The sequence below is a fragment of the Micromys minutus genome (assembly GCF_963924665.1).
Source record: "Micromys minutus genome assembly, chromosome: 13".
Classification (NCBI taxonomy): domain Eukaryota; kingdom Metazoa; phylum Chordata; class Mammalia; order Rodentia; family Muridae; genus Micromys; species Micromys minutus.
Window position 1 is genome coordinate 34,534,805 of NC_137982.1, and position 288,358 is coordinate 34,823,162.

Here is a 288,358-nt window from a genome sequence, read left to right on the forward strand (position 1 = left end):
TGGGAGCAGAACAGGAGGTCAGAAAAAAGTACAATTTATTCAGCACCCTGACAGATAGTCAAAGAAGCAAACAAACAGAAAGTGGTAACAATTGACAGGCGTTTCACCTACAAAGATATGGTTCAGAATGTGAGTAGCAGGAAGCGTCTTGCGGATATCATGGGTTTCTCTTTGCTAACTGCAGAGGAGGCTCGTTTTTTTATTCCAGGGGTCTGTCATCTGGAGGCTTGTGCAGGGATATGAAACTACTTTGGTACAACTTCAGCCTGGCAATATAATGGTTTGGACTTGCCCTGCCCTTGAGGAAAGTATATACAGAGGATACAGGATACTCAGGACCCTGGGTGTTAATTTTAATCAATGGGAACTCCTGAAAAATGCAGCGACTTGGAAGCAGCCTCCGCTTTCAGAACGCTACAGTGAGATCTCTGCTCCGTGAGTGTGTTTTCACAGCTGTTTGCTTGACAATCCGGGCAATGCATAAGTGTGCAGCTCACTGCTCTGCCCGAGGCTGAGCTCTTGTTTTGCTGGCGGCCTCAGGAAAAGGGCAGGCTGAGGGATCCCAGCTCCAGGCCTTTCTCTGTCTAGTCCACTCTGCTCTTCTCCGCTGGAATGTTTTCTGTCAACTCCAAGCACTGCATGCAGTGATGACATTCATTTCCAAGGTTCCCACCCAATGTGACACTCAGGGATGCCTTTGAGATGCAAGTTGAGTTGGACAAGATCACAGTCACACCCAGACTGCCCAAGACAGTCGGCAGAAATGGGGAAGGGCTGTCTGTCTTTTTGGCCTCTGTTTCTTGGAAGGCTTTTTTTTTTTTTTTTTTTTTTTTTTTTTCTGTACTAGTGGGTGGTCCCTTAGGTCTCCTACTACATTCCAAATATTTCTAAAATGTTCTGAGAAGTGGCAGTCAACCAAATGTACACAGTCCTGACTCTGGCAAGACTCTTTGGCCCCATATCCCATTTTGTTATTATTGTTTTCTTTGAAGTCAAGCAGAACACAGAATAATGTGTGAATACCTAAAACTTGGATGTTCATATAAATTTCTTTCCTTCCTTCCCTCCTTCCTTCCTTTTCTACAAACCCTGTGGTTTCCAAGCTTTAATAGCCCAGCAGAGTCAGCCAAAGATTTTATGGAGGTATTTACAACACATATTTATAAGACATATGTGTAGGCCACTAAATCAATACTTTGTGATAATTAAACAGAACAATCTAAAGATGGGATATGAATTAATATTGTTCTGTATTTTCCCGTCTTGCCTCTACAGCCTTGCTGTGCTGCCGAGGAAACACAGGAGGGCGCTGTCTGCACTGAGTCATCGTTGCTGTGCTGCGGAGGAAACACAGGGGGGCGCCGTCTGCACTGAGTCATCATTGCTGTGCTGTGGAGGAAACACAGGGGGGCGCCGTCTGCACTGGGTCATCGTTGCTGTGCTGCCGAGGAAACACAGGAGGGCGCCATCTGCACTGGGTCACCGTTGCTGTGCTGCCAAGGAAACACAGGGGGGCGCCGTCTGCACTGGGTCACCCTTGGCTGTTCTCCAGTCTCATCTACCAGTTGTGCAAAGATGGGTTCTATTGAAAGTCCCCAACAAATTTTCATCTGCCTCAGTGTCAATCAAATGCTGTTATAATCTAAAGGAAAACTGCTGCCCAGGGGTCAAACCCACAAAACAAAGCAGGAAGAAAAAAAAAAAAAAAAAAAAAAAAAAAACCAGCCGATGCATGCGCATTTCTCCCCACATATAAGTAACGATAGAAGGGTGAGTAGCGGTCCCATGGAAGGCCGCTGACCTTAGACACGTAGGACATTCTTCCTCCCAGTTCCTCCTCACCTCGCTTCTCACCCAGAGCCAATCCTCTTCGTTAGAAAACAAACGGACACTGGACATTCCCCTGTGCACACCTTTAATCCCAACACAGGAGAGGCTAGCCTGGTCTACAAAGTGAGTTCCAGGACAGCCAGGGCTACACAGCGGAAATCCGGGGTCGGAAACAACAACAAAGAAAACAGGACGGGCTTCTAAGAGAGAAACATAAAATAAGAAAGAAAATAACTAACATATGGGAATTGAACAAGACCAACAGAAGGAAAAGAGCCCTAGAGAAGGCACAAGAATCAGAGACACACTTGTGTGCACACTCAGGAATCCCATAAAAACACTACACTAGAAGACGTAATACAGACACACAAATGCCGGCACAGACCTGGGCGAGCCTCTTCGCACAATGTCTCTGTTTATTCCCATCAGCTGTAGGAGGGAACATCTCTGACTGTGAGTGAACAAGACACTGATCTGTGAGTATAGAAGAAGGCCTTATGTGTTAATTCACACACGTTTTGTGCCACCATTGCCATGACATATCTTGCAGCTGGAACAAGATTGTGAAAGAGTTTGCTCTCGACTTGGTTAAGTTTCTCTTTTATTGCTTGCATTTTCCTTTTGGTGGCATGCCGAGGACCTTCCTGTTCCAAAGGCACCAGAACATGGGTGAAGGCTCTATGTAAGCACCAGCTCAGCGTCTCCATGTTCAGGGAGCTGTGTAGGCGTTGTCTTTAGCAATGAGCATTTGCTATCATTTTGCGGAGGGCAACTTATAGTCTTGACAACAGCCTTGGGTTCCTTGGGGATTCCCACAGAACCTCTGTAGCAAACAACTCACTCAGATATAATCCATTTCTGGTATCTGAAGCTTCATTGATGACAAGATATGGCCATTTGGGGTTCCGTCTCCCCATTACGGGGTGATTTCACTTAGATCTCCTTCATATACATATATATTTTAGGAAATTTCTACTGTATTAGATTTCTATAGCAACCCTCAAATGAGCCTTATTTTTAGCTGATTCTCCTCATATTCCTCCTTCATCCCTCTCCCCCATCCCCACTTGCGATTCCTGTTCCAGCTCGTTCATCCATCCATAGCTGTCTATTATATTTCCCTTTCCTAATGAGACCTATCTGTATTCCCTTCTACTCCCTAGTGGCTGACTCTATACCTGACCTTTGTGATTCTATGAATTGTTGCTTGGATATTAACTTAAAAGCTAATATCCACATATAAACAAATACATACCATATTTTGTCTTTCTGGGTCCGAGTTTCCTCACTCAGGATGGTTTTATATCTAGTTCCATCCATTTACCCAAGAATTTCATCATTCAGTATTTTTTTTAACAGTTGAGCAAAACCTCATTATGTAAATGAACTACAGTTTCTTTATTGTCTACTGTGGGACATCTACATTGTTTCTAGTACTCTGGCTATCATGGAGTGACCATGGATAAGCAAGTGTCTCTGTGGGAGGATGAAGCATCCTTGGGTATCTGAGTGGTAGCGCTGGATGCTGAAGTAGATCCTTTCCCATGTTTTTGAGGAACTGCCACAAAGTTTGGATGTGGGCCAGTGGTTTTTTAAGGTTTAACAACACTTTATTTGACTGAGGTGTTCATGCCTTCTGTTGTGTGCTCAGTGCCTAAGTGTCTTCCTTCCATCTCCTGTATTCTATTGGTGAGGTTTACCTCTGAGCTTCCTGTTCAAGTGCCTACATCTTTCATGCTCAGATTTCCTTCCCTCAGTTTGGGTTTTCTTTGTTGATTCTATTTCCACTTTTATGTTTTTGAATGATTTTATTCATTACCTTCCACTTTTTGTATTTTCATAGATTAAAGGATTTATTACTTTGTAAGGACCTTGATAATATTCATAAAGGCTATTTTAAGCTCTCTCTCTCTCTCTCTCTCTCTCTCTCTCTCTCTCTGTGTGTGTGTGTGTGTGTGTGTGCGCGCGCGCGCGCACACGCTCATGCATGCACTATGCCTATGCCTATGTTGGAATATTTAGGACCTGCTGTGATAAGGTTCCTGGGCTCTAGAGGACACATATTATATTGGCTGTTATTGATAGTGTTTTTATAAGGCTGTTTGGGCATCTGAAATTGGGACAGTTTGTATCTCTAGGTGCTGATATCCGGTCTTGACTTCAATGGGTAGGTGTTTTGTTCCTTGGTTTCTATTACACTCTCTGGTTCTTAGGAAAGTGTGGCAGCTGTGTGTTGCCTGGTCAAAATTCTTCTGTATCCTTGATTGTCCTTGAGAGTCCCAGGTGTTCTGGGTATTGGGAGTGAACACTAAGGAATTAGGGAGTTTGGGGGGGGCACAAGATGGAGGAAAGCAGAGTGTACCATCTGGGTCTGCACAGTCCCCTAGGAATGTGGGCACAGATTAAGAGAGGCTCACAACAGGCCTGCTATAGAGCTGGGGATGAGACCAGCAGGAATGAGATGGACTTCAGGGGATGGAGGGAATGGTGAAGATCTGTAGTTAGCTTATTTGCTTCCCTGGTCTTCTGGAGTCGGAAGCTGGAATAAAGCAATGTGTCGAAGAGAGACATTAGAAGGGAAACATCTGTGTGATCCACTGCAGACAGAGGCAGGATTTTGGAAGAGGTGGCAGAGCTGAGGGATTGGGTCTGGAGTTGAGGGAGAGGCAGTAAAAATCTGCAGTCAGCCTCCTTGCTTCCTTGGCAAGAGGCAAGTCTTTTGAATATGGGTGTTCTTATTTAGACATGGAATATTTTCTAAAAATGGCTCACGTATTAAAGGCTTGGTTGCTGATGCAAGCAGTAGGCAGAGAGCTTTGCCTGCCCCAGTGGGTCAATCTATCAGTGAAGTCAAACTTGAATAAACTATTAGGAGATGGCAGACCCTGGAAAATGCAGGCTGGTTTCAGAAAGCTCCCTGGAGATGTCTCTGGGCCCCACCTTGCCCTGGCTCCTTCTTATTTATTACTGCTTCCCTCTGCTTCTTGTGTAACATGAGAGTCTTTAACTTTACCTTAGGTCAGTAGCAATAGCACTAACAGACTATGAGCCAAAGATGCTGAGTCGGGAAGCCTGCCTTAGGGTTTTACTGCTGTGAACAGACACCATGACCTAGGCAACTCTTATAAGGACAACATTTAATTGGGGCTGGCTCACAGGTTCAGAGGGTCAGTCCAGTATCATCAAAGAGGGAGCCTGGCAGCTTCCAGGCCAGCATGGTGCAGGAGGAGCTGAGACTTCTAAAGGCAAACAGAAGAAGACTGGCTTACAGGTAGCTAGGGCAACAAAGCCACACCTACTCCAACAAGGCCACACCTACTCCAACAAGGCCACACCTACTCCAACAAGGCCACACCTCCAAATAGTACCACTCCCCGGGCCAAGCATATTCAAGCCACAGAGCCTAAATAAATCTTTACTCCTCCAAACTACTTCAATCAGGTATTTGGTCCTAGTCTGAGTCTATTTCCTGTAGCTGTGATTAAAAGGCCCTCACAAAAGCAACTCAGTGCAGAAAGAGTATTCTGGCTGACAGCTCCAGGTTACCGTCTGTCATGGCGGGGAAGCTGAAGTGGCTGGAGCCAGAGTCTGCAGTCAAGGGACAAAACGTTGAATATGTGCTTACTACTGATTCCTTTTCCCACTTAAGAGTCTAGGATCCCCTGCTTAGGAAATGATCCCACCTACAATTAAGATGGGTCCTCCCACATCAGCGAACATAATCAACATAATCCCTCAGATATTCTCAGAGGCTAATTTTAATCTAGATAATCTCTCACAGGTGTGCCCGGAGGCTGATCTCCCAGGAAAGTCTTGAGTCTGAATTAACAATGAACAAGATCCATCACACAGTGGCCAAAGAGCTATCTAGTAGAAGCACCATTGTTTCAGAAAGAAATGTGCACAGCAGTGAAGAAAAAAAAAAAAAAAAAAAAACAATTCTATATCCTTTCCCTTTTGGAGATGAGCGTATAGAATAGTGGTGGAGCCTAGCCTGCCCAAGGCTATGGGTTCAACACCCAGTTCTTCCAACAGTTTTCATTTTTCACAGCAGGTACAATGTCATAATTACTGGGGCAGGGCCGACTATGAGCCTCTGTCTTTGCAGGATTAAGTGCCTGATTGTATATCCTAAAAGGACGGCATCTTCAGAAAGTCTGAAGGGTTTTTACCCAGTAATGTGGAGATGTGCTGATCCTCTGGTGGGCTGGTCTGTTTTCTTTTGACAGGGAACTCACATTCAGGGACAGCATAGGCAGCTTGTAACAGGGACACAATGATTGTCTGTTTCCCAGCAAGTGACACCAGATGTGCTGTAAAACCATGGTAAGTGAAGTCACTTGAATGAAGGCAGCTGCCAAGGCTGTGCCCAGTTCAGACAAACAAAAATTGACAGGAAACAACAGGGAGCCTGCTGCTCTCCTCAAACCAGAAGGGGAAAAGGGAAGAGGTCACAATGCTTGAGGAAACCATGGCCAGTAGGTGTGCCCGTGGTTACAGGAGCTGTCTTAACCACTCGGATTGCCAAAGCATTGAGGGCTTAAGCAATGGAGACTCCCCAGTGGAGAAGTTAGAGAAAGGACTGAAGGAGCTGAAGGGGTTTAAAACCCTTTAAGAACTATAACACCAACCAACCAGATGCCCCACCACCACCACCACCACCACCACCACCACCAAGCTCCCAGAGACTAAACCACCAACCAGAGAGTACACAGGGAGGGACCCATGGCTCCAGCTGCATGTGTAGCAGAGGATGGCATTGTCTGGTATCAATAGGAGATGCCCTTGGTCCTGTGAAGGCTCGTTTCCCCAGTGTAGGGAATGCCAGGGTGTTGAAGTGGGAATGGGTGGGTAGGAGGGGGAGCATCCTCATAGAAGCAGGGGAAGGGGAAACGGAAAAGGAGGGTGGGGAAAGGGGATAACATTTGAAATGTAAACACATAAACTATCCAAAAAAAAAAAAAAAAAAAAAAAAAAAAAAAAAGCAATGGAGACTCACTTTCCTGAAGTTCTAAAGACCTGGAGCCAAGATTAAGGCTCCAGCAGATTGGTTTCTTCTGAGAATTCTTTCTTTATTGTTTTCTCCCAGTGCCCTTGTGTGGTCTCCCATTGTGCTTTGTCTCTGTGCCTACACTTTCCAGTATTGTAAGGGAATAGCTACCTTGGGGGAAGGCCATGCTTATCCATTTTATGTTCACTCATCTGCCTATCTCTGGATGTCATAACATCCCGAAATAGCAGGGGCTAAGTATGCTTTTAGATGCAGCTAAGTCCGAGACACCAGGGATTCCATTTCTACTTGCAATCACATTCTCAAGCACTGGTGATTAGGTCCTATTTCCCACTGCAGCCATATTCTGAGGTTCTGGCTATTAAATTCGGCATAGGAATGGGGTGGGTACAATTTAGTGCCTGACAGGGACACTTCTAATCTGTGGCTCACAGGGAGGGATCGTGTCTTAGCAGATCATTCTCTTTCTTCTAGTCCACCTTGCAGCAAGAGGTAGGATGAAGATACAAATGACCAGAGCTGTACAGACAGCCAAGTGAGATAACAACCTGATTAGATGTATTCCATTGGAAACAAGTCACTATTCCCCATGGATGTTAACAAGCCACTCCAGAGGTTGTCCTCTGCCTTCCACATTCACACCTAAAGAGACACACATGCATACTGCATACACATACAATAGAGACAAAACCAAAATAATTCTCAAGATTGTTTTTCATTCTTCCCCTGTTTAATGAGGTACAATTAAAATCTAAAAACCACGTCTTAGTTAAGGTTTTGCTGCTGTGCAAAGACACTGTGACCAAGACAACTCTTAAAAGGGCATTTAACTGGGGCTGGCTTACAGGTTCAGAGGTTCAGTTCATTATCATCAAGGTGGGAGTACGGCAGCATCCAGACAGCCAATATGCAGGTGGAGCTGAGAGTTCTACATCATCTGAAGGCCACTAGGAGATCACTGGCTTCCAGGCAGCTAGGATGAGGGTCTTAAATCCCATGCCCACAGTGACACACTTTCTCCAACAAGACCACACCTCAAAACAGTGTCATTCCCTGGGCCGACAAACTGCAATATTAAGAAAATAAACCATGTTTAATGAAGTGGTTCAACTAGTGAGCAATGTTTCCAAGTGCCACAAAGCTAGTTCTTGCTGGGAGGGGCTGGAGAACTCCTAGGAGACCTGGTTCTTTTTGAAGATGAGTGTGGACTTGGCATTGTGATATCTGAGATGGAAGCTCCTGCTAGTATCTTAGAAACACAACTGCTCCTTTAATGGAACTTAGCCACTAAAGTTGGTGGCTAAGCTTTTGTTTGCTAGGTCCCAGCTCTGGGAGCTAAGGGAATCAACCTGCAGTGTGTCTTCTTTCCCCCCTGTAGTTTTCTTACGTTTCCAGCCTGGCAAGCCCCTTAGAACCATCCACTGTTTGGCATCACTTTTGTCCTGTTCTCTCTCTCCTTGGTGCTCTTATTCTCCTTTTCCATCTCCTCTCAGTTTTCCGGTCACCTTTCCTTGCTCATTGGCTATCCCAACCTTTAGGGTGTTCCACATGACAGAGATAAGGAGATTTCAGGGGACCATCTTACGCCAGCGGGCACTCATGTGACGCTGTATGGTAGAGCCCCTCATAGTGGCCTGCTCTGGATATACAGGGCCACTGCCTTGCTAGCCTGGCTCCACAGTGGGAGGAGTTGGAGCCTGAGGGATCTAGACTGAAGCCTGTAACTTGGGAGGTAACAGAGATGGGAGACTGGTTAAACAAGAGGACTCATCCCAAGGACAAGTTAATGAGGGATACTAGGTTTTTGGTTGTCAGAAATATAAACATGAAGGAAAGGTGAAGTCTGCGGTGTTGGTTTGAACTTAGAGGTATGGAGGTAGAAATCTGCATTTTCCAACGTGTGTTCATAAGGCGGGTGTGTGATTACATGCATGCGCTTCCTCTGCACTGTTCAGTGTCAAGGATGAGGAACAGTGACAAGTTGGGAACAAACTTGACATGTCCAGATCTTAGCATCAAAACACAAACTCTACTGAAAAAGAGGCCGAGAGAGATAGATGATTCTAGCTGGAGCAGGGAGTGACCCAAGCAGACAAGTGTATAAAATAACCAGGCGTGTCTGAAAGGCACATGGCTGCACTGGAATAGTGTTGTGTTCAAAGTGTAGCTACACAACCCATTGAATAAAATAAAACCCGAATCCCTATTCAGACCAGAAAGGAAATGAGTAAGAGGGCGAGCCGTTTCCATGGTTTCAAACTTCCTACCAGTTACTTTGTAACCGCCAGGTAGCAAAGGGTGACATTTTGGTCTAACGGATGTCTATGTGAGGAGCAGGACATCACTGGAAACAAAGCAAGCTGACATCAGGTTCTCTTGGTGGGATCCAGCTTTACTACGTGGTAATCCTGCCAGTGGAGGATGACCCAGAAATGTCATATACCAATTGGAGGATATGTCCCCAAATAACTGTTTTAGAATCCTCAATTGCATCGACGTCATGAAAGTCAAGGACAGATGAGCTGCTTCATACTGAGAGAAAATAAAAACAGGACAGTTGAGCGCCTTGTAGGAGTTCCAGCTGCATCTTTTTGCAACAAAGAACGATTTGAGAGTCACTGCTGAAACTTGACTGTGGTCTGAGGGTTTATCAGTGGTAACATTACTTTCCTTATTTCATAGTGGAATTGGGATTATATAGAATTGTCCTTTGTGTGAACATTTTTCTATCAAATAAATCAGAGAAGTTCTTTGCATTGTATTTGTGACTTTGGTGGTTTAAATTTTTTTTTTTTAAATATTTACTTCATCACATGTCATCCCAACAGCAAGACACATTATAGCAAACAGAAATTTCTCTTGAATTCAGAAGGAATGAGAAGTGATGTTAACGGCATTTGGCAGTAGGCCCTTCAGGACCCCCTGTTCTCTGTCCTCAGCTCTCAAGGGTCTGCTGGCTGGCAGAAAACTATCATAGAGATGCCCTATCATTTGTGAGACTCCCCTGAAAGGTACTGTGCGAGTCAAGAGAAGGTACCGTTTGCTTGTTTGCCGGTGCACTGGTTGCAGGAAGGGCCACTTACCCAAATGTACAGTCTGGTGACAGCCTTGAACTGCTGCTTCTGCTGAAGATGAGAGGAGACAGTGTCCTGAGAGTCGCCTAAAACACTCTGTAAGCCACTAGCAGTGAGTGAGCTTATGCACATTCTCAGTGTGAGTATAATGGGAGAGAAAAGAGCTCTAAGGGATGAAGCGCATGGGCTAAAAGCCTTTGACTAGAACTTCTAATGCAGCACACTGAAGAGCCTATAGCATCTCAGGATCACTTGCAGAGAAGAGTCCTTTGCCATGGCCCAGGAGAAACCACCTATTCAGTGAACAGATATTCAAGAACCATTCCAGGTACCTGCTGATCCCCAACCTATAACCGGGGGCAAATGATTGCCCAGTTAAAAAAATTCAGAATGCTGTGTTGAAAGCATCCGATATGCTACTTGATTAAATACACAAACAGGAGACGACATGATGTTTTCTTGTAACACGGGAAACTTCACGGTGGGAGCGGAGCGGACAACTCTCAGGACATCTGCTCCAGGTCTCACGTGGGCAAGGGCGGAGCCTTCTTTGTGCCTGTCGCAAGGTCTAGGAAGAAGTGCGTGCTCTGGAGTGATTCTCATCAGCGATGAGGAATACGGTGGTGTGTCAGAGCTCCTCAGGAGAAATGCTGAGGTCCCTCACAGACCTTCCAAACTTCTTACTTAGCTCTCGTTTTTGTGACATCTCCTGACACTGCCACTTCAAGAAGATAAACTCCATATTTCTCCTTCAAGGAACAATTCGTCCAAGGCCGCATCATGTTACCTTGCTTTCTAATGTGTTATCCTAAGAAAAAACTATTTGTATGTTTATTCAGGTGCCCACAGAGGCTGGCCGAGGCTGCATCTCCTGGCTCTGAAATTACAGGTGGTTATGGGCTTCCTGGGTACTGGGAGCCAAAGCTGGATTTTCTGGAAGAGCTAGCTGCTCCAGTCTTAATCACGGGGCCATCTCTGAAATACATCCTCAACTTCCATACTGAAAATACTTCATGCTGAGGGTTGTATAGAATCTACAATTCTGTACTCAACACCTTGGCACGAGTACTTTTCTGGTTAAAGTTCTCTTCAAAATGACTTCACAGTACTTACTCGCTTACATGTTTTTAGTCATAATTAATTTTTGCTATTTTAAAGATAACCAAAGCAACACAATTTTATTTTCCTCATATATTACATCTCAACCAGTTTCCCCTCTCTCCTCTTCTCCCAGTCCCTCCCCACCTTCCTCCCCCCACCATCCACTCCTCTTGAATTTCCCCCTCAGAAAAGGGCAGATATCACCGAACCTGGCAGATTAAGCCTTGTATTAAGGCTGGATGAGGCAAACTAGACAATACAAATTTTTATGAGCTTCAAATTCAAGAATCTATCAGGTTCCCAATTAGTCAAGAAGGAAGCTGTCATGAGTCTTAGGATGGAACAGGGCAGAGGTGTGCTCCTGGTGACCTAGTGAGTGCTCTCAGTTGGAGTACACGTGGAGGTGAGCTGCTGGGGTGGTGTACAGCCAGCAGTGAGGGGGGAAGGGGTAAAACTGCGGAGGGACATTCAACCCAGTACAGTGCTGCTGAGCGACCGCTGCTCACTTCGGACTGACATCTGAAACAGGATTCGGGCTCATTATGGTTGGCAGTGCCAACACTAGGAGGCGAAATGGCAACAGTCTCAGCTTGGCAAGAAGACTTGAAGGTTTAGGGAAACATCACTGTAGGCGTAGAAAAGCATCACTGTAGGTGTTCAAGCTGGGGAACCGCTTTAGGGGCACCAAGGGGAGTGGGGATGCCTATTCTCCTTTAAGTTCCACGTCCACGTGATCAAACCTTCACCTTTGAGTCTTATGCTTTAGGATAATAGCACAGCAGTTTGTTTAAGCCAACGCCACCTGGTTTTAATTCAGAGCAGCTAGGGACACCTGCTGGTACTTTGCTTGCCAGGCCTTTGGCTTCTTCCGTTCCTTGGTCTCTCTCAGTCTTAGAAGTCCCACCGAAGTCACTCTGTAGCCTAAGCAACGAAGCCCACATGCGGGTGCTTTTCCCATCTCCACCATCAGTAAGACTGTTTGGGGCTTTTATATTGAAGCCCAAGTCTGAGCAGTACATGCTCTGAGACGTTCAACACTCTCTGGCAGTTAGCCTTGAAGTTTGCACTGTGTCTGGTCTCTTTCTGGGCCCACGCTGAAGGTTGAATAATAAAATCTCCCTCTGGTGGCTCCAGCTCAAACACGATCTTACCTAACAGAGACAGAGTGCCTGAGACACGGAGGAGCCCACGAGTGGGATTCAAATTCCACTGCTGAGCACTTGATCCCCCTGAAGGCTACGCATGCACACATCCTGGCTGTGCCAGTGACCCCAGATCCTGACCAGGGCACCATCAGCCACAGAGCACAGGGTCAGCAGCTTGTCCCCAGCCATGGGAGAATCAGTTTACCTCATCACTTTGCTATTTGAGAAGAAACTGCCTGGCTTTCCTCAAATCCACGTTCTGAGTCCTCTGCCCTCCCCTGACTACTGGGCCCTGTTAGGCTTCTTGTGGAAAGGGGAAAAGGGAGAATGTGATAGGTTGATGATCTCTGTAGCAGCGTTAACTAGATCTGTCCCTCTTTGGCTCTGCAGATGGGGAGAGCTACTTCCTGTCGGTTGTGGGTTAGCATCTGAACAGTCTCTAATGGGCTGGGAAGCACCACCTTTCTCCCACTGATACTGCATTCAAGAGGTAGAATTATAATATTCACACTATCATGAACATACCGGGGCCACTACTCATCAAGGCATGGACCCTGGGGTACTAGGATTCCAGCACCCCGAAGTGCCACCAAAGGCTGCAAGCACACACCAGAGAACTGCTACATCTGTGCTTTTCTTTTATCCAACCAACAGTCCCATCTTCCCACCTGGCAGACTAGAAGGTAATCCTGATGCCATCTAACCTTCCAGCAAAGTTTGGCTTATCCACAATAGTGTTGCCCCTGGTTTGTGTGAACATGTGGCTCGGTCAATTTCCATGTGCCTATGTGTTCCTGAACTCCTGTACATGGATGGTCCCCATGTCCGTCATTCTGCACAATAATTAAGAGTCCTCAATGAAAACTATTTAAGGGAAAAGCATACCTTTGCACTGTACATGCACGGACTATCTTCTGGTCTTTATGAACATTACATCATAATAATTATTAGACAACTTAGGCTTCATCAGGCAACACACAAGATCTAGCAATAACTCAAACTAAGGGCACTTATATGCAAATACTACATATTTATTATTTTATTTATGAGTACACCGTAGTTCTCTTCCATCATGCCAAAAGAGGGCATTGGATCCTATTACAGATGGTTGTGAGCCACCATGTGGCTGCTGGGAATTGAACTCGGGACCTCTGGAAGAGCAGTCAGTGCTCTTAACTGCTGAGCCACCTCTCTAGCCCCCATAATTTTGTTATTTAAAGGACTTAAGTGGATCTTGGCATCTATGAAGTCTTACAACCCATACCCCTTGGATACCAAGGGATGACTGCCTAATAGAGTTAGTTGGACACTTAGGGAACTTGAGACAAACACTGGAAAATAAGGTTAACAAAGCCTAAGATGCTATGAAATGGTGATTCCTCTGGCTTCTGCCATTATTCAAAGGGAAGGGCACATAAAGGAGTAGTTGGTAGGCACGGTAGGATCTATAGTTTATATTCCGAAATGCCCTTTTCATCTGAGGCCATACTTCTCCTGGGATGTGGCATCTTTGTGTTTGAAGCATTGGCCAGCATCAAGGGGACATACTTCCTCTTCTCAAGGAGCCACCATGGTTTTTCAGCTATGTCCAGTAAAGGGATCTTAATGTCTCTAATCCAATTCAGACAGCACTCCATGGACTTTAAGAGCCATTCAGAAACAAGGGCCTGCTGAATAACCGAATATAAGAAATGTAGTGGGAATTCTTTCTATCCCCCCAACCCCTTTTACCACTATGGTTGAGTCAGTCAGCAGACAATATTATATAAACTACATTAAAACATTTACTCTACTTTGGGTAGGTGTTAATTTTTGATATTATATGCCTCCAATAAAGCAAGTCAGGGGGAAAAAGAGAGTTCCCACTCCATTCTACAACTGCTTCCTGGGATGCCTCCTACTGGAAACAAAGAACTTACTTTTTAAATGCTGTGGTTTAATGGGATCTAAGATTATATCTGTGCTGGCTGCAAATAGGAAGATGTCTTTAGTTTGTTCCAAACAATGGGTAGTCAGTGCAAGTGCACTGCCTAGGATGTCTGAGGCCCAGGACTGCTGCCAATACTGATACCATAAAAGAACCAGAGACTCCAATGCAGACCATGAGTGGAGTCGTTTGGGCTGGACTTATGCCAAGGTGACGTGCAATATTTGAGGTCACAGCAAAGATTCAAACAAGGGTAGCATGGGGGGGGGGTGAGAAGGTTTCCTAAACTCTTCAAGAAAATGGGATCTTCAGGTCATATGGAATCTGACATCGTTATCAACTTAGTTCTGAACCAGTCTACCAAGCTGAACAGCAAGGTCAGAGGCGAAGGGACGTTTTGATTTATGGCTTCATCTACTTAAAAAAAAAAAAAAAAAAGACAGGAAAAAGAAAGTTTCAGATGTTTTTATTCAAAGGTTCTCAAAAGAAATAAAACAGAAAAAGCTAACAATCTGATCAAATGTACAGTTCAAAAATGTCTTTTGGCGTTTAACAAGTCCTAGGAAAGAAAACTACAGAGTCATCTTGAACTGGTAAATAAGTCACCACTGGCAAGGATGTAGCACTACTAGAACAAAAATAAAAAATTAACTCTCTTGATCATATAGATATCTCTATGAAAATCTTTTTTTTTCAATCTGTACAAAAGGTCTTTCTTCATAAATTAATTTTTTTTATAATTTAATGGCTGTCTACTATGTGATGTTTAACTGACTTCTTTTTCTTTTTCTTTTATATGTACAGAGGTTGTTTCCCAAATCTGACCCAGACGAGTATGGCACTTAGTTCAGACATACCTAGCAGCAGGTCTCCCCTCCCCCACAGACTGAGCTATCAACGTTCTGTCTTAACTAATGGAAAAAGTATCAAGTAGTGAGAGTCCCGGGCTGATAAACATGCTCGGTACACGGAGGGTGCTGCCTTTAGTCTGGACTTCACAAAACAGAATGTTTTAGGGAGCGTAGAACCAATAATACCACAACTTCTTAAAAAAAGAAAAGAAAAAAAAAAAACCAAAAAAAAACCAAAAAAAAAAAAAAAAAAAACCACATTTCTCTTATGACTATGTAATTTTCACTAGAATCTACACTTTCAGAGCAGCAAGGACTTTTGAAACTATGAAATGTCACTGACATCTATCATCAAATACAAGCAATAAAATTTAAGAACTAAAAAATACTCAAAAAGAAATAACTGCTTAGCCCTAGCTCCCGAGCTAGGAGGATTTGGTCGGTGGAAACAGGGAGGGCCAGCAACCTGTCCCAGCGCAAAAGAAAAACAGCCTCTGAGGTAGATTAACTGATCATATACAGCTGACCAGACAAGTACAGTTTTGGAAGACAACTTAATTTACCATTGCTTTTAAAACGTATGCAACTGCCTTAATAAAAGAGTGTTAGTAACAGTGAATTATCTCATATGTACTAAAGTAGAAATAACTATTTATGAATCAGGAATTTCATAGTTTCAAAGTTGGTTTTCTTTACATGTGAACACCTGTAGTGATGACGCCAGAGATCGGCACTGCCTGGGTTCAAATCTTCCTTCATGCTTGTTTTTTTTTTTTTTTTTTTTTTTTAAATTTGTCTCTGTGAGTCCATACATCAGTTAAAATTATAAAACCTAATGCAAAGGTACAAAAAAGGCACATTCTCCTATCCGCAAACTGGTCCGGCAAAAAGAAAGGGCAGACAAGATATGACGCTGAGACAAGGTGGAGCTGCTGGCTACTGGCTCGTCGGTCTTTGGTGAAATTACCTTTAAAAGTGCCAAGTCATTTTTAGTTTTTCAAATTTACCTAATAGAGAATGAGAGAGAGAGAGAGAGAGAGAGAGAGAGAGAGAGAGAGCTAGTAGCCAATCGTTTTGCTTCTGTTTGTATCTCAGCGTAAGTTTGGAGAGAAATCCTTACTTTTAGCTTTTGCCATTTAGTTTCAACAGCAATATTTCCCCCCCTCCGTTTGCCAGATCTCAAGTGTATGATTCCCATTCTAAAGCACTATCGAGAGTATAAAGGACAAAACATTCGGTGACTCCCCTCCCCCTCCCCCGCCCGCGGCCCCAAAGCTACCTACGCTAAATCTAGAACATCGTTAAGCTTTTTTTTCTTCTTCCTGAAAAAAGGCAAAAAAGACTTTACATTGCATCATACAGCAGATATCCTAAATCAGCCGCACTGTCAGAGGAACTGTCAGTGTACAGCCTTACAAACGGTTTACCCTACTAAAAGTCCCCCGGTCGGAAAATGTGTTTCCCACAAAACAGTTTCTCCTCCTTGTACTTCACTACCTTACACGCTATGTGAAAAAATCATTAAAAACACCTACTACATATTTAAAAAAGCCAAAATTTCAGCAACTTTTATTGACTACCTTTTAAAAGCCCTATGCTGCTGTTTTACAAGGCGTAATAGACCAGCCCATTTGGTCAAAGCATTCTACATCATTAGGTTGAACTAACTTTACTCAGACAGCTACAGCATCAAAAGAGTTTAAGGCAAATTGGAATTCATAGAAAAAGGAGAAGACACTTCACACTATGTCCAAAGAAAAATGGAAAGCTAAGTAAAGACAGTGAGGCCAACACTGAGTTACAGTGACACTCTCAAGCACAGAACACCATGGGTAAAGTCGGACAATTGAAACTTCAGAAAGCCCAGATCATACAGCTGAAAAAAAAAAGGACAAATTAAACACAAAATGAACAAAACTGCAAAAATCCGGTCATGCACTTGGATAAATCTTCGTGGTCTTTGTGCATACCCAGAAAATTGAAGTTTCCTTTTTCTCTTTTTTTTTCTTTCTTTTCTTTCTTTTTTTTTTTTTTTTTTTTTTTTTTGTTTTTTGTTTTTTGTTTTTGCATCATTATATTTGATAAAAATCTTTCATCTTTTTTTTTCGTTTTTTTTTTTCATTTTGTTTTTTACTAAAATAAACCTGTTCAGGGGAACAGCTACTAGATGAATTTAAGGGTTTTATGCACCTTATAGAACTTATAGCAAAAATAGTTTTAGTTGATTTCATTATAAATAACGTTTTCAAGAACCTGTGCAAAACTGTCAATAATTTCCTAAAGCACAACTGATGAGAAAAATCCATGATTGTTCAGCCTTCACACCCTTCTTCCTGTAAGAACTCCCTTCGGCACATCTGCAAGAGAAAGACAAAAGACCAATGTTGTGGCTGACTTAATAAACAGCGGCAGCGCTTACTCATTATTCCTCTTAAAGCAATGAAGGCCATGTTTATTCATGGTGGCAGACGAAGGGACATAAGCTGGGGACCTGGGGATCATGTTTAGTTTCTTGAGTCTACCTTTCAACTTTGGGACTTGCAAAATACTTCCTTCCTCAGGGAGCCACAGCCAACTCCACATGGGTGGGTCTCAAAGGGTGGTTTGTTGAGATCAACAAACAACACATACTGTTACCAGACAATCCAGAAACTGGATTCCGTAGAGTTGTTTGACTAAGATACGCATGGTAAAGTGAAGTTTGAAATTTGTGACTCCAGTGAGAGCTAGTGATGTATTGTTTTGCTCCAAGGATGCTAATAATCTGAATTCATAGCCGAGACGTTGAGACTTGTGAGACTTGATTAGGCAACATCTTACTGCTTTATCTTCCTTAGTCAGTATTTAAGCAATATGCCATAAGATGCTTTTATTATAGGACAGTTTTGGAACCCAGTATGTTCTGTGATGCCTTAGATTTTATGACTTTTGAGGTAGAAAAAATGTGTTTTATTTCAATATAAGCACTGTTATCTAGACAGAATCTGCAAATTCATAACCACATTAGGTCTGAGTTATTCTAAGCATCATTTGACAACAGCACCCCAGACTGCTTCATTTGAGCCCTGCAGTTACAGACTTTTCCCTCATACCTCACAGTTACTTATTGGGTGGAAAGGTGTATGGAGAATGGTCATTAGACGTCTCCACAGCCACCTGCTGCTGGCCACTTGCTTCCTACAACAGAGCAGAATGCATGAGACACATTAGCAATGAAATCGTAACTCTGCCATTAAGGCCTGAGTCCAAGGACATACACCTTAATACAAACACTCTTCAAAGTGCATTTCGTAATGCACAAATAGAGCTTTTAACGGCTAATCACTGCCTTAATACAGATGAAATATGACAGACCCCAAGAACCTCCCGTTCAAATGTTTAACTTAAATGTTGATCAAAGAAATCTCTTGGCTTTGTCTCCTTGGAGCCACATAAAGTTTATAATACAGTCATTGTCAGATTTTAGAGTCTGAGACACAGGGTGCGTATGTTGTAGAGCCCCCCGAAGGCATCAGCTATACCTCATAATCTCAATACTTATAAGCTGAAAAATGTCAATCAACTCAGTAAAAGGAAGTGGGGCCTGGTGGTGCAGGGCTTGTATCCTCAGTGACTTGAGGGGGTGGGGGTTGGGGGCAGGAGGGTTACAAGTTCCCAGCCTGCCTGGCTTACAGAATGAGGTCTTTCCAAGGGACACGGACATAGCTCAGTGACAGAACAGTTTCTGGCATGTGAGAGGCGTTAACTGAACCTCTACTAAAATCAGTAATAAAACAAAAACATCAAAGCCCTTCGGATATTTTGCCTTGCCTCAGTTCAAATTGTGTTTGAAAAGTCTTGGGTGAGACTTTGCTGCAGTAGTTAGAGAACATTCTTGTTTCCCACTGTAACAGAGGTTGCATGTTGTGGAGAACTGCACATAACAAGCTGTGAGTTCAGGCAGTGGTTTGAAGTTGTTTGATCATGTAAATAATACAACCACAATTCTCAGACACCTCTGGGGTCTGCCACCTAGGTAAGATAACCGGACTGATAACTTCCTTACACTCCTGAAGATACTTTGTAGGTAAATGCTATGCTTCCAGTTTCATCATAAGTCAGGTATTAGACGTCTTCGAATATACTACATTCCAAAACAACAATGACTAGGGATTAGCCATAGAAACAGGTATTGCTTTTGCATGCTTCTTACGATTTAGAAATGAAAGGTCTGCTTTTTCTATTATCTGAATTATGACTGGTTTCTCTCTGCAATTATTATTACTAATTCAATCTTTAGGACTAGAATTGCAAACTCCACTTTTACTTTAATGTGCCTGTAAGTATCATTTTGGAGCAGCTAGGCAGGCCTTGAAGTGTGCTACAAGATTGGAAAGTTATGTAGTCTGGATGATGTAATACTAATTTGCATGGGGAGAGTATGTTACAGTTGAAAAATAATACCAAGTGCATACTCGTTCTATTCCCATTTATTTATTTATGTAGATGTCTTGATTTTCCATTTTTGAAGGATGGTCTAGCTATGTAGGCTAAGCTGGCCTGAACTCGTCCGTCCTCTTTCTTTGGCCTCTCAGGTGTTGGGATAATCGGCATGTGCCACTGTGCCTTGATAAAGTACTTGACTCTTGATAACCTCTTTTTGGTTGTTCCATTTAAATGACTTGGGTGTAAAAGTACCCACGGCCACAGAGGCCACTTGGATGCTCTATACCAACCTCAACGGGAACTGCTGCGGTCTGCATGTGTGTGTACGGTGGCAGGTAGGCTCCTTGCATGGCTGACGTTGCAGGCATGTACTGAAAAGGAGAAGGTGGTCAGGGTGTGCAGAGGCAGCCCACGCAAAGCTCAGATGGCTAGGTTGGATATACAGTACTCAGAAGGCTCAAATAATGCATCTACATGGGCAGCACATAAAGCTTAACTACTGCATACATCTTCTGAAAGGCAAAGGAAAAGGTTTTCACCCCATCAAACTGAAAACCCTATGTTGCTTTAAATTTATCATCAAAAAAAAAAAAAAAAAAAAAAACTCTGCCCCTGTGTAGGTCATGAATGTTTCTCATCTGCAGTAATTTACTATCATCAATGTATCCTAAAAAATCTCTCCTCAAGAGGCCATGTTATTTTCTGGTCACTCCCTGAGTTGATGCCTTATACTGCCTGGGCAGGGAGAGACCTTGAAGGAAGCAGGGAGCCGAAGGCAGGTGGGGTTTGGGACCAGCTTCCGGGCTTCGTATTGTTCTGGATTCACTTTCATGAGAAGCCGTGGCTGGTTTTCAGAATAAGAGGGGAAACACAGTGCCCTTTGCCTTTTACAGCCATACCACAGACACAGATTGCACGGAATGCCTTTGCCCAGCGTTTGTATTCTGCACTCTACAAATATAAGCTTCCAGCTGGCTTAGTGTTAGCTTAGCCTTATAACCCAACCTGTCCTTCGGAGTATAGGAGGACAAGCCCCTATGCCAACTGCAATTCAGGCTTGCAACACTGAATAACTATTGCACAGAGTACCTATGAATGAGGAGACACTGCCTGCCCGCCCACCATGAACACCCGCCTTTCCCTTTGTGACCTGTACCTTGTAACATGGGTTATAAAAGCAGGGGCATGTGTGGGCGCTGTGTGGGTGAGCGAGAGGGATCCAGAGATAGATTTACAAGTTATTAACTAGTCAAGAATTTTCTGAGTGCCATCTTACTTTGTGGAAATCAATGCAAGATGGGAAGGGGGTCAGACACAATCACTGCTATCCCCAAACCTGGACTTTCTCTGGGATGACACACACTTCTTGAATTCCCTTTCTTATTTTCAGAAACACAGGATATTAGTTTGACACCTACTGTTCCAGTGCTGCCTAGTGACAGATGACTCATCTGCTGGGCCAGAGGGCTGATCATAGAAGCAGGTTGTAGTGACATAGTATGCTCCATTGAGGGAGTTAACACAGCACCCTGGGTAGGGGAGGGAGAGGGACAAAAGACAAATGGGGGAGAATTGAGACTCTGCAGTTACAATCTGTAAAGAAGCACCTTTTGTAAAGGCAAACACAACTGCCATCAAACTTTCAAGAGGTATCCCAAGCAATTATCCTAAATCTTCCAGACTGCTTTCCTGAAACTTCCATAAAAGAGCAAAGAGGAAATAAGTGTTACTTCATCCCACAGAAGTCATGTGTTCGACTTGACCTAACCGTCCAGCCAGAAAGCCCAGCAGGAAGGGTTGTAACATGAAACAAACTGAGGGCCATTGGCTACAAGGGCTGCCAAATGTTAAAAGGAAAAAAAAAAAAAAAAAAAAAAAAGGAAGGAGAGAGAAAGAAAGGAAGAAAGTAAACAAAGACAAGAAGAGAAATGGGTAGCTTTTGTTTTCTACAATCACAGAATAACGTGCCCAGCAGAGTAGCTTGTTTATAAAGAGTCCTCTGGGTCAAGACTAAGTAGTCAGGACCAAGAGTGGGTTCTTCGTGTACTCCCAGTTCAGTTAGGAGTAGTAATTTCACTCCAGTCCTCTCTTCACTTATTTTTCTTGGAACTTTTTTGCCATCAAAATTCAAATTAAACGTAGGTAAGAAAAACAGAGAGCAGGACAAGAAACCGCTCACTATGCGACTTTTCTAACAGAACCACTGTTAGCAGCTTCTACCTGGAAGCTGGACGCTGCATCAGAGAGCATGAACAACTTCCCACAGGGTTCTAGCTTTTAACTTAGCTCTCTGCTAGAAAAGGGAACTTCCTGATGTCTCCAGTTTTAATGGCTAGATCATGCTACATAGACTATAGAGTAACTAAAATTGAACTGTTTGAACGTTTGTCTAAATTTCTCTATGTAATCAACGGGTTTGACATTTCCCCTCATTCTTACAATCACTCAGTAGCTATAGCACGTGACTACTCTGTTGAACCCAAGAATATGAAAACATGGTTTGGGATCACGGTAGCTGATTGCCCTGAAACACACTGGTATTTGCTGATAATCAGATTCCAGTTCAGGGCACTGATAAGGCGTTTCATATGGTTTGTATATGGGTGGAAAAAGCAATGCAGGTTTCCCCAAACAGTTAAATTAAAATATATGCAGTGTTTGCCTCTAAAAGTCACACACACACACACACACACACACACACACAATGCTCCCCCCCCCAAAAAAAACAAAATAAAAGAATACATTTCATTTTTATGGTGTATCATCAAAAAGCACAGAGGAGCAAGACTGACTTGAAATCTCTTTTAAGAATCTAGATTATCAGAATCTAGACTCTCTCTCATCTTCATACTAAGGAGTCTCCAACTCAAGAGTGGGTTGACTTTCAGCTTTCCAAACTTAGCCATGAGTTTCAGGACATAGCCTGTCATGAGAATGTGGGATGTGTGTGTGTCATGGACATCCACATGTAGGATGTGTGGATTTATGAGTGTGTGTGTGTGTGTGTGTGTTTCTGTGTGTAAGTGTGTGAGTGTGTGTATGTGTGTTTGTATGAGTGTGTGTATGTGTGTGTATATGTATGAGTGTGTATGTGAGTGTGTGTATGTGTGAGTGTTTGTATGAGTATATGTGTGTGTGAGTGTGTGTATGTGTGTGAGTGTATGTATGTATGTGTGTGAGTATGTGTGTATGTGTGAGTGTTTGTATAAGTGTATGTATGTGTGTGTGAGTGTGTGTATATGTGTGTGTGAGTGTGTATGTGTGTGAGTGTATGTATGTATGTATGTGTGTAAGTGTATGTTTGTATGAGTGTGTGTATGTGTGTGTGTGTATGTGTTTGTATGAGTGTGTGTGTGTGAGTGTTTGTGTATAAGAACAGGCACATGACACATTTTACTTGTGTCCAGAAGGCTGTCTCAGCATTTCCTGTCCAGCATTTGTTAGTTCTCCATTGCTCTCTTTTCCTTACACTTCAGTGTCCATGGAGAAGAATCCTAAGGGAAATCCCTGTTTGATTTTAAGGCCTAGACCAAATTCTTTTCCTAAACAAGTTGTCTGGATTTTGTATTATAAATGTTGTGATGTGTCCTGAATAGGAGAATGCCTATTTTGCACTGGTAACTAGAAACCAAGGGTCAAATCTGTGGCTACTTTGTGGCAAGCGTGTGGGTTGCCACGGCCTTCTTAATCAGATTTGTGAGTTTCTTCTACACACTTGTTCTGAACTTTTGACTATATGTTTAAAATTCAACTGAATTTTGTGTACAAAAAGCTCTACACCGTAGGATACTAGATGTTGAGAGCGATGAAGAAGTCATGTCTGCTGTCTATGGAATGCACTGTTTTCTTGACGCTTCCTCTCCACAGACAAGCCAAGCGGCATCAGTTTTAGCCCAACAGGCAGCACACATGGATTACTGAGAACTCAAAGGCATCAGGAGAAACTTACAGGATGCTGCAGAATGTACGGTGGAGGTTGCATCCAAGAAGGACTCTGCACCTAGAAAACGGAGGATTCCAAAAGAAACATTGATTTCTACTGCAAAAGTAATCTGAACTCTCTAGAGTTCTTTTTAATCGTGTTAAAAAAAACTATAGAAGGAAGATAAGGAGACAATACTATCAATTACAAAGGTTAAGGAAGTTAGAACTCTTGACAAACTAGTCACTCTAAATGAAACAGAACGATCATTTGGAACCAGTGCCCGTTTGCCCACTTGGTGCATATTTACTGAACATTAGGCACCAGGGAGCAATAAGGGTAAGGCATGGGTGGGGTTCACCCTTGAGAAAGAGACTGTCTAAGCAAAGGAAATAAACATGTAAACAACCCAAATTAGTGAAAAGTGTTATAATCAAGGTACAAACTACGTTTTAGGAATACTGATGGATGAGGATTAATTGCAGAACATTTAGTTAGACACTAACCCTCACAGTGCACACACACTATTTCACTACTTATTAATCATAACCAAACACAATCTCTGATAATAAGGAAAGTAAGATTAGAAATTCTGTCTAGTCCTCAACAGTCTCTAGTTAGCCAGGAAAAGGACGTCTGAAATGCAGACCTAGGATATCGAACGGGAGGTGGAAAACGTCAAGGTTGACAGTTAAGTTAAAAGGGCATCCACACAGTAACCCTCGGAACCGAGAAATACGATGTGAGGGTCAGGGCTAGGTGGTGGGAAGGAGATGCCCATCCGGCCATGGAGGAGTTGAGTCTGCATCTTGATGCCCATGGCTTTTCAAGATGTATGGGATTTTTAAGGGACACTGCGGTTTCCAGATCTTAGCACCCTCCTGCGTCCTGTCCCTGAGTGTTAACTTCAGAGATTCTACAGAGAGAATACGGGGAAGAGTCATGGGGAAAGAATGTAGTGAATTTACCTTGATAGCAGGGCCCCGATACTTTTTCTCTCTGGTTTCCTTTGCCACCTAAGGCAGACCAAAGTTAAGTGCTTCTGCCTTGTTAACATTTCAGTTATCTGGACTGCAGCCTTTCCCCACTGGGGTACTGGTGGGTTCTCGAAGATGCCACTTTCTCAATCCAACTGCATAAGCATATGGTGGTTTAGTGGAGAAGGCCAACTCCATCGTGAGTGTGGGCCCTTATGGACACATCATGAGAGGCACGGAGCTCCCTGAAAACCCCGGTATGGGCCAGATGCCCCCACTTCTGTTTGCTTCTGTGGCCATGATTGTCTACGCACTTAGAGTATTATAGGGTTAGGGAGCTATAACATCTAATCCCAGGTTATATTTCAGCAGCAAAGTAGCCACTGTCGGTTTCTGTGCCTCAATGTTCCTAGCTATAAAATGGGAATAATAATCTGTTCACTTCTTACCGTTGCTTCTTCGAAAACCCGAAAGAAACAGAACCCCCATCCCAAACTAACAGTACTCAGATAACATTTTTGCACACAATTTAAAGGGACCTCACATTGTTCGGGGCTCATGCCCTGACCTTGGCTCAGCACTGACCAAGAGGTTATGCCACTGACTGTCAGGCAAATGGAGTGAATTCCACATGGGTCTTATAAAACCACAGAATTCCCCAAGGGGAAATGAAGCCTCAACATGACAGGGTGTCTGCAGTTAGTTTGCTATGTCCACTCTGGCCTCCTGACTTTTTATTCTATAAAATGGTTGAGAGGCAAACAGCTTTAAAGAGGAAAAGTAAGCCATAGACAGATGGATTAAGAGCTGGTGTACCTACAGCAAGACGGTAATACGGTCTTCATACGCTTAAGAGTGAGCTGATACTTGCCCTTACTTTTAATGATACAGAAATGACAGACGGTCATTTTCAAGGCACCAAAGACCGTATTTGAATATCAGCTACAGATGCTGGTTATGAGGGGAAATGTACTGTATCCACTTGCTCTCGCTGGGAAACAAGGGAAAGACAAAAATCCTCAATTCCTAAGCATCTGCGGAGGCATAAATAAATGGTGTGCCCAGAAGACTGAGACTTCAGAGTTAGGTAACACTCCAGGAAGAAGAAAGGAAAGGCGTGAGGCTGGGAGAGGGGGGAAGCTAAAGTCTGAAGGTGGCAGCCATGCTGTGAGACCCTGCTTCCTGGTGTACACCCCCTTCTCTTTACCCTGCTTCCTGGTGTACACCCCCTTCTCTTTCTCACCGTTATTTTCACAACTGTTACCCAGAGCCAACTTTGACATTGTCTTACCTTAGCCACTATTGAAAAAGTGTAATTAACATGTAACGCTGCTGCATGTTTACTTTCAGTGATTTGTCAGTACTGGGTGGAGTTATTTTTATTTTCATTAGGAGCCCAGAACTCTCTCTAATTTATAAAGTAGACGCCATTATTATCCCCATTTTAAAGAAGAGGAAACTGAGGCTTGTTGCTATCAAACAACAGAGCTGTTAGATCAGACGCTGCAGCCCCCTAACCCCTGATGTCAGGACTACAACATCTTGTTCCATTGTAAAAACAAGAACACCCCAAAGTTTAGTCACACAAGATCCCGGCAGTCAACAGAGAACTCTTGCAGGTCACTAACTGAACTCAGTGACAGAGCTTCTGTCTGGGCCCAGACCATACATCATGGGGAAGACTCTGCTAAAGGCACACCGCCTTGCTAACTCTGAAATATTATCAGATCAGTGTCGGACAAGAAGCTTAACAAGGGTTCATTCCTGGTTGAAGGTAAAGCCTCCTCACAATGGAAGAGGAGTTAATGGTCTCTGGCTTCTTGGTTGGGGAAGGACCTCAAATCTCCATTGCATCAGTTCATGTCTCTAATAGAGGCAATCTCTGTGTCCCTCTTATCTCTTCCTGCTAGCAAAGAAACAAAGACAGGAGCCTGCATTCACTCTCCATTTTGTGACTGTCATAAAGATTCAATTTCTGGGACACACGTTGGAAAAAGTACAAGGGTTTATCCCAATCCTAGCACCATGGGATGATTCCAACCACTTTCCTGGCTTTACGTTTTCATACAAGGAAAAGCAAATCGCTATGCCAAACAAGGCAGCTCATTCCAAACTAGGTATCCAAGCTGCATCCAATTTGACTTAGATTTCATTTTAAAAACTTTCAGAATTTGAAGACACATAAAAATGCAGCAGAGATGCATGGCACACTGCTGACGCGTCCTGAGGTACAAACCTGGTAGGCAGATACAGGAGATGCAATATAGGGTGTAAGAGAAGTTTGAGTGATCATTCGGTTTGTGGCAATACTGTATGGTGAAGGATAAAATCTAGAACAAACACAAAAGCCTTTATTAAGTAATCCTTTCAATGGAATCATTCATGGAACAATGTCTGATACCTTCCACCTTCTCTGTCCCTCAAGCCATGATGCATTTACCCTAAAGACATACCCGTTGTGTAGAGCAGCCGTAGTCGGGTCGTAAGTGAGTGTCATTCCAGCCTGGTGGAAGGAAGCAGAAGGGACCATGAGAACCCATCTAGGAAGGAGAGGTTTGAAACTGCATTTTGTATGCTTTCCAGAGCACACAAGGGTAAAGAGCACGTGTGATCAAAGTGTGAGTTCTACTGTGCTGCCCCACGCAGCAGCCATTACAGCAGGGAGCTACTGGAATAAACAGAAACCAGTCTCTCTGGTGGAATAGCCCAGGCGCCCCATGCTCAGAGGGCCTCGAGTGGCTGATGCTGAACAGCACAAGTTCAAGACATTTTCTTCACACATTCTGGGTTCCTTATGGTACCTTTTTGTTTGTTTAAAGAAAGCTTCAAAAACTTAAAAAGCAAATGTGTGGAGGTGGGGAGGGAAAACTACGGCCAGAATATATCAGTATGGCACAATATTTTTTTTCCAGTAAGGAGGGAAAAAATCCAAAATATAAAACTAAATTCTTATTGACAAAGTATTAATTTCTATGTTAAGGACAGATTCCTGAATATTATTAATGTAAACCCATTGAAAAAGCTGTATCTAAATTTGAAACCCTCCACGCTCAAAACCCGTCCACGGTCATCCTTTCACTAAGCACAGTGTAGCTGCTTCATCTTCCACCTGCCCTCCCGGGGAATGGGCACCCAGTAACTCCAGCCCGAGACAGCTGCTGTCTGCTCTAGAGGGAACGGTACCAGGAGGAGGGTTTAGTCTGGGTGTTTCGTAACTGTGGCCGTCCAGTCAAGGTGCCCTCGCAGAGCTTTCCAGTGAGGGTGATAAGGATCACACACCCACACTCAAGTTTCAAGGCTGGTCTTGGAGTCTCACCTCTCCATCTCGGGGCCATGGGCGCCCATTAGGGATGTACTTGTTTGGGTTCTGTCTCTTCTTCTGTCCTCCATCCGCAAACTTGCAGAGTAAAGGTTCTGTTGGAGCTGTGGACACACGAGAGGATCAGGTGAGCCCACAGTTGTAGGAGTGAAAAGCGATCTGGAAGAGGGCATGATCTCAGGATATCTCCGGATAAAGAGCAGGGCAGGCAGATGTACTAGTTATTTTCTACTGAAGAGCCAAAGGGAAGCCATCTCTAATCCCTCCGGCACCATGTCATTCTTCACTCTGGACCCTACAGTTCCACCACTGGGCAGTCTGCAAACAATCTCCAAAAGGAAGCTGGAACACTCCTCTGGTTCCCAGACAGGGCTTTGCCCCTGGCAGAAAGTAAGTCCTTGTCACATCAATCACATCATGCTTCTGTTCACAGCACACACTGCTGATAGTGAGTGCGGTGGCCATCTGTCTGTCTTCCCTGTCTGTTCTGTTATTCCCATGTCCACAGTGCCTATAGTATTGGCTCTCAATAAAACAGCAGTATTACTTGCTGGTTTTGTCAGTGGATAAATACGGGTGGATTTCATTTGTACTTAAGAAAGCTGCAGAGGCTGGAGAAAGTTAAGGATGCTCACCACTCTTGCAGAGAACCTGAGTTTGTTCCCAGCAGCACCTATTGGGTGGCTTAAACCACCGGGGCGCACACATGCATGTGAGCACAGTATGTGCACATACACGTACGCAGGAACGAAAATATTCAAGTAACAACTGCTATGTTTACTTAAAGGTACTTCAATATTCCATATCCTCCCACTTAGCTGTTGTACTATCCATTGAACCACAACCCAAAGAGACACCCAAGAAAGGAACGCAAATTATGAACGCTCACTGAAAAGATATGTTCATGAGAGCCAAGGGAGAAATGAGGTGAGATGCAGACAGCACAACGGGCCATCCCAGCTTCTCTTTCAGCTTGCCTTCCTGTGACAGACAGACCAGCACACTCCTGGAAGTTGTGTGTTTTCCTATACGTTTCTAGTTTACGTGATAAAGGCTCTCACACCTTCCTGTCTAGCTCCTGCACCGGTTCTTTGTCTCCTGAAGAAACATGATTATTCCTTTCAAGTTCTCTTTCAAAGTTAAACAACCATGATGAGAAAAACATTACTTGTGGAAAATCTACTCCTTTCTCCTTTGCCTCTTATTATACTAATTCAATCTCTTATTTTATATCACTACTACCCGCCCACTAATGACAGGGTACAAGCCATCCTGTCTCTTACCACTTCTCTGCCAAAAAAACAACACAACAGGAGCTGCTCTCCCTCCCCAGTGTCTAGCACTCTGCTTCTGTGCCTGGGATGTTCCAGATGTAAGGCACTTCGAGGTGGATGCACTATGGGTAGATACAGTTCATCTTCCTCTGGTTCAAGTTTAGCCCCTAGTATGGCAATGTCACAGGACAGGACAAGCCTTGGCAGGAGGACCATAGACCACGGCGGCTGCGCCCCCAGAAACAGCGAGAGTGTTCTCATGAGATCTCAAGTTTTCCCCAAAGTAAGCAAAGCCACTGAAGACCTTTCAGGCTTTGTCTTGGAGGTACCTCTTCCTGCCACATGGTCCTCACTGGATTTCAGCTGATGCTGACACCAGACCCTTCAACCTCCTAAACTATGACCTAAATAAACCTGTTTTTAATACCACTTCACTTCAGGTGTTTTGTTACAGTAAGAAAAAAAAAAAACGGACTGGAGGAGTTAATAAAAAGCTTCTAAGTGCTTGATGAAAACACCCCCTTGTTTACCTTCTCACTCTATCTCTTCTAATGCAGGCTTTCATGAATAAGGAATTCCGTTTGATGCACACCAAGCATCGTGGAGGTGGATGGTCTGAGGCCAACATTCTTCTATGTAACTGAGCTATACCACTTGTCCAATCAAAACAAGGTGATGGCTTTTGGGAAATTCTACCAATTCCCAATAATTGCAAGAGGTGAATGTACTGACTCGATAGACCAATTGAATAGGACAACGCCGTAACAGTCACTGATGGTTTTAACTCTGCAGCTGGAACATTACAGGCAGATGGGAACCAGGGCTGGGATAAAAGACTCATCCTTCTGAAAGGACAGACTGACCACATCTGATGTTCCCTTGTCACCAGCCTATCTAGGCAATAAAAAATGAGTACTTAAACCCCAATACTAAAACCACCCTTCTAGGCCCCTATGCGAATAAGCTTGTAGCCATGACCAGAGAGGGCTGTGGTGGTAGAAAATGCCCCAGTTGATGACAAAGGACAAACTGGGACAGGTAAGGTCCTCTGTTCTCAGTCCAGTGCTGTTCCAGGTTCTAAGACTTAAGTTTTATATGATCTCTCAGGGTGAGGAGCAGGAACTGTGTCCATGTTCAGTGAGGAGATGCTGTTAGCAAAGCCTTTAGCAAAACTAACTCTGGGTTTACGTGGCTTACCAGAAAGGCAAACTTCTTTTATCAACATAAAATTCTCCCATAGAAAGAAGGTAACCAGGCAGTACTCATTCTAAAATGTATCCTTGGCTAAGTACCTAAGCAGGCAAGACCCTCCCTATGTGCTCAATGACCAACGCCCCCTACCTGGGGACATGCTTCCCATGTATGTTTATTCATCTAGATTCTGCCCTGTCAGAAAGAAATCCTAGGTGACAACAACTTTATGGTGTGGGGGTGAGATCCAGAGAGTGATGTCGTGCTTATAAATACATCATTTAGCATGAAATGAGCTGACTGGGAGAAGCTGGCTTTTCCGAGAGTGAACTCTATTTACTACATTATTCTGTGCTCTCATTAACATGTTTTTTTTTTTCTCTCTAAAAGCAAACAGTAAACATCCAAAACAGTGTGCACACTAGCAGTGTTCACTTCAGGCCAACTCCTAAAGAACTGCAGGCCATTAGACATGGTATATCCCTTAGACAGCTGCAGGGTCCCCGCTTCAGCAGACTCAGTGCCAGGTATTTCACGGGACACAATACGAATGCTAGCAGATTTCCTCCTCTTTCAAAATTCTCTTCGGTCTACTTAACTCAGTGTCTGCTGTGTGCTGGGTCCACAGGAACAGGCTGTGCAGCAGTCCACAGATCAGAGTTGTAGCCTACTCAGGGCTTGTGTGCTGTGTAGATGAGGATGTGCCACTCTTAGGAATGCCTGTTTACTCGTCAATAGGTCAGAAGACAGTGTACACATGTGTGCTTTAATAAAAACGCTCCATTCAAACAAATACAGATGCAGGGACAGCTGACATTCTTCCTTGAGACTACTCCATTGACTTGGGGGGGGGGGGAGGTAAGAAAGAGCCCGGGCTTAAAAAATGTCTTAATGCCTTGTTTACTACCAAAGCACCCACTTACCTTAGGAAAACCAAGTCACACACAGTTAGGCAATTTCCTGGTGTCCCTGGTAACAAAGGTTTTTTTTTTTTTTTTTTTTTTTAAGAATTTTTAAATTTACTGTAACTGTTGTCCTGACTGTGACTGTTAAATGAGTTTGGTTAAGTTTTTTTTTTTGGGGGGGGGGAGGTGGGACAAGATGTGGGCCAGGTTTTAGTATTTTGTTTATGTGTGTGCAAGCCTGTTACAGAATGGGCAGCTGTACTTCATCAGCCTCTCCGGTGCTGCCATACCAGACCACAGTGCGGGTCCTTTGCTTGCCTCTGGAAACCCAGAGTCAGGAGTTCCTGTGTGATGTCATCTTGTTCTATGGCACAGACCCTTCAGGCAGCCTCCTGTCTTTCTGTAAGGAGAACCTGAGGCACCAAGGCCTTGTCAGAAGCTCCAGAAATACTGAGCAATAGCTAAGATGGGCTGGATGAACATTGCAGAGTTAGTATGTAACAATCTTTAGTATGATCATTTTTCCAGAACAACAGTTCTTGATTTCATTTTTAATCATACGTAAGCCATGTGCTCAATGGATGCATGGGCCCATGGAGGGTAGAGATCAGAGGTGCTGGATCCCTAGGAGCTGGAGTTACAAGCAGTTATGAGTCAAGTCAACATGCATTCTGGGAACTTAGGTCCTACATAAGAGCTGTGAGTGTCTAAACTGCTGAGCCGTGTCTATAGCCCCTTGAATATTAAGTAATTCTTCACAGTGGTGTGGAAAAAGGGTAACTGCGGAGTTCTGATGAATGGTTTCGGTACGTGCTCTTCACATGTCTATGTGATCTAACATGGCTGATGGTTGGTATTTTCTTCCTCTATTATTCGCCACCGGGACTGTAGGCACATGCTTGCCCATAGCCTGCTTCTTATGTGGGTGCTAAGAACACAACCTCATGTCCTTAGGCTTCTAAGGCAAAAGGCTTATTGACAGAGCCATCAACCTAGCCCTTGATATATTGTTTTTTATGCATTTCACATTAGCAAAACACATAAATCTATAAATAACTACAGCGAACCAGCTGACCTTCCCAAGTAAGCAAGTACTCTCAGGCTGTGTTTACCTTGAATAAAGGTAAGCTCTGCTGTCTGGTGTGATTTCTCAGGTCCCAATCTCTCATCACCCAACCCAGGAAAGCTATTTTCTTATGCACTGGAACCAACAGGAACATGCATCTCCCAAATTCCAATGACTATAGTTACCTTGAATACTGCTAAGGGCCCCAGGCAGAACCCCAGATAGACACTGATCTCATACTTCCTGGCACCTCTTGAGAGCCATCTAAGGTAATGGGACTACTGGTTTTTCCAATGTCTCCACGGAGCTGGAGTAAGAAGCTCTTTACACATGCCTGCCTGTGATGTTGGCACTCCCTCCTAAGAGAACAGGAGTGGCTATACCCATAATGCCGAGCTGTAATCTCTATCATGTTTTATCAGCTTCCAAAGATCCTGCAGTGAAGGTCTGTGCTATTCATACGAAACAGCGCTCCTCAGCTCCTGCTATGAGCGATGTGGTGCAGACTGGGGTCTATGCAAGCCACCATGCTCACCTAACTACCTACCCTCGTGGGGTCAGCTCTGCCGTTCACAAGAGAGTGGCCATTTCTGCAGTGCATGCTAAAGGAGGTTTTCTTCATGCTTTGATGCTCAGATGTTGACAGCAGGAAGAGCTGGAGAGTCCACTCCTTTTAAATCCCCCACTTTCCCAGTTATCCCGTATTTGACTTTAGCCATTGGACTGCAGAATGTAAACTGCCCTTGGTGAGCCTTTTCACCGAGTCTGGAAACAGTATACCCAGCCACCATGGCCAGCTTTTCTGATAATGGCTACTTTAAAAAAATGCCCTAACACTGTGAGCTGACCCTAGTGGAGAGAGAAATGGAAATTCCCAGAATCCTTTTCTTTAATTTCTTTTGTTAAACCCAGACTTTATGAAGAAACACCCCCCCCAGAAAAATCTGGCCCCTAGTTTTTGAACAGACTATCAGAATTCTACCGTTCTGCCTTTCAGCAGCCATACATGCCTCCTGTGTGCTCTCGGAATTCAGAGAGCAGCTAACTTTACATGGCTGCTACCACCGAGACGCGGTGTAACCCGGTCATCATCTGTATTGAGAGGAAGTTACTAGGTCATCTCTACTCTGTTATGAGAACACAGCAGAGAACGGCACAGGTTCTAAAAATATTTGTCTTGACTTAAAAGGTGCAATCATGCTGTTCCTTGCGTGGAAGTTATCGGATATGCTGTTCAAGTGTTGCTGAACGTGGTGAGGTATGAGAAAACGACTTGAGCAGTTTATGATGTGGAAAACTGTGTAGACACGCTGCTGGAGCTTTGACAGATAACACGGAGAGAAGTCTGGTGCTCACAATTAGGTTTTTGTCAACTTGACAAGCTGGAGTCACTTAAGAGGGGATGTAATTGAGAAAACTCTTCCATCAGATTGGCCTGACGGGAAGCCAATGAGTATTTTCTTGATTGATGACTAGTGGGGGAGGGGCTAGCTCATGGAAGAGGAGAGAGAGATGGTGCCACCCCTAAGCCTGCTCTCATGGATGGTATAGGAAAGCAGGCTGAGCAAGCCATGGGAGCAAACCAGGTAAGCAGCACCCCTCTGTGACCTCTGCTGTAGTTCCTGCCTCGACTTCCCTCAGTGATACAATATGGCCAGAGAGCTGTAAGAGGAAATCAAGCCTGTATTCTCCGAGCTGCTTTTGGTCATGATGTCACATCACAATAACCCTAACCAGAACATGTGGAGAGAAATCCAGACAAAAGGAGAATCATTTTCACAAAGAACTTCTTTACCATGCTGCTGAAGACAACATACTACACATCTGTGTTGCAGACACGTGACATGCACATGCTCAAAACAGAATCCAAAATTGTTGATTGTATGTCTAGCCTCTATGTGCTTACAGTTCCAAGACATAAGATGAACACAGGAAAAAAAAATGCTTCATATGCAAAAGCAGAACTCCTGTGTAGGCTTCCCCTCCCCCTGTTTTTTTCTAGAAGGACCTGTGAAGTTCAGAACAATTTCAAGACCTTAGCCACACTGGCTTGTGAGATGACACAATATGGAAGAAGTCACAAACCCACTGCAAGCTATTCACACATGTGATGGACACTCTTGGCATTCCTTATGAATGTGGGGCCACACAAAAAGTGTTATAGCTAGCTAGCCGTGTGTACATAAAGTGTTTTTAATGACCAGTGTTAATTAATATGACTTCCTATTAAGCAGAAAAGAACGTAATTATTACAAGTTAAAAATATACCTCAGCTATGAATTCCCAGGCTATGCCCCTAAAACATTCATCCTGAGCATCCAGTAACGACTGACTGCCCATCACCCCACGCACTCTGCCTCCTGCTGCGTCCTGCTTCTAGCCAACTAAGGGGCACAGCTGTGGTATCCCTCTCTGGATGGTCTTCCCAGGGCTGCTGCGGTGGGATCTGATGGCTCCACCTGCATTTGTCTCTTATACAGTGTGAGGAAACATACTGGCTACTCACTCATGTTAGCCTCATTCCTATTGGGTTCTTGATCCTTAACTGGAATTCTTTCTCACCTCATTTCCCAACTCACCACGGGTTCTAGATCCCTAAGAGAGTGGAGTCCTGTAAGACAGGGAGCCGGAAGGAACCCCAGCCAGCAGAAATACTTTTCTGTGTCTGAATCTTTTCTCTAGGTCTGTGCAAATGCTCATTTTTACAATCTACGATGGTAAGTCTGTCCCCTTCTTCTACCCTTCATACTGCGGACCTTCCCTACTTTACCACAGCCCTATCTGTTTAGTGCCTATGCAGTGCTTTACCTGAAAATGGGTGATACAATGTTCTTCAGTGTAACCAACAGCACTACACTGGTGGTTGTACTGTACAGTGGTTTGGACACCAGGTCCAGGTCAGCCCTCTAAGGTTTGAAACGTACTAGCCGAGGCCTGCAAGCCATCTGAGGTCTCTGCTTTCACAATCTGTGGAATGGAGGTGGTAGCACCTTCTTTCAGGGGTGGTTCTAATTAACACAGTGCTTACAACAGTTTGGTGAGTTTTGGTGAGTGTCATCTACTGCTACTAGGACTGTGACAATGAGGGTTTCAGGCTTCCTAAGTTACTGCTTTTCTCACTTCTGAATAATTTCTCAGGAGACTGGTGGCTCAGAAGTCCAACTTCTGAGTGTGGACTGCCTGCTGTCACAGGGTTTGATAATGAGAGATTTAATGAGCTTTGAGAATAAAGAGCTGTTCAAGCTGGGGTCTGAGTAAATTTACTGGCAAATGTCTTTTAGAAGGCTGCTGTAATAACACCCATACATTCTACCTGAGATACTTGGGCTTTAACACAATTTCTCCATGTACTGTTCTTTAGAGGCAGAACCTGGTAAAGCTTTGATTTGCAGGGATAATGTGGACTGTGCTCAGCTTGGGACAGCATCCCTGCAATCTAGTTCATCCCAGGTACAGTTTGGCACTGAGCACATGTGAAAGAAAACACAGCTATGTGGGTAGTTGTAGCACTGATTTGTGTGTGCATGTGATATATGTGGAAGACAGTGGGCAGTGTGGAGTTAGTTCTCTCCTTCCACCATGTGGGTTCCTGGGATTAAACTCAGATCATTACCATTGGTGGCAGGTGCTTTACCTGCTAAGCCACCAGCACCTTTGCTACATTCAAACACTGACTTCCCCTTACTGTAGGGAGTAATTTTGCACTTCGGTATGGGGCAGCTGTGGAGTGTGTCTCACGCATGTCTCACTGATGCTCATGTGTCAAAGACTCAGTTCCCAGTGCAGCCATGTTCTCAGGAGGACTTTTAGGGAAATGACGGAATAATGAGGGTGCTGACTATCAGTAGATTGATCTGATGGTGTCATTGAGACTTGGTAAAGAGGTGGGATTAGCTGGAGAACAGACAATGGAAGTATGTCCTTCGAAGTTATTCCTTATCCCTAACCTATTCCTGCCTCTCCTCCCTGGTTTCTGGCCAGCACAGGTGAACAGCTTTCCTGCACCACATCTCAGCACCTTGATGAGTCTATCCTCTCACAGGTTAAACACAGTGGATGGAAACCACTCCAAGTGAGTCAAAATAAAACCTCCCTCCCTTTCCAGTATCCCCACGGGTATATGTCACATGGAATCGAGGTCTCAAAGAAAAGCCCTTGCTCTAGGGGCCACACACAATCATCCCAGCATGACAATAATGCCTCATAAGGGCAACTCCAAGGTTGAGTACCTGTGGCAGTGGGAGGGAGAGGAAACACCTCCTTAGGAACAGTCACAGCACTCTAACGCTACCAGAGCATGCCACACATTGTGATACCCACTGCAGCTGGTTCCAGGACACAAGGCACACCCCTCAAGTCCCTTATATGAAACTGGGTCTGCAGAGACCCTTTACATGCCCTCCTGCATACAGCTTTGGGTTAATTAACTCCTATGATGATACAAATGCTATATAAACAGTAACACTATATTGTTTAGGAACTAATGACGATGTTCAATACATGTAAAAAAATTCCTGAATGATGATGTTCAACACATGTAAAAAAAATTCCTGAATATTCTCCATCTGTGTTTGGTTAAATTGACGTATGTAGAATCTGTAGATATGAAGGATATAGCATATTTTGTCCCCGGGTGTCAAAATGTTGTTTACATAAGGTACAGCTAAGAAAAAAATACATGTTTAAATAGGCAATAAAATTCTCGGAAAAGTTCCCTTATATTTACCCCTCTGTCTCCCAGTATTGACAATGTCCTATGTCACTATCTGCAGAGCTATGAAGTGCAGGTAAAGATGGTGGATGCAGATCCAAGCTGATGAGTCAGAGGACATAGGAGCAGGTGGAGAGCAGGCTGGCCACTGGCTGCACACGGTGCAGCCAACCCACAGTTCACTCTAACTTGACATGAACCTGCTGTGAGAGACATGACCAGGTGATGGCAGCCAACATAGACAATGGTGGGTGTACATGCATGTACAACCCCCGCCCCAGAGAAAATGCACCGTCAGCAAAGACACTCTTCCTTTATACACATAGACTTATTCAATGTACTGCAGAGCTCGGGAGTGATGGGTGGACATGTTGTGTCTTGCTGTACCAGACACATTCCTTGGGTAGGAGTGTAAGGTGGCAGCCAGATGGCAGGGGTATTCAGAGCTCCAAGAGTTTTCCAGCAAATGCCAATAAGAACTGCCAAAAGAAATGCCAATTCTTTTCTGACAACATGCCTGCTCTTAGGAAGTTAGTGCAAGAACATTTTGAGATAATTTTCCAAACTCTGATTACACAGTGCTTGTGTCTAGAGCATAGTTCTTACTTTGGTCACCAGCTCTACACAAGTGAGATTTCCCAGCCTGTTTCCAACACTCCTTTAGGTAGAAGCCATGACCACAGTCTTTCTCCATGATAGGATTTTTATCAGTCAGTATCAAACAATGAGAAAACCTCTATGGAGTTCACCAATGTTCTTTTACCCCCGGGACTACTCAGGCAAATCTGACCTAGTTTAAGCGCTCAAAACCAAGGAAAATCCAAAGGATAATACCACAGCATTTTCAAGGGAAAATGGGTGGGGAAGGATGGAAGAAAAGGATTTATAAGCAATTTGAAGACACTGTAAGGAAAAAAACACAATGCCTCCTTAAAATATGGTAACAGTAGACAAAAAACTGTGTGTGGAAAAGGCATTTAGAAAACAGAAGATGGTATTTATGCTCCTGCATCTAAGTTATAAGGTGATGCCTCAGGTTTTTTGCAGAGCTATGAACATGTTCTGTTCTAGGTCACAGCCTCAGCACGGCTGGCATGGGGAATCCCAATGTCACTTTATTATAAAAACACAGGGTGGCTGGATGATGGCTCACGGACAACTCTATGTTCAAACGTGACTTCTTGTTTTTGTAGAAACAAGGCCCAAAACTTACTGCGTAGGCTTGAATGGTCTCGAACTCACAGAGATCCACCTGCCTCTGCCTCACACGCCTGCACCACCGTGCCCATTTGGACCTCCTCCATTTAGCCTTCTAGAAGCTAGTGTGCACATATTCCAGGCTAAGATGACTACACTGTTCCTTTTATTTCTAAAACGTATCTTTGGTGGCTTTACTACGTTTCTTTTAGTTTTCCTTTTTACTGTAGACTTGTATACTAAGTGGTTCTGTCAATGACTCAGGGCCAGTAGACCCTTTAGGAACTCTAGGACACCAGGACAAAAGCCGTATCAGGATGTGATTCTAGCTAAAGTGCCTTTCTTTTCTGAACTTGGCTCCAGTGTCACAGGCAAACTGCCAACTATGCAAGAATCCAAGTACTCTGACAGGAACCATACTGGGTAATTCTGCTTATGCTAGCTAAACAATGTATCATCAAATAAGCCATCCTCTGGCTGTGCTTATGAGATGTTATGTCTAGCTAGCAAGGAGCCTGCAGTATTCAACCATTCAGGAAGGTACACTCAATATATCCTGCTCACCTACAAAATTATATTTTCTACCCAATCTGATCAATAATCCCAAGCCCTCTCCAGACGAAGAGAGAGCTGTCCCTGAGACTCTGGCTAGCACTCAAAGCGTGTATGAAAGTACCAAGTCCAGAGAAGCGGAAAACTATTAGGATTCCTCATGGGTTCCAACGTGTGCTGGGGACTTGTTTTGGCGAAAGACTGAGTTTACTGCAGGAGTATGCCTCCAAATCTCACACGAAGCCTGGAGGCAGTTCAACCTCATGCGTATGTCAGAGGCCTCCAAGCAGCTCTGAGCACTGGGATGAGCACTACACGACCAATGCTGAGAGAAAGCACCCAGTGAGCCCTGCGGGAACATGGTGGTGTACAAAAGTATAGAAACAAATGCTCCTGCCGCAAACAACTTGCAACCTAGTCCCAAACCCATTAGTACTCGGGGTTTGGAAATGAAGTAGCATTAGGCGCTGGATGGGAACACAGCCTCAGCTGCAAAGCCAGGGCTCTGCAGCCAGACCTGCAATGTAAACGGGACTCATGTCTCTTGTGCTCATGTGTTCCTCGGTACAGCTTGGAAGAAACTATTCTCTGCAGTGTTGCCCAGGCTGCTACGTGTGGTTTGGAAACCAGGGGGTTTTCCTTGAGTGACTATGACAAACAGGCTGTAAACTCACTTCAAAGGAAACAGTTTAAGGACACAACCACAAAGTCCTTTAAAGAACAAAAGAAACTGTTCACCCAGTCTGTAATAAGTCTGAGGTCTCTTTCACAGAGGAGCTGGAAGATTTTATCTCTGGCTGATACGATGGCCCTGGATCCCTTTCCTTTTCAACCATTCTTGCTGCTGCATGAAGAATGAACAGAAAGAGGTCACAAGTTGGTGGAGACCAGTTCTTTGAAGGAATGAAAGCTGTGTGTGTGGCTGGTGTCCTGAGTATGAAAAGGGCACTCAAACTGGCACTGTGCTAATCTCATAGGGCAGGCTTCTACCAGTGAGATTAAAACATTCTTTCCTTTTATCCAAGCATTGCTAATGGAAAATCCAACCAACCAACCAACAATCCACCCATCTATCAACTATCCATCCATCCATCCATCCATCCATCCATCCATCCATCCATCCAACCAACCAACCAACCAACCAACCAACCAACCAACCAACCAACCAACTAACCAACCAACCAACCAACCAACCAACCAACCAAGTAAGTCAGGGAGTTAAAGGAAGCTCTTCCAATTAGGCCGAGTTTCTCCGAAGGCATTGTCCTTATAGGACTTAGATTTTAAGTCCCAAATGTGTGCCTATGTGCAGTTCACCTTTAGTAACAGCTTTAAAAGGGATATGCTGTCAGGATTTAATGTTACAAGACCAAGTGTGGCCAGTAGTTCTATACAGACATACAAATTAGTTATTTTATGAAACAACATGGAACTGGGTACAGAAAATTAAAATGATTTTCTAATCATCTTCATCAGTCATCCAGTTACAGATGGAACCTGGCAGATCTGGGAGAATAAATACCGAACACTATTATTACCTATGAATTGCCTAAGAGCAGCTGACCAGTCCAGAGACTTCAGGATGGAATGAATCTAACTTCAACACACCCAGTGCTTTCTGGCTGTGTTTTATGCAACAAACTAGGGTATGTGTATGCTCTTGCCATTTAGAGATGGGTCCTGACCAATCTTTTACATTACTCCAGTTAAATCCACAGGATCTATTTATTACTGTAATAGCTTTTTTGAGGGGAAGGGGCATATGAAATGTATTGGACAGACTGTAGGGGGAAAGATCTGTAATACCTACTTTTTTTTTTGCATATGAAATGTGTTTGACAGACTGTAGGGGGAAAGATGCATTTGGCCATACTCTCTTCTTCTGGATTCCTGTATGTTTGTTTACTACAGAGGCCACCATGGTTCAGGGTGAGCTCAAGGACTTGACTATTCCCCACAAGAGCATCTGGGTTAATTCTTGCTGGTGCAGTTGATCTACCAAAGATACTAGTGAGCAGGGGGCTGGAGGGACCCTGTGAAAGGACCCCTCTCCAGACTTCTACACAATCAAGAGTAGATCTACAGAGCACGGGTATGCAGTCAACGATGCTGTAAGGAGACAGACTTAGTGACTGGCTCAGACTTGCAACTCCAGACTGAGGAGCAGAAAGTAGATGTCTTATGCCTGCCGAGCAGTAAGTCCGAGAGTACATTGCAGGAAGGATGTAACAAAGCAGCAGGAACCTTTCTTCTCCTACTCTAACAGCATCAGTGACTCTCTTTCAAGCAAGGTGAGGTGGTTTCTTAATTCTGAGACACTGCCTGCTGGCATGGAGCATGCTGGGAACTAACCTCAAACTCGAAGGCACATCCGTCTTTCCCACATTCTACCCCGTAAGGTGTCAGTATTGCCTTGGTGCTATGACGAAGTGGAATTTATTCAGAGCTAATGAACACTGGTTGTTACTAAGTATAGCTCACTGCAAGGCATGAACATAAAGAGATGAGAAAAGCGTTTCTAGGAGCTTCTTGTACAGTGGGACTGACACGTATAAACATAAGCAGTGTTATTATGGTGCTGTGACCCCTTTGGGAGTTCCCCAGGCAAAATGTAACACACCTGAGTCAGAGTAAGTCCCACAGGGAGAAGACAGACTCTTGAGAGTCTAGGAAGGTAAGGAGAACATTTCTATTTTAAAGGGAAGCAACAAGATCAAGGTATAGAAGCCATGAGAGAGAGAGAGAGAGAGAACACAGGTAGAAGTGACACATAATTAGGAGTTCTGAGGACACAGGCCAAAAGGTAGAAATGGAGGGGCAGCATTGAGGGAAGCATCTGCTTACCATATTTAGGGAGGAAATTGAGGGAGGTTAGGCCAGATAGGACAAGCCAATGGCAGGCTGCTTTATGAGAGACAAGAAGAGGCACACCAGTGACAGCAGACATGAAGAGAAGAGGCAGAAATACTCAGGAAGAGAAATCAGGGATTTGAGTGATTATCTGAATGGGGGAGAGGAAGGACAGAGGTGGCCCAGGGAATCCAGTGCCAGGTTTCTGACTTGGGTGTCTGATTCTACTGAGGTAAAGAAAGCAAGAACATCAACAATGAGGGTAAGGAGTCTAGTTTTGGAAACAGTGGACCTGTGGAAACTGAGACTCAATAGAAAGCTAAGAAGAGATGAATGACTGAGACCAGAAACGCGGACTGGAAGCTCAAGATTGCATAAAATCTATCAGAAAGGTTAGTCAGAAATGGGATACAGAAATAGGAAACTCGTGTGGGCAGAGGGAGTGGCTGAGCCAATGATGATAGGGAACCGAAGATGTCAGTCATGAGCAAGTGAACGGTTTCCCTCCTTCTCTTCCCTCTCCCTCCTCTCCAGAAAGAAATATTAAACCCCAACTCCCAGTACCACATAATGTGACGCATTAGAGACAGGAACTCAAGGTCACTAGGGTGGGCCATTAACCATCACAGTTGGCATTCTCATAAATCAAAGGACACAGAGGGAAGGTGAAGTGAAGAGACAATGGAAGCCAACTGTAAGCCTAGCGCTGCCTAGAACAGACCCTCCCCTCCCTGAGCTCTGAAGGAATCAACCTTGTATTCCTCCAGCTTGGCTATCTGGACCCCAGGATTTTGAGTCATTAGTCTACTGTTTGTGCTATTTTGTTAAAGGTGCCCTAGCAAACAGGATGCTTGGTCAAATTTAAGCTACCGGGTAGAAGATACCACACTGGAGAGAACTGGGGATTGACGGAGAGACCGTCATACTTCACTTTGAGATCACAGAAGACCAAGATGATTTCAAACGCAAATGGATTTCATCTGGAAACTATCTTGGCATGAAGTAGTTTGTACTCCTACTCACTAAATTCTCTGATTAAAAAAACCTTCTATTATAGCAATAGTTACAACTTTTTGTTTTTAATTGGGTAAGTTTTGTTAGCTTGACACAACCTACAATCTCCTGGGACAAAGTTCCAATGACTATGGGCATGTCTTTGGGACTCTGTCTTAAGTTAACTGATGTGGGAGAGCCACATCCACTGTGGGTGGCGCCATTCACTAGATAAGGGTTTCAAAACTATAGAAGAGGGAAACGAAGCCAAGCACAAACAAGAGGGCATGAGTCCATCCATCCTCTCCCTACTCTTGACTATGAATGTGATATAATTTCTTGCCACCTCCACTTTCCCATAGTGACAGAACATAACCTGGAATAGTGAGCTAAAATAAACCCATTTCTGGTTGCTCTCTATAAGGGTATTTTTGTCACAGCAATACAAGAGAAACCAGAAGATTATTTGTAGATTTTCTTCCATTTGCTCGATAACTAGTCTTGTCAGAAACATGTTATTTTATAAATCCAAAATAAGTTTTTTTTTTTTGGTTGGAAAAATGGAATATAAGCAAAAAACAGGATTATAGAAGAGGAAGGCATCAAGGCCCCAGTGGGACAAGGTTGCAAGCTGCTCTAAAATCCTTATGAATGAGCAAGCCAGGGGAAGCAAGCCAGTAAAAAGCAACCCTCCCTGGCTTCTGCATTAGCTCCTTCCTCTAGGTTCCAGTGAGTTCCATTCCTGACTTCCTTTGATGATGAACAGCAATGTGGAAGTGTAAGCCGAATAAACCCTTTCCTCCCCAACCTGCTTCCTGGTTGTGTTTTGTGCAGGAGTACAAACCCTGACTAAGACAGAAGTCAATTCTCAGCAAAAACAGGAGTCCCCTCTATTTCAGACCAGAAGTTTGGTTGTTATCTTGGCATAAAATGCTCTTGAGTTGCGGTGGTTCTGATTAATGACAACAAAGGCAGATGATGCAGGGAAGTGACTGAAGTAGAGTGTACGCAACAGGAGCTGAGGTCCAGCCACTCTGAATACAGAGATGCTGGCTCTCACTGGTGTTCCCAGCCATGGAAAGGCCACAGAAGATGGTGGTGGGGTGGGATAAGAGATGGCTGCAGTCAATAGAGTTGATTCTATAATGCTTTTCAAGTTAGGTCTTTCGTACTCCAGGTAACACTCTGCCTCTTCCTGGTCAGGAAATGTGAAAATCTTATTTGCCAATATAAACAAGGACATTTTTCAAGAGTAAAGTGAGAGGATTTTGGTCTTAGGAGCCATTATGTGCTAAAGTTACATACAGATTATATAGAAGGAGGATTGATAAAACTTCCGGGGAAACAACATACCAGAAACTCCTGGTGGGGTCTTGATGAATTTTCCATTAAAATGACCAATTACGGCTTCGCATTTTTCCGTAGATTCCATCCTAGTCATATAAAAAGAAGACATTCACTGATTGTACATGCGCAGCACAAAGAGACCTTTATAACTATGGCTTTATGTTTAGGGTGTAAATGAAACCACGGAAGAGATAAAAAAGAGGAAAGATTATTCTTTCTCTAGCTGCTGCTTTGGCATTTCCATAGTAAAATAAATGACTCCAGAGTACACCCTGAATTATAAAAGACAGAATAAATTCTCCGCAGAGTGCTCCATTGTAGTTGCATCCGATTATGATTTTCTAATTGTTAGAAATTTAAAAATCAGTTCATAATACTTAGTCACAATTTGCATTAAAAATGACAGTTTAGAAATTTTGTTTTAAAGGTGGTCTCTTCCTTATGAACTCACAAAATGACAAGGTTAGAGAGTCATGGTAGCTAACGGCTGGGATCAGCCAGGGGATGGGCCCTGTATGCTTTTAACTTTCACTCCAGGTTTAAAATTAAATTAGTGAAATTATTTTGTCATCTTGACTTTGCAGAAGGACTTAAGGACTGAAGCCTCACTTTACACTTGATTTCACATCTACAGGTAACTAAAAACATTTGAGAAGTGCTTCTGGGCACTTTATTACTTTGACTTGCTTTTCTTCAATGGAAGCATCCAACCACCTACTGAAAATGCACCATACTCTGGCCACTCAGCCACATCCTTCTTTTAACTGGCAGCTATAGGGGTAAACAAACAAACAAACAAAAAACCAAAAAAGCAGTTCCGCTGGATTCTGTAGTGGTGTTATAACACTTATCTGTGTTCAGAAGAGCACCTCAGAAGGATGGTGAGGCTGGACCTCTATCTCTACTGGTGCCCTTCGCCAATGAAGTAGTGAGTGTGTGCTACTAATATTGCTGGAAAGGAATTTGGGTTTTCCTCCAGGCTGTCTGGCCCCACAGAACAAGTGACTAAAAGCCAACAGAACCATGTTACAGCCATTGCCTTTGTGACATAATGGTGAGGTGACAATAAGGTCCCTTAGTAATAAATATATTTGCTGAAATCACTATTTGTGCATTAAGATGTGACTGTAATCTGTAGAGTTAAGTAAATGTCAGCATTTTCCATCTAAAAATCATAATTTTCACTCTAAAAATAATAATTTAATGCTTGCTGATATTATCTGTCAGTAACCACTGCTAAAATCTTCTTAAATAATTGACTGTAAAATCAGCTTTTGTACAGGGCTTTAGGATTATAAATCTGCCAACAAATCAAAGTTCATTTGGTTTAATTTAATTCTCGAGAAATCAACTTGCCACTAAAGTATTCTTTCTAGGAAGATAAGGATTCCACAGGAGAGTGGGGGTATATACCTAGAACAGTCATTTAAAAAAATGAACCCGAAGAATTATAAACTGTTAACAACTGCTAATGATGAGGCAGTTAGGTAATATATCTCCTTTTCTTTCCTGCGTGTTAGAAATATTTATCTTAAAAGCCCAACTAAAGAGTTAAAATGAATCAAATCTCTGTCTGAGCAAAGGGCACTGATTTATCTACGATCCCTAGGAGACTTCATTTGTGAGAACTTATAAGCATCTTAAAGTAATGGCTCAAACTGTTCAGGGCCACTGTTCTTGTGATAGTTCCAGCAACAAGCCATCGGGTACTTAGTGATTTTGGTTTGGGGAGTCCAAAACATTCCAAGATTCGGAAAAGGCCTACATGTAAAGTCACATACAATTTAAGCCCACAGTACAATGGGCTCCTATGACTCTGCATCAAGCAGTCTCTTTCCAGGCTTTCTTCCCTTCCTCTTTCTAGAATGATGTAGCAGACCAATTACAGTTACTAAGGAGAGAGCAGCCCACTCACCTGGCAAAGCCAACACCACGGCTGGTACCACTGGAATCACGTAGGACCCTTGTGGAAATAACTTGTCCAAAGGGTTTGAGCATATTTTCGAGTTCTTGCTCATCCATGGACAGCGGCAGGTTAGAAATGTACAGGTTGGTAGGATCTTGTTCCTGTTGCTAAGGCAGAACAGAAAGTCACTGTCACTTTCCAACTCACAGCAGCACCTTTTCATTTGGGATTAGCAATGTCTACACCGCCATATTTGGCTTTTTTTTTTTTTTTTTTTTTTTTTGAGGTAGGGTTTTTCTCTGAAGCTCTGGCTGTCTTAGAATTCACTCTGTAAACCAAGCTGGCCTTGAATTCAGGGATCGACCTGCCTCTGCCTCCTGCGTGCTGGGATTAAAGGTGTGTGCAAACATGGCTTAGCTACTATTCTATTTTAAATAATGGTCACCAGCAAGGGGGAAAAAATGGTTTCTAACCTAAACTAGAAACTGTGAGTCTTAGCAAACAATACGGCATGGGCAAAGCAAATCTTAGGATAGAGAATAAATGGGGAGGGCAGGTTTGGTTAACCTTTATTGTACACATCAACTGTCATCCGCCCATAGGTCCGTGAACTCTAGCTGCTGAGTACTGGATTAGAGCGAGTACTCAGGTGAGTTCTCAGGCCCACACCACACCTGCATTTTCCAGGACGCTCAGTTGCTTAACAAGCCCATCAAGTCTGAGAAGTGACACTCTCACCAGATCATTTCCCACTCACCCTTCTTTGGTTAGAGTGGTATCAGTGGGCAAAGCCATGTGACTGAATTTCCAATGAGCATTGACTGGCGATGTGTGCCTATGAAGAGGACGGTGTTCAAGTCTAGAGGGAAAGCCTACCTGACAACAAGAATATTTCCCGGCCGAGTCACAATTCACCCATGCAACTGAGGTTGGTACAATCTTCACTTGAAACTTTCCTTCCATCTTATACTTCCCTCGCTTCTAGTTCTGAAGATGATTCCAGGGCTTTGCATTTTCTAGGCAAGTGTCACCTCCTGGGACTGTATCCCAGGCCTCCAGTTCTATCTTTACACATTAAAGCTTATGAACTGACTTCTCTTTAGTAAGTGTTATTGGTAAAGTCATTAATTGATTTCTTAGCCTTTGGCAACAGAATAGCATCCTCACTATGGCTTCCTCGATTTCCGAAGTACAGAAATCTAAAAATATATGTGAAGCATTATGCATGTTAGCACTGCGCAGTCTTTGTAATATATCTTAGCACTAATTAAACCTGGAACAAAGTTGTTCCTTTCGTATAATTTTCAAGTAACAACACTGACCTCTGTACTCTATTTGTCTAAGATTTAAGATAACCAGGAGCTGGGCTTCAGCTCGATATTAGAGCTCTTTCCTGGCATTATTCTGAGCTTGATCCCTGGCACTACATACATTAACAGGGACATGGATGGATAAACGAATGAAGAAACTTAGTTTCCCACAGAAGGACCTATGTTCCGGTATTCTCAAGAGCTGAAGTTTAGCGAGACAGACATACAGGCAACATATACTGAGTGCCCTTAGAACTTCCTGGCCCAGATCTGAAAGAAGGCAATGTACAATATACACAGACCAGAGGCAGAGAACACTGGCTCTGAGCCCAGAGGAACTTGAACACAGGTTCTTGGAGTACATTATGGGCAGGTACAATAAAGGAGTGAAAAATCTCAAGATGAGCAATAGCCACGCTCCCCGGCAGTAACCACTCACAGGCTAAGCAAAACAACACCTATCTTTGCTTTAGCAGCTTTGCTTTAGCTGAGGTTGAGGGATTAATGTGGTGCCACCAGTTAACTCAATGCTCAACAAGACATCATACCGTCAATTAGATGAAGCGGATCTTTAATATGGAAAACAAGCCAAGTTGTTTAACAGATGTGGGTAACAATGCAACAATGCAGTAATGCAATAATGCATGTAGTGCTTCAAAGTACAAGGATGACAAGGAGGCTGGTTTCAGGCGTTAGCTGAAGCTTTCACACTCCCCCCCCCCCCCCCCCCCGAGGTGGGTGAGAGGGAAGCCTTGCCCCTTCATTTCTACTGCACTCCTTCCCTCACCTCGAAATTCCTCTGAGCCTCTTCAGATCCAACCTCCCCGAAGCTTTGTTACTGTGGAAACCTACACAAGGTGGGTCATGGCTCCTTGAAAACAGCTTCATAGAAAAAAAAAGCTTAGAGACCCAGGTGCAAATGCAGCAGAGGATGGCATTCTCTGGCATCAATGGGAGGAGAGGCCTTTGGTCCAGTGAAGGCTCCTTTTCCCAGTGTTGGGGAATGCCAAGGTGCTAAGGTGGGAGAGAGTAGTTGGGAGAGGGAGCACCTTCACAGAAGCAAGGGGAGCTTGAGGGGGGATGGGAATGGGGAAAAGGGGATAACATTTCAAATGTAAATACAGAGAAGAACTAATAAAAATGGGGCGGGGAGAAAAAGGGCGTTTCCAAAGCATGCCATGTATCTCAGACTGTCACCCAAATCCCACCTTCTAACAGTTTACAGATCAACAGAGGCAAGAGAAAACATGCATGCAGAAGGTGTGATATGTACACATCATGGTGGGAAGATGGAGTGGGACTCTCTTAAAGATACAAGAGTAAGTTTGTTGTGAGCACAGGGCATTGAGAACAAGCTAAAGTCAGAACATGGAGCCAGCCTGCAAACGTTAAGGACTTTGGCTTTATTTTGTCAGTTACTGTGGTAGATTTTTTTTTCCACTCCAGGAGTGCTGCCATTGAAGAAAATCACTGTTATAACCTGAACTACTAACTTCCTTGACACCCTTGGCTTTATTAGAGTTTGTACCTATGAGCTAGACACAGGCTGAGACAGGAAAACTGCTTAAGGTAGAGGCATCTAGGGCTACAATGTGAGTTCTAGGCTAGCCTAGGCTATATAGTATGAGACAGCATCTCAACATCTATTCCCATCCAACTAGGGAGTTAAACCTTACTTTCTAGTCTATCATAATGTGAATTTTCAGAGAGACAAGCTTGATAATCTGACACCATTAAGTTAACTGATACTGCAGGAAGACAAAGAGCTGTCTCCTTTCCTACAGGTGGACTGGGTCAGAACAGAGGAGGGACTGTTACCAGACAGTCACACTATGCAGAAGAAGAAAGCTTTAGAGGCACCACAGTAGGAGAGGGATAGGATTGAGATTCCTAAACCATGTTTAGTTTCATTCTAAGGCAGGAACTGGCTACTTAAAGGTCATGAAAACAGCTTTTAGGTAAAGATAGACTGTAATGACCTAAATGTGTTATAGAAGACATGAACACTAAAATCCCTTATACTTTTGAATTATGTTATAGAGATTTCAATGGCTCATATTCAAGCATGCTCACAGAATTTGTTACACATTTGGGTCTTTTTAAAAGGGGGTTTGACAAGGTAGATAGGGAGTACTTTCTAATATGTATTTTAGTTGCTTCTGGGAAAAATGGGCAGCTATACATTTTGTAGAGTTTTAATTTAATTTGAAGGTTGACCAAGAGGGGGAAAAACACCCAAATATTAAAATTGTTAAAATCCTGAACTGAGAGGGTTCACTCACTCTGACAGAGCAACATACAATGGACTAAATACATGTAAATATTTTCTAGGACTTAAATATCTTGGGCATCTTTTGCATGTCTTGGGCATCTAGGCAGGCACTGTTCCAGTGATTCCTGTCCTGGGTCTGCTAAGATTGGTATTTGTTTCCCATAGCAACAACCTTGTCAGTTAATTTTCCTCATTTGGGATGACCATTACAGCTGGTGTGTTATATGTTCTTTCTGTTTATGTGTTTGAGCTGTCCTACAGACACTACCCACAATGTTGCAGTGATTTAAAACTTAAAACACAAAAGATTGGGATGAAACCCCAAGCTGGTTAGATTAGTCAGGCTCCCCCAACCCCATCAAATCCTCTAAACATCCATGAAGTCTCATTACTGTATATATTCATAGGAAATGGGACAGAAAGTATTTATAGTAATTGGTGGTGTTTTGAATGAGGATTAATTTAGTCTCTTTAAAATCAGTCACAACCCTAACTGTTTCATTATGTCTAAGTAATAAATTACTATGCCTGAAAAAGTTACTCTGTCAGTTACAGGTAGCCAAGAACAGTAGGTGCAAAGGGCCTCTTATGTCCCCAGGCACAGAGGAGGTTTAGGAGCTTTTCTAACACATGGAAAAAGAGGTCCCATACTGGCATAAAGGGACTAAATGGCAGTAATGCTCACTTGAGTAGAAAAGCCAGGCTTGGAGGTCCCACACGGTGTAAAGCACTCAGTCACCATCTGAAAGAAATTAACAAAGCCTCCCCGTGCGTGTGGAATGGTTCCTGAAATGCAAGAAAGGGACTTGGCAGAAAGAGCAGACATCTGTTTTCTCTCGTACTGAATACGTTCACCCACCAGCAGATCGCCGCTGACGGGTGGGTGACTGCCGACTGCTCAGAGCATGGTGGGCCTCTCAAAGGGAGACTGATTTCCTGCTCATTTGCCTGCTTATTTGAGAAAGTGTGCAAGCCTGCCACCCCTCATGTTCTGCTGACCCCAGCCAGCCTGTGGAGGAGACATAGAAAGGCCAGTAGAAGCCACTCTATTACAGGCACTGTCCTCAAAGCTGTGTCTTACATCTGGGTGTCGTTTAATAGAAGCTGGTTTCTCTTTTTCTTTCGGAGGCAGGGTCTCATGTCTGTGTAGGCCAGGCTAGACCGGACCTGAGTATGCAGCACAGGCTGACCTCTAACTATAGCAATTCTCCTGCCTCAACTTCCCACACACTGGAACTTCAGTCGTGAGCTATCATCACCGCTGGCTTAGAATCTGAAATCTTTTGAGAAGACAACACACATTTACAACATCTGCTATGTTTTACATATAGAGGCTTTCCAGAAGGCCTGAGGTCATTTCTGTTTGTTAAGTTCATCCATGGACATAATTTCCAAGCATCTCTTTCTGAGTTCCCAGGCTCTGTCTAACCATGGAAAAACACTATTCTCTTCATTAGTTGATATTTTTAAGTCAATAAAGCAGGACCTTCGTGCCCACCACATGGCAGTTACTGAGCAAGGATGTGGAATTAAGAGCACAGGCGAGAAACAGCTAGTGTTCTCAGTTTACAGATTTTATTATGTGGGCTTTGAATACACTGCAGCATCCCAATCCATTCACAAGAAGAGTATGGACCACGACTGGTTCCTGACAACATAATCACACCAGACTTAAGCTTCCTTTATAAAAACCCTCTCCCCAAAAGATGTCCTCAAGGTCATCCTTGACTTAAGTCCAGATACTCAAACCCACTATCCTATGGCAGAGAACAAGAGAGCTGCTGGCATTTAAAACGTTAATTGGTAACTTTAAAAATAAAAGGAAAGAAGAGGAAACTAGGCCCTAAAATATATATCCTGCAGAATGATGGTACCCAGCCAGCATCCCTGAACCTGTGCACTCATCCTCCCCACAGAGGATGGAGAATCACATTCTCCAGCCCACCTGCAGAATAAAGCTGTGAAGTCCTTGAATGGGGCTGGCATTCAGAGTGTATCACTGATATGATCTAGGTAGTTAGCCCACACTCAATCCTTTTCTGAATAAAGGAAGGATAAAGATTTCTTCCAAACATAGTTTATTTGAAATATGCTCCTTAGTATTACAGGTGCTAGAATGTATGCAGTAGACCACCCTATAAAGGCCTTTGCACTTTTCCATAGGTTGATAAAACAGGCTTCTTTCTAACTCAGTTTCAACAATGCCTGTTGGTGTACCCAGGATCCACAGCAAGAAACCAGATAACCTAGAGAAAGCCTGCAAGAATCTGGCAGCGAATTGGATTAGGATGTGCGAGTCTAGCTCTTATCTGTCTAAAAGAGACATGGAGGCTGAGAATTTTCTCGACATTCTGTGGAGAGAAATGCAGTCATGTTCTGAGCCTCCACATGTGGTCTGCTACCCTCCTGTTACCAGCAGAGCAACAGGGCTGTTGCGGATCTGACACAAAGCTTGATCTGTATCCCGCCAGCTTGCTGCATACAATGGGTCTATGTGTGACTCAAAAGCCGAACAATGAGAAAGGAGAAGGCTGATTGAAAGGGCCTACCAGAATGGCTGGGAAGTAATTAATTACCCTCTTCCTGATGGCTGGCAGAGGTTGATAGAAGTTAGGGCTCACTGGAAGCTGGCTTGGCTGAATGATCCTAGCACTTGGGAGCCAGAAGTGGAAGAATCCTGGATTAAAAGCCACCCTGGGCTATGTGGTAAGACCTCTCAAATATCCACAAGAAGCGACCACACAGAGTGTCCTAGTGTGAATTAGATTCCCCTCCGAGGGCTGCCTAGGTGGTGGGGAGTGGCCGTTCATCAGAGCAAGGCTGATGGTTAGCTTAGGGGATGGGTGGTTAAGTTGTGTAGGGAGCTCAGAAAATCTCCCAAGAGTAGTTTATGAGAAAGAGCATCAGGGTGTTGCCCAGAGAAGTCAACAGCAGATTAGATAACCAATAAACCTTCCCATCCTTCGCCCCAACTCTGAAGGGGTTAAAGAATGCAGCCAAGGAGCTGAGAGAGACTGGGTAAAGACAAATGCCAGCATGCCTGACTCAGGGGAAGGGAAATGTCACCACTGTGGCTTGGTACTTATTTCTGTGAAATAAGAGTATATAGTTAAAATGTAAGCACTACACCTCATACATTAATAATCTTTTTGAAAAATCAGGTATTTAGCTTCAAAATGTTAATCAAATGCTAAAATATTTTACATCATTTTAGTAAGAAAAATTATAATCCATTTTAAACTAATGACAACCCCCTCCCCAGCCAATCTTCTAAAATGTAATTAGACTGAGCTACAATGTAACTAAGCCCATCCATCACGTGCCTGTCTACATATGCACATAATTAATGATTGGGATGGAAACCTTCAGAATGCTGCTTCTAGATCACCAAACAGTCAATACAGTTGCCAGCAACTAACTGCAAGGTCGGCTGTGATGCCCGCTGCCTCAGAGCCAGCAGCAGCCAACAGTATTTTAGGGCAGTGTGTGAAACCAGTATGTATGCCCCCATATTACAGTGCACACAGTGAGGCTTCCCCCCAACAGACCCTTATTTAAATATCACACCGAATGAGGTTGGACAACAGGAATAGAGAGGAAGGGCTGTAAATGAAAGAGATGTTATATTCTATGGTATGAAAGATGAAGAGACAAGACTTCCTGAAATGGAGAAACTGGGGAAGCCCCCGGAATTCTTCTGGACATTATCTAAAGAGACACAGGGAGATCTGCAGAGTGAGTTAGGATGGAGAGTCAAGGACAGCATTGTGGTTTCCTGGGCAAGGCCTACTTGTCCATGTCTTAGTCATACACTGACTGCAGGGCCAGAGTAAATGTGCTACAAATCAGAAAGCAACGCAGGCCCCCTGTGGTCGAACTTGCTTACTCTTTCAAAATCAAACTGGAGACATTGCTCATAGCATGGGGCAATCACCTGAAAATCAGGACGCTTTCATTTTTGGTTCCTGTTTTTCTTAATTTCTACTCTGGAGGTGGAGAATACCCACAGGCTATCTTAGTGCCATGCCATAGGATTATATAGAAAAGATTACCTTAGAAAAGGAATTCTTATTATGAATTCCTAAAACTTTATCCATGTTGATGCTTGCATTCTAAGTACCTCTATGCTGACAGCTGTAGACTAAGCGGCTCCGTCATCTCTCAGATCCTTGCAGGTGATATCTGTCTTCCTTACAGTCCTTGGACTTCCATAAGCCTTCTTTCCTGCACTTGTGATGGTCCTCAGGAAATGAGTGTGTGCTACTTACTCAGAAGTAGCCAATGGCAGTACTAAATTATTTTCCTCTGCACTTCATAAAGCCCTATAATGAAAACTACTGCTTGTTTAAAAAGACTTGAAATAACACACTGCCAAATTTTAGGCTTGAAGATAACTAAGGCAGGGTGAGGAAAACAGAAACCCTCAATTATCTTCATTAATGCAGTATAGGTACTAGGTCTAAGGATATCATCCATGCTTACATTTGGTCCATGAAGACCAGGGTGTTAGCTAAGTATTGGTTTAGTTAATAGGACTCTGACCGTTTAGTGCAAAATGAAATTCCTGTGACTGAACACATCATGTAAGAGATGCATAAGAGATGATGTAAAAACATCAAGGGTTGCCTCTTCTGATTCTTCTCTTTAATAAAAATATGCTTATTGGAAAGCTCCATATGGTGGTTTATGTCTTTAATCCAAGTACTCAGGAGGTGGAGGTAAAGATTCTGAAGTTCATGGCCATCCTCAGCTACATAGGGAGTACAAGAGCAGCCTGGTTATGTGAGACCCTGCCTCATAGAGAAAGAAAAGGCTCACAGAATGCAGGTTGGAGTGAACATGTTGGAGCTATACCTACACTGGATCAGTGATTCTGATCATGCCAAATGAACCCTTCCAAGCCCATCAGGTCATCTACGGCTCTAAGCATTTTATACTTGTACATGCATTTGCACACACATGCTACAGTGGGCTTACTGATACCAGAAGGGACACTATGTAAGTTGGTTCTCCCCGTCTACCATATTGGTTCCAGGGACTGGACCCATGCTATCGGGCCTGGTGGTGAGCACATGTAATAGGCTGAGCCATCTCCCCAAAAGCACCCTGACTCTGTTGATGAATCTGAGGTGAAAGGAGACACAGACTAGTCAGTCAGTCCCTTCACATTGTTAAGTGATGACATTTTAGATTCTAGGGTTTTGTCATTGCTACTGGGTTTTCTTGTTTTTGAGACAGGGTTTCTTTAGGTTTTTAACCTTACTAGGAAACGAGCAAAAGAGAACACAATTCAGGGAGAGCATTCTGTCTTACAGTAATTAAAACCCATGCAAACTGGGCTAGAATGCTTATGAAGCATGGAACATATGGTCTCCGTTTTATAGCCCTTGAGCGCTTAGGCATATTCCTTACTTGGAGAAGTATTTCAGCAATATTCCTCAGCTAGGATGATAAAAATTCACCAGAAACAAGCCCTGAATAAAGTCTATATGGAACTACTGAAAGATAGATTCTCATCGCATAAATAATCAGCACATAAAGATCATCTCACTATTATACTGGTATATCGGCATCCATGCCATACTTTAATACCCAACCTTTCAGTTGTATAGATCCATGTGTGAGCCAGTTATATATCCCTTCAGAACATGACATTCTGTGCACCATTACCTGCTCTACCTGTAACTGTAGAGTTCTATAATGTTTACATTAGATGCCCTTCTCCATCGTTCTCCACCTTATTTTTTGACGAGATCTCTCACTGAACCCGGAGTTCACCAATTCAGCTAGACTGGCTGGGTAGCAAGCCCATGACCTCTTCCCATTTCCTGTCAAGCGCAGAGATTACTGAGGTAATCCACAGCTTTTCACACCTGCGAGGGGTCTGAACCCAAGTCCTTATGTTTCTATTCAGATATGTTGTGATGCTTTCTTCTTATTTACCCTCCCCATTCCCTCTCTCTCCTTTTTCTGCTGGTTTCCGTCATCCATTCCGACAGCTTTTCATTCCAGTTTTTAGACAGACATATTCTATTACCTTCTCTTTGAGGCCTGCCTATAATAAACTGATACGTTGGGCAAAGAACCGTAAAGTCCAATTTTAAGAAAACAGTATAGATGTGAATCAGGAATTTTGATTACCCACCAAGATTAGGTGCTATTTCTGGATTTACATATTGGTTTGAATAGGACATTTTATATCTATTTGTCAATGCTCCTTTAGAACATGAAGCAATCCTCTTTTAGACTTTAAGAAGAAAGGCCCTGTGTCACTGCTATGTCCCCCGGGTGCATCTCAGAGGTATGGAGGTACGACCTTCAGGAGGAACAGTGACCTTCCTTTAGTGACCTCCACTCACCTTTGCCATCTGAGCCTGGACTCCATTTGCCTTCAGGGCAGAGACAGCTTTCTGGGCTGCTGCAGGGCTGTCGAAGTCAACAAAACCATAACCTGAAATGCAAAAGACACTCTTCTTAGGCCATTACTTCTTAATTATATAAGGTGTTTAAAAGATTCTTTTAAAGGACCTCATTTTGTTCTAATGTAGACAACAGAAGCAGAGGTGTCCTGTGGGCACATAGGTACCCACAGCCATAGTGCAGTGGCTTCCTCAGGTCCTTCAAAACATCTCTTAAAAGTGTGTGTGGACGTGTGCATGCATGTATGTGTGTTTGGGGGAGGGGTGGCTTTGAGTTTTGTCTTAAAGATCTTCTCAGGTGTCTGACAGTTGGAAAAAACCTGACATTTAAGTAGCTTTTTAGGGTAAAAAAGGGGGAAGGTGTTAGGAGTAACAGACAACTTTAGACAAACTTTTAGAGTGCAACAAAAAAGACAGAGCTATCTGAGCTGGAAAGTGACAGAAACAAACATTACGTATTCTATAGACTATCCCTTAGTTTCAGCAGTTAAAATAAGTAGAAATATAAATACTCAAATAGCATTAAAATTTTAGTACCTAGTTAAAAGTACTCATTTACCTAAAATAACAGTAGCTCCTTCCAAATTAAAGGAGATAATGACACTACCTCAAGATACCTGAAATAGTTACTTCATCCATCCCCGTGTAAAGTCTAAAGATAGCATGCAATACGTGGTACATATACCCACCGAAGAAAGGTCACTCCACTGACCCCATTTGCCCATAGTTTCACAAACACTGTTAATGAGCTTATTATCTCTGTTCCCAGGCCACAATAAATCAAAACAGGAAATTAGGAGGCAGAGGGCTGAGGTGGGCAGGACCACAAAATATATACATGCATGGCACCTAGCGGTGCGGACTAGTGAGAAGGACCGTCACCGTAAGGAGCGAACAGTCCAAGACCCTCGATGTGTCCAAAGTCCCAATCTGTTTGCACTGCATGCATTAACTCTTCATGTACCGAGGAACACGTAAAGATGTTTAGTATAATTTGAAGGAGACTCACCCAAATTGCAGCTTTTTTTCTGAACTCCATAAGCTCCAAACAAGTTCAACCTGTGTCCTAACCCGGCAGCTGCGGGCACTCTGTGCTGTTTCTGTACAGGATAAATCTGAGTACGCCCCTCACAACCCAGTTCTAGGTAAAGTAAAGAAGCTGCTGCTTGTTGCTTATTAAGTTTTGTTTTTGCATAGGCACATATCTCTATTATACTTGAACACACATATTGCACGTAGTGTGTTTAACATAAATTTTTGAAATTTTTGTTGGAGGTAAGGTGTTGCTGTGTGGCCCAGGCTACCTTGGGCCTGCGTTGTTCCTCATGGATACATGAGTACTCCACGCCTGGCCCTATAATTAACTTTAATAAGTATAATTGGAAAAAGAATGGCACTACCTAGAAGGTTGTGAGGAGGCGTCAGGCCTACCACGGGTATTCAGAATTCATGAAGAAGCAGTAGTTTTGAGAGTGTTGTGCTGGTACTGGCGGGACAAATATATAGCAATGAAGCCCAAATAGAACACTCAACAGCAAAGGCTGCAGCCCCAGCCTCAAAAGATGCTTCTTCACGAGCTAAGGCGTAATGGAAGACTATCGATTCTAGAAGGGAGACGGGAGAGACAGATGCAGAAGATGCAATGAGTGGCAGCTTCTTTACTTTACCTAGAACTGGGTTGAGAGGGGCTTACTCAGATTTATCCTGTACAGAAATAGCCAGGTTGGGAAGGGAGAGGAGGCAGCTGACCCTAGTTTCTGTACAGAGTGACCCCAACTGCCGGGTTAGGAGGCAGGTTGAACATGTCTGGAGCTTATGCTAATATTTGTCACTCTGGGTCATCAGACAAGCTCTGTATCTGTCTTTCTCATACAACACAATATCTGGGGATCATAACCAGACACCCCACTATTCTGAAATGATGCAGCTCCTACCGATGAACACTTCCACCACCGACTCTGCCATAGCCAATACACGGCAGTAAGCAAAACACCTATCCTATGATAATGCTATTTGTTGTACTTGAAGTTGCAATCTGCTCATGTAACAGAAACATTCTTTGCGTTGACTTGGTAAGGACACACAATCGTTGCACCCAGTCATCGGCAGTATGTGTTTCTAGTCTTTGTTGAAGACTACTCTAAGAACTCATGACTATTTATTGAAGGTTAAGTGTAACAGGTAAGCAGGCAGCCTTGTGCTTTCTCTTCACTCGTGCTTCCAAGGGAAGTCCTATGAAAGTTTCCACAGGGTCTACAGGATTAGGCTTCATTATATAAACAGGACTACTGCTGTCTTTGAAGGCGGGGCTTTCTAAGGAACATGCAGATTTGCTCACTGACACTCCCAGGAGATAAATCATCTGGTCTTAAGGCCACCAACAGCCATGTTTATCTTTCCCCCACTGTGAGATGGTTGGATATAGGCAGTCCTGTGCTATCCATTCCTGCCTTGGCTTCTCTCAGACTTGCTGGTGATAAAATGAATGTCTCTGCCCTCGTGTTATCAGTCAAACTGATCCTCATTCACTTTTCCATATGTGTTAGCGTATGTATGTACTCTCCTCTCAACTGCAGCCCAGTTTCCTGGTCAGTCCTCTGTGAGCTTTTCTGTCCTGACCTGCCTATGTGGTAAGCACTTAAAACCCACGTTTGCTAAATATTGACCAAAAATGAAATATAAAATACCAACCGAATCTTCAATGACTAACATACCTTAAGCAGACTTATCATTTTCTTTAGCTTAGCTTCTTCCAAAATAAAAGCCCCCAAATACGTCTGTGAAAGTTTCCTGACTTTCTAAGAGGTCTTGGTATCATGTGTGAATTTCTTGAATATCTAAAGTCTCTAAAAATTATATTTAATATAGTATTTCTCACTTAAAGTAATTTTCTATAATCTCTTATGTTCTAAGTTATCTATCTTCACCACAACTATAAGTGAAAAATTATAAACACATATACATGTACCAAGTTCCCATGGGTAGCATGCTGTCTGGCTTTTATTATGAACCAAACTGTTACTTCTCCTTTGTATCAACAGTACTTCCCCATCCCACAAATTCATCCTGGCCTACATGACTTTATAAACCCACTCTTGATCACCTCCTCTTACCCATGTAGCAGCCCCTACACAGCTGATGTACACTGTCCAGAAGCTAGTGAGACAGAACTGGTGGGCTCATGCCTGGCCCCACACAGGGCAGTGTCTCCCAAGACCTGCTAATGGGAAGGTGTCCAGACCACTTGCTGGATTGAAAGTCAGTTCTGAATCACCTCTTTAACTCTTCTTTAGACGCCTCATTAATCTCTCTACTTTATCTATGGACACTTTCCAATCATGCAGCTTTGCATATGGTAGTGTGAGATTAGCTGTCATTCCTTTTTACTTATGCCCTTGCCTAGACCACACTGAGCATGGGGTAGAATTCTGGCTTCTAGGAAAAGTGCCGCCATTGGAGAAGAGAACAGCACTGTCCTTCTGCATAGCATGTGCTGGAGAGTTTAGCTGGGAGGAGGGACCTTCACTATTTATAGTAGCAGCTCTGGCTCTTCAGCATCCTGAACTACTACATCAGATCCCACTGGGGTGAGGAAGAAAGGGAGAGAGGAATGGTAGGATAAAACCACTTATCCACTGTTATTTCTCACCCAGTTTCAGGTTCACTTTGAGATCAGCTTCCTGCTTTGGTCTTGGCAAGAGCCTATTTTTCTCCATAAAACCAAAGGACATTTTTTGTTTGTTTGTTTGTTTGTATTTGTGTGTCTCTCTGACCGCCCAAAACATCAGTTAAGTAAGACTAATCTTGGCAGCTAAGTGCGTGCACTTCCACACGCATTTGACTCTCTCTGGTTTAATTCATTTTAAATATTTATTGGGTACCATTCTACATAAAGCACACTCTATTCACTATCCTGAGGCAAAACTGCCTTAATATGCCATGTTGATTAAGCATGGGCTTAGATATTTGGCCACAATAGCTCCTTTAAATCCAGGCACTTTGAAGAGGAGAGAGTACAATGGACCACTTCAAGTCTAGATTAAAGGGATGGACCGGCTTACAAGCGGAGGCCTCATCATAGGCTCCATTTATGTTCCCTGCCTTTCTGCCAATGCCCCATTACCACTTCTTGAAGGACTGGGGTCTAATTAATGAGAAGATTTGCCTTCTCTGCCTATTTCTGTCAACCTTGCTTCAATTCCCAGGGTCAGTAGTTAGATTCAAAGTCGGCTGACTCCATTCTCCCCTTTTCCTAGAAATCACATGCCTATTGTTAAGACGCTGGATCATTAAAAGTCAGAGGTATAGAGCATCTGTGCTGCCCTGCTCCAGACTCATGCACTCCCAGCTCAAGGAGCCGGATGAGCTCATCCCAACTGCACGGAAAACTGAAGGTCAGTGCATCAAATTAATGCAGCAGCATATTTCAAAGGGGCACATGACCTCCTCTCCCCAGTGTGACTTGGTCAGTGAAAATGGTTCTCTCCTCCCCGCTGCCAATATTGTCAACAGGCATTGAGTAGAGAACAATCGGGAGTATTGAAACATGTAATTAAGTACTGCTTAAAACTACTCTATCCTAATTAATAGAGCCAATTTACACAATATGTAATCTTTTCAGTTCTTTAGTACAGTCCAGTGGTCTTCAGTAAGCAGCTCTAATCTCCTCGGGCTCAGGAAAGAAAAGCTATTCTCCAGCTCTGCTCCCCCTTTTAAAGGCAGGGGGCTGAAAGCCAGCTCGGTAGTTTGCGTGTTAACTCTACTTGCGCCAAATCCAGAATTCTGGCAAACTGCGAGCTGTTGGGTTCCCAGCCAAAATTCAACCAGGGACAAAACAAATGTAAGCAACATGCAGACACTGTGCAAGAGACAGAAACCGGGTGCCACATGAGATGTGCTTTTTCATACCATGAGGTGGGTTGGGAAACCTAGGACTGCTGCATGGCCTTTCTGCAGCCAAGACTGAATACACAGTGGCCCACAGAAACCTACCTTTGCACTTGTTAGTTGCTTTATCCAAAATCGCCTTCGTGGAGACGATCTTCCCGTATCTAAAACAAAAGGGAAGAGAAGAAGTTACAAGGGGCAGTTATGCATGTCTGAGTCCAAAGAACACACAATATTTCTTTTTTTTTCAAACATCCGCAAACTTTAAAGTACAAAATGTTCTTTACTAAGGGGATACACAAGGAGAATTCTGAACTTTAAACTAAAAAAGGAATGGCCAGGCTTCCCCTTTGAAGCTCTGTATTAAGTTTGATGTTTGGCTTTGAAGAACAGGTACTTTCCTGACAATCTTCAGGGGGAAAAAAATGAACAAAACATTCTATTAAAAAAAAAATTTTCCCCCTTCTGGTAACATTATGTCTGTGGCCAACTACAAAGCCAAATACAAGGCCACAGATCTATTAAAGTTCTATGACCCACACAGCGTTTTATGAAATGCAGACAGAGAGACGACTGTTGTATCATTCTGTTCATTTCGGCTCAGGGAGCAGTGCTGTGTGGTCGGAGGCTGGGTGGCAGGCATATCTGTATTACACTTATCAAACTTAATGACACAAGATAGGGGCTTTTCTCCTTTTGCCAAAGACTTCTATATTTACAAATATTGCTAATATCACATCTAACTCAGTAATAGCGGTTCAGTTGGCAAGAGTGGACAGGCACATGTGTCTGAGATGGGCTGTGGAGACTACCAAACAGCAAACTGGGACTAATCATCAGTTACGAGAGTGCTCATGAGAAGTGGGGTGCCATAGAAACTGGAGAGAGGAAAAGTGCAGAACGTTCCGATTTAGTGAACTGCTGCTAAAGACTAAACATAATTTATAAACATGCACAGACTACCAACCCCATACCCTCTCATTGCAGACCCAAGGAAAAGCACCGCAACCTTTACTTGACTTCTAAACACTCAGGGGCAAGTTTGAAAAGTATTTACAATTTTACAATCAAGGTAAACTTTGGAGAAATGGACAGGCAATATCTGGGGCCTAAATGCCCTCATGTATACATACTAAGTTCTACAATGCCATTAATTTACATGTCTTAAAACATGTTCTTTTATACCTTTCTCATGATTGTCTTTTGAGGATGAAGAAGACGGAGTCTCCTTGCTGAGGAGGTATCTGGGTGCTTGTCCATTTGTCTAGCATGTTACAAGTACACTGAGGTACCGAGGAGGAAGAGAAACTTAAGCATCTTAAGCGTATTTGGCAATCAACGAGTTGTACATTAGATTTTACCCTCCAAATATTACATACTTAGATTTGTCTGTGAGCACAGCTGAAGGACATTTGTCTATAACGAACAAATGGCGCAGGCCACCTCTCCTATCCGTTTAAGCCCCCTTCACCCACTCCAAATAATCACAGTCAAGTGACTTCTAACTAGGCATGAAAGTAAGGATAACTTAAGGTTCAAATAATAATTACATGCAAGAGACATAATGCAGCACAAACACCTTCAATTCCCCAAAGAAACCCTGAGCACTCATAACGCCGTTACTACGGATCACTAAGTCTACAGAATCAGATGTAAAGGAGAACAAATGCTAAAAGCAAAGGAAGGCAGACATAAAGATGGCCCTTTAAGCAGTCACTCATTTCCCAAGGTCCCATGCTCTGGGTTCCCAGCATTCATTCTCTCACAGGCAGTCCTCAAGGGAAGCATCTCTCAGATTCTGTCACACTCTTCCCAAAGCAGGACCAGCGGGTATGACTCCAGCTTCAAGTAAGGAAGGGCACAGGCACTGAAGTTATGATGCTATGCCTAAGAACCAGCAGCTCTTTGTCAGCCAGGGAGGTGGACATTTAGGAGGTCAGAGGACCTCCTGTCTCTTCCGTGGCTGCTCTACACTTTATGATGGAAAGACATAGAGATGTGGGGGAGTGAAGAGGACTTGTGAGCCATGCCACATTCCTGCCCGCTGAGCTCTTCCTTTTCTGCTGCATGTGACATTGATGCTCAGCTTCACACCTATGCAGTGGGAAACGGTGCCCACAGGGGCGCCTCTCATTCTGTGCCCGTGGCCTGGTCAGGGGTGCCTGGTCCGGTCTGCTTCTTTACTCCCTCCTGACGTTTAAAATTTGATCCTTGACCGTCTTTATTTGGACATTTATCCAGAGATATAGTTCTAATTATTTTTGTATGACATTTCTCATTCCTAGCATTTGTTTCTGTTTTTTACCTTTCTTTCTATTTAAATGCCTTAAGATTACATTAGGCTATTAAGTACTAGTTAGAAACTGCCTTGGACCCCCAAGGCAGACAGTAACCCTGCTGAGTTTTGTCTCAGATGTTTCCAAAATTCCCTATCCTGTCTAGACTTATTTAAAACCCACCCCAAAGCTCCCCAGCCCCCACACCACTGGTCCTTCCAAGAGGACCCATCTGCTGCATAAATCTACCTTAAGTACCACTTTAGACATGCCCACGCCACCTGCCCATTACCTCAGCTTACCCATCTGGATCTCCGAGAACCTGTGTAAGTCTTTATTCCCTGAAGCCAGCCCTAACTGTTTCACTGAAGAAATAATAAAGGGGTTTACAGTGTCCGAAGTCCGGAGCCAAGCCATGAGAAACAACGCTGAGGGTTACCGTATGCGTTTGACCAAAGAAGATCATAGCTTAAGCCTAAGAGTGTGCCTAAATTTCTGAAGAAGGAAGAAGAAGAGGAAGAAGAAGACAATAAAGAAGCAATCTTAAGTTTTCACTGCAACCGGTCTATGCTACCAAAGTAGTTGGGAGGACGAGAAGGTCTTCACCTCCGTAGGGGTTTTTCCCAAGGCAGAGCAGTGTGTTTACCTTTAGCAGGAAACAAACACATGGTTGAGTCTGACAGAGAGGAAAGGAACAGAGGAGGCATTTCTGAAATTTATCAGTTTTTCTTTCCATCGTGGCTTTCAACAGCTCGTGGGCTAGGACTGACAGACTGTGATTTCACAGAAAGTTACGAGGGTTTCACTGTCTGTGGAGTTCCGGTCTACTGGCTCCTGCACATGGTGAGGTGATTATCTGGAGCCACTGAGGGGTGTTAAGGGGCTTCGCTTTCATTAAACATCTCCATGTTGTCCACTCAGAAGCTATGCTCTGAGCACAATGCCAAATGGCCATTATTGCCCTGACAGCTTTACTTGCAATAAGATTTAATGGCTGGGGGTGGTGAGGGTGGTGGTGGTGGTGGGGGTGTTAAGGGTGGTGGGGGTGGGGTGTTAAGGGTGGTGGGGGTGAAAGTGGTGGGGGGTGGGGGTGGTGAGGGTGGTGGGGGTGGGGGTGGTGAGGGTGGTGTGGTTACAGATAATTAGAACTTAATCTAAATCTACTATCAATCACCAGTACCCACAAGATTAGCAGATGTCTGGGTACAAATTCATAAAGGAATAAAAACTTTCAGCTACCCTTGTTCCCATTTGCAATTTCTTTCTTTTTTTCTTCTTTTTTTTTCTTTTTTAATTATTAAGGAAGAGAGATGTACACGGTACTAAGTAAATGCACACTCTGAGAATGCCAAACAGGACATACTCAGGAATGTAAGGTGCAGGGCTGTGGGGAAGCCCGTGTGCCTATGTTGACTCTTTAGGTTTTATCCAACTTCAAAGTGACTAGGCTGAGACCACTACCCCTGATTGTAATACTCTTTGCTAAGAGGAGTTAATCCGCTTCTGAGGAAGCCCTGGCAGAGAAAGGATAGAGAGTAATTAAGAGATGGTGAGTGGCGGAATAATTAGAATTTCAAAGGGAGGAGACAAGAAGTTAAGAATTCACATTTAGACCTCCTTGCTCACAGCAGACATGGCTGAAGAATGCGCAGAACGCACTAAGGCTTTGGTTTGCAATAAGTCTTTACTCCTGCCTCTCCCATGTATGAATAAAACCAAACATATTTTAGTTTTGATTAAAAAATTATTTGCTATCCCCACAGCTTTCTCCTTTCAAAATTAGAACCCTTTCTTTGGTTTATCTGTATCACAAAAGCAGCAAACTACCACAATTAGAACAGATTCTTAGGTTGACAAAATTAAAATCACCTAAAGTCCTAGGTGTAAGTGGTGATGTACCTGCTCACAGGATGAGAGTGTTGGCTGTGTGTGTGTAAAGGCCTGCACACTTTCCACTTTCCATCCCCTCTTCCCAGTAACAAGAGAGCTTAGAAAATGGGAGTCGACACCAGCCACCACCAACAGATGGCGATCGTGGTTGATATGTTACCTTAACGCTTGGCATTTCCAACGTTTAAATACTGGTAGCACTTGTACTAGACTTGGAATACACTATGGGCACGATTAAAGCTTCATTTATTGCTTATTTATTATTATAAATAGGCAATGGGGCATATTTAAAACAATGTATTTATAATGTTAACTGAAAAAGATACATTTGAAGAAGCCAAATATTGCCCATGAATACAGGATGGCTTATGTTCAAACTCAGGAGTGCTCCTTAAGAACAAGATAAGAGATGGTACAACTGTGTAAGTGGTTAACGGACAGAAAGATGGACACACGGCATGAGATGAGGATAAACTCAGGAAAAAGTATTAGAAGCTGACAACTTAGTTAAATCGGGGAGGAGATCAAAGGCGATCGTCACATCAACACACTTATACTTTTATGGACAGACTACTGTCTTGTCATTTAACCCTCACAGCAGCCTGTGAATAGGTGGTTTTTGATTCTACTTTGTACACGTGAAACTCAGGACTGAGTCTACTCGGGGTTTACACAGCTAGCAAGGAACAAAGACACAGGGCAGGAAGTTGGCTTTGGAGTTGAAAGTCCATGCATGTTGACAAATACAGAAACGTGGGTCACCAAGCACAGATAGGTTGGAAGCAATTCCACATTGAGTTGCATGCTTTCGATGGAGAAAGGGCAGACAGTCACTGCTAATGTCTCTAGGATAGATGCTAATGACATTCAGGGAGAGGTCACATGGGCTAACTTGGGATCTGATGCTCAATAAAACAAGTTAGTGAGAAAAAGCACAACTGGCCTTCAAGTCTAAAAGGAATCATGGGGACTGTCTGTCAACCTCCTCTTGTTGTTTTGGAATTGTGAAGGGGGGAAACGTCCTAATATACAAATACAATTGTATCTCCATCCTGCATGTGCTATACAGTACATGTATAGTGATACACTCGCACCCCTACCTGCCCTCATACAACTAGAACCCCACCCGTACCTGCCCCTACACAATCACAGCCCCACCCCTACCTCGACAGGCACACAGATGACTCTGAGGATGGCGTTTTTTTTCTAGCCATCCTTTCTTTGCTTTATTTTGTCAAGGGCTCCTCAGGAAAGGGGATTTCCTAAAATCTGCTCTTCTGAATCCCCATCACCATAAATAATTCAACTGGTAATATTTTCTCTATTGAATAAAAGAAATAGTAAGGATTTGAAAATGAGATACAAGATATAAAAAATTAAATTAGGCAAACAAGCATTTATGCTTCATGCTGAAAATTTTCATGGTTTCCAGAAAGCTGGTCTAGGACATGAAAATATTAAGCATATATAAAGGCATTCCAGTTTCCATCGATTTCAGTTGTTTGAGCCAAACTCAGATAAGCACCCCATCTGCTTGTGCTGTTTGACTGTAAGGCGTGGCTCACACACCGCACAGGGAACTGTGCCGTACAGAGCTAGACACGAAGCCAGAGTTTCCGGAAGGAAATGCTTGGCAAGAAAAGCAACTGCAGGACCTGAAAGGTCAGATACAACTGAAGCCCTGGTGCGGAAGGCCAGCTGATCACAGGAAAGACAGCAGAGCACGAAGGAAGGGATCAAATCAAGAACGCAATTCACCAATATTCATAGCATGCCCCCGTGTGACCTTCAACACACAAGACCTATGAAAAATGTATAAGATGGCAGATCTACTGGGAAGGGAAGGATCCTTTGATGGATATGAGGAATTTTCAGGATAAACCCACCTTAGTACTAAATAAAAATCTTGTGTACAGAATCTTAAACAAAGAAGTCATAAATACAGAGGGAGTGTCAAGCTGAACAAAGCAGCCTTTGGGGAGCACAGACACCCAGGCAGACTATGAAGACACTCGAGCAGCAGATGTTTCAGGCAAACCTATGTGAGAACAACAGAAACGGAGGGTGGGAAGGGCTTGGAGTCCCCTGCCCTCCAGAGAAGGGGAACACGGTGTAGCTGGAGATTTTTCCAAACAACTGTAGAATGAAAGGGCAAAAGCGAGATTTTTATCAAGATCCATGAAAAAGTTGATGCCTAGGATTAGCAAAGACAGCCATGTCTTTTAATTTACTTTGCTGTGTGCTTACAAATTAGAATGGATGACTCACATGAGCTGGGCTTTCCAGAGGCCAGCAGAGATTTAAGACAAATGGCTTCTCTGAAGGAGTCTTAACTGCTCAATTAAACTTCTGAGAAAAGCAGTCCCAGGTGTGTGCTACGGAGAGCCAGAGGCTTGCTCATGAATTCAGAAGACAAGGAGACCCTCAAGTCCATGTTTCTGAACTAGGGAGGTCAGTGACGGTGGCCCAGAGTCTGCAGGCTGGGATGGATGCGTAACAGACCCCAGCTCCCTGTCACGTGTTCCTCTCTTGCAGCAGGTGATCTGGAGGGACAATATCAGAGGCTCTGGTCCAAAGCACATGCCACGCTTCTTCAAAAGATTAATATATCCTTCAATTTCAAATGAAACTGGTAATTTCCTTCCAGATTTTAGAACCCGATAAGCCTTCTCATTAATCTAAAAACCATCCTCATCAACTTTCCTATATGAACCCAGTACTGTTCCTACCATATTCACCTAGAAGTAAAAAGTACATAGAGAATGAACATTAAACTATCTTGCTAAAGAACAGCAAAGATGCTCACTGGGTGGGTGGGGCATATGGTCTGTGAAATATGTCTAGTCTCTCTCCTAAATAAAAGCACCACAGAGACTTTGACTTATTGCATGGATATACTGATAACAGTTTAGAGCCAATTCTATCAAGTGGTTCAATATCTATCTCAGTAATCAAGCACACCAGTGTTCACACCAGTGTTCACACACCACATAGCACCATTTCACAGGTGACTGTACTGCAGCCCTCCAGGATACAGTCACAGATGCTGGACCCACGTCAGGGCTCCCCAACGCCACCATGTTGTATGATGGTTTCCCCAGCTAGAAAGTAGCCTTTCTCTCTGGATTGATGAGACCATCAATTTTATTTATAAAACTATTTTCTTCTTCCACTACAATAGAGAATGTATTTCTTCTGCTGCCTTGATGGTCTCACCTTTGGTAGTGATTTACCATTAGAAGGCAGGAGTTACAACTAAGGAGACGTGGTCTGGAGTTCTAGTATCTAATATGGGTACCTTGGTGGCATTCTTGGTATCCTCAGCTATACAAGTTCCCAAAATATCTACATCACAGCAGACAATACAGATTGGCCCATCATGGCTTTTCCTGAACCCTTACTCCAGATAACAATGCCAATGACAACAACATGGATGGCCTTTTTTAAAAATCAAAATATTAATGTGGTCCTATATTGCAAAACATTGAGAAAGAACAGACCCACTATTTCTTGTTACTTCTTAGCACAGTTTTCTTTGCATATCACAAATAAATATTCATGTGTATTGGCTGGATACATAAAACATAAGCAGGCAATATAATTTTCCCTTAGTGAAGAGTGTTTGGTGAAAGGAAAAAAAGGGGGGCAAGAGATTGGCAGAAATGGAAGAGAAACATATTGTCTTGGAAAACAGATGTGGGTGGAACTGTATCCTATAAGTAAACAGGAAGGAAAGCAATTTAGAAATTTAACATGAAATCAAAAGTTAGTAGGAAAAAGGAAATGACACAGTTGTGGCATGGGAGAAGCCCGGGTAATTGTTTTTCCAAATAGCTATACATGCGCTGCACTTAAAATAAAGCAAAACCAGAAAATTGTAACAGTTGAAACAGAATGCAAAATTACCTCTATGTTTCTCTTGATTCTGCCACAAGCCAAAGTATAGGTGTCAAACTGAGCATTTCTTGGACTTACACTAAAGTTGACTGTGATACAAAATATGGCACCAGCATATTGACTACCAAACACACTCCAGCCTTTAGTGGGACAGCAGTTCTCCACTGCCCCACCATCCCAGGAAGGCAGGCAGAGAAGAGACTGCGCAGAGAAACAGTATCTATCTTCCCTCCTTCACTCCCCACAAGCTCCGAAGTATGGTCTAAATGGCTCCCAGTGAAAGGTGCACTTGGTCTGTGTACCTAAGGGAACAGCAGCAGGCGGCTTGACATCTTTAAATTCACTTTGCTTGAAAGGTCACTTGTAACAGGAGGTGCAGCTCCAAGAGCAGAGCTGAAGGGGAAGGATAAATAAGGCTCCCTTATTGATTACCCACAGGTTTGTCCCTGAACCACACTGTCCTTAGATACTGCAGATAAAGATGAGCAAGCATTCCAAGGGAGGAGAGGCGCAAGGGCTCAGAACCTTACGCCATAAAGAAGGCAGGGAGAAATTATCCTGGTCCAAAAGAATGCAACCGAAGCAAAGCAAATGCTGTAAAATTACTTCATGTCAGTTTCGCTCAATTGCCACATCCCAAATGAAGGTTCCACGCTTCACTCTCACTGTCACTCAGACTCACTGGATTTTCTGGAAGGTGTTCTGGTTATATCGGAGAAAAGAGAAAGCTGTGAGCTGCCTCGGTGTGTTAAATGCTCATCTACTATACGACCCAGTCAGTAAGAATTTCCTCCTGTCTCCATTGTTTTGCAAACAGTAACAAGACAGGTAATCATGGATTGCAAAATGCTAGATTCTTTGAAAGAGAGAGAAAAAAAAAAAAAAAAAAGACGCTAGAAATCAGAAGCTGGAAAATGAAAGCTGACTAAAGATCTGAAGCATCCCGAGACAAGAAAAACTAGAGAGTTTTGGGGAAAGACCAAACAGAAGTGTGTGGGACTGTTTCCTCCAAATGGGAAGATTCCTTCCTGGAGGGAGGAGGAAGCTAGGGAGACTCAGGGCATTCACTAGACCATCCCACAAAGCTGCTTAGGCAAACAGCACTGCAGGAAGTGAGGAGATACCAGAGTGCAGAGGCCTGCAAATGGCTCCAGAGCCCAAGGAGCAGCTTTGCATGTTTCCCCATCCAACCTGGCTTTTAGGTGACACTTCTAGAAATGGCCTCGGAAGACCCAGTGGTTCCTTGGGGTGTCATCTGTGCTTTGTTTTAGCTACACAGACATCTGTTCGTGGCTTTCTGGAAAACTCATACAACCAATGGGCTCCTGAATAGCCAGCCATGTGCAGTAAATGTTGGCTCTAGCTGGAGAAGTAGGGAGGAAGAAAGGGCTGCTTTATTTGTGCCAAATTAAAAAACAAACAAACAAACAGACTTGCTTTTAAGACATATGATGAGATCAGGAAATATCAAATTTGGTTTGGATAAGTGGATAACTTGTCAAACTAGTGTTTAGTCAACATGGAGCAAAGCACAGAATGACCTCCCCTGAGGCCCAGTCCTCAGCAAGCACATTAAAAACCAAAAACCTACCACCTAAATCAAGTGATTGGTGGCATATCATCAGAAATGGCAATGTCCCAGTGCTAAGTGGTAAGGCGCCGTTAATGACTTTAACAAACTAGGGGTACTACTTGGCTAGTCACGGTGCAGTGACACTTAATAGGGAAAAGGGATTCATCCATACACTCTCAAGTGGTAAAATCCAACTGAAAATGGCTTGGCTCATGTACATAAAAAACCCTGGGTTTTCTGATAGGGGTATGTCAAGTTCTCCAAATAACTAAAATTTATGCTGCATGAATCTTGGTTATAAAAGTAAATTATGCTCTTGGCCCCCCTGTTCAGTGTTCCCCGCCCCCTACACAGTTATTGGTGGAATAATGTCACCACAAAAAGCTATGTCAAAGTCCTAAGCCCTCTGCAGGCCTTCTTTTGAAACAGGGCTCTCTTTGCACACATAATCAAGGACATGTGCCTGTCCCCCCACCCCCTTGTCAAAAGGGGCTTTAGTCAGTATGACTGGCACCCTTCTAAGAGGAAACCTGTAAGCAGAGGGAAGTTCTTGTGATCCCATACAGGACTGGATGCTGTTCCAGCTAGTTGCACTAAGAACTGCCACCAATTTCCATAAGTCACAGCCAGGAAGTGACATGGGAGGCTTCTCCTAGACATGGTGCTTCTGACCTGTCAAACTTGGACTTTTGTCTTCCAGATCTGCAGGCTAATGGACACTTGTTTTAAGCTTCCCAGTTTGTGGTACTTGGTTATGGCAGCTGAATAGAAAAATAAAGCGTTAGCTCAGTGGCGTCTTCCTTTATAGGCCTTTGAACCTGTTCTGCTCAGTCTTCATTTTCTGCTCTTTAAGACAATACCTCACGTGGTAAATGTACTACCCTCCTGCAGTCTAACAGCGCTTCCCTATAGCAAGATTTTCCTCACCTTTGCAGGATGAGCTATGCATTGCTTCTGCCCTGTGCCCACAAAAAAAAAAAGCAGCATTCTCAACCCCATCTTGCTCCCTGCATGGCTCTGTCCTAACTAGACTTGCAGCCTATGACCTTTTGTTTATCTCTTTACACGTGGAGAGCCTAAGCTCAATGCCCTATAAATAATGTATAATATGTACGTATAATGTATATATACACATTCAACATTCAGGAGAAGAGTGGAGAAGTAGTAACCCATGGCCAGTGTTGACTGAGTACTTCCTGTCCTAATAGAATTATTCAGAATGCCTCCTGTGGTTAACCTGGCTGTGGTTTCAATGTGAAATGTTTCCTCTAGGCTCTTTGTTCAGAGACTTGGACCCCAATTGGTGATGTTCTTACAGAAGGTTAAAGAACCTTCAGGAAACAAAGCCGCTTCTAGAGAAAGTGAGCCATTAGGGTGGCCTTTACATCTTGTGGTCTGGCACACTTCATGTCTCCTCTCTGCTTCCTGGTCTACTAAGCCATGAGCAAGCAGCCTCATACTCCTTCCACTACAGCTGCGAGCTGTTCTGCCACAATACCACCCCTCATGGCACTTGTATTCTCATAGCATGAGCCTCAGCAAAAAGGAAGTTTTTTTTTTTTTTATTGATCGTACAAGCACTTGAACGGAGTAAGCATCGAGTATCAGGGTCTAGAGCCTTATCCTAGAAGAAGCCAGAAGGAAAGCCTTGTAGGTACTGACCTGGGAGAGGAGACTGTAGACAGGCCATTTTCTATGGGAAGCAGTGGGGAGTCTGTTGGTAGAGTTCTCAGGGTGAGCTGGGGGCCTGCCTGGGTAAGGGGGTGGGGCAGGCAGGGCAGTTCTTTACAAACTGACCTAAGAGGGGTTACATGGTCCCTGCAGGGCACCAGAGAAAACCAAAAAAGTAAGTGCAAGAAGTTTCCCAGGAGCTAAATTTACTCTGTGATTCTGACTTTTCCTCCTTGAAAGTTCACACAGGCCTCAGTTTCTTTTCTAACATCACATAAAACTTTAATTCTACCTGAAAAACTATCCTCAAAGCTCTGTTTTTGTTTACCTTACTTAAAAAGAAAACCAAAAACCTGGAAAGAGTGTGTTGGAGGGCAGAACTGAGTATTCCTGCTTTGCAAGTGGGTCTAGAATAATCACCAGGATTAACGTCAGTAACAAGGGTTATTTACAGAGATGGCCAAGGGTAAATGGAAGGCTCAAAATAGCCTTTAAAAACCACACTTGACAGGATTTATTCTGTGTAATTCTTATCTTTAAATCAAAACAAAAAACGTACAACTCAATAAAATTCCGTAGAATACTCTATGAACCGAGCAGACCATAAACAGAAGAATCCACAGAGCAGCAAGAAAGATAGTCCTGTTCCTGTCCCTCCATGCCAGGGTGGGGTGGGTCGGAATCAGCAACGGTGTCTCTGAGCACTGCCTGTCTCCACCCTGCTGAGGCAGCAGAAAGGCAGCTCCTCAGCTTCCTGCTTCCTTTGCTGCTTTGTTTAAACTTTATGCTTAAAAGACAAAGCCCAGCAAGACAGCTCAGTGGGTGAAGAAGACCCTGTACCATGCTGGACTTGAATATGATTTCTGGAACCCACAGAAGTGTGACAAGAAATAATTGATCCCACAGGACAAATGCTGACATGTGTCATGGCATTGAGTGTGCTAGTGTTACACACACACACACACACACACACACACAGCAACTCAAGTTAAAAGCAATTTAAATGAAAGTAAATGTGTCTTGAACATTCAGGAAGTATTCCACACATTCTTAGAACCTGGAATGGCCACTTTTCAGAAGACAGCTGAAATACTAGTGTTATAAGTAAATCTGGAAGCATGGCACCACATGAATGATGAATGCCATGAACGAACACAGTAAGCGTGTCACACAGAACAGTTATATACATACACACTGTATGTACATATAAACACACACTAACAATTCTTTTCAAGTGTAAACATGAACTGCTTGTCCGTTAAAGTTTAAGTGTACCTTCTCTGGAGGGGATGGGTTACGGGACAATTCAGATGGAGGTAAATATATTGTCTGCAGTCCCAAGTTGCTGCTGGGCAATGGCATTTGAGTCATCTAAGGTAGGCAGACTTTCTTTTTGGAAGTTGTCTGTGTGTAGACATGTTTGTGTGTGTGGATATGCGTGCAGTGGAGGATGGAGAACAACCTCAGGTGTCACCTTCAGGCACATCTTCCTCGAGACAAGGCCACACACTGGCCATGAACCCACCAATGAGGCTAAACTGGCTGACCAGTGAGCTCTAGGGCTCCCCCTGCCTTTGTCTCTGACCAGATGGCATTACAAGTGTACTGCTACATCCTTGCAACTTCACATGGGTTCTGCCGACCAAGTGCAGGTCCTTAAGCTTGCAAGGCAAACACGTTAATTGAACGTTTTCTCTAGCACCCCTGAACCATCTCTACACCCCAAGGTGGGTTTTCTGCTCAACTGAATAATACAAATTACATATAATCTTCATTCTAATCATGACACCACAACTCACTCTCCTACAAGAAATATGGCGTTTGTCTTAGAAATGTGGTAGAATACAAGATAGAGTCCTAGACAAAAGTCAAGTACCTTCCTTACTGTTTAGTAAGCTCAGCTTATCAAAATACTGCTTTCTGTTACCTGACCAGGCCCTCCAGGTCAGCCAGAGACCTTCCAGCAGGCCAGTGCCTGTTCCAAACCACATCCAAAAAGGTGCTAATTGCCCCCTTAACACCCAGGCAGGCCTACACTGGGCTCATTAATCTTTCCAAGCCCTGTGTGTTTCCTCTCCAAAGGCCTAGATTCAAAAAGAAGGAAGAGAACAGCCTTAAGCTGTTGATCAATGCCTAGACCTGACTCAAACTTTTCTCAAAGCCCCAGATTTCATTACAGAGTCAGCAGGACAGGATAAAACACGTGGGGAGTGGACAAGAAAAAGTGTTTTCAGGTTCATTCAATGAAATATCAAATTCCCTTCTAGTGGCTAGGCATAAAACACAAGACACCCTCAAAGACAGAAGAATCAGAAACAACCGTGACAGAAATTCAGAAGGTAGTAGGTGACAACCCAGGCTTTCTAAAACCAACAAGTGCTTCAGAGAGTTGAAGCTACAGGACTTTCCTGCATCAACAGGAAAGAGAACAGATGCATGATTTTCCTGAAAGACATCAAACTTAGAGCCATGGGCCTCATCCCAAGAAGCCCATGACATCGCAAGAAGTCTGTACATCATTGTATGATGCTCAGTTTAAGAACTCAAATCTAGGAATAGTTTTGTATTTTAATGAGGACATACTGTGTTACTGCCCAGAGAGCATCCAGCTACACTACCCAGAGAGTTCTATATTTGTCTGATATAGCATTCTATAAGTACAGTTTGTATTATGTATTTTAGGACCGCAACAAAACATTGGTTAGACCAGTGGACAATGTGGGATTTGTATTTGTGCTGAGTTTATAACGAATATGTGGGCATTGAGAGTAAGAGTCAGACAAAGCTAGGCCAAGGGCTGCTGTGATGCGCTTTGAGACATTCAACCCTGGGAGAGTTTCCACGTGAAATCATGTGAAAGCTTTGGCAGCCAGCAGAGCAGCAGGTACAGTGCTGGTCCTGTGCTCCAGAGGAAGCAGGGTAATGTGCAAGGAAACATACCAACCCACCGCATCTTTCCACATCCCTGCAGTCAGGCAGAGAAACCCTATCACTTCCTAAGTCTGCAGGAGAAAGAATGGTTTCGTGTCAGGCTCCTTCTGGAGTTTACTTAGCAGCCAAACTTGAGTGACAATGTGTGTGAAGGAAATGGTTAGCCAAAACAGAACAGACTATTACTAGGACCAAGACGGGACTCTAGCTACAAAAAGTACCAGCCAAGGAAATCATGCAACATAACCCTCTCCTTCAGGGAAAATGAAAGCTAACATCTAATTCCTTTAGTCACACCAATCCAGGGAATGGCGGTTAAATTCATATAAAAACAAGTAGAGACTTAAAAAGATTATGGGGGAAAACCACCTCAATAGTAGTCTTTAGGTAAAATATTGAATGCTATATTATATACCTAAGATTTATATTGAAATGAAGGTGGAAAAGATATTTATTTATCCTAGAAAAGGAGGCTAAAATCCTTTAGCTCAGCGTGCAAGGAAAGCAAAACAATGAGCATTAAAAACTGTTCCACCATGTCTTCACAACACGGAAAGAGGACCAGTTTTACAATCTGTGAGTATTACTGACAACCTACAAGCACAGCAGGACACAATTACACAGGCTAAACAGTTATCTGACTGTCTTATCAATTGAAAAGGCGAGCCTGTACACACATACACAGAGAAAGAGAGAAAGACACACAGAGAGACAGAGACAGAGACAGAGAGACAGGCAGAATATGTAAGTTTTTCTTTGGAGGGGGCAGTATTTCCTTAAATGCAACTTATTATGAGAGTAATGAAGCACTTTTTGGGAAATGCAGAGGTGTGATAATTTCCAGCTGATCAAATGCTACTCAGGAGAAGGAAAGCTACTCCAAACAGGGTCTGGGAGCATCCAAACTATGCACTGCCTGAGCTGCTGTTATTGTCATGGTGACACAGACAGCCCAAGACAACCCAGAGATGACCATTATAGGACAGGAAGTTCCAAGGGGGCTTGTTTAAGTGGCTGTGTGAGAAAAACGTTGGCACGCTAGAGACCACAGCCACCATCAACTTCTTGGTATAAACTTTCGTGACTCTTGCTGAAGTTTGCTTGGAGTTCTTTCTCATGTGTTCTTCTCAAGTTCAGAAAGTACGGGGAAGGTTTTAGGAAGCCCTGGGTTAATTGGATGTGCAATCCTGATGTAACTATATCCCAAGTAGCCGTGCCAATTAAAAACTTCCCAGTTGAGAGGGACTCTCTCCCCCAGGATCATCATTATGTACTTCTAAAACTACACGTGATGTAGTTTCTAGGTCATATCTATGGATTGGTTTCCACAAGAGTCACCTTGCTAGGAGTTTTAAATTATCATTTCTTACTTCTTCGTGGCTGACAAAGAGGAGCAGCCATTCATTAGGAATAAAGCTTGTGATGATGACCGAGTCTGACGTATTTCTGAGTTCAAGTGACTTAGAAAAGCTACACTCGCCCATCACCCTACACTGAGCAGCTTCTGTCACCATACAGAATTCAGTTGAATTTTCCTTTGAAACAGAGACAACATACCATTTAGACAACTGGCAAAGATACAATAATTACAAAAAAAAAAAGAAAGTAAGTCTTTAGGCAATTGGCCAAATGGTCATATGGTTCTGCTGGAAGTTCCTGAACCACCTTTAGAGGTCCAACCTGCTAACTTCAGCAAAAGAATTACAAACATGTACAAGCAACGGCCCTGCTCATTGTAAAGGACCTAATACTGAATAACCCACTGAATAGCCAGTGAGTAAAAACAACAGTCACTGGTGACACTGTATATCCTTGGTTTAGTGAGCAGACAGTGGACACTAATAACCAAAGGAAAACACCAGATTCAGTGATACATTGTGAAGAAACCCTATATACTCCTTACAAACTTAGACTGCTGCTCTCTAACAGGAAAAGAACCACAAATGCAACCATATATATAATTTAAAATTTCCTAGTAGCCACATTTAAAATAATAAAAATATAAGTTAATTTTAATAATTGTTTCTGTAACCCAATATATCCAAAATCCCCTCACTGCAACCTGTAATTAATATAAAATGGCAGTGAGCGGGTACCATGTTCCCACAAGCATTTGAGATCTGGTGTGTGTCTTACCAAAGCATCTCTACTTGGACTGGTCTCATCCCCACAGTGAAGAGCCACATGTGGGTGCTGGCTGCTGTTAACTATGCGGATCCAGATGTTTTCTGGGGCTGGTGCCTCTTTTCTGCTTAAACATTTTCTTACTATGGCAGGCAGTAGCTTGGCACTATGTGTAAGTCACAGTGAAGGGGGTTTAGTACTGTCTCATGCTTTAACAATTGCATTAAAAGTGGGCAAAAACCATACAGAACTCAACCTCTACAGTTGTCATGTTTGCTTTTGATGTTGGGTGCCTTACCTTTTGGGCCTGATCTTGACGAAAATCTGAATAGTGAGACCCACCTGAGAAGTTCTAGTACTGTTTCCTTTCAGCTTACTGGGTAAGGTGCTGCAGTTACCCTGACAATTTTGGCTACATTGTGTGGACAGTAAGGTTTCCCTAAGTCACCTCCAACCCTTGAGAATTTACTCAACACTAAAAGTTTCCAACTTTCTTTGCAGCACTCACTTTATGGATGATTAGCATATATGATATGTGATACTATGTCAGAATGGCATATTTTTAAGAAAGCCCACATTGGGGGCTACAGGATGGCTCAGAAGGTAGAGGTATTTGTTTGCCACTAGACTTGTTGACCTGAGTTTAAAAATCTGGGTCTCCTTTGGTGAAGGGAGAATGCTGAATGCCACAAGCTATACCAACACACACACACACACTTTAAAAAATACTCAAAAGAAATAAAAAACATTGGGAAAACAGCCATATTTACTGTCTAAAAGTAATAATAATAATTAAAAAGCAACATCCTGAGTAAGTCTGAAGCTAGCCAGCCATGCAGATCTGTGATTTGTTTATCAACAATTTTGCATCTGAACCATAGGACACTAGGGGAGCGACCTGGACAGCCACTGGCCCTTAAAACAAAGTTTTGCAAACCAGAAAAGGGCATCCTTTGCAGAGGAGGAGCCAACATCTCAGGTTTAGGGCTTGGTGAAGAAGGCTATCCAGGACTGAGTCTCACTTGACTCTGAAGACTGTCTGTCTGCCAATTCCCCAGTTGCGCCAAAGGTCCTGGGACCAATGCCTGACGGAGGGTTAAACAGTGTGCAGAAAGTGCAATCTTCAAACACCTTGGCATCTGCAACTAGCAAAAACTGAATACCTTTTTTTAAGATAGAAATAGAAGAAAATATAGGGAAAAAACGGAATTACAGAAACTAGAGCTAAATACATATACGCAGTAAACAAAAATTTTCCAAACTTCAGGTAGTTCTTACTGTAGGCACATCCTGGATTAAGGATAGCATTATTCTTTAGTAAGCACTTTTTTGTAATAAGTACTCATGAAGCACATCAAGAAATTCCATGAGAGACGATGGGATGAGACAAACTGGGAAAACTTGTGGATCATGTGACTTTGAATTCCTGTTACTATAGTGATTATAACAGAACATAGAAATAGAACAGAACAGAGCACCTAACTTTTTATGCTTGACACCAGAAAGTTACATTATAATCAACTATTTAAATATGGCCTAAATGGAAATGCAAATCAAACTCACCTTCTCTAACAAATCTGGTGTTTCTGCCTGTCAGAAAAGCAAGAATCCTAACCCATCCACCATTCATTCATTCATTTCTTCCCTTTTCTATCTACTTATCTACTTATCCCCCCCTTGTACCTACTTATCCTCCCCTTTCCCTCTCAAATATATTTTAATCTTATTAGTGACAGAATTATGAAATACACACTCTTTAAAAATTTTTAATCTACTATCTCACACAATGCCTTTCAAATGACAGATGCTTAATACACGGCAGCTGAATTAAATTTTTTAATCTTAAAAAGATGTGAGCTGGAAAGCAAAGCCATGGTTATAAGGAGGAGATGAAAGGGTAAATATGTAAGATAACCCGAGAAGCCCTCACTGTAGGAAGAGGAGAGGGAGTTAAACAGCCTTAGTCGTATTCCCTGTGTGTGCTGGGTGGGCACTGTCCAGAAATATTACACATCATCCCACGTGATCTTCACAGCAGTCCTTACAATCACCATCTTATCAACTCAGAAGCACAGAGACAACATCAGCAACATCAGCATGCCCAGCCAGCCTCAAGCAACTGAGCAGTGAGCCAGGATTTGCCCATCAGATTATACACTCAGATTATACACTCGCTTCCTCACAACCTAGAGGGAAAATGGTTCAAGACAAAGCCAAGATGCCTGCCTGTACAGGCTGTAGCTGTCCATATCTGTGGTCATCTTCCTGCCCTCGATGATCTGTGACACATCTCGTTTCTCGTCATAATTATAAACTGATATAGAAATTATAAACTGATGGCCAAGTTATTTTAATATTGTTCGGTTAAAATTTTCCAGGGAAATATAAATACTTCAAGTTCTAATTCTCTTGACGTTTTGATAACAAGATTTTAGATGCTAATTCTTGTGTTTTTGATGTAGGTGAAAGCAAACATGTCAAAGCTGTGTTGCTACTTTAAAGCCACTTGGGGGGAACTACAAGTCCTGGGAAAGGCATTTGCAAATTAGTTTTTGCTACAATTCCAGGATCTGGGACACAATGGTGTATTTATTATACACTGTGGGGTGTCTTTTCAAAAAGGTTCTCAGTCAAAGATCCAAATTAGCTGAATGAATATGTAGAAGCCCAGTGGCCATTCCTTTTAAATACATACAAGAGATACAATTTTTTAAAGTGTCTTTATATTCATGTATATACAATAGCCTTTGTGACTGAAGTAAATTATAATAAAGTATAATTACTGAAACTTAGGCTAGTTTTTAGTTTATAGGATTGTACTGTTAGAGAGGAATATATTTTAAGTTGGGGTGTGTGTGCATGTATTTTCACACTAATGTTGTCAGAAACCTCTCAGTTTTAGCCTCTCATATGCCAGTCATCCTTACTCACACACATGATCAGAGTATTCAGGGTGGCGGGGGAGAATGTGGTACCCTGTCCTACACAGTGCCAGTGGATTAGCTTCTGTTAACTAAATACATCTTTACTATCAACCAGGAAAAGAGGGGCTAGTTCATTAATAACTGGATTATTTCTGATTTTTCACCTTCCTCTTTATATTTTTTTCTAATTTCTCACAAACACATATTGCTTTTTGAGACAAATTATAAGATCACCCCACTTCCTTTGTGATTAGATCAATGCTATTTAAAGAATATTGGTCAGAATATTTTCAAACAGTGAGACCACCATTTGAACACACATTTGATTCTGTGCACGCCCATTGGCGGTTTTTACAAGGGTCAACACTGAGCTCATGTTCTCCTGTTAAATATGTGATTAGCATATTAGAGGGAAGTATTTCTCAAAGCATACTCCCAGGGGGCCCACACTCTGGTCTCTAGTTATATTAGGGGTCCTATGTTAACAGTGGCTGACCGATGACATTAGGAGGAAGGAAGAGAGAAAGGGGCCCTCAGGAAGTAGTGGGAGAAATCACAGGAGGCTGAATCATGTGAGGCACCAGCAGTGGCCATAACAGGGCTGGGGTAGGTGCTGCTGCTCTTCACCCTCTCTGTGTGTGTGTGCGTGTGCGTGTGCGTGTGTGTTATAAAAAACTTTTAAGTCTCCTGATTTCACAGGCAATATTAATAGATTTTAAGATCCAGCATGGAGATTATAAAATGAGACTTCCTGGTCAATGCTGGACAGGCCAGTGACTTAGGCAACGACTGGCCAGGCTTATGAAACTTATCTTTGGGAGAGTTTGAGTTGAACTTTTGAATTCCTTCAGTAGCATTAGAAAGCTACATTAACTAACCTAGCAATAAAAAAACACACGGCTAGGTTAGAAGTAAATGTCTAACCTTAGATACTGTTTTACAATGACTTATCCACACCAATATTTATTGTGAGACGTGAAGTAAAAGGAAAACCAAAATGGGGGAATGAAATTTTATGGCCTTTTTAGTGTGCCTTGCTAGTTCAATTTACAACAGAACAGCACAGCTCAAATGTCCCACTCCTTCCTAATTAGGCACACTCCTTTTGAGATGTCCCTAAGAACAAGAAGAGTGTCCTCAGGTGATATCTAATTAGCATGTCTCTTTCTCTGGCAATTTAATGGGATTTTTGCTTCCTTTCCAATTTTGCTTTGTAGACTCTTAACTCCCTGCTCCATAGGGAAGACAGGGTCTCCTTGACCCTTTGAGGGTACTAAGAGAGGATTCCAGCCTCTGCAGCTGACCCTAGGAGTCAGCTTCAGTTTGGGGATGGTTGAGCTGGGCTTGGACACCGTCCCAGGCTGCAGGAACAGTGAAGAGGATGTGGCTGCAGGGCTGAGATCAGGGAGACACATCTGCTACAGCATCATTTAAGATAAAGAGCTGAAATAACTGAGTGTAGAAATCATTACTAAGTCTTCAGTGCCCATTCCAAATTACTACAAGAACTCTGAAGGATATTTAATGGCATGAAAAAAAGTCTGCCTATTAAATAAAAAAAAAGTATTCATAGTTCTATTCTGATAAAATTATTCCTTATCTATCTGCTTATACATATACATGGCAAATCCACACCTCACTCTGTAGTCTACACTGGCCTTCAACTCTTGTTCATGCTGATGTGCAGGGAAAACAGTGTATTCACACCCACCTACTCACACACACAAACACAAACACACACCAGACTCCAGGAAAACTAGTAATTTTACAATTTTATAAGAGAAAGTTTATAATCAAGGACAAAAGAGAACATTTTACAAAGAGAACAGATGGATAATGCACTTAGCCTCTGGAACAAGGGCCATATTACATATTACAATCATCTAAGGGGTTACTGGGGTCTACTTAATAGTATGTAGTCATTTCTCTAAGACTTACGTGGGTTTTAATTCCTAAGGTCTTAAAAGGATCTATGTATGCACTACCATCCTTATGAGTATTTCAGTTTTCTGAAAACTTAGTTTAGAAGTTTTGCCTGTTCATGAACTAGCAGCACACATACTGATTTCTTTAGTCTGGAAACCACCACGAAGACTTCCTTTGGGACCAAACCACAGCACCAGGCCATACCAGGAAGCAGGCTACTGACAGATGGGTAAAAAATGTTCACTTCAAACTATCCAGAGGGGTAAACTTGGGCTCAAGGAGTCCTTTCTGTACAGAATCAGATTTCCAGTGAACATTCCTAAAGTAAAAATCAGTATGCCCGTCAAAGGACCTTGTAAAACAGTTGCTTTGCATTTCCCAGATTCTCTGAATATCATTACAGAGGGAGAAAAGGTTAAATTTCCACCCAAAGGGAAAACTGGCTTTGGTAGCGTGGGGCCATATTCCGTAGTCCCGGCGTAGCCAAGTAAGAGGCATGGCTGTCATCAGAGCAATGGGCCCTCAAGCACTGCTGTGAAGTGCACTAGATTACTGGTTCCAATTAAGAACAGTGGTACCGGGCTGGAGAGATGGGCCAGTGGTTAAGGACACTGACTGCCCTTTCAAAGGTCCTGAGTTCAAATCCCAGCAACCACATGGTGGCTCACAACCATCTGTAATGAAGACTGATGCCCTCTTCTGGTGTGTCTGAAGATAGCTACAGTGTACTTGTATATAATAAATAAATAAATAAATAAATAAATAAATAAATAAATAAATAAACAAACAAACAAACAAATAATTCTTAAAAAAAAAAAAGAACAGTGGTACAGGGTCCCACACAGTTAATCAAGGTGCATTACTGCTGTGAAGGGGATCTCTGCCTTCTGCCCATGGTCACCTGGGTTAAAACTTAACTGTGACTCGGAGAAAACAGGAGTGACTGTGGTGGGAGGCTTCCTGTGAACCATGTGACAAGTACTATTTGGTAACACTTGCTCTGCTATTAGCAGAGTGATTACAGAAAACCCCTTACTAAAATCTCAAAACAATTCATCTACAAAGTGAGACCACAACATGTCTCTTCATGTGTTATTAATTGAGCAAATTATGGTATATTTTTCAAAGCGCCAGAACATGAGCTACAAGACACTGACCTTCGGTGAGATTAGGCTGATGTTTAAAACAACATCACAGGTCCTGCCAATACATGTTTTGAAACTGCATATATGATCTTCTATCCCACCACCTGCTAACCAAATCTGCATCCACATCTTCTGGGGATACTACCATCATGTTTGATTCTTGCCTGATAAAAGTAATTAATTAAGCATCCAAACATCTTGGAGCTAAAAAATGACTTGGGCTTTAGTGATTCTTTTAAACATTTTGGAATGATTCAGTTTGTGATATTTCAATCACAAAGCTACTAATTATCTTACTGTCCTGCAGCAGATAGCAACACAGAGACAGGTGAATAGTTAAGTAGGGAGGGGGACACAGCAGCAGGTGTCTCCACTGAAGAACAGACACTCCATCTACCTTTTCATCTACATTCAGAAAGGCATCTACCTTTAAATTCTTCAGGACTGGCTAAAGAGCGAAGGCACGGGCACATTTCCTCATGCCCTCCCATATCTATGATGTTTCTGATGAGCACTCTAGTCTGACTCCAATATATGGAGACACCGAGGTTTTCTATTTAAAAAAAAAAAAAAAAAGCACAAGCAATTTCAAGGGACAACATCAAATTTCAGTTTTTGAGAAGTGTATTGAGATGGTAAACCACTTCCAAACTAAATCACTGGATATTACTCAGTGTCTACTACGTCCGTGATCAGTGTGGATGCCAGCCAGGAGGAGAGAAAAGAGAGCCAAGTATTAACAAGACAACTGGGTCAATGTCAGGCACAATGGCCAAAACACAAGCTTCTCAGATAAGCTTTCATCTAATAAGTCTTTTACTGATGCACTTCTATATGATGCCCCTCTGTTTAAATACCATTTTAATCCTATTTCCTTATCTACACTTATAGAATTTATGAGATTCCAAATGGACTCAAGGCTCTTTTTGCTGGTTGAGCCCAGTACCAACATCAATAGCATCACCACTTTGCATAATGCTTGAATAGTCAGCTGCTAAAATCAGACCAGACAGGTGATCCGTTATGACCTCTTCAAGTAAAAGGACATGGGTAAGTTTTAGAAACATCTGGCAATGCGTGTCATGAGGTTAGTGGTCTACATGGCAGTGAGGATACGCACAGTAGCTAAACATAAATTAGGACATCTGCAAGGTTTGCTTCCCTATCTTACTAAAATAGAGACCAAGACTCCAGAAAAATTTGCCCAAAGCCATGTGGTAATTCTAGTAGGAGATGGAATGAGAACCCTATTCCTACCTCTTATGAAGTCCCTGATGCTAAGCTGAATAACCTATAGGACATATAGTTTATGAACCCTAGCAGACAGATATAAGACGGCAGCAGCTCAGGATGGGAGATGGGGGGTGGGGGCGGGGAGAAGGGCTCAGCAGGCATTTCTACACCAAAGCTTAGGGTTGTATGGAAAACAGCTGCAAACATAGGAGGTGGGTGAAAAATGAGCTGTGAGCATTTTGAGGCAGGAAGAGTTAGCCCATAAGGCAGTGTCTCAGTGCTAGCGTCTCAGGACTGTGACAGCTTCCTCGAAGGGGAACCGAAACCACTGACTTCTAAGAAAATTAAGAAACTTGAGGTAGGGGAACATTGATTCATACGCCATGTAACACAATCCCACTTGCATTTAAGATTAAGACTTGCATTAAAACTTAGATGCTTAGTATGCTGCTCTGGGTTCACATCTATCCAACCCTTGGAAGTAGCTGGCAGACCCAAGGCTTACAATCAAGTACCCTGCTTCTAAGCTAACTTCAAATCGAATGCTCTGTCTTTTACTTATTCGTGGAGAAGACACTTCAGGTAAGTTACATCCTTAAACTCTATTCAGGAATCAGAGGCTGTAACACCCTGACCATGGCCAGGTGTTCCATAGGGTCTCAGTTCTTTATCCCTTTGTATTTGGTTCTTTCTAGTTCTTATCAAAGAAAGGCTACAATACTGCTAACCATCACAACTCTACTGTTTAACATGGGCATACTAGTCCAGATGCATGCCTAAGCATGATTGAGATGTGGTGGCCAGTGAGCCTGTCTGACGTTGCACACGAGCCTAAGTCGCCTGATCTTTCTTTCACAGTGGTGGTGCACTTGGCTGGTTTCCTAAGACGGGCATTTTGTTTAACAGTACTATAGGGAACAAGAATGTGAGCACATACACAACCACCGCAGGAAATAGCCCAGTCACCTTCACCGGCTGTCGGCCTTGGCTGACCTGAGCTGCTGATGGGAAGGCCGGCTCACCTTTCTCAGCCTCACCTACGTGGGGACAGGTGGAAGCTGCCGCCAAGCTAAAGGCTGAATGCTCAACCTCATGACTCCCACCATGGCGAGTCTTCCATCAGTTAAGACACTCTTCAAAGTGTGGATTATGAAAGCAATTCAAAGCAAGGAAAGAGCTGGAGAGGAGAGACCAGTGTTCTTGTTTGGCCTAGTAACTAAATCTCTTGAGCAATACAGGGTTCCAAACAAAATGTCTTCAAGTCACCTTCCAAAAAAACAAACAAAACCAAAGCACCAAAAGCAACACTATCTGTGCATTCGGGTTATATTATACACTTTAAAAAGCACATTTTAATTTAAATAAACAATTTAAAAACAAAATACTGAAAAAAGGTAACTAAATAAAATTGTTTCCTATAAAGACATGAAAAGAAATCCCTTTGCTATCAGCAAAACAAACAAAAACCTAAACACAAACAACCCTCTACCCCCTCAAAAACACTTGTCCAAAAGCATTACCAGCGAGCAATCCTTTGTGTTTCACATTGAGTATCAATCAGGGCTAGCCTGTAGCAACACCTGGAAGACTGAATGCCTAAGATGTAGGATGCCTGAAGTCCTACCCCACCACCTCATGAACTAGGTATGGTGAGCCAGCACTTTGCTGTATGAAGGAAGAAAAGGGAAAGAGTATCAGAGGAAACAGGAATGACTGCACTAAAGGAATACAACTGTCTTTAGAATCAGTGCAGAAGTGAGACCATGGGTATCTTTTCCTTTCCAGAAGTCAGTAATTAGTCATTTAGAGTATTAGAGAAATATTCTGTTGTCTCTATTGGTCTAATTCATAAGGCTTAACATTCACAGAAATCCCCAACACCTTTGCTCATGAGGTACTTCGAACCACATAGCAAACCAAAGTAAATCCAACCTTGACCAAACACAAGATCCTCAAACACGCTTTTATATAACAAGTGTTCATGGTCTTAATAGCCCGCTACGCTTCTTTACTGAAATGCTGGTTTGACCTTATTTTATCCCAGTGTAACTAACATCCATGTGCTATCCAGTGATGCAAGAGTTTCACCACAATAATGCACTTCATTGATAGGAAACATCGAGTGAGACTGTGAGTGTAGAAAATTATTCTAAGCAAAATCTGGTGAACACAAGACAGGACCAAGACTAATTAGTTCCTCCCTAGAGGTCAACCAGGAACACTATGGAAGAAACCAACTTCCAAGTCTATATAACGATGCCTACTTATCTTACTGATCTATAAAACCTTATGAAAGCATTCTCTCATATACCATCACATGAATTATATTTCTATTCAGAGATTTTGTTGCATTTTTGCGGCCAATTCATCTAACCCAACAACATTCCAAAAAGGCTGGGATATCCTTGTCCCTGTTTGAATGACATGTTTATACGTCGTAAATCCCTTTCACAGCATTATCTCAATCTTAATTTAAAGCTTACGGTTGAGAAAGAGGCTAAAATAAGCTGTAAAAATAATCAGATACTTCCCATTGCAGAGAGAATGTGTGTGTGTGTGTGTGTGTGTGTGTGTGTGTGTGAGAGAGAGAGAGAGAGAGAGAGAGAGAGAGAGAGAGAGAGCAAGAGAGAGAGAGACAGAGACAGAGAGAGATACAGAGAAGCAGAGAGAAAGTGAGAGACAAAGAGAGAGAAATAGACTGACTCTATATCTGGGTTTGACCTATTGAGAAGAGAAAAATGGCTGGCATAGTAAATTATCTCTAATGTTATTACTTAAAACAATGTTTTTTCTTGCTACTTAATTAAAGATCATTATTCTATTTACTGCTCTTAAAACGCAGAGAAGGGAAACTATTGTGAAATAACCTATGCTGCCTAGCATTTTGTTAATAACACAGATTGGATTCACTGATGTGGTCTGCAAGGAATTTCAGAAAACCAATCCACTCAAGAGAAATGAAAATATTTTTAGTTGGCACTTGGCATTACTTCATTTACAGAAATAAGAATTGTATGTGTTATAGTTAGAATTTTCTATTGTTGTGATAAAACACCAGGTCCAAAAGCAAGCTGCTGCTTAGTAGCTCTCTGTCTGCTTTCATATAGAACCAAGATCACCAGCCTAGGAATGGCACCACCCACAATGGGCTCTGCCTTCCCCCATCAATCAGAAATTAAGAAAATGCTCTAAGCTGGTATTTTCTAACTGGAGGAAATTTTCTCCATTGAGGGCCCCCTGCTTTCAGATAATTCTAGCTTGTGTCAAGCTGACTTAAAACTAGCCTGCACAGCATGTATCTATCTTATATCTAAACACACAAGCTTGCATGTATGCCAGTGTGTGCATATGCATGTGACAGAGACATATAAGTACATAAATGTAGGTATGCCTATGCATGTAGTCTCCATTAGCTTATAAAGGAACATATATAGGAAAAGATAAATCAAAGATCAAAAGAACCAATGACAAGCAATATAAGAAACTAAGACAAAGCCACAGCAGGAATGTAATGGCTTTGACAGGAGTCTATTATTTTAAGTGTAAGATTTCTCCTTGCAGTGGTTAATTCTGAAGAGTTTGTTTATCTAATGACTACTAACTGAGGCTGACCAAATACAGGAAAATGACCTGGAGACAAACTGTCTGCCTAACTAGCAGCCTATTCCAAGCTGTTCGAGGGCACACACACCATTTGATGAGGGCTGGTTTCGATAATGGCTTTCATGTACAAGCACGACCTGAAGCCCGAGTCATGGAGAAAGGAAATGGATTTCAAAGCATCCCGTTGCCTAGAAAACCAGCAGCAAGGTGAACCTCCATAATCAGAAGGCCAGATTAATTAGTATCATGTATTTCTCGATGATACTGGAAGATAGCCCAATTAATGATTACTTGGGATTACTATTTTGTGCAGGAGGCTTTAAAAATAAAATAACCCCAACCCAAACAAACAAAAGACCCAAACTCACTCGAGTGTAATGCACACTCTTGCATATATACATCTACCACCACTACCACCACCACCAACACCAAAACAAACCAAAAAACAAAACAACCAACCAAACAAACAAACTTGAAATTAGTCTAGGTTCTAGTTCTGTAGAAAACAGTGGCCATTTTGTTCTCCTCGCTTTGGATCAGAGCCAGAAGGAATCTGCTAGTTGTTCTAGGAAGCTTTTAACTGGCATGCTGAGTGTGGTGAGATACTTGAGATCCTGTGAATAGGGAGGGTCACTGAGGCTGAGCAGGAAGAATGTTCTCATCTACATATTAGGAGCTCCAATGGAGAAGGCAAAGGTGCTAGTATGTGGCCACTTGATTGTTTCCTGACCTCTGGTTCAGTTTGCTGATATCACTAGTGTAGAACAGGTAGCTTAAAGCAGCTGGTTCCTTACTTATTAGTCAATTCATTAGTCAATTCAATCGGGGGAGGGGGTACTCTCCTCACAAAAAGTGGTTGATGCTATAGAAATATACATAATGAGGTAACAGTAAACAGGTGAGGAAAACAGGATGAGGGAGAAAAATCTGTATCACAAGGCAGGTCAAAGTAAGAAGTAAGTCTTCCTTCACCAAGGCCTTTCCCAACACTGAGTAATCCACATTCATTCACAGCAGCTTAGCAAGGGAGAGGAGTTAATTGATTCTATTTGGTCACTGGGATAATAATTCTATATAATTTGGGCTCTAAACTCACACCCCACTCTTCTTGGTGATGTATACAGAGGCATTTTGTTTCTTAATTAACAATTATTTACTGATACCTGCATACATGTATGCATACCTAGTAAATTGTATACAATATGATTCTTACTTTTATGCTTGTATGTGTTTAATGTCTGTAGGTGTACAAGTGTGCAAACCTGTGCATGTGAGTGGGCTGGAGGACAACCTTGAGTGTCCGTCTCAGGAACAGCATCCACCTCTTTTGAGATGGGGTCTTTCAGTTGGGTTAGACAGGGTAACCAGCAAGTCCTAAGGATCTACCTATCTCTACCTCCCAGCACTGTGATCAGAAGGGCATGGGCATGCCAGGTGTTTTTCACGTGGGTTCTAGAGACTACACTCCTGCTTGCAGCCAGATACTGACTGAGCCATCTAACCCCCACTTAGCCTTTGCACAGCACAGTATCAGAGGGTTACGGTATCCTGACAAATGAGTAGGACCAGGAAAGGGGGACTGTGAAGGCCAAGCATGGGGTGGGGGCAGCTTAGTCTCTGCACAGGCTGGCTAAGGCAGGCTACTTTGATGGTCACACAAGCAGAGAAAAAGCAGATAAAGGGAGTCAGGGGCCGGGCAGACAGAGGTCTGGTGTGTGGATAAACACTCAGGAGTTCTCTGCTGCTGGCATGGGATAGTGGAGGAGGGGTCAGAAAACTCATGGGAAAAGGGCAAAGAGCAGGTGGAGTCTATAGCCATAGTAATATCTGTGAACAGCTCAGTGGAGAAAAACAAAAGGTGTGAAAAGCCACAATACGTACACCAAGGTTCTGGTTTGTCGGAACAACATCAGAACCAGAGCTGTCCTGTACGTTTTATGCAGATGTGAACAGCAGTGGGATTCAGAGATTTCAGGCACATGCCCAGAAATGTTTATTGTTATGACTCATCTTGGTATAGAAACATGCAAAGACATGCTCAGACTGGGACAAGTCTCCAACGGTGACACTGTGGCCCCAGCACGCCTAAGACTGCACTGCTGGGATGTTTACAAATCATCAGCTACACCTGTGCAGACAGAATGGCCGCTAATGTGCTATAGTTCAAGGTGCCAGGACAAATGTCACCTTGCTTTTCTCCAATGCATTAAAACTCTGCTTTGGACAAGGCTTACTGGTGGAGCCCATGCAGCAGCCCTGAGTCTAAGAGCAGCAAAAGTCCACACGCCATCACATCTATGGAAAGATTCAAGGGCAAGAGCGCTGTGAAGAAGCACAGCAATTCTGGGAAACTCAGATGATTTACCATCAACGTCTCTGTAGGTCAGGAGAGGTGTTAGAACAGACACCCAACAGAAAAGCAGCTGAGAAGAACTCCTGATCATGTGCAGGAGGAGCCACTTCCAGAAGAGGAATTCCAGCCCATGGAATTCATAGGCTAAAACAAAGAACTCTAAACTGTAATTTTTTTTAAAAAGATAGGATCCTACTGTGATACTCTGGTTGGAATGTAACTCACTAGGTAGACCAGTTGGCCTAAAATGCAGAGATCCAGCTACCTCTGCCTCCCAAGTGCTGTGATTAAAGGTATGCCCCCATACCCTGTATAATTATTACTCTTTTTTTAAAGGTTTGTTTGTTTGTTTGTTTGTTTGTTTGTTATAAGTATACTGTAAATGTCTTCAGACACACCAGAAGAGGGCATCAGATCTCATTATAGATGGTTGTGAGCCACCATGTTGTTGCTGAGAATTGAACTAAGGACCTCTGGAAGAGCTCTTAACCACTGAGCCATCTCTCCAGACCTACTTTTTTTTTCTTTTTAAGGTAACTAAAATACAAGAGAAATAAACCTATGCAGCTAAAACATATGTTCTAGCTGGGCTGTTTCCTATCTCCAATATTAGGAAGAATGTAATGGAGTGAGGTCCAAGTGAGAATGAATAAAATCACACACCATACACACAAACTAGTGTATACCCACACACACACACACACACACACACACACACACACACACCTTCCTTTCATTGAAGATGTCAATCAAGCTATGAGCTACTATCAGATTAGAGTATCTGCTGATTTTAATGTTTACAACCCAGGGAACTGTTGTGTGTCTTCTCTTTTCTTTGAAGGCTCCTTAAGGGACCAGATTTCCTTTCCAGAGGGAGGCCAGCTATCAGATACTTGAAATAGCACGGCATTCCCAGGGGAGCCACTCTGATAAGACTAATGACCAATCTACAAACTGATGAAGAAAGGCAATGACCGATCCACATTCTTTGTACTACAACTTCAGAAGAAGTAGTCCAAGAGCATGGGAAATATTTATGTATACCTCTTCCCCTCAAAAGCCACAACTCCTGGCAAATATGTGTGCAGTAACACCAGACAGAAATAGATGGGAAGTTAGAGGTGAAGAGAAAGTAAAGCCACTAGTACACTATTCCCTAGATACAAGAACCAGACAGCAATTCCTTGGGCCTGCCAACACTGGGTTTATCTCAACTTAAAATGTCGTAGGACTTAAACTAAGAAGGAAATATTATTATGAAATTGACTGTTTAATAAAGTCCTGAGCCACAGTGAGTTTTGATTTTCTCAGCTCTGCAGACAGAAGGCACTTCCTCTTGGTAAGTGGATGGTGGGTGGTGGGTAAATGTTTCCAGTGGCAATACCCTGTGTGCAATGATGGTCAGATGACTGAGTAGAGAGCCTGGCCACATGCAGATAGTTTTAGGGTTCATGTAGAAAGCTGTGGTGACTTGGAATTCCCCAGTGAAACCTATGCTCCCTGAAGTGATTATCAAAACTGGCTTCCATAGCATCAACTTTCTGTCTGTCAATATGACAGATGATAGGAGATGTGACTACACAAAAAACACACTGATGACCACATCTGTCTTATGTTGCTTCATGGGCAGATACTGGGAGAACGTGTTTCTTCCCATCTCTGGTACATTTGAACTTGTATATGAGTCACTGACTAGAAGGGTTTACTCTACCTTCATATTTTCTTTTCTTTGGGTGAGCTCAAGCCTGTGCATGTTCATTCATATAAAACTGTACCAACGACCTACATACTCATCGCTCTCAAACAAATACCAGGCCAGAATCAGGTACAACTGGTTAGCACAAATGCTCCCACCATCCAGGGGCCAGTTGTATAACAGAGAACGGCCAGCCAGTTGAATCATGACAAAGTGACATCACAGGCTGGCATGGGTACTACATTTTAGGGTGCTCCAGTCTGCCTTCTCTGTCTGCCGTGAAACCTGTGAACAGCTGCATTATTAGGAATTCAGGAGAGTTCTTACTGTGTGCACCTTCAAGATCGGCTTAATTCAAAAGTTTACTGAGAAGGTGGGATTAGCAACTGTCAACTGTTATATTGTAAAATTGCTTATGCATGTAACTGATGAATCCCCCAAAGTTGTACAACGAAACGGAATAGAGAAATAAGTCAGACAGCTTATACTGTCTATGTCGTGGTTCTATGGCAGCTGTCATCCAGGAGCCCTGATCTCACATCTGTTCAGATGGCCTCACCTATAAGTTTATAAATATTGTTAAATTTCCATTTACAAAATATGACAAAACCACTACTTTTCAACATTTATGTGTGCTCCCATCTAATATTTAATTTTATTGGGGGGCTTGTCTACTTAAAAATTACAACAACAACAACAAAAATCCCCAACCTGGTTGAGATAGTGCTGTCACAGGCAGGAGGAGGCTTCTGTCCCATCAGGCCCCACGGCTGAGTGGTGCCTGCCATCTTCAGCAGTGAGCAGCCTTATCTAGTGGCCATCCAGTATAATCTAACACAATACCAGCACAATATAATAAGAGACATAGTCCTAGTGTCTAATGTCTTCTCAGAGTGGGAAGCTCTTCAGTGAATGGAGAAACTCCAGTGAAGCTCCAAAATTCTCACTTTATTCTTCATGAATCAGATTCTCCTCCTGTTGAAAGGCACGGGGCAGTGGAGAGAAGACACAGGTATGTTCTTTGGGAAGAAATGAAGGTGCAGCTACATCACACTTAGGAGCAAGGGCTAAGCTAGGTTTCTGTTTACTCAGGAAACGGAAAGGATCAAAGTGAGACTTCACGAATGTTTCAGAAGACATAGAATTCATTTGGACCTGGGCACATCCTAATCCTGCTTTCTTAGTTGTAAACATCCCAGGAAGCTTTAAAACAAAGCAAAATAAAACAAACTCCAAAAAAGTGAACAGCTGATCACATGAAAGCAGAGCACAAACCTGAGCCCCTAAAACGTTCAAAGCCCTTTAACTCCTATAACCCCTGCAAGAATGTGTTGTGGATAGTGATGTCATTCTGGCTTTACAGGGGAGAAGCCCTGGGCACACAGAGTTGAACAATTTGCTAAAGCAAAGGGCAGGGTCACATGTCACTGCCCTTCTCTACACTGACTCAGAAAATAAAGGACAGAGTCTGGGCATGCAAAACTTTATACTACCAAGAACTTGTTCTTGTTCTTTCAAGGATTGAAGGGAGCAAGTCAAATGCAAAAGACATCAGGAGGGCATTTATTAATCCAATCAAGGGACAGACAGAGCAAACACTCGTTCTTAATACAGCAATATGACTAGGAGGTACAAAGTTCCTGATTCTAGAAGGGGTGTGAGCTCAATAAATTTTTAAATCAAAGCACAAATTCTTTAGCCTCAGAAACCTGAGCCAACACTAATTAGTATGTATTTTCACAGTTCATTGTGTAGTATCAAACGTCAATTAAAGCTAATGAATAAAAGAATAGTATGGGGAAAGTCTTTAAAATATAGCCCTCACTAGTACTGGTGAGCCACTGATTCTCCAGCACACACCCCAGATTCCACAATCTGCAGGGGTTTAAGACCCTAACATACAATTACCTTACACAAAGGGGCAGTAACGATGTCATCATTTGTGGCATAAATTTGGAGATGATCATAAAACATGCTGGAGGAACCCTTTATGTGCAAATATTTTAACAGGCCTCATTTGCTTCCAGAACCAGAAATGATGGTTTCCTCCTACCAACTTCAAAGAAAACAGCTATTTCGCCATAACAAAGTATTCTTTGTAATTCTGGAAATCTAAAAGTGTGAGTATAAACAGTCACATTTTGACAAGTGGTTCCCCCCCCCCCCCCAGGCAGAGATACATTAGGTGTTGTAATAGAGATGGGCATACGCTACATCATGAAGAGAAATTTAAAAATACGCTGGTTTGGAGCCCATAAGCAGTTTAGGCCAAGGTGAGGGAGGGAGCAGGCAGCCAAGAGGAGGAACCCACAGCCCTGGAAGAACCTCACACACGCCCAGAACTGTATGCGTTCCTTGTGAGCTCTAGGTATCCCATTTATGGAGGTGCATCCCCACTTCTCTCTCCAACCAGGTTCTCTGACTCTTATAATTTTTCTCTCAAAAGTCTCCAGTTTGAAGCTGAGTGGTCCTAGTTAAGAAATCTGACAGGCATTTGTTACTCAAAAAACAACTTTCAATGAGTTAATCCTTTGAAACTCTACTAAGACATTTCAGTTTGGAGGTTTTGATGGTTATTTTGGGGCCAGGTTTTAGATGTAGGGCCAGCTTGGTAGTGTAAGTTCCATGGAACCCAGGCTGGCCTCAAGCTTGTTCCAGTTCTTCTGTGGCAGCCACCCACATCCTGGGATTACTGGCAAGTACTCTCAGATCTGGCTCTACCATAGAATTTTAAGAATTATTTCCGGAGAAACATACATTGATCATTACTGGACTCTCAGGTAAGGTTTCTAACATACTATGTGACCAGGTCCCTTACTCCAAATGACAACCATGATGTTTAATTACCAGTCTCTTTCCTTCACTGAAGATTCACCCATGTGGGGTTGGTGGCTGAATTCCTTCCATTTAGTGGCCACATAAAAGTACACAAACTCATAAAGCAGACAGGCCCCCAATTTCAAAAGTTTCCCCCACAAGTGAGCAAGTATTTCCAGCAACAATAAAAGTGTTTTCTCTTGATCCCCGTATCTGTGACAATAGCCAACTCCCTGTTTTTAGCCTGGAATCTTACAGTCATCTTACAATCATGTTCCTCCTTGGATACACCCTTTATTCCACATTAGGTCACAGCAAGCCCTGGGGTGATTTCTATCATTTCCTTCTCTGTGAGGCACAAGATTAACTCCAGTGTTTAAGACCATCCACCACATGTCCCCTACTCCCCAACAAATACAAGAGGGCAGGCAGAACAGGAGTCTTCGGTCCTGGGCCTACGCAGTCCACTGTATTACGAAGGCTCACGCAAAAGCTAATTTTTTTGGTAGCTTCTATCATATGAGATCCTGGTAGCAGCTTGTAGATCTACATTCTGTTTCTTTGTACAGTATTCAGCCCCACCCCACACTCAAGACAGTCTAATAGGTCTTAGTAATGTTCCAACAAAGTCACCACCATAATGCTATGAATGTCTGCTAAGTTAGATACCAAAAAAATTCATCCCTTACTTCTCTGAAGAGTGACTTGACCCGTTTTAATCGAACATATTATTCATTCACAGGAAAATTATAATGTTCCTACTAAGTCCATTATTTTCTAAGGCAGTGTCAGGATTTGTCAGACAATAATCCCCAAAAGAATGTTTCTTTTTATCTAATTCTCCCAGGCATCAAGCAAATAACATGATGTGCCTTCTCGGTGCTGTGTAATCTCAGGGTGTTACACATTAGCTAACCACGAGCTGTGTTTCAGTGACTAGCTACGCACAAGGGGATTACTACTAGATGTCAGGACCGATAGATTCTGCCTCTATTCTCAGACCTCTGCTCAGAGCTTTGGGTTCTGTTTAAGTGTCTTAAGGCCTGGATGTTTTGTTTTTGTTTGGTTTTTGGGAAAGTGTAGATCATTGTACTCATTATCTAGATTTAAAGAATGCGAAGAAATGAGACATTTCAATTATTAATTTCAATTAATCAATAGTAGTTTTAGATAGAGCTATAATTTTTCAAAGTTGCTACTCTTTACAAGTTGCTAATTCAGAAAATGTTGTTAATGGAAAGGAAAAGGGAACATTTCAATTAAACTTGAGACCCATTTCTCTAAACTTTCTACTCAGCACAGGAAGGGTGAGAGGCATTTACAGGCCATAGAAAAAGTGTGCTACATAACCGAATATGAAAGTGAATTTGATGAACAGCTGGATAAAAAGAATATATAAAGTTTAGGAGTTCAGTGATTTATATTTATTAACTGTGAGCATTTAAATAAATTTAGTGAACAATTTTTAAATTATAACTCATGATCCATAAATCAAGGAATCAGTGAGACTGCACTTGCAGATATTTTATCAGCAGGCCATATGAGGTATAAAATAATGTACTGTCTATAATCTTTCTCTTCCTCTAATGAGAGAAAACGACATTAACAAATGAGTCTATGAATTTAATTGCAAACCCACTACATTACAATTTGTTTCTAATCTAGTTTGATTATCTGGACTGAAGTCATTCGTGTGTGTGTGTGTGTGTGTGTGTGTGCGCGCGCGCGCGTGCGCGCGCACGCGCGCGCACACGCATGCATATAAGAGTATGTATGTGTGTGCCTGTTTGTATTGTGAGTGTATATGAGTATACATATGTTTGTGGATCAGTATGTGTACTTGTGTGTCTGTATGTATGCATGTGTGTATAGGGCAGTGTTTATGTATGTGGTATGTGTGATGCATGTGCATTTGTATGTGGGCTGTTTATGTGTGTGTATATATGTGTACATGTATGTGTGTGTGCCTGTGTGCATTGTAGGCATGCATGTGTGATGTTTTGCTTTTTTTTTTTTTTTTTTTTATGTCCTGCTAAATATATCATGGCTGTTCCAGGGGCTTCAGTAACAAGTGTCTGTAGGCTGTGGCAAATGGAAAAACACGGGGACAAATGGGAACAAGCAGATCACCAACGTACTCAGACACAGCCCTTAAGAGCATGGAGTCAGACTAGTGCAAGTTCTGGCTCAACTATATTAGCTGTATGATACTGATCAATAAGAAAGAGGCCTCCTTCAACTTCATCTTAAAAATGCAGACAGGATTACTGAAGGAAGAAACACTCTAAGGATTAAATAAGTCATTTTGCATACCAAACAGCAATTAGCAAGAATTAGATAAACCTTGGCAGCTAGGATCAGTTAGGCATGTATATATAACACATGGATCTTTCACATATGTTTCCTCAAGTTTATTTTTGATTGACACATAATAATTTAGTGTATTTTCTAAGTGCTATGTGATGTTTCGGGTTCTTTACATTGTAGAATGATCCACTGAGGGTAATTGGCATATGCTGCATCTTAAGCATCATGGTAGGGATGGCCAAAGGACTATCTGAGAATATGAATTTTAAATACACCACACTATCAACACTAATTACCCCAATGTGCACTATCAGCCCTAATCTGTAGCTCTGTCCCTAGAGAACACAACCACACACTTCATCCCTCACCCTCCTGTGTTTATTATATGAAGTGGAGATGGGAAAGGGTCAAGAAAAGGATCAACAAATTCCTGCAATTCACAGTAACTCGTGAGGAAATTCTAAAGAATACCCACCCTAACTGCCAAATGTAGGGTTTAAGAGGCTTTCACTGCAGACGACAATGCATTTACCTTTATATAATGTCTGAATGCCTTCAAGGTGCTGCTGTGGAAATTCAAGGCTCACACAGGCTGTTTTCACATCTGTGTGGTAATGATCGTCTTGTTCAGGGATTTCCAGGTAAGTTTTGCCAAGGTTGATACTGAAGTTGGAGTCCCACCTGCCTATGCAGTTTGGACATGACAGGGGAAGATGGCTGGCTCTATATTATCCTAGGAAGTGCCACCCCAACTCCCACCACTGCCACCATAGCCAATTGGAAAAAAGAAGAGTAGGTACCCAAATATACACCAGGTGCTTGGCAGAAAATGGTATTTGAGGCTTCAGCTACTCACGATGACATAAAGTCTATGGGATGCCACTATTTCCAAACTGTGCTGCAGGGAGTACTTCAATTTTAGGCAGCCTTAGCAAAGGGAGGCAAGTCCTGTAGCCTGAAGATGCCCAGGCTCATTACCCAGGACCCATATTTCAGTACGCTTCTCATCTGTGCTTGTATAAGGCAACAAGAATGAAATACTGTGTCAACTTTAGAGAATTGCCTATATCCTAAACTAAACAATTGTAATTATAAAATCAAAGGCACAGTTGAAGTGAGATGGTTTTCTATTGGGAAACATGCCTTTGTATTTCCTGGGATTTTTTTTTTCCTCCAATACTACAGCTATTTTTGTGAATTCTGAAAGTCTTTAGATATGCTCTAAAGTAACATTTCCAGAATTCTTCCACCGCAACGAAGCATCTGATGTGATGAAGGGTACGGCCAACCCAGGACATGAACTCGGGAAGAGTCAATGAAGTACGATGTTGTGTCTAGGATCCTAACTGCGCTTTGACTAGGGAAAAAACTATGAAGATTATCTATCTTCCCAGACGCAACTATGGCACACGTTCAGGCCTTCAACTACTGGGAATCTCACAGAAGTACTGGCCAGGAGGACAGAGTTAAGTTACGATCCTAACTTAACATTTGGCTTGCTCCATTGGCATTTCTTCATAAAATAATGAGATAAAGTCAAATGAGCAGGAAAGATGCTCAGGTACCATGGCAGAGCCCCATGGTGTTTCTTATTATGTGCTTTTCTATTTCAGTAAGGAGCACAGTTTCAGACACTATTGTGATTTGCATGCTTTTTTCCTTTTTTCTTTTCTTTTTTTTTAAATCGAGACTCTTCTATATAAATCTCTTGTGAAGCTAAAGACGATTGTCAAAGGACATATTTAATCAGAACTACCTTCCTTATAGTTTCTGTTTCTTTTGTTCCCTTCCCCTTAAAGACATCTAAGAAATGAAAACCCAAGATTTGGCTTTTCAGTAGAGACTTGTAACATGTCTTAGGGTTTTCTAAGTCTAAAACCCTAAGACACGAATGATGACAATATGGTCATTTGTTTTCATTAATGATGCTACAAAGCAGTGACTGAAGCTGAAACCCACTCATTTTGGAATAAAGGAATAGCCACATATTCTGAGGATAGAGGGGAAATGTGACAGAGGGGGGAGTTTAAGAAATTCTCTAGTTAGGGGAGATGGAGATAGAGATAGAAAAGGAGAGGGGGAGGGGGTGGGGGAGGGGAGGGAGAGGAAGGAGGAGGAGAGGGAGAGGGAGTGGGAGGGGGAAGGTATGACCACATCAGGTTGTTGTTTTATCTCCTCAGCTTCCTTTGTTTCTAGACAAGTGGTTCTCAACCTTTCTAATGCTTCAACCCTTTACTATAGGTCCTCATGTTCTAGTGACTCCCTGTCTATGTTAGGGTTTTACTGCTGTGAACAGACACCAAGGCTTAAAGGTTCAGAGAGGTTCAGTCCATCATCATCAAGGCGGGAGCACGGCAGCATCCAGGCAGGCACGGTGCAGGAGGAGCTGAATGTTCTACATCTTCATCTGAAGGCCACTAGCAGAATATTGACTTCCAGGCAACTAGAAAGAGGATTTTAAAGCCCACGCCCACAGTGCAAGGCCATACCTCCTAATAGTGCCATTCCCTGGGCCATAACAAACCATCACACCTCTCAAGCACAAAATCATTTTTGTTGCTACTTCATAATTGTAATTTTGCCACTGTAGTGAATTATGTTACAATATCTGTGTTTTCAAATTATCTTTGGTGATCCCCATTCCCCCATTATTTCAGACGCTCAGAGCAACTTAAAACCTTCTGCATCTGAACTGTTTTTTAACTAATTCCATTTGTGTATGTATATGTGCACACCTGCATACACATGTGCAAGTCTATGTGAATACACAGGAGCACACATATACAGAGGTCAGACAACAGCTTTTAGGAGTAGGTGCTTTTTCTACCACCGCTTGGATTCCAGGGATCAAACTCTAATCAGTGTCTGACAGACCAGTGGTTTCAGAGCACTTTGGTTTATTGGCCTTATTTGTTGATCCCATGGGGAAAGCTCAGTCACCATGGGAACACGGTGAGGTTCTGGAGTTGGGTTCCAGGAGGGAGCCCTCAAAAGCTGGTGCCTCTCTGTGGTCTCTCAGCATGTCTCAAGCTTTCCCTGTACCAAGCGCTAGGCTAGGTAGGCTCTTAGTCATTTTCATTCAGGCTGAAAATCTGTGTTCCCACTGGTAAGACATACCTGTCATACTCCTTCCTGTCCTCTACCACAGCCCCTGGAATCCTTTCCACGGTTCTCAGGGGACACATCCTCTTACACAGGAGCATTTGATCCTCCAAGCAAGCCTCCCTCCTGTGCTGTGATGGATCGGTGATGGGAGAAAGAGAAAATGGAGGAATTGTGCTTTTCTTCCCCTCTGACAAGAAATAAGTCCTCTGTGAAGAATCAACTCCAAACCTTTTAGTTTCTGGTCCAAGGTATATGTTCTTACCAGTGTCTCCTCTTTTTCCTCTACACCCACTTACCAGGAGCTCTAGGTAACTAACAAAAACTGCAGAACACCAGTTGTGCACCAATAAACCTCCATTTCCTTCTTCCTCTGTGTATTTTAAACTGGCAGCATTCTCATACCTCTGGGACACTTCTTGGAGCCTGAAGGGCACAAGCAGTTATGCTTCCTGACATGCTCTGTGTCATCTGAGGCCCAAATGTCATTTCATTCCTGAAGCTACTCCATGCCCTCACGTCCTGTTAACCTGAGCATCTTCAGGTTTTCTCACAAAGCCCCAGAGGGAAAAGAAAGTTTCCTTGACTGTTCTTTCCCAAAGGATGGCTGGCTGTCTCTGTCTACTTCTCTTGGTCTGTCTTGCCTTTCTAATCCACTTTCAAAGAACTGTAATATATTCAAAGTAGCCAGGAAAACTTGTAGAGAACAGGAAACAGAGGAAATAGAAACACAATGGGGATTAAGAGCAGTCAAAGTGGTTCTATTTCAAGGACAGCCCTTTTAATTAGTAACAGTATGGCATATCAGAACATAGATACAGTTTCATGCACGCTTAGGGAAAACATGCTGTTGTACTACATTTGAAACAAACTAAAGTGCTAGGGAACAAAGGAAAGAGGTGGATGGGTTTAGAAAGATGAGATGCAAAGTTGGCAGGGTAGGAACACTTGAAAATCCACAGAATGCCCTGCAGCTCAAATAGCTCATGGACACGGTGAGATCATGGACCTTGCAGTGGACAGCAAAGCTGCAGCAATCTCTCAGCCAGCTGGCCTTGGTTCCTACAGGAAGTCAGGATGCACTAGGGAACAGGCTGTGCACACAAATACTGTTTGTATTTATTTGTTTACTTGGCTTGAGACGATCTAGCTGTAGTCCAGGTGAACCTTAAACTCCGGGTGTTTCTGTATTACCTTCACCTCTTAAATGCTGGGCTCGCAAGGGGCAGACCACCATACTGTACTTTAAATACAGTTTACAAGTCTTCGAAGTCAAAGTTAGGACAAAATGGACCGTTTCTCAGGCCGTAGTAAAAATGATAACCAGGAAAGAATGAGGAGGGTTGTGTGACCCTGAAACCAACCTTCTACAAGCACTCCAACAAAGGCCTGAAGGAAGAGGAGGCTTAAGTTGTGTTTATGCAAACTGCTTCCCTGGCTTTCAGAGTTTTCAAAATTAGAATCTGGTGGGGTTCTTTTCTGTTTTTTATTTCTGAATGTAAAATTACATATAATTAAATCTCTCTCTAACAGGATTCAGACGAAAAAGAAGGATTAATATTTGCTTGATCCTCCAGGGACTGGATCACCAGTCTTCCTGTTACAAGTTCTTTTCCAAAGAATGCAAATGACGAAGTGGGCCAAAATCTAAAACATTTGAAAATCCCACATCTAACTGTATGTGGTAGGTCATAGCCAAAATGCAAGCACACTGAAAATGTATGAAGTTATATGTTTATAAGAAACATAACTAAATTTTGTGTATAAACTTGGATCTTTTCCCTGGGATATCTCATTGTACATATAAAAATATTTCAAAAACCTGAAACACAACTCACTCCTTGTCCCAAGCATACTCATAGAGGACATATAACCTGGATTTCATTTGTTTCCATAATAACCTTGTACTGAAAGCATTGTTTGACCTACTTTGCAGGTTACAGACTGAAACACTAGATATTTGCCTAGCCCTGTAGCAGTAGATGACACTGGGATTTCTAAAGCTCGCAGCCCTGACTATCACTGCTTTTATAAGCTAGGTGAGAAATCTGCAGAGACGAGACACTTAGCATGAGACATGCTGTTAAATAACAGACATGCAGGCAGCAGGACAATATGGGAGTAAAACACCGACCGTGAGCAGTGAGCGGTGAGCCATAATAAAGAAGATGCGGTATTGTTAGCAAGGCCCACGCATGAACGAGTCAGGAAGACTTGGCCATGGCCTCGTAGAATTGAGAAGGGTGGGGAAGTGGTGAGCTATTTTAGGTCAGGTGGGAATCAGCAGAAATGGAAATGTTCTTTCTGGTCACACCACAGGGAGCAAGGAAGGAAATGACCACTGCTACCCAGTGAGAAGGAAGGACCTACTTGAAGACCAAGGGCCAATGGAAGGTCACCAGGAATAACACCAAAGCTTTGCAGTAGAGCAAATCAATTGGGCAGGACACAATGAATGAACCAGCCAGGGGCTCAAATAAGATGCTGAAGTGGAAAAAGTATACTTGGGAAAAAGTAGAGAAGTGTGGTGCACTGCCCTAAGAGAATCTCGGCAGAGCACGCAGAAGTGAAGAAGGGGTCATGACTTAAACCTTAACTAGGTGAGAGGGGTGACCATGGTAACATTGCCCAGAAGAGAAGAGCCAGGAGGTGGCAGCTGAGGACCTGGATGTGTGAGGAGGCAAAATGCAGAAACAAGGAGAGCCCCTGGCATTTCATGAATTCAGCTTAGAACTAGGAAGAACTACTTTATTGACATATAGCATCAGTACTATACATTGGAAGAAAATAATTCAAACATATCGGATTTGTTTGGTTTCAGAAAATTGGGAGAAATTAACATAGTGTGTGGCCTGGGTGTACCACAATGGTCCTTTTTGCTACCCAGACCACTTTATCTCCTAAACAGGCTGGGTCTCCACATTAATACAGTGTTTTTGAGTAGTTGGGCTCGTAGAAATGGAGAAAACCTGCAACAGCCTGGGACGGTCAAAAGCTTCCTAGATTTCCACTCACACTTCACAATTTAGCGGTTACCTACAGCTTGCTGGTATCCTTCCTAAAGTCCTTGTCATACTTGCTTTTAAGCTCCATGCACATTTTGTATGGAACAAATACTCTTGGCATCCTTGTCCCTGTCTGGGCAACTAGAGTAGATCCAAGCTTCAGAAGAAACAAATAGTGTATTTCAACCACCCCAAGTCATCTTACAATTTGAGTTAGGTCTGCACTTCTAAGATGCTTTTCCCCTTTACGGGTCTATCTGCCCTTCCTGCTACATTGCCTGTGCTCCAAGGACTTCCTATGTCCTAGAATAAGTCATTTCCCTAAAGTTCACATCACTTCCAAGTCCCCAACCAGTTATTCTTTATCAGAAACAAACCAGAGAACAAATACTCCTTTACTCAGTTCCTGTGTGAAGCCCAATGAAACTGACTGTGGGTTGTGAGGCAGCATCTCCTAGTGGGGCCCCATCTTGCCTCCAGAGATACAGCTCCCAGAATTCTCACCAGCATTTAATACTTAACCTGGGATCTTGCAAGGGCCTTCATTTATAAGTGACAGGGCAGAGTGAGGATGGCTGAGTTGCTGCTACTACCATTAACAGTGAAGATAATAAACGGTCACACATGTTAAGAAAACCCTCACACACCAAAGAGACTAAAAATAAAACAGTGGAATTCATGGTCTAGGAAAACCAATAACACATTTTTCTATTATTTTTACAAAATAATTTGGTTCAATTAAAAAAAAACATAGTGGTCCTATTTTTCAAGCATTTTTCCTGTTTATAAAGCATGCCATGGTTCTATTAGTTTAAGGCTCCTGTCTCCTTGACACCAACTCTTATATAAAAAACCAGCTGAAGAATAGCCTCCTGAAATCCTCTCCACATAAACCTCAATACTGTGAGAATATGCTTTACCCCCTTGTTCCTCCAAGGGTATTTCTAGTTCCTCAGACGCCATGGTACTCAATTTACCTGGAATTATGCTGCAGAGCCATCAGAAGACGCTAATGAAAGGCTGGTGGCAGACAAGATAGCAAAGACCCCAGAGTGGTCTTAATGGCTGCGGCAGAGCAGGGCAGAGTTCTCACTGTCTCCAGCCAGAGCTGCACTTCCTTACAGTTCACCCCTCTAGTGTGGGGTGTGATTGCACTGTCCCAGAGTCCAGGAGGATGGGGCAGAAAGGGTGACCAAGGAAAACCACGAGAAGCTTAGCATGACAGGATGGTCTTTTCACAGCCCTAGAGAACCTGGAGGAACGCCACCCATTGCCCCATCCTGCTTCTCAAAACAAAGCAAACCGAGGCCAGATGTTAGCTTTAGCCAGGGTTTAAAAATGCTGCTCCTCAGTTATGAATTATTTTCTTCCCTTAAAAGAATGAGTAATGAATCTGAGCTTTACCCAGAGCAAGAGAAATGAGATGCTGTCAAGCAAGTCATTTTGAAGGGAAGAGGTAACATTCTTTAGCAGAGGGCTCAATGCAGTTATGCAAAATTTCCCTTTATAAAAGACCATTACTGTCCTAGGATAAATACAAAGTGCTGTTATGTATAAGCATTTACTGCTTGCCGTGGTTTGCTGTTTCCACTCTTTCCACAATGATCTTTGCTCTCAAAGGTAGCTCTGGCTCCTTAGTTTAAATTAGAACTCTGCTACTTAGCTGACATAATGTATTGCAAGGGAATAACACATTTCTATTCTATTCATCAATGTTAGTATGACATGCAGATTCACTATGGTACCTGATGCACATGCATCCTTCTCTTAAGATGCAGGCAGTGGAGGCATTCTTCTGTCCAATGAGAAAAGAGCAAATGATCAGCACCATGGAGCTCCTGGTGCTCACAAAGCCAGAGGGACACCATCCCAGCAGGAACCAAGAATTTGCACACACTCAAGATGAGCTTAGCTTGATAATTACATTTCTGACAAATAATGTCAGCTGGTTTCTCCTATGGTGCTGACTGGCTCCTCACCGGCTTCGATGAAAGAGATAAAGATCTAGCCATCGAGTTTTCTCCAACTCATATTTTACTTCTCAAGTGCCAAAGAAAGGAAATGCCAACTTCAATTGTATGTAGGCATTGTAGCAGCACATACAATTACTAAGAAAGTGACTGAGGGAGGGTTGCCCATGTAGGGCCTTATATATTTTCATATATATTTATCCCACACACTTCTCCTTCAACACAACCTACATCCTCTACGGTTATGATCAAGGAAGTGTCAGCATCTGAGGCTCAGAGAAATCATACTCACGGTTGACAGAGCTTCACCAGGTCTTGGTCAGTGGTATTGGGGGGCAGGCCTCGGATGTAGAGGTTTGTCTTGCTCAGTTGATCCCATCCTGAGTTGCTACTGCTGCTACTGTTGTTATTACTGCTGGTGGTGCTGGGACTGGGAGGGGCCATGGGGTGCGCTGGGACCAGAGACTGCTGCAAAACAGAGACCAGGGTGTGTCAGAGCAAAAGTAAGGAATCAAGCACCACTCAGAGGATATGTGAGCTACAAAAAAATTTTTTTAAAAAGACGCCAAAATTAAACACAGATTATTCTGAGCTTCTATGATGTAAAATTTAACTTACAGGTGAAAAAAATATATCTATTTATTTTAAGACAAACAAACCAACCAACCAGAAAAACCACCAAAAAAAATCCTTTCAACATGAAATAAAAGAATTTTACTCAGCAATATCTGAAATGTGGATGAATTTATGGATAATCAATTTATTCATAGATTTTAAAGAACCTATCTCCTGAGTGAGTCTCAAAATTAACTTGCATGAGGTCACATGATACTGTCATCTTAATATACAGTAATTTAGAAATCACTAGGCTTTTGAAAAGCCTTCAGATCCTGAAGTATATTTGATTGAAAGTAGCTGATTATCTAGAGTACTCTTTAAAAGGAGACTCTTCATATGTAAGAAAGTTAGAGCTTCACCCAGAGCCTCACACTTCTAAGCAAGAACTGTGGCTTCGTGGAGACATCTGGATGAGATTCACCGCACACTGCTTCACTCTGGCTGACCTTGTGAAATTTAACCCCTGTGAGAATGCTGTGGCAGTTGGAAACCTTCCCAAGAGGGCATCCTGTAAAGCCTGCAGCTCGGGGTTTCTCAGGCTTGACTCTCCAGTCAGCAGCCACCTAAGAAGAATTTCTGAAGTATGCACACCAGATACTGCTGCTCTGAAAGAGTGCTGGTGGAAGAAAACCACAGCTCTCGACCCTAGGCCCCACACAAGACTTTTGAGGAAGTTAAAGGGCTCAGCCCAACAACAGTGAGTAGAACCCAAATGGTCCTCACAGCCAATGTGTGGCAGTATCCGGGAGTATCCCCTTCATCATTTTCTCAGTAATAAACATATAAAGCCAAGAATAGCACTTACACAACATACAAAAACCTAAACACTTGCTAGACACTCAACAAAGATTTCAAATATTGATATCAGGCATTTACCACTATAGACAAAAATGTAAGGCATGTGGAAGAAAAATTAAACCCCACAACAGAAAACGTGGAGAGTCGACATATAGAACTGTCACTTTCTTGCCAGCAATTCGGATGCTCATTATAGCTAGCATGGTCTGTGCCTAGCTTCTGCCATGGGCATGCTAATTCCACAACATCTTAACAAGCTGAGAACTCAGTAACTCTATCTTCTGGTTCTTTACCGTCCTCCCTCTGTTTAGGGCCCCTACTAAGTTGTTACTTAAATACCACTTTATCTAAGGAGACTCTTTCATAGGGAGAGTACCTGGAGTGGGGGGGAATGAGCAAAGGGTGAGGAAATTTTACTTCCTAAGAGCTGAACTTGACCTAGGAATATTGGTATTGCTTAATCTAAAACCAAAACTGCCCTGTCTTTCCAAATCATGATTCATAGCTTTTAGGGGCAAGTAAACTCACATCTGTGACTACACTTTACGGAGTAAAGACACTGGTTTCTAGGTACAAATCCACTTGGTCCTGTCCCCTGATCTACCACAGATGTCACACAAATGTCTGCTCTTCTTCTCAAGTGCCTCAGTATCTCCATATATCCATCCTCTCTTCTTCTCATAGCTAAACCAAGGCACTAGAGGTACTAGACAGGTACACCCATTAGCTTCCATCTCCCAAGTGTCCTACTGACAGAGAACTGGTAACCAGAGACAGAAGTAAGACAGACCACGTATTCTCTTAAATGTCATATGATCAGTGCCCAAGATACCATCCCAGAGCACAAGGTAATTGGTATCAGCAGTAGGATAGAAGATGCTGGCTACTGAACAACATCAGGGATGAAGGGCTAGGCTGTAGTTAGAGGTAGAACATTTGCTTAACATAGAGAGTCTTGGGTAAAATAATTATATGTCATGCCAGGGATGTTAACTGGGTAAGCAGAAAAGAGCTGTGGTTTGGGGCCCTCCTAGAATTTTTGTGAGAATGCAGCAGGGACAAGCATATGGACCTGTGGACGTTCTAAACACTGCATGTCAATCCAAGTCTGGATCCATGCTAGCCCCCATCTTACCTGGTTCTAATGCAGGTGTGTTAGGTGTGGACTTGTTCTGATTAGAAGAAACATATGGGTTATCATTAATTCAGGGACTATTTAGAATTAAAAGTAGACTTTATTTATCTATATGTTGCTGATGGTAAAGATCCACAATTTGTACTTCTAAGTTTATAAGTGCTTGACAGTCATCTATATTTATAGTAACCATAATTTCCCCTGGAGGGAAGCAGGTGAGGAACCTGGGTCTTCCTGTAGGGTACAGGACCTCCAAGAGTTTAGATTCCAGGAAGGGTAAGAGGGTCCCAAATTCACATGAGGATGATGACTCCTCTACAATACAAAGTTCAAGTTAAATTTTACCTAAACAACAAGGCTTCCCAGAACTAGCTGAAGAGAAAGATGCCTGAGAGAAAGCTGAAGATTTCAGCTGAAAAAAAAAAAGGTATAGAAAATTTCAGATTAAAGATTAACTTTTTAGAACTCACCAAGTCTGAGCTGGGAATACAGCTCAGTAGTAGACATGTACAAAAATCCATGTTCAATGGCAACCCCCCACCACACACACAAAGTCACTGAATCTAAAAATGTAACCCCCACAGAGAACACTATATGTTTGAAGACAAAAATCCCCCAAACAATAGAAACTTTACTCTTAAACCTTCTGAAAGGACTGGTAATAGTTGAAATAGAGTACTGAGCATAAATGGGCGCCTATTTGCTAAGTGTTGCGTGCTGTGTGTGCCTTGCGTCCTGCCTTCTGTCTCACTCCATAAACAGGTACAGCACTGCACTCTCATTGTACGGATTAGGAAAGTGTCTTAGGAGCACTTAACTCAGTAAGTCGGGGCAGGGCTGCAATTTGAACTGAGATCTGCCAGATAACAAAGTCAGTAGCTTCAAAACCCTTAAGTGGCCTCCAGATGCCTCCCATCTCTTCAATGTGCCATATTGCTTTCCTTCATCTGCTCTGCCCATTCTCACGCAACCTAATTACCAAATTCTTGTTATTCTGCTGCAGTGTGACTCCTTACACCGCTGGCTGTTATGCAAGAGCAAAAGGTTCTTCTGGATGAGTCTAATTAGTGCACTGTGAACTAGGGGAGGTGAAAACCCCATTAGCTTGAAAATCGAAGGATTAAATAAATCCTGCTTTATAAACTTGTTCCCTTAAAGAAAGGATTCTGACAGAGAGAAATGACAGCTTGGCATGCATGTGGCCTTAGGTTCAATTCCACATTCACCAAGAAAGGATAAGCGGATGAATCTTTTGTTTTTGTGAAACAGGGTCTGGATAAAATTCATAATCACTGGGCCTCCCAGGCATAGGGGTTGAAGGTCTGTACCACTACGCCCAGAAAAAGCATGAAGTTTGACAGTTATGGTGGTAAATATTGTGGAGGTTCTCTTAAAAGTGAAAAATAATAGTCTACCATGGTAGATCACACCTATAATCCCGGTGCTTGGGAGCCTGAGGCAGGAGGAATGAAAATTTGAGGGTTATATATCGTAAAATTCAATAAAACAACAACAAAAACATAAACAAAAAGAGAGCCATCACAACCCAATAATCATACCACATTTAAATGAAAAAAAAAACCAAAAAACTGTATGTCAGAGCAACATCTATACTTCCTTGATTTACAAACACTAACAAGAAGTAACAAACTAAATGTCCATCAAGTGATGGATGGGCGAAGAAAACATATACATATACACACAGTGGAATATTATTTAGCCAGTAAAACTGACATTGTATTACTTACAGCATCATGGGTGAAATTAGAAGTTACATGTTAAGAGAAATAATTAAGATACAGAAATGATGCTCATCCTATAGAATATGAAACAGCCCATCTTACAGAAGAGAGTAGAGGGGAGAGACTGCGGAAAGGTTCCTCAAATAATGTCAAGTCAGTGTTCGACAGGAGTGAGAGGAATCAGTGTACTCTTCTGTAGCAGCATGGGTATTGTGAATGGACCGTATGTTTCAAAGGTAGAAAGGATTCTGAAAGTTTTCAACATGAAGAGATAATTTTTGACGTGAGAGGTTCATCCTGATTTAAAATTTGTAAATCTATGGAAATACTACATCACCCCATTAATATGTACAATTGTGTATTTTAACGTATCCATTAAAATAACTTGATATTAGTAAATGAGTCGCTGATATCATTAAAACTATTTAAAAAGAGAGAGAGAATGAATTCTGCATATGCCTTCTGAAAGCTACCATAGAGTAATGCCAGAAACTGCAGTCAGAATTTTAATGTTTGACATCAAATAGGGCAAAAATCAAACCTTTTCTTGTAGATAGAGTTCAAACAAACAAGCAAGCAAACAAATGCCCTATCACTGTTTGAGTCTTTAACTACAGCTTCAGAACTTGATTAATCCCAAGTGGCTATGCTTATACTCAGGATATGTGCCTAGATGGCACAAAAGAAAACTTACTTAAAGAAATAAAATACAGTCATAAGAGACAATTTCAACCAGACTGTTTTGGCACCACTTGGCCTTCAACATCTACCTAGGAAAATCCCTAGAGTGCCTTGCGATGTGAAGACACCCTGTGCTCAAAGTAGTTTAAACACATTCAATCAAGTTAGGGACCCCAGGCAACAGTTAGTACCTAGCCAGCCCCAAGGAGCCCAAGATCTGTCTCTAGGTTTTCACTAGCTGAGGTTCCACAAATAGCCACAATTCTTGTCTCTCCCGTGTGTGGGGGAAACAAGGTAATAAGAGTTTTCATGGTAACCATTTACCTGAGTTTAATTTGTAATTAGTTAGGGTTTCTATTGCTGTGATAAAAATACCATGACCAAAGGCAACTTGGGCAGAAAAAAGCTTTATTTCATCTTACACCTTGTAGTCCATCATCTATGGAAGTTAGGGTAAGAACTTAAGGCAGAGACCAACACAGAGACCATAAAGGAATGCTGGTTTCTGGCTTGCTCCTCCTACCTTGCTCAGTCTGTTTTCTCTTACACCCCAGGAGCACCTGCTCTGGGGTGGCATGGCCCACACTGGACTGGAACTTTCTATATCAATCAGTAATTAAGAAAATCTTCTACACTGCCTCACCTGGGGAACCACCCCATATACGGCCACCAAACCCAAGCACTATTGCTGATGCGAAGAAGTGTTCACAGGTGGGACCCAGATATGGATGTCTCCACAGAGGCTCTCCCAGAGTCATACTGATACAGATGAGAATGCTTGCAGCTAAACATCAGACTGAACACAGAGACCCCAATGAAAGAGCGAGAGAAAGGACTAAAAGAGCTGAAAGGTTTGCAACCTCATGGGAAGAACAACACCATCAACCAGCCAAGGCACTGAGGTGGAGAGGGTGATTGGGAGAGGGAGCACCGTCATGGAAGCAAGTTGAGAGGAAGGGGGGGGGAGAGGTATAACATTTGAAATGTAAATACAGAAAATATTCAATAAAATTGAAAAAAAACTTCTACAAACTTGTCTAGGGCAATCTTACAGAAGCATTTTCTCAACTAAGATGGCCTCTTCAAAACCATGTTTAGGTTTGTGTTAGGCTTTTACACACACACACTCTCTCTCTCTCTCTCTCTCTCTCATGACAAAAATCAGCAGAGAATAAACAGGTGGCTGCAATGGCAGATGGCTCGCTCTGCCTATGTGAGTAGATGACATCAGAAGTTCTTGTGCACACTCAGGAGGGCTTCCTAGGTGCACAGCATTATGGGACTCCTGGGGACAGCATCCAGAGAGCACATCCTGCAAAGACAGTAATGTTTACCCTGCCATGAAGACCCTCAGAATTCTTCACTCACAGGACTGGCAGCAGGCCAGAGGTAACCACGGTTCTGCCCTCGGCATCTTATCTCTAGTAAACAGCACCGGGTATGTCTTTTATATTGATGCAAGGCTAAAAATCCTTTACGGGAAAAGTAGAATGAACTGTATGTGAACTAAAACCAACTAGTCACCAATCCATTGTTATAGACAGTAATTCAGCCAAGCCCATTATAGCTAAAGACTTGCCATTTTGAGCTGTCTCATTTCCTTTCTATCTAGTGATAAAGACAAAGAACGCCCATCCCCCTCCCATGGGCTTTACTTCTGAACCTCCCTAAGAATTCTATTATATTTTAGAGGAAAAGGAAACCTAGGATGTATTTTCCAAGTTGTCTCCAATCTCCATTAAGACTACCCTGTCGACAGTCTATGTCAGACTGCCCACCCTAATTTAAAAAGGTTAGAGCCCGCCTCTTCTGTAGTCCTTACATACATGCACATACACTCATCACTGCCGCCCAAACACCAACTACTTCCCTTTTCTCTACTGTTTCTCAGCGCAGAGAGATCTGCCTTATGAAACACGAGGAAATAGTATGCTATCACACCTTCATGAGGAAGAGCTACGAGACAACACTATGGAGGATGCTAACGGTTTATCTTCCCATCATTCTGGATGCAAAAGAAAGTCACCCACTGAATGCAACTAGCTGATAAGAAGGGGTGTACACAGTGTGCCAGTTCTGCCCCACTTGGGATGTTGACTTCCACGGGGCTGGATTGGAGGCTGAGAAATCTAGTGCTGGTGAAGGATAGTGAAGAAGACTGAGGAGACGGAATTAGAGAGCTAAGAATCAGACAGCAGGCGGGACGCTGCTGTCTTTACAGGTAGACCAAAGCAAGATGACCTGAAGTCCCTGCTGGATGGTGTCCCACTGGCCTATGCCCAGGAAGTAAGAAAGTAGCTGTCAATCCTCTCCAACAGGTGGATATTGTCGTCTTCAATCCCCTAGCTGATTAGGTGATGAAACCAGTTCTCCTATCTTTGCTGTCCTTGTTTGGAAATAAACCCAGTAGTTGTCCCTCAAGATTATGAAAATGGGCAACAGATTGGTAAGTATTTTTTGGTTGGATGCAAGCTTGCCAAAGGAGAGGGACACATGTTATACTCACTACTCATGTGAAGTATAAAAATAAAAATTCTCTAATGGGGCTGGAGAGATGGCTCGGAGGTTAAGAATATTTGCTACTCTTGCAGAGGACCAGGTTGTTCCCAGAACCCACAGGATGGGTCACAACTGTTTGTCGTTATAATTCCGGGGGATCTGACACCCTCTTTAGGCCTTGGTGGACACTAGGTGTGCATGCAGACAAACCACTCACATAAGATAAAAATAAATACATCCTTAGAAAAACTGTCCACATTAGGAAGGGAAGCTTCTGGAGAGTAGGCCCTTGGCCTCAACCACCCTTAACTGCATAGTAAGCCATAGTAAGCTAAAAACACAGTTCAGCCAAGGACAGGTGAGGGAGAAGAGAGGATGATAAAGAAGGCTGTTAAAGGGGTAAGCTGCATATTAAGTACCAGTAACACTGGACAGCAGAGGTGTTAACTGGCCCAACAGAGGAAGGACCATTATGCAAGACTATGAGCGACACACCTGTACTAGCTGGCTTTCTATTATCCTGATAAACACTGTCAGCAAAGGCAACTTGGGGAAGAAATGATTTATTTACCTTACACTCCCAGGGCACAGTCTACCTCTGAGGGAAGTTTGGGCAGGAACTCAGCACAGAGAGTCACAGGGAAACAACCTCCTTACTACCTTTCTCACACAACTCAGGACCACCTGTCCAGGAGTGGCACCATCTACAGTGGGCAGGGCCCTCCCACATCAATCTTTAATAAAAAAAAACCCAAAAACAGAAACAAAAAAGAACCTGATCTCTGAAGCTATGCATTGTGGGTAGTATATGCTTCCTACCAAGGGTTACTGATGTTACATTCTTCTCATTCCCTGTCCAGCTATCACCCTATGTCTACCCAATCCCTAAGGACTTTCTGCTGTTGTTTAACTAGCCTCTCACATCTGCCGGGAGGTCTGTGTACTCATTCAGTCACTCGCATTTTCTTCAGAAGATAGGTTTTCAACTGAAGTTTCCTAGACAGCCCTGGCTTGCATTGGGTTGACAAAACTAAATAGCAAACGCTCAACCTGTGTGGTTTGCAGGAGGCTCCAAGAACATGATGGGAAGGGAGATTTGCAAAGGCTGAGGTAGAACCTAGAAAGCAAGTTGGAGTCGTGATGTTATAGGTTGCAGAGTGTGACATTAGATTAAGAGGGTTGCTTGTGGGGAATATCAACCTAGTCACCCTCATTTCCAAATCCCCAGTGGAAAGTAAAGACTTCTGGGTAGGACAATCAGTAAGGGCAGATTCACAGTCTGCCTTGGCGAAGAACAGGAATGAATGCATCTTTGTACACCTCAGTTGCTCCTGTGGGAAATGCACAAGGGAGGCTGGTGGGTTTCTAAGCTCTCTTCCAGTTCTAAAATTCGACAGCTGGCTCATATTCCTTGCCAGCCCCACTGAAGACACAGAAGGCAGCAAGCTGCTGCCAGACAGGCGGACAGACAAAAGGAGCAACAGAGAGGATGGGCAGACCCCAACTGCAGTGTTCTGTCCAACCTTCGCAGCTACGTGTGGCAGGCACTACATAGCAACCATGCCTACCTAGGGCCAGCACTATGTGCCCATATGATCACTGACTAAGAAATGGCCCCCAATACTAGCTAAAGTCACAATGGACGGCCTGCTGAAAAGAACAAGCTGAAAGTATTTACAAACAAAATCAGTGATCTCAGCTGCACTGGGGCTCCCTGCTCCTCAGCAGGCTGGGTTTGGGCATGTATCAAAGTGACACTTCCAGTTCTGTTCACTTGCAACAGCTCCAAAACCACCTGAAGAGAAAACCCAAGACAAAGCAAACTGCACGGGCAGACAAGCAGCTCTTGGTGCGTGGTAAACAAACGCTTGCTAAACTCAGGTGTGAGAGCAACATCGGCGTTGCGGAATTCTGAACCCAGGTGTGCAGTGTTTGCCTTCTCCTGAGCCCCGAATGTGGAATTTCCAGGCTGAGCCAATTCTCTGCCTGTGAGCAGCAGAGACGAGAGCTTTCCTCTCATTTTCACTGCAAGCAAACCGACAAAACTTCCGGGGAAGCCAGATTTCAGCTTGTGCTGTGGCTGTTCTGAGCAGCTGTGCTGCGCTCTGGGGAGTGAGGGAGTCCAGGGCAAAGCACCCCACATTCCATGTTGTTCTCCAAAGTTAAACCACAGTACAGGCTATACCTTTGCTTAGAGTTCCTTCCAAAAGAAGACATCTTGCTGAGGTTGCAAAATTCTCAGAGCAGTGATTACGCACTCTGAAATTCTCCCTGCTAAACAATACTTACAGAAAACAGGGCAGAAAGACTGAGCAAGCATTAAGTTAGAAAACTTAGGAGCAACTTTTAAACAAAAGACCCCAAATGACTTGGTCCAAGTCACTCATTGATTTTAGACAGAGAAAGTGATTGCGTCTCATTCGTGGGTTCACAAATTAATCCCCAGAGAGAAAGTGTTCTGTGTACTTTTCGGAAACTGAGTTAGGAATATCTGAACTCTTCTTGTTTATGAACCCACACAAAATACTGTCTGCCCTCTGACGCTCTGATTTATGTATTACACCTACAGGGAATTTCCTACTTAACAGAACTCAAAATGCAGAAGTTTCTTTCTCCTCTCTTTGTACCTCTGTGTACTGAACCCAGGACTCAAGACTATGGGCACCTGTGACCATGCCCTGGTGAAGTTTGTATCTGTGTCTTTCTCTCTGGAATGATTTAGTTAATACTGCCTACAATTACAACTTTAACTTAAAAAAGTTTTCCCTTTAGATGTGCCTTAGAGATTTACTTCTTGTCTGAGCTCCACGCTGTGATTCTTGTCTGTCCCTGCACCTCACACTCCAGGTGAAGCCCCATGTCCTGGAGTTTACAAGCAGGGACATGTAAAACTGAAACGAATTTTGGTGGGATATTTTCTTTACCATATGTAAATATTTTCAAGTTGCTCATTATATATTATTATTGTTGCTCATTATTTTATTATTATTATTATTATTATTACTATTACTATTACTATTATTATTATTATTATTATTATTATTATTATCTTATTGAGTTGCTGGCAGTGACTTACTGAGTTTAGCTGATACCAAGCCATGTGCAGGTTCAAAACCTGCAAGCATTTCTCAACTTCAAGTGCCTACAACTCGGGAGCAGGTGAAATATAGCATCTGACTCAGAGATTTCCCCTGGGGCATTCTAACGAGCCTCCACCTTTGCTCATCGTTTGTGGGGACAAATCAGGAAGGTCCGCCAGCATTAAGGTGGAGCAACCCACAGCAAAGAACACAGCCATTAACTCATGGTGGGCTGGAACACCCAGACATTACAAATACACACACTGGGAAAAAACAGGAATCCCGATGAACAGGGGGAAATGAGGTTGAACTGGAATTTGTTAAATTTTTAATAAAGGTTTTTAAAGACAATATATTTTCATCATACTTCTCCATCCATTCTTCCTCACCTCCCTACCCACCCAACTTTATCTTCTTTCTCCCCCCCACTCTCAAAAGGAAAAGCAACAACACAAAAATCAAAAACAAACTTTAAAAAACTAGGCAAAACACCAAAACAAAACAAGACACAGAACCAGCCCATGGAGTTCATTTTTTGTTGGCCACCAACTCCAGGACATGGGGCTTCACCTTGGAGTGTGAAGTGCAGGGACAGACAAGCATCACAGGAAGCAGATCTCCCCTCCCAGCAGGTATCAGATGCAAAGGGCTTCCTGGTTAAAGGTGGGACTTTGTGTCAGTTCCCCTTTTTGGCAGGGATTCTGTCTGGTGAGAACCTGTGTGGGTCCTGTATGTGTTGTCTCAGTCTGTGCGTTCACACGTGCGACAGCAGGTGTCTGGAGATGCTGCTCCTTTACCTCTGGCCCTCACATTCTTTCCACTGCCTCTTCCTGAGATCCCTGAACCTTGAGGGAGGACTTTAGTAAGGACAGCCCTTTTGAGGGACAAAGAGAATGCCCTTCCCACCCCAAAAAGGGAGCTTGGCTTTAAAATGTTAAGAAACACAAATTGAGCCTAATTTTTTCACTCTTCTTTTGGCCTCCTGAAGTCAAACCATGTATCTAAGGTCACCTGAAAAAGTAGAGGAAAAGCCGGGCCTGTTTTCCTGCAGAAGCTGTTATAAGGCCCTGGTGCTTACCAGCTGTGGAAGCAACAAGGACAACAACAGCAGGAACTTCCCTAAGAAACTTTCACAGAATGAGTAGACTTGACAGTCTGGCTCTGCTGAGACACTGGGGAAACAGTGTATCCTTACTGTGGCTCTCAGCATCCACACTACAGTCATCCTGGATTACAGGGCTATCCATAAATATCTTCAGATTTGTTTTTGCTTGCTTATTTTTGTTTTGTAGTAAAACTTGGTAAATAGCATGCCTGGTCCTGATTTGTACAATCTCCATCAAGAGAAAAGAATCAACTGGGTCAACTATAGCGGCCTGAAGCCTTTCTGTCTAAGGAATACATTCCAGGTTAACTGACATTTTTATTGCTTGGATTAGGAACCCTTGGAGGGCCTGCTTTACACGTCATAAAGCCATTTGCTTTAAAAAGTGACACTGACTGTCTAGTTCTATTCAATGAGCTATTTGTAAGACTTTTTCTTTTGCTTACTTGTGCTTCCTTTTATCAGAAGTTCATAAATGCAAAAGCTCAGATGAACTTTTAGACCAACTGGGGTTCCTTCAAGAGTCCAAAAACCTACACAGCCTATTCTCAGAACACTCTGGAGGGCTGCTTTCCACCATCAGTACTTTGAGTCATTATTAAGTAAGACACCTGGCCTTTTCCACTTTCCCAGAGACACAGTTTTTTACAGATCAAATTTTGACTACCTGGGTAAACAGTATGTACACTAACAATCTCTCTAAGACTGTCAACTCCTCCTGGAAGTCATCCCCAGATATGGCTGTCCGTCAGCACGGCCACAGAGGAATCGAGCTCAGAAAATATGGTGCCTTGGAAACTAGGAGTTAAGTGCTGGCTCAGGTATTTTTTATTTTTATTTTTTTTTATCTTTAACAAGGCAGACTGAAGGAAAATCTTGTTCTGTGAAGCAGAATCTTACATTTTCCAGAATTCAAACTTGGTACGGTGGCACACACCTTTCATCCTAGTAGGCAGGAGAAGGTAGATCTCTGTGAGTCTGAGGCCAGCTTGGTCTGCATAGTCTGTTTTAGGCCACACAGGGATACAAAGTGAACCATCATCTCAAAAGGAAAAAAAAAATCAAATTCATGTAATCCAATCATGGCTTTTCTTCTAAAATTATATCACATTATTCTGTATAAAAATGTATTGCTCAGCAATAGAAAAGTACAAGGATGAAGCCTGCTGAACACCTTTTACATTTTTGTTACTAAGGTTACAAGCTGTGGACTCATCGTCTCCTGGTTCATACTGCAATCCACTGAAGATGTCTCATAGCTCCTCTCCAGTGTGTTCTGTGCTACTATGCAAAGTTCTGGCTCTCCAGTCCGTATTTGGGGCTTTGAGGTTGATACCGGTGGGCCCATGACACTTGATTCTTGTTGTTTTGTATTTCCCCATCCTTTCATTAAAGTTGGTTTTATTATAAATATTTTACTTTTGCTGCACATAACAGAATACACAGTTTTTTATTTTCTGTTATCCCACATTAATCTAGATTATTAGCAGTGAATCTTACAAGTCCCTACTCTTCTGAGTGAAAAAAATAGGAGGAGCCTCCATCACCACCCCCTTTCCATTCACCACAGGAAACAGGAAGCAAGTTAGATCTCAGGAGAAACTGGCTTCTGGGGACTCCACACTATGACAGTGGAAGGAGTCAGCTCTCTGCTCCACCCACACTCAAGCATCTGCCAAGTGTTCCAGAAGAGGAAAGGGAAACCCGGGCCAGACTCTGCACGGTCTGTGGGAGAACAGAGCAGATAGGAACATGACATGACATGACAGTCCCTGAGTTAGGTGAAAAGACACGCTGAAACCAGAGTACTGTGAGTTGCTAAACCATTTTCAAAAGGACAAGAATTCAGGGGAAGGACAAATACTCCTTTGTAAAAGCAACTTTGTCAAGTCTTCAGAGAAGTTTTTAACTAGATTTAACATCAAAACAGTAGAACCAGTCAAAGTTTAAAAATCAGGACCTAGAGCAGAAGAATGTGGGGCTGGCTCATTCTCTTAGAATCAGAGGTAGGGAAGGAAAACTTCTAGTATGGAAAACTACTTAGGAAGGAGCAGACAAGTCCCAATTTCTACACCATGGGCAGGACACCAGAAATGTCTATCAGTTGTACATGGCAGAGTTCTTTCCTGTAGGACAGAAATAGATAGCAGTCACATGACTTCAGAAGGACCTCCACCACAAAGCCAATAAAGACCAAAGAATCTAAATCAAAAGGATCCAAAAATCAAACCTTTCTGTCTTGATTGTCTTTATATCTATCTATCGGTAGATAGATAGATAGACAGACAGATAGATAGATTTAAGTTATAATTAGGGGACAGATAGATTTAAGTTATAATTAGGGGCCAGAACTTGTCCCTTCAATAGTATAGTTATCATGATGTTCTCCCCAGCAGTTCAGGCAGACCTGTGTGCATTTTAGTCTTCCCTTACAAGCTTTCATCCTTTACTGAAAACTGCCAATCTTATCTCTTAACAATGGCTGATAATCAAATCTCAGCTACCATCCTAGAAATGAGAGAAAATGAGAATCACAGTTGCTTAACAGGTAGACGGGTTCACCTCTTGGTTTACCCACACTGATTGTGCCTATACTGCCTCCACCCCTTTCTTTAACATCAAAGTAATCTAGGGAGTCTTTAAAAATAGCAAAGTAAGGTCAGAGTATATGGCTTAGCAGTGGAGTGCCACCTAGTTCCTGAAAAGCCCTGGGTTTGATCCCAGCACTGCTCAATATGCACAACTCAAAAGGCTCAAGTATTCTAAAGCATGACCACTGATGGGAAATAGTTACTCATAAGGAACTGTCATTTATAGCATTTGGGGGCTAATATTACTGAGCATTGTTTATGCTTCTCACACCAAAATAAGTGCTTTGTGTAAACTTTTCCATTTAATAACAAAAGGGTACATTCATTGCCATTTTGCAGATAAGGACAGAGAGAGATCTATGGATTTCCCCAAGGTTAGAGAGGAGGTGGCTGTCTGCTTATGAAACAAAGCACTGTGGTGACCTACCCAGTAGCTAACCAGAACAGCAACTGGAGGAAGGGTGACACTTCATTTCACTGGATTGGGGCCTTACTTGATACATAATACTATTTAATCACATAAGGCTTTTGTAAAAACTCCTCTTTGCTATGAACAATATTCCTAACAACTTCTACTAAAGCCTTCCCAAATAAACATAACCCAAAGTCTTGGCTCAAGAAAACTGGTTGTCGGATGTGAAACCAAGAGGCATGTCCTTCCTTCCTTCCTGCATCCCAACAGCAGTGCTAGAAGGGAAGGGTTACAGCTAAGAGACATTCAAGGAACACATTGCTTTTTAATGCTCCCAACATATGATATTTATCTCAACAAATGATTGTCAGCCTTGGATGAGAGAACAAACCCAGGATACTACCCTATAAACCCCTTGAGGACCAGAGGCCATGCCTTGGGTCCTCAGTCCCTATTACCCAGAGTCTGTAGCAGAGCCACAGAGGTCAAGTGAAGATCACGGACTAGCACATTTGGAGCCATTAACTTACTGCCTCGACTCAAATATTGAATGCTTAATAGCCCCAGGGTGTAAAAAGCTGGGCAATATTGGCCAGTGCTAGGTGGTAGTGAAGCCTAAGTACTTCCGGAAGAAGTCTTGACATCTGGGGAGAAATATATTAACTGTGTCATTTTCCTGGTTAAAACTGGATCTTTTCTGTCATTGGAGAATTTCCTCTTTCCTCTCCAGATTGGAGCACCTCTGAGCAATTTCTCACCTCCATGTGACTGATAATTCAAAAAGAAAAAAAAAAAAAACAAAACACAAAAACCTGAGTCCTAATAATCTTAATATCTTACAGCTTCTGGATACACAGGCTGTGTGGGGTTTGTCTTCTCAGTACACATTAATCAGAATCACAATAAGCCCTCCAGAGGATATGGTCATTCTGGGCTGCTCTGGCCCCTGGAGATGACCACATCTGCTCAGATGGGTGGTGTTCAGAGCAGTCAGGATTCAGTCTATTAGACTTTCAACTTAAAACTTATGCCACCTTCACTCCAATACTTTATAATTGGCTTTAACCTTACATAAGTAGGAGATACAGAGATTTTGTGGAGTTATCCAGGTTGGGTTTTTTGTTGTTTTTTGTTTGTTTATTTGTTTTTCACTTGCCTTAGTTTTGTTTCGGTTGTTCTGATACAAGAGCTTGGCAAAGGCTATGAAGAATGAGTTTAGTTTGGTGTACAGTTCCAAAGCTTCGGGAGAACCGTAAAGCCTGCCCCCAGAGACATCGTTCCTTCAGAAGAGACCCATTTCTTTCCATTTCTGAGACCTTCCCAAACACTGCAAATGCTCAAACACTTGAGTCTATGGGAGACATTTCCCATTCAAACCATACTTGTTCCCAACTTAAAGCCAGTCAGATTTTATCTCAAGATCCCTACAATGGCCTTGTCACATTCTAAGGCTCAGTTCAATGAACGTTAATGGGGTATTATTTAAACCAAACCACCACAGTAGGTTCTCTAAGGGGCTATTCTGGCTTTCCTGCATTCTCTGAAAACACCTGGGAGTGTATTACAGGACTTCTATCTAGAGCTATTTTACATAAGCCTTCATACCAATCAATTCTGTAACTAAATTAAGATCCATCATAAAACATGTATCTTCTTACCATCCCCTTATCCAAGCTGAACGTTTACCTACGGCATGGATGTTGCAGAGGGAGGTGTTATGGGACAAGACTTTTTCTGTGGAGACACAATACATGTCTAACTCAACCCAGACAGGAACCTACAACAGACCAAAGTATGGATACCACCAAAGTACAAGCTGCTGAACTAAATAAGTTTTATTTGGGTTATACTTACAGGAATATGGGTGAAGGGTTACTTACAGGCACAGAAATTACTCAAAGACAGCTGTATTACTAAGGTCCACCCCAGCAGGAACACAGAGCAGACCCTGCATGCAGCTCAACAGGTGAGAGTGTCCTTTCCAGGTGCCTCAGTTGCTCTGAAGTTTTCCAGATAGTTCCTCTACTTTCAGCTCCTTCCAGCCTGATTATCTGGTCTTAAAGCGTCTTCATTGAAGCTTGTCTGAGAGTCCTGTACAGCTGATTTCCTACTGTTTAAGGGCCACTCTTAGCTTCTACTGACAGGAAAGGGTCTAGTGAATCTGGTCAGTTTCAGGGACTTCCCAAAGCTATTTTGAGTTGTTTACCTTCCTGCTTCAAGAGCTTACCTGCAGAATGGAATGTCTCAATCTTGAAGGAAACTATTACACAATATCCATCCTACAGAAAGGGTCTTCAAGTAGGTTAAAAAAAAATTGAAATAGCTTCAGGAAGTCCCTGAAGCTGACCAGATTCTTAGCCCCCCCCCCCACCCAGAGTAAACAACACATGCTGAGCATAAACTACAAAAAAGACTTTCTATAAACCAAGTGGCAAAGATTAGACCAGCTGCCTCATCCAGAAGCAGCAGAAACCAGCTGAGCTGTCTAGAAAAAGGTTTAGACCACAGCCACTTGGAGAGGACCTTCACCAACTTGTGGAGCTGTCTGCATCGTGGGATGTGCTCCAGGTTCCCCTACTTTGTGAGCCCTCACATGCTGGGGTGGGCTTTGTAATGGAGCTACCCCAGTAAGTAACCCCTCCACAGTGGTATTCCTCAAAACCTAGAGGATGACCTTAAAGGACGTGGTACAGTCTTGTGATGGGATGGACTCTGGAAGCAGACTGCCAGAGTTAAGTCAAGTCACCTTGTCCAGATTCCATCTGTCCTTGGCAAACTAATGTCTGTCTTAGTCTTGATGTGTAACATAAAGACTAGGCCACCAATTCCATTCCAACTGAGGGTTGATCAAGACATTGTGTAAGTACAGAATACAGAGCCCTCGGGAAAATGTCAAGCTCGTAGGAAGTGCTCAGCCTGTATCCTCTGTGCCAAGCCCATCTTTCCCAGGCCTTTCTCTAAATATGCCAGTCAGTTCTAATCTTAAAACTGACCTATACACACTGCAGGTCCAGTCTCCCACCTCCTACTCTCAGGATCCTTTGCACAAGCACATTAAACACAGAGTGGAACAAATCACACTGAGTTCAAGAGGCAAAATATGAGAGGCAGGTGGGGGTGGGATGAGAGGTGACTCCCTAGAAAAAGCTAACCTCAAAACCACCAGACTGCCTGGACCTTTTCATTGGTTAACGTAACAACCTGTAAATTCTAACTACACATGCATTGGCTAAACCCCCTCTCTTAAATACTGGAATTCCAGCACATACCACTAAAACCTGAAGTGGAGGCCAGCATGGGTGGAGGGCATTAGACATGGGCACGAGTCCCATTAGGGCTGCTTTGTGTATGCTGCTCTCAGGCGTAAAGGAAGACAGTACAAAGAGACCAGCCATTTACATCTTTCACTACCACTCAGCATATTTTCCCTCTACCCAGGGTACCATACGGTCTACCACTGTTAGCCAGAAGGGAAGAACTTAAGATGGCACCTTCAGTCCTAAAACTCCATTATAAAACTGTTTCTGAACTAACTTGGGAGTGGAGGGACTGACTACTACCAACATTTTAACAATAAAATTTAAGAGCCAAACCATCAAATACAATGTTTCAGACTGTGTCTCTGTGTGTGTGTGTGTGTGTGTGTGTGTGTGTGTGTGCGTGTGTGTGTGTGTGTGTGTTTTCTGACTATATAAAAAAATCTCTGCTCAGAATTATCAGATGAGAACTGTCTACTCAGTAGTTTGTTTTGTTTTGGGAGAAAGCTTAGTTATAGCTCAGGCTAGCCACAAATTTCATATGTAGTCCAGGCTAGACTTTTGATCCTCCTACAACAGCCTCCCCAGTACTATGATTATATGTGTATACAACCACAAATTAAATTATGATCTAAACAGCTATTAAGAAATCAGTTTGTTGTCTGGTACTTATTTACACTCAAACCAATTGTTATGAACTGAATTGTGTCCCTTCCAAGTTAAATCTATCTCAAATATGTTAAAATTATGACCCTTGCCATATATGACAGTATTAAAACATGGGGCGTTTGGGAGGTAACCAAGTCATGAGGTTGGTGCCCTCAAAAATGATTTTAGTGCCCTTTGAAAATAGACTCCTGGACACCTCTATGAGTGAAGTTCTATTCATCATGATACTGCAAATGGCAGTGTGCAATAGGAAAGAGTTCCAGCCAGAGCCAACAATGCTAGCACCCAGTGTACACATCTGCCTTTCAGACTCAAGAACTGATAAGCTGCCGACTCTCCTTGTTAGAGCTACCCAGGATAACACATGTCTTCACACTCAGAGTTACACTGTTTCTCCCAGTGCTTCTCACTGAAATGGAAGATTTCACAGTTATTTATTCCAACTGGACTCTTGGGTTAGCTGGCCCTTACCTCTGGTGTGCTAGTAAGGCTAACTTACTCCATGTGGTCCATCCAGCTGTGGGTATCTGAAGGGGCAGGCTTGTTTGTTATGTGGCTGGAAAAGTTGCCATTTTCAGTCAACTTGACCGCAAGATATGCAGTGTATTTATCAAATCTATAGCAGCTCCAACTCTCAATTGTTCGCCTGCTTTTCTTCTTAGCTACGACAATGACATACACAGTAGATGACGTGGAGAAGTTGAAACTTTCAAAGTGTTCTGAACTGTCTAAGAAGCTGGGTGGTTATTACCATGAAAAAGGAGAATAAAGATTATATTACAGAAACAATTCTTAAACAATGCTTCTTTTTACAGTCTTTCGTAAGGAGGAGTGAGTAAGATCTGGTTAAGCCTCTACAGTTTAGTAAAAACTTTGAATCACTATTCCCCCCACCCCACCCAAATAAACAATGGATTTACTATAAAGTTATGTGAACAGATGCTGAACATCTGGGGATAGTGAGAGGAATTATACACCATGGGCTTAGTGGCCTCTTGCCTAGACTGCCAACCTTCCCATTGATGGTGAGGTGAAAATACACTGTATCTGCTGCCAAAGGAAGGAGCCCTGTCTCCGGTGACAGCTGAGAGGGTGAGGAGAAAGGGGAACAATGGAGGAAATTCATTATCATCCCTGTACTCGGTCTCTGAACCTCTGCTTGGATCCTAACACACACACACACACCCTAGGGAGTTACTTAAAAATTGTACAGGGCAAAAATAAGTCAAGAAAGAAGACAAGGAAAGAGAAGCCACTCCCTCTCTTGGGTCTCTGAGTTTCAGCTAGGCCCTGAATCACGGTGGCCCTGGAACTTTGGCTGGCTCAGCACCTATGAAGACAGACTGACCTGAAGTTCTTTCCTGCAGATACTCAGGGCATCTAGTAGATGAGTTTGGCTATGCCAGGACTCAGGCTTATGAAGGTTGCAAGGAACAGTCTTACATCAGCTCTTGGTGAAGAATCCCTGTTTTTCTTTAGAGTCAACCCTGACTCACTTGTTCAGGAACTTGTCATTCTCCACCAAGCACCACACACGTTTCCTGTCTGTATTACCTCTGGGCTTAAAGATTACTGCTATGAGACACTGCATTCTGAGAAGACATAGTAAGCCATATGAGGAGCTCCTCAGATTTCTACAAGTTTCTAAATCACCCACAGAACCCTGACTGTCCCCATCATGTTGGGAATGCATGACACAGAGACAATCATTTCTATGTTTGAGAGCCGAGCTGAGAGCAATCTGCCCGATATCCAGAGGCACTGCTACAAGCCTGGTCCTGTCCATGGTCCCTAAGATGCATCTGCATACTTGAGATACTTTGGACTCTTTGTATATGTCCTTTACAAAGCAGCCACTACCCTGTTCTCATTACCCACAGACTCTGCCTTCTGACTCTCTTCAGATGACACTTGAGGAACAACAGGAAATGGTTTCTCCTGATTCTCTCTGGACACACCCTCCAAATCTTGAGCCAAGCTGAGCCGTGCATTTTCTATTTCCTTGCTCTGACATCCCTTCAGATGTGAGAGGTTCCACCGCTTCCCTTAAATTTACATGTCACGAGTTCAATGTCCAGTTCTCCAGGTTACAACTCTATGTGCTTCCCTAGGTCAAAACAAAACCAGCTCCTTTGAAAAATCCAGTGACCACATTTTGGGCAGAAAGTGCAGAGCACCTAAGGTGTACTTCCTGACACTTAGCTCTGCCAGACAGGGACAGACATAAGCTTGCTGGACTACTAAGCAAGTCTAATTTAACTTGTTGGGTGTGGTTTTTGAAAATTGGGCCTGAGTAATAAATCCTGTTTTAAATACAGTGAAGAAAAAAAACTTTTGAAAGAAACTGAATAGAATCAGCAAATACTGTGTCCTTAAAAATATGCACAAATTACATAAACACAATGCTACAAAGGAAGAGACTCCCGGGTTCATACACATTTAGCAACCTAACTAGTTAAGAAGAAATCCTCCCAATCAAAAGGTTACGGAATAATCCAAGCAGTCATTACACACAAGAGAGAATCCTTTGCACAATGAAATGACTAATTTAGCTGATTTCCTTAAAAATTAATGCCATCTGAGATTTGTTCTCTATTGACAAATCAGGAAAAAAAAAATTTAAGTGAAGGCTAACAAAAGTGAAATACCTGTTTGTTAATGAAGTGACACACACACACACACACACACACACACACACACACACACACACTTAAGTTTCTGTTTTAAGTATTAAGAAACACCTCTCTAAAACATTCAAATAAAAATTACAAATGGGTAAGAATCTGTTCCAACCATCTTCCCTACTAATGATAGGAGTCATTTCACTCCCCACAGGCAACCTGACTTCTCCAACTCGGAGGCCCAGGAATCCCCTTTGCAGTATAAAGACAGGGAGTATCTGGGGTTTTCCACTCTGCCCACACGACTACTCAGGTGTGGTGGATGAAAACCACACCAAGAGAGCCCAGTTCTGCCGTTCAGGTAGAGCTAAAAGAGACAAGAGGGAGCTGACCTGAAGGTAGAAAGACAGAGTCCTGCCATTTGTAATGGTCTAACAAAGGCCTAGGAGAGAGCAGGGGAAATACAGACTTCTAGAAGCTGGGAGGAGCTTCTGGCCAGAAGGCTGGGAGTGGACTTGGCTGGGGCAGAGCAGGAATTCTGAGACTCCTGGAGGCCTCCAGGTGGAAGGAGATGCTTCTACAATTATTTGTATGTTTGAGCCATCCGTATGAAGATGCATCTTCTAACCTACAAGTCAAAAAGCCAGCCACAGAAGGGATAAACGTCCTTACAACTGCATACAGTGTGTCACCAATATAAAACTTCCACTACGGATGCTCTTCTGACTATGAATGTGTCATTAAGTATTCTACCCTCACTCACAGGCCCAACAGAGGGGTTCCGCCTGAAACAAACGAATGCTTCATACCAGGCTGTTAGCGATGACATGTAACCTCTAAGGCAGCCTAGGTTTCTGGGCCCCCTGTCCCCCAGTATCCTAGAACGTGACCTTCTTTGTAGTCCAATGTCTATAAACACAGGGTCCCAAACCCAATGACTGGTACAGATGAAGGGAGAAGAAACTCTGGGCACAGGGAGACATGTGAGAGCACAAGTTTCAATGCCATGTCAGGGTAGAGTGGAAAGCAGGGAGAAGCCCGCTGCAGCACTGGCCCAGCTCCTCTGTGCAGAGGAAGCAAGGCCATGCCAGTGAGCGTCATCAGTCTACAGCCAGAACAGGATGTAAGCTGCTGCCGCCGCTGCCGCTGCTGCAAGGAGTCTAGCGGATGACACTTCCTCACTGTGACCCAGCCCTCTCCTGCATGGTTTATACCAGTAAAACAGCTACGTCACTAAAAACACAAAACGTTCTGCTCCAGGTAGCCTTTTGTGTTGTACAACTTTCTCACCATTTCAGAATTATGAACACATTTTAAGAATTAAAAAAAAAAAAATGACCAAAGTAGGGCTGGCAAGATGGTTCAGTCTGTCAAGTGTCTGCTATGGGAACGTGAGAACCTAACTTCATATCCTAACACATACACTCAACAAAGATAAGTCAAAAGGAGGGAGATGGGAAGACCCCAGGGAATCTGACTAAATCTGTGAGCTCCCAAGTTCACTGAGGACTTATCTGAAAAATAAGATAGAAGGTGACAGAGGAGGACACCTGACATTAACTTCTGGTCTCCATATGCACTGGGACACACACACACACACACACACACACACAGACGCCACACTCGAAGGAGGGGCGGGAGGAGCACAGACATCACATCACGGATAACATAAACAAAAGAATGCTTCCCCATGTGTAACCAATGTTATCTAAGATTGAACCCTAAATTCAATACCTCCTGAGTAAGCTAAGAACCAAACCCACCTTCCAATGGTTTCACTTGCTGTTTATCTTACACAGACAACAACTGCAGCCATTGTTGCTGTCTGCTTTTGTCTTTGCGTTCTTTCTATTCCTTTCGTACACTCTACGTAAAAGATCCTACAGAGACCGGTCCACCTATGAGGAGCAGGCAGACTGTGGCGCACAGAACCGACCTGGCCCACGCTGGCTTCTGTACTTCAGTTTTACAGCAGCCACCCCTGTATCATCCACACCTGCTTCCAAGTTGTAAAGTTGGGGCCGGGTAACTGGCAGAGACTAAGAGCTACAAAGCTTCGACTCTTGTCAGCCCAGCCCGAGGTAAGCCATGAAATGCACCGATAATACCACAGTAAACCTCCACTGATTATCCCTCGGCACCAAGAACGCCAACCCTGCTGGCTACTGTTTCCAATCTTCATAGATTCGATTCAACAACAACAAGGAATCTGAAGCACTTTTCCCCCTTGAATTTCTCTCAATACTCTCCAGTTTCTCGACATTGCTGTGATGTTTCTTTGAGGCTGAGTCTTAGCTAGGCAATCTATGGCTGCCTACAATTCAGAATCCTCCTGCATCCGATTTCCTAGTGCTAGTTACAGCTGTGCACTGCCAATGCCTGGCGTTAACATGGTTACTCCGTAGAGCGGTCAGCTATGAGCGCTGGTAATACACTTCAAACAAATAGCACACACGAGCAGTTGGTGTCTGCAATATCTCAGTAGTTGACGACACAGGGGAGTGGCCATCAGAGCACATGACAGGCATCCCTAGTGTGCTCTTGGCACAGGGGGATTGCCAAGTTCTCCCCTACACAGGAACTTGCACCTAGAAACCACAGAGCATGCTAGAGTAAGCCTGGTAGAGGCTAACCATGCAAATCTGCCTACCCGCAGCCAATTAAATGGAAAAGACAAAACTGATTTTGAGAACAAAAGAGTATTACTAATAATTGTGTGTGGGTTTTCCAGATCACTGGTACTTTAAACTGGGTTGATTTCCCAAGTCACAGTTATCCCGATTTGATAGATGCTTGAAACAGCAATAGAAGAGACGGGGAAATTGGCCTTAAGAGAAAAGAAATTAAAAGCAAAGAGGAAAATGACTGATAATGGCTTCGTTCAATACACACCAGCCACGGGACCACTCAGGTCAGAGAGTGGCTTTCAAACACACAACGAGAGTAATCCTGAAGCCCCTCAATCATTCTTTAAAAGATACAGTCTTTCCTACTGTTCATTAGGATAGCCATGGTGCTGGGGATGGCATATGTGGAAACTGAAAATGGTAAAAATGGGATGGTACACTGCTGAGTAAAAAAGCTGGGCTTTCAAGGCAGAAGACCTCACGGTTACTGGATGGCTTTGGATGTTAGTTCTTTCGGGAGAAACTAAACCAGACAGCTGGCCAGATAGTCTCTACTATCCCTTCCAATACCAAAAGTAAAGGTTCCTTTGCAGCTAGTGTTGCTTAAACTGTTTCAAACACACTGTTCCTAATGTAGGATTAAGATCCTCCAATGGGCTGGAGAGATGGCTCAGTGGTTAGGGCACTCACTGCTCTCCCATAGGGCCTGAGTTCAATTCCCAACAACCACATGGTTATTCACAACCATTTGTAATAGGATCCGATGCCCTCTTCTGGTGTGTGTGAAGACAACAACAGTGTACTCACATATACACAATCACTAAATCTTAAATAAAAAATTCCTTGATGAAGTAATTCTGGAAAATGAATGAATGAAATATATACAACTGGAGAAGTATCTTGTGGACGTTCAAAGCTTCTCCCAGGCAATGCTATGCAGCACGTGATATCAGCAACTTTCTTCGTGCTGAATGTCTTAATTCCTGAACACTTTCAACGTTCAGTAGAATCTGAAAATCTCAGTGAACACAACTAAAAAGCAGCTCTAAAGAGCAAAGCCGAGGAACTTAAAACCAGATGGCAAAATGCCTGACTGTGGGGGCATCTACCCAGTATCCCTCAGCACCTCTGCCGTTTACAGGTCTGGGCATCTCTGCCCTGTTTACAATCTCTGGGCATCTCTGCACTGTTTACAATCTCTGGGCATCTCTGCACTGTTTACAATCTCTGGGCATCTCTGCACTGTTTACAATCTCTGGGCATCTCTGCCCTGTTTACAATCTCTGGGCATCTCTGCACTGTTTACAATCTCTGGGCATCTCTGCCCTGTTTACAATCTCTGGGCATCTCTGCACTGCTTACAATCTCTGGGCAGGCCTTGCACACCACCTGCGTATGCTTTCTCCAGTGAGAGCTGACTTGCTTCAGACCTTTCTCACCACATTTACTGACAAGTGGGACAAGGACAACTTCTTCCACTGTTATAATTACAGCCTCCTGGACCCACATGCTTTTATGTAAACTGACTTGTGAGGGGACACCTCACAAGGGAAGTGGGGACACATGAGAGCAGCTGTGTCAGATGACACACATACCCATCTTCCATCTCAAAAATGTCAAGCAGCCACTGTCAGGAATTTTTTGTTGAGAAAAGCAAGACCTAAGAAACGTAAGAGATGTCCTGAAGACGACACAGCTAACGGGTTAGTTGCAGGCCACAACCATTTCTACATCTTGTCTTTCAAAGCAACTTGGGATGCTTTCAAACAGTGTCAGGGAAAATTTTAAACTGAAGGATAAGCTTGTAGGTCAGATGAGAAAAGAAATCACCCCACAATCATCAGTTTGTGGTTCACGGTTGGCTGCAATCTCTATGAAACAAGATTGGGTACTAGTAGGCCTGTAACTCCTGAACGTGGGAGGCTGGTAGAGAAAAACGTGACCCCCAAGCCCAGCCTGGACTACAAATGCAGATCCTATTTCATTTAAAGAAAGGGGAAAAAATTAACACAACTTGATTCATTCTAAAAATGTAACAGAAAAAACAGGGAGGCGTAATCATGTAAGTATTGGAGAGCTCTGTCTTAGTAATAGTGACCCATGTCCTCTGCCCATTACAGGAACACAGGACTATTCTATTACTTAATCCACTAAACAAGGCCACAAGGCCACATCAGGGTTCGCACTCCCATCCCCAAGGTGGAGATTTCGGGGTGTGACTGTCTTACAATTACCACACTTTCACAATTTTGACCCTGCATGTCAACCACACTCCAGGGCAGGCCCCAAGCCTAAAAGTAGTTGGCCAACAGCTCCTCTGGCTTTGTTTTTTACTGTGTTTTTTGTTGTTGTTGTTGTTGTTGTGTTTTGATGTTTTTGTTTTATTTTCTTCTTTTTAATTTGCTTTCATTTCAGTTTGTTGTTTTCCTTATTTTGTTTTCTAATTTTGGTTTGTTTGTTTTTTTGTTTTTTTTTTCTTTTTTGGTTGTTGTTGCTTTGTTTTGTTTTTGCTGGGTTTTGGTTGTGTGGTTTTTCATTTTCCGAGCAAAAGTGTAAGAGAAAGAATGTGAAGTTAGGTGGGGAGGATCTAGGAGGAACTGTGGGAGGGGAAAGAATATAGTCAAAATTTATTTTTTTTAAAAAAAAACTGTTTCTGAAATGACAATTTTTATTCTTTTTCTCACTCCTCAGACTTTTCTCTGCATCTGAAGAGAACTATCAGACTCCTTATTCTGAACACCTCTGGCCTCGAGTGAGTTTTCCCTGCCTCCTCAAGCACTCCTGACAAAGCTCAAGTATTACACAGTTCCCCCTGTACCCATGACAAACACCACACTAAGCCACTCCCCAGAACCCAGCCCACTGACTGCTGAAGATCAGTGTCTGGCTGACTCAGGCAGCAGGCCCTCCCTGCTCCCCACCCTCCCCCCACTTACTCATGCTCTCTTCATCTGTTTCTGTGCTCACCAACCTCCTGGAGAACTCTAAAGCCTCCTGTCAGAACTCCTTGAGACAGCATTCCCCTCGCTGGCATTACCCTGTCTCTTTACCCTGTCTCATCTCTGGGAAACAGCCCACTGACCTTCTCCCCTGTCAGCAGCTCACTGGTATAGCTAACCCTAGCAGGCCCCGAAGAGTCTCATATCCAGCTCCTGTTGGGCTAACACTTGCCTCAGTGGCTCTTAAGAGCAAAGCCTACTCCACCAGCTCCAAAGGACCTTCGACACAGATTCAAACAGTCAGGGCTGTCACTCTTCGATTGGGAGGGACTCTATCTTTTCCTTTTGGTGCCTGACTTTCTGAAAGACACTCCCTCTTCACTCATCTCTTCTTTAAACCTTCTGGAATGTGCTTCCTCCTGCTCTCCCCTCCTGCCCCACTGCACACTGTGTTCTCTGGAACACTTGGGATACACACACACACACACACACACACACACACACACACACACACACACACACACACACACAACGACCTCTCAACAGCAAATTCCAGCTGGCATTCACCAGCCTTTGTCTTACATGACCTCTGAGCATCATTTACAGGAACCAGCAAGTGCTCCTTGAAAGGGCTTCTGAGGCTCCTGCATTCTTTAGGATTTTTCTGTCACCTACTGTGTCAAAGGCCCAGCCTGCTCCTTCCTGGATGGTTACAACTTACGCTCCCTTTTGTTGACACCCTGCTCTGTGGAATACGTTCACTTACGCCTAATATTTCTCTTCCCAGGCTCCAGTACTGCGACTGACTTGTGAACAAACTTGGGAGCTGAAGTGAGGAGAATAACAAGTACTAGGTGGGGTTAAGTTAGAATGGTCAGGGCAAATGCACTGCCCTTCCATGCAATCTTTTCTCTTATGTGCCAAGGAGCCGGCTAGCCCCTTCACCTTGTAACCTGAACTTCTGTCATATCCCTATTGAACTGGGAGATGCTTTAACCTGTAGCACTTTGTTTATTGTTTTTGTTTTGCAAGAAAGGGTTTCTCTGTGTAGCCCTAGCTGTCCTAGAACTCTCTCTGTAGACCAGGCTGGCCTCCAATGAGATCCACCTCCCTCCTCAGTACTGGGATTGAAGGCATGTACCACCACTCCAGCTTATGTGATCTTCCTTATTTCATAAATGCAACAGAAGGCTCTCCAGCCAGCCTGGTGACAGATGACAAAAACAAACAAACAAACAAACAAACAAGCAAACAAACACATTTGAGGCCTTTGAGATGGTCCAGAAGGAAAAGATACTTGCTGCCAAACCTGATTACCTGAATTTGATCCCTGGAACCCACATGGTGGAAGGAGATCTCTGATCTACATGTCTATATGTATACACAGAGACACACACACAAAACAAATGAATGCAAAAACTTTAAGTAAAAACATTTGCAGAATATGTTTTCCACTCTGGAGAATGTCATGTGACCATGAAAAATAAATCTATGTACCCATGTGAGGCAGCCTTCATGCCGACCCTAAGGCAACCCTCACAGAATCACTGGACTGTGTACAGCCCACTGCGGTTCTCACCCGGAAGTACAAAGACTTATTACAGACTGGATACGTGCCTTCAAGAAACTGCTATGAACGCTACCAGACGCTTGGCATTCCTAGTGTCTGGACAGAATGTCAGCCACACAATTTAGCAATCCTACTCCTCCTTATTATAACATCTAAAAAATGCAGAAAATCTCTGTAACAGTCCAGCTGAGCTGTCCTTATCACCTAGACCAATGATAAGCAAGCTACAGTAGTTTTTCAACCTCCTAACCAAGACCAAAATCTGGGAATTTTGCTTGAAACCCTCCACTCTCAAACAGTGATGTTAACTGCCATTACAGCCCATTGCCACCGCTCTATTTGACATTTCTACTTCAACTGTAGCACCTTCTAAGCCCAGGCTCTGCTCTCATCAATTTCCATAAGCATGATATAGCTCTCTGCCCTTCAACCTCTGCCCTGCATCCTGCTAACCTCAATCACTTACTGGTCCCCCAGTAAACCTTGTCTTCTCCATTTCAAAGCCTGTATTGTAGTTCAGCATCTACTTGAGATGAAATGCATACACCATGCAGCCACCATCCCACCTCCTGAGTCAGAAACACTGGTAACTGTCTTAGAGCCAGCGTTCACATCAGCCACAAAGTCTCTGGGAGGAATCAGTCAATAAAAGTAAACTCCAATGCCTTCTTCTGGTGTGTCTGAAGATGGCTACAGCTACCGTATAAAATACATTAAATAAATAGTATTTTAAAAAGAAGTAACGCTTTAAGTGCCAACTGAGGGTGTGAGCACTGCCTGTCATCTGTATAACTTGGCAACTCTGCCTAAGGGAAAAAAAAATTAATTGCCTTCTTTTGTGTCCTAAGTATCTCTTAGCTGTTTCAACAGGTAAGGCTCTCCTCGGCATTCTCAGTCCTAGGACTCACACCTATTCAGAAAATCATTTACCTTACACTACACATCCAATAACTACCACACAGTTTTGAGTTGCAGTTAAACTTTCCAAAAATGGAACTCTCTTTGAGTTTGTGGATAGTTTGACCTGTAAAACTGAGACTAGGAAATAGTTACAAAATATTCTCCATAACACATGAATAGGAATGGTCAGGTTTCTGATCTTAAGAGTCTTGAACCCAAATGATGTACTTTTCTTTTTCCTTGTAACTCAGAGAGCCACCTGCCTCTGCCTCCCAAGAGCTAGGAATAGTCATACCCCCACCAAAATGATGTTCTATAGCCTGCTCCTCAAAGGAGGTCAAAGAACAGAGGACTTAAGTGCCAGATGTTGGGGCTGAGAAGAAGAGGAAGGAAGAGGACACAAGAATCTGGATTACTGTGAAATGATGAGGATACATATTTGTCCCCAGCCTACACAGCATCAAAATTATATTACTTGCAAAGATATGGGCAACTGACCTATGGAGGAGCCTAGAGGAGGGAAGTAAAAAACTAACACAGTAACTGTGTTTACTTTTGCTCCATCCATTTGTCTTGGCCCTCCCTCAAGCCTAAAAGCCTCTTCAGCACTTATCAAAGAGATCCCCCTCCCCCCAGTCACTGAAATTCTCATAGGCTACATCTTGAGAAGTGCTTCTCTAGTGCTGAATTGATCTGTCTTCTACTGCTTACAGACACCCTCTCTACTTCATTATACATAAAACTCCAATCTAGGAAGCTGCAACTCCCACCACACTACACTTTGAAAAACGCTGCAAAGGAAGTTCCCAATGAAGACAATCATGGCTAGTCAAAATAAATTACAACCAAAGGAATGTGACAGAAGCGGAACAGCTTGGATTCATTCTGTGTAATATACCAATTCAATGTGTGGGGCATTTATTAGTCTATAAAAAACTGTTGCATTTCTCAACCCTTACAAAGGTTATTCTATAAAGCAGCCATATGGTTAGTTTTGTCAACCTGACACAAACTAACTATAGTCTTTTGCAAGAATAGACCACAAGGGACTGCCTCCATGGGATTGGCTGGTGGGCAAGTCTGTGGGCCATTTTCTTGATTAGTGACTGATGTGGTCCACTGTGGGCAGAATCACCCCCTAGGCAGGAGTGAACAAGATGAATAAGTAAGTCAGTAAACAAGGTTCCTCCACGGTCTCTGCTTCAATTCCTACACCAAAGTTAGTAGTTTGAGTTTTATCCTGACTCCATGATGGACACTGACATGGAAAGCTGAGTCAAATAAACTTGTTCCTCCAAGTTCTAACTTACATTTCATTGTTTTGGAATTCCCTGTGCTTAAAGAAGGCCCACACAGATTTTTTTTTTCCAGGTCATAGTAATCTGAAAAAAGACATGATTTGTTTTGTCATTTTAAAAAGTGCTAAACACCAACAGCTGAATCAATTCATTAGCTTAACCCAGAATTGTTTCCCTGTTTATCTAGTAACATTATCCCGCTTGTCTACCAACAAGGTATTCTAAACTCCCGAAAGCAGTAGAATGTAGCAAGCCAAGAGCTCCTTCCAGAGTGGAAAACAAACACCCACCAAACACCTACAGACTCCCAAGGACAAAAGGAAAAAAATGTTTCCATTTCTGAGTAAGGTTGCCATCTTTGAAAAATCAAACATACCAACACCACAAAGGATGGAGTCCAGGAAACCAATCCTGGGCACACTAATGATCAAATCTGTCAGTCTTCAAGCAATTGAAACATCTTTTTGCCACCAGTGCTTTTTTTTTCTTTACTTTCTGCTTTCAAATACCTGCATAAAATAAAGACTAGAGGTCCGAGGGCTTGCTTCTCCAGAGAGAAGGCAAACTGGATCAGCACAGAACACGTGAACAGCCACTTAACGGCAGATATTCGAGTTTCTGCTTGGTAGTATTTTTTTTTTTTATGTGTTTGAGAACTTCATTTCCAACTCCAAGCTCTCAAACTCTCCTCTGAGGCTGCCCACAGCCTACACACAGTCCCTTCTTCCAAGGAGGCTGTAAACAGGGTCTGTTCTTTAGAGACAGTATTGAGTTCTCCTAGGATCTCACCATGCCTCCAGGGACCACTTGCTTCTGCCTGCTCTGTGGGGACATTAATAATAGTAACACCTTAGAAGGATTAACAACAACCACCTTGTGAGAAAGCACAATTATCTTTACTCAGCACAACCCCGGGCTCAGGGAAGTGAACAGGCTTGGAAAAGGTAGACTTGAGCCAAGTGACATGGAGTACGGGAGAAAACACTGACCAAAGTGGCTGAAGGAGGCAACGGATGGGATCTGCGTTTCCCTCAGGCCTTAGGGATGTGCTAAGAGGCAAATTTCTAAATGGGGGGGGGGGGGAGAAAAAACAAGAATAGATGTTTTATAATCATGTTTTATAATGTTTTTTTTTTTAAAGGAACTGGGTTTCTCAAGATAGAATTGCTGGATTCAGCAAATAAAAACACACAGTACAACAGATTTGAGACACTTACACACTTGGTTATCTGACATTTTGATTTTATTCAACATCCAGTATAGGCTAGCTGGTAACCCTGGAGCAAAGTCATTTATAGAACAAACAAAAACCACCAATCAATTACAGTGCCTCAGTTCCCCAAGCCAAAGCAGGACATGGGATGCATGTGCTCCAGTTCTTTCAGAGTCACAGAGTAACTCAGGAGGCTCAGCTGCTCCACTGTCTTCCTTCTACTCTCTAGCAGCAGACCCAGCCCTTGACCTCAAAGACCTGGCTTTTACTAACCCAGCCATTTAATTCATTTCTGGTCCCTTGTCCATCTTAAAAAAAAAAAAAAAAAAAAAAAAAAAAAAGATGTGTCCCGAGTATTTACTGCTCACTGAGAACATTAGAAACATCCAGAGACTTTAGACTGCCCTCCCACAAACAGACAGACCAAGAATACAATCATCTTAACAGTCTCTGAGGTGTGCTCTTGACAGCTGCCTGCCTGTCTGTCTGTCTATAGCAAAAAGGAAGGAGAAAACAAAATCCAGAAATTCACTCAACAAAGCATAATGTGAACTAAAAGAAAAAATGAGGCGAGACGCCAAAAAGTGTGCCCAGCATTGCGCATCCTCCAAGGGGGGGCTACAGGTCACAAAAGCCCATGGGAGGCATCTAAAACTCATCCCTTTTAATCAAGAATAGTACTGAATCACAAACACAAAGAGTAGAACATAAAAAGAGGCAGACCTTTATTTACACAAACCTTTTTTTTTTCTGTTGTTGTTGTTGTTGTTGTGTCCTCCAAGCAAGTGGACAAAATCTGCCTAAAAGTTTGCCTTCGTGTAAAAGTGAGGATGGGCTTTGGCACTGTTCATTTAAAACACTGTCCACACAACTTTAATTTACACACTTCAGAAAACACAATCCACCAGACACAAGTGGCTGTGGGCAGAAAACTGCTTGGTGGAGAGCAATCGACGATTTTCTGTGTCATCTTCTAAACGAGGCCAAACTCTGAATCACTGAAATTCCTCACGTGCGGCTACAGCCAGTTCTTCTTCGGGAAAGCAGCAAACTGGGTAAATCGCCTTAATCTGGGGTGGCAAGTACTTCACTCGCCAAAAGTGAGCAAGATTTGCTAAGTCTGCCTATTAGAAGGCAAGCCCATCTGTTGAGGAGAGACAGACACACTGGAATTCTTAACATTCACTCACCTACTTCCAAAACCCTGGGACAGACCACTAGAGCAACATTCTCAGACAAAATGGCTTTGGCTACGTGTCGCGATCTGCAAAACTCATACTGCATGACATCACTAAGTCAACTCTTCCAAGCAAGAAGTGGCATGAAAGAAGAAACATGAAAAAAGTACAAAATAATGATAATAATAATAATAATATTTAAAGAGCAAGAAACAACCTGAAATAAAACTGGAAATACCCATTTTCAGTCTGTAAAGACTTTTAAAGTATGAAGCACTTTCTTTTCCTTTTAAGCCACAATGAAATATTTTCACAGTTACCAAAGTCATGATTAATGGTTTCATTTCCGTTGGGGGACAGTAGTTTCACATAGTCAGACTGTATCTACTTAAGTAATATCATATTTGCAAGTCACTGCCCATTTGTTCAGAAACTTAAATAACCTTTATCTAGCACTGACTAGCAGGGAGTCACTGGAGTATTCAGACTCGCCCCGATGGCCCAAGCTGAGCAGGTGTATGTGCCCACAGGCTTGTGATGCAGGAAAATCCTGTTTATCCCAGGTGCCCTGGTTACAGCCCTTGGGGAGAGAAGGATGAGCAAGGCCCACCTCTGCTTCCACTGAAACTGGGTGACTCCTCCATATGTAAAATGCAGAAAGGGACTAACAATCACTCACCAGAGCAAAATGCAGATATCGATGGTCCCACCAAACACTTCCAACCAACTCATCCTTCAGATCAAACTCTGAACATCCTTCTTCACCTTCTCTCTCACAACCTACGCTCACATACATACGGGGTGGAGAAACAGGGAGTCGGTCAGAGGTATTTTACAGGGTGTTCCCAGGGATGTTTAAGGCAGGAAAGGCAGCTATAGTATGAGGTCTCAAAGGCCGGGCTCTGCACACTGGGTGGGCAAGTTACTTAATCCATGCTTCGGTGTTCAGAATGATGTTGAGACTAATGTTACCACCACACAGGGCCGCTGCCAATGTGATGAAATCAGTTAATCCACAGAAAGCATCCCGAATACCAGCCGGCAGGTAGTAAGGTGTTCAGTGATCCTTAGCTACTACTATTCTGTGTGTACACAATCAGCGTAATTCTGACTTGTATGTGTTGTGTACACAGTCAGAGTGATTCTGACTCGTATATGTGTGAACACAATGAGAGTGACTCTGACTGTATGCTTTCCAGAGGTGATTTAAGCATCCCTTCTATTCCTCTTTATTTCTCAAGGAAGTTATCTGAAATCAGCTCTAACAGCTGATTGTGTATTTCTAGATGAAAACCAAACTGCATTATAGGCCTGCAAAGTGCCAATTCTATCACCAAACTGAGGAAAGCACTTAGGAACGGAGAGGCGCAAGCTTAGTTAGCATTACAGAATCTTACAAAAAGTATTAATTAGATCTCCCCATTCAGGCTAAGCCAGGATGAGATCATGAAGTCAGTCCCGGTAACCAGGTCCCTGCCCTCAAAGTGTGCTTTTCCAGTGAATGGCAAAATACCAACAAAAGAAACCTTTGACTCAAATACCACTGGTACCCAGGGTCTTGTGTCTGTATAATGCCTACACATTCACTTCTTTCTTTGCCTATAGAAAAAAGGAAAGTCTGTTTGTTTTTCTGATTCAGTCAGCCCTTTTAGTCTTTGAGTCTAAGGAGAGCCTTGTGAAAAGAGCATCTTATCAGCATGCTCCAGCCAGCAGGCTGTCCCCCCTCCACAAGCAAGCCTCCAGCCTCTCTTAGCAAAAGGCCTCCCCCTCAGAGCCTTTCCCCCATTTCAGAGCTAGCACCCTGCTGGGCTTTGACAACAAATAAATGAATACACAAGGCCCTAACATAATTAGCCATCTTTTCAGGTAGAGAGAGGTGGGTGGGGGAGGAGGAGTTGGGAGAATACTTAGTGTAAATTGGCTTCACTTCTGAAGTTGATGCTGGCACACAGCATCTGAGGGCACTTATTTTAAATAGAGCCTCATGAAGTGAGTTTTGGAGATGCCCCTTTGTGAATCCCGACATTGTGGATATCAGAATATCCATGTGGACTCAGCCAAGTCATCAGTAGAGATTTTGCATCTGTAATCCAAAGACTGGACTTCCTAGTCCACATGAAAGAGGCCGTGGCTTAGACATGGTGGGCATAGAACCCAGGGACATTTACTTCTTTTAAAGGAAAATTTTAACAAAGAGCCAAAGAAAAGGAAATAGAGAATAATACTTTTTGGCCCCAAGGAGGCATTTCAGATGGACTGACTCAGGGACAGCCGGAACAATAATCCTGGGAACCGCCACAAAGAAAGTCACCAGGCTCTAGTGCCACACATCTGGATCTTAATGGAACCACGGTTTACGTGGAAGGATACAGTTTGCTGCTATCATTAATGGGATAACTTAATTGATCTGTCTCTATGGCTGAGGGTGTAGACTAGAGATTTATTATGGAGGGAAAAGATCTGCATTGCTGCTTTTTATTTTTTCAACAAGGATTCTGCCACTGACCTCTAAAGGAGACTAACCTTTTCAAAACAGACCTACACATTTTTAACATAATTTAGAGCTAGGTTTTTGTTATTGCTGCTGCTGAGAGGCTGCGGGGTTTATCACAACATGGCTTCAGTAACCTTCTTTCAAAAACAAAGATGAAAAACAAAAGACTGAAACTAAAACCTGCCCGTTCCACTCCTTTTCCAGGCAGGGGATTCGGATGTAACCTTTCAAGTGCCTTTGGAGTTCAATCTGTTAGAAAAATGTATGAAACAAAATTAGAATAGGAAAAGGCGTGTGTATGACTCAGGCTTATCCCAGTGTCTCTGTCACAGGATTTCCCTGTGTTTCTGAAAACCTTGAGAAAGTGACAGAAGTTCCTGTTTTTCTTTTTCTTTTTTGTTTTAAACCTTTTTTTTTTAAAAAAAAATAAGGGTGGCGCGCGCGAACACACACACACACTCACACACACACACACACACACACACACACACACACACACACACAGTCTTCCGGGTTCCCCATGAATCAGACAGGTTTCTTGGAGGTCCTCAGCCCAATGCAAAGCACTGCCCCGACGTATCCCCGCTCCTCTGTACACAAAGGTCTCCAGGAAAACCCCAAACTTGTTGCGGGCCGCCGGAGCCCCTGGCCGCGCGCCCGCCCGTCCCACCGCTCCGCCTGTCCCCGTCCAGGTCCCCCGGGCATCTCCCCGCCCGCCGCCTCCTTCCGAAACCGGGTCACCGCCCCGCGCGCTCGGCGCAGGCCCGGGGAGCGCGGCCGCCTCACCTGCTTGCGGTAGGGCGTCCTGCAGCCGCCGGCGGCGCCGGGGTGGCCGCTGCCGCTGGGGAAGATCATCGCGGGCGCGGGGAGCGGAGCTGAGGCTACGCGGGCCGCGGGGCTCCGGGAACTCCCTCTGTCGCCTGTCCGGGCCGGCGGAGGGAGGATGCGGCCGGGGGACTGGCTCGCGGCTCCCGCCCTAAAAGTGCGGCGCGACGCGCGCGGCCGGCGACTCTCGAGCAGCTCCGGGGGCCGCCGCCCTGCGTGCCATGGAGCGGAGTTCGCGCGCGGTGCCGGCGGCAGCGGACGAGCAGCGCCGCCGCGTCCCCACCTCCCGCCGCCTCAACCACCGCCCCGAGAGCGCGCCGGCCGGGGGCGGGGAAGCGGCCGCGCACCGCCTAGTGCCGCGCCCAGCCCTCCCGCGCCTCCCGCCCGGCCGCGCCCGCTCCCCCCGGCCTCGGCCTCCCCGGCTGGGGCGGCAACCCGGGCTGCGCGGCGCCCCCATCCCGCGCCATGGTTGGCTCTGGCGCCCCGCGTGCCGCACATTCCTGGGAGCAGCCACCCCAGGCCCTTGGACTAGGCGTCGCCGCGGCTTCGCGCCCCACTTGGCTGCCCCCTTTTAAGGGCATCGCTTCGGGAACCGCTGGAACACCTGGATCTGAAACCAGCGGCCCGCCTTTTTTATCATCTTCCACAGCAGCCCCTGGTCCCCGAAAAGACGCGGATGTTTGTTACTCCCACTTCCAGGTCCAGATCAACCTCCCGGGACACCTCTCTGTCCCCCAGTTTTTCACATGCTACATTTTTTGTAAAGCAAAAGGGTTTTTTTTTGCTTGTTTGTTTGTTTGTTTGATTGTTTGTTTTTTCTTTTTCTTTCTCTTTCCAGTCCCTCACCCAAATACGCCCGGGAAAGTTTTCAATCTCCTTCTTGTGCCACAGAGGAAGAGTTTTCCTTCAAGGCAACAGTATCGAAAAGGCAATGACAACCTTGTAAGCCATTCGAGGAGACCTGTCCTTCTTAGAAAAGACTGAAATAGGAATCCGTCTTCAACTTAGTTATTAAAAAGACAGGGCAAGAAAGGGACAAAGACAGGAGTGATTTCCTTTGTTCTCTAGTGGAAAAAAAAAAATAAAAACTGGCTTCTCCTGCAGCCCTTTCGCAGTTACTCTGGGTGTAGCAGGCTTTGAACATGTGTGATGTGGAGGCCTCGGAGGTGGTCAGTGACAAGCAAACCATTTCTGGATAGGGTTACCGGGGCTAGTTGCCATCTTTAAATTGGCGACGGGGTCCCTGGTGAGTAGTCCTGAATTCTGGGATTACAGCCACGGTACACAGACACAGGTCTTCCTTGGCTCCTAACATCTTCCTGGAAAGACCCATCTGCTATGATAATGAAAAATCCCAGCTTGTCTAACAAGAGAAGGAACTCAAACTTCTGGCTGTCACCATGATGCAGTGAATGTTAACTTTCTAGCAAAAAAAAAAAAAAAAAAAAAAAAAAAAAAGTGTAGCCATTCAGAGGCTTTTCTGAAAACAGAAAGTTGAAAAATATACTTCCCAGAAATCCTGCTGGTGATTTAGCTGCTTCAAAAGCCCCCAGAGTTCCAGCAAGAGCAACAAGGACAGTGAGTCTCCACCAACTGAAAGCAGACACACCCAAAACGTACACACAATCCTAATTCTTTACACTTAAAAATGAATAAGAGCAAAGGATAGGGTACTAGGTATACAAAGGGCAAGTAAAAATGTTGTGGATAAAATTCACAGGATATCTGCCCCTTCAAGTTTTTAAAGATTACAGCACAACCAGACCCCAAGGCAGTGGAAACCCCAAAACTGTTTTCTTCTACCCCATGCTTTCAATTGTTTGGCCTGACCTGCTGTCTCCCCTCATTATGACCCAGCACAAATAGAGTAGACACTTTTAGTTCCAACTGTTCAAGTCGAAGATGCCTTTTCCTGAGGACTCAAGACACACCCTGCCCCCTGCACCATTACCCAGTCATCTATCGAAAAAGCCAGTGTACAACCTCAGTTGTCCTGACTGGTCTCTTAGGAAACCGCAATCAAAATCACAGAAGAACAGCTTTAATTTCTTTATGGCTTTCCTCTCAAGTCATGATGCACTTGCTCGGTAGCGACCCGCTGGATTCTGTGCTATTCCAAAATGCTAACACAGGACTGGATGTCTGGTAATAGTTCTCTACAGATAAGAAAATGGTAAATGGTAAGAAATTTTATAGAGACAACAAAATAAAAAATTCTAATACTAGTAAAATGTACAACAAAATTCTGAAAGAGCATTAAAAGGACCGATTTTAAGACTTTATAAAAAAAACTAAGAATTAATATGCTGTTTATAGTTTCACATGAACTGCTTTAAAAGAGAAAACATAGACCTGTGGTTTTGGCTTTAAAAAAAAAAAAAAAAGTAAACCTGGGTTCAGAAGTCCCAAATGTTAAGCAGAGCTAGTCTCTTACCTAGAAAGCATTATACAGAGAAGAAAAGATTGATAATCCATCCTCAAAATAGGATTACCGAAACCCAAACATTCAAACTAAAGGGAAATGACAGGACGATGAAACTCTGTATGCAATATATAAATCAATCACAGATAATCCATGAGCAATTAAAGGGATGGAGTCTACTGTGGTCCATCTAGACAGGTCCACTTTCATTGTTGTTAATTTTGAAAAAGACTTATTTTTAAACAGAAACTAAAGGAACTGGCCAGAGAGCCTACAAGCTGCTCAGCACCGTGGAGTCTTGTCCTCTTTGCAGGGAAAGACAGAAGCCTATGTACCTCTCTCTTCCCTCCCCCCCCCAACTCCCCATTCTTAGGTGAAGCTGTGGGAACCTGACCCAGGAGCAGCCACTCTACAGACTGGCCAGTGACCTCTGATCTGGGTGGGATTGAAAACAGGACCTCACCAGGCTGAGTCTCACCCTTGGGAATTTGATTCACAAAACTCCAAGGGCTAAACCAGCTAGGAAAGGGACAGAAACAACAAGAGTTGCCCGGGGGGTAGAGAGGAGGCCACAACAGGCCAAAACCATATGGGAGCCGAGCTCATGAGGAAGCGGAAGCTCCGAGTAAACAGGAAGCTGACTGGCAGCAGGCAGGAGAACAGCAGAGCAGACACCAGGAGCCCTGAGCACTTGGTGAGGAGAGATAGAGGGTGCTGCCGTCCCTAGAGAGGTTTGGGCTCTTCAGAATAGCAGCAGCCCTCAGACACTGTGTATATACTTAAGCCCCAACCCTGGTTAGATGAGCTGCCAGAGTTTCTTGCCTCATTTAGCGCAAGAGAAAAAACAAAGGCAGAGCCAAGCAAGCCTGACTCCATATTTGAGTTTCCCCTCTTCCTTCCCCGTATGATCTGGGGCAAGCTGGTTGCATCCTGTATTGTCTTCACAGCCAGTGGTAGATCAGAAAGGTTCCAGACTCAATCAACGGCAGCTATTCGTGTTGTCTTTCAGGTTCTATGGTAGAGGAGGGCAGTCTAACGTCTAGTGCATGTACAGTGAGTGTGGAAGGCCATCAAAGAACAGAAAGGAGGGGTACATTGGTACTCCAAGCAAGTAACAAGCATATCTGGCTAAGGGGAGGACATTTTCAATAGCTATTTGTTGAATGGCTGAATGAACATGCTCTCTAAGGCTATCTAACCGCCTATAATAGCAACAAGGAAAGAAAACAATTTGATGGAGGGTCTGTTTTGAGAGCTTAGATACATTGAAGAGTTTTCTCTAATGTTCTCCAGCCTCCTTTTCAGAAACCATGTATTAGAACAGAGCCATTTCATGAGTAGGAATACTGAGCTGTAACCATGATCATTCTGTGGGGCAGGCAAAGTATACACACAAGGATAATAACAATGGAGCAGCAGGACAAGCAGAAGCCTGTGTGCTAGTAGGGGAGATGAGACATAGGTAATGATGCCTTCTGTGATCGCAAAGGGCTTGTACTACTGGAATGTAAGGCTTTAGATGACTTTCATCCTTCAAAAACAATCTTAGAACAAGAGCACACATGGAGGGACCCATGGCTCCAGCTGCATATGTAGCAGAGGATGGCATTGTCGGGCCCTTGGTTCTGGGAAGACTCAATGCCTTTCAGTGTAGTAGAATGTCAGGATGGGGAGTTTGGAGGGAGTGGGTGGGGGAGTGGGGGAGCACCCTCATAGAATCTGGGAAGGGGATGGGAGGGGGCTTCTAGAGGAAAAATTAGGAAAAGAGATAGCATTTGCAATGTAAATTTTAAAATTCACTAAAAGAAAGAAAGTAAAAACAAGACTGTTTTTTCACGTTTCATTTTCATAAGGACCCTCTGAGGGTAGAGGCTTAAGGAGTGACAAGGTAAGAAAAACCAACTCAGCTACCACTGGGGGGTCCTAAGGAGTGCCAGAGCAGTGTTAAAAGTTGAAACCTGGGTACAAAGACTGAATCCTGCACTCTCTCAAGATCTGTAAGGTTGCATCTCAAGTTCCCAGGCAAGTACCTATCTGTAACCCCTGCCACAGTGATGCAGTGACTTCAGTGGTCCCTGGGCGAGCCTGTAATGTGCTGTGGGAGTCCACAGCCAGCGAGATCAATACAGGATCTAACATGGGTGTGGGAGTCTCTGCTACATAAATGTTTTGTTCCGAAGGAAGCACTGTGCAGAAGACCTGGAAACCAGACCTAACAGACAGAGGGTGGAAATGTGGGATAGTTAAAGCTGGGAAAGGGCCAATCCCCAAGGATTCTTCTCATGAAACATTCTAATATCCACACTATTAAACCTCTTCTAAAAGAGGAACATTAGCCAGGCAGTGGTGGCGCTGGCCTTAATCCCAACACTCAGGAGGCAGACGCAGCTGGATCTGGGAGTTCAAGGCCAACACGTTCTACAGAGTTCCAGGACTGCCAGGGCTACACAGAGGGAACTATCTGGGATTGGGGTGGGGGAGTGGGACATTTGAGTGAAGTTACTAAAAGCTAAAACAAACAAGCAACAACAAGAAAATAAAAAATAAAATCCAGTGGGGCTGAGGGATTGCAAGTTTACAGTGAGCTCACCCCCCAGCATTCACATGAAACATAACCCCAAGGCTGGGGAGGCAGAAACCTGCAGATCCCTAGACTTGATGGCCACCCCAGTCTAGCCTAATCGGTGAGATCCAAGCAGATGAGAGGCCCTGCTTCAAAAGATGTGACCTGTGATGATTCCCAAAGTCTTCTGGACTCCACACACATGCATCTACATCAACAAATACACACACGCACACACACCAGGACAAAGGCAGTATATAGAAAGTATGGTAGTGGAGCTGACTTTTGAAAGGCTAACCAACAAGATGAGAAATAGTACTCTACAAGTGAAAGCTGGTCTATAGTGGTTTCTGTCCTGTGCTGCATACTGGAACAGCAAAAGGACCCTGTTTATTTAGGTCAAATTGAACACAGAAAGGAAGGATAAAAACTCTTTCAACATTGTTCCAAATCACAACCTTTATCGCATAAAATGTAACAGTACAGCATTGGTTAGTATAAGTAGTTCACATGGGGGGAAAAATCACATCTAAGAGTTGTTTAAAAGCTCACAAAATTTCTGACTGACTCCTAGCAAAACAGAAGCAAAAATATGAGGTCAACAAATTCTCTATGTTTCCAGTTTTATAGGAAACATTTAAGAAAGTACCCTATCTCTGAAATAGAACATTATCTAGTATGCACTGTTTCCCTTTTTATTAAAAAAAAAAGTTGCAAATCTCATTCCAGACTTCAAGGCTCCCTAGATATGTACAAAATCACACATATAAAAATGAAACCACTATAATAAAATAAAACTGTAGCTGGAAGTCTAGAATACATACGGAGCACCATAAACGTAGCCTCATGCTGATGACTCTTAGGAGAAGCCATGCTTGAATTGCTCTTAAATCTCTCCTAATGAGGAATGCAGAAGACACGAGTTTTGCACAAATGCAGCTTGTCTGCATGGATGAGTAACTAATAATAGCTGTCATTTACTGTGTCATTCCACACAAACATATTAAACACACAACACACACCAGAATGCCGGTCGGTCTCTTTTAACCCAAAGTCACAGATCTAACCCACAGGGCAAGTAGGGCTTAAAGTTGGATCTCTTACATTCTCACACAAAATGTGATGTCTTATTGTCACTTATTAATGAAGACTCTCATGCGCCCCTCCACATGCATAAAAACACACACACACACACACACACACACACACACACACACACACTGCTAGGATGTAGTGTAAGCCATAGTTCAGCCACAAATTAAGAGGAGACAACCAATACTCTGCAGTATGCATACTGTTCACCAGATTAAACCAACACATGCATCTTCAATTTAGGATATATTCAAATTACATTGAGCCTTTGGAGGTTGAGAAGATCTGGATGGTAAACTTCTACTCAGTAGACTATTGGGCAAACCTCCTACCGTTATGATACACATTGAATGGTCCAGATATAAAGTCCTAGATCTTACTTTACTGATGGTTGCTAAGGTAGACTCTTTTGCAGCCATTTTAATTTAGGGAAACAGTTGGAAGGAAGGAATTGTGAAAGAGGCATGAAGGACTATCTTCTACAGCGTAGCAAGATATTAAGAAATTTCTAGAATTCTGAAATAAAATTAGCACCATACTTTCCTTTAAAAAGCAATATAAGACCTATTTGAGGTAATTTGATTATAATATTATAAGTCAAATCAACCAAAAACTTAACTATTTAGGACATTTATTTCTATAAAAATGCTTCAAATTTATTAAAAGTTGTGGTAAATAATGTTGACATAGTTACTACTCTTTTCCTGAAAAGTTAATAAAAATTAAAAGCTCACTTAAATTTCTGGTATTAAAAACTCTAAAAAGATAATCTTCCCATTTTTAAAAAATATAAAAACAGCTTAGTCTTTCTAAAAGAAAACATAACAAAAATTTTTATATAGACAAAATAAAACTCGTATAGTTTGTACTGAAATGGATTTGTAACCATAGCTCAGATTCTACAGAAAAAAGCTGTCACTTATTTGAGTAACTGGGATAAGGAAAAAGCCATTCCCAAACAGTTCGTGTTGCTGTCATCCTGAATTACCCCGGTGGAAACTCTTCTACCTTCCACTCCCTGGCTGTGGAAATCTAGCATTGGAACCACGGGACTAAGCGGGGGACTATAAAAATATAAGAGTCTATTTTCAGACCCTTCCAGATAACTCAAGAGCATTCCCATAAATTGTTAAAAACTCACGGGTTAGGGATAAAAGCTATGCCTATTGGGTAATCCCTGAAATCAGTTTACCTGGGGAGCTAGAAGTAAGATAATCATGTGCGCATGTGTGAACTGGAGTAAGAATAACAGCTGGGGAGAGGAAGGCTGGAAACCTGCTAACTGCACCCTCCTCTGGGCTACAGCATCTTCAAAGGGAGAGTATTTAGGAAAATGGACAGAGTCTTTTCAAAACTAAAGCCAAAATCTTTAAAGGATGGAAAACAAAATTAGTTCAAACCTGGAATAACCACCTCCTTTCCATGAGTAAAATTCAATTAGGTGAGTGACAACTTTGACAGTGCACAGCAAACTGTACCTGAGACAAACAAATCCCATGTCAGCTGAGAGAACATAACAAGGTTGTTAGAACACAATGCTAAAATGTCGGGGCAGGTCCCTAACAGATGTTTAGCCCAAAGCATGAAATAACAAACAAACAAACAAAAAACAATAGCAAAAGAAAACCAATAAAAAGTTTCTTGTCTCTTCAGTTGCTAAGATCATTATTAGACTTGGTGTATTTCACCTGAAGAGAAACATGCTAGAATAATTAATGTCGCCCTTTATGGAAATGAGAATGAAGAAAAGTTTCTCATTCTTCACTGAATTATAAAGTTCAAGAATAAATAGAATTACAAGTGGATTTCCACTCAGTTGAATATGTATGAAGGCAAACTTTCCAACGTTAGGATATGTAGCTGAGAACCCTGAAATAGCATACCTAAGGAGCTTACACAGACTCCCCACCCTGAGTGTTTTTAAGAAGGACAAGTTCTGGGTTACCTAACACATTTAACACATGGGGTGTACTGACGACAGACCTGTGGCGAATCGATACTCCCAAGGCGAAGAGAAGGCAAATGAGGAAATTCCAGGGTTGTCATGACAACATGGCTGATCATGACATCAGCAATTCCTAATTCCAAACTATAAGGACACTCCTAGAACACTCAAGCTGTACTAAGCACATACCCGCCCCTGAACATACCTTCATCCAACCCCCAACCTTACCTTAAGTACTGTGGCAGAAAGAATGATATGTAAACCACAGGGTTATTATAGAAATCCAGACTCTCAGACGACATTAGAATGTTTTACTATCACTCTCTGTCCCTCTCTCCCGCTGTCTCTCTCTCACACTCACTCATAGATATAGCTACAACACATGCATTAACACATTACCACATGTAAAAACCACTCCACTTAACAACTCAGATATAGGTTCTTTACGCAACTTCCTAAAAGTTATGAAGGCAAAAATACAGAATTTCAAGGCCATAGGAAAATTGCATGAGGGTCAGTCCCTGTGTCCAGCAGATACAATAACCATCCCACAAATATTTTAAAAAATAATAAAGATAGGATTATTTTATTATTTATGTATTTTTTGGTGGGAGAGACATGTGCACGTCCACATGTAGACATCAGAGGACAACTTTAGAAACTGGTCCTCTCCTTTCACATTGTGGGTCCTGAGGAGGCCATCAGGCTTCGTGACAAGCATCTTTATCTTTTGAGCCACCATGCTAGTCCCCCACAAACACTTCAATAATTGAGTGAACACTGTTCTTTCTCCTGGGACACGCTGGCCAATGATAAATTTCTTCTGCCTCTCTATACTTGCCCACATTTAGAACAAACTTCTCGGTTACATAGCCTCTGGAACCATCAATCCTATTCCAGGGTCAGAATCTATGTCCTCTGGAGACTGATAGTAAATTCTTCTGTGTTCTAGAGTCCTAAAAAGTGGGTGTAGCCATCTTTGTGGGGCCTCCTAAACCTTATTAGATTGCTCAGGTAATATATAGAACCTCTGATGGTTTACTTAACATACAGTCCAGCATCTAAGAGGTTTTGTTGTCTGCATGAATGGCAAGTTAAATACATACCTACCTACCTACCTACCTACATACATACACATACATATATAAATACATAAATAAATGGCATCATGACTGTTTTATATTGCTATTCAAGATTATAAAAACCTAAGTTAGAGCTAAATGTCAAAAAAAGGGGGATCCAAATTTAAAGAATATATTTTACAAATATTTTTACAGAAAATCTTCATTTAATTTGCAGATTATTTGAGATTTAAAGAGAGATTTTAGCAATGCTGTGTTTTGTATCTTTATGTGACATTTTAAAAATGATTTTTTTTTGTAATTATGTGCACATGAAAACAGGTGCCCACACAATCCAGAATAGGATATTGGGTCCTTTGTAGTTGGAGTTATAGGTGGTTGTGAGCTAGGAATCAAATGTGGGTCCTCTGGGAAATGCTCTTAACCGCTGAACCATCTGTCTGGGTCCTGTATGTGACTTTGAAGAAAATGAAATTCCATGACAAAATGGCCTCTCTTGACCTTAACTGTTAAAAGTAAAAAAAAAAAAAAAAAAAAAAAAAAAAAAAAAAAAACTTCTTACTTTACTTTTTGGATCAAAAGAAAGAAGTGTCTTTCTCTGTCACCAGTGTCCTATAACTATTTAGATATCAATTCTACATCGTGTAATCTAACATATTACTGATTATAAATGCCCAAAGTTACTAAGACACTACCATTTTTAAAAGGTGGACAACAGTAATTATAAGACATCATAAATGATAACGGGTACTAATTTCAAAGAGCTTGCTATTTGAAGAACGAGTCTTAGTATCAACAGCGCACAGGTGTTGAGTGCACAGTGTGCAAATGGACAGACGTGTCCTTTCCATTCACAATCCACCTTTAGTTCTGGAAAAAAATAAAAGAACATTTTGTCAAACATCCCTTTTAAACCTTCCTAGGAACTATGAGCACAGAAAAGATGAAATCACAGTCTTTCTAAAGAGGAAGATGACAGCAGGAACAGTCACTGGACATCAAGACGAGAAAGTTTCACCTACTGTCTCCAAGAGCAGGCTAAGCCATCTCTCTCTTCAGCCATTTCTTTACCATCATAGCCAGGGATGTATGCAATGCTTACGCATTGCAGACATTGATATAACAAGAAAGGTTAAAGGAAGATGGACTGAAATCTGTAAGTCCTTTTCCAGCCTTTCTGCATTTCTCGCCATGAGTGCTTCTAAAAGTATCGATGTCGGATGTAGCCTGAGATAGTCAGACGTAGCCTGAGATATACCCATCAGGGGTGGCAGTTCCAAGTCTTCCTGGGGCTTTAGATTAGAAAAGCAACTGTGGCATAATCAGGTTAAGTTAGACAAGTCTGCAACAGCTTCCTTAAAATTGAGAGGTGACATCAAGGTGGATGAAAAGCAATCACTTCCCAGGCAAGACAAGTCAGTTAGAGGTAGAGATGTGACCGACTGCTTTGTCCTTGGATCAGCAACTCTGCAAGGGCTCGTGTTTTTAGGAACTGACTGGTCCGTTCGCAGTTCTTCCCCAGCCTCACACAGCTCACCCTGTCACCTCACTGCTGTGACTGACAAGGAAAGCAAAAGCCAATTGGTTTTAGCCAACACTTTGGGGTTACCTATAAATTTCACTTACCTGTCAACTCTCCCTTATTATGAATGAAAATCATCATTTGTCTTAATCCTAAAAATCATCTTCACACCTAACACAAGATAGGCACCAAGCACTTAACTCAGGACTGGGTACCCATGCAGTATTCAAGTGCAAGTTCATTAATAAGTAAAGCAACAACCGAATGGTACACCCTAAAGACTCGCAAGTCCAAGCTAAGGATGTGGCTCCCTGGTCATAAGGATGTGGCTCCCCGGTGGAGGCTTGTCTAGTCATCTGTTTAAAAGCCTCCACAATTAAAGTATCTTTACCTGATAGGAGCAGACAAACAGTTGGCTCCATGAAAATGTCTGTGAGGCTGACCCTCAAGGACTTGCAGTCAGCTCAGGTGGATCTATTCTTAGCGCTGTTATATATAGGAAGTGACCACCCGGAGGGTGGTTTTCTTTCAAATAACTACTTTAACTGCCTTTCCTTTTTTCTCAAATATTCTCATCAGAAAAAAGAAAATGAGAAAACCCATTTAAAAGGTCGAGATGTGTAATTATTTCAGGGCTAACAGGGCCTCCGTTAGGAAACACTGTTGAAGGAGGTGAGGAAAGAGAGAGGATTCAGCTAAATTCCATAACTGATGTCCACCCCTCCCCCTATTTCTGAGTCAGAAGTAACTAAGTAACTGTGATTCTTACTGACTCCTTTTCCTTCCTTCCCCTTTTTCCCATTCCATGCCCCAGGCTATATAACCACTAGCTTCTGTTTTCTCCTGTGATTATTTATGCTGTGGGCTTATTTATGCTGTGTTCCCCCCAGCCAGCCCTTGTCCCTTCCCAATGTTGTTTTCTAAGGTTCCCAAACTGTTTTTTGTTGTCTCTGACCACATCATTCTGCTTCCTAAAACACTCACCTGAAAACTGCAGCACTCCATGCTGATTCCTCTGCCCCTTCACCTCCATTTCAGCTACTCCTCATGCTTTGGCTGCTCCTTTGATTCGATTTCAGCTACTCCTCATGCTCTGGATGCCCATGAATAGTTCATGCTTTGGCTGCTCCTTTAATTCGATTTCAGCTACTCCTCATGCTCTGGATGCCATAGGCTTGCTCTTTCCTGGTTCTGAGCTTGGCCAGGAAACAGGCTCTCTTCTTCCATCGGCTGTTTCAGACTTGTCCTTTCTCTAACCTGACCTGATCACACATTTGCTTTTCTAATCTAAAGACCTCCGGAAAGAGTTAGAACTGCCACCCCGGGTCCTGTAGATGGATGGGGCTCTGTAAGAGCTGTAAGATGGGATTCTCTTGAGTCCTGGGAAAGGGGTGGGTGTATCTCAGGCTATGTCTGCCACTGATAGATTTCAAAGCACTCATAGCAGGGGAAATGAAGTAGAGCTGGACAAAGGCTTACACACTCATCCCTCTCTGTTTACTCCGTGGAAATCACAGCTTGCAGTCTGCCCCCCCTGAGCTGTTCCTGCTCCTCTTTCCCCAGACTTCTCACTTTGTTTCCTAAGGGCTGTCTTAGTGCATAAATTAGGCCATCTTACTACATAACACGTACATTATGAACTTCTTTGAGGAATCTGTGCCAAGATACAGCTTGCACTCTCTACTATTTACTCCGTGGAAAGGCGTCCAGCAAGAGATCAGCACATGCTCATTGACCTGCTGCACCATAAATCAGTCCTTCTCAGTGTCCTTGCCAGTCCAGCACTTCTGAGAGTCTCTGTAAATGCCCACCACTTCCTGTGGCTCAATTCTTAATGAGTTAGATGAAGGTTGCTAAGCTTATTGGTTTAGACTTCTTTTTTAAGTTGTAAGACACCCATTACAGACACACATTCTCATGCTAACTTGAAGATAGTTGTTACAAAGAATGAGGGTGGTTTCAGGAACACAAAGAATAGGAGCCCTTCGGTCAGTCTGTCTATCCATCCATCCATCCATCCATCCATCCATCCATCCATCCATCCATCCATGCAAGCATCATCCACCCAGACACAAACCTACTTATCTTCCTTTATTTGTTAAGGAAAAAAAAAAGACTTTACTATATGGTACATACAAACTATAGCTTCTTGAACTGAGAGGTTTGGAAATAAATATTGTGTTTCTCTTGAACAAACATTTACTTATTAAAATAGAAAACAGTACCAAGATGCATTTCTAGAATGACTGTCATCACCAAGAATTGTTTTCCCTCACAACACACTGCGTTGCAACTCCAGTGGTTGATTTTTCTGCAGCATCTGCTTCTTCCTTGTTCCTCTGTAGAGATCCCCGAGGGCCACTTCATCTCACCACACCGTCTACAAATGCCACAATCTGCCACTGCCATTTGTATCCCAGAAAAGTGGACAAAGCACTACAAAAACTACAATAGAAAACAAGTCTAAACTTACAAGCTTAGTAACCTTCCATCTAAATCTACAGCTAAACAAGGGGGAAAGGTGACACATGCCTTACAATTTCTGTGAGAAAAATAATTATGAGAGCCATAAGTTTAGTAAGTGATTAAAATAAATTATCTTTTATCATCAACAATGTCAGCCTCCGTTGTAGAACTTCAGCTCAGGGCCAAGATGATTTCATGAGTGATATCATTTCACCAAAAATTCCATTCTTAGATCTGCATCATGGCACATATCTATAATCCAGCAATCAGGAGGCTGAGGCAGGAGGATTACTATAATCTCAAAGACAGCTTGGCTTATACAGATAGCTCTTGTTTCAAAAGAAGAGAAATGTGAGAGGGAGGGAGGACCTCAGTCACATCAAAAATATTTACTATAATCTAGTTGGCTTTATTCCAGAGGCACAAGGCTGGTTCAACTTACTCAAATTGATAAATGTAATAAATTATATAAATGGACTTCAAAGACAGAAATCACAGGCTCATTTCAATAGATGTCAAAAAGGCTTTTGAAAAAACCAGAATCCCTTCTTGATGAAAGCCCTAGACAGAAAAATCTTAGAAAGAACATAAATCAGCATAATAAAGGCTCCAGTTGGCAAACCCAATGTCAATATGATGCTAAATAAAGAAAAATCTGAAGCATTCCTATTACGATCAGCAATAAGATAAGGTTGTCCATTGTCTCCAATCCCATCCAAAATAATACTCAACAATCTTAGCTATAGCAATGAAGAAAGGGGGGGGGAGGAAATAAAGCTGATTCAAATAGTAAAAGAAGTCAAACTATCCCTTTTATCAGATGCCATGATTCTACCTATGAGGAACCCTAAAGACTCCAGCACAACCCCCCCCCAGAAGTTATCAGTATTTTCAGCAAAGCAACAGGATACAAAAATTAACACACATAAATCAGCAGTCTCTCTCTCTCTCTCTCTCTCTCTCTCTCTCTCTAGATATATATATATATCAATGAAAAAGACCCTGAGCAAAAAAATCAGAGAAACAATTATTCCATTCACAATGCCACAATACTCTTTAAAATGTATGCCTACATTAGAAGCTGGAGGACTTCTACAATGAAAACTTTAAAACTCTGATGGAAGAAATCCAGGAAGTTATAGCAGATATGTTTATGGACCCTCCTATCAGGAACGGTTACGGTTTCAATGCACGCCCCATCAAAAGCCCTATAAACATTCAAAATCCCCTGAGACACAATGCTATGCTGCTGGAGGGATTGCCATACCCTATCTCATGTCATACTTCAAAGCTGTAGCAATAAAAAGCGTGGTTCTGGCACAAAAGTAGACACATAGATCAACAGGACAGAACACTCAGAAGACCCAGAAATAAGTCCTTGAAATTATAACCACCTTTTAATATTTATTTATCTACTTTTAGAAAGATGCCAAAAGTACACACTAATGACAGAGTTGTCAGCAAATTTTTGGGGACAGTAGATGTCTACAGGTAGAATAATGAAACTAGATCTTTATCTCCCACTGTACACACACACACACACACACACACACACACACACACACACACTGAAGACCTCAACCAAGAACCTGAAACTCTGAAAAGGTGAGGAAATATGCTTCAAGACAATTTACCAGTAAGAGCTTTCTAAATATGCTGCAAGTCACCCAGGAAGGCCAACAACCCAACAACCGGCAAATGGGATTGATGAAGTACAGACGCAGTAAAGGGAGCCACTGACTGAGTCAATAGGCAGCCTACAAAACCTTTGTCAGTGATATACCTAACAGAAGACTAGAATACACAAAGAATTTAAATATAAAATCAAGAAGACAAACAACTCAATCAGACAATAGTGGCTGGTTGTTAAGATCACTGGCCGCTCTTTCAGAAGGTGAGGGTGTAATTCCCACCAACCATAGGACAGCTCACAGTTATCTGTAACTCCGGTTCCAGGGGATCTGATGCCATCTTTTAGCCTCTACAGGCACCAGGCACGCATGTTCACAGACATACATGGAGGTGTAATACCCATACATAAAAGAAAAACAAAGTAAATGGGCTACATATCTCAACAAAGAGTTCTCAAAACAAGAATTAAAAACGACTAAATATGCATTATTTTGAAAAGTATTTGCTATTATTAGCCATCAGGGACATGCAAGTTAAATGACATTTAAGTTCCATCTTACCCAGTCAGAATGACTATTATTATGTGATAAATAAATGTTTTTGAGGTTGTAGTGAAAGTAGAATCTTTCTTCACTGTTGGTGGGAGTATAAACAGGTAAAACCACTGTGGCTATCAATCAGCTGGAGGCTTCCCCAAAAGCTAGAACTATGACTACTATATAACCCAGCTATACCACCTCTGGACAGATCCAAAGGATTTGATTTCCTATTGCAGAGATGCCAGCTCATTTATATTCATTGCTGGTTTTTTTTTTCACAATAGCTAGGAAATGTAATCAGCTTAGATGTCCATCAGGTGACGGATGGACACTGAAAATGTGCTGAGTAAGCTCAATGAAAGCTTAGTTAGCTGTGAGGAAAAAGTAAAATACAAAGTTTTCAGGTGAGTGGGTGGAACTGGAATAAAACAAAAAAAAGCAAAACAAAACAACAACCCCCAGTGAGCTAATCCAGACTCAGAAAGAGAAATGTTACATATCCTTTCTTATATGTAGATCTTAGATTTAAAAGCTATAGATTTCTGTGTTGGGTCTGGAGCACCTGCAGAAGCCAGGAATGTAGATGAGAATGGAGGTTGCCTTAAGGGAGGGAGTGGAGTGTAACATAGTTAATGTAAAATGTGGAGAAGGTGGATAACTGTGGGGTGGAAGTGTTTCAACACAGGGCTAGGAAATTGGGAAGATGAGAAAGGGAGGGGGATTAATCAAAAGGGAGAAAGAAGTAAGATGAAAACCTACTACTTTGTGAGAGAGGAGAGAGAGAGAGAGAGAGAGAGAGAGAGAGAGAGAGAGTATGAATATCATGCATGGCTAGCTATTACTGCTCCTAAAATCTATGGATTATTAAACTAAATCCTGTCCCAGGTGTGGGATGTCCCTAAGACAATACAGACGATTGGCTTTCCTCTTTGTTATTCAGAAGAAGTGGTTGATAAGACCCTGTTGAAAACAACTTGTACCTTGGTTTCAAGATATAGACTAATCAAGCTGGAACTGATCTGGAAGCTTCCTTTTTACTGGCTAGATTTGTAGTGCCAGAGGTTGTTATGCAGAGTATCAAAAATATAACGTCAATGGTCTCCCTCAACTTAGAGCTCTATGAATTCTGAATACCAACCTGCCAGTGCCTATGTGCTCACTTATGCAACAGTGGCACAGCTGTTACTGGTGACCCCACTCCTAGACTGGATAGTCTGTTCCATTGGAGGGAATTTATGCCTGGTACTGTGAACCTGCCCTACACTTCGTGGCAGGGAAAACTTAGGGAAAACTTACCACTATTTTTTAGCTACATTGACATAAGGTCAAACTGTCTACATACTTATATTTATACTAATGGGAAAACAAAACTCTCCGCATTAATTGGAGACGCCTCTGTTTGCAACAAACAGCGGTGAATGGAAGACTTATGGCTGTTTAAGGTACTGAGAATAAGGAACAGTGGAGTGCCCAACCCTAATCATGACATTTACACAATCCCCTCAAAAGCTCAGGGACTAGTTCAGAAGAGGGAGCAGGTAACAAAAGTGAGAGCAGTTAGATAAGGAGGAGGACTGTGAAAAGCTGTCTTCTACACATGATAGTAGTCATTGCAATCCCAGGGCACTCACAGATGACCACTGTCCTGGGCCTGCACAAGACTGTGCACACCAACAGTCAGCCATGGGCCAGGGTGGGAACCTTCTTGTCCCCGCTGAACAATCAGTTACTGATAGTTCTAGGGGAGGAGCTCACTGTCTTCAATTAGATGTCCACTCTGAGCCTACTGGGCTCCAGGGGATAGTTCTAAAGTCATAGTCATATAGATGGCTCTGAAACTCAGTGGTCCACAAGGCCCTATCTTTACCCACAGCATCGCCAGTCTACCATTTCATTTCACTTAATTAAAGTCACAACCAGCCAATCAAGAGTGCTGTTTCTTAGCACATAGCTCTTCCACCCCTCTTTTGAAGGAACATTTTTTTGCCAACAACCTCCCATGCAAATCATAGTAATGCCCACTTAAAATTTCACTCAACATTTACCTGGTTTTAGATACACCTCGATGCTGTGAAATACCAGTTTTACTCATCTCCAAATGTTCTTGGCCTCATTCCTTTGTGAATTAAAATTCAAACCCTCAGCTCCCCCTCACTGCCAAATACTGAGACATTACCTGAAACAAACGACAGGAACTGTCTTCAGTTTTTTCATATACACTTCTTTATTTCCCCGTATCTTCTTGGCATTGATCTCTGTGCCAATAGTATCTGAAATCTCCTTAGTTCTCTCTCTTCTTTTTGTCCTCAGTTATTTAGAAGATATAGGCACTTGTCTTATCTCCTTTATCCCCACCTTCATCCAAACCCCTCCACCTCAAGTTCTGTTTTGTCTGTTTGCTTTCAACTCACTTTCATTAATTTTTTTTTTTTCAGGATTGAAGAAATAGGTCAGTTGGGAAAGTACAGCCTACTTCACAAACATGAAGACATGAGTTTCATCCTCAGAAGCCATGTCAAAATGCCAGGCATGGGGACACATACTCATAATACCAGTGCTTGGGAGGAAGAGCCTAGAGGATCCCTGAGGCTTACTGACCAGCCCAGCTAGTCTAATTGGTAGGTTCCAGGACAATGAGAAACCCCTTCACAAAGAAGGCTTCCTTAGAATGCCACCAAAATTGTCTACTGACTGCCATAAGCATATGCACACACCCATGCACACATGGGCATGCTTACATGCACAAAATAAATAAGTATCCTATTCACACAGCTTCCTTTTAGGAAAGAAGATGTGGTATTTTGTTCCTGGAATCTTTACTTGCTCAAGTTTTCTCTACCCTAAGAAAAGGAAGGTGTTTCTTGTGACTTAAGCCAGAGGTCCTGAGTGACCATGCAGCAACGGAAGCTTACACACAGACAGTTCACATTCTAGTGACAGGCCACTGTAGTGCCACCCTCTCTTTGCCACTTTCTCTCTGTCCACACAACACTCCTGAGCTCTGTATCTATGTCATCCACTTGCTTCATGGAACTCCAAGTTGTCTTTGTTTGGTTGTCCTCTCTTGTGCCCCCTCTTCCCTCTTTTCCCAGATTTTAAAAATATATGATCTTGCCCACAGAAGTCACAATAATCTCCACTGGGCCCAAGAAGTCTACGTATATGATTCCAAGCTTAGCTTTTTGATTAAAAACCAAACTCACTCATTGTGGTCATACTCTCCTGAGTTTTTGTGTCTCCACATCATTATCTATCTATCTATCTATCTATCTATCTATCTATCTATCTATCTATATATATATATATATACATATTTATCACCCATCTATCTCTCTATCATCTATATATCATCTATATATCTGTATATTAGTTATTATCTATACATCATGTATCTAACATCTGTCTTCATCCATCCATCCATCCATCCATCCATCCATCCATCCATTTATCATCTATCTCTCTGTCTGTCTATCTATCTACCTATCTATCTAACTAGATCATCTTTTATCTACCTCTCCTTGATATATTTACCTGTATTATATACTACTCTATAATCAGAAGTGATCTTTTACATTGATGTAAGAGTCTAAGAAAAAAAAGTCTTAATTTTATAAAATTAAGAACAAAACTTCCCTCAATCAATAAGGCACTCTTGATGCCTATTTTGTTTGGTTTTCATACAGGAAGCCTTCAGAGGAGGCTCTGAGAAACATGGGTTCTCTAGTGAGTGGAAATACTCCTAAGTGCATTTGGGAATGCTCATAGCTTCCAAGGTGCAGGGAATGAAAGCCCCATTAAAAGGCAACTGTTGTATCTACATGTGCTAAGAGCCAAATAAATGAATTTTAAGCTGAATGTCAATACAACTTTTGGTTGAAAACTTTTAAGTAAAAGAAAAATCATACGCTTGGATGTAATTATATCTCCTGTCTACTCACCCACAAGTGACTAGATAAGTAGCAAAAACCATTTTGATTTTTGCATAATGAATTTCAGAACCTCTGTTCACATTTTAAAAAGTAAAAGGATGTGAAAGAATGAATAATTAAGAACTCTTCCCTGGTGTTTATTTTTACTTCCTGAGCAACTGAAAGGGAAAAGGTGGGCAGTAACCGAAAAGAAAGGAATTTCAAAGGCAAATATGAAGAGGATGTTTGCAACTGTGGAAATACGGACCAATAGTAGAGCATTTGCCTAGTATGTGTAAGGACCTAAGTTCAAACCCCAGCAATAATAAATATACACAGGATGTTTACCTTAAAGTAATTTGAAATTTCTGTTTTCTTTAGAAATGATTAATATCTGATGACTTAGTAAAAGTACTCCTCAAATCTTAGTAGAAACTTTAACTTTGCCTCTTGACTGGGCTACAGCCAAGAAGATGGCAGATGCACTTGGCATGTAAAGATAAGACCATCCTTGCCTGAAGGTCCAGCTGCTTCAGTGGGGATGTGTGGAGTGGGAGGGCTTTAGAGCAATGCTGTTTGACTGAGAGAGCCTAGATTTCCCAGCTGGTATAGCAATCACAGTCCCCAGTGAGCCCCTGCCTCAGCTCCCTTTCACCTGAACGGATGAGCTCTCTTCAAAATTTCAAGATACCGTTTCCTGTCCAATTGTTTCTGAAAAGTTGTTTTTATATATTATGAGCATTTGTTTTAAAGTAAAAGAGACTCTAAAACTATTTTGCATCCCGTAACCGGTTGTTCAGCATGGTTGAGCCACTGGTCGCTGAGCCCAAAGAAGGAGCCTTCTGTATCCAGAAACCAGGAGTAAGCTGATGCTAGAAGAAGCAATGACACATGGTGACTCACAGGATTTCAACATAGATTCCGGAAGAGTGACTGAGGATATCAGGAAGCAAGGGAGCCAGCCTCTGAAACTCACTAAGCCAAGAGCAACTGGAAGACAGGAAAGGTCAGAGTTCAAGAGGACATTTTAGATGGCTTTCCTTAAAACCATGCCTGAACCAAGGGAGGTTACCCCGTTGGCATCCACAGGCTCCATGCTCACTAGTGAGTACTGAGATGCAGGAAGGCAGCATGCCTAGGTTCTGGTTTCCCAATTCAGGTGATTCCCTTATATGTCCTCAGGACAGCCTCGCCCCACTCCTTAAGATAAACAGCGATGAGGCTTTCTCACAATCAAAATGGCCTGCTTAACAAATACTAACGGAGTTTTGTGAGGGACAGATTCTTACAGATTAATTAATTACAATTAAATTAAATTTGCAGTTCTGAGATCAGACTCAGACTTTGTGCTCAATGGGCATATGGTCTACCAACGAGCACTTCTTCAGCCTTCTAGGCTAGTACTCGCCAATCTCAAGCCATTTTAAAAGAGGAGAAACTTAATGTCAGTCAGCCCTGCTTGCTTATCTGTTAACTTTTCTTTCTCAAATTTATTACTAAAAACAATGTAGTCCTTTCACCTACATCAGCAACATAATTTTATTCCAATTGAAGATTCTTGGGATAGCAAAAAGCCTTCCATTTTTACGGTGAGCTGCCCCATATTCTTGAACAGGAATAATTAGAAACGCCTCCCTCTACACACACACACACACACACACACACACACACACACACACACAAGTATACACACAAACTATCCTTCCTCAACTTTAAGACACATATTTAATGTTTGCATCTATCAATGCCTTTAAACCAAATTATAATTTTGTAGCTACAACTCAATGTCAGTTGTGGCAAATGCTCACAGTGAATGAATCAATGGCTAGTCTGGTTGGAAGTGTACATGTTTTATGTTAAAGGAGACATTTTTCTTGCTACTAGAAGCCAGCAGATTTGTCATGAGATAGTTTTAAGAACTGTGTTATATTTTGGGAATGGGCCCTTCCTGTCCAGATCTGTGCTGCTGCCTCATTCCTGGTGACTTCAGAGACTTATAAACAACCTTGGGTCACAGCAGCCTCTTTTTAATTAGCATCTCACTGCTGGAGGGAGGGCAGTTCCGAAAGAAAGAAAGAAAGAAAGAAAGAAAGAAAGAAAGAAAGAGAGAGAGAAAAGAAATTATAAACAAAGGTCTTTAAGGCAATTAAGTAGTCCTGTCAAGGAATGGGAAAAAGAAAAAAAAAGGGGTCTGGCTTCTTTGTCAGCAAAGTAAGGCCGGAAGTAGTTTTGCTTCCTGCAAATGGAAAAGGCTGGAATGTATGTTTGTTAATTCTGCCTTAGTGTTACTATCAGGCTTAACTTTCTTTCTGCCTGAAAAGCTCCAACTGAAAAGTTCACACTAGATGTTTAGAGGACAAAAAAGATCTGTAGAGAAGCCACACATCTTGTTCCATTTTTCTTCCTGAGGACTTTCAGACATTAGGCAGGATACAAGTTACAGCAAGGTAACAGTCCCTTCTGAAACCAAAGAAGTACAACGTAGAGCAAAACAGAAGACAGCAATGCCTACCCAACAGATCTTTTAAAAACATATTTAAATATCCAAAATGACTGGCTAGTGTTGGCAGAGGGAGAGGCAGAGGCAGGTGGCTCTCTTGAGTTCCAGGCCACCCTGGTCTACATAGTGAGTTCCTGGACAGCCAGGGTTACACAGAGAAAGCTTGTATTCACCCCGAAATAAAGACTAAAACTGACAGGAAATAAAACTGTCTGAGAATGAAGAATGACAAAGTTTTTAAATTCTGAAAGGTTATGTATACACACCGAAATAGAGTCTATATGAATATAATTCCGAAAAGGGAAGTGTTATCTTTAAAATGCAACTTAAAAATGATCAGAGAGGAGGAAAACTCTTAAAAGAAGCTTGCTCTGTGTATAAGTGAACGCTGTTCTAGAACACAAAGTCTTTGGTTAGAAATACTGACCCTGCTTGAGGGTTCCCATTGGGTACTATTTACAAGAAATCTCCCCAGCAGGGCACCTGTGTCAGTTTCCCAATCGTGTGGTCTACTCACCCTACAGGACTGTGTTCCATGCCAGTTCAAACCGTTAGCTGAATTTCATTCTTGTCTGGGAGTAACTTTTACTCAATTGAATGCAGCTGTGTGCACTACTGTTCCAAGAAACAGTTCTATGAGAAGACCATTTTAAGAAATGCAAATTCACTTTCATTATTTCAAGTCTGTACAACCAGAGTAGGGACGGAATCTCTGGCCCCTGTTAGCCAAATTGATTTTAAAAAATTCAATATTCGAAACTATTCAACAGAGAGCAAGCAGGGTGCCCCTGAGATGGGCAGCATGTCCCCTTGTCACCTATATATTTGAATAACCATATCCCCAGGTTGTAGGCAACACACACAGTGAGTTTGGGTTGTTTGTTTCCAAAATCAAAGTTCTACTTAAACTCAGCTTTTTCTTAAGTATCACCCTTTAGTGCAACATGGTTTCTTCTCTCTGTGTTCATAGAAATGTAGCCTGGCAAATAAAAGGGGCGGTCCTGACAGAGGAAATGCTGCCAGCTTGCAACACCGGATGTAATTGAGACCACAAGAGACATGCAACTTGGTTACAAACGCGGAAAGAAGCAGCCTAACTTTTGATTGAGTAGACTGCTTTAGTCCACCACATACTTTCGAACAAAGCAAACATCTCTGGATATTATTTGGGTAACCCCGGGTTCTACTTTGTGGAGATTTAAAAACAAACAACAGAACCGCTATGGATTTCCTACTGTTGAGGACAGGAGAAGGGGGAAGGGGGAGGGGAACTTCGGCTTCCACAAATTAATTGGGAATGCTGTTTTGTAAGGAGATCTTTTCCAGTAGCAGTATAGAAAACATCATTAAAAAAAACAGGACTAGATCTGTCCATCGATGGGCAGGTAAAGTGGTAAGCTAATGGATATCAATAACCAACTTCAGCCATGGGGTAGGCCGAGTTAATCAGCACTGCATTGGCTTGGAGCTCAGTTTCCCTGTCCCCGCCCTTGGCACTAGTGACCTCTTTTGTGCAGATTGATGGAGATAGTAATGGGTATTGCTTCTCCACTGGCTGGAGAAAAAAAATCAGATTCAAGCTTTGTCTTTTAAAGATGAAAGGGTAAGGATTTGGCACCTCTGTTTGTTTAAGTTTGGCTACTGTTGCTTTGCGAGCTCTAGGTCCAGTCAGTACCTATTGCTCTCTAGCTGAAGAAAGCCATCTATTACAAAAAAAAAAAAAAAAAAACTTTAGAGAACCTTTACAATTCAGCTTAGTTCTTTAAAAATCAGACACCAGAATGTTTCAATTGTCAGACCATCTTTTTAAGAGCATGAACTACAAGGAGTCAGCGGCGGCGGCAGTTTTCATACTTTTAAAAGTTAACAGGAAGCCTCCTGTTGTTTTGAATGTTGCTTGGGAAGGTGTGCATTTGTCCTAGGAGACCAAAGAATCTTCTAGAGCACACACAGTGGCCACTGTGCTAGAAATCAGGTAGTTTGGAAACCATGCTTTGTTGTGTGTTAGTCAGCCATCTTATTAATTCAAAGCAAGCTTTTGGAGGGGGGAGAAAAATTGTTGCCACTAGAGGGGGTTCAAAATTGCCTTTGCAGCTAATGCCCTGGAAGAGGGAAGCTAACATCTGGAACAGCACTAAGTTTGACTAGAGTAACTTCCTTTTCATTACTCACTGGGGATAAGTTAAAAACAAGGGTTTGATGCGGGTAAACAAGAAAACCCACGGGAAGTATGTGACACTCATGTATGCAACTTCACAAAGCCCCTCACACCTCTGAAACTGCTTTAAACTGCATTTGGTTCTATTGCTTAGTCACTGGGAATGGAGTCTTTTTAGCTCCTCAAGTTTTCCTTTGCTTTGTTTTCGAGACAGAGTCGCAGATTGCCCAGACTGGCTTCAAGTAAATGCACAGTTTACTTATTTGTGTGGGGTGCCTGATATACTGAAGATGGTCAGAGAAGAACTTGCCAGAGTTGTTTTTTCCTCCCTCCCTGTGGGTCCCAGGGACTAAGCTTAGCAGCAAGCTCCTTTACTGCTCAGCATTTCACAGGCTCATGTGGATGGATGTTGCTGTTGTTTGGTTTGGCTTGGTTTTTGTCTTTCAAGACAGGGTTTTGTGTGTTTGCACAGGCTAGCTATCCAAGAACACGCTCCATAGACCAGGCTGGCCTCAGACTCAAGAGATCAGCCTGCCTCTGCCTCCCAAGTTCTGGCATTAAAGATGTGTGCCGCCACCACCCAGCATGTTTGATTTTTCTTTTTAGGCTTTCTCACACCACACATCATCTCCACAGTCACGCCATACAGGAGAAAACCAGGTCAAGGTTAAAATCTCCTCTAAGACCTCAAAAATACTTAATAAAACACTTTTTCCCCCTTAACTTTAAAACAGCTCTTTCCCTCATACTATCTTGTCCCTCACTGTGAATTTTTTAACCAGAATAATGCTAAGTATTAAATAATCATTTATTCCCTAAAACTATCCTCTTCAGTTTTGTTTTCAGTTGAAAGTAGTCCTCTAAATAACTGTGCTGGTTGCTGCTTGTCCTGTGGATAAAAAAGGAAATCACCCTTCTGGACTTGTGCCTTTGACGCTATGCACACCTCCAGTTTTGTCTGGATGGTAACATCTAAAAGTCCCACGTACTAAGTAAGCAGTGGCATTTATTTGCAAGCAGTATTATAAAGTGAATTCCCTCTTTTTTACATTTGAGGCGACCGTTTAAAGCCCTTTCCTTGCTTATTTTTCATGACTATCCACACGTTTTTCAACTCTTCTTTCTCACTAAGTTCCAGCTCAACAAAACCAATGATCGGCACCAAAGCACAGGTCCTATACCTTTTGGTCCTCTTCCTTCTTCTTGGTTGGTTACCTGAGAGATCGACTGAGATGGACAAGGGCAAACGGCTCCAGCATAAGAAAGACATAGAGATCTCCCCATCGCTAGCTGGGTGTTCTTGGAAAGGAATGGCAGATGGTTAGGAGAACAATTTCTTGGAACTCAAAGGCTATTTTCTTCATAGAGGCAACAAGACAACAGTGAACTTTGGAGAGTAAATGTAGACTAGACTTTCATAACAAACAGAATGGTTTACCTCCAGAAAAACCAGATCCAAATTCAAAGCCTTGAATGCAGCCTGATAGGACGCCAGTCCCCATCAGCTTCTCTTCTGAGAAGCATCTCATTGTAGAGACGTCTTAAGAACCTGTTACTTCCTGTTCTACAATGGTCTCAGTGCAAATCAGAACAAGAACAAGTAAGTTCCAGAAGAAACAAGATAGGAATGCCTGGGTTGGAGGCCAGCCTGAGAGGTTGCATTAGGGGACCTGGTGGTGGCCCTCACAGGGAACTGTCAGGTTAAATGTAGATGAAGCTTTTCTGACTTTTTCAAAGGCTATCACTTGATCTTAGGCAGAAGACTCAAATTGTCAACAAACCTCACAAGTCTCTGAGAGATCTGACTCCTCCCCTCTGACATGCCATCATATAATTCTTTATTGCATCTACAGACATATAGGTATTCTGGTCTTTCAGCTCCTCCACACTGCAGGACAACTGAAGGAACACCTTCCCATGGCTACTCTCCCAGGGGATTCTTGTCCTCTGCGCCTTTGCCAGGTTGATCCTTCAAGACGCAATTTCAATCACCTCTGCCAAAAGCAGCTAATTGTCTGTGTGGTGTGGAGTGTGGGATGTGCAGTCTGTGACATATTGTGTATGTGCACAGCCTAGGTACTTGTGAATGTGTGTGTGTGTGAGTGTGTGTGTGAGTGTATGTGTGTGAGTATGAATGTGTGTGTGTGTGTGCGTGTGCAGACACATTTGTATGCAGCCGGAGATGGATGTTTTCCCTCCAGAGATGGATTGCTCTCTACCTTTTCTTCTGAACCGAAAACTCTCTGGTTAACTGGCCAGTTGGCTCCTAAGAGATCCATTTCTCTCCATCTACCCTCTCAGAACACAGCCATACCTGGTTTTTTTTTTACATGGATGCTGAAAACCCAACCGTAGGTTTTCCCGCTTACAGTCTTACTGTAACATATAGTACATAGCCACTTCTGGACTTACCGTCCATGCTGTGTGCACTGGTACTCCTGAAGAGAAGCAATTGTACCAATTTTTTTCATGGCATTTGTTTGACCGAGATCGTCTACAAAACCAGTATGTGTACTTAAAGCTAGGCTTCTAGTATGAATCTATTTTATTCCAGAAATTTGAAAAATGTATCTTCCTGAATTTAATATGTTATATAAGTATTCTTTTAAAAGACACAGAGACAAAGACAATTAGAAAAAGACAAATACAAAACCAGACTGATCAGTAATAGGACAAAGATCCAAATAATACCAGGAGTATAAACAAGGTGTGCTATAAACAATGGTATATCCCTCATACTTTCAGGCAATTGAATACTTGATCACCAATTGGTGGCACTGTTTGTGAGGAAGAGGCTTAGGAAGGGTGGCCTTGTCATTAAAGGTGATCTCTGGGAGTTTAGCCAGCTCTCTCTGCTCTGTGTTTATGGTTTAAGATGTCAACCCTCTGGTTGTCAACTGCTCCTACCTCCATGCCTTCTCTCCACCAGCTCAGACTTTACTCTTCGGAACCCTAAGCCCAAATAAACTCTTCTTTCTGTTGGTTTGCATTGGTCTTGGTCTTTTGTCACAACAACAAGAAAGTTAGTGATGTACATAGGGAGGAAAAGACTGACTGAAGGACTAGAGAAAACGTTGTCAAAGAGAGTCTGAAAGTATGGCAAGATTGACATACTGGTGAGTGTCACCCCACCAACCACTCTCCTGACGTTCACTCTTGGTCTTCCCCTGGCATCCCAAACATCTTCAGGACTTCAGGACACAAGGTTGGCAGTGGCTTAATAACACAGTATGAATGCTTTCCTCGGAGAAGTGGTGATCTATTGATAAGCTCTAAGACAGGTATAAATTCTCAAGGCGCTGAAGCAGTAACTGCTTGGAATCTCCAGAGAAATTTGGATTAGAAACTGCATGCCAATCCTGGCTAAGATTGACCTTCCATAAGTCCAAACAAAACATATAAAATTTTTTGGGGGAAGGGGTAGCACGGGGAAGAAGAAACTTTGGGAGAAGGGAGGCTAGCCACCACATTAAAACTCTACTTTGACCTGGCCTAACTCAGGTATTAGGAAACATTGGTAACAAATGTTTCACTTAGCGACCTAGAATTTGTGAGCTACACAAAGTAGCCTGTCCAATTACCTAGAGCCAAGCTGAAGTAAGCTAGGGAGCTTGCCCCAGCAGCCTAGTCTGGGCATGACTTTCCAGATGCAATCCATGAGCTATCCCAAACTGCTGGATCTTGTTGGTACACAGTTACTCTTGACAAGATAGGAAATGTCGAATGTAAGATTTGGGCCACAAAAGTTCACTTTTAATTTCAAAATAAGAATCACTAGATTTTGGCCCAAGTGACAAACATTAAGTGACATTAAGGTAGAATTTGGTTTCCCAGCCTTGCATAAATTATATCAGTATTAAAGTGGAAAACAGACTTCCTTTAAGGAAGGCATGTCTGGTGAACCACGATGCTTACACAAAATTTTCTGATTCTGATCTCGAGAAATGTGGCTTGGCTTTGGGAACTGTTCTTTTTCATGCCAGAGCTTCGTGGCACTATCTTAATGCCTTTCAGCAACCCGTCAACACAAAGTAAATTTTGCTCCCAAGCATTTTTTAAAATATTAGTCTCTCATCAGGAAGCACTGGGATTTAAACCTGGTTTGGGATATCTAGGAGCAAGGCGTCTGTCTACACAGCTGAACTGCTCGGCTTCTTCAGCACAGCATTGTGCAATCTCTACTTACTGTGGGCCGTGTGATAAGGACTCAGCACCAAATCTTTTTAATCTCACATTTTTATGACCTCTCTATTTAAAGTCAATATTTTAACTGGCAGATGTCAAGACCTGCACAGGTCTTGGATTAGAAATTTTGTTTAAACTGAGAAAAGGGTACATATTACTTCAACAAACTTTAGTATGAGCACACTTGCCCAGGTAGCTATGGGGAAGAAGTCTGCTGTAAGGTTTTTAGAACTAAAGGAATACTCAATGCAAAATATGTAGTCACCAGTTCACAGGAAGGGATAACTGTCAGATGATTGTAGCCATTGTAGAGTTAACGAGCAAGGAAGCAAGCAAGTAAACCCAGCAAACAGGGCTGGAGAGACAGCTCAGTGGATAAGAGCACTTGCTGCTCTTGCAGAGGTCCTGTGTTTGGCTCCCAACACTTGCATGCTCATAGCCATCCTAACTTCAGTTCCAGGGGATTTAATAGCCTCTTCTTGCTCCCCAGGGCACCAGGTATGCATGAGGTACATGTATATGTATATGTCAGGCAAATATATATATATATATATATATATATATATATATATATATATATATATATATATATATAGCAAAAATTTTACAACCATCTCTAGGAAACATTACATATAAATTAAATTTTAAGTATTTAAAAGTCAGTCCAGTTGGCAGGTCCGTCTATTCAATTACCAACAATTTAACACAATTAAGAAACAGTAAATATTTGTACGCTCTTCTCCCTTTTGCTTATTCAAAACAGATGAGACTCTGAAGAAGAAAAGGAGACTGTGAAGAAGAGAAACAGTACCACGTGGGTTAAAAAGGTCCTGTGACGTTGCTGTCCATTATAATGTTTCTGTGATGCTGGATACCGGCATATATAAGCCCTGGATACAGAGTTAACATGACTGGAGATCTGTGTCTTCTACCTTAATTACTTTAAATTCCAGCAGTCACAAGTAGCTCATTAAATCCTTGAAAAATGTAGAAACAAACCATTGTATAGGATTAAATGTGGCAACCTATTGAATAACGACCAGAAATCTTGAATTCCTTTTATAATTATCTTCTAAAATCCTAATCAATCTGCTGTGAAAGGGCGTTTCAACTGCAAAGAATTATCAACGAAGGGAAGAAATGGAAAGGACACCATAGTTCAAAGGAGCCCAGTCCTGAGTCCTGTGGTCACTGCCAACACCCTTCTCAGAACAGACTGAAAGGGGTTGGATAGAGTTGCCAATCATCTCTACTGAGGATTAGACTAATTTTAAACTATTACTGTGGCTTAGTTAATAACTTGGTATAAAGACTAGGTTGGCCTTAAACTCATAGATCTGCCTGCCTCTGCTTCCCAAGTGCCTCCATTAAAGGCCTATAGCACCATATTTGGCTATTATTGTAAATACTCTAATGAGCTTGACCCTTTGGAAAGGAGATCTTTAAGTGTGTCTGTCCATCTGCCTATCTATCCACCTACCTATCCATTTATTTATCTAAATAATTTATTTCTCACTTTTTGCACATCGATACTTTGGTTACCCAGTTATAGCTTACGGGTGGTCCTAAATAGTTTTATTCATTAAGCTTTATATACACTACCTGAGGTAGACAGAGAATAAATTATTCTCAGTTTATTAAAAGAAAGGCCTGGAGTTAAACAGCTTGCTAAAGGTGCCTAGAACATCAATACCATAACTTAGTCTATCCCCCTTTCCTCAGAGAACTAAATATATATGAGTTATAAATCACATTTCATAATTATGAATGTCAGGTATTTGTACTCATCAGACCTTAGAGTAGTCTTTGGATTTGAGATTCTTCATGTTGAAATTCTAGCTTTATTAATTAACTAATTAATTAATTTGAATTTTTCAAGATGGTGTCTCACCGTGTAACCCTTGTTATCCTGGGTCTCTCAGTGCTAGTCTTATGTTTTTCCTGCCCATAAAAATTTACACTTGTATTTTAAGATCATTCCTGAATTTGAGATAATGAACCTGTATCGTTCCTGCAGAAAATAGGAGGGGCTACAACAAGAAGCCAATCAGGATACAATGTTGCAATACCAGAAGTAGGTCCTGGTCCAGACTAAATTAATTTTGTCTAAATTTGCTCCCAATTAAGAATGCATTCATCAAATTATCCAAAAAGACTTAGTTACAAAACATAAACCAACATTCCATCACAGAAGCAAACTCTTAGCCGTAAGCAGGTTGGGGGAGGAGTTTTAACCAACATGATTGGATTTATAAAGTCCCCTATGCAGTGCACGCACTAAGACAGGTTGCATAATCTTCAGAGCAGCAAGTTAAAATTAGCAGTTTCTCTAAAACTGTTAGGCAACACATGGAAATAACTTGAGTAGGTAATCTGCAAGCAGCCACTGTGGATTCCTTCCTTTCAGCCACCGGCATACCACTGTGCCCCTATCGGCTGGCATGGTGGCCTGCTTTGACCAACAGAGTTAAGTCACATGTGCCTGGCAGCTTTAATTCTTCCTCTTGGAAGCCAGCCACCAGGTAAGAAACGAAGCCAGCAGAAGTGACACACACCAGGCTACCTGCATGAAGAGACAGAAAAGCTAACACCAAAGCAAGATAAGCCAGCCTTTAACAGGGAAAGGGGCTTCCTAGCCCGTGCAAGCACTCAGCTGAGTGCTAGTTTGCTAATTTGTGACAGGCAATTGCTATGTTGACCATGTTGACCAGGCTGGCAGTGAACTCCCAGAATCAAGCAACTCTTCTGCTTCCGAATCGCATGTAGCTAGAAGAACAGGAGTGAATCGCCATCACGTGTGGCTTTGAGCTGGTGGCTGAAGGTGGCCCACTGGCACACTCTAGACCATGCAGGTAGAACAGCTAGACACTGTCTGACCTTCCAGTCCTGAGAAATAAGTTACAATTCTCTCTCTAAACTCCCCTGCCCAACTTGCTCCCAAAGTTTTATATTGAACGAAAGGAACAACTAGGAAGATGGCGTGGTCCAGTTCCATTCACGTTTCTGTGGGGATCATGACCTGCAAAGCTCACCCTCCAGGTTTCTTGCTGTATTGGTCACATTCTTATTCTCACCAGCAACTGAAATAAATAAGATTGGAGCTAACTGAGAAATGGGTTCCCGGAAGTGCGTGTGTTCCCGGAAGTACATTCTTTTGACCACGTAGAAAATATATGTTCAGCAAAGGAATACTGAGCGAGGCTGGGTTTTGAAGGTGACAGGCAGTGTCTGGATGAACTTACCATCCAGACTTTCCCATTCTGGAAGCCCATTCCTGAACTCAACTTTGCCCAACCCACAGGCTGCCTTCCTTTCTCCCGCCCCCTCCCTCTCTCTCTCTTTCATGTCATGAGTATTAATGCAGCAGTGGGAGGAATTTCCAACTACTGTAAGCCTGTGTGGATCAGTGCTACATCTTGTTTGTTGTGGAGGAGACGGCTTTGTTTCCTTACCATGAAATTATGCTGGAAAAAGAACCATTTAAATAGATAAAATTGAAAAGCATGAATGTTATTTCTAAGTGGGGAGATAGATTAGCTAGAGGAACCTAAAATGGGAATCTTCTTTTTAAAAGAAGGTACCCTTGAAGCTTGCATTCAGGCTCTTGGTCTAAATAGATGGGACCCCCTAAAGAGTGAAGCGATGCATGAGTGCACCTACATTAAAAAGAGACTGGCAAATGACAGTGGGTGCTCTAAAGGATACCACCCCAGTGTCCCTCTATTAGCGACATCAGGCTACTCTAATCCTGTGTGCCACTGACTTCCTTTCTTATATAGCTTGCAGCCCCCCTTAGGCCCCTCTGAAGGCTCCTTACAGGCTGTTCTCACTGTCCTGTGGCCTCTCCCAGTTTAACACAATTAGCGAGCCTGGTATCTAATCCATAAGAAACTGAAATAAAATCCATAAAGCAAAGGCAGCCTGACGCCTCACTCAATTTGAAAATTGCCAGTTCTGTCAGAAACGCCGACACTCCAATCCAGTATTCACCACATACAATCCTCATCTCTTCATCTTTCCATCAGTTACTGTGCAGGGGTAACAGAGGTTGAAATGTGACCAATTTTCTAGCTGACAAACGAATCCTCAAATGTCTATAGCAATATAAACACAGGCAGCGCGTGCAGATGAGGCTTCGGTCAGCTTTGTGAGGGTTTGACGGGCAATGTCTCATACTGGGTTTGCATCACTTGCATATGTAACCCAGGAAATGTTCAGATTATGAAGACCGAAGCTAGAGAAGGATGGTCCATAGCACAGGCAACAGCTGCAAAACAAAATCAGGGGCCAAAACCAGTGCAGAACCCAAAGGATATAGTGAATTATGTTAGATACTTCCTTATTTAAGGGATTTAGGACGTATGGAGAAAATACCCTGAGATAGTTTTCAAGTGACTTCAAAAACACAAAAGGATTACACTGTCTGTTCCAGTACTATTCCTTTTAAGTTTTCTTTTTTTTTTTCCTTTAGATTTGTTGGTTTATTTTATGAGTACACTGTAGCTGTCCTCAGACACACCAGAATAGGGCATCAGATCCCATTACAGATGGTTGTGAGCCACCACATGGTTATTGGGAATTGAACTCAGGTCCTCTGGAAGAGCAGTCAGTGCTCTTAACTGCTGAGCCATCTCTCCAGCCCTCCAGTACTATTCCTGTGATCAGGTGGGTACACTGGCTGAGTTTTGAGAGAATCTGACAAGAAGAAGGAAGTGCTTCTGGGCCCTGCTGCTCTACCATCGTTGGGGGTGGGGTCCAGTTATATACACCCATTATTCATGCAGATGAAAAGCAATCTAAGGAGGGTCCATGCCTTCCGGAACCCAGGAACATAAAGGATTCTCTGTCAGGAAGCAGTTTTCTTGAGGATCCTTCTCCTGGAGGAAATAGAATCCAACATCCCCAGCCTCATCCAAGAGGCAGATCTAGACCTAACATCTAGACCAGCCCTGTACTGAGGAGGCTCCCACCACAGCTCCACCATCAACCATGTGCTCTACCTGATCTTCAGGGAGTCAACTCCCAAGGAAAGACTACCGCCTTGTTCCCCTTCACTACTGCAACCCATCTCTTCCCCTCCCCCTCCCTCCTCCTATCCACCAAAATCTGTCCAATAGGCTCTCAGTGCTGTCCTGCAATCTGTTGGTACTGAGGCCTGTGTTCATTATAGGTTCTTCTCTCTAGCAATCTTTGAGTTCTCCTAGGACCTGCGGCAGCTGCTTCCTTTCTCCGCAGTCCTAGATAGAACATTTTCTCATATTCCCTCTTCATTCACCAGACTGCAGTTGATTCAGTGGGGGAAGAGGGCTTCTCAAAACAAAATAAAACAAAACACCGATGTATCATACACACACACACACACACACACACACACACACACACACACAAATGAAGGGTTCGGTTGTCACTGCCATGTCAATATCACTCTCAAGGCATCTAGGGTGAGCCTTTCAATCCACAAGGTGCTCCTTCGTCTTCCCTTCTTACCAAATCCCTCTCCAAACTTTGTGTGACGTCTCTCACCAGAGATGATTTTTGCCTGTTTCTGATTTCATGTAAATGACCTTACAGACCAAGGACTGATTTTTTAAAATAGATGACCTCTTGTACTCCGGATGTCTCCCAAGTTCAGCAATGTTGCTTCTTCAGTATCGGTCCATTTTACTGCTGTGTTAGTAGTCCATACCCCAGTACCTCCAGCCACATCGTTCCCAATGCGATTTTTATAAGTAGGAGTGGCAAGCATGTCAATAAAGTGTAAATTTATTTTACAAATGTATATTATAACATCAGTAAGTTACTTAAGAAACAAAAGCAACCCTTTAACACGTCTATAAAGATTAGGCCAATCTGCACTCCTGCAGTATAAATGACAAACACTCTAGGTGGCAAATGACATTGAGCACTCTTCCCTTCCCCCTTGGATCACTGGCCACTGAGATGTCTTCAAGTATTTGATCTGATTGTTTGTTTGTTTATTTGTATGGAGTCTTACAGGCTAACCTTGAACTTGCATTCCTTCTAAGGAAGTTTGAATTGTGTTGGGATTACAAGCGTGTGCCACCTCACAAAGAAATTTTCTTTCTTAAGATATCTCCCCACAGTGCAGGGAGTACTGGCACCCAGTAGCTACACATCTCGGCTTACACATAAGCAGCACATGGCTATTCCTGCTGGTTTTATTGTCTACTGCCATCAATACTCTACTAGACCCAGCCACCCTAATGCTGAGAAGCGTTATAAGGAGAGGCCTTTAAACTACAGCAGCTAGAGACTCGGCTGTACAGAAATACTTTGCTTTGATTTTATTTTTAAAGCAAGAGCTCAGATATAAAAAGACTTTCGGTTTTCTAATTTTAGTAAAAGTTTTATAATTTGGCTCACAAGTATTTAAAATGAAATGTTTATAAGTGTAAGCTATCCACGATTGGCTCCTGTACCAAAATGGACTAGAGAGGCAGCCGTGGCTCCAGCTAAGACATAGTGGATTCAGAAGGCAGGAGAGGACAGCTGCTTGCTAGAATGGTTGTTGGCAGAGCCTGTGGGTAGTTTCTTCTTCATCTCTCTTCTAAAAAAAAAAAAGAAAGAAAGAAAAAAAAAATCCTGCCTACAAAATAGATATGACCTTAATTTTGGCAGAAAATGAACAGCCTTGGAGGAGTCCAGAAGAGCTGAAGACTAGCTGATAGTATGTGGTGCAAGTCAGTAAAAAAGATAAAAAGATAACCCACTATTTGGAAATAAATTAAGTATGTTTCCTTCCTCTTCCTTTTCAATCCAGTGCAGTCTCTTCTGGTCCAATCCAACAGAAAAAACTGATAGGCAGCTACTGCTTATGAGGAGCCCCCAATAGGCTGTCAAATGCCACCTACTGTGCTTCCTAAAACACTAAATGGAGGGGGGCTTAACCCTTTCCTTCCTTTCTAGAGGAGTCAGAAGATGGCTGGATTTCTCACTCTGTTTGACATACTTGTATTTCACGGGTAAAAAGGTTCACCGTGTCTTTGATTGTACAACTGTGAAAGTGTGTGTGTGTGTGTGTGTGTGTGTGTGTAGGAAAGACGGGAAAATGGAGAATGTTTTCCCTGCTAGGAAAGTTGTGTCTTGAGTATTCTTGTAGAATGTGTACAGTGTGGATCCTAATATCGTTAGGACAGAGGTCTTGAAACCACCTGGAGAGCATGATCCGGAGCCACAAGTGGACCAGATCAGCACTGGTGGGAACACATTCTTTGTCAGAATGTTACACAATCAAATATGCTTGCTTCTTTTCCACTTAAGCATCTGTCAAGGTCTGTGGGAAAATTTCAAGCATGTGACTCACTGAGAGGGTTTCACTTGATATGGGATCCCACTACTTGGTAGCCATTATCCCATAAAGCTCAGCTACATGCTTCACTGCAGATTAATATATTAATAATCCCCAACATTTACCATGTAGTTAGCAAACATCATACACCATTCTGAATACCATTTCTCGGTTCTTACTTACTCAACAAAAAAGGGCTGCAAACAGTATTTTTACTTTCAGTGTAATCTGAAAACTCTCCTCTGTCTTCAGGAAACTGAGAAACAGAGAGAGCAAATAACTTGACCCGAGGGACTTCCAACTCAGGCAGTCTGACTCCAGAGCTCCAACCTTCTGCTGCATACTAACCTGTCTCTCCCAGGACTCACATTCTGAAGCCCTTATCTTCAACATGGCTATATACAGAAGGGAGCCTATGAGGGCGAGGTGATACCAAAGGCAGATCGTAAAAGTCATATCTTAATCCCGGAGGATCAGGAGACTTTTAGGAGGTAAAGGAGAGAGAAGAACCCTTTGTCTGTCTCTCTGAGTCTCTCTCTGTCTCTCTCTGTCTCTGTCTCTCTCTGTCTGTCTCTGTCTCTCTGTCTCTGTCTCTGTCTCTGTCTCTGTCTCTCTCTCTCTCTCTCTCTCTCTCTCTCTCTCTTCTCTCTCTCCCCGTACAGATACACAGCTAGCAGGAACCATCTACCAGCCAGGAAGGCAGCTTTTAACAATCCCTGCTGTCATTCTAATCTCGAAATTTTAGTTTCAGAATTTGGGAGAAAACAAACTTCTTTTCTTGAGCTACATAGTCTCTAACTGACAGAGCCAACATACAAGGTGTAGACCACTCTTCCCAGTAACTCCAAAATCAAAAAGAACATAAATGAACCTTTGCCCACCGCACATCCTCATCCTAGCAAACTTTCCCCCTTTGTGCCCTTTCATGAGACCGAGAAACTGGAATCATATTGGATTTTAGCATTATAAATAGATATTTTCAATATTCATCCCAAATATATTCGAGTTAAGACGTGTTTACTGCATTGATCTTTGCTAAAGAAACTTAAAAGCTTCTGATCAATATGAATGTAAAAGTTTCTGGCCATATTTTTAGCATAACTAGATTTTCAAGCAATGTTCACGGGGCTAAAATGGAATAAGAATGAAGATCTTAAATGGTGGCTCTTTGAGTGGTCCCATTTATTAAAAATAATCACAGACTATACTAGCGATGCCTAGTCCCCAGCATTCAGAGCTTGTGAAACGAATTATCAGGGTCTAAAAGGTCTTTGTCAACTCTAACATCTGTAAACATTTAAGTGGTATTGAGCAGATTCCATAATCGGATCTGCTTTTAACTGTGGAAATCAATGTAGTTATTAGGAAGCTATTTGAATAATTCATGTTGCAAGAGGAGGCCTTCAGAGTAGCTGTAATGTGTTTGCTTCTTAATGGTATTTTAAATAAAGCTGTGCCTTGCTACAGTGCACAATTAGTAAGCAAGGCAGATGCCCGTCCATCAGTTCAGAGGTGTCAATGTGAAATTCTGACAGTTGCTGAGGAGCAGCTGAGCAATCTGACTTTGAGAAAGAAAGGGAGTTAAGGATCACTCTCCCAGATCTCAGAGAAAGATGCTATCTGCCTTTCACTCACCCACCCACTGCCTGGTTCTTGAGATTTGACACCCCTGGAGAGGTTCATCAGTGCCTCTGACCACTGCAAGGTCACCCAGCCAAGTTAATCAGACCAAATGCAGAATCATCAGCTCTACTTAAAATGAGTCGAGAACCAAATGGTTAAACATTTGAGCAAATGTAATCTTCCTTTGGGGGTTGGGGGTGTTTTTTTACCCTTTTATGAAAGATTTCCTTCACACTAAAATAAAAAGTGACATCAACCTTCAAAGAGTTTTGAGCTTTGGACAAGTATCATCAGATGTGAGACAAGTAACCGTCACCTAAGTTATCATGAGTCCTTATCTGACTCAATGCTTGAAGTACCTACTTGGCTGTGAAAGCAGTCTGCCTGACTTCTCACAGCTACCTTTCTCCAAGATGGACCAAATGTTCTTTAGGCAATTAGCACCAAGCTCTTCCTTGGGCTGAGCTCAATTCTATCAGCCCATCCTTCAACAAGTTTGTCTTAAGTCAACCTTTGGAGATACTCAAGTCAAACAGAACTCCTGGGATCTTCCCAGTGGGTGGTTGAAGTTGACAATGGCTTTTGCAAGTCTGCTATATGGGGCTAGGCACTTTTCTCAAGTTCTGCAACCACAATCACATGCTTCTGGAGATGGCATGTGTGATAAAATCCCCTGGCATACTCATACACTGGCTGGTGACAGTGTACACTTTTGATCCCAGCATTGGGAGGAAGAGGCCGGCGGATCTCTGAGTTTAGAGGCCAGCCTGGTCTACAGAGTGATTTCTAGGAAAACCAGAGTTAAACAGAAAAACCCGGTTACAAAATAATCATCAAACAAATAAGCAAAACCCCTATTTCCATCATAGGAAATTTTTCTTCTATTATAGAAATAAATCACCAGAAGAGCAGTTAGCTACTTAATAAGCACCCTCTACTCTCCGCTCCCCAGGGCTCAAGATTCTCCTTCTCACAAAACTTTCCATGGTTTTCACCCTGACGTTCATCTTTAGTCCTATCACAAATCCTGTTCTTACTCCCACTGCTCCCTGCCCACTACACTCAGCTACTTACTGTAGGTGGAAATTTCCAAGCTTTCTCCCTCTCTTATGATCCTCTCAGCCTGGAACATTTTTTTTCTCCTTCTCTTAAAGCAACTCAGGCTTCCTGCGGGCAGGCAGCCTGGGAGTGAAGAAAAGGTATTCTCAGTAGAAGCTAACTGCTATAAAAATAACCGCCCAACACCGAGGGACACTACAATCATTTGTCATAATAAAGGACAACATTGTTGGGGTGCCAAGACATTCTTAAAGGTGAGTGGGTGAGTGCAAACAGCCTCTAAGGCCCCTCCTGTCTAAGAAGGCTGTTTTCCTTTCGGCCCAGAAAAGTTAATGATCAGAAATGATTGGGTAGAGGCTTCCCTGCCCAGACTGAGGTATATGTTACTTCTGCTCAATCACACTCAATCACGAGGCCCCAAACTGTCTGCAAAGGAAGCTGGGAGAGATAGCTGAAGAAGGAAAATATAACAAGGTTGGGTTCCACAGGGGGTTTCCAGGAAAGACCCTGCTACCTGATCTCATTAGGGCTGGTATTAGAAAGAGAGGGTAAGAAAACACCACACCACTCCATTATAAAAGGGTAGACACATAAGCACAAAAACACTTGCCATACTGGACGGTAAAATTCTACTCAGTTGGGCTCAAGGCCGAAATGTGAGTTCCTGGCAGGCAGCAGTGTGACTCTTTTTCTTTTTTCCTGGAGAAAGGGTCTAATTATGTAGCCTAGACCGACTTTGAATTCCTAATCTTCCTGGCTCAACCTTTTGCTGGGATCAGCAGGTACACAGCGCCATGACTGGTTTGGTAATGACTTTACTTTTCATATTACCCACATGTAGCACAGGATATTCCTGCCACAAAGGCAGTCCATGCTTGCAAATCAATGGATCAATGATTAAGCCTCTGTGCTCTTCCTGGACTCCTTACCTAGACTGCCAAAACAGTTCCTAAAGATCTGAAGATTGAGATGGGCTGGAACATAGCTCCTCTGAGTGCCTTGGACCAGTATCTCTCACAGTGGATTGAATGAATCCTGACACAGGCGTGGGGAAGCTGGAGCCATTTAGTTTTTGGAGACCGTATGCTGAGCCTTATTCACCACGGAGTCCCTAGCACCCAGCACTCTGAGAAAGTATATTGGATGAACAGATGTAAACACCAGCATTTTTATTAAGCCAGTTAAGGAGATCGCAGCCATAGTAATTTCATTTCAGACAAAAAGCAACAATATTTCATAGAAAGACCAGCAAACTAAACCATGGAGTTTTGTTCTTTTTTAAACTATGAATTATGACAACCATTAATACTATTAGCACACACAATTACTCCCATAACATCCGCTCTTAATAAACATTATGCCAAGAAGATTTTAGAAAGTGGTACTGAATTTTAAATAACGTGAAATGTCCCCTAACTAGCTGCATTTGATGACACTAGCTCAGCAGATGCAGAGAACACCTTTCCTCTGCACTGAATCAGGGCGCGTTGAGATATCATTAGGAAGCTGAAAAGGCAGGAAAGGCCGTCTTCCTTTCCAGATCTAAAAATAAACAAGAAGGCTAGGATAAAGATTAAAGTGTTCCCGAGCCAGTATTTTGCAACTTGTGTTGACCTGTCTTAAGTACCTTACTTAATACTGTGCCTGGGGCTTGGTTTAGTTTTGGTATTTTTTAAGTTTTTTGTTGTTGTTGTTGTTGTTAAGGGTGTAGGACCCTCTAATGTCTAAAACTAGAAAAAAATTATATTATGTTTCTTTTCTTGATACTTTATAATAATAACTGCTAGAGAAAACAGATGAGATCTTCCTAATACGTCTGCTTAACGTTAGACTAATGTAAGTGTTTGTTCTCTGGCTGCTGATGGTGCTAGTCAAAGCATCCTGACAAAGGAAGGCTGAGTGTTCTCCTTCTAGCACATCATGGGCTTTTATCTCCTTAGGTAAATAGAATAAAGAAGCAACAGGTTCTGAGCTAATCCAAACAGCATTTGCTTTAGAGCTTAAATCTGAATTAAATATGAACATCAATAATTTTTCATTTCGGTATTTTTTTACTAATAATATTCCAATCTATTTTAACTCACTTGCATCAGACCGAATAAGAAAATGAAACTTTAATGCACCAATACGTTATGAAATTACCTTTTCATGATTTCCGCCTAATTTGTCCTCAATTTACAAACCAGATGGATCAAGCCTAAATGTGAAGGACACCTGAGCCCCACACAGGAGACTGGCTGCAGAACCTATGTGTGAGTGTGGACTGGCCTGGCCCTGTCTTCTGGAGATCTGTAGGGATGTGATCAAGGTCCTCAAGGTCACATGACTTGTGAGAAGGCACCAGGGGAAAGGAAGTTTGATCTGAAGGTCTCCTTGCTAGACCTTTTTGGCCGTCTGTTCCAGTGAGCCAACAGTCCCTTCCAGTGAGTGTTCCGTCAGGTCACTGTGTGACCCTCATAGGTTGACCTTCTAACAGGGACAGCCACCATGAACATATTTCGTACCAGAGATTGCCAAGCTAGGCACTGACTGGAATAACAAGGAACAACATGCACAAGACCTGCTACCATGGGGTTTACAGTTTCCAGGGAACACATCTCTGCTGGTCATGTACAAGTCCTCATAAGCAAAAGGTTTCTCAGGAAACAATAGAACCTGTAAAATTGCATTCCCGGGACTCCTAATTTGGGAGGGACAGCTCAACTTCCTGAGAAAATTATATGTATTTTTTATTGGCTCAAACCACTTAATTTTACAAGACTTTAGTATTTTCCCTATAGAAAGGAGAAATAGTGCCAACCTTGTGGAGGTTTTGTGGGGATTAGATTAGATGACAAACAAAATCATGAACGACAGTAACAAGAATTGTAATAAGAATCCATGTATGCCTCCACAATTATTTCATAATTACAATGTGAAACTTCTAATTATTAACCTTGGGTGAAAAAGTAATATTTTTAAACCTGTGTGGCAAGAAGAGTAGAGGGAGGCAACAGGAAGAACTCGTCAAGACAGAGACAAAATTATATGCAAATGTGAAATTTATATACACATTACATGCAAAGCCTCTGGTTCCTGGGTAGGTAGAATTAAGATCTCAAAAGAAAACAAAAAGGGAATAAACTTTAAAAATCTTCTGGATCTTTCCAACGCCCTTCTCACCCTAACTACCCTAAGAACATTCTTCATGCATTCTTTATTCACAATATTTCACATATTCCAAGTTTTCTCCACCAAGCAAATTACCATGAGAATTTTAAAAAGGAAGTATTTTACAACAATGCCTTGTATACAAATAGTTCTGTAACAGGCTAAGTCTTCCAGGTTACGGCTTTTCTTCTCAGCATCTGTCACTGCCCATTCCTCTAACTGCCCCACTCCGCAGGCTCTCTTAGAAAGGGCCTCACAGAGAGCTGATCATGTTTCCTCAACTTGGATCTCCTCAGCAGCAGGATCAGAGCATGCAGAGCAAGCTTGCATTACAACATCACTCCCAGCATCCTTAGCAAAGCCGCCCAAATGGCTCAGGACCAAAGCCTGTCTATTGTTCCAAAGTCATTTCCTGTCACTCTCTGTGCTAACTCTCACACCCACGCCAGCCACACAGAACTTCCCACAATTTTCCAAACATACCGTATACTCTATCTTGGCTCATTGTCAGTTTTATATCAAGAGTAGTCGTCTAACCTCATTGTGCGGCAAAATTTAATTATTCCCTCCCAACCATGTTTCGGCCTCATCACTTCCTCTGTCCTCTTCTCCACAACATAGCCTCTAGAACCTTCTCCTGACAACACTCACCACAGTACCCTCCATAAATTCTTATCTCAGCTTATGAGTTCTATCAAGGCAATCTATGTATACATAGCCTTTGTTTATTGTTACATCCAACTCATAAATCATTAATTGTCTAGGTTGTGGATATTTGAATGAAGAATATACCAGAATGGAAGCTGAGAGTCTTGGCTCAGGCCTGCAATCCAGCACTTGGACATAGAGGCTGGCCTGGGATACATAAGGAGATTGTGCTTTAAAAACAAACCAAACCTGGGGCAGGGTAGCTAGAGTGGTCTCTTGGAGGAAGTTTTGTAAGAAGTAGGTTGTTTAGGTTAGATATCAAAAGGGGGCAAGGCCAACATAGTGTTCTTGTTGTTTATTCTTTTCTTGACTGTTATATATAAGGGTTTACACACAGAAGTACAATTGTAGACTGTGGTACACGCTAGAGAGGAAGAGAACAGGAAATGAGGTAAGAAGGCAGTGTTGAGGAAGCAACTGTGATAATGGGAAGTGATGGACAAGGAGAAATTAGTCACAGCAAGGAAAGGAGAAAGTACATTCACTGAGGAGGAGATTGCACTGGGAGGTCCTGATGGAGGGGGAGGAAAGTGTGCACACGCATACGTGGAAGCCAGAAGTTGATGTCATGTGTCTCTTATTGTCTCACTATTATATCTTCTGAGGCAGAGACTCTCACTGATCTTGAAAGTCACCAACTCACCTAAACTTGCTGGCAGGCAAATCTTGGGGATCCTTCTGTTGCTGGCTCCCTAGAGTTCCATCACCCCGAGCTTTTCGTGTCTACTTTGAGGGGATTGAACTTGGGTCCCCATGTTTGTGTGGTATGTACTTTCCCTACTGGGCCACTTTCCAACCAGCACATTTACATTTAAAAATATATATCCTTAACTGAAGGGTTAATGATTAGGCAGATTGCTAGTGAGATGGACAAAGCTCTGAATTTTCAATGCATTTAGAATACTCAATATTTGAAGATACGTCAATCAAATACACTCAATGGTTGAAGTTAAACCACATCTCTATCCTTGTTTCTCTGAAAAGCGTAGTTCATGCAGCACAGACCTCAGCTCCTAGAAGGCCACCTTAAACATGACCTGGTATTTGAATCACACCAACATCTCAAAAGCTTCCTGTCAAGAAAAAGCCTGTCTGATGTTGTCTGAAACTCAAAATTTTCACTTTAACTTCAGTTGAAAACTCAGCCTTTCCCACCTGAGTGGACACCTTGTGAGAGGCAGGCAGGACGCAGCAGAGGCTACCATTTTTATTTGTTTAGAAATGTCACAGGCCTTCTCTCTGTCAAGAACAAATTCACTCGATGTACAGTATGTCACAAAAAGAGATAAAAATACAGTATCATTGCTCCAATGTTCTTGTGACATTCAAGAACATCCAATGTTCTTGAAACATGGTACAGCCAGGAGAGGCAAGGAAAAAAAAAGCAGTGATCCTCAGAGCCAACAAAGGGGGGAGAGATGTCAGTTCACACTTCAGTGTGTGGACTCTGGGTGCCAAAGAGTTATGCTTGAGGTCTAGTTAGTACTGGAGGAACAGGGCCCGTGCTCTGAGAGAAGTTCCACAGTATCCAATGGACAACCAAGTGAAGGACAGTAGAGAAAAATTCAGGGCCAAAACACACACTGCCATGCACACTTCTTGCCCATTTGTCTTATAAGTAGCAACAAGGCCATGTTAAAGAAAACAATGTTTGGAAAAATCAACAGAAGAAAAGACCAAAGAAGAGAGTAAGGAGCAGACATTAAAGGAATGTAAACGGAGGAGGGGAACTCAAAAAGGAAGGGATACTAGTTACACCTCGGGTAATACCCCTGCCAAGATTAAAGCGAAAATATTTAACACATGCTGCTTTGGCCCTGTACTAAATGCCTTCCATGGTTCATCTGATTTAAACTTCTTACGAACTCTACAGTGGGGAATAAGGCTATTTCTGTTTTGATGATAAGGAAACTCATGTTTAATGTAGGATCTGGAAGCTAGCCTGTGAACGTGAGGTCAGCTTCAACCATCTGCAGCCTGTGCAAATGAATTCCATATACATTTCTCTGTCGGTTTAATCTAGGTAATGGGGACTTTAATGACGACTGACATGAATGGCTATCTTAATCCTTTAAAGGAAAAGGTTCATAAGTCATATTTTAGGTTTCCCATTTTTTTTCCTGAACATGTTGCCCTCAGAAGAACTCACCACACACTTAGCATAGTTGAAACTTGTCCGGTCAGGATGTGCTAAGATCCGCAGGTCTATCTTCTTATTCTCCACTGAAGCAGAATGCTCTCCGAGTTTGTTGTTTCTGGCTTGTCTGCCTTCCTGGGCTGTTTACCCTGCTGGCTCTCAGATTTCCCTGGTTGCCATGAGGATCCTGAACTCTACCAGGAACCTGCTTTTGGAACCCGCTTTTTCCCTTTTTCCAAATGGTCCTCTTCTCCAACCCTCCTCTGCATCATCTACTGTCTATCAAATCCCAATCAGCTCAATTCGACACGTTCTTATAAAGTCTACTCTGAATGACTGGTCCTTCTCCATGGCCTGGGCTACTTCATCTGCCATAACTGCAGACATCCTAAGCCAGATCCAACACTCACGCACTACCCTCCGGAAAATCCCAACCTACCAGAGCTGAGGGCTTCGTACAGCTTAGCATTCCAAGAACTGACAAGTCTTACCATTTCACCTCCTGCCAAATGGGTTTGGAAGAACAAAACAACCTTCTGTTGCTGTGGTAATGGCTCCAAGAAATAGACAGAATTCACTCTAGAAGGACACTACACATGGCCAGATGCCTGAACTAGTGGCAGCCACAAGTCATGCGACCCTCTTGATGATTTCCTGGCATTCTTGGGCACACCTTACCACTTGCAAGCAATATTACTGCACAGGAATAAACAGGCACACTATGAAATATATGTTCCCCTCAGCCAAGTTAGATATAAAGACATTGCTCACATTGACTTTTTTCCATATCATTACACAAAAGTTCTTATCTAACTGAAAAGTCCCGTTTTGTCTCCCCTATGGCTTGGTTGTCCATGTTCCTTCTAATGAATACATAATACAAAGTAACCCCTAAGTGCTAGAGAAGGAAAAATTAGTAGATGCTACAGCGAAAGAAGTCTAGGTAATCAGTGACTGCTGTGAATCCGCATTTATTCCCAATAAAATCAGTCTTTTAAACGCCGATCCAGAGGGCTGGAGACATAGATCAGTGACAGAGCTCTTGTGACAGAGCACAAGGCCACACCCTGCACCACCATTCCCAAACTAAACAGGACTCAGGATCTTGTCTGTTTATTTCAAAGGTCATATTACATTAAAAACACATCTCATTCGAATGTTCTTACATTTAACATAGCTTCCCATGCAAATCACCTGACTTAAAAAGAACATTAAAACACGCACAGGCCCTTTGACCTCTGTTGAGAATGGTTGACCATATCTTGGGCTCCTGGCTCTTAGAACATTCAGACAGAAAACCAACCGTAGAGAAAATTCTAACCACAGAGACCAACAATGAACACTATATGAACAACGCTGGGGGGATGACTATGGGGAGCAGACCCTGTCACTGCAGACAAGTCACAGCCTTTATGTGTCCTTGCTTAAAGTTCAAATCACTAAAGTCAAGGAGATTGGATTCCTTAGGATTCTGCTTTGAAGAAAGACCGGGTACAGGCAGGTGGTCTGTTGTTTGTTTGTGACAGGATGCATTGAGAGCTTTTGGCCCAGGGTTAGCCCCTATTTGTGCTCTAAATGGCCCTGTTAAGGGAGTGTCTGGGCTCTATAGGTGCTTTCCTTTCATGCAGACTGAAGTTTTCTTTGTCTCTTTTCTGACAGTGGTGCACATGTTCCAAAGTCCCAAAGAATCTACTACTTCTCAAGGTATCTAAGGTATTTTCCTCCTTGAAGAAAACATGTGATTGGCTCCTCAAATAGACGAGTTCTAAGTACATTTTAGAAAAACTTAAACAGGGCTTGTCACAAAGCAACCTTATTCTCTCTTCTCCCAAGATTCCCCTTTAAAATGCTTTTCCCTGATCCCCCATGATCTTCCTAATGGCACAAATGCTCAAATGATTGACTGTAGAGAGACTTCTGAATCCTTAATTCTTGATGGCCTATTCCAAATAACCGAAAAAGATATACACGCTCATCTTAGCAATTCCTCAGAGATGCTGGAATTGACATGACCGGCTGAAAACAGTGTTTTCTGCTTCGTTCTCTCATGTATCATTATCAACTATGAACGAAAATGTGTATTATTTTACATTTTCTATGCTTAATCTCCTGGCCTCCAGGAACCAGTGGATATTTTATGACCGAAGTTCTTAATAAATAATTTATTTCACTTTTCCACTACTCAGAAAGCAATGCTTCAGAGTAGCGCCTGACACTAATACTTCCAGCCCCTCCAGTGCCTCACGAATAGATGAGCTGAGGTTTAATGCACATATCGTCTTCCTGTGAGATCAGTTCGTCAATATTGATTGAAGTGGTTCGCACAGGAGGGCGTATTAGAAGACCATCGCTTCCTCTCAGCAGCCTTTTACAGTAAGTCTGAGCTTGCTAAGCCCCGAGAGGATTTACAGCTTTTCCTACACCAGTAACATTACTGGGAAGAATTCCCAATCATAATCTAACACATGATTAAATCCATTAACTTGCTAGATAAGTTAAAACTTCGGGGCCCACAGAAGGGAGAGATGCTCCTAGAAGCAAGACACGTCTCCACTCCTTCCTTAGCCCACTCACCTTTACCTGACCCGATGCGCATGCCTTGCTTCTGGGCATCAATTGTGTGAGCGAGGCATCCGCTTTTCTGGGAGGAAGAGGAAGTTCAAACCACTTAATGATTCTGAAAGGTGCTGAGTCCGAGGAGCCGGCGGAAGGTGTGGTAGCATGATCTGCAAGCTTTCCTCCCTGGGCACATCACCAAGGCTAAGTGACTGGGCACCAGACACACGTGCACACCTCCAACAGTTGCAAATGGCAATCTATTCAGTGTTGGCAGCCAGCCCTGTTAGGTAGGCAGCCTCCTCAGCTTTGCAGATAAGGCCACTGGGGTAAGAGACTACCAGTCTCTCCAAGGTCACAGTAAAACAACTGGCATCTGACCAGAGAGCACTAGGGTGGGGCCACTGACCACAAAGGTTATCTACTAACCAGCCACCAGGGGAGAGAGTTGTTGAGCTCATTCTGCACAAAGGACCCCTTCCTTTTTGGACCACAGACTATCCCAACAGCTTGGAGTCTTTTCACGGCTTCCTTTCTGGTGGGTTTGCTTTATTTAATACTGCACTCAGAACTGGGAACTACTGTAACCACCCCACTGAGAGGATATGTGGCAGAGAGGAAGGAAGTGTGTTATCTCTGCTCTGAGTAGCCCTGTTCTTCTGCCCTCTGCCTATGACCTTGTCTATCTCCCTGGAGACAGACAGTATCCCCCCTCCCATTCTTTCGCCATCCCCCATAAGCATTACATGAGACACAGAGCATCGCATTAGTCTTGATAGACACTGTGCTCTTGAAACATAGAAGCTGATAATAATAGCAAGGATAAAGAGCACGCGGCGGCCTGACAAGCACCAGAGTAAAGCAGGGTAGATGTGGCCATGACAAGTGTTCTAGAACTTTCCTCCATCCAATGCAAGCAGGCAGAGGGACCGAGGTTGACTTCCTGCCCCTCCTGCTTTACTTCTGTGTAGTGAGCACTGTGTTTGCTGAGGTGCTAGAGCCTGGACACTCATCACTCTGGATGGATAGCTGGTGGCTGGTTCTGTCATCCCTTGCATGAGCAATGCCTGGCCACCAGGTGTGCTAAGGACTGTAGCAACTGTAGCCTTCCTACCTGGCCCATTCATCAAGCTGCACATGGCTTCCCTCCTGACTTCCAATCTCTGTTTCCCATGAAGCTTAAACAAGTATCTGCCTACCGCGAACAGCTCAGAAACTTTTCACAAATACAAACACCCATTTTTAAGAAAAGTAAAATTGAAAGGGACATTTTAGAAAGAAGGTTTTAATAACCCATGTGTCTGCTATTTATTTCTTTCAGACCCTGGCCATGGTGTTGTTAGCTTAAGCTAGAAAGTCATTTCTCAAGGCTGTAGGGAACAGAATGGAACCAGCATGGGCATCTTCTCTGATGATTGCTACCCATTTTCAGATTACTCTGATAAATACAGGCAAGCGACAGAGCCTCACCTTATGACATCAGTTCTATTGTTCCTGATGTTAGTGGAACACCTGCCCTGAGCTCTCCTCACCTTAGACCAACAGAACGCAGATGTAGATATAACTTGTAGGGAAGGGCATTGAAATGGCCCAAGATTATGCTTTGTTCTGAGGAAAACCATTCAGTTCGAAGTCACCGATCACATGTAAGTTCCAAGTAGATACATGGGATTGTGAGTTCCGTATTTCCTGAGTTCAGACGTGTGGATAGCACTCCTGTGACCTGACAAACACAGAGTTCTAGGGTTCCTCGGCAGCCCCAACGAGAGATTCTTTGGGTTTGTTAATGATTCACTGCACAGCACTGGTCAGGGTAAGGAAGAAATGGAAAGAATCGGAGCAAAGGACCCAAAGGGGACATTCTGATAACAAGGGCAAGGAGCATGGTTTGGGACTCTCCACTACTGCCTAATGATGCCCTCAAGAACAAGACGATCTGGCAGGAGGGATAAAGACTATGGGCAAAGGATAACAGACATTCATTCTATCAGCCATATTCATTTCTGGATTGAAACAGGCAATTTAGCTTAAGAATAAAATCCAAAGATGGATACAGGAGATGAAAGGTTGAGACAGGGTCATTTATACATTTCTATTGCCATTTAGACACTAAAGGAGAAACCAGGCAGGAGCTGGGCTTTTCTAAATAAAGCAAGCAACTGATTTCTAATAAAATTAGTTTCCGCACTAAAAATCTGTTCTAGTTATGAAATATCTTGATATAAACCGTCCAAAGTTATCAGGAGGGTGGTTAATCCAATAACTAGAGAAGCTTATCCTAACTCACTTGAGTTATTCAATACAGAAACTTTCAATGCTATTTCTACTTTCATTATGCAATATACCTCCCAATTTAAAAAAACAAAAAACCAGAAAGACCTCAAGTTTAGGCCCATACAAAGCTAAAAATTTAGGGTTAAAAATTATATTATGTCATCTTTTCAAGCAGTGTTGCTCTTGGGGGATTCATGGCTGCCCCTTGTGTGGACAGCATGACTGAGCTCAATAGAGACCTCAGTGCAGGACAACAGAAGTCATTTGAACTCAACATCTCTTACGCTGCATCTCCCCTCCCCCACTTCACCAGCTTGTCTATTATGCTGTCTGGCTTTCTTTGAAGTTACGGAAAAGAATTTGGACGTCAAAAAAATTAAAGAGTTCTTGGACTCTTTAAAAGGCCACTGTGTTTTGCTGACTGAACACTGGAACCCCTTTGTGAATGCATTAGGCTAAGATACTCTTTTGTACACTGGTGTAAGGATAGCCTGAGTCAGACACTGCAGAAGAGCCGACCTCACAATTCTACACGCCACCTTTAGCACACCCCAGAGCTATGGCGTGTGCTCACTCAGATTGACAGGAATGTTCCTTCACTCCCTATATTTCCATCACTGAGAAAAAACTGACAACCCATGTCCTCATACTGCTCAGGAGTCAATGGGTAAATTCTGTATGATTTTTAAAAGCAGGAAACTGGAGCAGGGAAGAGAGTCCCATTGGTTAGTGTGTGGCACGCAAACCTGAAGGAACTGGGTTTGAGTCCCTGTATCCATGTAAAAGCCAGGGATAGTAATGTACACATACAATCCCAGTTCTGAGGAGGTAGAGACAGAAGGATCTTTGGGGTTCACTGTCCCACTAACCTAGCCTCATTCTGAGTGTCTAAATCCCAGTGAGAAACCTCATCTCAAAATACAAAGTGGATGGGGTCTGAGGAGTAACACCCAAATTGACCTCTGGCCTCTACAGAACAAACTACCAAGGAATTTTATATACATGCATACATACATATATATATATATATATATATATATATATATATATATATATATATACACACATACACATATAATATATATGTATATATTATATTGTAGCATTGTAATATATCAGATATATATGGGTATTTCTTAGAAGCAAATGCAGGTTAAGTAATATGTGGAAGATAGTAGGACACACTATGACACCACAAATTTAAAACACAAAATACTGTAATATCTTGTTTTATTTTCATACAAAATAAAAGTGATATTGGATTTATTTGATAAAGAATGGAAAACTCTGGTAAGTTCGATGGCTCAGGAGATAAAGATGCCTGCTTGTAAGCCTGAGACTCTGGGAATACAGCTATGGAAGCCAAAGCCCACAGACTGTCCTCTGACCTCCACACACATGTTCAAACACACACACACACACACACACACACACACACAGACACACACACACAGCCACAAACACACAGACACACATATACAGACACACACACAGACACACAGACACACAGACACACACACACACACACTGAATACATAAATAAATAAACAAATGTAAAGAAAACTGTAAATCAGTTAGTGTTAATCCTTTAGTCCCTTAGTATTATCTGAAAAGCAGTGGGTATTTTATACAATTCTCTGAAGAATCTCATTTTTTTCCCCAGCAGCACAGTTTGATTTTATTTTGTATGGTCACATTTCTTTGTTTCACGCACCTGCTCATTTCCTTGTGTACTCAACAGATACTTGTTGAAACCACATTGATTCTGAGCCGCCGGAGCAGTAAATGCCCTCTCTTACAAGGCCCACCAAAACTGCACTTGTCCCTATCAGGGGATCCCGTCATACTGTGCAATCTTAGTTTTTGTATACAGTGAGAAAGAATTTCTATTTTTGAAGTTGTCTAAGAATAACTATCATGTGTTTTTTTTTTACAGAATATCATGCTAATGTATTTCCAAAAATATAATTGTCAGTGTTTTATGATCTTCTTGCTGGGAGATTTTAAAGGTCATTTAAGAAAATGAGTTTTGAAGATGTTCAGACAGTCATAACAACGATGGTGGTTGGTCTTTCTTTGAAGGTTTTCCAAGGAGACAGATTAACTGGCCACACTGTCACACTATTAGTGACTATAGCAAGTGACAGGATAGAGTCTGAATCTAGCATGAGCACTACAACAGAAGTTCAACATAGTAAGGCTTAATTTTTCCAGAAATTTAACACTGAAAGTCTTATCTGGTCTGTCTTACATTACAAATATGTTTCATCACCGTTAACTTCAACATCACTGTTCTTACTCAATGTATTCCTACATTTTCCCCTTAACTTGTTGATTTGATAACAATGGGAGAAGTGCACTTGTAGGCTATTAAATGTCAATCATTTGTTCTAATTGCAGGCTGCTCTGTGTGAGATTTACAAAGTAACAAGTGTATGGATAGGAAAAAAGTCAGGTCACAACCATTCAGGAATTAAAGTAATTTTAACAGTTGCTTAACCCAGGAACCCAAAGGGATGGCTGGAGTGTAGAGGGCCATAGGTTTTTCTTCTTTCTCAAATCCTTCTCATGAGTGAACAGTCAATCAGATTACAAGACTGATTAACATGATCCAAGCCTGTGCTGGATCTATTCAACAAGAATGAAGAGATGAGCTAGCTAAAGAAAGTAGAGTTTCCACTCTTTCTCTCTCTCTGTTTCTCTCACACACATTTATATGCCCAGAGTACCAATCTTTATCTGGTAGTTGTCATCTAGCTCCCACCAGCTAAACATTTCTAACATTTGCCAGCTATTAGCTTAAAGTGTCTTATCATCTGGTGTATCCAGATACGCACTCCGTATCTTTTATTGCCCTTTTATTGTACTTTATTGCTGTCCCAAAGAGTTACAGCACGCCTGCCAATCATATCTACAAAAACAAAAGCTTTCTGACATTATTTTCTTTTATGGCATTAAATATATTCAATAAGCCATACCTTAGTGACACATTGAAAAGATTCCTCAACCAAATGTAAATATAAAATATTCTTTGCTTTCAATTGGTATCTTATCAAATCATTGAAAAAAAGGGAAAGCAGAAAACAAGATTTCCTCCTAAGAAAATGAAGCCAAAGAAGATGTCATATTAAATACTTCCTGTTGCTTTGGTTTGATTTTGTTTTCCACGACATGGTTTCTCTGTGTAGCTCTGGTTATCCTAGAACTCATCCTGTAGATCAGACTAGCCTTGAAGTCAGAGATCTGTCTGCCTCTACCTCCTAAGTGCTGGGACTACAATAATTGTCTACCACCACCCAGCCAAATATAAAAATTTTTAATTTGAGAAATAGAACAAGAAGGATCCTAGCCCTTTTATTTTGAAGCACTGATTTGTCAAATATAAAAACAGCAGCCAACAGCTATCATGCACACACACACACACACACACACACACACACACACACACAGCAGAATCCAGTCCATATCTCCTGCATTTAAGTACCAGCAGCCACATTCATTTCTGCTTGATTTGTTGATGTGTTTTAAGTTTTTGTTGTGAATATATAACATAAATGAGCATATAAGAACTTTTAAAAGCAAGAAACAATAACAAAACAAAAGCCTCCAGGGAAATTGTGAGGTAAAGTGAAAGTTTAGCTTTGGAGTCGGGTAGAAGTCTGTCACGCCCAGTGGAAGCTGGCTGTGTTCCTCAGCTACTGACAGGATCTGTGCAGACACAGGCACGCATGTACACACACATTTACCATGAACCTGTTTCCTCTTAATGAAATAATTATATTATATATAAAACTATATATGGCTGGTTGTATGGATTAAACAACTTCAAAAAGTGTCTTGCCTTACAAAGGTAGGAAACAAGGACGAATTCTCTTCCTTTCATCTCTTCCTCAATGGAGATTTGACAGTCATCCAGAGACACAGTAATAACAAAAGGCTAACAAGCGCTCTGGCCAAGTCACATGGAATGAGAAAGACTATGAAGGAAAAAGACGAATCGAGGCCTACTTCTTTTCTGCCACCTAAGCACATCTCAAGCTCACCTTAGGGAGGATGGGCTGCTACCGTAGTGCCTATAAGGGAGACATACCCCTATTTTCAAAGTCATCATAACCACCTCATCTACAAAAACATGTCTCATAGCCACTGTAGGAGGCCAAACCTTCCCAGGTTTTCATATTCCTCAGATGTCCCATGGCAACCTGAGTAAGGACAGTGTTTCGTCAAATCTAAAATGACATCAACAGTTGCATATACTATTATTCTACTTAGAGCCAGTCAATGAAAAATGTCTTCAAAGAAAAAAATGTTATAAAAGGCCACCACACAAACACTAAGTTAGCAAAGGGCCCCATTTTGGGGGAAGAATACTCAAGAGGTCGGCTCAGCACAGCAAAAAAGAGCAGGGAGATGTGCATGCCTCAAGCTCATGATTAGCTGAAGAACAGCTTTTAAAATGGTTCCTAAAAATCTGAACTACCAACTGGCACTGAGAATGCACAACCAGCGTGGTCTTGGCATGCCTCAAGCAGAGAAGGGGCAAGCTCCTAGGTGGGGATCCCAAGCAAACGCAATCCACAGATCTACAGAAGGACTCAGCTCTGTTCAAGCTGATAAGCCATCCAAACAGGCTCTTAGTCGTAAGATACATCTAGACTTCAGGGACATTTTAGATGGGAAAGTATGTGCATTAAACTTAAAGGAACACAGCAGCCATGTTTTACAAAGAACGAGACAGTACCATGCACCAGCAACTATGAAGGTGTTGATTAGTGCTATCCTCAGTATCAGGAATTTCGAAGCAAGTCTTGGCTCACAGGTACCTCTGGGATGTAGCTTTCCAGCAGTGTCTGTTTTTCCATTCAGACTGTTTGGCCCAAAGGACAGTAGCAGAGCTACAGGGGGTGAGTGACTGTCCCTGCCCAGACCTCAGGTCAGATGTTTTTTGATCTAACATGAAAGGGTATCCACCGGAAGTCAGCTTTGGTAGAATGGAACTTGCTTTCATTCTTCTAATTTTAACTAAACAAAGTAAGGTACTTTCTAGTTATTCTTATTAGCTCCCATCCAACACAGTATTGCTATATATACTGTGTGAGACAGGTAATTCTTCGATTTAAATACATAGATTATGTGGGCATGATTAATTGCTATGGATGTTAGAGAAAGTTTTTGGGAATTTTTAATAGATACAAAATAACTAGACACTATTACAGCTTTTTTCTTTTTCATTTTCGGAAACTTCATCCTTAATAGGCACTTGGATTCAAGTTTTTTTTTTTTTTAATGTTAACATTTCATCCATACCTTGCATTCTTCTGCTCTATGGGTCATTTCAGAAAACCATGAAAACCATGTGAGATACAAAAAAAAAAAAAAAAAAAAAAAAAAAAAGAAAAGAAAAAAGAAAAAGAAAAAAATGAAAAAAGAAAAAGAAAAAAGAAAATGGCCGACTGACTTTGTTTTGTAAACAAACGCAGAGAGAATGGGAGAGGGAAAGAATTCAAAAGTTAGACATATTATAAATAAATATTTCTTGTGGCCCAGCTCTGGCTGACATGCTAGTACACCTCCGGTGGCATTTCCCAACCGTTTTCAAGTCCAACTCAAAGCATCCTTTCCTCTGTCTGCTGGAGGTGCACAATACAGACCTCCTTGGGTCTATCTCCCATGCCTGAGGCCTCTCTGCATCAGTCCCTCCCCATGTCTCTGAGGTTTCTGCCCACACAGAGCCTCCGCACACTGAGAGACAGGCATGGGGGCGCTTCTGAGCCCATTTTTCTAACAAGTTGTCATTTCTTTGTGGGTGCACCCACTTCATCAGAGTCCCACCCCAGGGCTTTGTAGGTGCACAACTGATTGCCACCTTTCTAGGGACCCTCTGTCTTCACAGTGTTATTAATTTTAGAATCTATATGGACGCCTTCTGTCTTCTCTGAGGGCCTCACATGGCAAGCCCACAGCTGGCTCTCACACAAGTCTATAAATTCAGGAGCAGTTCTGCAGAGACACCAGCTACTATACGTTAACGTGTATAATTATGGGATGCACACATCTCAGTGTAACACTGCAATGGATTAACACGTCTCAAAAAAAAAAAAAAAAAACAAAAAACAAAAAAAACCCAAAAAAAAAACAAAGACTTTAGGCGGTACAGACAAAGCAATGGGAATTGGACTGCGTGGAAACACTTTCCATGTCTGGAAAGGGAAAATGACAACGCAGATTCTTAACAAAAGATTCTTGGCCAGCACTGGCTGCACCTGAAGCTCGGTGATGAAAGGAAGATATGTTTTGAGTACGAAACTCACTCCAGAGCCAAGATGGGAAACCCACACAGACACAACGGTTGTTCGGTGCCGATGACGACTCAAGCTGGTGTGCGCTTGGAATAGCTTCACATCACACTCCCCAAATATTATTCTCTCAACCGAATTTATTTTTACTTCCTAGCATATGTTAATCAACAATTTCAAATTGTCAGTGTAAAACAGCAACATCGTTCCCCGCACGGCAGAGTGCATTATGTATTTTCCTGATTGCATGAAATGGATAATATTTGTAGATGGAATTTATTCTGTTTATCAACTGCATTAATTTATCACTGTCCTTTTTTTCTTATTGTTTATTCTACCAGGAAATACACTTATGCCCAGCTATATATTTTAACAGATTTTTATACATATGAATTCCTGGACTGGAGCCCGCCATGTGTAAATATTTAATAAGGGTTAAGGATAGCCATCAGCATGATCATTGTTGTTGTATTAATAACAATGTCCTTCCCTTAATAAATTCTAATTGTACCACAATCTATACCTGCTGGGAAGTTCCCTGTGTAGTATTTATTTCTACTGTTCAGTCTTACAAAGTCTTACAAAGTTATACATATGTATATACATAACTTTGACTTTCCTGAATGGGTCTGAAGACTGTGTATCCCATCAGAACTGGTTGGAAAACTATAGATTCCAGTACTGGGAAGTGCAGCCAAGTGAAAGGTGGTAGGATCACAGGGACGGGGAGCCTCAGAGATGGAGATGGATACCATCCCCTGGAGAGTGGGCTAGCTCTGGGGAGTGGTAGCAATTAACCCCTTCCTCTCTCTTCCACAGAGCTGTGAGAAGAAGCATTCCTGTGGCTAGTACCACCGAGCCAGTGGGACTTTGCGATGACAGTCTGAGCAGATGAAGACACACAGGCCCTGTCCTGCTCCTTTTTGCTCCTATTCCCAAACAACCACCACTGCCCACCACTGTTGTCTTCCAGAACTGTTCGCAAGTGTCATCTCATCCAGAGAGGATGTTTTATCTCCCCTGGGCAAAAGTGAGGGTTACTTTCTGCTTCTTCCAGAGGCATCTCCAGAAGTCACCTTTGACTCTCACCTTGGATTGCTGATGTTCCATTCCAGCCACACTATGTTGCTCTCCCTCCCTCCCTCTCTCTCTCTCTCTCTCTCTCTCTCTCTCTCTCTCTCTCTCTCTCTCTCTCTCTCCTCTCTCTCACACACACACTAAGCCTATGCTTTCCCAATTCTAAATAATCTACGTGTCTCCTTAAAAGTACCATTACAAAGATCTTTATTGTAGTTTAATTGTGATGTGACTGTTATATTCAGTTCCAAGAATGGTCTTTCTCAGACCCATGTCGACTTCATTTAAAGTCTGCATAAATATATAGCCTTAGAAAGAAGCAGTCCACTGTCATCTCAATATCTGCATGGAAGATGAGGCAGAGGATGCCAAACTGACAGACAGCCTTTTATGTGTGTAAGGGTATGCTTGACAGACCACTACAATGTCAGTGGCAACTGGATCACTAGTCTGGTGACTGAGAATCACTTATGAAAGGTAGCAGCCCAACATGATCTCTTACTTGATTTCTTACCATGAAGAAAAAAAGATGACTAAAGCAATGAAGTTACCTGATAGAGAATTCAGATTCACATAAACTGTTCACTCTAAGATGCTAACATTAGCACCCTTTGATAACAACAAAAAGAGAACAAAAAGAAGAGGTTTCTACAAAGTATCCACTTTTAATAGATTAGGATTTTTCAGTAGAAGAGAAAATATTAATTTATGGGAGGTATTTTTAATTTTTTTTAAAAAATTACAATCAGCTTTCTTCTACATTATAAAAAATTAGTACTAGGAAGAGACGTTTGAAATGCTTATTTTCTTGGAAAACTAAGCCGATTGGAATTCATAAATATGCACCGTTACAATACTGTATCCTAAATACATAAACAGACCCATGGTTCAGGCACACTTAAAAATAGTTTATCCGCTATTTATTTAAAGAATATTTGGATCAACTGATTGATCTTTTTTAACTGACAGCTAGTACTCTGAAGTCCCTCCTTCATTTCCACAAGTATCCTCAAACCCTTGTCCCGAATAGTCTTTTGTCTAATTCAATATAGACTTCCATATCTTTTGATGAAATTTTGAGAAGTGGGGGTGGGGGATTTATAATATAGAGAAATTGAAGGACAAAACACGACTTATAGGGATAGAGGGAAGCAAACACCCCACTTTATATTGTAATGTTCTACGTATAAGAGAATCTCTTAATTGTTTGATGTGTTCTGCCATTGCCCATGACAAACAGATATGTCACAAATTCTCCCGTTTGTGAGCAGTGGTCATTTGTGTCAGGCTTTGATCTTTCTGCATCAGGCAACAGAGCCATGCTTCATGTTGGTGTCAATAAAAACTATTTTTCAGAATTACAAAGCCAAACATCCCTGAGAAACTGACAGAAAAGATATTTCAGGAAAAACCCAATAAGTATATTTAAAAATATATTTATATTTCTGGATAACAGAACTATAAATCAGTGTATTCCCCCCAAGTTAATAAACCACCCTCATTAGATGGCTTCCCCCTTATTGTCAAGGTACCCAGCCTTCTAGGCTAGCTGTAGTGGTAAGATTGGTCTGACCTAACTTCCTAAACATGGTGTGGACGGAAAGTGGCCCGTGGTTTGTTTCATTTTCAGCTATGATATCATTCCAGCTCTTTCCAGAGAAACCATGGATGGAGGACCCAGGGAGCCTTCTTTTGTATTATTTCCCAACAAAATTCGTCTTGTAACTAATTTAAAGACTCTCCTATGTTGAGTTCAGCTTAAGCAAAAAAAATGCTTAGGCCCCGTTGCAAACAAAATAAAAGTACTGCATTCTTTGACAGTCACAGAGATAATTCACTTTTGGTGACCCCATTACTATTGCTGTCTTTAGCTTCCATTTTATGTAAAAAAAAAAAAATCCCTCATGCACTTGGAATTACACATCAATGTTCTGCATTCCTGTTTATGTTAAGCCTTCCAAGAATGATCACGTGGGCACGCTGGCCGCCCTCTGGCAGGGCTAACGTAAAAGGCCTTTCAACCACGCTGTTTAATTGTATATCGTCCAACACTAGGCAACTCTCCAAACCTTCCTGTAAACATTGTGCAAGGTCTGTAAGTTCTGCTGCATAATGGAGTTCAGGCTTTCTACAGTTAACTTCAAGTGACAATTCACTTCTCTTCAGGGTTCCACGCGGCATTTTCCATTATTAGTACACACCGTGTTACCATGTAAAACAAGCTGGCATTGAGGCACTCAGAAACTTAGAAACTAATGCTGGGCTCCAAGGCTGTCCTTTCCCCCAACCCCAAGTGCACGGATTCTGTGCAGGGTTTAGTTTCAGAGCTATAGAGGAAGGCAATCTACCACAGATTCTCATGTTAAGGTTGGAAACAGAACAGAGCCAAATGAGGAGCTCTGAACACGGGCTACACAAGATGGAATTAAGTGGAACGGGTATTATATCAGCGCAACCTCAAGATTTTGTTAATTTGATGGAATTTATTATTTTAAACTGTTTGAAGAAGGAAAAAAAAAAAGAATCATGTTTCTATACACTGTTGAACTCCAACTCCACACTGGCTTCTGAGCTTTGTACTAAGAGGGAGAGGAAGGCACAGAACCATAGGGTAAGAGTTAGCCCATTCCTACCCTTGAGTTTAGAAGAATGTGCCTCATTTACTGCTCAAAGGACACTGCTTATACATTCCAGACTTCCGTCTTATAATTACGCTAGGATTTGTAAAAAGGAAATCTCAGCAGGGCAGCAAAATTATTCAAAGCAATAGCTGCACATAATTGGTATAAAATACCCGAACAGTCTGCTCTGAAAACCCTCTTTCTCAGCAACGCATATTTACATCCCTCAGCTCTCTCTCAATATTCAAAGTTTGACTACTTCTCGTCTGGAGCTTGAGTCTTTTCTTCCTTTCTTTTCTATAATGACTTTTTAAATGTTTTGAAATTAGAATATAATGACGTCATTTCTCCTTTCTCTTTTAATCTCTCTTTCAGTCCTATGTGCCCCTCTTTCTCTCAAACTCATGGCCTCCCCTTTTTTAGTTGTTACACATATCTATTCCTAGATATATAAATGTAACCTACTCGGTGTGGTCAGTGTTACTTGTGTGCATATGATCTCAGAGCTGATCACTTGGTATTGGATTACCAATTGGGAGGGTCTCCCCTAGAAAAGACCATTTTTCCCACTCTTGCTACTCCCAGCTGTCCTTACTTGTCTAGGCTTGAGGCCTCCTGATCTTTCCCCTTTGCATGTTACATGTCCACCATGTAGGCAGCCAAACTGATGAGACTTCATGGGTGTAGCCTCTTCGGCATTTCTAGGAGACACAGTCTCTCTGCAAACTTCCTGTTCCTCTGGCTTTAAAATCTTTCCACGCCCTCTTCCACAATCATTTCTCAGCCTTGGGTCCAGGAGCTTCGTGTTCATGTTTCCACTGAGTCTGGGTACCCCAAAATCATCTGTTCTCTGGGTGTTGTTCATTGTGGTTTTATGTTATGGTTTCTGTTGCAGATAAGCCACATTTAGCTCTTACAGGATCAATATTGGCTTCCGGAAGTCGTGGTTGTAGAGTCTCCTCCACGATCAATGACTTCAGTAGGCCCACGTACTTTCTGGTTACCACCAAAGTATGTGCATCAGTATTACATCCTTCACCCGATTGACAGGTGACATGCTGGTTGGTGTTGTTTTTTGTAGGTGTCATAGCTGGGTAAGTCTGTCCTTTGCTTCATTCTCCCTTGAAAGTTTGGTGCCTTCTGATACTAGCCTTCTTTTTTTTCTCTAATCATATGCCTATTTTAAAGGTCCAGCGAAGAATTTTCAACACAATTTATGTAATAATTTCATACCCATCTAGCTATATTAGGATTTACCTAGTTACCATAGCAACAGGTAAACTGCACCCATGTTGTGGAAGAAAAAGGGTTTTATCCTTTATAGTTTTCATAAAACATAGTGAGTTAATTATGTGTTTACCACATGTAGAAGTAAGCTAAAAATTGCATTGTGTTATTATCATCTCAAGAACTCAATTAAATGGACAAAAAAAGCAAGCTTAATTCTGAAGATTATTATACACACTTAAAAAACACATTAAAGGAGCGTGAGTCACAAAGTGCGGCATAGTTTGTGCATTAGAAACAGGGGTGTTGCTCTGCATAGCCTATCACTGGACCTCAGGAGTGGCCAGGTTTCTGACATAGTCACTTCAGAAGACAAATGGAAAGAAGCAAAGTAGTAGCATCTTCTTCCTTATAGTGACATCTTACATTAAATGCTATTTTAGGAAAGACCTCTTTGTGTTCTGTGTAAGACTATGCAAACGTCACTTGGTGGAATTTTAGTAGTGTCTCAACACTGGGACCAGTGGGGACTGGGGAAAAGTTCACTGATGCACTTTGCAAGATAAAAAAGAAAAGTCACAAAAGACCCACCTTATCTTTTATGTTCATCTTAAAGATGAAAAGGCATAGTAAAATTTATGTTAGCTTCACACAGTAAAAAAAAAATTCTTATGTACAACAACAGACATTTGTAATAATGAGTCATGATAAAAGTTAGAAATTGCTATGCTTTACTCATTGCCTGTGCATGCAAGTGTGTGTGTGTGTGTGTGTGTGTGTGTGTGTGTGTGTGTGTAAATACTCCTGTTGAGTGTTTATGTAGAAGTTAGAGTACAACTTATAAGAGTTGGTTCTTCTTCCATCGAGAGGTACTAGGGATCATACTTAGATGAATGAAAACCTTCATGCTCAGAGCCATCTCTCCAGCCCAGAACATCATCTTTCTAAGCAGCAAAAGCCTCAGGTCTAGTCCTTCAGTCTACTAAAGACAGGCCAACGGAAGCATGGTTGGAAGAGTTAGGCAGGAGGTGGGCATATATAGAAAAGGAACAGTCAGGAAGTGCTTAAGGTCTTCAAGGGCACAAAATAGTTTTCATTTGCAATACAGATGTTATTTCATATTTACAGTGTGACATGTTTCTCTTTATGGAATAACCATAAGCTTTATGTCATTTATTTTCAGATTTCTGAAAGCTTTAAAGTGGAGATCAAATGTTCTTAGAAGGGCAAGTAGAACATTCACATCAAATTCAGAGGCATGATCTCAAAGATGATCTATATAATGTATTGTTAATCCAAAGAAGATGGACAAACAGCAGAAAACTAAAATTGATGTGTCAAAGACCTTGAAGAGAATGGAAATAAAGCATTGATATTTTATAGCTTTATATTTTATAACATACTTGTTCTTCATTCTCTGTGATCAGCTGCCTACACTGAAGAGGAACCAGTGGGGGACAAAATACATCACAGAAATGTGCTTTGTAACCCAAGTACCATTTTTGTTTTTTTGTTTTTTGCTTTTTAAAATTTAAGTAGCCCTTCAAATGATGAGAAATTTGAATACAGTGGTCTAGTTCTAATTCACCATTAATAAATATACCTACCTTTATTAAGTATGTACTATATATATATATAAGTGTTCTCATACATTTGGACTATGGGTTAATTAGCAAATGGATGAGAATCATTCTCATCTGCATTGGTTTTCCTTTCCTCCCTCTGCATGTTCGTCACCAACAAGGTTATGGACCTTAACGATTTAAAACCCTGGGATTGCAAGATACACCATATTTCAAGATGGACTCACCAGGAAGCAAACCAGGAATCACTGGTTTGCATGACTTTACGAGCAGTCATGTCTGTCCCCCACAAGAGCAGCAGGTGGCTAAAACTTAAAGCTCAGTCCCCAGGCCATAATAGTCCAACTTTAAATGTTCCAGAGTCTCCAGAGGTCGGTGATAGACATGGAATGTTCTCATTGCTGTGAAGCTCTAGTAGTCAGAGCTGCACTGGCTGAGTGATTGTATAGGAAGTCCCCAATGTCATTTAATAATGTCACCTCCAAATCCTTACTGCCAACAATTGTTCGGTGGTTTTCTGTATTAAATGTGGGTGGCAAGACACAGCTCTACCAACAGCCAATTTTCTTACAAAGTCATCCTTTCTTGGGAGTGGCTTGCCCATCAGATGCTTTGTGCGTAGTAGGTCTCCATTAAACACACCTTTAAATTTCTTAGGAAATCATAGATGTTCTTAAGAAGGTAATAAGCAGAACTGTTAAGGAGAGGAAACAAAGCCATCCACAAAAACAACTAATGATAAATAAATTTTGTTTTCTGGCTTCAGATCTGCCGTTACATGTTCTAGACAGCGTTTGTAGACAGTCTTCGGTACCCATTCCTTCCACGCCGAATATGACTACAGATCGTGATGACAACTTAGCTCACAGCATCACTTCTTCTTGTCAGGATCTAGCCTAACAAACTACAGCCGATCCTAAAAAATGGACCTTAGAAACGTAACCCCTTTAGTCTTTTTCAGTTTTAAAACCATTGTCTAAAATTTCGAACATCAATACCTCATCTATGTTGTTTAAAAAATATTATAGTAAACGCTTTCATTTTAATGCCCCTCTATTTCTATGCACAAAAGCTACATAGTTGGCACACAGGGCCCAACACCCTAAGATTCACACAACCATAACTGAAAATATTTGGGGGATTAAGATCAGCATAGCAGTATAATAACTAAAAAAATAGAAATTCAAAACCAATGTGGTGTGACAACAACTTATACATTAAAATCATTCACGTTGTGTTGGGTATCATGAGTAGTCAGAGATGATTTAAATAATACAGCAAGACATGTGGAAATCATGTGCAAATACAATGTATTTCATCTGAACAATCAGCAGCTGCAGATTTGGCTGTTTGTTGGGGAGAGGTGTCTGGAACAGCTTCCCCGAGGAAGCAAAGGGACAAGTGTACTTGGTTTGGTTTTGTTGATGGTGGTGCTACTCGAGAGGTGTTCTTGCAATGTTGGCCAGCAGGGTCTTGGATTCCTGAGCTGACTGGAGCCTCTTTCTTGGTCTCCTAAGATGCTGGAATGCAGGTGCATACTACTGCGCCCAGAGGCACCACCGCATTTATTTAGGATAGTCACTCACCATCTTGCTCTTGTACTGTATAAAGTACTTATGTGACATTGATGAAGGAGTTTAACAGTAGTGTCACCTTTGTGAGGACACAGGATTAAATCTAATGGGAAAAACTCCATACTGGCCACACCGCTTAGGTAATTTAGATTCTAGCTCACGTCAGTCCAACCATGTGTGTTGGAAGTGGATGCATTTTGTCCCTAAAGAGAGCTGTGGGTCCCTCCTGTTTCTCTGAAGTAAATAAAAGACATGGATCCAATCCAATAATGTTTAAGTTCCAAAGCATTATAGTAGATGAAAAACACTATTTCTTATCTTTCAGAACTCACATTCTTGTTGGGCATCAGAAGTGCACACACACCTATAACCTCAGCACTAGTGATGATCAAGAGGTCAAGAGGTCAAGGCTAACATCACCTGCCTAACAAGGCCCTGTTACATTAAAAAATATTAAATGTACAAAAATGATATATTAAGCCTACATTCACAATGATTTCTTTCTAAGTCTTTCCCTATGATCAAATATAAATACATTTATCATACCAATGGCCTAAATTAAATACCACTTAAGTAAAAGAAAACAATCCAATTAATAAACTCTATGTGCCTCACATTTTTATATTTCATAAGAACGAGATTTCACTCTGCTTACCAGTGTTTAGACCTCAACAGAAAACTATTTGGGTATTATGTTTGTGCATTCTCAAGAAGCAAATAAACTTTAACTTGTAATACATTGAGAAATTGAAATTAAAGTACAGAAACTTGTAAGTTAACAAGTCAGCTTGGTCAAGAAAGGCGTGTCTCACAATCAAAGGAGGAGCTGGAGAGATGGTTCAGCTGTTAAAAGCACTGGCTGCTCCTATAGTGGACCTGCATTTGATTCCCAGCATCCACATGGTGGCTTACTACCATTTGAAACTCTGGCTCCAGGTAACTCTTTCTCCATCTCTGGTCTCTGTGGGTACTGCATGTACTTGGGTTATAGACATGCCTAGTCAAAAACCAATACACATAAAAATATTCATTCAAATGAATGCCCCAGAGTTTAATTCCCTCATTGATTATGTGCATTTCTAACACAGACAAACAATGTACCCCACTTCTAAGGTGGTAAGCACACTCACTTTTCACAAATAGAGTTTAAATAAAGAAATCCAAATACAAGGTTACAGCTGTGTTAGGGAAAGATTTGGAATAATTTATTCAGAATAATATACATGAGTGTAATTAACAACAAAATCATTTGATTCAATGCGTTAGCACAATTTCCTCCACTTAATCTAAGATCTTCAGCCTGAGCAATCTGTTCCTCCCGTAATAAAAGGTTCCCTCAACTGTCTACATGGGTGTGTTTCTCCACATCCTTTAAACACTGCAGTCTCTCTGCCCATGATACGTGTCAAATAACAGTGGTCTGCACAGCTTGGTTCTATTACAGATAACGGGCTTTGAAATTGCCCAACAGTCGTCTCTGACAGTTCCCATAGTTTCTAGAGTTTGCCAGCTACTGCTGCAACACTTTGAGGGCAGAAAAAAAAAAAAAAGGTCTGAGGCAGAAGATGCTCAAAACAGTGAAAAACAAGCGAATGAAAGTTGTCACAGTTGACTCCATTAGGTAATCCTCGGAGGCGGTCAGTCAAATATCCTCTTTTCCAAAGGACTTCAATTATTTCAAAGTAATTGCCTATTTTTCTTAATATCAAGTTAATCTTTAATCATGAGGCCTCTTGATGGTCCAGCTTTAAATTATATAATCTTGCCTGTATGGACATGATCTAAGAGGCCTCAGAGGATCTTTGGGTCATCACAGAACCAGCATTCCCTCCTGTCCACTTGATATATCTCAGCTTCCGTATTCAACTCTCCTTCTGCACAGCACACAGCCAGTTGTGCGGACGAAGGACTTATATCCAAAGAGCACAAGAGAATAGGTGTGCACACGGTACAGAAGGGCAGCTGACGTTACTCACTGTGCCTTTGTCTTTCCAAGGTTATCCATATAGATAACTAAAACACATCCTGAAGCATCGTTCTAAGATGAAGTGTCTTCTTCCAACCAAATACCATATCTTGGAAGAACACTAGAGACAACTGTAAAGTGGCTGCCTTAGGAAGAAGGTGGTTCCCATTAAGAAGATGAGCAAGTAAACTTAGAGAAATAAAGGAAGAGTTTAATCAAAGCGCCACTGGGTTTGCAGTCATTGCGGTTAAAGTGATAATGGGAGACAGAATGAAGCACTTTGGGGTCCACCTCTGCCAGGGTGAAAACAAAGACCCCCAGGAATATGATAAGAGGATTCAGAAACAGAACAAGGACACAGATAATCTAGGACCCACAGAGGATGGTCCTCCTATGGGTTTCTCAGCTTCTCTGAAACCAGAGAGAAATTCAGATCTAGCCCAGAACCTGGCTCTGGTAAAGTGGGAGAAGCAGCCTATGTAAGGCAGAAGGGTGTGGGGCAGTTCAGCCATCCTTCACTGAGGATGACCTCGGAGCATAGGAACTACAGATTCCTGTTGACACCAGCTGGTGACACTTGTCCCACGCAACCTTGTGATGGCTCCCTAGGGTGGTGCTTGTGGTTTGTGTGAGGTCTTCCTTCTTTCTTAATGGCCAAGGCGCTGAACAGTCATGTGAAATGAGACCCAGTTCTCCAATCCTGGCTCTCCTGTTCTCCTTACTCTGTCCCCTCTAGTCTCTCCACCTTGGACAGCCATCCTCATCTATAAAAAGAGGGCTTGGACCAAATGATCCTCAAGTTCCTTCCAAATCTAGCATTCTGTGGTTCTAGGATGTAATAAACTCCCAGAATCATAAATGTTAGAATTGAAAGGAGCTTTAGAGATCATCTATTTAACCACCCACTCAACCTAGGCGACACAGCCAGAACTAATAAGCTTTGAAGGTTCTCCATAGTTGGTTTTGGCTGATTGAAGACAGCAATAATCAAAGCATAAAACTTTACAAGGCAAAAAAAAATATATGTAAATTTTTGGAACATCTAAGAAAAGTTTTGAAGAAAAGAGAAGCCCAAAGAACAGCAGGCTGTCTTGTTCAGAAGTTTCTATTAAATTAGAAATCCCCAGTCTTCGGGTTCACAATATCCCATGAATATTTTTAAAAACTCTTAAGAGATGTAAGGATAGTCGCCAAACCAAAGATATTGAATTAAATTTATTGTTGTGTACATTCAATACATACATACATACATACATACATACATACATACATACATACGCATACATATGTACATAAGGCATTGTAGCAGACTTTCAAGACAAGACCAAACAAAGCCTCCAAGAGAAAACAGAAAAGAAATGAGAATGTATTTTGGTTGGAATAAATAAACAATCCAGAAAGATGTCCTTTGTTTTCAAAGGGCAAGTGTCCACAGGAAGCTGCTTTTCAAATTTAATTTAGACTCTGACAATAAAATGATCCACTCGTTCTTCAAAGTAATTACTTTTGTCACAGTTTCAATCAACAACTACCATACTATACATTTTAAAGACATCAGACTGCACAGTTAGTAAACAAGACATTTAGAACTAGCCTTCCACTATTCTTGTTAATCACTCCAAGCAGTAATTTCAGGTGAAAATGCATCACACCTGCGGTTTGGAAGACTTAGCCGTGTTTAATGGTTCTTCCTCTTTTCCAATAGACTTCATATCATTTTAGTTTTTAAAATTCTATTCTATTTCTTTGCGGAGGAGGACTCACACAGTGGTCTTGAAATCTGGAAGGAACTGTAAAGGATCTGGAAAGGTTCAACGTTACAATGTATACCCGCATTCTATTGCTACAGTAATTGAGACAATGACTTTTGGGCCCAAGACTAAATGTGGAACCAAACAATCCAGACAAAAACCCCACACACAAATGCGGTCACTTGACTTAAAAAGCAACGCTGAAATTCACAAAGGGAAAATGTCTTTTCAACAAATGGTGCCGGTTCATTATGCACCCAGATGGGAAAAATCTTGAGACTATACACATGATACACAGAAACTAATTAGAAATGGATTGCAGACCTGGATTTGGGGAACAAAGTACTTCTAAAGAAGGAAGCAGGAAACATGAACCATGACCTCAAAGCAGCAGAGACTGTCTTAAAAGACACCAAAGGCAATGGTCAGAAAAGATAAAACATCATTAAAACGAGAAACTGCATTCATTAAAAGATGTCAGACAGACAGAATGGGGAAACCGAAAATTTGGGGCTACCCTCATACAGGCCTGGTGAAGGATGGCTGCCCAAAAATATTAAAAAACCCACAAAGCAATAAAAAAAAATCCAAAGGTAGTGAAAAGTAGTCATAGGCTGTGTGCATCACAGCCCAATAAAACTGTTATTTTTAAAAAGTAAATGGAAAATCTGAAGCAGAGTTTACAAGAGGGCACCAACTGACCAGTAAGTTTTATGAAAAGGTAGAAAAGGTGACACATGCTTGAACCCAGGAGCTCAAGACCATCCCAGACAATGGGAGGAGGGAGACTTGCAGCCGCTGAAGAGCAGGAAGAGGAGGAAGAGGAGGAGAAGGAGGAGAAGGAAGAGGAGGAGGAGGAGAAGGAGGAGGAGGAGGAGAAGGAGAAGGAGGAGGAGAAGGAGGAGGAGGAGAAGGAGGAGGAGAAGGAAGAGGAGGAGGAGGAGAAGGAGAAGGAGGAGGAGGAGAAGGAGAAGGAGGAGGAGGAAGAGGAGGAGAAGGAGGAGGAGAAGGAAGAGGAGGAGGAGGAGAAGGAGAAGGAGGAGGAGAAGGAGGAGGAGAAGGAGGAGGAGGAGGAGAAGGAGAAGGAGGAGGAGGAAGAGGAGGAGAAGGAGGAGGAGAAGGAAGAGGAGGAGGAGGAGAAGGAGAAGGAGGAGGAGAAGGAGGAGGAGAAGGAGGAGGAGGAGGAGGAGGAGGAGGAGGAGGAGGAGGAGGAGGAGGAGGAGGAGGAGGAGGAGAAGGAGGAGGAGGAGGAGAAGGAGAAGGAGGAGGAGAAGAAGGAGGAGGAGAAGGAGGAGGAGGAGAAGGAGGAGGAGGAGGAGGAGGAGGAGGAGGAGGAGGAGGAGGAGAAGGAGGAGAAGGAGGAGGAGGAGGAGGAGGAGGAGGAGGAGGAGGAGGAGGAGAAGGAGGAGAAGGAGGAGGAGAAGGAGGAGGAGGAGGAGGAGGAGGAGGAGGAGGAGGAGGAGGAGGAGGATGAAGAGAAGGAGGAGAAGGAGAGGAGGAGAAGGAGAAGGAGGAGGAGGAGAAGGAGGAGGAGGAGGAGAAGGAGGAGAAGAAGGAGGAGGAGGAGGAGGAGGAGGAGGAGGAGAAGGAGGAGAAGGAGGAGGAGAAGGAGGAGGAGGAGGAGGAGGAGGAGGAGGAGGATGAAGAGAAGGAGGAGAAGGAGAGGAGGAGAAGGAGAAGGAGGAGGAGGAGAAGGAGGAGGAGGAGGAGAAGGAGGAGGAGGAGGAGAAGGAGAAGGAGGAGGAGAAGGAGGAGGAGGAGCAGGAGGAGGAGGAGGAGGAGAAGGAGGAGGAGGAGGAGAAGGAGGATGAAGAGAAGGAGGAGAAGGAGAGGAGGAGAAGGAGAAGGAGGAGGAGGAGAAGGAGGAGGAGGAGGAGAAGGAGGAGAAGGAGGAGGAGGAGGAGGAGGAGGAGGAGGAGAAGGAGGAGAAGGAGGAGGAGAAGGAGGAGGAGGAGGAGGAGGAGGAGGATGAAGAGAAGGAGGAGAAGGAGAGGAGGAGAAGGAGAAGGAGGAGGAGGAGAAGGAGGAGGAGGAGGAGAAGGAGGAGGAGGAGGAGAAGGAGAAGGAGGAGGAGAAGGAGGAGGAGGAGCAGGAGGAGGAGGAGGAGGAGAAGGAGGAGGAGGAGGAGAAGGAGGAGGAGGAGGAGAAGGAGAAGGAGGAGGAGAAGGAGGAGGAGGAGGAGGAGGAGGAGGAGGAGGAGGAGGAGAAGGAGGAGAAGGAGGAGGAGGAGGAGGAGGAGGAGGAGGAGGAGGAGGAGGAAAGAAGAGAGGATGACTAACCAGCAGGATAGGGTGAAAAGGACCGACAATAGCAAGCATTAGCGACAGAGCTGAGCTTCCTTTCTCTGCTTGCAGAAGAGGAAGCTCTTAATATCTACCAAAGCCAAACACACACATATCCCACAACCTGTAATTCCACTATTAGGAGTAATGCATTGAAGGCATGATATGAACAACAATAATTATAGCAATTTAATGCAAAATAGCCCCAAATTGAAATAATCCAAACACCCATGAAAAATAGGAGGGGTGAATACAATTCAGTCTGTCTGTGATAGACTACTATATGGGATCTTAAAAACACCTCACGTATAATAACACCAATGACTCAAACCAAAACAATGACGGACTAGAAAGAACAAACACGAGAGGAGATACAGGGTAGAATTTCATCTTTAGAAAGTATAAGAAAAGGTAAAAATGATCCTCAAAGCCAGAAGCTGGATGAATGGCTATGGGTGGTGAGTAGGAATGAGGCTGTTTGGCTGGAAATGTTACATTGTCAACTAGGCATCTGTTGTGTGACTATATAAACCTAACCTTTAGTTATATAACAATATATTACACATTACTGTACCTGCAATATATTCTACCTCACTGCAAACCTTTAAATACGTAATGTCACTGTGCTGTACATGGTCTAAATCATGTATTTTTTACATATTCATACTTTTCAGGGTGTAACACAATGCTTGCCCCATAGGTGTTAGTCCACCTTAATTAAATTGGCTAGGTAATTCCATGTATATGATCTCAACCAGATGATTGCGATATAATGTGCTCAAGTTGTGGGAAGGAGATGCAGCTCTGAGGTCTGTGGTTGCCATTCAATTCTCTGTGTATTAATTGATATATTTTATTTAAATATTATTTCCCCCATAAAGGGAGACAGGAGCATTTGCATCTTGAAAGACAAACAAAAACAACCCCATTTGCCGGGTCTAACAAGGTTCACATAAAAGTGGCAAAGAAGCAGGAAACAAAGAGAAGAGCTGTTACAACGCCCTGGAAAGCAGATGTTCATTAGGGCCCAGACAGAGATCACTATCACAGCGCACGTATCTCCATGTGACCCTCAGCCCCAGTCAAATCAAATTCTGCAGCCTCAAAGGATGCTCCTCGGAACACCCAGATACTGCTGAGACAATGCATCTGAATCTGTGACAGACAGAAGAGGATTACATATTACCCAACATCATCTCAAACACCCCCTTTTAGCATCTGCTAAGACAACAACAGCAGCAGAAAAAACAGCAACAACAGAAACCTTCCTTCTTAAAAAACAAATCAATGTTTAAGATTTCTGCTAGTACGATTTAAATCTGGGAAACAGCTACCAAGTAAGAAACATGTTTAAAATAGGCAAAATTCTCTTGTAATTATTTGTTAAGTAAGTATTGAAATTGTTAAGAAATAGAAAAGGTTACATGTGACTTCACATCTTACTGGGGATTGAGAGAATAATGTAAATGCCTGTCATTTGACTGTGCATACTTGTTACAATCTCATTAAGAACACATACTTGTCATCAAAGTAGTTTCTGATATGTTAATTATATATCTTCTTCAAATTATAAAATTATCACATCCAATGCTTCTATAACACTTATGCATTAACAAATAAAACTGTATTTTAAGTTTCCACATAAAGTTGGATTAAAAAAAAATCAGAAGAAAGCTCCAATTCAAAGGGACAACTATAGTTAGCAATTTCTTAGTCGTGATCTGTAGCATTCAAAGGCAATAAAGACTTTTCTAGTCAAAATAAGTGGGACACACTTGGTGCAGGATCTAGGCAGAGCGAGTGGGAGTGGCTTCCCTGTGACGTCACTGCGGGAGGCTGTCAGTGCTCAGCAGTCAGACCACAGTGGCTCAACACAGTGTAGAAAGAAAAGCTGAGCACAGGGATGGGGAGAAGCAGGAAGAAAACACCCTAAGACTGGAAAATGCCTCCCTGGCTATGTCTTTATCCCCAAGCTGAGACTAGTGGTTTTTCCAGAAGCTGGTGACACCACAATCCACAAACAAAATCCCAAGAGCTCATCGAAAGCATGGACTAGTTCATTCTTTCTTTCATTTTTCCCCCCTTTCAGGGTTGGATACTTTTCCAGGTTTTTGTTTGTTTACGAATTATTTATTTTATGTATATGAGTTCCCTGTCTTCAGACACACTAGAAGAGGGCATGAGATCCCATTACAGATGTTTGTGAGCCAGCATGTGGTTGCTAGGATTTGAACTCTGTAAGAACAGCCAGAGCTCTTAACTGCTGAGCCATTTCCCCAGCCCTAGGGTCAGATTTTTAACCTGTGTGTGCTCCATAGAGTGATTCTAGGTAAAAACTTAAAATAAAAAGGAATCCATACTATCTCAAGAAAGTGCAGGAATTCTGAGCCCCAGGGGGTTGACCACAGCTGGAGGCTTCATAGCCAACAGCTGCTTTTGCAAATGTCTTACTCATCTGGTGTCCTGAGCCACATGGCTCATCTCCTAGAAGCCCATTCCTCATTCCTGATAGCTCAAAGCCCTATTTCAGAACTCTAAACCAAGTCATCCCCACTGAAGAAGGCCATGATGAGCTCCAGGAATTCCAACTCTTAATACTCATCCTGTTCTCCAAGAAGCATCCCCTGGGGGTTGGTTGGATTCTGTGATGGGAGTGGTATAAAGTTTTAGTGACTTATAATGTGAATCACTTCCATAAGCTCATATGGGTTGGGTGGGAAGTCTACTTTTATGTATGAGCATCTGTACAAGAAGAGAGTTTCCAGTTCTGGATCACCAACAGAAATGAACTTACTGAATGGCTAGAGAGAGCACTCAGTCAGGAAAGTACATGGTACACAGACATGAGGACCCAAGTTTAATCTTCAGAACACCAATAAAAAGCTAGGCACCACTTCACCCTAACCAGCAAGCCCAAGTGACTTGCAAACCGTGTTTCAAAAGACAACTTGGACCAACTTATGGAGACGCAATACCTGAAGTCATCCTCTGACACTAGTATGTGTCTGCATGAGTATGCATGCATCAGTCTGAGCATGCACACACATGCACATGAGCACACAATACACACACATGCACACACACATAATTACACACACACATACATGTATACATACATTTACACACCCACATATACACACATATACACACATACACATTTACATTTACACACCCACATATACACACACATGCACACACCATACACACACATACACACACAAGCACAGACATGCAGACATACACACACACACAAACACACACAACACATATATACACATGTGTACAGACACATACATACAAACATACATACAGTGCACACATGTATACACACACACACAAACATGTACTCACTCACTCACTCATGCACACATCAATCACTTTAAATTAAGGCATGCCTAATCACTAAATAAATCACCTAGAGGATAGGGAAAATATCCATCAATTCTCTAGGAGTCGATACTTTTCTATTTTTTTAAGAAAGTACAACCTAGAAGTATGCAAATGATCACATGGACTTTTAAAGAAAAGACTTGCATGTTTAAAACAAGGGAATTAATCAGAACCATATTGTGTAGAAGATAAAGAGGGTCTTGAGAGTGCTGTACTTAATAACTTGAAAATATTTTTCTGGCAAATTTTTATTTTTCTAAATGTCCTCATTTTGGCTTGGTGACAGGTCCAAACACCACCAAGAAGATTAGCCTTGGGGGTTAGCCTTGGGGTGTTACAAATTTCTAGTGAAGTTTACTTTCCTGTGTAACCAAAAGCTTACCTGACACACTATAATATAAACTGTGAAAATACTTCTTGTGATCCAAGCAGAAGCTTACCAGAGGATCTCCCGTACAAACTTAACTTCTGTTGTCGACTCAAAACAATTACTGTTGAAAAAAATACCTACCTAGCAGGGGAAATGGTGTAGTGCTACTTGAGGCTAATATAGACATAAGCTCATGACATGAAAATCATTTTGGTCATATTTATTCCCCACGGCCAGGAATCTGAGGTTAAAGGTGTAGTGTTCAGAGAAGGCCCTACCCCCTGGTGCTCTTCTGAATACTCAACTTTTCAACTCATAGGCAACAGAACTGGTGTTTTGTGAAATGAGCCTGGGAACTAGTCCTTCAAGACCTTCAGTGACTTGGGGCAAGCATCTATGAAATGATCTCATTTTGTTGAGTAAAAAGTTTCCCTAAAATCCCTTTGTCTAGGACCCAGGAGCCCCAACTGTGTAACACATGTCCAGGGAGCAGTCAGAAGGATGGGCCCTGGATGCCATACAGAGTCAAGCAGAAGACCATATGGCTCCCACAGCACTGGGTTCTACTTACAGAGGTGAATAACAGGCTCATTTAAAATAAAGTTAGATAACGACCCCATAAATGGGTGTTCACAAAAAGCCAGGAATAATTTTGAAAAGAAAAAATTCTTTCAACCCTGCTAGCTCACCCTGGATATCACCAGTCCTTACGATACAGACAAAGATCTAGTTAGAGACATTTAGATCGCCAAATTTATTTTCTTCCTTTTTCCATGAGTACGGCTAATGGGTTGGGAGAAGTAAACATTGCTTTAAATAAAATATAGCAATACAAATAACATTTCTGTAGGTCATTATGTCATCATTTGAAAACTACATTACCAGCCTGCCACCACACTAATAGGTTGGCTTAACAGCACATTTGTAAGCATAACACTGAAAATAATGTAAAATAAAGTAATCGAGTGTGGAACTTTAAGGGACGGAGTTAACATAAAGTACAACAAAATGCAATTCTTTTAAGATTCAAAGCACCCTCAAGAGAATTATAAAGCAAAAGAACAAAATAAAATAAAGTAGATTATTAATTCAATTTCAAAGGAATTTCCATTCATTTATTTAAAGCCCAATTTCTTTCTAAGATTCTCGAATTAGTGGTAGCTTCTCTTGGAACTCTACTTTTTCTCACAAAATCCACATGAATTTTTAATCCCACATAGATCTCAGGACCTCCTCTGTCACTCAGACCATTGGCTGCAAGGACAATGTCTAGCTGGGCTGTATTGTAACTATTCGCTTATTCCATACAAGGGGTCTATTCTGTCTCCCCAGTGTTTTGCAGTGTGCTAGAACCAGGGAGCAGATGTTCTCCTTCCTGGCACATCCTACTGTCTGAGGCCAGATACTGGGTTCACTCAGGAGCACAGTGGATGGGCAACATGCAACTTACCAACAGGCAACCAGCTGGAAACGTAACCTAATTTCAGCACACATATATTATGGCCACTATAGGGCATAATGTACCAGATGATGATCTTGAATGCTTAAAGTGCCAGTTAGCTGCATATTAGCATGCAATCTCTCTTTAAGAACCCATATCTTTTAGTCGTTATCCAGAAGATAATGTCTTCTAGAATGACAGATGCTTCCATTTAAGAATTTGCTAAAAAAATAATGCAAGGGAGACAATCCTCTCTATTCTAAATTTGCTATATTAAGAGGTCAAAACATCAGCCTCTTTTTAAAAAAAATATCCTTTTTGTTACTTTCTCATCATTTGCTTGCCTTCCTGGGATTGGTTGAAAAATTGGAACATTCATATGAAGATGATAAGGAAAATATCTACACTAAACAAATATGAATAATTAAATTTTGGATTATGTTTGGTTAGTTGTTGGCATGGCAATCATACTTTGGATACATTCATTTGGCTGTTGGCATGGTTACCACAACCTCCTTTCACTGTCCCTCTCAAACCTACCAGACTCAGGCATGTTTAGCTTCCAATATGGTATCTGCATGTGTCTGGCACATGTGGGTCTGAGAGGCCATTTTCTGTGTGTCACCTGATGCAGTTCCCAGTTCTGTCACCTAAAGAATGTTTTCATGAAGCCCTGCCAAGCTCAGTTTCCACTATTTATTCATTAAAATGAGATATCAGAGAAACAAGAACATTTCAATCAGTCCCACACAACATCCCTGAGTACAATGTTCAACTTCTGAATATTTACCTTGATGTTACATCAAATATTATGGTGCTGCATTTAGTAACTGACCTCATTCCATGTTTGCGTTTAAGTAAAGCTATCTCTCATAGAATAAGAAGGTTCTTCCTTTAGGACAACTGGATACATTCTCTGGGTTTTTGTTTTGTTTTGCTTTTTTGTTTTGTTTTACTTAACTATCACAACGAATGAGATTTGAAAACACAAAAACAAAACAAAACAAAAACAAAAAAAAAAAACCCATATTCTCTGGATTCCAGAGCTAGCCGAACAAGTGCCAAGTTTAGGATTACAGAGTGAGAACTAAGGTGCTCAACATGTCAGCTTCAATTTGTGTGTTAGTTGCTATTTACTAGATAAGTCAATGTTTTTGACAAGTCTGAAATATACCCCCCAAAAGGAATTTTCTGGAAGATTAAGCAAAAAACACTCAAGCGAGGTTGGTAAAAGGGGACGGACTGACGGTAGATATTCAGGTGGGCTGCGTTACCAACGCACTGTGTGGCACCTCCTTAATGTACCACAGTGACACTTTTTCCAACATCCATGTTCCTTATTGTAGATCTCTCAGACACAAACTCAGAAAGAGAGAGAGAAGAGGGAGGGAGGGAGGGAGGGAAGTGGGTCACTTTGGGCTGTATAAGTCATCGACACATCAATATATAATATTTTTAGGGTTCTAACTAAATTCACAAATCATTTAGAAAATTTCACTAAAGAAAAAAAAGTAATTGAAATCTCAATAAATATAGTATTCCTTTCCTTTTTCCTTTTTTTTTTTTTTGTCATAAATAATTCTACTTCACTAGAAAGTATTTACTCAGCACCTACTGTTTTAGAAATCAGAGGCCGGGACCAGGGACGACCTTGTGTATTTGAGGGCAGAATTCTAGAGGGGTTGTGGCACCGTGCTTAGAGTAAACAAACCCTGGTTAAACCGGGAGTGCCCAAGGGGAAACAAAACTAGGTTAGAGAGCCCTTTTCTTTATGAGCACCAAAAACTCTTAACCATTGACGCCATTTTTATGGAACACTTACTTCTCCACTCTAGATAGATCTCTCTTATATATTTTTATTGGATAATGTGATACATTAAAAAAGTGTTTTTCTTCCCTGAAAGTTATTTCTTAAATAAAAAGAAAGGAAAAGAGATGAATTTTTCTATTTAGCTAAGAAATCTATAACTTAAATTTTTATTAGGTGATAACTTTATTATTATAATAACTTCATTATTAGGTTATAACTTCAGAATTTCAATAAACCATTAGACAAACTACAAACAGTACATATTAGTAAAGGTCCCCCTAAAAATGTATTGCATGGACATTTTCTATATTTGAATTTAAATTTCACTCAACACTGCCAGTCTTGAGTCACGATATACAAACACACGCTCCTCCCTCACACATCTTCCCCTCATCTTTTCTAGCAGCTTAAACTTTGACTCTCAACCCAGAGCTAATAGATTCTGCAAAACTCTAAGGATACCTGAAAGAGTGGGTGCAACAGTATTGCTCTATATTGCAACCTTGCTTTGAACATTTCCATAACCTTGATTCTTTCATGTCATGTCTAGACCCTCAAAATATCCTACTAGGGAAATTAAGTTAGCACATGCGCATGAAATGCTGCACTGCTGAGCTGATGCACTTAAGTGATCTTTCCTCACCTGGTTATGGCAGACACTTTTTAAGTCTCACTCCAATCACCCAGCTTGTGCCCTTGTACATCACATCCACCTAGTTACAGTTGCTACTTTTTCACCTAGAATCATGATCTTGATTTCCAGATTGTTTGGATAATAGTTATCAACCACAGATAAATAACGGTTCAGGTTGTGAAAGAGGCTGAGATGGAAGCTGTCTTGTCCCTGCTGCCTTCAGTGGTAAAATTCAAAAACATTTTGTTATTTTTTTCATATTTTGAAGCTGAGTATAGATATGTCTTTTAGTATCCATTTATACAAGACTCATCTTAAAGCAAAATTATTTCCTTTCAGCAGCAATAATTCTTCTGTACTAATAAAAACAAAACATTTTATTAGTACAGAAAACATGATATGCATAAACCAGAAGCTTTGGATATTTCAGAAAACTGTAGACTGGTGATACATGATACATAAATAAAGATTATATGTATCATGTTGCCTTCAAGGTACAAAATATCCCGCAAGGAATATAAATTAAGAAAAACACAAATTTCTTATTCTGCCAAAGAGGAGTAAATATTGTATCCCCATAAACATTTATATATATAGCAGCAACGTATGGTCTGGTGTCTCATGTACACCAGCCATGATTCATTCCGCCTGGACAGAAGTGGAATTTCCTGTACCTACTACCCAACAACTTGTACATAAAAATCGTTGAGTTAAAATGTTAATTAAAATTTCCTTCTTTCTTTCTTTTTCTCCTTCTTTTCTTCCTTCCTTTTCTTTCTTTTTTAACAGCTAAAACCTGAAGCACAAATTCAATGTTTTATGATGTCCCATAAGTCATTTGAAAACACCTGGAATATTCTTTAGAACAATGTGTGCTCATGTTTACAAACTTACATCAAAGGATACTTCAGGATGACTGGGCCAGGTGATAAGGCAGACCTGGTGAAGTAAGCCGGCACTGAATGGGAAATAAAAGCCAACAAAACAAAACAAAACCACCCCCACGGGGTAGCATGGACCACTCCAGTTCTGAGTTCTGTAGGCTGAGGCAGGACAGAAACTACCTTTCACATCTGTCCCGGCCTACTCTGTTCTCAGAAGCCTCTCATGAGCCAGATGCTCTATGCAGATGCTATTACCTTCCCTTTCTGTCAAAGCATGATGCACACAGATGTACTTATTGGCTCTAAGTGTTATATTCTTGATTGCAAAAATGAATTGATTTGTTTTTATGGGAGTATCTTTCAAAATAAATTTTCCAAGACAGGCTCTGATCGGATTAACACAAGAAGTATTCGACACATGCAACTTTGGAAGGTACGGTAAGTAATAAAATTTGTTTTACAGAACTTTTAAAAATTGGTAGACATTAGATCTATCTATTCCTCCATGATCCAACAAAACTGCTTCTACTTTATGACCTTGAGTTAAAAGATGTTTTTAAATAACTAGCCTACCATTCCTTACTTTTTGACACCGCTTTCAAGTAGAAGTTCACAACAGCTGAGCCTAGCCAAACACACCCGTGGACTTTACAGAGAGTGACGTATTCTATCTCTGGAAGGTCAGAACACACACTGGCAAGCATCAGCACCGGAGACAACAGATTCTCTGTGAATTCATTAATGCTATTAAACTAGGAGTCAAATGAGGTCTCCATATTCCTTAATGACTTATACTACCACCATCTTACCAGTGACTACAGGAAGGAGAAAAGGGGTGTGTGTCCCCAACTCCCACTCTGGTATCTAAAATCTGCATGTAGTCCCTTTGTATTTTTTGGAGACACTCCTTTCTGAACTAATTATGACACCTTTACAGTAGGGAGTTTGGATTTAATTACCAAACTTTTAAAACATGGCATTACGTGGGTCAAGTGAGGACGAACCTTTCTTCCGAAACAAAGGGATCTGGAGCAATGAGATTTCAGATTTCATAGGAGAGACAGCAAAATATGCTTTGAGACTGTCATTTACTGTAACACAAATCAATATTAAATGCTTTATGCAGGAAGCACACTTTCAGAAAATGGGCCCTAAAGCTTCCTGGGATCCAGCCCTAATTAACCCAGCAGGCTTTTGCTGTTTGTCTCTCTCTTCAATTATTTACAGGGCAAAAAAATAAATAAATAAATAAAAGCCAAATGGCATTGCATTAGCTATATTAAATGCTATGTAGTTGGTTTCTAACTTACTAATGGTACATAAAAATTACTAAGGTAAATGTTTCATAGACACATGGCTTCCCCCCCCCCTTCTTCACCTGAATGTGTGTATTCATTATTCATGGAATTAAGTGTTGAATAGGCTTGTCCTTCAGGCACCCAAATGCTGCATAATTTAAATGAGAACATCAAATATATAACACATCTAAAAGGTTGATTGTGTTACAAAATTTTTTTGAACAGCACACACACACACACACACACACACACACACACACACAGAGTGAGAGAGAGAAAGAATATATATCTCCCTCAAGTTTCTAAAACAATGGCATGCCAACATGCCAACCACATGGAGATGAACAGTGTGGTGCTTTTGCATTTGCTAGCACCTTACAGATCCCTGGTGAGAGAAGGGGGAACTGGGAGAGCAGCAAGGTGGCCTTTGGGTGCTGGGACATTTCTGGCCTCTGCTGACAAGTCCTTTTTACATGGACAAACACTGAGCTAGGGACAGGGCGACATGGACCACACGCATTGAGAAGAAGTAAAGCTTTCAAGGTTGAAGCACGGATTCTTAGTACCAGGTGAGCAATGTCCATCTGTCAGCAAGCAATCCCCTAAAGAAAGTTCAAACACTGCATCCATGCCTGAGTCTTTTGTGATCTGGAAGGACATGCTAGGCTGAAAAAGGCTGCTTGCCCCCCAGCATCACCGTCCGCCTTCTCTAATTGTGGCAGATGATTTCAGGGCAGTAAGATGCACTTTTTGTGAACCCTAATAATTTTTAAAATTAGTTTAGGAGACATCAAACGGTTGTAAAATTAGCATAGGCCCATTAACAAAGTACCCAGGTCCCTAGAAAGCCAGACACAATCTGCCTGCCTGCAAGTCATCAGTGGTCCTTACCCAAGACTGTGCCGCTTTTGAGCAGAATTGAAAAATCGCTCTTTGGTAAATATGTAAGGCAGTTAAAAAAAAAAAAAAAGAAAGAAAGAAAGAAAGAAAAGTAAAGTAAATACAAAGTCACTTTCTATGAATCGAAATCTACTCATTGTCCCTTTCATGTAAAAGCTACAGAAAAGATTAAAGGGGACATCAATGAATGCAGAGTGAACTTTGGCCACTTCTCTACCCAAAACACCAGCGTAAAAGTGGAAATCAGTAACCAGGTGAAGTGCCACACCGCACAAAGATCAGAGGCGAGGGGCGGGCGCACAGGGCCCAAGGCGGGGAGCAGACGGTCCCGGCCCCCTCGGCCACCTTCGTCGAGCGCGCGGGAGCTGGAGGGTAGTCCTGCGGGGCGGGGCGGGGTGGGGCGGGGCGGAAGGGGGGCTGCGCGCCACTCACGGGGACCCCACAGTTACTGCCCGCAGGGCGAGGCCCCAAGAGGTCTGAAAGCCGTGCCACCAGCAAGTCCTGAAGCGGGCCCCAAGCGTCGGCCCGCCGCCAGACCCGACTGGACGAGGGGGAGCCGTGAGGCCGCGAGACCCTTTCCTCCTCGCCGGCCAGAGAGGGGTCGGCGGTCCTTTCCGGTCTAGTCGCTCCCCCCGCTACTCTCGGTAACCCGATCGCCGCGATCGGCTCCCCGGGAAGCCGCCGCCCCGCGCGCTGCCCGGCTCTGCCCAGGCCAGCGCTATAGTTAGCAACCCCAGCACTTGCACCCGGAGGCGGCAGGGTCGTCGTGCGCCCCTCCCTAGCCCGGCCTGGCGCGCGCCTCCTCCGTCCCCTCCTTTGGTGACCCTTCCCCTCGCCTCCTTACCTTGGCTTGCAGATACTGGGGGTAGTAATAGGTGGCGTACTGAGGGTACATCTGTTGTTTCCACACTTTGCCCATGAAGCTGGAAGGAAGCCTGCCGTGCAGGGTCGCAGACACTTTAGGTTTTCCAAGTCCCGATCTCTCCTGCCTCTCCCTTTCCGGAGGCGGCGGCGGCTGCTGCCTCGGCGGCTGCTGCTGCCACTGCTCCACCTCCCAACCGGGACCAGACGACGTCCTCCTCCTCCACCTCCTCCTTCTGCTCTTCCTCCTCCTCCTTCTCCTCCTCCTCCTTCCAGGCAGACAGAAAGACACTGCAGAGCGCAGAGGACACCCCGGACAGGGCGCTCCCAAGGAGTTTCCTCTGGGAGCCCGACTGTGCCGAGCTGCCAAGGGCTGACGCTCGGGCCGCGCTGCGCTCCGGGAGCAGGCTGAGCTCAGCTAAGAGTGATCAATACAACTGGAAAGTACGGCGGCGGCGGCGGCTGCGCTTGGTGCCAGGCGGCATCTGGGGTGGGTGCGCCCGACAGCGAGAGGGGAGAGGGGCTGGCTGCCGAGGCCGCGGGGGAAGGGCGGCCGGGGGCGGGGCTTGGGTACCGCCGAGCCCCGGACCCGCTGGAGGTGAGGGCTGACTTTCCACCACTCCTCACCTCCTAGGCTCTCAAGAGGACGCACAGAATCTCTGGGAGCGGCGATCGCTTTGTGTCCAGGGTGGGAATAGGTTTGGTACACCCTGCTTAATAACTGCCGAGAAGGCACCTCTAGCTTTCCTGAGTTTTTAATCTTCGTAAGTGGGGGAGGGAGGGAAAGGGGGAAAGAGGAAATCTGATTAATCTCTCACTTCTCCCAAATTCCCGGACCGGTGATTCTTTTTTTTTTTTTTTCTCCCCACAAAGGAAAATGCTTTAATGTCTAACCACAAAGCTGGAGCCAGGACACCTGGGTTCTGTTCCACCCACACACCAGGTCACAGCACTAATTTTCTAAGTGACCTTGGGAAGGTTAGTGTCCTTCCGTTTGGTTTTCCCAGATGTGAAACCAATGCTCTTTGCGTAGACACACACACACACACACACACACACACACACACACACACACACACACACACACACAGCAAACTGGCGGGTCCTTCTAAGGGAAAGATGCCAAAAAGAGGAAGGATGTTATTAGAGGACACAATATAGACATCAGCTTCTCCCTGCCTTTTTTAATGCTTCCAGACAGTCTATCAACTCCCACTCAGGAGCAAGGAAACTCCCTGAGTTTGGAATATTTTAAGGCCATTTTGAAAGTCACGCTGGCATATTGTTGCAGTGTGCTTCGGTGACACATAAAATCAATCTCCCTTTCTGCTTCCCTCCATCTCCTAATTGTCTCAGCTCTAGACAGCCCCAGACGAGCAGCGGCTCAGTTCACTCCATAACTGGATATAATTTAATGGAGTTAATTGGTCCCTGAAGTTGCCGGCAGAAGACTTTTATATTCTAGCTCAAAAAGAGACAATACGAAATGTACAATAGGATGGGGAAGAAAATGTCCCTAAGTTGGTGTCCTTGCCCGGCTGATAAAAGACAAGGAGAAAAACACATATTGAACAGGACTCGGTTGCTTTGTTTTGTCTTCTTGGGATTTTTGTTGTTTGTTTGTTTGTGTTGTTTGAGTCACTTCTCAGTACAAGGTAAATCTAGCCCAACAGGGATGCATGATTTTCTTCAGTAATCAGATCTTTATATTTTAAGACAGGCTTTAAAAATGATAAAACAGTGAGCTGGGACCCTTATCTTTACATGATTTAGACAAGTTTTTAGGCCATACATGTTTTTGAAAAAGATAAAATAGTTGCAGTTCATGTGAACACACTTTGGACATGTCAGGAGGGCAGCTCATGTACTTCCTCATTCATCGATATAAAATCTCACGAGGAAATTAGATTTCCTTAGTTTCTGTCTCATGCTGGGCACTGTGAAGATTAATGCCAACCTGCAGGTTAGAGTGGCCCAGTGCCTAAATAGGTGAGCTGGAAATGCTCCTCATATTTTTTCCATATGAGAGTGCTCCTAGTTCTTAAGTAGAGAAGTCTCTACCATGCTGTTTTGGGGGAACCCAGAGAGCTAGGAATAATGGTTTTGAAGGGGTGACTGACTGAAGAGAAATAAGTTGAGAAAGAACTCAGTCTAGGTTTGAAAGACACAGGAAATTGCCAAAGTGAGACTGTTCTACTTACTTTTTTTTCCCCTCCTGGATGATGAAAATCCAGTTCATTTTCAAGAGCCCAAAAGCAGCCCCAGACGTATATAGAGGTTTGATTTATGACTGAGCTGGTATTACAGGGCAGTGGGCAAAGAATGAACTTTTCAATAAATGATTCTAGGTCAATTGGCTATCCACATTGGAAAATAAAATAAAATAAAGGCCTGTTTCACAAATATTAAAGATGGGGACTCCAGCTGCATTAACGATTACACTCAAAAAGCCAAAATCGCAAAAACTATTAGGGGACACAAGGATGGACATCTATGTAATCCTGATGTGGGGGAAGATTAATAAGGGGAAAGAGAGTGACATTATTGCGATGCTTAGTTTGTAGAATGGGCCTAAAAAGAATAAAAATGAGCCACAAGATAATTACTTTTACAAATAATGACAGAAGGTTAATGTGTATAATATTTAGAGAAATTCTCCAGATCAGCATGAAAAAGAGAAACAGCTTGTTAGAATAAAGGGGAGTTTTTATTCACAAAGGGAGAGCAACAAATTTCCAACCCACATATGGAAAAAATACTAACATTCCATTAGTAATATGGTAATTCTGCTAAGGTGACATTTTACTCTTTGCCACACTGGCAGAGAGAAAGAGAGAGAGAGAGAGAGAGAGAGAGAGAGAGAGAGAGAGAGAGAGAGAGAGAGAGAGAGAGAGAGAGAGAGAGAGAGAGAGAGAGAGAGAGAGAGAGAGAGAGACAGAGAGAGAGAACCACTACCACCAATAAAAAAAAAAAACCAACAATGAAAATGATGTGAGCAAGTGAAGGATGGAGACGGAAATTCTCAGAGAATTGATTATCAGAAGCATGCGTTTGTACCGCCATCAATGCAGAACATAGTTTGTCATTATCCAACTTTATCTGCTCTGTTCTACAATGCAGTTGCAGGTACAAACATGTTAGTCTTCTACAGATGCCCCAGGAAATGTGCACAAGAATACATTGTGCTTCATACAGCACTAAAAGTAAGTCAGATGGCCATCAACCATACAATGCTTAAAAATATATAGACACAGGTATGTAGACACAAGGAGACACTGCAACAGAAACGGCAACAACACAGTTAAAAGCATCAGCACACAACATTTCAAGTTTAATGCTTAGCAAAGAAGCCAGTCAAGGGGCTGGGGAGCTGCTTCAGCAGTTAAGAGTGTGCACTACTCTTTCAGAGGACCCAGGTTTAGTTCTCAGAATCTAAGTTCCGGCTCTCAACCATCTGTAACTAACTCCAAGAGATGCATCGCCCTCTTCTGGCTTCCACAGACTCCTGTACTTATGTGTACATACCCACACATAGACACAGGTACACACAGACATGCACATGCTAACTTATAAAACCTATTTTAAAATAAGCAGCAAGTCAGCAATATACAAGAAGTGATTCCATTTTTATGAGCTTCAAAAGCAGAAAAAAAATAAACAGTATGTAAGAATAAGCATATGAATCATTTTAAAGCACAAATAAAACAAAGCTAATATAAACATAAAATTCAAAGTAAGGATTCTCTCCACAAAAGCAGAGCGTTAGGAGTAAACAGGAAGGGTCCAAGGATGACCCTGGATTGTGGATGCAGAATAATATATTTCAACATATTCTCTTTGAGTGGTCTAATGATTGTGTGTATACATATGTGTATATGTATATACCACACACACACACACACACACACACACACACACCTCATTTTTATTTACAAGAAAATATCTAGCACCCTTTAACCAATAAGAGTATTGTCTAATATTATCACACCTAATAAACTTAATCGTACTTGGTTAACATCAGTTGATTCTAAGTATTTGCTCATTTTATTTATATTGTAAAAAATTCCCTTTTGTATATTGATTATTTAAATCTTAATGAAATGATAGTGCATATCTGTTTGGCTTATGTGTGTCTGAGTGTCTTTCCACATCTAAAACCTCACCCCCACTCATTTTTGTAATTGGTAGTTATTGGAGAAAAGGGTTTGGAACATTGGACTTGTAGTATTTCCCATCTGGCTGACTGCAACATTGTAGCAGTATTTCAAGAGCTGGTTACACTGTAAAAGTTTGACTAGCTGTAGATACACCTTGGGGTCAAAGAATACTTTTAAAGTGGTACTAACCAGGTCAAGGGTATGGACCATGGGAGACAACCAAGGATGTGATGTCTGTTTCATTCTTGGTGATGGTCTTAACATGTATTAGCATGGTTGTTATCAGTCTGACTCGTACTATAAAGATACTCCATCAACCATTCACAGGCCAGTTTTAATATTTAGAAGTTAACCAAACACATTATTTCATCAGGAGCTACACATTTGGGGTTGTTTAATTTTAGCATTTTGTCTGTACTTATTTGGAAAGTGTTTTGGGGGAGTTTTTTTTCTAACTCTGTGGTCAACTTAAAACAATTTTTTTTCTTTCATTTGATAAGTTCAGAATATTGTTTTTGTTTCCATAGGAAACTCTGAAGGTTATCATTTTGAACATTTTGGTTTCGTGGACTTTATAAGATTTGGGTTGCTTCAATCCTCTACACCATCATTTCTGCAAGTGTTCAGACTAGCCATTGATCAATGGGAGCCCTTCAAATTAGCTGCTGGTCCTTTTTACCAGACCTAAATAGTCTTTTATAATTTTTTTTTACGTTTTAGCATATTAAGGTTGTTCCAGAGGGTTCTGCAATTTTGCTCAGATTTTAAGGAATCATTTGTGATGAATACCACGCTTTGCTTATAAAATTTAAACATTGCTTTTTAAAAGTTAAGTTATGATAATAACAGAATATATATATTCTATGTGCTTACCACAGTTGGAGCCAAGAGTCGTGAAGACTTCCTGATAAAATCTAATGCCTACATGACTTCTTGAAGAAACTAAGCCTCCGAGCATCCTTCCCTGAGAAGGTTTTGTGTTTTACTCCTTAGCCCATGCTGAAGAAGCATTTTCTATGAGCAGGTCATTGGGAAGATAGTGAAATTGTGTGCTTCATGATACTTAGGGCTAAGGATAGTGACAGGGACAAAATATTGACAAAGCACAGTTAAAAAACTACAAAGAGAGCAAGAGGCTAATGGGAAGAGACTGGGAGCTAGGGTAAGAGTTTTAAGTCATGGAGAGAAAGTCCTACTTGAGTACAGTGTCAGCAGAAAGGAGTTTATATGGATGAATGTTAAAGGCTGTGATTCTGCATAAGAGAGCCTGGAGGCAGAAACTGGTTTGTCTGCACTCTTAAATATTGTTTCTGTTAATAAACAAAGATAAACATTTATGTTATAATAAATCAGAAGCAGACTAAACAAATTATTTTTGACCAATGCCTCCCCTCCATGTCTGAATGCATTGAAATAAGTGAATGATAAAATCAGCCATTTTGCTACATAAAGCCCCCATACACAAGCATCACTAGATTATCTGTGGGATTTAGGCTCAAGAGAAAATACTTTGTGCAGAAATTAGAAATTGCTGATTGGTGGATAGTCTTCCTTCCATATTCCATGTGAGGTATGTGTACAATGCATGTGCAAAACCGATTAAAATGAGTGCAATAGAGTTTCTAATAAGACAGAAATATGTCTGCCACATATAGATGCTAGAGTTCTTAGAGAGCTAAACAAATAATGATGCCGATTAAAGGAATCAATACTAGGGTTTTGTTGTGAATCGGTTGTTGTCCTAGAGTCTCCAGGAAAGGTTATCTATAAATCTTCTGGTCTGATGTTTGCATTCGCTTTTATTCAGATTTCATTCTGTAGATCCTGGAGTTAAACTTGTCAAACCTTGAGTGTCACCAGGGACAGAAGGATGGTGAGTTTGAGGCCACTCAAGCTACATAACAAGACTCTGTGTCAAAACAAAACTACTCGCAAAAAAATAAACATCAAAAGATCCCCGAACACTCTGTGTTGTTGCTTAACAAAAGTAGTTTGCTTGTAAATAGTAACGCTTATTTTTAAAGACCATGAAGAGCAATGTAAGAATTCTTGCTTGTCCATGCCTCACCAGGCTCCGATATGCACGGATGGCTCATAATCTTTAGCACAACTCATGACTCTCATCTTCACTAGTCCTTCCATTCCTAAGATTCCATAGTTACTTCTTGTCTTTTCTTATCCATACCAACTTCTTTCAGCCTTCATACTGTACAACTCCAACCAGCTCTGGACTTCTGTGCTCCGTTCAAACTTCACCTGACTCACCCCTACTCTGTCCTTAGCCTTGAGCTCCTCAGGACTTCCTTTGGGTTGGATAGGGCACCCCTCCCGTGACATCCAGTGTGAGCTGCTCTCTGACTTGAGTCATATGACGTCACCTAGAAGATTGGGATATGCTTGGAAGAGAGGAGGGGTAGAGTTAAAGTTGGAGAATTCTGGGCAAAAAGATTAGTCTGTGTGCATGTTATATGCCCCGATAAATATAGCTGAAAGTTTACAAATGGTTCAGTATGATTTAGAATGTCAAGCACTGGCTGCTACGGTCTGAATGCTTCTCAAATTCATGTGTTGAAATTTAGCCTCATTTGTGGGTGCGTTAAAGAGGTGGGCTCTTTTAGGGTGTAACAAAATAATAAGGGCTATGTCTTACATTATATTAATTACCCATTGCTGTTTGGAAATTGCTTCCTGAATTAAGCCACTTAACATACTTTCTTTCATATGGTTGTTGAGAAATTTGGGGGCAGCTTAGCCGGATGGTTCTGGCTCAGGGTCTCTCATGAGATCAACACCATCTCTTGGAGAATATACTTCAAAGTTTGCCTGCAGCCAACGATCCAGTTCTAAGCTGTTGGCTGATGGCCTGTTGTATGTATGCATATTTGTGAAAATATGACAGGACAGCTAGTGCCTCAAAAGTGAATGAGGAGCAGGGAAAGAGCCTCTGCGCATGGCTAACCAAGACAGAAGCTGTACTTTCTCTACAGCCTCATCTCAGAAGTGAGCTACCCTCGATTCTCTCTCATTCTATGTGTCAAGGACCGATGACTTGTGAAGGAGGTAGGATATTAGATGCTGTGTTGGAGGGTCATTGTCACGACAATGTGTACTGAACATGTTTCCATTACCTAACTGCTTCACTCACCCACCCTGTTCATACAGTAAACACCATATGCCATGTGGGTGCTGATTCAAGGGGTTACGATTAAGCGGTTGATCCTCACTCCCTTCTTCCCCTACCTCTAGGCTTTGGAAATCAGCAGTCTGCTTTCCCTATTGGATTTACTAATTGTGTATGTTTCACTTCAGTGCAATCATACATCTCATAACCGTGAACTTTGCACACTGTTTTGCTGGCTCATCCATGATATAGTATCCGTGCTTTATTCCTTCTGATGACTAAAAGGAATTCTGCTATATGTACATACATACATATACATACATAGATACATCATATATTCATACACATATATACATCATACAGACATACATCATACACACACACCATATATACAAACATCATAATACAAACATCATACATATACACATCATATATACATACATATATACATATATCACAGTCTACCAAAGCATTTAACTGTTGATTGGTATTTAAGTTGATTGCATCCCTGACTACCATGAAGAGAGCAGGTACACCTGTTCTTTTTTAAAATAAGAATACTGATTTTTGAAATACCAGTGGATATCTTAATGAATGTGTATAATGTATAGTCATACTGGTATCTGCAGTTAAGAGGAAACAACAGAGCTGGAGTCAGTCTTGGTATATGAGTTGTGGTAAACTTGAGGGATGGGGTTGGCTCATCTCAGGAGAGAATGCACTAACCAAGCAGTGGATCAAAGGAAAAAGCTGAGTCGTGGTGTTTATACTACACAAGAGCTGGGTTAAACTCAAACTATCACACACAAGGCAGAGATTCACAATTGTCATCACCCTCGAGACCTTGTAGCGTAAAATTTGCCTTACAGAAGTTTGAAAACCATTTTAGTATGTTGAAATTTTTCCATTCTGGGTGCTCCGAATGAAACTGAAGGCATAAAGAACGCACCTTTAGCACTGGAGACTACGGGTAATATTTAGTTGGTGCTCCACAAGACAAATGACTCCTCGGACATCTTTTCTATTGACTAAAGAACCCAGGACATCGTACTTTTAAGTATTTAGTAACAGCGAGGTGTATCCTAGGTCTCCTGTGACTGAGTGCATTCTGATGCAGCATTATGATTCCGCTAAAGGATCCCATAATGTGCTGTCGCATACGCTCTGCCGAGTTCCTGTAGTCCACCTTTCCTTCAAGGACTACCGTGCTGTACTACTGTTTAAAGGGGAGTAAGAAAAATGGCTATCGATGAGTCGGCGTCAGTGTCTTTGATTTGTTTTGCCAGATGGCAAGCCCGTTTGTTTGTGTTTACATCCATCTTATCGCTCCCCTTATTATGTTGGTAGAGACAATTTTAATGTCTGAACATACATTAAGGTCGCCTTCTCATTTTACTATTAAAATGTTTGTTCCACATATATCTCTAAGAACATTTTAGATTTCCTCTCTGTATTTTAAGCATCAATAATCATGTTATATTTTCTATCTTCCCAGAGTTGAGAAATTTCCCAATTTCATTTCATCACTGAAAAGAGATACTGAGCAAAGGTGGGGACCTAAAATTCACCCTGGTGTGGTTGCTTTCCATTAGATCCCAAGCTGCTCACCTGCGCTTCCTGGGATATTATTCTCCATCAAACTATGTCTCTAAGATTGCATGAATCTTTCCATGTCTGTGACACTCTCCCTCTAATGGATATTGGAGTGTAAGCAAGACTGTAAATCTGTGTAGAAGGCTAAATTCCATCTCATATGAACTTCAATTCTTTCCATTTCCTGTATGCATGATACAGCAGTGATTGTAAACCATCCAATTCTTGTCAGGATTTCCTGTACTTGGTATATGTTGTGATCGACACAGCAAGGAGAATGAAATGTAAGTAATCCTGTGCTGTCAAGATGCTTGTGATGGAACCTTTTGTACACCGAGAATGCTTGGCCTAAGAGGAAGGAGGAGATCTTATCTAGCATTCAGAAGAGCAGTCCATGCATCCTAATGCTTAGAAGGAAGGAAGTTAGATGCCAGATAATGTGCTTAGCAGGCTATATAGTGTATGTGCTGTGCAGTGATTAGGGGGTCCCCACCCTTTGAAAGGCTGGTCATTTTTTTCCTGTTCTCAGAGGTAAGAGCTAGCACCTTTTTTGTGCTGTGCAGGAAGACTAGATTGGTGGTAACACTCTGAGATATGGCTTATTTGGTCCCTTACTAAACCCCTGGGTAATTGATGCTGGCAGAGAATGGGCAAAACATGCCCATCAAGTTCCTAGTCAGTCTCATTTGACTTTGTGCCTTGTACTTGGTGTCTCTCACACAACATCAGCCACTTACAAAATGCTATCTCCTTTAATCCCCACAATCTCCCTGCTTCATAGGTTACTAGGTTTGCATTTGCAGATGGCAAGACAAAGATGTATAAGACTACATCCTGCCAAGGCTTCAGGGTAGAGGAATCATGACTTGAATTGAATTCATCCTCAATGCATTGTGCCTTATTTCACTGTGAGCCAAGAGTCAGAGGAAGAGACGGGCAGTTGGTTTAATTTTACTGTTACTTTGGAATTTAGTACAAACTTTCTGCAACACCTTGATCTTTACAAAGCTTCTCCTGATCTTAATTCACATATAATTAATTATGGGCTTGCATGGTTGTGGTGATAAAATTACATACGCAGCTTCAGGGAATTAGGTTCTATCATTCTCATGTGCTATTCTTTCTATCATCCTTTTTTACTTTTCTGTAGTGCTTGAATCAAAGTCATATGGAAACACTACTGCTAAGACCTAAAACATGCTTCAGCCCATTTCTTCTTTTAAATTTGCTTTTTCTACTTGATAGTTTTTAAAGTTAAAATTTTAGTAATAGTACAATAGAGGTGCTTGCTAAGTGTTTAACCATTAAAAAAAATTCTTAAATGCATTGTGAGGTTCAAATAGCAAAAAAAAAGTACCCTATTTTTGAAAATTAGCATATAGTCAGAGAAAGCAAGCAAAGTAAAAGTTAAGTGATTTTTTTTTCCCAAAGAGAAACAATTCCCTTAAAAAGTAATAGTCCCTTTAAAAGATTCACTTTCTCAAAATTAAGAGTTACTTTCACATGTATATGAAGATCTGCAATCCTTTGTAGCAAGATCATGGCTACGCCAGTGAGTTTGTCAAACAACGGTAGCCATATCTTCTAGGTGTTGTTCAGTAACAGAAACCCACAGGAGTGAAGAATGTGTTACTTTATAGATTCTGTAACTCAGTGAAATTTCTGAAGCGTTTTCTCTCGTCCATTGGCATGTGTCCTGGTCCAAATACTGCCAGAACCATGGCGTTCTCAGAAGTCAGGATACTGTGCAGTCATCTATTCTAGTCCGTCCTATCCCATCTACTTGAAGCCACACCCAAGTCAGGCAAACAGATGAGACTCTATTTTTAACAAGATGCAGAACCCTTGGGAGTGTCCCTCATTCGTTCAGCAGCCACATTTCAGAACCTAGCCAAGTTTAATTCTGACACTATGAATCGAAAACCTCTGCACATCTCTTAAAACTTTGTATCTAACATTGCTATCATCTTTTATGATTTTAAACCTAATAAAAATAGTAAATAGATATTAAAGAAACAAATGTATCTTTTATTTTATATGGTATTAAATATCCTAGCATAATGTCATGTGATAACATTACAACACACAATCCGTACTTTCTATGGAAAAAATTAAAATTTAAAACATCAATACAGCTATTATATGTTTTTAGACATTTGACTAGAAAGACATGATTATGTAAAAGAGAAAAAATAATGATGTGCACTTACTCATCCAAATGATTTCCTTCTTGCTTGCATGGAATTATATTATAGCTAAGGTACACATTAGTGATGACCCCTTACTCCTTCCACACATAGAGTTAAGTTTTATCGCTCTGTCTAATGACATCAGTTGGCTTTGGAGAGAAAACAAATCATTGCTTGTCATTCTGCTAATTTTCTACTAGCTGCCTGCCATTGGCGTTTATTTTAGTTCCTTTAAATATAAGAAAGTTGGGGTGGAGAGATAGCTCGGTCCATAAGGTACTTGCTTTGCAAGCATAAGAACCAGAGTCTGATCCCCGGGACTCTTTTGTTTTACTGTTGTTTGTCTTTAAGCCAATTGTGGTGATTAATGCTTGCAATTCTGGCATTAGGGAGGCACAAGAAATGATGGCCAAGATAGTCTGATGGTCTTTACATGCACACACACATGTTCATGGATCCTATATACATAAGTAGATGATATGTAGGTAGGTAAGAAGGTAGGTAGGCAGATAGATAGACGGACAGACAGATAAATAGATAATATAGATAGATAGATAGATAGATAGATAGATAGATAGATAGATAGGTAGGTAGGTAGGTAGGTAGGTAGATAGATAAGTAGGTAGATAAATAGATAGGTAGACAGACAGATAAATAGATAATAGATAGATGGTAGATAGATCAGAAAACTGGTAATAATTAGAGGACACTTAAAATGATGAAAATTAGATAAGACAGAAGTGGCAATTTGATCCAGACCTGACGAATGTCCTTCACTGTCATCAGTCCCTGTTCTCCATGCTGCCCATGCCAAATTCAAATGCTTTCTCTTGTGAGAATCTTTCTCACGAGACATGTCTCCTCATAGCACCTTGCATTAATTGCTTTCCCTTAGACTAGTTCACTCAATAAATCATCCTACAAAACGGATTGTTTTTCCTCTAGCATAAACATTCTGATAGGCCTGGTTTCCTTTTTCCCTTTTCTCCTCCAATATCTGTCTGAAAAAACTATGAACAAAATGTAGACATTCTCTTGATTTCTGCCTTCCCTTCTTTGTTTTTTTTTTTACTGAAACAGATATGCAGTCACAGGTACTAGATAAGAAATGTCGATCAGATCGAACCGTTCTGCACATGATTAATTTTGTTGTGAGCAAAATAGAATCTGTTTTCGGAGCTCTTCTGGCAGCTGCAGTAGGAAGCTATCCCTACTCTTAAATCATCTGTTTCTGTCTAATAAAGTTTGTTTTGGTTGAAACAGTTGGTTTCTCTGCTCATGCCACAGCCCTTTCTAAGCTTTCCACAATGATATTTTCTTTCCCTAAGAAAAGTTAGTTAGCATCACTTCATCTTGTCTTGATTTCATCTTTGAAGATCCTTATAACAGAGTCAGCTTTTAGGTTGTAGGTTCTAACAAATTTTGAGAAATAACATTTGTGAGACAGAGCAAGAGAGAGTAGAGTCCGAATTAGATGGTATAAAAAAAATACCAAAGACAAAACAGAAAATAATAAATCTTTCCCAGTAGGCTCTAGTAAAAATATATCTATAAACTCCTCAAGGGCAATGATGTCTTGCGTTTTATGAATGTTGAGGAGCCAGATGATCTACAAATACTACTAAGTGGTTAATAGGTCTGCAGACCCAGGAGATGCAACAGAAGATGAATTTGCTGATCATGTGAAATTCTAGCACAGTCTTTTGACATTGTGTGCACACCTGCTCTTGATGAATTCGGGTGTGGAGTCAGACTTTCTCTGGTTCTGCTCTTATCTAGTTAATTTTTCTGGCTCGATTGAGATGTAACAGGAAAAGGACAATGGCATACATTTGTGTGTGTGTGTGTTTTGTGACTTTTGATCTTTGTAACATAATCACCACAGTTTTGCTAATAGTATTCTCACCATCTGCTCTGAATTGCTGGGTGGTCATGGGGTATGGCTAATTAACCTTTGGTGTGCCTCAGTTTCCTCACTATAAGACAAGTATAAAAACCATCCATATGCATATGCTATTAAATTAATTTGTAGTCAAACATCACTTAGAAGAGTAACAAGACACTCTATATTAGCTATGCTAACTAATTTTAAGAGGCTAGATCTCGATGCCATGGTTACCACCACCATCTTGGAAAACTGTGGTGCTCGAAAAGAGTTGTCAAGAAAAATAAGAAACCTTCAAATAATATCTGTATTCCAGGTAGTACAGAAAGTCTTGGGTGACATGTAGACAAGAGTAATTTTCCCTTTATTGATCTAAGTTTCCACTATTTTGTGATGTCAGGTTCAGTTACCTATCATGAAGACTCTCAGGAGTCGTTCTTATTTTTTTTTTCTTGAGAAGAAAAGAGCTACCTTGGTTTGATCAGACCTGCATACGTCAGGATGGGTTAATGTCTTTCCATCTTCTAAGCCAGAGGTTCTCAACAGGTAGGTCATCACTCCTTTGTGTTGATCACCTAAGACAATTAGAAAACACAGATACTTTTACTACTATTCATAACATTAGCAAAATTACAGTTATGAAATAGCAATGAAAATGGTTTTATGGTTGGGATCACCACAGCACAGGAACACAAAGTGTCACTGCATTAGAAAAGTCTAGAACCACTGTTGTAAACTTTCTTGAGCAAAAGCCAACTTGCCTATTGCCCGACTTTTATTTGCCACTTTCTCTACTTACATCTCGAGTTTCATCTGTGTGACATTTGTTAACAAGTTGCCAAGTTGAAGACTTCTTTGATAGCATGGAGCAGTCAACAAATGTCCCTAGGGCCTGTGTTAGCAGGTGCCTGGGTGGTTATGAGCATTTATTCCTGCAGAGGACCCAGGTTCAACTCCCACTGCCCACAAACTGGCTTATTTCTATTGGTTATTCCAATTCTGGGAGAATCTGATGCCCTTTTCTGGACTTTGGGACACTTGGCACATGCATACATTCAGGCAAACATATCCATAAAATAGAACTACATAAAATCTCTTTTTGAAAAGAAAATCAGTAGGACTTCGGAAACATCTTTCTATTCTTTATGTCACACCTAGGAACTGTTTGTTTTAAAGGACCTTAGCAGATTTGAACACTTGTTTTGACTACTTACTAATGTATCACATAACCACTTACCGAATACCCGGTATCTAAGAACTTGGTAAGTGAACGCTGATGGTTTAGTATCAGCTTCTCATAACTTCCCTATTATTTGATATACTCAAAGTTTCTCTGAGGGTAGGAAATGAACACTCATGGCACCTTTGCATTATCTGCAAACTCCTGAAGAGCTTTGAAGAGCTCGGGTCCCTGTCACTAACGTTTTCAGTCAAACAAAGCTCAGTCTGCCTGCTTGCTTCATACTGCGCATGCTGTTCTTTCTGCGCCTTATCTGTTGCCTTTTTTTCATCTCCCTTCTTTCATTTTTTTCCTTTGTTTTTCATGTTTGTATTTTTAATTGGTGACATCGGCTATTCAAAATGATACCAAGTGCTAAAATGCTGTTTTGAGATCATAGCAGCAGGAAAAACGGTATTGTGTGGGACACAGAAAAGCCACATTGCTACAGACTTTACACTGTCAGCAGCAAGTGTGGTGCTAAGGAATCAACACTATTACAGTTTTAGAAATGCTGTGTAAAACTGTTGACTGTAGCGTGTTTAAATAATACAGAAAACACGAATGTGAACCAATCCATTAAGAGAAAGCTGAGGCTGAGGGGTGCACTAACGCTGTATCTCCCTTAGGAGCCAGGGCTCAGTTTCTCACTAATCTATGTGCAGTGACTTTCTAGAACGATCTACCATGAAGAAGAACAAGAACATGAAGAACAAGCATCCATTGATTCAGTACCATACAGTGTGTTTCTCTATTGGAGTAAGTTGTGATATTTGGGATATTTGGCATTTCCATCATCAAAGCTGGGTGCCAGCAGGTGCTACTGGCATGCAGGGCAAAGGTCAAATACGAAATTGAATATCTTAAAACAAACCAGATAGCGCCCCACTAGGAAGAAGTATTCCAAAAGACATGTTGAAAGTAATGAGGCTAAGAAATAGCCAAGTTTTATTGGATCGAATTCCAGAAAAATCCCAGAAATGTCATCTTTGTGGGTCACATAATCTCTAGCCTCTGTTCACTCATCCCTACCACTGACTTCAGCATAATCACAGGGACAGCTGCCTTCCTGGAAGCTCCTTTTGTGAGAACAGTGTTGGGGGGATCTGCTGGGGCTGTAGTTGGTAGGGACCCCTCCACAGTGACTCCCAACTGTGGACACACTTTAGAAAAACCTAGGGACATTCTAACACGGGAATTGCCTGGACTGTATCCATCGAACCCTGACTTGTGTGGTCTGGGATGGCCCTTCCTGTGCTGGCAGTGTTTAAAAGCTCCCAGGAGATAAACTGCAGAGCCAGCACCAAAACCAGTACCCTGAAAAAAGGTGGTGTTTATGTATTAGGAAGTTGACCCGGCACTGTAGACCCTTATCAGTAGTCAGCAGACCCTCCTGATCTGGCCTGTGTCCCAAGCACTTTTCTAAAAGTCTCCAGGCCAGCGTTTTTTACTTACTGCTATGAACTCCATGGCTCTTGTTTAGAAACGGCATAGACACTGTCATGACCACTCACCTCCTCCAGCACTGCCCACTGAAGGCTTCTGCTCACCCTGAGCTCCCACGGTTGGCTGTAAGAATCTTTTCTCCTCTGAGCTGTGCTCTGGCTCTTTCCAAAGATAAGCAATATTCCTGCCCCTGTCTTGTTAGGACCTCTCTAGTGATGATTGTTTTAGAAGGGCCACCTAGTGACTGTATTCTTTATGAGAGCCATTGTTGTGGAAATTAGCAATAGAAATGATTATTCATGAAACTGATAGTTTTATTCTAAAATATCAACTCCCACTGTGCTGTAACTTTCACGGACCGTTTTTAAAATGGTAATTCTTTACTATGGAGCTATCCCCAAGATCCCCCGTGATTCAGTTGCAGCTTATCTTATTCATTTAGACCTAATACATGCTGAGAAGAAAGTTATTAACGTATATAACATTAAAGGCAACTTAATGAGAGCAAGCAGTATCAACACCAACTTTGCATTTATGTGACTAGGACACCTTTAGAGTTTAGAATTGTACTGATGAGACACTCAGCCATTGCCAGACACATCAAGCTGATCTTGTCAGTACAGTGGAGCCTACAGACTGTGCAATGTGCAAATTTTAAGAGGGACTATGTATTAAATAGAGGGGTGGGGGAATGGGTGGGTGTATAGGTTTCTCAAGAACGTTGTAGCAAATCACCACAATGTTGATAGATTACAACAAGAGAAGTGCTCCCTGTGTTTGCTGAGGGCCAGGGGTTGGAATAAAAGCGTCTTTAGGACAGCACCAGCTCTGGGGGCTCAAGGGGAAATCCTTTCCTGGTCTCTTTCCACTGCATCCCGGATGCTGTTAGCTCATGACCGCATCTCTGCAGTCTCACTTCCTGTTACCTTCTGCCCTGCCCACATCCACTTTTCCGTCACATAATCTCCTTTAACTCTTCTTCCTTTTCATTGGCTTTGAAGCCCACCCAGGCAGCTAAGAACTATCTTTTCATTCCCAGGTCCTTGGTTTAATCATACCTGCAAAGATTTCTTTCCCTCCAAGTAGGTGACACTCACAGGTTCTGATGTTAGGATGTAAACTTGTCACGTTGGGACCACCATTTGAATCACTATATGTCTTGGGTTGGTGGGGGGCGAGAAATGATAATAAGAGATTGTGGAGGTCATCTTTACTGCTCCTAGGCCTGCAGAGGGAAAGGAAGGGGTCACTCCATGGAAGCTGGGGCCAATCACAGTGGTGCAGGACGGGGGCAGAAGGGCCTCACAGCAGGGTGACGTCTGGAGAAAAGTCAGTTAACTTGTAGACTGGCATAAGGAGGGCCAGGGTGGGGCAGGGGGATCAGTGCCTAACTTCCTTCTCTTCCCTTGGCTTAGAGGATCATATTAGAATGCTAGAGAAAAGGATGCTCATGGAGACAATCTGAAGGAGAGGAGTGTGGAGGATCTGGAGTGGCTACTGAAAAATAGCCTGTACATCAGGCTGCTGCCAGTCCTGAGGAGGAGTGAGGAAGTTGACGGGCCAAACAAAGCCGCATTCACAAGTGCAGAAGTAAACTTGATGTTATTTTATATGTAAAAATGCCAATGAGAAGATCTTCCTTTCTCTTTTGTTCCGTGTAATTTTAAAGCATTGCCTACTGGTACTGGGAAGTACTAATTACCTCTGTGCTTTGGGAAAAGGATTATAAATGGAGTAAAAACTACTACAATCTTTCCCATGTATCATTACAACATTATCATGAGCATCATCATCATCATTATTTTCATCATAATCATCATCATCATCATCATCATCATAGTTCCTTTTTCTGTATTCCATTTATCCCCTAAATGTATTTAGATGGCTCATGAAGAATAGATGTATGTTAAGGACAGGGAAGTGGAAGTAGAAAATCTAGACCCTGACAATTACAAGGGAGCAAATGTGTCAACCTTGAGCATTAAGAGATCAGGCAACAGGCTCTGTTTTGGCTAATGCTTCTGGGATGCTAACATTCATGATAGCATGGTTATATTCTGGACCTCTCTAATAGAACATTGCCTATCTAGTCACAAGATACTCTGTGACACATGACTCCATACTTGAAGCACATTAAACAGCCTGCTGGTAGTGCAACTGATGAGTTTGTGGAGTTTGCTTTCCAAGTAAGCTTTTGGTCTACACCTTTTCCAAGCCTCTTGCTTCTCCTAAGCAGCTGGTCTGGTCTTAGAGTTTCTTTGCAGTTTGTTTTGTCTGAGAGTGACTCTCAGCAGTCTTTACTGTTTACCTCAGGAGGGAGGGACCTAATGACTCTGTTCAGTTTTAGGGACTTCCTGTAGCCATTGTGAGTTGTTTACCTTTTGGCTTAAAAAGCTTTCCCTACTGTGTGGAATGTTTCCCCTACTGCGTGGAATATTTCCATGTCAGAGGAAACTGTCAAGCAATATAGGGTAAGGATTATAGAGGAATGTAGGCTACGAACTGGAAGGAAAGAAATAATGCTGATGTGGGTCTGCTAGTTGCTAATTAGTTTCTGATGTTCTCACCTGTTTCTAGTTGTTTTATTGAAGTATACTTTATGTGTAGCAAAATTTAGCAATGTGTGAACTCTTTGTTGTTGACAAACATTATAGCTTTAAATCCCCATAGCTATCATAACACCATTTTTATCAATGCCCATGATTACTCCTACCTTCCAAACTGGACCCTTTATCTCAGCACTGGGCTAGAACATAACAAAATTGTTTGTCATAAATATCTTCTTATTAGTATAATTATAGAGTAACAAAATGGCACATTATGTATATATGTATGTATATATTTATATATGTATGCATGTATGACTGTATGTATGTATGTATGAATGTGTGTATATATATGCATATATGTATGTATATATGTGTACATATGTGTACAGTGCTGGTTGATTTTCATCAGCTTGACACAAACTAGGGACCTTTGAGAAAAGGAAACCTTAATTGAGAAGATTTTTCCCTCAGATTTCCAGTAAGCAAGTCTGCAGAATATTTGCCTGATAAAGGACTCATGTTGGAGGAGGCAGGCCACAGTGGGTGGTTTCACCCCTGGGTAGGTGGTCCTGGGTTGTATACATAAAACAAAACAAAACAAAACACACACATACAGAAAACTTGTGCAAACCAGTAAGCAGTGTGCTTCTATCATCTCTGCTTCAATTCCTACCTGACTTCCTTCTACAGAAGTGTAAGGTCAAATAAATTTTTTCCTTCCTAGGTTGCATTTGCTTACCATAGCAAAAAAAGCAAAGTAGGACATATGTAACCTCTTGTGCCTGTTTGCTTTTACTTAAAAAATATCTTTGCAACTCATGCATACAGTTGCAGGTATCACAATCCATTCCTTTTTATTGTTGAATAATCATAACATTAAAAAATTCTTCAAACTCTTTATATATTTGCCAGTTTCTGAGGATTTTAGTTTTTCCAGCTTTTGGCAGATTTGACTAGAACTGTTGTGAGCATCTGCGTGCGAGTCTTTGTGTGAACAGACATGGTCTCTGAATGGGACTCCCAGATCATACAGTGACAAATATTTCACTTTGTTAGAAACCTCCAAACAGTTTCACCTTTGACCATATCACTTCCCATCCAGAGCAGCGATGGGACCATTATTTCACGTATTCATCAACACGTGAAGCTGCTGCTGTTCTTGGTTTGGGCCATTTGGGTGTGTTGTAGAAGGAGGAGACTGTGGTTTTCTAACGATGTTACATTTTTCATGATTTATTTGCCTCTCTTTGGTAAAGCATTTGCTCAAAGCATTGGCTTATGTGAAAATTTTGGGATTGTCTTTTTGTTGGTGGTTACTAATAAGTCTCTTTAGTTTAAGATAAATTCTTCTTTCAGTGAATCCTTTAGAGCATTTATTTTGCAAACATTTTATCTCAGCTGTGGAAAAGGAACATGGCTTATTTCATAGAGCTGTAAGAAGGAAATTAGATTGTGTCAGAAGCAAAGGTTCTGAAAGCTAATAATTACATAGTAAATGTGGGTTATCTTCTCATATTTCTGTCCTACCAATAAACTCAAACCCCTTGGAACACTCTAGGATGATGTACATGAGAGAACGTGTTCGGAGGAAGGCATCTTGGAGGAAATAGTTTCAGATAATTGATGGGCTATGAGAAAAACTGAGCAGGGTTAAAGAGTGAACACTGTAATCAAGGACAGAGCAACCTTCCAGGAAACTGGGAGATGAAGGAAGGAGAGAGGGCAGTAACCAAAGATGAGGCGATGTGCCCAGTGGTTAAGCATTCGGCATACACAGGGCTGCTTGGGTTTGAAGGCCAGCTCTGGTCCTTACAATCTATGTGATTATGGGCAAGTTATTGGCCTTCTACACCGCAGAGCAGAGAGCAAGGCAAGACCCCTGGAGAAGTAGTAAGACATGAGCTGGGGGAGGAAAAAGCTGGTCTGATTTGCAACAAATAAAATGCAACAAGAGCAAAGACCACAGAAATCTTGCCAGATGTGTCAACTCAGGTGATGCTTACTGTTTTAGTGCAGAGTTATGCTAAAGCCTTTTCCCAGAAAAAGAAAACAGAGAGCTGTTAAGGGCTGTGTTAGATTTCATGTCACTGAAGCAATACCTCCTGTATCCTGGGATGCACAAACGACTGAGGTAAGGGGGGGGGGGGGGTTACTCAGCGCAGGTTCAGAGGCCATGGTATGGCAGGCAGTCAGAGAGTAAGAGTAGTGAGGTCACACAGGTTTTTTCCACATAGTAACCAAGGGAAGGGAGAGGAGAAGAAAGAGAAGAAGATGATGAAGAAGAAGAGGAGAAGGAGGAAGAGGAGGAGGGGTAGGAGAAGGAAGAGGAGGAGGGAGAGGAGAGGAAAAAATAGAAAAAGGTCAGTGTGAGATATCCTTCAAAAACATGTCCCCAAACCCAAGGGAACAACTTCCTCCAACACAGTTCAATTTAGATTTTGAATCCACAAATAACTAATCCACCAATGAACACAGAGTCTTCATAATCTAGTCAGTTCCTCAAAGCCCACAGGTGGCAACCAAACCCCCTCCCCCCCCCAGTACAAGAACCTATGGTGAACATTTCATAGTCAAGATATACTGGGAGTTAAGGAACATGAAGAATACCAGGAACAGCTCAAATATCCACATGGCAAGAACGCCATGACAAGGGAGCTTGGTTAGTATAAATTAGGAACTGCATCCATGGACAGGTTCCGTGGCTTGCTCTAAAGACTGGAAGGAGGCTAAAAGAAGGAAAGAGCAAAAACAGAACACAGCTGCCCAAGAGCAGCCAGTGGTTGCCAGAAACAGCAAATATCTAAAGGATTTGAGATGAATACGTTGTTCAAACGGTCAATTATTTCATATATAGCCAGCATATAGGTAGTCTGAACTTAAAGGGAGTCGTGTTGATGGATGCATTTTGTTTTTGTAAGTAGAAAATGGGGGGACTTATCTTTAAGGTGCATCTTTAAAGAGACTATCAAGGTAGGTCAGACAGAGAAATTGAGAAGCTAAAGGTGTGTATTAGATATCTGAGGTGTGCTCATAGGCAAATGAAAATGAAGTCGAATGGGAGGATGCATGAATGAATGGTTGCTGGCTGGCTGGATGGATGATGGATGGATGGATGGATGGATGGATGGATGGATGGATGGGAAATGGAAAACTTCTCAATTGTTGGGGGGGATTTCAGAGTTGATATTTTCAAGGTGGAGAATTTGGAAGTTGAGTACATGAGCTTATGATATCACAGAATGGAAGTAGAACATATAACATGTTCATTGATTAAAGGAGGACAGTTAATTTTAAGAACAGTAATGCTGAGAATAGGCTATATAGATGCTTATACATACAGAGGAAGACTGAAGTCCCCAAGCAATACAGACATGTTGCAGAAATTTATCAATTATATTATTTGGCTAAACAATGCTGAAAATAGTCCATGGGTCTTTATTTAGCCTAATAACTGCTTAGCCATGTATTATAGTTAATTCTAAGTGTATTTTAATTTTATATTCTAGAGTTGACGTCACCTCAATATTCATAGCATCTGTACAGCTCTAGTAAACAGGGAAAAACGCCTGGGTGAAGTACCTGCTGGCTCAGGCTCAGACATTAATAAGCCTACTGTTATACTTCTAGTGAGCTGCCTTTGTCTAGGACAAAACTGCCCGGTTGCAGGAACTGCAAGATAAAATTCTTCCCTTTGCTTCCCATGTGGTTATTTAAGGGTGTCAGAAGAGTGGAAGGGAGAGTCTGTATATACTGCATGGCTTAAGGGACATACCTTGACTTTTTATTCAAGGTGCTGATTCATCCATTTTTAATGATTTGCACTTTGACCCCAAGCGTTCTTTATCACATGCACAAACTTGTAGAGTACTTTGTAGGATGAGCCACTGGAATATCGAGGGGGATTGGTCTTCCCTTCTGCTCTCCACTTCTAAACTGTTAGGTCAAATGATTAGAAAACATTCCACTTCAGAATCCAGCCAAGGTTTATGCTACACCATTTACCACATTGAAAACTTTAATCTCAACTGGATCCACCTTAGAGGTTTAGCATTTATTTAGGAAGGGCCTACGTATTCACTTCTATGAGAACAGGTAAATACTGCCACTTAATGTTCTCATCCCAAAGAAATCTGAAGCACATATGCAAACAATGGAAAGATTGAGGTATCTGTATTGATACTTCCAGTTTCAGAAAGGGTTTCAGAGAAAATGTCTTACGACTTCTGTGGTCCAGACTCACTGTCTCCATCCAATACATCCATTGGATCATTGCTTAAGTTTCCACTTTGTTTTTCTGGTGAAGTCACATATCATGTGTCCAAAATGGCTGGGAGAAATCATGAGGTTTATGCATATAAATACAGAATTGCTTTTCAAAAAGGACAGAATATGTTCAAGGACTATTTATATTCTGAGTAAGCTTTGAATCTGTATATATTACGTGTACAGAAAATAATCCACTATGAACATATCTTGTGTTGGGTGCCAAGTTCTATGACCTTTTGACACTGATGTCATGCCTCTTCATAGTAATAGGAGTTAAAGATTCCAAGAGGAGCAGAAACTGATGCCAAGAATGCATGGAATGATTTTCATGGAGCATAATGGTACGATTGTCTTATAGAACAAAATTGAAAAGAGCTAGAGAACGGGAAAGGGTGTGGTGCCTATAAAAATGAAAAAAACTTTATTCATGGATTCAAATTTATGCCTAAAATGAATTGGATGCAATGTTTCATTCTCAGTTTTCAGGCAAAAGTTAGAAACTAGTTAAATAGTGATAGGGTTTTTTAGAGAAATCTTGCAAAATCTCTGTGAATTTCCTTCTCATCCACCTCAAGTATTCTTAGCAGCAGTTTTTTTTATTCTTCTCTGCGATGTGAAGGAAAAAAACACACTTGTTTACAAAGCAACATGTCTGGAAAGTTTCCTTCCACTGTCCTTTTCTGGGACATTGTGAGGTCAGTCTTCACATTCCCCTGAAAACCTCTCATGTTCTCCACACATCTGGAAAGCCTTGTTGGTTGACTCTGTTACCACGAAGCACCTACTGTGGTTAACAAACAAAGTGAAAACACACCTCTGTCCAAACGACAGTCTAACACATGTCTTCTGTCTTCTCCTCAGATAAATTCCATGTTCTTTGTGCTCCACAGCTTTCAATATATCTCCCATTTTAGATCCGTGAGCTTTACAGGCCAGGGATTGGCTTTAACATCACAGTGACGGTAAGAATGCTGGTTACGTAAGGGCTGCCCAATGGCCATTCCAAGGACTATTTCCTGTGTTAAGTAACAATGAAGGTGTCCTCCTTATGACAGCCTTCAAATCATTCCATAGTTTAACTTCATAATTAAAAGCTCAGAAAGTATAGGGTGCCTTCCCCACTATATTCAAATAACTCTTACTCTTTTTCACTATGTTGAATTTGTTTTTATCATTTCCTGCTTGATTCTGTTAGTTAGTTTGTTCTTCTGCAGAGTAATATGTTCAAGCTTTTGCTTCACCCAAACTTTACCCCAGATCGCTTTGGGATCATTTTGTCTGGCCAGTATTATAATTTAGAGTGTTGTTTTTGAGACACACTGTCATCGTAAGGCTCTGTTTACTGTAGGCATAGACTGGATGGATCTGTTGCTTCTTGGAACCTTCATTTTTCCTTTGATTACTGTGTCCCTTTGTTTTGCTCCCTTTCAAGCAACTGCCCCTGAAAAGATGTTTGGCATGAAAGGTTCTGAGACTTTACAAGTTTGAAATTTCTTTTATTCTGTTCTCACTTCTGATTGAGAGTTTGGCTGAGTGTAGATGTCTAGGTTGAAAAAAGAAATCCCTTAGAACTTCCTAACATGATAAAAGGAGTGTATCTTCACACCACTAACATCATCCTCACTGTTTAAAGACTGCTTCTGGTACTTCCGTTCAAGTCTGTACTGATGCTTTAGCCAGAGAAAGCAAGCAAGAAGATGAAATAAAGCCACACAAAAGACAAAGGAAGAACTAAACATGTGTTTCCCACATGGCTTGATCTTATATAGAGAGAATTCTAAAATATTCCTCAAAATAATTAAAGTGGAAAAGCAAATTCAGAAAAATTGTAGGACATGAGACCAATATACCAAGTTTAGTTATATGTCTATCCATTACCAAAAAGCAATCCAAAAAGAAAACAATCCATTTCCAGCAGTGTCCAAAGTGTATAACACCTTTTTATTTTTACCTTTTTCTTTTATTTTTGAGATTATATTTATACCATTTCCCTTTCACCCCACTGAACCCTCTCACATCTCTCTCTTTGTTCACTTTCAAATTCATGGCCTCTTTTTAAAAAATTATTGTTACACATGCACGTACACACACACACACACACGTGTATTGTACATATACATTTCTAAATTTAATGTGCTCATTCTCTATAATGTTATTTGTATATGTGTGTTCAGGGCTGATCATTTGGTCTTGGATTGTAGAGCTTGTCTCTGGGAAAGACTATTTCTCTTACTATAAATTTCTTAGTTGTCTGTCGTTCTTTCTGTGGGATTGAGAGGTCATGAGCCCCCCCCCCATCCACTCTATCAGGTCTATAGTTGGTGTTCAGCTCATGTTTAGACAGTCATGTCGATGAGACTTTATAGGTGTAGCTCCTGACATTACTAGGAGACACTATCTCAGAACAAACACTGGTCTGACTCTTACAATTGCCCCCTCTTCTGCAGTATTTCCTGAGCCTTAGGTGAGAGTGTTTTGTAGCTGTAACCACGGGACTGGGCTCTATAGCTCTTCTGCATTTTGATGAATTGTAGGGCTTTTGTTTGTTTGTTTGTTTTTTGTAGTAATCTCTGCTGTTGCAAACAAAAGTTTCCTTTATGAGATGTGAGGACTATACTTATCTATGGATACAAGGACAAACATTTGGAGTGTAGTTAGGGATTATGTTATTTTAATAAAGTGGTAGTTATATAATAAATTTAGTTGAGGAAGGTGTAAGAATTATACACTGAAGACTGCAAAGCATTGCTGAAAGAAATTAAAGAACATTCAACAAATGGATACATAACATGAACGGGTTATAAATCTTGCTATTTATTGATAAGCTAGTACTACCCAAAGCAATTGACCCCCAGTATAATGCAAAATGCATCAAATGTAGCACACATCAAATGCTCTGTGTGTCAAGGCTCTTTTTCTTCCCCACAGCAGCCATCTTTCAGATTCATTAAGAATAGCAAGCCTAAAAAAATATCTAAACCAATATTTAAAAAACAAATATCGAAATTAGATGGCTTACATTTTTAATTTTCAATCTTAAAGAGAATTATAGTCATCAGATCAGATCAGCACATGGATAGGTAAGTTATCAGTGCCTAGGAGTTCTGAGTATATATCATAAACCTATTTACCTCTGGGCAAACTGATTTCAAAAAAGTATTGAGACCACTGACTAAGAAAAGAAGCACCTCAATAATTCTAATGAGACAACTGGATATCTGTTTGTAAAAAAATGAGCTTGAGTCCTTAATTTACTTCATGCGTAAAGTTTAATTCTAATACTAATGGCCCAGATAAAAGTAAAAACTATATAATTCTCAGGAGAAAGCACAGAGACCAAACTTGACACCATCTGTCTCTTAGACATAGTAGTGGAAGTACAAGAAACCAAAGAAAAATAAATTAGATTTCCTCAAAAGGAAAAGGGTTAACTCATTAAAGCATGCTACCAAGAAAGTGAAAAACAACCTGTGGAATGAGGTTATTTTTAGATCATCTCTCTAGTAAAGGCCTGCTGCTCCCAATATGCAACAATCTCCTGCAAATTAACAATAAAAATTCCATGTAAGAATGGATAGATACAAAAAATAGCTTTGAATAGACATTTATTCAAAGAGCATATTCTGGTTTCCAAGAAGTGTATGAGAAGATGCTCAGTATCATTTAGTAATTAGTGGAATTAGAACAAGATGTGAGGTGAGATTCTACCTCACATCTACTAGGAGTCCCATCGGAAGGAGAAGAGAAAATGAAAGGGAAACATTAGCTAAGATGTGGAAATCTGGACCCTCAGAGACTGCCAGTATGAAGTTTATCCTGTGTTTCTCTTATTTTCATTTACATTTTATTGCATTTTATGCATTTTTGTCTGTCTGAATGTATGCATGTGCGTGATGGGTGTGCATGGTGCTCTCAGTGGTTAAGATAGCATAAGATATCAGTGGTTAAGATAGCATAGTGGTAGAGAGCATAGGATCTCCTGGAACAGGAGTTATAGATGGTTGTGAACCACTATGTGGTTGTTAAGAATCAAAGCTAGGTCCTCCTTGTTTACTGATTTCAAGGCAGTGGAATTTAGAAGGATGGAGCGGATAACTGAGGCAGACTCACACAAGCCAGATTTATTCAGAGCATCAGACAATTGATACTCTGGGGGCTAAGTGTAGTCAGGTGAGCAAAGTGTACAATCACAAGGACAAACTGCACATGACAAAAACGTGTTTTTCCATAGAGGTACATTACCAAATATCAAGGGCCAGTTGTAACGACTAATCTGACGTAAACTCTCTCCTATCCACTATATCTGAGAGGGGCACACAATCATCTTCCAAGAACAAGTTTGTGTTTTTGAAGAAACTGAAGTCATAAGACTCTTGTCTTGTTTCCTTGAAGTTTTCTTACAAACACTCAGGACTCTCCTCACAGAACTCCGATCTTTGACTGTTCTGTGGACACTCCATAAGAACAACAAGTGCTCTTAACCCCTGAGCCATCTCTTCAGTCCCTGTCCTGTGTTTATCTTAAAGACAGGAACAACAACAAAAAACTTATTAGAAGAGAAAGGCTAGTATAACTCAAGTGGCTAGTTGGACTTGACCATCCATCCATCCATCCATCCATCCATCCATCCATCCATCCATCCATCCATCTGCCCACCCATTAATCCATCTATCCATCCATCATGTCAGTCTATCATCTATCTATCTATCTATCTATCTATCTATCTATCTATCTATCTATCTATCTATCTATCTATCTACCTATGTATGTATGTATGTATGTATGTATGTATGTATGTATGTATGTATCTATCTATCTATCTATCTATCTATCTATCTATCTATCTATCTATCTGTCAATCATCTATCTATCTCATATATCTTCTATTTTTATTGAATTACTTCACTGCCTTTTAGCTAAGATCAAGTGTATTTCCTTGTATACTGTGTGTGAATATGGGAAAGTGATTGTGCAGCACATCACACATATAGAGGCCAGAATGCAACTTGAAAAGGCAGTTATCTCCTTTTACTATGTGAGTTTGGGGATCAGATTCAGTCTTCCAGCTAGCTGGAAAGCACCTTTGCTTCCTGAGCCACTAACTGACCTCTACCCATTTTCTCTCCATCTTTGTTATCTATGTATGCATGCGTGTGAGTTTGTGTGTGTATCCATTATCTCTGTATGCATTCATGTTTCAAGATGGTAAAGAGGAAAATCCTTGTGCTCAGGTACTGCTTTGAACCCAAATGCCCAAAATAATTAGATCTTTTGCAGCCTGAATTTTAGCTTAATTTCTAAATGACAGATGTTTTAATGATATCAGTAACTTCATAATCTTTCTAGAAAAGTGTATTGTTAGTCTTTACAGTGTTTCACTTGTCACTATCATTATAGCAGTGACGTTTATTCTCTCTCTCTGTGTGTGTGTGTGTGTGTGTGTGTGTGTGTGTGCGTGTGCACGCGTGCGCACGTGTGTGTAGAGCACATGGATAGAAGCAGAGGGAAGTCTGGGTATATTTTGGTCTTTGCATTTCACTTTCTTTGAGATCGTATCTCCTTTTAGTTGGTGATCTGGTGTTTGATTAGCTCATGTTACTTGGTCTACAAGCTTCAAAAGATGCTTCTGTCTTTGCCTCCTAGCTCACCACAGGAGCCCTCAGACTGCAACTGGCACAGGACATCTCCCCGGTGTGTGTGGGCTGTGGGGGGTTCCAATTCAGGTCCTCACACTCAATGACAAGTGCTTTATCAGTCATGTCTTCAGCCCCACCCCATTTTCATTTTAGAAAGACAAATTCACTTAGTTGTCACTTATTTTATAATTCCACACAGGGTAGAGAAATTGTATTGTAAAGTAAGCTGTGCATGAAAGTAAGCTGGAATGTCTTCACAGCAAGATAATGAGTTCTGGCCCGCCAGCTTGTTTTATATCGTGTTCTCCTCTCCAGTTATGAGTCTGCCCTGTGTTTGTTTGTTTGTTTTTCAGATTCTGCAACACAAAATTCTCACTTTCAAGCTGACACAAACTGTCCTGACTGCAGGCAGCCAGGAGGGAGGTTGCCTCTGTTCATGTTTCAGATTAGGACAAACTAGGCAATGGGATCTATGTCTGCAGCCTGTTCCTCCCAAATACTCCTCACCGACCTCCTTACAACAGAGTTTCCAGGAACAAAGCCAAAGCAAAAGGATGATTTAAAAATGTTTTTTATACATATCAGCAGGCTGCTCGTATTGGTTTAAGCAGGACTAACAGTGCTATAGTTTGTTCTCACTCTCAACACTAGCAATTATTCACTTAAGAATCTCTAAAGTATAAAAACAGCTAAGTGTAATCTTGCTCTATATTCTTTAATAATGAATAAAGTTAATTGGAAAGTAATTTAGATATTGTGTGTGTGTGGGTGTGTGTGTGTGTGAGTGCGCGCGTTTTAATCTTTCTTTAGAAAAATTTTCAATTTTGTAGGGTTCACTCTTTCCAAAATTCTTTTTGGTCTACCTTTCGGTTGGTTTTGATTAGGAGCATTGGGTTATACGAGAGTAGATGGAACAATCACCTCAATGTGGAGTTTATACATTAGTGTGTGGGCAGATATATAATAAAATAATGTATGTACTAGGTCAGCCATGAAATGCTTTGGAGGAAATAAAACAAACAACTGTGGGTGTAAATTGAACTGAGCCATCCCTTTATATGAGCTAAACGCTTCCAGGTAGATAAACCAGCAAGGACAGACACCTTGGGTAGAAGTGTGTTGTCTCTCAATAAGGCATTTCTCAGTGAGTGGATCTGGGCATGTAAAGAGTGTGTGAGAAGGAACAGTGAGTGGCTACAGGCAGTCTTTGGGTGCCAAGCAGACCATGTTAAGTGCTTAGAGACAAGCCATTGTAATACCTTTGACTTCTACTCCGAAAGAAAATGGAGTGTAATTGGAAGCATATAAGTGGAGAAATGGCACTCTGTAACTTATATAACTTTTAAAACCTCCTTTTAAGGTTAAAAGGCATTTGATGGTGACTATATGGGCAATAATCCACAGGGGACGAGGAAGATGGTGATTATAGGAGCAATCAAGGGAAGAAGTCTAGAGCATCATTTAGAGGATGATTTGGTAACTGGAAACATGGACTCTTATGGCCCAGTGAGACTAATCATTGGAAATATAGTTAGAAATGGCCAGATTCTGAATGTGTTTTGTATCTATAGTATTATTATTCTTTGCCTTTTTGATAAATAATCTCATGTAACACAGGTGACCTCATGTAACAGTTTAGCCAAGAGTTACGTGTATATTTAAGAGTGAGTTATCTACCCATCTACTCATTCATCAGTCCATTATCCTGTCATCTATCTATCATCCATTCATCAACAAATATTCATTTTATTATAATTATAATTTTAATCATTTTTCTTATTTGTTTTGGACTTATTCATTTGTGTTTTATGTGTGTGTGCCCGCACACATATGGATGTATGTGTACCAGTTGCTGGTGGAGGCCAGAGTGGGGCTTTAACAGGAGTTATAGGTGGTTGTAAACCTCTGGATATGGTGCTTGGAACTGAACCAAGGTTTTTGCAAGAACAGCAAGTGTTCTTAACCACCAAGCCCTCTATCTGTTGTTACAGTTTGTGTGTGTGTGTGTGTGTGTGTGTGTGTGTGTGTGAATATGCATTCCCCACTGAGAATATGTTGAGGTCTGAGGATGACTTGAGAAGTTAGTTACCTCCATTTACTATGTGGGTCCTCACTAAACCCAGGTTGTCAAATGTTTAGTGGCACGTACCTTAACCCACTGAGACATCTTCCTGGCTGCTATTGTAAATTTTAGATCTTAGAATTTGGATTTGGGGGTTTGTAGATTTTCTGTTTGCCAGAAGAGTTGAGATAGCATAGAAACTGAATGTTTCTTGGGCTTTGTGAGGAATTGTTCCTACGGCCCCCAGGACCCTGACTCTTTTCATATAGGTAAAACGTTGATATCTTCCGATTCATCTTCCATTGTCTGCTCTTCCTGAGCTGTTACTAGCTATTCATATCTTTCTTAAAGACAGTTCACTTCCTTGAGAATTAAGCAATTAATTGCTTTGGGTAGTGTATAGTATTGTAATTTTAATTTCTCTTTAAGTTTCTGTTTAAATTTTCATTACTTTATTATATTTATGCATTTATGGTTTTTCGTATTTTTGTTTATTAGTTCGGTAGTATGATCACTGTTTTTTTTACCATATTGTTTTTTTTAATCGAAAACAATTTTCTTATACAATATATTCTGATTATAGTTTCCCCTTTTTATACCCTTTCGAATTCCTTTCCATCTCACCTCCTCTCTGGATCCATTTTCTGTCTCTCATTGGATTAAAACATGCTTCTAAGAGATAACAGTCAAACACAACAAAATAAAATACAACAAGATGAAGCAAAATCTTTCACATCGAAGTTGAACATAGTAGCCGGACAGGGATTGCTTGTGTCCTAACAGCAGGCAATAGAGTCAGAGACTCACTTGTATTCATAGTTAGGAGTCCCATAAAAATATTAAGCTAATAGCTATAATATGAATGCAGAGGGCCTGGTGTGGACCTATTCCAGCCCTGAGATTGTTGCCACAGTCTTTGTGAGCTCATATGGATCTTGCTTTATTTGGCTCAGAGGGACTGTTCTCTGGGTGTTCTCTATCCCCTATGACTCTTACAATCTTTTCTGCTTCTTCTTCTTCAACATGTCCTGAGCGCTGAGGGAAAGGGGATTTGATGAAGACCTCCAATTTATGCTCTGTCTCCACATAATGTCTAGCTTGGGTCTCTGCATCTGAGGAAGTCTCTCTGATGATGACTGGATAAGGTTCTGATGAGTATAGCAGAATATCATTAGAAATCATTGTACTTTTTTTTTTTTTTTAAAAAAGAAACTAATCATGTTTGGTTTTCATAGGACTCTGGACTATCTAGTCCCTGCTTCTTGATTACCTAAGCAGTGTTGAATATGGGTTCCTTCTCATGGAGTGGATCTTAAGTCAGCCTTTCGTTGGCTACTTGTACAAGTCTGTACCACCGCTGCCCTAACGTATTTTGGAGGCAGGACAGATTGTAGGTCAAAGGTTTTGTGGCTGGGTTGGTGCCATGCTTCTCCTTCAGTAGCCTGCAGAGTACCTTGCTACACCAAAGAAAGCAGAACATATGGGAGAAGGCTTCATGTAGACACCAGCTTGACTTCTTCATTTTCAGTGAGTTGTGTGAATGCTGTCCTTCTCAATAAAGCCTTGGTGTCTTCAAAAATGAACCCTTTGTTTGAGCATCAGCCTGACATTTTGGGACGCACTTGGCCCAAAGCTCAATTGAATGCAAATCAGTGTCTCCCATGGAAGCCTTTCCTTGCAATAAGAGATGCGCAGTTGAGACTTTGTTTCCCACATTACTAGGAATCCATTCTAGTCCCATTCTATTTCCCTTTCCCAGGGAGATCCATGCATCTTCCCAGATACCCTCCTCTTTACCAGATTGTGGCTTGGTTATCATTTACTTAATAGCTAATACCCACTTATAAGATGGACGTACAATATCTCTCTTTTTGAGTTTGAGATATCCTCACTCAGGAATATTGTTTTTGTCCATCCATTTGCTTGTAAATTTCATGATGTCTTTAAGAGCCAAGAAATATTCCATTGTATAAATGTACCACATTTTATTTATCCATTCTCCTATTGAGAGACAACTAGGTTGTTTCTGGTTTCTAGCTAGTGTAAATAAAGATGTGATGAATAATAGTTGAGCATGTGTACATTTAGTAGGATGGAGCATCCTTCGGGTATATGCCTAAGAGTGGCATAGCTGGATCATGAGGTAGATCTATTCTCAATTTTCTGAGGAACTGACATATTGATTTCTGCAATGGAAACTTCTAGTTTTTTTTTTTTGTTTGTTTTTTTTTGGAAACTTAAGTATATCGAATGACGATTTGCTGGGGCACACAGGTGACAGGATGTCTTGCTAAAGAGGAGACATGAAAGAATGTTTGCCTGAGGCAGACACAGGTGAAAGAATGTTTTGATATAACAAACACATGAAAGGACCCTGGATGAAAGAGTATAAAAATGACCCCACAGACAGCGGGAGACGAATACTGAGCATTGGTTTGGTTTGCTCTGCCTTCCAGTTCTTCGCTAACAGCATGTTGTATTGGTTTACCTCACATAGTGTTGTTGAGCTCAGGTGGTGGTAACACTGCCACTGAGAGAAACGTTCCCAAGCTCCTGAGATTCCTGCGGCAGCTTGACACTTCTGAGGCCTCAACTTAGGCCAGTTGGTGAGCCTTGTGATTCCTTCCGGATTTAACTACAGCTGCTGGTTCATGCCTGGTGTCTGCCTGCCAAGAGGACTGGACTGCAAGCTGCTGGTTCGTGTGTGGTGTCTTCCTGTCTAGAGGACTGTTCTATAACTTTGAATTATATTTGGTTTTTGCTACAGGACTGAACTGCTGAGAAAGAAGATTAAGCTCATCCCCAAAGAACTATTGCTGAACAGGTCCACTTCCCCCATATCCTAATAACTTTTTTTTCTCTTTCATTACTTTTGCTTGGTGGTGGGCTTAAAGAGAGGTTGAACCCTTATAAAAAGTAGGTTGCAAAATTTTATGCCTCCAGATTTCCATAGTGGTTGTGATGATTTGCATGTGCTTTGCCCAGGGATTGATACTATTAGAAGGTGTGGCCTTGTTGAAGGAAGAATGTCATTCTGGGGGTGGGTTGGAGATCTTCCTTGTACCTGTCTGAAGATACTCAGTCTGTTCCTGGCTTTCTTTGGATGAAGGTGTAGAACTCACAGCTCCACCTGCACCATGCCTGCCTGAATTCTGCCATTCTGTCACTTTGATGGTAATGGACTGAATCACTGAACCTGTAAGCCAGCCCCAAATAAATGTTGTCATTTATAAGACTTGCCTTGGTCATGGTGTCTGTTCACGGCAATAAAACTCTAACTAAGACTGTGGTTGTACAAGCTTATACTCTCATCATCGATGGAGCAATATTTTCTTTATTCAACATCCTTATGAGCATGCAGACATTCAGTTTGACTTCAATATTCTTTGAAGATGCTGACTTCTTTCCAGTATTTCTGGCCTCTTTATAAAAAATCATGTGTCCACAGGTATGTGGATTTTTGTCTGGATCCTCAATTCAATTCCATTGATTGACAAGTCTATTTTTATGCCAACACTATGTGGTTTTTATTACTATTGCTTTATAGTACAACTAGAAATCAGGGCTGGTGAAGCCTCCAGCAGTCCTTTTATTGTTCAGGATTGCTTTTAGTTACTCTGGATTTTTTGTTGGTAATTATTTTTTCAAGATCTGTAAAGAATGGTATTAGAATTTTGATCAGGATTGTACTGAATCTGTAGTTTGCTTTTGGAAGAAAGGCTATTTTTACTATGCTAATCTCTATCTATGAGCATGGGAGATCTTTCCATCTTCTGATATTGTCTTCAATTTTTTTCTTCAAAGACTTGAAGTCATACAAGTCTTTCACTTACTCCTAGACATTTTATATTATTTGAAGGCATTGTGAAAACCAATGTTTCCCTTATTTCTTTTTTAGTCTGTTTATCATTTTTTAAGTTAATCTTGTATACAGCCACTTTGCTAAAAGTGTTTATCAGCTGTAGGAGTTCCCTAGTGGAATTTTTAGAATTGGTATGTATACTATCATATCATCTACAAATAATGATATGTTGACTTTTTGTGTCCTCTTGATCTCCTTCAGTTATCTAATTGCTCTATTAAAAAATTCAGCTACTATATTAAATAGATTTGGTGAGAATAGATAGCCTTGTCTTATTCTCGATTTTAGTGGAATTGCTTTGCATTTCTCTCCATTTAATTTGATGTTATTTATGGGCTTGCTGTACATTGGCTTTATTGTGTTTAAGTCTGTGCTGTGTATCCCGAGCTTTCTAGTACGTTTATCATGAGGTGTGTTAGATGTTTTTCAGAAGTTTTTTGTGCATCTAATGAGATTATCAGTTTTTTTTTCCTTTCAGTTTAGTTATATGTTCATTTTTTAAAATATGTATTAAACCATCCCTGCATCTTTGGGATGAAGCCTACTTGATCATGATGGATGATCTTTTTTGGTATGTTCTTAGGATCATCAGCTAAATGTCTAACATGTAGCTCTTAGATTTATTTATTTAATATTTTGTATTATTTCTAATTTATTTAATGTTTTTTAAAATTACTTCTTTATTTATACTTTCCTTGTATTTATTTTGTTGCTCTCTCTCTCGGTGCTTTGAAATAACTACAGAGCTTGTTTTGTTTCCTTGTGTTCTAAATTTGCCTCAGACAAGTGTTCTTGTTGGCTGTCTCTCACTGGTAATGGCATTGGGTTCTCACTGTTGTTCTTTCCTAAATACTTTCAGATTTGTCCCAAGAGTCATTTGTTAATGGCTTCTTTATAACCATTTGATTTTTTTTCCAGTTTGCCATGTTGAAATTAATGTCTAGTTGCAATGAGCTGTGGTCAAATACTTTGCTTTGCCTAATTTTTGCTTTATTGAACTCCACTGAGGTTTTCTATGTCTTAATGCATGATAAATTTTATGATTTTTTTTCTCGTGGATGTTTAGAAAAGAAATAGTATTTTCTGTTTACTGAATACTATGTTCCATTTTTAGTCACAAATTAGTTTTTTAAAACTATGCTGCTACTATTTCAATATTAAAAATGTTGGTTAATATGTCAAGAAGTAGAGCCATACTATGTCACTCATGGTTTTTGTATTGTGGGGTTCTTTTGCTTTATATGTTAAAGCACAGCCATATGACAGATGTCTTCATTGATTTTTGTTACTCATTAATACAAAATTGACATTTGTTGTTATAAAATAATCTCTTTAATGTAACTTTTGCCTTGGATTTTATTTGACTGATATTGTGTAGTCATAGCATTTTTTTTTTGGTATTTTAGGTTTTTTTTTTTTTTTTCCTGAGAGAGTTTCACTTATGTGTAAGACCCCATCATCTGAGTGCATCATTGGGCATTAGCTTAACTATAAATCAATAGGCATAAGTTAATGGTAACAAATTTCCCTTTTTGCCCACATACATACTCTACATACAATACTTTGCATTTTGAGGGTGTTATAAAATTTATATGTCTATTCCATATTATCTCAAAATGCCCTTTTCTGCTAATAATATTTTTCATCACTGTGACACAGTGCCCAGCAATGTAGCTTAAGAAAGGAAAGGCGTGTTGAGTTCCAAGTCCTCAAGTTTCCATCCATCGTCATGGGGAAGTCATGCATGCAGGAGCAGCCCCACCAGCCATAGTGAGAGTAAGAGGTAGGGGCTCCTCTCACTGTGGCTAATCGAGATGCAGCAAGTGGGGCATTAGACTGAAGCACGGAAATACGAAATATGAAAATTTGAGATTTTAAATTGAATTTTATAATATAAATTTTATACATCATATATTTATATAGTATAAAGTTTAGTGATGGAGACCTATAAATGTTGCCTTTAATTTCTTTTTGGAATGATTTTGTGTGTGTGTGTGTGTGTGTGTGTGTGTGTGTGTGTGTGAAACAAAATAGTGATCCTTAGTGCTAGCAAAAGAACTGGGGGTGGTAAACATCTAAAGGCTCAACTTCTCCAGGCTTATTGTGTTGACCATTCTGTCTCTGGAATTCCTTCACTCAAACCCCTTTCCTTCTGTTTCTGACTTGTACTCTGCTCCGTGAGGCTGACCTCTGTGTGCAATGTCATCTATGTCCCTGCTTCATGGGTTTCTTGCATAGTCAAGCTTCCCCCAAGGAAGAGAACTAAGAGAATGCATAGAAAGAGAAGACATTTGATTGACTCACATGATCAGAGGCTAGATGGTCCCACAATGACTTTCTGTAAACTAGAGAGCTGGGAAGACCAGTGGCTATTCAGTTCAAGAATTTGGAATTTGCAGAATATAATCTTCTGGCAAACACACACACACACACACACACACACACACACACACACGCATACACATACACACACATGCACACACACACACACACACACACACACACACACACACACTGACTTATGGCCTCTGTATACAGTATCTATAATGACATCTTAATGCTCAGCACATATTACCTTGTGAATATTGTAACACATTATGGACCTAAAAGGGGAGAGAGTTAAATGACTTCTTAATTATATAACTATTTGCTCATTCACTTATTGATCTCTCCTTTTCTGTATTAGCTATCACACAAGACTCATTGGCTAAGTTATGCTGAGTGTATTCTTTAGACTTCACCTCTGTCAACCCAGTATATTTCATTCTAGTAAAGTAAATATGCACACAGCAATGAGTTAAAAATATTATAAATCAGACTCATGTAAACATTCTATGATGTATCTTTTCCCAAGAAACAGTATTGTCAGGGGTAACAGATAGCCTTCGAAGATGAATTTTTTCCCCAATCTTTCAGGATTCTAAACTCATTCTGAAGATCAATGTTAATTCGAGAGTTCTCAGCTCAAAGTGCAGCTTGTTCCGAGCTCTGGATATAGTGCACGAGGAAAAAGGAATGATTTGTGACCCAAAAAATGTGCTATGACAGCTCAAACCCAAAACACACTCAGAAATTTCCACAGGGGCTTTCTAGGTGACCTTGTGGGGAACAATCTTCACCTACCAGAAAGAGGGTAAGAAACAGCCTGGGAAGACATCTGGTGAAATGTAAGGAGAAAAGAACAGTGGGTTTTACCTTGTGGCTACTTTGGGCTTTTGGAAACGTATCTCTGTGCGTTTTGTGGACACGGCATCTTTGCAGACATTTTGGAGTATTGGGAAGGTAGATACCACAAAGCTGTATCTTCCCACAGACCTCTGAGAATGATGAAGCGATTCTAGCAATGTCTGAGGCCACTGGTTCCTGCTTCGCTGAAGCTAAATGTCATTGAAGCCACTCTCAGCAGCCTCCTTGGAAGCTGGGTCTGGAGCTGGTCCATAGGGTCTAATTATGTGATTGTTGAAGTCCCATGTCATTGTTAGCTAGAAACAAAGATCATCTAACAGTTCAGCCAGAAGCCTCTGTCCTCTGTATGGGGCATCAAGGGGAAAGGAGCCTTTAGCTTCAACTTGCTTATTTCTTAAAGGGAAGCATAGGTACAATCACCCACTCTGTTCTAGATTGCCCAGTGAATATAGAAATACAATGCAAATATTCTAAAGCACCGAAACCCAACCAACCAAACAAACAAAAAATCTCCCCAAACTTCAGGCTTATCTTCAAGACAACATATATGCTCTAAGTGCTAAAGTCACAACAAACTGTGATGCCTGTTTCTCTAGCATAGCTGTTAAAACAGTGCATATCAGTGTGAGCGTTGTAGCCAAACAACCCCATGGGACAAAAATGCAACACCGTGCTGCCAAAATTAGCTAGAGATAAGGTTTGGACCATTTGAAAAATCTTTGTTTCCCTTCCAGAATAAACAATTATGCACATTCTTTTTTTCCCCCCAGTGTTTCAAAAGGTGTGCGATTGAATGCACAAAGAGTTGGGCTGACCTCTGGGAAATTTCTGACTTTTAAAAAAGATCAAACTCTAAGCACTATGCTCTTTCAAAACTGATCTGAGTCCCAGAGATTATTTCCTGTTCAAAAATCTCTCTTTAATGTTGCTTCGTCACATTAGAAGATGGATGTCTATCCACAGCCTTAAGACTGGAAGGTACAACCCCTGTCTTCAAAGGAGTCACAATATTTATACTGTGGGTTACAGACAACCCAACTTCCTGGTTGTGAAAGACAAGGAGACTCTGGACCAAGAGGCTTAGGTCCCAGACTCTCAGCTGCTGACCGAAACCTTGTTGCATTGACCAAATGTTCCCCATGTTCATTTTCATACCCTTCAGGTAATATGTACCCTGATAGCCTCACAGATTCCAAAGCCAGGATCACAGTTAATGTACAGAAATATTTCAACTACCTCTAACCTTTTGTGTTACCCTATAGTGGGTTCCAAGAAGCTGCAAGTGGCTGTGGCTGTGCAGTTCATGTTAAATAGTTTTGCTAGGCTATTAAAACTGTTCTTTAAAAAGAGCCACAAATCAATTTTCGGTCCCAAATTTCAGCAGAGTGTTCTTAGCTACAGTCTAGGCTACAACTAAAGGAGACATAGACTATACCCTTTGTAACAAGAAGCAGACTGATGCTGTTTTTAAGGACATTTTTACTCACACCTAAACTATGGAAGAAAGCAGATGGAAGAAGGACGGGACATTTTATTTTTTAAAACCTTGAACGATACTAAATTCTGGGCCAGGACCATTTGGAGCAATTGACAATCCAATGAATTTTATTGAACCATTGAAACGTCAAGTGCAGAACAGTTTCTCTGGAAGACCATAGTGCTTGAAATGATATATTTAAAACATGTAAACTTTTGCTGGACTCCGACAGAAAATGAAGCACTGAGCAGCAACATTAAACATTAAAGGTAGACTGTAAGGGTTTAAAATATGGATTCACTCATTAAAAAAAAAAAACAACCCCAAACCAAAAATCAAACAACGAAACAACCAAACAACCAGCCAACCAATCAACTAACCAACAAAGCAACCAACCAACCAATTAACCAACCAACCAACCAGCCAACCTACCAAGCAACCAACCAACCAACCAAACAAACAAACAAACAAACAAACCGAAGAAATGTAAGCCATGAGAAAAGCTTGAGGCCTGTGTCTCTGGCCAGTACTTAGTACCACCCCTTGTATCCTATGCTTTCCTGTTCCCGACCACTGTCTTTACATTTCTACTCTCGCAATCAACTCGGTCCCTAAGCAACCCAAATGTACATACCCCAAGAGTAGATCTACTGAGTTCATTAGTGTATCAGCATTCAGCACCCTTGTAGGTCTCAGAACAGGTCACCAAGAGGTTATTGGACAGGTGATTCCTGTTCCATTTAGTGGTTATGGGAGTAGGGGTGTCAAATAATGTGAGGCACATCCCTGGAGGATTTCCACACAAGCAGCTGATGGAGGAGATATGGGAGTGTTCAGAGGTAATGAATGGGGAAGAGAACCAGAAAGGTCAGGCAGCCAGAAAAGGGGTCTTGTCAAGTGATAGTGGCATTAGTTTAGCCCAAGAGGGAGAGCCTAAGAAATGACATGAAACATGTTTTCCAGTGTGATTCCATGAAATCTGGACTATGACAATTCCACTTACTCACTGAGGGATGGTGGGAGGAAGGCAGAAGAGGAGTGTTCACTCTGTGTCAGTGTTCAGCACCTTTGGCAAAGGCATTTGAAAGTCTTAGAGTTCATGGAGCTGGCCAGAGTGGTTTGGCCAGAGAGACCAGTGTTGTTCTAATAAATGTTTGGGGCCAATCAGCTTAAAAGGAAGAAAGACTTTTTTTTCTTTTTTTTGCTTCGTGATTTCTGAGGTTTGACTTGGTCTCAGCTCCATTGCCTTTGGGCCTGTGGTGAGGCACTAAAATTTGGTAACAGTGTGTGCTGAGAAGTCTGTTTGCCCCATGGCATCCAGGGAAGAAGGGGAGGGCAAGCTCCCGATATCTCAATATCCCACCTCAGGATACGCCCTTATTGGCCTTACTTCTTTAACCAGGACCTTACCACCTCTTCAAGGTTACCCCTCCCACCCCAAACTTCCGATAGCACCATGGGCTAGTGGCCAAGCCCCTTAAACACACATGCCTTTGGGGTGCACTTAGTCAAACTACAGCAGCCAGTCTCCTCTGGAATGGTTTGCTTATGTGGGTTTCAAGTCACAGCTTGTCAAATACCATTTTTATTAAGGCAGTAATTCAATTTAAATTTTAAATTAAATTTAATACAGGCAGTAATAGATCTCTGTGTTTGACTTTTAGACAACCTTTCAAATGCCTAAAACCTGTCCATGTAACTGAACTTGTTTTCTGAGCATTAGTTGATAGATGAATGCTCAGTTTTTCTGTGCTAATGTTGGGAGCCAATGACACTTTGGTACTGACAACACTGATATCCTTGGTAGTTGAATCAAGTAGGAAGTTAGTTATCTTACTTTATTTTTATTCTTGCCCGGATTGTAATGAAAAGTAAACTGTTTTAATATTAATCATAGGACCTTTAATATGCCTAATAAAAAAGCTGCAAACTGGAGAACATGCCAAAACATTGGAAATCTTTAGTCATATTTGAACTGAAGCTTTGTTTTGAGTTCCAAGAACAAAATTAATACCAAGAGCAAGTTAATAATTCAAACATTAAGACAAAGGTTCTACCTCAGTTGTTGAAAGTCAGCACGCTTTGCGTGTGTAAGACTCTTGTTGCTCCACTTTCAGTTTCTGAACTTTTGTTCATGTTGTTCCGGGAATTCATGTACATAAATTGAAGATGGTATAACAAAATTACCATATGAGAAAATAATCTAAAATGTCACATTTCTACAGCTGCCAGTGAGCTCTGGTTGGCTCAGTGTTTGGCCAAATGTTCATGAGTTCTGAAACCTGCCTCATCATCTGTCAATATAGTAAGGTCAAACTAGTGAGGATCTATCTCTAAGAGGTGGTGGAGAATTGATTCCATCTAGTATTGGTCACAGACCTGAGAGCAGAAGCTGACTATGTGAGCAGAAAGTGCAGAACCCTTCCCTATCTGAAGAAACACCCTACAACTATGTGTCTTAGGGTTTTGCTGCTGTGAACAGACACCATGACCAAGACAACTCTTATAAGGACAACACATCACTGGGACTGGCTTACAGGTTCAGAGAGGTTCAATCCATTATCATCAAGGTGGGAGCATGGCATCATGCAAGCAGGCATGGTGCAGGAGAAGTTGAGAGTTCAACATCTTGTTCCAAAGTCAAACAGAAGACGGACGGCTCCTCAGACATCTAGGCTGAGGGTCTTAAATCCTACCCCCACAGTGACACATTTCCTCCAACAAGGCCACATCTCCAAATATGCCACTCGTTGGACCAAGCATATTCAAACCACCACACTGTGATTATGTGGAGAACCTCAAAATCAGTTGCTAGAAAGGATTTTGGATAGAATCATTCAATCCATTCAATTCATGAGCCCAAATCAAGGAGCTGTAAATAATCTTATTAATATTATAGAAGCAATTTTTCAGTAAGTGAGCAAGCTACTGTGGTTATGCACAACTGGTAACAATGGGACCTGGAGCCATAGAAGATTCTGACATATATTCTTTGATCCAAAAATGGATCCTTATGCTAGTAGATTAAGAATACTGTTATCCTCAGTTCCTGATTCTGACAGAAACCCGGTGAGAAAGAAAGGCAAGCTTATACCTGGGTTATGCATCTATTTTGAAAGCTTTGTCTCTGGCCCTTTCTGGATGGAAGCGGTCCACAACCTTACTAAGTGAGATTACTGATACAAGCAGTCCAAGCCACTTTGTCTTCCTGTTTGGTTGGTGTCTTTTGTATATGAACAATGTTCAGGGTCTCTAATAGGAGATATACAGCTCTTTATTCCTAATGTCCACTCACAGAAATCTATTCATATAATACAGTTTTGGACATATATACATATACATGCCAATATTTTTGTGTTTCAAATTCTTGACAATTTGTACATTCTGACTTCTGGCCAAAATATTAGGTATTTTGCCTCTGCATAGCATATATTCTAATATTTGAGCACTAAACCACCCAAAGCATAAACAGGTGCCATACACATTGAGGAGCATTAATCGTTCTCTTGCATAAATAGTGCGAAGTTAATTGTTGAAGATTTTGCTAAGTGCATCTTGGATGTTGTAAGAAATTGCCGAGGCTGTTCCAAGTAGAAATAGCATTTTTATGTCTCACCATAAAAGAATGGGAATTGTAAGCCAATGCTTGTTCTTGTGAGGCCATTGAGTTTTAGTAATTTTGATTTGGATGTGTTGTGGTATTTTGTTGTGATTTTAAATTACGTGTCCTTGGGAAATAATGTTGACTTTCCATTCATGACTTCATGACCATTTGTGTATTGTACATTCAAAGCTTTTTAAAACTGGGTTACTTTTTACAAAATTAATCAGTTGTAAAAATTTTTCATATATTCTGTGTACAAGATCTTTGCTGGATAGATTACTAATATTTCCTTCTGTCTTTTCATTCCTTTTTATGTACTCCTTTTAAATTTAAGTTTATTTATTTCTCTGTTTGTGGGCCAGTTTTCTCTTTCCCCCATGTGGTTCTTGGGATGAAACTCATGGCTCGGATCCTCATGATCTCTTCCCTATTTTTGGCAATGAATTAAGCTGCTGAGCCATCCTGCTGGGTTGTTCCTTAGTAGTGCCTCCCTCCCCCCCTCCCCTCTCCTTCCCTCCCTCCCTCCCTCCCTCCTTTCTTTCTTTCTTTCTTTCTTTCTTTCTTTCTTTCTTTCTTTCTTTCTTTCTTTCTTTCTTTCTTTCTGACTCACCCATTTATTTAAAAAGGGGTGAATATTTCACTAAAGCAGAGTCCAACAATTCCACAGCATAGATAGCCATCTTACCACAGGGGTCACTTGCCCCTACTTCTTGAATGCTGAAATTATGGGTGGGTGACCTGACCATAATCATATGCATACACATGTATGTACACGCATGCTCCCATACATGCATGAGAAAATAACAACAAAGGTAATTCAAAATGAACTAATTCCCAGGTGTATATGGCAAAGCAAATATAAAGCAGGGTTTAAGATATATCGTTGTTGCCAAAAGCAAGGAAGAGATCATGGGGCTCACAGCAGGAGTGCCTATGAACCAGTGTGAGGAGACATACATCCTTCCACTGGTCAAATTTGGGTCAATTTTAACATTTAAAAAATAACTAACTGTAAAAAATAACCTTTAAATCCAGAGGGGGAGAAGGGAGGAAAGAAAATGCATGGCCTCATTTTCCATCTTGAAGGTGACTTTTACAGCAAATGCTCACTCTGTAAATGTGTAATTAAAGGGGAAAATGTAATTTATCCCACCTTTTAAGGTGATAGGAGTTGTTCCTAGAGAAGAATACCAGCTTGTCCATGTGTCTAATGCTCCAATGAGAGCATTAGAGAACCATCATTTTGTAATTGTCTGGGAAATAATTGACTTATGCTGGAATGATCCATAGATGCTAAGGGCTAAAGTCATTAGGTGGAAGATGGCTGCAGAAAAGGGCTATCTCATGATGCCTAACTATCCCTGTGGCTAAGAGAAAAGGAAAAGTGCTTTCACAGGGCAGGAACCTGCTTTTCAGTCCTTTACTGAATTTAGTTTTGCTAAAATCCATGTTTTTCCTCTTCATTAACGAAAAGCCTGTCTCTCATTATCCTTAGACAATTGACTTATTTGTCCAGTCACCTGAGTGTAGCTAATTTCCTGAGCCTGCCTGGCTAATCCTGCTGCCTATTCTGATATTGTCCTTGAGCGGGACACAGAGCTACTGACACCAAAGTGTCCCTCCTGTTGTTCTGAAGCTGCTCTCATAATTAGCAGCTGCCACTGGGTCTGCCCTGATGTCTCCTGCCTTTTTCCTCAAAGGCAGTCTCTATCCATCTTGTTTCTTATGGTAATGAGACTAATTACACTGATTTTTCTTTGAACATGATGCTGGATTTTGTTTATGTACGTGCACAATGTGTGTACATATAGTTAAATGAATACATTTGTGAGTGAGCTATGTACACATATAGACAAAAGTGTGCTATCTGTCCTTTTAATCTGGGGTGTGCAGCATGCCCCCCTGTTTTGCTGTGGTTATTTTTGAGGGCTGATATTTGTTTGCTTGTTTTGGATAGGATCTTGCTCAGTCGGGTGAGTCTTTGATTCTCCTGTCTCAGCCTCTCTGTGGCAGGAATGCTAGGTCTATGTCACTATTCAATTGTGCAGAATGAGTTTTCACCATTTATTGAGATTAGTGGGGGTCTCTCCTATTAATTAGGTGACTAAGTCATCTAATTTTGAAGTATTTCTTGTATCTTCAGGATGAACTCCATTCTGTTACTGTGCATTAACTTGCTAGTTCCTTACATTTCACAATGCTCCTGGATTGTTTATAAACTGCACATTGATCTGTAGCTTCTCTTTGAACTCTGTTTCTCAGGACTGACGTCAGTGTCCTCTTTCTCTCCCAGTGCTAACACGCACAGAGATAACAGCGCTGGTGTAGTGAGGCCCTATTCCTTTGTGTTGTGAGCAAAGTCCTTGGTGAGACTGATGACCTCTGGTGTTTCTGTGGCCAGTTATCTTTGACAACCCCTCCATATCGTCACTGGTAATTTGTGTTTGTCTTCAGGAGTCTTTGGTGAAGTCGTACTTCCCTAGAAACAGATACGTTCATATCTAAATGTTCAAGTGCCTTTGCAGAATATCTCCACACGATTTTTTAAGCTGCTTTTAGTCCATTCTAATCGTTTGACTTCGTATGTTTGGGTTTTCTTTGTACTTTCTTTTGTAAAGGAGATAAGCTGCCCTTTACTTCATTCAAGTGATTTCTCTCCAGTGAGCCACTTTTACGTTTACTATTTTTACACAATTTGTTTAGAAGTCATTAATACCCACCTTTCTTGCTAATTAATGTGAACTGCTCTTCTTACATTCATTTTCTCTTTCTTATCCTTTGCTTTAAACATTTTAAAATTCCTTTTAGTATTCATTTATTTTCAATATCTAAATCTTTTACTGTCCCAAAAGAGCCCAAATTGTACTTATGATTAGGATCTTGTTTCTTGAGCTAGAGAACTGAGGTCTCACTCGTCAGCCTGCTGCACTGTTACCTTCACACACACACACACACACACACACACACAGGCCATCCACAAACTTTCTGATCACTTTGTTTTAACTGTTGTGGCTTGATGAATCAGAGCCGCTGAATTTGAAACAAGCTCAATATCATTTCCTTCAAGGATCATATCTTTCTGGGCTTGAGTGAAAAAACAACATCTGTCCCCATTCAAACCCCGTGGATGTATTTGAAATTTAAGAAATTTTGGATTTCAACCAAAGACCTGTTCTCCTGAATAATGACGCTGATAGGGAAGCAAGCATATACAGACCTCATTTTGTAATGGAAGCCCATTGTGATACCCTTGATCATGTCCTGAACGTGACTGCAGTTGGTTCTGACAGTGGCCAGTTCCTTCCTGTTACCCTACTATTTGTTAACATGGAGCCTTCTTTTCTTTCCAAGAAGACTCAGCTCTACATTAATGTGACTGAAGTCCCTTTGCAGGTTCTCCTGGGTCCCTTCACAATGACTGTGTGCCCCTTCAGAGTGATGCCGGCATTTTCTGGAATGTCTACAGTCTGATTGCTGAGAATGGTCTTCATTCTCGAAGTAGATTGGACAAAGAGAGAGCCTTTTTATTTAAATAAAGCTTTGCATTTTTCTCTAGCACATGCATTCTGACATATAGTCTTCTCATTGTTATAATGGTCTAAATTGCCTAGAATTTTAGTTTCTAATGTTCTTAATTTAAAAAAATTTAATGATTCTAACTTCAGACAGTTGGGTTGTTTCTATTTATTAAAAAAGTTATTTCCGTGCTGGGGCCCTTAATATTCCATGACATATTTTTTTTTTTTTTTTATCAATCGGCTCTTTTATCATTATCAATTGAACTTATTTCTCTTAAACTTCTTGAGGGCAATCCATTTGGACATTAATAGTGTGATTGTTCTTTTAGCTTCTCTCTTTGTCTCTCTGTCTCTCTCTCTCATTGCTTGGTGATGTGTGCCTGAGGTTTATCTATCTTTTGCATGTGATGAATAGTTATTTGGTTTTTTAAACCTTCCTAAGATCTTCCTGGTTGTAGTTGGCAGATTCACCTTCTCTTCACAAGATGGAATGTCCGACCTTACTTCTCTTGTGTGATTTCAACCATTATTTTTGTCCTCATATTTTTGTTTGCCAAGCCCCTTAAGAACTAAACGTGTGGCTTAACTGAGGAATGTCCTCCACAGTCTAAGGGGTTTGTGTACTTGGACTCTAGTTGGTGGCACTGTCTGGGGATGCAGTGTAGCTTTGCTAGAGAAAGAACAGCCTTGGGGAAGGGCTTTGAAAATCAGAGCCTTTCCCAGCTTTCTGTAGGTTTTCTTTACTTTCTGTGCCTTTGCTGTTGAGGATGTGCTCTCTCAGCTTCTTCCTCCAGCTACCTGCTGCCTCCCCTGTCATTATGAACCCTCCTTTCAGAACCATAAGCACGAATATCCTTTCTTGTCTATGACTTGCTGCTGTCACAGTGTTATATCACAGCAACAGAAAAGTAGCTAATGCAGTTTTCCTCCCCAGCCCACAACTTCATTTCTTGAGATATGTTATTGCTATGTTGCCCAAGTTAGCCTTAAAATGGTAATCCCTCCTCCCACTACTTCAGCCTCCTAGAGGCCCTACCTGGCCATTATAGGCATGTGTCAGGATTCCTGGCTTGCATTTTTCTTCTGATATTTAGAGAATCATGTGTCTTTCCACCTCTTGCTAGTTTTATTAAAGCTTTCAAGAATTTACTTAATGGGGCTGAAGAGACGAAGGATTGGAGTTTAAGAAATGTTGTCCCTTGTAATGGACCCAAGTTCAAATCTTAGCAACTAGAACTCACAAACAGCCTTTAACTCTAGCTCTAGAAGACCTGATACCTTCTTCTGGCCTCTAAGGGAACCCAAGCTCGCTCATAGACACACACAAACATACACATACATAAACAATAAAGTACCTCTTTCAAAAGAATATTCTTAAGTTTTCATTTTTTACCTTTTGATGATACCTCCCTATTGACTACCCTGAATAAGAAATGGATTTATTTTCATTTCCACAGACCCCCTCATCTAGCTGCTAATTCTGATTAGCTATATTATTGTTTTGATTTCTAGCTACAGTTTCCACAGTCATACAGTTGACTCATGTTTTTGTTATTCTCTCATATTATCTTTCTTATGCTTTTCAGCATGCTGTGTCTAGTTCTTGAGTGCTCTGGTTAGCTACTGCTACTCAACAGTGGATTTTCTGTGTTTAACAGTGGATGTTTCCCTTGTATTTCCTTCCCCTTTCTTTCATTCGCAGTTTTCTCTCAGAAGCACCATAACATTATTAGTTGTTGGGAGCCTGAATTCTGGACACATCCGGTCCAGTGTTGAAGTTCTGCACTTGCAGGCAGTAACCTCAGGCAAATAAGTCACTTAGACTCCAAATGCCTGTGGCACCTCATCTGTAGCATGGCCTGGTCACGATGCCTGTGAATTTGGATAGCAATGCACTGCAAGTGAATTTACATTGGCTTGAAAGTTTTAAAGGACTTGGAGCAGTTCCTGAAAGCACAGAAAGCAAAGGAGCACACAGGGACCCCAGCTGGTGTGGTCTATCACCTACTGTTCCATCAGACCGCTGCATTTCATCCCACCCCACGGACAGACCAGTGAAAGTGTCCTTCTCATTCTTCATTTGGCTACATACTTTTTCAGCAGGATAGAGCAGGCTGCTAGCCATTCTTGAGAGAACACCAAGAATTCACTGTCCCAGGAAGGGACCCAGGGTTTCCATGACAGCCTAATGCTTTGGGAGATTTGGCCTATGCAAAAGCTTTGCTGTTACCTGTCTTTGTTTGCTAGACTTTTGATTTGTGCACACACTCATGTGCATGTGTAGGCCAATGTCAGATGACGTCCCCGATTGCTCTCCATTTGGTTTGTTGAGACACACTCTCTCACTGGCTTGAGCTTCATCATTCTGCTTAGCTGGCTGACTGGATGACTAGCTGTCCAGCAAACTCCAGGTATCCTCCTGCCTCTGCTCCTTTCCCAGCACGGGTTACAGATGTGACCTAACTTACAAAAATACTGGAGATTTAAACTCAGGTTCTTTTACTGAATGAGCCATTTCCCCGATACAGAAAGGGCTGTTCTTTTCGTTCAGGTTGTTTTCGGAGTGAATCTTTTCTGGGTTAGTTAGATGTACAAGTTTCCTGAATTTGATTTAAATGAGTGTTGTTGCATCAATTTTTAAATTGCTGTTTGGAAAGTACAAAACTGCATTCGTTTTCTCCCAGATAAGCCCTTGCTTTTCACAACTCACAGAGACATGTTGCATTCCGAGCACACACATTTTCAAACAGTAGTTATGATGCTTGGAATTAATACATTCACCGAGTCACACATCAACTTGTACAGAAAAAGCTGAGGCAAAGGGCTGTCGGTTACTTTCCCATTTTTATTTTCTCAGCCCTAATTCCAAGAGAAGTAATTGCTACCTGGTTTTCTTTTGAGTTCTTCTGTCAGCTAGTTGGATGTATTTAGATCATCAGTCATACATTTATACACATTTTTTTGTTAATTTTGTAACTACCAAAGGCCCAAATGACCAATTGGCATGTTAGCATATGTCCCATGAAGCATTATCACCATCTTCTTTGTAAAGTTGTAATGTTTGACTTCTGTACACAACTCAGCCTCGTCACAGTGAAAAACTTCTTATGATTTGCTGTCAGGCTTTCTGAGTAGATTTTCCCTGCCAGCATAGGACCAGCTCACTGATTGGCAGGTAAATGGGGGTAATTTTCCCTGAAGACAACCAGAGGGGCTGTGAATGTTCTGTGCCTACGGACACCCTCCTGTGCTGAAAAAAGACTCTGCTCCCACACTCAGACTTACTGTTTTCTGGAAAACACCTGAATTATATCTTAGATTTTTGTTTGTTCGTTTGTTTAAAGCATCCTATGATTCCAACACAAAGACATCTGCGGTCAGAGGATTGTTGGGAGTTCCAGGCCATCTGGGCTTCAGTGTGAGACAAAATACAACAACCAAACAACTGAGCTCTTTGATGAATCTTTGGTCAGTTCCCCCAGTACAGGTCCAAAATGCCTCATCAACAATTCCAAGGTTAGAACATTCTAAAAGCTAAAAAACACAAAAAGCTTGTTTGATGCTGAGACCAGAGCCGAACTGACCTGCAGCAGCATTTGCTTTCTGAAGTGTTTTGTGGTGAGGTTCCACACCTTAGTCCTCTGGACTGTCATGTGACATCACGTACCTGTACCTATATCTTTCTAATATCCGAAGAATTTAGAAACAGTTTTGGTGTTGAAAACTGAGCAAGGCATTGTTGTCCCATACAAGAGCATTGGAACAATAGTATTGGAACTCGATGACTGATTACACAGGTAAACCCATTGACTCAACAACATCTATGGTCCATGGTGCTGTTTCTGTGTTAGTGTCTGTCTTAGTCACTATTTTTTTTGCTGTGGAGAGTCAACATAACCAAGCAACCCTTATAAAGGAAAGCATTTAACTTGGAGGCTGGCTTATGGTTTCAGAGGTTTTTAGTCCATTATCATCATGGTGGGAAGCATGTCTGTCTACATGGTCTACACACAGACAGACACGGAGCTGAAAAAGTAGGCCTCCTGATCTGCTGGGGGGTGGAGGGGGAGACTGGGCTTGACAAAACCTCAAAGCCCATTGCCAGGTACACACTTTCTTCAAAAAGGCCACACCCCCTAATACTTTTAATCTTTCTGAAGGGTGCCACTTCCTGGTGACTAAGCATTCATGAGCCCAGAGGGCCGTTCTCATTTAAACCGCAGTGTTCAATCAGAAAACACAGCCCATCTTTGTCATTTTAACATAGTGGCTGTGTTAAATAGATGCTAGAAAGTGAAAAAAGCAGGAAGGGGCTGTGGTGGTGACTTCAAACTGTCAACTGGACAGGGTCTAGAATCGCAGGAGAAATGATTCATAGGGAATGTCTGTAAAAGATCATTTTTGATTATTCTAATGGAGTTGGAAAGGCCATTGGTAATCGTGAAAGGGGCCATTCCCTTGGCAGAGGATTCTGGACATATAAAATGGAGAATTGAGCTGAACATTCATCTCTGTTTCCTGGATGTAGGTGTCATGTGACTAGCTGCCTTCAAGCCCCTGCCATGAAAACCTATACCTTTTAATTGTGAGCCCAAACAATCCCATTCTACCATAAGCTGCATTTGGAAGAGAATTTTCATCACAGCTACAGGAAAAGAGACTACGACAGGGAGAAAGTTTATATTCACACAGCTTGTGTGAGCACCAGGAAAACCCGACACTTAGGGTGGAAGAACAAATTGAGCTGAGTAGGAATTTCGCAACCTACAAAATGCTGAGGGCTTGGGATGCAGGCTCTGAGACCAGCCACACTACCTGGTCAGGTCTGGTATGTCTGAGTCGATACTATGTGGCTGGAGTGTTAGAAATGATCAAACAGAACCAACTTCCATCAGCTGAATGTAGGGCAGACCTGGGGCTGCACTGGCAAGAGTTCTTTCTTCGCACTTTAGCATTTGATGTCCGATGTCCTCCAAGTAGCATACTCTACTAATACAGCTTATCAAACTGGCCGAGGAGGAAGGCATTTTGCAGATGCATTTTTGGCATGAAGTTTCCAAATCAGAATATAGGGGGAGGAAAATGGGATTAGATCTTTGAGAGAAACGTTTAAAACTAAGCATAGTCCTTGTAAACACACTTGAATATTTTCATTGCAGCAATAACCAATACAGGCAATGAGTCCTCTGATAGAAATTGTTTTCACCCTATCATCTCCTGACCAAAGGGACAAATCCAGTTGCTGTAGTCAAATCGAATATTATCTTAACATATTTAACATGGGTAACATAGTGTCTATCTCTAGGTTAGATTTGATTCCTTAATTGAGTTCCCAGTGACAAATGACTATTCTGAGATATAATGCCTACATTATAAAATTAATCACTACCAATAATTCTTTCAAAATAATTGAGAAAAATAGGAATGAAAAATAATTTTTCAAATATGTTTTAATATGCAGAATATTAGTAGTTCTATATACCCTAGCAGATATATAATAAAATATAATATCTAATCAAGCAATATAACATAGCACATGTGTAATAAGGAAGTAATAAAATACATATCGCTTTCTTAGGTTTAGTGATATTAATAACTTCTGAAGCATTCCATGCTTCCTTCATGTTGGGCCAGCTGCTCAGCTGGTTTAATTCCTTTACCTGCTGGGTGACCCAGATCTTTAAAGTGTCCAGACCTTTAGTGGTCATGCCTTCCTTTAGTTTGGATTTTGCTACTGTGAGAATATGGACTTCACACATTCCTTCCCACTTCCACCTTGCAGCCATGATTCCCTTTGGTATTCAGGACTAATTCCTCAAGCCCTGGAGTGACACTTATCTTGGCTGCTGAATCAACAGCAAGAAGAACTCAAAGTGGCCAAGTGGGAGTGTTGGTTTTCAGTTCAGTGGAATCACTACTTTGCCCTTTGGTGGTCATACTTCTCTAAGACCTCCAGGTTTGTAGAATTCAAAACCAGGAGATGAGGGATCAACTGATATGAAAAGGAACTACTCCACTGATATCTGTGAATGATCCCCAAAACTGTCTATTCTGTATATGGAGAAAACAGTGCTAGAGTGGTTACTGAATAAAAGTACACACGATAAAAGTTAGGATATCATCTTATAACTCTCACGTAGCAAAGTTATTGGTAGATTACTGTACTATTAGGTCATACCACATTTGGGTGTTGACATTCCTACTGAAAATACAAATTTAGACTATGAACTTGCTACATCAAAAGAGAATTGCATGCTGGAGCATGAGAGGCTGCTTCTGAGTGAATGAATCCATGAGTACATTGACTTGGGAGCATGAGTTAGGTAGAGGTCGGTCTTGCCATTTTGGGATTTGTCAGCATCCTTAACCAGACAAGCAGCTGGTATATTCTTATCTCTAGCTCAGCAGCCAGCAGAGTTGCCACTGAATCTGTTTATCCAGTGACTTATCTAGGAACATATGTTTCAGAATGAGGTGCTTTGAGACAACACATGCTTACCTTGCTTCTCATGAATGTCACAGTTTAGACTTTGTTATTCTTGGTACATCATTGCAAATTATGGCCTTTACTTTAATTCCCAGATTCCACGCCCACTATAGGGTAGCCTTTATTGTTATTTTGTTTAATCAGACACCCTTCCTGATGGAGGGACTCTTCCGTTGGTTGGATTGGGCCTCTCCAGATCTGCATTGCTCTTTGAGAGGCCGGCTGTACTTTCGAAGTGACTTTTCTGCGATAGTGATTTTTATCTCTTCAATCAATGGGCCTTCTTGTTCTCTTTGTTAAATGGCCACTTGCTGAAGTATGCGGCATGACAGCAGCTGTGTGGCAACAATCATGACTCTGGAGATCACACATTTGGCTTCTCCAACACTAATAAATATGCTGACAGGGATTACTATAAAAGTTTACAAGACACTTCAAAACAGAATTCTAGACTTCAAACCTGGGCCATCAAGACAAGTCTCATCCTCAGAGTCCTTTAAGATCAGCAAGTGACTTTCTTCTCAGTTCAGATATGGGTTATGTAACTTTGCCAGTGTCTACATGATCCATTTCACATTTAGGGACTGTCATGGGTACAGATCATAGACACCAAGACTGCTTGTGAGCAATTTAGAGCCTAAATCAAAGGAGAAGAAAGAAAATAAGCAGGAGAGAAGAATTAACATACAGAGAAGCGGGAGGCAGCGAGAGTCTCAGGACATCTGGGATCTTTGACGTCCCTGCAATGGGCTCATGTTTTTGAACACTAGATTAGAGTGAGTGTGAGGTAGGCGTGTCAAAGAAGTTTGCATTGTAAACCTGACACGCTGTAGATCTCCTCTGAGGCTGACTTTACATTTGTAACCTTCAAGTCTCTTAGAAAATAGGTCAGAGAGGCACACGCAAATGTGGGATCTAAATCTGGAAAGCCCAAAAGGTTCGGCGTAGTGGGATTAAAGCCAACACACTGGTTAGCCTTGTGTCAATCTTAAGGCTGTTAGAGAGACACAAGGAGTGGACTTTATGTAAGTGTACAAGTGTGTTTTAGGTCTATTTTCATGAGTGTGTCCAAAATAATTACTCCTAGTCATGCTAATTGATGAACAATCTTCATGAGCATCACTTCACTTAATGAGGATCACATGAGAGGAAACACAGTGTGAGGGCTCATGTTTATCTTTCAGGATCCATCCTTGACTGCCTCTATCTACTTAGAGCCACATCTCCAACCTTGGAGCAGTATCTCAGTTGATGTCCAATGAGACTTTCAGACTTCCCGAAGGCTGGAATTACCTGAAGAGTTAGTGAGAACTTATGCTTCTGGCGTTTGTACCACATTTTCTGAACTGGTATTTCCTAATGTACTCTTTAAGTTCTTTAGCATCCTCTGTGACTTTTATTGAAATGAGAGGAATACTGTTCTTCTTGAATTCATCACTTTTAGATTTCCACCAGTTACAGTATTTTTAAAAAAGAAATTTCCTAAGTTATCTTAAATGTTGCCTAAGGAACTGCCATGTATTAAATTCTTAACAGGATTTTCTTCCTTGTGCTTAGAAGGAGCAGTTTACTAAGACAGATGTATGGGTAAAATGCACAAGAAAGGCATTTTAGAATGTAAAGGAATGAAAGGATCGTGGGACTGGAGTCCTAGATGGAGCTATCCTTTAAGACATTTCTTTGTGTGAACACAAAATAAAATAGTAAAGATGTCTGAGTAAATAAAATGACCATCATTGGACTTTCTCCGTGATCCAATAGACTTGTCTGGATTCAAATTAAGTGAATTTAGAGACAGGTTTTTTTCCTGACCCAGTGAACTAAAATGAGTCAAGTTGGTATGTTCAGCAGATTCTGATGTAAGACCTCCAGGAAACCATATGCCTCCTCAGCTGTTTTATCCCATATGTTCTCTTCATTTGATATAGGCTTTGCCCATTAGCCAAGTCCAGGCCCAGAGCACACCAGTTTGTCAGAAAGAAGATTCCATTCTTTTCTTATAACCATGGCTGGTTGAGATGCTGCCGATCCTCACTCTGCCAAGCTATCATAAGGACGCTGAGTGTTTTGACCGTGGGGCACGCGACTGCAATGAATCAGCCCCAGAATTCATATGAGAGTCAGGAGGAGGGGGGAGGCTGTTTTTAAAGGAAAACCAGGAAGCTATTTTCAGCAAAAAATCTGGGTCATGGGGTAAAACCACAGCTCTAGCGATCAGTGCACAACTGGCTTCCATTTGTCCTCCCTGAATCTGCTAAGGGAATCTTTGGAATCCTCGCCTATATTTCAGTAAGACTTGTCTAAATTTACTGCTATTTCGTATTCCAAGAAATGTCTTTCTTTTCCTTGTTATTTCTCTATTTGTTATCATCTTCCTTTTTTTTTTAAACTGTCTTTTGACCTTTTCTTTCACTCTGGACCCAAAGACAGAAAATAACCAGAATGTATAGACTACAAATCCTCTGCTTAGTTTTTATTTAACCTTAAGGCACAGCCAGCAAAGCCCTTCTCCACCAAGCCTATGTGTTCAGCCATGGTGCAGAAGACAGCACAGATTTAAGTTGGAATCTGCTTGCCTGGACTAGCATCTTGCACTTACCATTCACCAGCTATGATTCTGAGCATGTTTAAAACTCTTCCATGGCTCAGAACCTTCATCCCTTAAGTGAGGTCCATTGTCTCTCCCATAGGACTGCTCTGAAGATGTGGCTACAATAATGTCTCAAAGAGTTTTGCCAAGAGGTTGTTGTTTTCACTCCAAGGCTGGTGAGATCTTCTGGGTTCTTTCTACAGAGATGGATTTCTTTCTCGCCTTCCATACAGATGTGCACATCTCCAAAATGGGGTCCTCTGCATTATGTTCTTTCTCTTTTTTTTTAGAAGAAAATTATATTTTATTCACTTTAAAATAATAAATTCTGGAAACAGCATGATAACTCAGCAGCCAAAGTACTTAGTACATGAACCCAATGACTTGATTTCAGTCTCTGAGATCCAAGTAGTAGTAGTGGGAAATGAAAAGAAACTGGATTAAATTGTCCTCTATCTGCATTATTTTCTTTGATAACATCTCAACCATGAAACTCTTGATTTGGGACCAGTCATACACTTGACCTTCCTGGTCTACTTCCAGTTTCTCCAATTCCCTTTACTGAGAGGACAGAAAGCCTTCCCCATCGTGGAACTGAAAGTCTTGACATTTTTGGAAGAGAAATGTAGAAACTGAATTTATCAGCAAAGTTTTGGTGAGATGAATTCAAGGTCAGGAAAAAAGTTCTCTGGTATACTGGTCTTTTTACGTCATTTGCAAACAGATCTTGGCTGCCTTAGATCTGCGTCTGTATGCTGGACCCCATGGTGTAGCAGGAAGTATGGTGCTGTATAATGATTGGGCACTGACTTTCCCATTTCTGTGTAATTTTAGACAAATAAAAATCATACAGAAGGATCTGATTAAAAAATTTTTTGAAGATAATTTATTACTTTCCTTGTACCTAATGATTTTGCAGAGGAAATGAATAATCACAACTCTAATAATTATTGTTTATTGCAGGCCAGTACTCACAAAGTATGAGCACTTCATGAACTCTAAATCATTTAGCTTTGCTACCTTGGCCATTACCAATTTGTAGAGGAAGAGACTGAAATCTCAAAGGGCTAAGTTTCTTGCCTAAGACCATGCAGTTTTTTAAATGTGGATTTTGCCCATGTGCAGAGGAGTAAGTGCTTGTTGGGCATATCTTAGAAGGAAAATCAAAAAATACACTAAGAAGTTAAATGATATGCAATTATATACCCTTTTGTCCTTACTAACCAATGCAACCACACTAGAAGAGTTTGGAAGCTTAGCTATATTTCAGCTTCTTAGAACATAGTATGGTACTTCTACTTTTTGTCCAACCACTCAGTTCCTTATACATTTCTTTCTCCACAGACTTATTCAATAAACATTAATTGTCCACTATGTTGCAAACCACATATGTTACAGGTAAATAGAAAACTGTTATTATTAGACTGTTGTCAAGACTTGAATGGTCTCCCATGAGAATTAAAATACGGCATATTCTTTATTAAATTTATTTTTAATCCATTTTTGAATGGTCCCCACAAGACAACCCAGAGAAAGCTAAGAACAGGCAACATTTTTTTCTTAGCAGTTTACCTGAGTTTTTCTGGAGGTAGAAAATTATTCTTTGGTTGTTTCTTTTACTCTACCCATATTTATGCATAATTTACTGTAGAGGAAAAAGAATTTCATAAGAGAACTTGGATTTAAAACTAGTTTTAAAAATTGTGGTTGTTATTTAAAGTGTTATTTATTTTGCAGAAGTTATATTGAATTAGTTTGTTTTTTTTTTTTTTTTTTTTTTTGAATTTCATACAGAAGTTTGACTTGTTCAAATTTCAAGATCACGGAATCTTCCTGCCTTTCATGGAAGCTTCTTTAGTTAGGTTTCTATTGTGTGGTAAAAGGTTGACCAAAAGTTACATGGGGAAGGAATGAGTTTATTTCATTTTACAACTTTCAGGTCACACTCCATCAGTAAGGAAAGTCTAGGAATTCAAGTAGGGTGGGGAACCTAAAGGTAGGGGTGATAAAGAGACCATGTTGGATTGCTGCTTCCTGACTTGCTCAGCCTGCTTTTTTATACAATCCAAGACAACCTAATTAGGAGTGATACCACCCACAATTGAGTACGATCTCCCATATCAATCTTTAATCAAGACAATGTACCACAGGCTTGCTCACCAGCTTCATCTTATAGGGACACTTTCTTAATTGAGATTCCTTCTTCCCAAATGACTCTAGCTTGTTTCCTGTTAGCATAAAACTAGCCAGCGCAGAAGTCCATGTGTGTCTGTATACATATGGCACTCATCCACATACACATAGTCAGTGATTCAGAATATACTTATTGATCACTGATGAGAGAAGTCATGGAATTGAGAGCCATGGAGTTGGGGGAGGAGAGGGAGAGGTAGACATGATGTAAATATAGGACTTAGGGGGAAATTCTCCCAAAAAATCTTAAAACAACCCACAAGCAATGTGGGTTGGACCAAAAAAAAGTTTAAATTTAAAACAACCCACAAGTAAGGTGCAGATGGACAAGACCAATTTTAAAAGTGTGTAGTCTGGTGGAAAGCCTTGAACTACATTGGAGATGGTTAGAAATGTTCTCTTGCAAGTGAGGCGCTGCTCTTCATAACACGAGAGCTGCCCCTCAGGCCAAGATGCTTATCCACTGAGAAGCCAGAACCTTCAAGATAGAAAAATAGATTGTCCACATCAAGGCTCCAGAACTACCGACACGTTTCAATTTCTCTTTCCCTTGGCTCATATTTATGGGGGCAGGTGTGGCCAGTGATTTGGGCATCTGCAAATGCAAACTTTCAAGTTTCCACAGGGGACCTAGAAGAGTACAGTTTGGTTCTTTATCCAGGTGCCATTGGCTCTCAGCCCGATGTATTAGTGTCTCAATGTGCAGAACATTCTAAAGATTTTTTTCTCTAGGTTTTCAGAACAGGAAAGACAGAGTGCCTTTTAGTGTTAAAAGATATCTTTAAGTTTCTCATTTCCTGTCTCTGGAGCATTCACCTTCAATATTTCTTTCCTATCAACACATTTCTAAACAGCTCTGCAATAACATTCCATCTGAAATGGAATTGATTTTGTCTTGAGGTAGCCAACATTAGGAGCTAAGTGCACATTTCCTGTTTAATCATTTCAATTTCATTTCCTTAAAAAAATGAGCACACTGAGTATTTAACTTATATGGTAAGGAATAAAAGTAGAAAGAAAGAAAGAAAGAAAGAAAGAAAGGAAGGAAGGAAGGAAGGAAGGAAGGAAGGAAGGAAGAAAAAAAGAAATGCAGTCTTTTTGGCCCAGAGCCTGAACAAACCCAGTAAGAGCTAAAGAGGTAGCTGTTTGGGAAATAGTTAAGTATGTGTTTAGGAAGGAAAAAAATCATAATTCCCACAATTTTATTAGATAAAAAATTTAGAATTTCAGGGGTTAATCTCAAATGACATTTAATCCAATCATATCGGGGGTTAAGAGCTAACACAGATTTGCTATGCAGTCATCTTGATGTACAATATTTTCTAGTTTCAGGGCCAGGAAACATAGCAGGTGTCAAAACAGCTCTCCCAAGCCTGCTTACAAGGACAGAAAGAACAGTTAATCTGTCTATCAGTTTTTTGGTCTGTCTATCTATCTATGCATATCTATATTCTCTCTCTCTGTCTCTTTCTCTCTGTGTCTCTGTCTCTGTCTCTCTCTGTGTGTATGTGTTGCATGTTTCAAGCAACTTGTAAAAACCGGTTCTTTAGAACTCATGTTGTTAGGCTTGATAGCAGGCATTTTACCAGCTGAGCCATCTCAGTGGCCCGCCAGCAGCAGACATACTTGTATTACATGGACTTGGAGTCTGTTGTGTTAAAATCTACTCATTCCACTACAGAAATCACTAGGCATCATAAAAAGCAAGTTAAAAATTCTACCTTACAGTTTGTTTAGATTTTAGACAGCACAATTTGTTTGTCAATAGTTCCTGAACCTCAGCTCGATGTTTGACAGATTTTAATTCGTCTCTGATACTTTGAGACTATACCATAGAGTCTGGACTGCTTAGGGTCCAACAACAGCTTGAGCAGAGCAGAGTATATGACATTCATCAACCTCATCCCAAGGAACATTCTATCAAAACAGCCTTCTCAACAACAAACACAAGAACATCCAGAAATGCCTAGAGACGTCACTACACAATTCACCAATAGAGATGAACAAGCTGGCAACACGCAGTATATAAATTTAACGTAAGTTAAAACAGCAACAGGACAAAAATACCACATCACAGAAAAATCAATAAAGAAAGTTCAAGAGAGAGAAAGAGAGAAGGAGAGAGGGTGTGTATGTGTATGTGTGTTTTGGGGGGTACTTGTAACACTTTTTCATGCTGATGGTAGGAATGTATTGTCTTTTTTGCATAGTCTTTTTCAAAAGCAATAGAATTTCCTTAAGAAATTAAAAAAAACTTACCACATGATCCACCATTTTTCCTCAGAGTATATACCTAAAAGAATTAAAATGGGAACTTCCCTTGGGCTGTTTAAAGATATATATTCATGGCAGCACCCGTGTACTTAAATGTGAAAACAATACAAGTGTCCGCTGCTGGAGGAGTGGATGAGAAATGTAATCATGGGGCATTATTTAGTCTTGGGAAGGAAAGGAATTTTGACATACGCTACAACATGGATGGCTCTGGAGGAAATGATGCTGTGAAATAAGTCCAGGTCCCAGGTACAAAGGTACCGTGTGCGTTTCTTGAAATGGTTAAAATGTTAGAAACAGAAAGAAGAATGTAGTTGTTGGGCTGATGGCAATAGGAGCTGTTGTTCAGTAGGTACAGAAAATCAGTTTAATAGGTGGAAAACATTCTGGAGATAGATAATCGTGATGTAGCAAAATAATATAATGTATTTACCAGCAGTGAAGTTTGCACTTAGAATGGCTGTTTGTTGTGTGCATTCCAATATAACTGAAATGGTGTTAACACTTGGTCAAGACTTGGGATGAGCACGGGATGCTGCACACATGCAATCAGACAGCTTGAATCCGCTCTCTGGTTCTCCCACTAATGATCTGCATAAATGTCTGCAGGACATTTCATCTCTCATTAAGTGCCTCTGTTTCTAGTTCATTGGTCGACAAATCATAACAGCCAAGTGAATCCATCTATGGGAAGCAGCTGAATCATACTTTTCACAGTGTAACATAAAAAAAATTGTTGCTTATTAGTAGGGGTATGACTGAATTCCGCAGTAGGAGTATGAGCCGTATTAATTAATTGATAGGCATTCAGGAGATTGTACTTGTGGGATGGGTTGTAAAGGCATCTATGGTATTTAAGGCTACATTCCTTTCAGTTCCTCCTAAAGACTCTTAGTTTTGACTTAGACTAGAAGCCCTCAGACAAGACAGTCTATGACTCCCATCAATCTGCTCCCAGGATTTTTTTCCTGTGGCTTCCTTCACTCTCTTGACTCAAAGTTTGCATATTCTGCAATTTCCTTCCCATGTTTCTTAGTACCATATTTCTTCAGAGTAACAGGTTGGTGTTTGTGTAGGATACGTGAAGTAAGAAACCAAACCTTGAGTTCTTTGGTCCTGGGCTTCTGACCTTCTCTGTGTAAGGGCTTTCCAACAACATGTAGTGGTAGACATCTTATTTAGAGAAACTGAAGAGCTTTCAGACTCTAATAGCTCTTTAATATCCCAACTTCTGAAGCATATTAATATCGGTCAGTGCAGGAATAAATCTGTCTGTCTATTTCTGCTACTCTGTCTCTATGCCTGTGTGTGTCTGTCTGTCTCTGCCTCCTCACTTCCTCCCACACCTCTACTGCCTCTCTCCAGTTCTTCTTGGTTGACATCAAGAGTGACCTTATTCAATATCAGGCATACTTTGCCATGGGACAAGATGCTTTGCTTCATGACGGAACCTTGTTTGTGTTCCCACCACCGATTCCTACCCTTCCTCTCTTCGTGTAGAACATCAGCAGGGACTTTTGTGGCTTTATGTGCTTCTCATAGGGAGTTCAAAACTAGTATTCACCATCTACTTCAGTGAGTCTCTGACAGACAGTGAATGGGAAGGGGATATTAAGCTTCATCTACTATCTCCCGTCCTCTCTTTCTCTCCCTCTCTCTCTGTCTGTGAGTGCTGGTATATGTCAGTTCTGTTTTCTTGATCTGAACTACACAATCCTTAAATTATGTATCATGTTTCTCAAAAAAGTAAGGATGCTTTTCAGGAAACAGTATTCTGACAACTTACAAGGATTAGTGATACCCACTAAAGCAGCCTATTGCCCCTGTTCATTACACCATCTTCCCACTTGTCCCCCAAATGGCTTTTCATAGTGATTTCTTCTAAATAAATCCAATCAAAGTTCACCTGTTGTATGTGAGTGTTGTGTCTTCAGTTTCTCTCAGATCCGTGATATTGACTGGTTGAGATGACCAGACCAGGGTTTTGGTTTTGCTTTTTTCCTAGAATATCTCTGGTTTTAAATTTATTTTTCTTTGTGATCTTAAATATTTTTTAAACTCTCTATATTTTTAATTAATACAGATTTTGGATATAAAACATGGTCAATTAAATTTGAGTTAAAAATTATTGACAATAATGTTTCACAGATTTGTTCATTTCATAGAGTATGACATCAGGGAAATTCAACTTGTTAGTTCATCCCATCTTTAGTCATAATGCCAGAAGATGCTCTTAATTATTAAGTGTGTACGTTCATCTTTGCAAACTTGACATATATATATATAATATTTATGATGTCAATAGATTACTACTGTGTGGATTGTGTATCTTCTGCTCGTATTCATGACTTGATTGGCCTCCATAAATATCTCAGCAGTGTGGGTCCTAGCTCATCCTTCCTTGCTGCCCCACTCTCTCCTAATCTCCCTCACTCTTAGTTTTTGCATTCAGTAAGGAAACACCAAAATGGGAATATATTGCCTTTAAAGTCAATTCACTTTCTATCCGCTCAAGCCAGTTGGCAGGAACTTGTTCTCCTCTGTATTGCTTAACCCTTTGATCTGTGTCACGCTATAGCATCTATCCTCAGCCAGCAATTCATTTTTGATTCCTAACTATTGATCACACCACTCATCCAATTTTCTCCCCAAAGCATACTCTCCCTGCTTCCCTGGCTTTGCCTTTCTGGAGAACTCCAATCTCATTACTGTTATTCTGGGCCTGTTGTTCACTAACACTGTGGAAGACTACTTCAGAAATCAGATTTTCTGGCTCCAGTTTCACTCTGTCAAAATCACTCTCCCACACTACTTTTAGGGAGCTCATTCCATCTGCAGATTTCCTTGCCTGTCTTCTGCTTGACCTCTTTCAGTGACACCCCAGTGTTTGCAGGCTGCACCCTCTGCAATCTCACACCCTGCGGCTCTGTATTTTTTGCACCCTGTTTGCCAGCTCCATGTCAGGTTTACATCAGTCTGTCTTCTTAGCTACATACTCTGTGACTACATTGCTTGTCTTTCCTGACTCTATCTAAGTCAGTACTTCTCAATTTGTGGGTTGTGACCACTTTGGAGTTTGAAAGACCCTTTCATAAAGCTCACCTAAGACCATCAGCAAAAAAAATGAAAACAAAGATATTTTCATTATGTTTCACAAGAGTGGCAAAATTACAGTTATGAAGTAGTAACAAAAATAATTTTTATGATTGGGGGTCACCACAACACAAAAAAAAAAAAAAACTGTATTAAATGGTCTTAACATTAGAAAGGTTGAGAACCACTGGTCTAAGCTATATTCTTCCCATGAAATTGTGTTCATGCTTCAAGACTTGGATGAACAAAGATTTTTATGTGACCCCTTTCCTGACTCTCTGGCAGTGCAGACTTGAATGATAGCACCAAGCATACTGTTTCCACAGAAGGTGGTCAATACATGTACCTCTACCTCTCTTAAAGGGAACCTTAGCGACTTCTAAAACTCAATAGAGGCTCTCCTTGCTCTTTCCAACTCTCTGAATTAGCCCCATCCTCTTAGTTTTTCCCTCTTTGCAAACATTTTCTTTGTTGCCTAGACTTATCATAACAATGTTTTCATAATAATATCAAATACCAAGATTATATATATATATATAAAAGAAAGACTCAAAATTTGAAGCAAGTTCCCTAGATTTGCATTGGACTGGTTGGCAAGTACACCAGACAGCCTAATAAAGTCATAGCTAAATTTTGTTGTCAGGAGTTGAGGACCAATTTCAAGTCAGAAGGTGGGATTTAGCAGCCATAGGAAGTCCTCAGTGCCTCTTTCTTCCATATTATCTGTAGAGCTGTGAAGGTCAATGGGGACTTTTTAGTAGTATATGGTCAACACCCAACCAATAAACCATAAAGCAGCGCTAATAATAGTTGCATCAGAAGGAAGACTGGGAACTGGCCCAGTATGCCTCCATATTAAATGATTGTTTATTTCTTCTAAAGGAACCACCATATGGTTTTCTGCTGCTCTTTACAAAACAGAACTGTGACAAACAGGGATCGAGGAAGGAGGAAAAAAAATCATCGGAGATGAATTTGAATATGGCCAATTCAGAAGGCAACCACAATTGTGTGCATCTGACTAAGAGAAGGAAAACTTTGCAATAGATGATTGTAGAAAGAATGATGAAGATAACAAGGTAATGTAAGGAAAAACATAAAACATGTTTTGTTTTGTTTTTTCAAAAACATGGTTTATAGCTTCCTTGTATGCTCCCTATGTGGTAAACACTCTTCTCACCTAAACTTCTGCAAGGTCCTCTCAGTTGACCTACAACCTTTAGCTGCTGAACCCCTGACCACATGTCCAAATGCTTCTCACACCTATCTTCTTATATGGTGCCAGCCTGACTGGTTGTCCTGCTGCATGGTTGTTGGGGCCTAGGCAAAGATATCCCACCCTCCTCAGATGTTCCCAGCACACTGCCAACTGAACTGTGGGCTTCCTTTCCTGGGTACACTTCTGTCATCACCCTCTAAATTTAGGACTCCCTGGTCCTCTCTTCATTTCTAATCTCCCAACCCATCAGAATATACAATTATAAATTCTTAGTGGCAGTTATTCAGTGTTTGGAAGCTTCACTGATGCAGAAGCCACATTAGTATTCTCTACTTACTATTCAGAGTAGGAGCTCAATAGAGAGATGCTTTATTGAATGGAGTCTGCAGGGGAGAGTGAAGCAATGAACTGGCATACTCTTCTTTCCAAGAGCCTGCTCTTTACACTTCAGCCTCTCTCTACAGCATCACATCTTCATTGCTAAGCGTCTCAACTTTGATCTGAGCGCATGCCTGTACCTGTAAGTCTACTTTCTCAGACCCCTTGAATGATTTAAGTAATTAAGTAAGTTGTGGCTAAGGAGCTGTAAATAGAAATATTCTTGGTAGCTAATGAGCAATGTCTTTAAAGGGAAGGAATTGTGACCTCATCTTTGACTTCTCATCTTTTCTATAGGTACAATGGTTAGAATTCTGGCAGCCAAAGTCATATAAAACAACTAATAAAGTGCAAAGTAGACATGCCCACCCCACCCCATGGTCCTGGTGGCTTTGTAGAGCAATGATGGTGTTTATGCAGGAAACACCATAGGACAGTTATCTCTACCTGTCTCTTAGAATTTGGTACAGCTGTGAATAGCAGTGGTGGTGTTTCCTGCATTGTTGCTTACCCAGTACAGCTCCATCAGAGTGGGCGCACTGATGCATGAAACACTCATCAGGTAAGTTTAAGGTCATCTAAACTGGATGTTTAAGGCGTGGCATCCATCGGGGAAATACTTTTCTGGGAAATAAAGCCCATTAGCAAGTGGATTCAGTGATGAAATACCAAGATACATGTTGGTGAAGAGTAAAATCCTGAGAGTCGTTAATACATAGAAGCCACTCAGGGCAAAATCAGGTTAGAAAGAGCATGTGGAAGCCTGAAATTGTGACAGACCCCATCCTATTCCAACATCTATCAATCCTCTTCTCCTGAAGTTCTGAGCCATAGTTTCTAATGTATTAGTCAGGTTTCTTGGGAGAAGCAAAGCCAATAAAATTAAAAAAATAAATTTATTAAATCCCAATATGCAACGCAGTTGTGATTGTAACAACAGCTGCCTCTCAGCAAATAACCCAAGAACCTGATAGTTGGTCAGTCCATGAGGGCGGATACTTCAGCAGTGACATTAGTCTAAAAATCGTCATCTTATACCAGAGAAGTCAAGCATCCCATAGTTGCTCAGTCCACCAAACTGGGTGCCCCAGTAGTCGAAGTCTGGGGCCAAAGACATGGATGAAGGATTCCTGGAGAGGCACTGGTTCTCAGTCTACAACAGAAGCCTCCAAACATTGGTTTGAATATCAGCAAAGGTGGCAACAACGGCATTAACCGGGCAAATTAACTCTGTTTGCCAAACACTTTTGGTGCAGGTCTTGCCACATTGATTAAGGCAATCAAGACAATTTGTCTAGAGACGCTCTTGGCCAAGATGATTCTGAGTTATAGAAAGCACATTTAAAACTAACATTATACTAAATGTTTCTATGTCTTGTTATTCTGGTAAATAATCAAATTACATTTTCCATTATCTACGTGAGATGCCATGTGGCATGTGACATGCTTGGGTCAATGAGATGTAGAATTAAAATGAATATATATGCCAGCCATAATGCCCACCAATATTCTTGGTATGAGTTCTTTAATTCAGAGTGAATATAATACAGACCTGAGGGCTCTAACCAGTGAAGTACAGTCAAGTAATCCTAGAGGGAAATACTTTTTGTTATGTTAAGCCTCAGAGATTGAGGAGTTTCATTGTTATTGTTGTTGTTGTTACTGGATCATAATCCAGTTTATTCTAAAGGATGGTACTCAGCTTCATTTAGAATAGTAATGTACTCAGAAGAGAGAACATTTTCCAGGTCCTTTGTAGGTAGGCATTGTCAGGCAAATGTTGGCAGTAAATTCCAGTGGAAGTATTATGTGTAGCAGGGGAAGGTGACATATGAAATGTAATTGCTTTTCCTCCTTTCTGTCATATGACATTCAGGGTATAATAGCACAGAGAGAGCTGTCCTTACCACAAGTCAGGACAGTTCCTTTTAAACGTGTCACCACCAAACAGCCAGGAGCCATACTATTGAACATTTATCACAGAGAAACAGAGACCAGGATTTGCAAGAACACTGTAGACAAATGTTCAGAATGGCTTCATTCATAATAATAAAAACAACAAACAAACAAACAAACAAAAACTGCATACATCCTAGAAGTCCTTGATTAGAGGGATGCATCTCTATCATGTTATATGACTCCACAGTTAGAAGGAACCAAATCTTCAAAGATGCCACATACAACCTAGAAAGATTCCACAGAACCGCGGTAAATGGCAAAATCTAAAATGTTGCATACAATATAATTCTCTGCTAGTGTTTAATTGAATAAACGGTATATCTGGGAAAAGATGAGCAGCTGCAGCTTCTCTTACCACAAGAGGCAACTTGCTAAGGTGGAATTGCTCATTGCCTCATACTCCATGTGATGCTGGAGTGCAGCTCATTGGTGCACCCTTACCC

The 288,358-nt window shown here is 41.8% G+C and overlaps 1 protein-coding gene across 5 annotated transcripts; it reads right to left on the bottom strand.

Annotated features, from left to right (window-relative positions):
- Positions 1 to 14,537: 14,537 nt before the first annotated feature.
- RBMS1 (RNA binding motif single stranded interacting protein 1) lies at positions 14,538 to 222,181 on the bottom strand. 5 transcript variants are annotated; one of them, XM_080927907.1, is made up of 15 exons: positions 221,936 to 222,181; positions 105,198 to 105,373; positions 60,568 to 60,626; positions 55,516 to 55,607; positions 45,584 to 45,741; positions 43,675 to 43,754; positions 27,580 to 27,686; positions 26,717 to 26,766; positions 26,500 to 26,593; positions 24,255 to 24,302; positions 23,314 to 23,364; positions 20,783 to 20,893; positions 19,655 to 19,735; positions 18,032 to 18,116; positions 14,538 to 17,296 (listed from the first exon to the last, which is right to left on the bottom strand). In XM_080927907.1, exons 1-14 carry the CDS (start codon positions 222,008 to 222,010, stop codon positions 18,039 to 18,041), a joined length of 1,260 nt encoding a protein of 419 aa, XP_080784033.1. In that variant the 5' UTR covers positions 222,011 to 222,181; the 3' UTR covers positions 14,538 to 17,296; positions 18,032 to 18,038. The 5 variants fall into 5 exon arrangements, with proteins under 5 accessions (XP_080784033.1, XP_080784034.1, XP_080784036.1 ...); XM_080927908.1 differs by lacking the exon at positions 221,936 to 222,181 and adding an exon at positions 141,119 to 141,432; XM_080927910.1 differs by lacking the exon at positions 24,255 to 24,302.
- Between the last annotated feature and the right edge of the window lie 66,177 nt (positions 222,182 to 288,358).

Bases quoted from the DNA above. Each gene is read 5' to 3' on its own strand.
- RBMS1 (XM_080927907.1), bottom strand. From the start codon at position 222,010: ATGGGCAAAGTGTGGAAACAACAGATGTACCCTCAGTACGCCACCTAT. The intron at 43,755-45,583 runs GTGAGTGGGCTG...TTATATGACTAG, and splicing joins CGTGGTGTTGGCTTTGCCAG to GATGGAATCTACGGAAAAAT. The intron at 26,594-26,716 runs GTATGTCTTTAG...TGTTTGTTCTAG, and splicing joins ACGGCTGCTCTACACAACGG to ATTTTATCCTTCACCATACA.